General features: G+C 38.3%; 1 protein-coding gene across 3 annotated transcripts; it reads left to right on the top strand.

Annotated features, from left to right (window-relative positions):
* Nucleotides 1-71116: 71116 nt before the first annotated feature.
* PTPN4 (protein tyrosine phosphatase non-receptor type 4) lies at nt 71117-276631 on the top strand. 3 transcript variants are annotated; one of them, XM_026017724.2, is made up of 27 exons: nt 71117-71255; nt 117294-117448; nt 160100-160207; nt 175764-175806; nt 175904-175982; nt 180956-181000; nt 181307-181359; nt 181718-181838; nt 186201-186288; nt 200810-200898; nt 213419-213482; nt 216927-217099; nt 225664-225732; nt 230586-230711; nt 233621-233779; nt 243677-243836; nt 245052-245135; nt 245229-245285; nt 250451-250607; nt 253120-253286; nt 254311-254401; nt 254485-254546; nt 257135-257281; nt 259221-259349; nt 261679-261827; nt 263717-263852; nt 268831-276631. In XM_026017724.2, exons 2-27 carry the CDS (start codon nt 117311-117313, stop codon nt 268915-268917), a joined length of 2781 nt encoding a protein of 926 aa, XP_025873509.1. In that variant the 5' UTR covers nt 71117-71255; nt 117294-117310; the 3' UTR covers nt 268918-276631. The 3 variants fall into 3 exon arrangements, with proteins under 3 accessions (XP_025873509.1, XP_025873508.1, XP_072613654.1); XM_026017723.2 differs by having other exon boundaries at nt 175883-175982; XM_072757553.1 differs by lacking the exons at nt 71117-71255; nt 175764-175806; nt 175904-175982 and having other exon boundaries at nt 117310-117448.
* The last annotated feature ends 11727 nt before the right edge of the window (nt 276632-288358 follow it).

The raw sequence follows: 288358 nt of genomic DNA, 5'->3' as shown, positions 1-288358 counted from the left end.
ACGCACTCTTCACACTGGGCGTTGTGTCTGCTTCCTTGTCAGGCTCCCAACTGTGCTGTGAATGCCTGGCGGGCAGGGTGGTGCCTCCCTTCCTGCCTCCTGGCCACCTGGCTGAACACCTACCTCTAGGGGTTGGGGAGGGGAGGAGGGGGGAGCCCCCGGAGGGGAGACCCTGTGGCCCTGATAGCAACTCAATCCGAAAGCATCTACTGAGCGCCACTGTGTGTGCAGTCAGCCGGCAAGGCTTTGGGGGAAAAGTCAAGATTCCTAAGAAACATTAACCAGCTTACAAACTTTTTTTTTTTTTTAAAGATTCCATTTATTTATTCATGAGAGACACAGAGAGAGAGGCAGAGACACAGGCAGAGGGAGAAGCAGGCTCCCTGCAGGGAGCCCAACATGGGACTTGATCCTGGGTCTCCAGGATCACGCCCTGGGCTGAAGGAGGCTCTAAACCGCTGAGCCATCCAGGCTGCCCCATTTACAAACTTTCATATGCATTATTTTTTTAACTCCACAGCAAACTGATGAGGGAACTTGTACAGAAGTCATCCTGTCTTACTTTAGAAGGATGTGAGTTTGCAGAGTTTATAGGTGGTATTGAGTAAGGGGCAGGCAGGGCTAGGTAAGGAGAGATAGAAGGGGGCTATGGGATCAGGCTCACAGAAATTCCCCAAAGTGTGGAGATGAAAGGAAACCAGAGGTAAAGAAACAGACCAGACCATCCTGTCTCAGGTGCCAGAGGTGGAGTCTTGTTATAACGGCTACTTGTTTTATTTTGTTTTAAGATTTTTTTGATAAGATTTTTATTTAAAAATAAAAAGAGAGAGGCAGAGACAGAGGCAGAGGGAGAAGCAGGCTCCATGCAGGGAGCCCGATGCACGACTCAGCTGCAGATCACACCCTGAGCCCAAGGCAGATGCACCAACAGCTGAGCCACCCAGGCGTCCCATGTAACAGCTACTTGTGACCAACAAAGAATTACTGGACCCTAAAAAGGAAGTAAGCCATTGAAAGTGTTATCACTAGTCCCTACTCAATAGTGATATCAATAAATATGTTAAAAGATTTGGGTTCCCTGCTTGGCTTTCAATGAAACACCAATCCTACAAGCCCCCGGTGGCAACCTTGTCAGGACCCCTGTCACTCCTGAGAGCTTTCTCAGCATCTTCACTTAATAAAATTCTATGGCTTTCCTTCATCTGTGAGCTTCATTCTTCGACTCCATGAGACAAGAACCAAGCTCTCCCACTTCAGTATAGCAAAAAGGGGAGCCACCTTGGGCCATGCATTGTTGTTTTGAGTCTTGGCTTTGTCCCCAACCTGCATGCAACCTTGGGAAGCTTCAGCTTCCTCCTGGCCTAGGAAAGGAAAGGACTGGCTTTGCAGCCACAGCCCTCCTGCAGTGCCCTGGCTTGGCCTGAAACCTAGGACTGCACTGGAGGTGTGCAGGTGCCCCGAGGCTGGGGGCAGGCTCAGGCCTGGAGGTCGGTGGGATCAGGAAGAGAGGCTGCAGGCCTGCAGCACCTCCTTTCTGTGGCTGCGGAGCATCCTACAAGGCCCAGCTGAGGAAGCATGCGGTGAATAAATACATGAGTGAGGGCTGGGCAGCCTGGACAAGGGTGTTGTACAGAAATCCCAGCTGTTCAAGAGCATGTGGGCCCAGGAGAGTGCTCCTCTCTGTGTGGCTCCTGCAAGGTCCTACCACCCCAGGAAATCCAGCCTGATTCCTCACCCTGCCTCCTCTCCCTTGCCTGGGCACCTGCAGCCCCCCTATCCACGCCACCCCCCACAGTCCCGCTGCTTCAGTCATTTTGTTGGGTCATCTGTCGGGTGGTTTCCTAGCTCCTTGCTTTCTCCTCCCAACATGTCTACCCCAGTCCCCTGTTCAAGAGCATCTAGCATCACTGTCACCACATGAGAAGAGCTCAGGAAATTCTGCTTGAACAGCAAAGGGGAAATCAGACTTCAGCACGGAGAAGAGCCAGGGGTGGAAGTGAAACAGGAGATGGGACAGGAAGCCAGTGTACATTGTTGATGCAAAATGAACACACCTTTTAGAATCTCTAAAAGTAAGAAGGAGAGTTTTCTGGAAGCCCAACTTAGGACAGCTGCCCAGGGAAACAGGCTCTTCACCAGGGAAGAAAGTCTCTGGAGAATGAGCAGTTATGACAGGCTTTTATACTTTTTTAGATACTTCTATACTTTTTCCCTCTTGTGAAAACTCAGAAGATTACAGATTCACATGTAGGCAGGGATCTCGAGTTTGACCATAAAAGAATGCAGTTAGTGGGAGCATTGATGGCTATCTCAAGGACAAGATGCTTCTCCTTTAGGCTACTCATTCACAAAGCAGATGCAGGATGCTTGGGTGGTGGGTGGTAAATCAGGCTTTGGGTTTAAACAAAGTTTATACACAGTCACGTTAACTTAGAAAGAAAGCTAAAATGGCTTCCTTTGTATTTCAGGCCTTTAGAGAGTTTTTCTCTGATCATCATCCAGCCAGGAAGGAGGACAGGGAAAGAAGGAGCTGTACATGGTGGGAGTCTGCAGACTTCCAAGGGGAAGCAGAGAGTCCTCAGTTTACCTGTGTTGGGAGCCTGAGACTTCAGGCAGCACCATCCCTGCTTTTCCAGACATTTGAACTGATGTAGTCGGGCTGGGTCAGAGGCCCCACGGGAGGGTCCCCCAGGACCAGCCGAGAGACTCCTTGGCTTCACGCAGAATAGAGATCAAAACAGAAAGCAGACTTTATTGAATACTGTGACAGGTAGGGAAGAGCAGATGGAGTGTCTGGGAGACTCGGAAAGGAAAGGGGAAGGAGTCTTGTCACTGCTTGGGGCTAGAGATTTATATTAGAAAAGGTCTAGGGTACGCGTTCCTCCAGGAATCCAGGGTCGGTCCCATCAAAGGCGAGTGTCAGGTGAACAATAGGTGTTACTCCACATATCACCAAAAATCGGGGCCCCTGGGTGGCTCAGTCGGTCAAGCATCGGACTCTTGATTTCTGCTCAGGTCATGATCTCAGAGTTGTGAGATCAAGCCCTGCGTTGGCCTCTGCATTGGGCATGGAGCCTGCTTGAGACTCTCTCTTCCTCTGCCCCTGCCCCTCTCTATTTCCTTAAAAAAAAAAAAAAAAAGAAAGAAAAGAAAAGAAAATTCAGCATGAAATCCGGTTTCCTCTTGCTGTGGCGCTACCGATGCCAGCATCAGCTGAGATTTGTTTGGCACTAACATCCTGAACATGTTTGGGATCTGGGTGTTATCAGGTGTTTGGGGCCTGGGACAAAACTCAAAAAATGATTCACTTTCTTGCTTCCCCCTTGAAGCAGAAACATAGCTCTTCGGCTTATTCAGAGGGAAAATGTGGAACATGAGTCAATGAGGCCCAGTAGAAAAGCAGCAGAGATGGACCGTATCTAAAATGGAGTCACTTAACTTTGGCCTCCTTAAGATCCTTTTTTTTTTTTTAAGATTTTATTTATTCATTCATGAGACACACACACAAAGAGAGAGAGAGAGGCGCCAGAGGGAGAAGCAGGCTCCATGCAGGGAGCCCGATGTGGGACTCGATCCCGGGCCTCCAGGATCACACCCCAGGCCGAAGGCGGTGCTAAACCCCTGCGCCACCCGGGGCTCCCCGGCCTCCTAGAGATCCTCTATGAGGACAGCCATTGATGGAGGAGCTGCAGGCCAGGCTTGTGCTGGGAGATGCAGAGGTGGGACCCCCAAGGGTTCCTGGCCTCCTCTCCCTGAGAAGGCAGGCCCTGACTACTCCCACCCCCGGCCCTACCCTCCCCCTCTTGGGGGACAGGATGGGTGAGGGCAGGTGAGGCAAGATCAGGTGCCAGAAGGCGGGGTGGCAGGACATTTTTGGACCATTAGGTGATTTCTCTAACATTCGCCACCCCCTTTCCCCGCTTCCTTTCACCTCCCCCATTTAAACCAGCTCCCGCTGCAGCTCCTAGGCGCGGAGCAGAATGAAAGCAGTCACTTCCTGGCTTTTGTTTTCCACCGCCCTCCAGACCGTTAGGGCTGAGAGTCCCTAGGGCTTGGACAAAAGACCGGGGAGTAAACCACCCGGAATTAGAGCAAGGTTTCCTGCCCGCTACGATTCCCCGGCTGGGCCGCGGGGTCAAGGGGTCAAGGGGACGCGATGCAGGGGAGGAGGGATGAGGTAGGCGCGCTGGGCCCGGCTTCCTGAGCAGAGCCCCTGAGCCCCGGGGTGTGGCGGGACCAGGTGGAGGGACGGGATGGGGGGGGGGGGGTTGTTGCCCCGGGAGGCCCCAGGTGGGGGAGGGACCAACGGAAAGAGCTTAGCTTTTATCTCGCCCTCCGTGGTTCTTGCAGAAAAGCCAGTGCCCCTGCCAAGTGATGGGGGCACAGAAGGGATCCCAGGGGTCCAAAGCCAACCAGTGAAGGAGCCCGAAGTCAGGACCCTATGACCGCGGACAAGGAGCATCTCACCAGGGGCACCTGGGGGGCTCAGTGGTTCAGCATCTGCCTTTGGCTCCGGTTGTGATCCCGGGGTCCTGGGATCGAGTCCTGCATCGAGCTCCCCGCAGGGAGCCTGCTTCTCCGCCTGCCTATGACTCTGTCTCTCTCTGCGTGTCTCATAAATAAATAAATAAATAAACAAATAAATAAATAAATAAATAAAATCTTTAAAAAAGAAAATTAAAAACAAAGCTCCATCAAGTAAATTTGAAGTTCTAATTGGCTTTATTAAAACCAACAGGAATCATCCCATCTAGCTCGAAGAGGGGAGTTCCCAGAAGCTGTACAAAATGAGAGGTGTTATAGGAAGGAGGGTGGGGCAAGAAAGTTCTTAGCAAAAGAAAGGATCGTTTGAGGCAAGGTCATTTTCCCTTAGGAGGAAGGGCAGAGGGTCGTCTTTCGCAGATGAAAATTCCTGATTGAAAGGTTCAAACTTAGTCTGGGGGGAGGTTGAAACTGCAATCAGGTTAGGTATTAAGCCTGGTTTGCTGGCCCAAGTGACACAATTTTGGGCCTGTGGGTTTGTTTGTTTGTTTGTTTGTTTTCCAACACCTTGAAGTGATTGAAATCAAGTTACTGGGATCTCATGGAGGAACTGGACTTCAAAAGAGAAATGTACCTTTCTTGTTCACCTGAGGCAGAGGCAAACAAAAATGCTACAGGAAGAGGGGGCAAGGAGCATACCGATTACACTGGGAGACTGGTGGGTGTGGTCATGGAAGGCTTCCTGGTGGAGGTGAGGCTGAAGCAAAAAATTGAGGTTTCTCCATATGTGTGCTGGTTTAAATTTCCACCAGTGTCCAAGAGATCCTGTTGTAGCCAAAACAATTATCTGTTCCAGGAAGGTGAGTCCAAGGCATCCCTCAGGTGCTCGAAACCCTGTGGGAACTTTTCCAGGGGCTGGTCCCAGAGGCTGGGTGCAAACTGGGGACCGCGCAGCGTGGCCACGACTGCTCAGGACCTGCAAGAGCCTGGCCAGGCGCAGTTTCCTGTAGGTGCCCTGGGTGGCCAGCAGGGGGAGCAAGACTGCCACAGCCTGAGGACCAGGAGCCCTGGAGGAGGATGGGGGAAGCCCAAATGCTGAGTCTCCCCATATTTGTCTCCTAGGGAGTGGGCTCCTTTGTGAGCATCGGACCCACCCCTGGGCATCCATCCGCCCTCCCTCGACACTGCAGTTTCTCAGAACAGTCCTTTCAGGTGGCACCGGAGCTTTCTCCTGTGCATGCAAGTAGCCAAAGAAAGGTCAGATCTGCTGGCCCAGTGTGGCTTCTGGGGAGGGAGGCAGAGCTGGTGCTTCTCCCCTGGACTCTGCAAGCCTTCCAACTGTGGAGACACCTCCCTGAATTCTGTCACTTACAATGGCAGGTATGGAAACTTAAGTGATGAGCAAAGGCACCATGGCAGTAATTGGACAGAGACCAATCTTAGTACCCTCTGATTTACTGCTATTACCTCCACTACTAATTTTCTTTTTTTTAAGTAGGCTCTACGTCCAGTGTGGGGCTTGAACTCACGACCTGAGATAAAGAGTTGCATGCTCTACAGACAGAGCCAGCCAGGCACCCCTACTGCTACTAATATTGATACTTCTAATAATAAATTATAGACTCACTCCATGATGAAATATGTAGTCATTCAGGGGTGCTTGGGTGGCTCATCTGACTCTTGGTCTCAACTCAGGTCATGATCTCAGGGTCATGAGTTTGAGCCCCGTGTTGGGTTCCACACTGGGCCTGGAATCTACTTTAAAAGAAAAGAACCAAAAAAACCCCACACTGTCTTCAAAGGATATTCAATGCCATGGGATAGTGTTCATAATATAATATGCTAATTCTTCTCCACTTGTCCTTCCAGAATCATTTTCCGTACCCCACAACTGCCCAGTGCAATGCTTCGTCCCTGTCCCCTTGCCCTCTGACAGCAGGCTGGGTTCAGCCAAGGGGAGACACCAGCAGGAGATGGAAGGGCAGGAGGAGAGACAGGCCGGGATGTGTCTTCTCCTGTTTTCCTCACCTCTGCTCCTCTAGGACTCCCTGCTCAGCCTGCCACCCTCTCTGGGCTCTCTGCCCATCAATTTCTCCCCTGGCCCTTTTGGCTCTGATGGCAGGAAGAGCTTCCTGCTCTGGCCCGCTCCTGGGGGCCCAGCATCTCTTGCCAGTTCCCTTACACGGACCTGCATCTCTGTAAATCATCCCTCACTAAATGGCTCTTCATTTGAACCATCAGAGTGAATGCTGTTTCCTGCCAGGATCCTGACTAATACACACGTTAAGTGAAAAGAGAAGAACACAAAGCTTTGTATAGGAAGGAAAAAAAAAAAAAAAGGCCCCAGCGCTTTTATCCTCCTATTTCACAGCGCTCACAGCAATGGGGTAGAATGCAATGGAGAGATGGGTTGACACCGGATTCAAATTTAGAAAGCATTTGAAAGGGACATTCTAATAATGTCTTTATGGAAGGGGAAGAAGATGCTGACAAAGAAAAAGTGAAGAGGGCCCACCAGATATTTATTCCGTTCAAGCATTTCCAGAAGCTATTCCCAGATTGTAGTTTGTGAATGCAGGATACGGTAACTCTTGAGGGATATGCTTCTGAGAAGAAGAGCAGTGGAGGAGGAGGAGGAGGAGGAGGAGGCTGCTTGGTAAAGTAGGCCACAGGCGCTCAGATGACCTGATTTTTCCCTACGGCAAATTCCACCCCAACTTAGAATGGGAGGAGCCGGCTTCCCTTCCTAGGCTCCCAGCGCTGCACGGTGTGACCTCAGTTTTTTTAATCTGTAAAATGATTATATTAATGCCTGTCTTAAGAGCCGTTGTGGTGATCGATGATGAGTCAGTATATGTAAAGGATCTGGCCCCGGGCCCAGGTCGTCATGGGAACTGCACGCCTGTGAGTCCCCGTTTCATCCCTTCCACCGCGGCAGTGGGTAGCTCCTGCTAGGCCTGCACGGTACGAAATGGGACGTGAGACGCAACAGCTTCATACTGTTGCCTCGTGCCTGGCACATAGCAGTGGCCCTTAATAAGTGGTTGGCAAATCAGTGGATGAACAAATGAACATTCTGCCCAGATCGACCCTCCCCTAGCTGGGTCCGGGAAGACCCCTCACCAGCTCCCCTCTTTCACCGCAGTATCTTTATTCTCTATCCCAGCATATCGGTTATTGCTGTGTAAGAAATCCCTAAAAACCCAGTGGCCTGAAACCGTGCACATTTATCACCTCAGAGTTTCGGGGCACAGACCCACTGCATCTGCTGTCTGGGTACTCACAGATGATGCCCGAGGTGCTGGTGGGCCACCTTCTTCTCTGGAGGCTTCACTGGGGCTGGCCTCAGAGCCTGGGCACACACTGTTGACCATCCTGGAGATCTCACAGACTCATTCAGGTCGTGGGCAGGATCCGTCTCCTCGGATTAGACTTAGGTCCTTGTTTTCCGGCTGGCTGTCGGAAAGAGCCCCTCTCAGCTCTTGGAGGCCACCCACGGTTCCTTGCCAAGTGGCCCCCTTCCTCCTTCAAAGCCAGCATAAAAGAATCTCTCTCACTCCAGTCTGCTCAGAGCCGTGTGTGTGTGTGTGTGTGTGTGTGTGTGTGTGTGTGTGTGCGCACACGCGTGCTAATCTCTGCCTTGGTAACCAATTTACTCACTTTTGTTGAGTCAGAGCATATTTCTTGCTTTAGTCAAGGTATGTCTTCAACTGCAAGTCACACAAGATCCAGCAACCAGTGACTTGAACAGGTAAGTCATTTCTTCTAATCATCTAACAAGAAGCCTGGGGCTAGGCAGTCCATGGCTAGTACAGCTGTTCCTCCAGCATCTAACTTTAGTCCTGATGGTCACAAGACTGCTGCTATGTCACCAGCATTGCATCCGCATCCCACACAAGGAGAGGCAGGCAGAGCAAAGAGACTTGCATTTTTATTCTGGAAAGATGGCCTTCCCCAAGGATTTCCACCTATATCATATTGGGCAAAATGTAATCACACAGTTGGCAATAACTCCAAGAGAGCTAGAGAAATTCATTTGGGAGCACATTGTCAGGAGGAACAAAATCTAGGCACTGTTAGTAGAAAGATGGGAAATGTTGGGGCACCTGGGTGGCTTAGTCGGTTGAGTGTCTGACTCTTGTTTTTGGCTCAGCTCATGATCTCCAAGTAGTCATGGGATCAAGCCCCACATCGGCTCCATGCTCAGCCCAGAGTCTACTTCAGATTCTGTCTCCCTCTCCAGCCGCCTCTGCCCCTCCACCCACTCATACTCTCTCTCTAAAATAAATGAATAAATAAAATATTTAAAGAAAGGAAGATGCAAAATGTATTTGGAGTAGGTCACCAGCAGGGCTGCTGTGGGGTCTTAGGCCAAATCTTCATGGCTTCTCAAAGATGATGGTTTTGCAAATGACAACAGTTGATTCTTTCTGGATCTTTGTCAACAGGCTTGGTTTATTTGCCAGAAAGGCATTATCTGAGTAACCAGAAGCTGCCTTAAAATGGAACCAATGGGGACACTTGGGTGGCTCAGTGGTTGAGCATCTGCCTTTGAATCAGGTCATGATCCCAGGGTGGAGTCCTGTATCCAGCTCCCCGCAGGGAGCCTGCTTCTCCCTCTGCCTGTGTCTCTACATCTCTCTCTGTGTCACTCATGAATAAATTTAAAAATCTTTAAAAAAAAAATGGAACTAATGGCTTTCCTTCCCCAAAAGCCCTACTGTCCAGGGCTCTGGTAAGAGGATAGCAAGGGGTCTTCATGGCAAGCCTCAATGAGATATTGTGCAAATAATGTTTTAGGGTAGAGGTCTCTTATCCTTCTGTTCTTAAAAATGTGCACAGATGTAGAGGGAATAATGCACAGGCCTTGGACCTGTCTGCCCTCAGATGCATGCCACTTGTCCTCACCCTACTCCTCTCTGTGTTGCAGGGGGCTGACCCTCATCTTCATTTTGATCATACCGTGGGCTTGACTGAGAGGGAGCACCAATGGGAGGCTGGAGAGTGAGTTGAAGGGACAAGGAGGGTGTTTCTCTCCCTTTCTGCCTTGGAGAGTGTCCCCGCAGTAGGGGTAGCTCCCCCCATGCCTCTGGTGCCCTTTCCCCATGAAAGGGCTGCTGTAGTTTCTACTTGGCTAAGTGACCCCACTTTGCTAAGCAGCTCCAGAGGTAGCACCTTCTTGTGTTGTCCCTCCAACCCCGGGCTGGCTGGCGGTGGCTGACACTAATCTCTGGGTCCTCAGCTGGGCTCCCCAGTCTCCCATCTCCTTTGTAGCCAATAGTCTGCCTCAAGTCCCTGTGTTTTACATGATCAGGTGCTGTTTGCATCCTGCTTAGAGCCCGACTTAGAGAAGCCATACAGTAAACACCCAACAGCCATCACTTACATTTAACAGTAATTACCACTCTGCCATCCTTCCTTCATCTATTTTTATTTTTGTGGGGAAAAAAAAATCCCAGACATCTTGAGGTTGTTAAATGATTTCAGCATGTATCTCAAAACAATTAAGGACATAACAAGCATATTTAAATAGTTCCCACCTATGTTCACACATTAGCACACCTAACAAAATGAGCAAAAGTTCCTTATGGACATCTAACACCCAATTCACATTCAAATTCTCCCAATTGTTCCAAAGATGTCTATTTTAAAGTTGGTTTGTTCAAATTAGGATTTTCTTATTTTAAAGATTTAATTTAGGGATCCCTGGGTGGCGCAGCAGTTCAGCGCCTGCCTTTGGCCCAGGGCGCGATCCTGGAGACCCGGGATCGAATCCCACATCGGGCTCCCGGAGCATGGAGCCTGCTTCTCCCTCTGCCTATGTCTCTGCCTCTCTCTCTCTCTCTGTGTGACTATCATAAATAAATAATAATAATAATAATAATAAAAATAAAGATTTAATTTATTTATTCATGAAAGACACAGACAGAGGTAGGAGACACAGGCAGAGGGAGAAGCAAGCTCCCTGCGGGGAACCTAATGCGGGACTAGACCCAGGACCCTAGGATCATGACCTGACCCGAAGGCAGACGCTCAACCATGGAGCCACCCAGGCGCCCCTCAAATTAGGATTTAAATAAGGTCCACACATTGCATCTGGTAGATAGTTTCCTGTCTTTTTTTTTTTTTTCTGACTGTCTTTTAATCTTGAACAGTCCTCATACAGGGTGTCTTAGGTATGTGGTTGCATGAGTGCATGCACGTGCACAACACACACACAGACACATACATACTTGGGATTGCTAGCACAGCAGCACAGAGCCCCTGAGTCACCCTGCTTGTGCCCGCCTCTCACAGAGCCCCCTACACAAACTGCTTCTTCAGCTTGGTCCCCTTCTCTCCCAGGCACAGACTCTCTGGTCCCTTCTCTGGACCACCACAGAGTCGGAGTCACCATGACTCAGCTTGGTACTTGACTTTTTGTAATGGCCTCTACATTTGTTTGTTTTGTTTCCCTAATAGTGTTTAAAATCAGATGGAAGGATCCCTGGTGGCTCAGCAGTTGAGTGGCTGCCTTCAGCCCAGGGCTTGATCCTAGAGTTCCAGGATCAACTCCCACATCAGGCTCCCTGCAGGGAGCCTGCTTCTCCCTCTGCCCAGTGTCTTTGCCTCTTTCTTTCTGTGTCTCTCATGAATAAATAAATAAAATCTAAAAAAAAAACCAACCAAACAAACAAACAAACAAAAAAACAAAAAAAACAGATGGAAGCAAAACCTAAACCTCTTAATGGCTTCCAACCACACAGGGATCTTAAAGGTCATCTCATTCTAAGCCTTGGTGTTTATTCTGGGTAGCTTTACAACTTGAGTCAGTAGTATGTCACCACCCATTTCACAGATGAGAAAACTGAGACTCAGGGAAACTAAATAATTTATGTGAGGACATACAGCAAGCTGCCAACAGACAGGCACCCACTTGTGGTGGATTTTCTACGAGATCACACACCTCTGTCTTTCCATTCTCTGACAGCATCTAACACTGTAAAACACAGGAAATGCTCCCCAAAGTGGCTGTTGCCTCCTGGCTTGTTACAGCTATGAATCTGATTTTTAACTGCTTGAGGAGAGTGCGGTTGTGGCCATTGAGAGATGGTTGTTGAAAGCAAACAATTGGCTAAAAATCCCACCCCATACCACTATCCCTTTGAATTTTCAGGGAGTCTGATCCACTGGGTACCAGGAGCCATTTGGTGATGACTGCTGGAGTCAGCCTGCTAGTCTTAGGGAAAGCAGTCCCCAAAAGAAAATGTCAAAATACACTAGATCTGTAAACCCATAGGACAGAAGGCAGACTGGTGGTTGCCAGGGGCTGGGGGAGGGAGGGGGGAATGGGGAATAACCCGTTAGTGGTGTAGGGTTTTATTTTGGGGCGGTGTAAATGTTTGGAAACCAGACTGATATGGTGGTTGCACTACATTGTGAATGTACTAAATGCCGCTGAGCTGCTCCCCTGTGATGTTATGTGAATTTCACCGCAATAAAAATAAATACATGACACTTAATGGGCTAAATGTCACCACTCAGCCCTGAGGGTCCCAGCCACATCTAAGCCTTCCCACCACCTCAGACTGTGTAGGTGGAGCACAACTAGTGAGCTGCAGGAGGCTCTGTGCTGAGGAGTGTTTTGCTCTGCTCCTGCTCAGTTAAGGGAGGCCCTACAAGAGAATGGCCCTTTGAGATGCCGGGGGCCTGCAAGCAGCATGTTCCTGGGTTGGAGGGAGGCTTTGGGGCAAGACAGAGAGGTCACAGTGTAGTGGCTTGTGTGCCCAAGAGGGGCCCATGAGTTTCGTTGGGGGTTCCTTGGGCTGTCCTACCAGCACTTCCTCTGAGAAGAGGCAGAGGGAGGGGCCCACAGTTATTCCTGTTGAGAGATGGTTTTTGGACACCTGCCATCCTCAGAACAGCAATAGAGAAGCCACAAAACCCACAGAAGAAGAGGTTGCACTTGAGGCCCAGTGAGGCAAAAAAGACTCTTATCCTTGCCCCCACCCCTTCTTCAAGTCTCCGAGGTATGGGGAGCAGTGAGGAGAGGAGTGAAGAGCAATCGGCCACCCCCCACCCCTGCACTCCCAGGCTCCCAGCTACTGGCAGACTGGTGCTGCAAGAAGGGCAGGCAGGGAGCATGACACCAGAGTCACCATTTAAGATTTTAAGAAGGAAGAGCTAGGACTGGAGGATTATGTTTAATACCTGAAAGCAACCACAAAGCTAGGAGCATGGGATTAGCCTGATTTTACTAAAGATTATGAAAGGAGGGCAGCCCAGGTGGCTTAGCAGTTTAGCACCACCTTCAGCCTGGGGCGTGATCCTGGAGACCCGGGATCAAGTCCCACATCCGGTTCCCCACAGAGAGCCTGCTTCTCCTGCCTGTGTCTCTGCCTCTCTCTGTGTGTGTCTCATGAATAAATAAATAAAATCTTTAAAAAAAAAAAAGATTATGAAAGGAGATTTGATATACGTTTTTAAAAGATTTGAAGGGGGAAAAAAACCCATTTCATGTTTGTCCCCAACGGAGTTCCAAATGTGAAGTCGGTTGCTTCATCTAGTTTCCCGTTTTCTCATCTGTAAGATGAGGGTAATAATGCCTTCATGCTGGGTGGTTGCAAATGTTCAATGGAGTAATATTCCTAGAACACCTGGCACACAGGCAGTCCATAAAATGTGGAATGGAACAGCAGCTTTCAGAAAGCGAGCAGCTCTTCTGGGCAGAAACACGCATATCCTGGGGATGCTGATGCTCTTGAACAAGGCTCAGATTTTCTGGTCCCCTGGGATTTGAAATATGGATAGTCTTTTTTTTTTTTTCCTGAGGGCAGTCTCCTTCACTAATTGAAAAGCTGCACAGAGGGAAGACCATGTGAGGACATAGAAGGAGGCCATCTGCAAGCCCAGGAGAGGGGCCTCAGGAGAAACGAACCCTGCTGACACTTTGATCTTGGACTTCCAGCCTCTAGAACCATGGGGAAATACATTCTGTTGTTTAAGCCACCGATCTGTGGTATTTTGTTATGGCACCCCGGGCTGACTAACATAGTCTAGACTTGTTTGTCGCATGGAATGCAGATCACAGTGACAGAGTGACAGCCACCAACCAGCCAGGCCCTGGAAAGGCATCATGCATTTCTGCTCATGCTCTTGTGCTCCTGACATTCACCATGACAGGAAATGGCCCTGGATACCCACTGGCCCAGGAAGGAATGGAAAAATGTGGAGCATATATCAACCCAAGGGGCAGCGTCAGCCCTGAGTTCAGAGCCCAGAGTCCACGCCTGAGCCTGGCCTGGATCAGACACCTTATAGCTACTACAGGCCCATTCGAAAGAAGTGCACACTTGCTGTCCTATACCACTCAGGTCTAATGAAGAAGCTAACAAAGAAACACCCTCATGGATCTACTGTGAGAATAAAATAGGTAATAAATGAAAAGACTATACAAAGGTAAGACAATCGTATGATTTTTTTAGCAAAGAAATCAAGCCTTACACAGTCAAACTGGGGGGTACGGAGGTAACCAGTGGCATTCTTGGAGCAGTGGCTACAGAATATGGATTCACTGAGGATAACGATGGCAGTGAGGAATCTGGATTAGCAATGATTTTTAAAAGAAACAGTTGTCTTACTTTGGAGTTACATACATAAATATATGATGGGCTGACAGTCATGGAAGTTCAGTCACTATTTGCGCTCTAGGTGATTTCTAGGAAAATGTTTACACTTTGGTTATATATGTATGTGTATATATCTAAATAATATATAGTGCTGTTTTGTGTGCCTTCAGACTTTATATCAATGTTAAGTTACTGTACATATCCTTATGAGATTTACCCACCAATATTTTAGTCACCTTCCCAACAAGCTAACCCTTGCTTTCTTGTTGATTCAAGTTCATCACCATCTTAGCAAGACTCACGTCAACCCACGATGTACCAAGGAGGGGAGTGGTCGGAGTGGCCTCAGCTGCAGAGGACTATTGTATCACTGACATTCTTCAGAATTGCCCGTATATGCTGGTACTAAAAAGCTGACTTACTTTTACTGAAGTCTTCGTTCAACTCAGGCTGAAGCAACAAAATGCCATAGACCAGGTGGCTTAAGCAACAGATATTTATTTCTCACACAGCTAGAGGCTAGAAGTCCAAGCTCAAGGTGATGGTAGATTTGGTTCCTGGTGAGAGCCCTCTACCGTCTTGCAGATGGTGCCTTCTTGCCGTGTCCTCACATGGCTGAGAGAGAGGGAGAGAGAGAGGAGAGAGGACAGCTCTCTGACCCCATCCTGGGAGTCTCATCGAAACCTAATGACCTCTGGGGAGCCTGGATGGCTCAGTGGTTAAGCGTCTGGCTTCAGCTCAGGTCATCATCCCAGGGTCCTGGGATCGAACACCATGTTGGGCTCCCTGCTCAAAGGGGAGTCTGCTTCTCCCTCTGCTGCTGCTCCTTCATGCTCTCTCTCTCTCTCTCTCTCAAATAAAGAATTAGAATCTTTAAAATAAACAAACAAAAACACCTAACTGCCTCCCAAAGACTCCACCTCTAAATCTCTAATACCAGCCCACTGGGAATTAGCACTTCAACATATGAATCTGGGCAGGGGATACAATTCAGTGCATGGCAAATGGTTTTATTGTTGGTTTTATAATTTTCTATAGACAACACACCCCTTCTTGCCTACATCAGGGCAGATCATTGCCCCTACTCTCACCCCTTGGTATGCCACTGACACCAACACGTTCCCCTTTAAAAACCTTTGGAAAAGGGATCCCTGGGTGGCGCAGTGGTTTGGCGCCTGCCTTTGGCCCAGGGCGCGATCCTGGAGACCCGGGATCGAATCCCAAGTCGGGTTCCCGGTGCATGGAGCCTGCTTCTCCCTCTGCCTGTGTCTCTGCCTCTCTCTCTCTCTCTTTGTCTGTGTGACTATCATAAATAAATAAAAATTAAAAAAAAAATAAAACTTAAAAAGAAATAAAGAAGTATCTTAAAAAAAAAAAACCTGTAGAAAAGGGACATTTTCAAAGAATATCAGACACCAGATTTAAGATAGAAGTTTTCTCTGGTGGGGAAAGTTGGAAAGAAAAAAAGAGTTTACTAGACAATAAAGGTAGCATTTCATTACGTAAGCCAGGTGGTTCATTATATGATCCTTCATACAATTAGTAGGGTTTAAATATTTTATTAAAAAAGGCACATCAGTCTATCAAGAAGCCCACTGTCCTTCCCTGCTGGGGCAAGCCTGCCACCAGATTGTTTCTTTGTTCTGGGAACTGGCTTCTCTCCTCACCTGGGGGTGTGACTGAGCCTGACACTTCCCTGAAGAGCAGGGTAGCTCAGGATGTTTGAGCCCTGGGCATGGTAAGGGAAAGGCAAGAGATGTGGTCAAGCAGGTGAGCCTGGGCCAGATCATGGAGGATGCTGGGTGCCATACTGGAGAACTTGACCTTTGTTGTGGAGAGGGGAGTAATTGTGATGGATCAGGAGCTTAGCCACAGGGAGACAGGTGATGTTGGAAGCACAAAAGAGACAGCAGAGGGGGGTCTGCAGTATTGAAAGGGACATGGAAAGAAAACATTGGCAGGAGAAATGGGGGCAAATCCAGCCCCGTGGCTGGTCTGCTGCAGGATGGTAGCCAGTTCCAGCTGGAGGTGGAGTTTCCCTGGGTAAAAATGGAAGCAGCCAGCGATTGCTATTTATAAAAATAACTACAAAGGCTTGACAACCCAGAGAGAATGCTGAAAAAGTAAATTGAGGGCTGTTGGGAAAATGCTCAGTGCTTCTCATCTTCAAAGCATTTCTGAGACATGAGGTCATGAATCCTCCTTCCAGAGCCCTGAGAGAAATATAGGCAAGAAGAAAGGTGGGGACAAAGTGTGGCTGACTTCCCCAAAGTAGCAAAACCAGCAGCTGAGGATTTTTTTTATCATGGGATGCCACTTGACTGTTCACTTTTTTGAGCTGCTTCTCCCCCCTGTGCCTGAGACCCAGCCTGCTCAAGGACTCAGATGTGTGGCGGCAAGGTGGCAGGTTGGGGACAAGGGGGCACCCAGGGGCCAGGCAGAGCTGAACGAACCATGCCAGCAGCGGGGTGGGCCGCTGCAAGCGAAGCCCCAGGTCCAGGTGATGAAGGCAAGCTTAGGCTGCTGCTCATGGGCGGTGCTGGGCGAAGGTCTGGGTAGGGCCCTAGCTGAGGCCCCGGGGATTTGACCGTGAAGTTGGCAAAGGCAAGAGTCAAGGTGCAAGCTTGGGAGACAGGGAGAGGCTTAGAACCCAGACAAGGCAATAGGGAGAGAATGAGGGCAGAGAGACGATAGGAAGCGTGTGCCCCCCTACCCTTGAATGAGAGCTACCTGCCACTGACTGTCCGGAACGCGGCCCTTTGGCTCCCGGTTGTAATTCTGCAAGCTAAGGCGTGGAGACTATTATCGCCCTTCCCCTAGAGGAAGAAACCAAGAGTAAGTGTCTCCCACAGTGCTAGTGTTGGGATTGAGAACCCAGACCCCTTTACAGTAATCCCCTTGCTCCTGGGAGACTCCCACTCATTCTCCAAGTTTCTACCCAAGGGCCTCTCCTCTGGCAGCCTTCCTGGCCTGCCCCAGAGTGAAGACAAGTTTGCTCCTCTGTGTTTCCCAGCAGCCCCAATGACTCCTTGGAGAGCACCCTCGGAGCTGCGTTCTAAGAGGCTCATTGCTCCTTGTCTCTGCCTGGATGGCACATGCCCTTGAATCAAACTCTTGGCTTCCTCCTTGCTCTCTCCCAGCCCTGGCAGCACCGGCTTCCCCTGCTCCCCTGGGACTCAGGGTCACCCCAGGTCTCCTGCAGGGTGGCCTCTCACCAGCACAGCCTTTCCCTGTGTCTTAGGTCAGATTCCCAAGAGAAGGAGCCTACAGGTCAGAAGCCACTGCCCAGGGCAGTGGGTGGGGGCCAGGGTGACCCAACTGGACCAGCAGGCGCTATCCCTGTGGGCAGGACAGACTCGATAACAATGAGCCCGGACAAAGACAGGATGGACTGAGCATCGAGATCTCCGTGCTGGGGATTCATCCGTGCATGAAGCAGATCGTGGCGCGTACATGCCTATGGGGAGACAGACAACACACAACCGTGGTCTGCGCCCTGAGAGTAGTGGACGGGGACCGTGCGGGGCTGAGTGTGGGGCCTCCTTAGCCAGGGCGGCGGGGAAGGAGACGAGCACGTCCCAGGGGGGCTTCCACACTCAGAATTATGCTTCTAGGGGCCACTCCAGCCTGCTGAATATCCAAGTCCGACACTGGTCAGAGACGGTGGCAACAGTCTTTGCTCCATGAAAAACATGCCCAGACCCAAAGCCCTGCTTCAGTTTCATGGTTCAGCATATTTTCTCCAGCCTCCATGGTGAAAGATTATTTCATTGCCTTCAACAGAAGGCGTATTTGTATGTGTACATATGCTTGAGAGAAATTTACTGAAAAGATGTGGGTACGAGACCAGCTGGCAACATTTTCCAAGCCAGGATCCTCTTTCTGCAATCTGCCCAAGAGTTCTTGTTTGCAACGCTCAAAACCCAGCTGGGGGAAGATGCAGTATAAGGAATACACAGGGGCACATTCGCACTAATTCACAAATTACACCGGGGCCCCGGGACCCCTCAAAGGAAGAGAGATCCTGATCTTGAAAGGAGGGACTGAATAAAGACTTTTCCAGGGAACTTAATGGTCTTGGGTCATTCATCTGGTCCAGAGCATAGATTTCCCATCCAGGAGTGGAAGAGGGAAATGCAGTTAATAAGAATCTCTCTTATAGTTTCCTTCTCTCTCTTTTTTTTTAAGATTTTTAAAAACTTATTTATTCATGAGAGACACAGAGAGAGGCAAAGACACAGGCAGAGGGAGAAGCAGGCTCCCTGATGGGAGCCTGATGTGGGACTCGATCCAAGACCCCAAGATCGCGAACTGAGCCAAAGCAGAGGTTCAGCCACTGACCACCGTAGCTCCCTGGCTGGGTCAGTCAGTGAGGCACATGACTCTCCATCTCAGGATTGTGAGTTCAAGCCCCACGTTGGGTATGCAGTCTACTGAAAAAAAAGAAGAAGAAGAAATAAATGAAGGTACTGAAAAAATTGTAAAATGTAAAATCACAAGCAGAGAGGCTGCCAGAATGTTTACCTGTCCCTTCCCTTCCATGTGCCCTTTTTTCTCTCTCCTTTTTTTTTCCCCTCTCCTTCTTTATTTCATCTGTTTCTCTTTATGGCTAGCATGAGGGCGCTTTAAAAAAACAAAAAAAAAGCATCCTGGGCAAAAAGCACACCAAGGGACAAGATAAACTGGGACTCCAGGTTGGAGAAAAAAGGATGAAGATAGTGATGTGGGCAGAATAGTGACCAGATGTCCACATCCTAATACCCAGAACTGTGAGTGCATTAGGTTGCATGGCAAAGGGGAATTAAGATCACTAACCAGTTGACATAGGGGGATTATGCAGGAGAGCCCACTGGAGTGCCAAGGGTCTTTGAAAGTAGTAGAGGAGGGAGGCCAGCGTGTTCCAAAGAGGGAGGGACTCCACCCACTCTTGCTGGCGTTGAAGATGGAAGGAGGCTCTATCAACCAGAAAAAAAGGAGCCTCAAGAAGTTCGACAATGCAAGAAATGGATTCTCCTTTCATAATATCGAGAAGAGGGATCCCTGGGTGGCGCAGTGGTTTGGCGCCTGCCTTTGGCCCAGGGCGCGATCCTGGAGACCCGGGATCGAATCCCACATCGGGCTCCCGGTGCATGGAGCCTGCTTCTCCCTCTGCCTGTGTCTCTGTCTCTCTCTCTCTCTCACTGTGTGCCTATCATAAATAAATAAAAATTAAAAAAAAAAATATCGAGAAGACACCTGGATTTTAACCCAGTGAGACCCATATGGGACTTCTTTTTCTCTTTTTTTTAAAAAAGATTTTATTTATTTATTTATAAATAAATAATTTATTATTTATGGGGAGCCCAATGCAGGACTTAATCCCCGGACTCACTGGATTTTAACCCAGTGAGACCCATATGGGACTTCTTTTTCTCTTTTTTTTAAAAAAGATTTTATTTATTTATTTATAAATAAATAATTTATTATTTATGGGGAGCCCAATGCAGGACTTAATCCCCGGACTCCAAAGGCAGATGCTCAACCACTGAGCCACCCAGGTGCCCCCCCCATATGGGATTTCTAATCTGCAGAACTATAAGATAATAAATTTGTGTTGTTCAAGCTGCCAACCTTATAGTAATTTGTTACAGCAACAAGAAACAAATGCTGTAGGGATGTACAGCAGAAGATTGGAAACAAGACTCGGAGAAGGCATGAAGCAATCAGCTGGAGAACAAGAAGGCAGTTAGTTCTGGGGACAGGAAGACACAGGATAAGTTGAGTTGGGTTCTTCATGGGACACCATGGACCTCAGAGTGAGAGGATAAGACGGCTCCCTTTGCTGGCTATTCTCATATGGGATATTGGCTACACTGTGTGTAGCCCAGTGCAAAGTGAAAATATTGGGCCCTTTCTTCAAACTTAGGAAGAGTTTTGAGACACTGACAGGGCTCTTCTGAGCCTGGAGCCCTGTGTGACTACACAGGTCACATGCCCATGAAGATACTACGGCTTATGATTACCGGGGGTGTGGGGCAGGCTGTTGCCTCCCTGAAGGAGTCTTGAGTTACTCAGGAACCTTTACTTGGACCCTGACTGGTGATGCTCCTTTTTGTCTGGAACCTCTTTCACTGGCCACATTGTCCACCTTTACCCCTGACCTAAGACTTTATTTATTTTATTTTATTTTTTTTAAAGATTTTATTTATTTATTCATGAGACACACATAGAGAGAGAGAGGCAGAGACACAGGCAGAGGGAGAAGCAGGCTCCATGCAGGGAGCCCGATGTGGGACTCGATCTCTGGACTCCAGGATCACGCCCTGGGCCGAAGGCAGGCACCAAACCGCTGAGCCACCCAGGGATCCCCTGACCTAAGACTTTAAAAGGAGGATGTGCCTGATGCATATTACTGGAAGCCCCTTTCTGTGCTCCTGCCTGCCTGCTTGGCTAAATCTGAGTATTTCCTTCTGCTGTTGCTACAGACTCTTTAGCATCAACACGGCAGGTGAGGGGGGGAATGTCCTAAATGGGTCTGAGAGAGCTCAAACTGTAGGCAGGAGTCATAAGCAGAATTTTTATTTTAAAGCAGAGCAAAAGCAATAAACTGTACAGTTCCTATGATTCCCATGTTTCTGGAGTTTCTATTCCTAGTTTATGTTTCTTCTGGCAAAACATATATTTTTGCAGAACCAATATCCCTTACAAAGTAGCGTTTCTGGAATGTTAGGTGGATGTAGATGCTACCACCCACCCCCCATTCACGTGGGTGAAAGATTTAGCCATGTGTGGCACCATACACCCACCTCCAGAGACCTCCTCTCACCCCCCACACCTACCCCCATTGGCCCTGAGATGAGCAATTTAACCAGGGACCAGGGCTCTGGTTTCAATCTGACGGCTTTGCTGAGGTGGGCGAGTGCTTGGTTACTGTCAATAAGACGAGTTACTTGGGGCCTTTGCTTCCATGTTTCTCACTGAGGGAAAGATTTTCTTACCAGTTCCCCCAAAGTCTCTGGAGGATTCTTTACTATCATCAAAGGAATGAGGGTCACATGTCAAACGAATTGCCCTCTGACTACCTACTTCCTCACTGTCCTTGCCACAAGAACAGGTTAGCATCCACGATGTCTTGAGCCTGTGGTGGCTGTGTGAGCCCCTGAAAGGGTAGAGAAAAACTGATTGTGAGGGAAGAGGAAGGTGCTATAGACTCAATGTTTGTTTCCCCCTCCACCGGCCCCAAAATCCACACACTGAAACCTAATCCTAAGTATGATGGTATTAAGGGGGGCGGGGGGGTGGCAGTGATTAGGTCATGAGGATAGAGCCCTCATACACGAGATTAGTGCCCATGTAAAAAGGACCCCAGAGAGCTACCTTGCCCCTTCCACCATGGGAAGACACAGGGAGAGGACAGCCCTTTGTGATTCAGAGAGCAGGCTCTCCTTGGACACAGAGTCTACCAGCACCTTGATCTTGGACTTCCAGGTGAGGAATACATGTCGGCTATTTAAGTAATCTCATCTGAGGTCTATTTGTTAGAGCAGCCCGGATGGGCTAAGACAGAAGGGAAGTGAAGAAAAGGTAAAGATAGGGAGAGAAATAGTAGGGAAAATTGCCAGTGGATAGGGAATGGTAAGCACCTCTTGGTGAGCCCCATGGAGGGTCAAAAAGGAACTGGACACAGTTCATTGCTGTCAAGAGTGGATCACTTGGCCTGAGAGTCAGCACATGCATGTGTCAGACAGAAAGCCATTGCTGTTTGTTTTCTGCCCAAACCCATTCCCTCCCACCTTCTTCGCTGCTGGCAAAGCTCTGGTGTTTTCTGTAAAAGCAGGTTATGTGCGCGCACATGTGTGTGTGTGCGTGTGTGTGCGCATGTATGTGTGTGTGTTTAAGATTCATCTATTCACTGGGAAAGAGAGAGAATGGGGGGAGGGGTAGAGGGAGAGAATTTTCCACTAAGCGAGGAGTGTGACACGGGGCTCAGTCCCACAACTCATGAGATCATGACCTGAGCTGAAACCAAGAGTGAGACGCTCAACCAACTGAACCCTTCAGGTGTCCCTATAAAAGCAGTTTAAACACTGACATTAAAAAAAAAAAAACAAAAAAAACTGACATTTAACATCGTGTCTCCCAAACTGGAATACGTGTGTGCATCACCCAGCGATCTTATTAAAATGCGATTTCTGATTCAGTAGGTGGAACATGAGATTCTGTAGCTCTCACAAGCTCCCGGTGACATGGATGCTGCTTGGCTGGGGACCACACTTCAAGGAGCACGGCTATAATCTACATGCAGAAAAATGCGCAAACCATCACATTTGGCTTGATGGTGAGCATGTCCCTGTAGAGAAAACCCAGATTAAGAAATGGAGCATAACTTGGGCACACCTGGGTGCCTCAGTGGTTGAGTGTCTGCCTTTGGCTCAGGTTGTGATCCTGGGGTCCTGGGATCGAGTCACACATCGAGCTCCCCATAGGGAGCCTGCTTCTCCCTCTGCCTATGTCTCTGCCTCTCTCTGTGTGTCTCTCATGAATAAATAAATGAAATCTAAAAAAAAGAAAAGAAAAGAAATGGAACATAACTTGTATGCCAGAAGCTGCCTTGTGCTTCCTTCCAATCACTGCTTCCCTCTCCACCCCCATAATAACAAAGGTGACACCTCTCCCAACTTCTAACACCATCGGTTAGTGAGGCTTGTGTTTGAACTTTATATAGCATGTGTTATGGACAGAATGTGCCTCCCTCAAATGAGTATGTTGAAATGTTAATCCACAGTGCTGGCTGTATTTGGAGATGGACTCTCTAGGGAAGTAATTAAGGTTAAATGATGTCATATGGGTGGGCCCTGGGTCCCATAGGATTAGTGTCCTGGTAAGAAGAGACAAGTGGCAGGGAAAGATTTTCCTTCACCCTCCAGCAGCACACTTAGGAAAGACCATATGATGACATAGAGAAATGTGGCTGTCTAAAAGCAAGAAAGAGAGTCTGCCCCGAAACCAAATCAGTCAGAACTTTGCTACTGGACTTCCAGCTTCTGGGATTGGGGGAAAATTAACTTCTGTTGTTTAAGCCAGCCAGTCTGTGGTATTTTGTTATGGCAACCCAAGCTAACTAACTAACACATAGTGTGTTCTTTGAGGTCAAGCCCTGAGCTTGATTAGGCATCCAACACCACAAGGCCATGTGCTCAGGGATCATAATGCTCTCCCCAGGCCCAGACCCTAATTGCTCCAAGCCAAGCTCGGGCCTTCCACAGCTCTGTTGATGATAGGTATGGATGTGGGCATGTGGGTAACATTCTGGCCAATAAGGAAAGACTACTAGGGGCTTCTGGGAAAATCTTTCTTTTTTTCTGAAAAAGATGCACAGACAAAAACATTCCTTTGTTTCTGTTTGATGTTTTTGTTCTTGGAATTGGAGCAGTTGCTTTACAATAATGAAGGGAAATATCTGAGGTCTAAAACCACATTCTGAGGATGAAATAGTGAAAATGCGGCTGAGACAAGGGTAAGGTGAGGGAAGCGTTTATCTGAGGTGCAAAATTTAAGGGGATGTCAAAAATCTCAGTGATCAAGATAAACAGAGTTTAGTGCAATATTTTGAAAATGAAAGTTAATGCAAGAAATCCGCAATGAGGAATTGCAGAATGAGCCCCACCTGGGTGGTTCAGCGGTTCAGAGTGTCTGTCTTCAGCTCAGGGGCATGATCCTGGAGTGCCAGGATTGAGTCCCACATTGGGCTCCCTGCATGGACCCTGCTTCTCCCTGCCTATGTCTCTGCCTCTCTCTTTCTGTGTCTCTCATGAATAAATAAATAAAGTCTTTTTTAAAAATCCACAATGAGGGGGGTTGGGGTGGCTCAGTTGGTTAAGCGTCTGCCTTCTACTTAGGTCATGATTGGTAAGGTCCTGGGATCAAGCCCCACACTGGGCTTCACATTCAGCAGAGAGTCTGTTTCTTCCTCCACCTTTCCCTCTGGGGTCGTGTTCTCTTTCTCTTAAATAGATAAACAAAGTCTTTAAAAAAATCTACAATGAACAAAATACCAAAATATGAAATAGACAGGAAAGTAACAATACCATATGAAGCAATAGGAAATCCTGAGGCAAGAGGAAAAATCAGTAGTGCTGATTCTGCTATTATTTAAAACTTCATAGTTTTTCCATCATGAGTGTGTGTATTTTCATTTCTAAAAATATTGCATTAAATACTATTTATTTTTGTTACTGAATTTTTTACACCCCCTTAAACTTTATGCCAAGGCAGGTACCTCACTCATCTCACCTAGTACCAGCCTTAAAATGAAAACTCTAGGGGCACCTAGCTGGCTCAGCTGGAAGAGCATGTGACTTTTTTTTTTTTTTTAAGATTTTATTTATTTATGAGAGACAAAGGCAGAGACATAGGCAGAGGGAGAAGCAGGCTCCCTGCAGGGAGCCCGATGTGGGACTCAATCCTGGGTCTCCAGAAACACACCCTGAGCCAAAGGCAGATACTCAACCGCTGAGCCACTCAGGTGTTCCCGAGCATGTGACTTTTGATCTCAGGGTCATGGGTTTGAGCCCCACACTGAATGTAGAGATTACTTAAATAAATAAATAAACTTAAGAAAAAAAAAAAAAAACTCTAGGGGCACCTGGGTGGTTCAGTTGGTTAAACAGCTGTCTTCGGGTCAGGCCATGATCCCAGCAGCCTGGGATCCACTGCCACCTACGGCTCTCTGCTCAGTGGGGAGTCTGCTTCTCTCTCTGCCTCTCCCCTTGCTCATGCTCCCTCTCTCTCTCAAATAAAGAAATAAAATCTTAGAAAGAAAAACTCTAAATGTGTTTTACCTGCAGACTTTTTATTATGTGGAATCATAAAATGCTATTTTTAGATGGGTTGTCTGTTTACTGCAGCTCAAAGTGTAATAACAAATACAAGATCAATTAGCTGCAAATGAAAAAAACTGATACTGCCTAAAACAGTGAGAAAGGCACTGTCTCAAATTTCATAAAGTCCAAATTACAGTGGACTCCGGCTGCAGTTTAACCAGAGCTCCAGCTTTGTGTCTCTCCTGTTCTCCTATCAATGCTTTCTTCTAAGAGGTTTATATGCAGGTCAGTGTCATATAATAAAGAATATATCTGGTCTTTGTCCTAGGTTCCTGGCAAAGGCTTTCTAAAACTCGTGATTTCTTGGGTGATTGGATTGTCTTTGTCCTTCTTTTCTTTTTCTTTTCTTTTTTTTTTTTTTTTTAAGATTTTATTTATTTATTCATGAGAGACACACACAAAGAGAGAGGCAGAGACACAGGCAGAGGGAGAAGCAGGCTCCACACAGGGAACCCGATGTGGGACTTGATGCCAGGACCCTGGGATCACGCCTTGAGCCAAATGCTTAACCGCTGAGCCACCCAGGTGTCCCTGTCTTTGTCTTTCATAAGCCCCTTGGATCCCACCTGAGTTTAAGCTAACAAGGTGGCCCCAGACTGGGGCTGGTCACCAGAAAGACCACCCATGTGATAAGAGAGTTAGGGTTTTGAGCCAGTCCCACCTCCAAGAAGGGGAAGGGAGCTGAAGACTGAGCTTAACCATGTGGCCAACGTTTAATAAATCTTGCCTACAGAGAATGAAACACCAAGAGAAATCCAGAGATGCAGAAGTTCAAGTTCAGTGAAACTTCCTGGTTGGTGAACACACTGATTCACAAGGAGACTGAAGCACTCCGATTCAAACGGGGTGGGGATGGGGAGATGGGCAGGGAGGTTGAGGGAGACACGTCCTCCATGTTCGGGACCCTCCCAGACCTTACCCCATGTTCCTGATTTTTATCCTTTATATAAAACTATAACCATAAGGATAGTACTTTCCCAGCTTCCATTAGTCATTCTGGAAAGTTATTAAAACTGGGAATCCACAGATCTATAGCCAGTTGGTTAGAAACGTGAATGGCTGGGACCCCACTTGCAGCTGGCAATTGAAGTAGGGAAAGTCTTGCCGGGAACTGTGCTTTTTAACTTGTGAGGTCCATACTGACTCCAGGTGGGATTTGTATTTCTATCTGGAGGATTGTATTTTAGTACACCAGTTGATGTCAGAATAGTCAGTGTCAGGGTAGTCAGCCTCCCCCAGAGTCACAAAAAGGCTGCTGATAGCAATATACCTACTAGTTTATCTCTAGCAAGGAGGGAAAAATTTATTCCCCAAACATGGAATAGATCATCTTCCCATCAATTTTACTGTGCCCACTTACATCACACTAGACCTGAGAGAGTCACCAGGAGAATGTCACAGATTGATTGGTTAAAGCCCAGCTTCTTTCTTTTTTTTTTTTTCAGATTTTATTCATTTCTTTTGAGAGAAAAAGCAAGAATGGGGACAAAGGACAGAGGCAGAGGGAGAGAGAGAATCTCAAGCAGACCCCATGCTGAGAATGGAGCCCCAGGTGTGACTGGGTCACCCAGGTGCCTCGTCCCTAAGCCCAACTTCTTAAAGCAATCACTGGCAAGCATACGGGGTTGCTGTGATTGGTTTAGATTAATCAATCTTCCCTCCTGTGACCCAGAATTGAAAATGGGGTGGTACACCTGACTGGCTCAGTTGATGAAGCATGCGACTCTTGATCTCAGAATTGTAGGTTCAAGTCCCACGTTGGGTATAGAGATTACTTAAAAATAAAATCTTTAAGAAGAAAAAAAAAGAATAGAAATGGGGTCATCTGGGATCCCTGGGTGGTGCAGCGGTTTGGCGCCTGCCTTTGGCCTGGGGCGCGATCCTGGAGACCCGGGATCGAATCCCACGTCGGGCTGAGTCAATCCCGAATGAGTTGTTTGTAAATGGCATTGCATTAAACAAAAAATGCACAGCGTGTAACATATATTAGTGCATAATTATTTGCATGGTACCTGACATTTAGTACATACATAATTACATGCGCAGTATCTGATGTGTAGAAGGCCCAGAAATACCTTTCCTTCATCCAGCCTCCTTTAGCCACTGGGCTCCTGGGGGCTGAATGTAACCTTTTTTCTTTGATTACCTTGACGAGCTCCCAGGACCTGGTGGGCATTCAATAGATGTCAGCTAGATGAAAAGACAAAAAAGAACGTTCTACTGAGTAACTGGAACTTTTTTCTCTTCCCTAATACGAAGAATTATGCAACTAACCATGGAGCCCATTTTTGCTTTGACACTAAGAAATTTTAGCTGGCTAAATTTGAACTGAAGCTGTAATAACTAGTTGGCCTTTGGAGTCGACACCTCTGAGCTCTTCTTTGACTTGATCTTAATTTTCTATTTCTATTTTCCTTGGGCCTGAATGTTTGCCTCTGTTTTTGTTTCTTTTCCCAGAAGCATTTTGTTGTGTCTTTGCCCTAAGCCATTTTCGTTGAAAGAGATAGAGCAGAAACAAATAGACAAACCAAATCCTAGCTTTAAAAAAAAAGAGAAAAAAAAGCCCCTAAAGAAATGGGGAACTTTCTGCCATTATTAAGTGAATTCTTTCCTAGGCTGGTCTGAGTAGCACCCAGACTTTATATTAGGCTTTGTTCCAAGGGGGTGGGAGCGCCGAAAGGAATGCTGCGGCGCGAAAGACATCCAAGGAAAAAGGCTTCATTTAGAGGCGAGCCCACATTACACAGTTGGCAATGCTAAGCTGAACGTTCTCCCAGCTTCCAGGGAGAAATGAAAGGCATTCCCCCTATAGCTTCCCTTTCAAGCTCTCACAGCTGGAAGGGCAGGAGAGCCAAGTTCTGCCCTTTTCAATGCAGGTTGTCACTCGGATGCCAGGATCTTCTGATCTATTAGCCAAACACCCAACGTGAGAAAATGACCCATCATGCATCTTTTTGCTTATCCATCATTAAATGCCCCATTTAACACAAAAGAACCTGACTTCCCCTTTTTCTCTTCTGCGTAGCTTGAGGAGAACACCACCACGAAGGGATTAAAAAAAAAAAAAACTGCAAAGGGAAATAAAGAAACAAGATTGGGGAACAGACCCCTCATTTGTAATTCTGCACCTGAGGGGCTCTATTTCATGGAATCTGAGAACAGAAAGGGAATTTGGGAATACTCTAATGGAAACCCTCCTGTTTCACAGATTGAGAAGTAGTTGCCTGGAGAGGTAGAGGGACTCACCCAAGATCACGCAGCTAGTTAAGGGCGAGGGCAGGACCCGACACACATCTCCTGACTCCTAATTCAGTCTTTGCTCACTACACGATAGACTTTTTCATCAAACCATTTCTACAAATTCTTGTAAGAGATTTAATAATTCAGATAGATGATGCTCTTGCAGGGGAATAGCCCCAGTGCTTCTACGTTATTTTTATTTTTTTAAGATTTTATTGATTTATTTTGAGAGAGAGACAGGGAGAGAGAGAGCACAAGCAGGATGAAGGGCAAAGGGACAGGGAGAAGCAGACTCCCCACTGAGCAACGTGGGGCTTGATCCCAGGACCCTGAGATCATGACCTGAGCGGAAGGCAGATGCTTAACCAACTGAGACACTCAGGCGCCCCTCCTATGTTATTTTAAACCAACAACCCAGATAGTAAAATTCAAGAGCCCAGCTTATTTTTCTTGTCATACAGAATAAAATAGTTTACAGGCAGACATTCCCTAACTCACAAATAAGCTACGTTCGAACAGTGTGTTTGGAATTTGCTATTTAGAACGCAGGATGTGTGTTCTTCCCGGGAAATCACATGATCAAGTGTGGGTACAACCCCAAGCCAGGTCACAAAGGCCGACTTAACCAGTAAGTAACCACACTGAAGTCCAAGCAACTCTTCATCAAAGGATTTCCAAGCAAGAGCACTATCCGAGTTCCAGGAGGGAGTAGTGGAAACACAGCCAGTGCCCCACTGCCCCAGCAGGAAGGTATGCTTCCCAGTTGAGCTATAGGGGAGTCCCAACAGGGCCAGGAAGTGACCATGGGCTTTGCATGGAGATGGAATAGTTTTGAGTCACAGCCACTAGATGAGAGTTGGGCTAGTTCTTTAGCCTCTCTGAGCCTCTGAAAAGTCAGGATGATTATTGTACCTCACAGGTAAGTTATCAGGACAAAAGAAGACAATGCATTAAAAGGACCCATGAGAGTGTCCTGCATACATAACAAGCCACCACTTCTTACTCTAGCTGCTTGGGGGAGTGGAAGGATGGGCTCTGGCTGTTCAGAGAGCTGGGAACAGGAGGGCTGACTCTGGGGTGGAGGAAGGCTCCTGCCCCCGCCTCAGGGACAGGAGACAGGAGGGGACTCCGGTTCTCGGCCCCCACCCCTGCCCCTCAGGCAGTAGAAGTGGCAGCTGCTCAGTAGTTCCAGCCCCAGGGACAGGAGGGAGGCCCTAGGCGGGGCCCACAGCACTGCTCTGTGTAACCCTGTTATTGAAAGGCTAGATTCAGCAGCGTGCAATCATAAAGCAGACCGCCCTCTGCAATCATCTTTAGCCGTCCCTGGGGACCATCTCCCCAACCTCCCATCATGCTCCTGGGCCCTTTCAAGTCTCATTTCAGTGACTAAAATATCCAAGCCAGTGTAACAATCAAACTCTAAACTGTGTTAGATTTTAAGCTTCTGTTCCCTCCTCCCCCAGGCTGAGGCCTACTTTGGGCTTAGAAGTGACAGAGGGGAGGGCTGGGGGTCTATAGGATTGGCTTCTCTGGCAGCTCTGCCCCCAATCCCCTTGAGGTCAAACTCCCAGAGAGAGAGAGAGGATGAAGGAAAGCAGAGCCTCATGACCTGGTACTAGTCCTCTGGGTGTCTGATGCACGAGCACTACTTCTGTTCAGGCCTCTGGCTCCAGAGTGGATCTGTTCCAGTTTGCCCAGAACTGTGGGATTTTCCAGGACACAGGGCTTTCGATGCTAAAACTGGGGCAGCTCCAGGCAAACCATACCCAGGCACGTCATTCTACCTGGCTCCCTCCAAAGCAATAATATTTTGGAGACTCTTGGACCTGGAGCGACCAGTGGGGAGAACTGGTAGGCCAACTGGATGCTCTCGTAGTAGGTCCGGCTTAGAGGGTCCACTCGGCTCTAAGATGTCATAGATTTCTGGCATCTCCTAATGCCAGAAATCTCTTTGAGACCTCTGTCTAAGCTGAAATTCATCCTCAAATAGGAACTTGAGGAATTTCTAATGCCTTGGTGAACCCTGAACTCAGTGGTCCCCCTGAGTGTTAAAACATCTCAACAGGGACCCTCAAGAGAGAAACTGGGCAGCTTGGTGTAGGTCATGGCCTGGGATCAAATCTTAGCTCATCCTTTCATTACCTTGCGCTGTGTTACCTTGAGCAGGTTATTGAGCATCTATGTGCCTCAATTTCCTCACATGTGAAATAGGTTGATAATGGTACCTACTTCATAGAATTATCCAGAGGATTATAAAAGTTAACTCATGAAACAGTGCCTGGGACCTGGTAAGGGCACACTGAATGCTAGCTGCTATCAACATTAGTATAGCAAACTGGAATGGTGTAACAAAAACTTTAATGAAGTTTTAAATCTGTTGCAGGCATATTTTTTCAAGTTATTTTCTCAGTTTTAAAGCAAATTAATGAGTCAATGTTGCAAAGGCTCCAGGGAAAAGTCAGACACTCATACACTGCTGGTGGGAACATAAATTTATAGTCTCTCTGGAAGGTCATTTAGCAATAAGTTTCAAAAGCCCTCAAAATGCCTTTGACCCAGCAATTCCACTTCTAGGAATTTATCCTGAGGAAATAATTAGAGAACTGGCTAGAGAGTAATGTACAAGATTACTCATTGCAATAATAATAAAATTTTTCTGAGAACAGAAAAAGAGGAAAATCTAAAGATCTTAAAAGAGGAAATCAGTTAAATGTTTATTTCTATATACAATGGAATAGCATGCAACTAATTAAGAATGAAATCATAGGGGCACCTGGGTGGCTCAGTCTGTTAAGCATCTGCCTTTGGCTCAGGTCATGATCCCTGGGTCCTGGGATGGAGCCCTGCATGGGGCTCCCTGCTTTTCCCTCTCCTTCTTGCTATCTCTGTCTCTCCATCTCAAATAAATAAATAAAATCTTTCTAAAGAGAAAAGAATGAGGGGTGCCTGGGTGGCTCAATGGTTAAGTGTCTGTCTTCCTTCAGCTCACGGCCTGATCCAAGGGTCCTGGGATAGAGTCCCTTGTCGGGCTCCCCTCAGAGAGCCTGCTTCTCCCTCTGCCTATGTCTCTGCCTCTCTCTCTGTGTCTCTCATGAATAAATAAATAAATCATAATCTGCATTTTTTGACATGGAAGGTTGTTCATGTTATGAAAGATGTACATATTTAGAAAGTATACATTTTTCAAAGGATTTTATTTATTCATGAGAGACAGAGAGAGAGAGAGAGAGAGAGGCAGAGAGACACAGGCAGAGGGAGAAGCAGGCTCCATGCAGGGAGCCCAATGTGGGACTTGATCCCAGGACTCCAGGATCATGCCCTAGGACAGTAAACCTAAGGAAATGAATGATTGTTCTTAAGCATGTCTTATTTCTGATTAATTTTGTATATTTTATTTTATTTTATTTTTTTAATTTTATTTATTTATGATAGGCACACAGTGAGAGAGAGAGAGAGAGAGAGAGGCAGAGACACAGGCAGAGGGAGAAGCAGGCTCCATGCACCGGGAGCCCGATGTGGGATTCGATCCTGGGTCTCCAGGATCGCGCCCTGGGCCAAAGGCAGGCGCTAAACCACTGCGCCACCCAGGGATCCCAATTTTGTATATTTTATTTAGAATGACTGGTTACACAAAATTCAAATGTATTAAGAAAGAAGCATCTTAGTGGAAGCCTCAAACTAGTAGATGAAAGACGAGGAGAAGCTTCAAAATGTTAAACATTCTCTTGGTCTATCATAACAACAGTCTAAAAAGTCTGACAGACAAAAGCATGAAGTGAAGGAAAATAATCAATAAAACAGTCACTACTAAGAAAAAAATAATGAAAATGATGACAGAAGAAAGACGATAAGAAATAGAACATGCCACGGGCGCCTGAGTGGCTCTGTCTGTTAAGCTTCGGGCTCTTGGTTTTGGTTCAGGTCACAGTCTCAGGATTGTGAGATCAAGTCCCGTGTGGGCTCTCTGATCAGAAGAGAGTCTGCTAAAGATTCTTTCTCCTCTGTCTCCCTCCCCCTCTGCTCATCCCCTTCTTTCTTTTTCTTTCTTTTTTTTTTTTTCTCATTCTCTTCTTGCATGTGGGTGCTTTCTCTCTCTCTCTCTCTCTCTCTGAAATAAATAAAATAATTAAATCTTAAAAAAAAAAAAAGAATTAGAACATGCCAAAAGCAGTACTTCATTAAGTGTAGGAGATACACTTTAAGCATGAATTCTTTGAATTGCCCAATTTAATGAAGAAGAGTGAATCAGAGGAATATATTTTAAAAATTGGCATTCTCAGTGATTTGGCCACAAAATACTGACATCAACAAGGATAGCGTAGACTCATAATAGACAACTACTACTAAGATACTGATCAAAAAATGTAAAAAAAAAAAAAAAAAAAACAGCCAAAAAATGTAAAGAAATATCTTATAGTGATATGTCTAATAGTTAATTAACCACTACAAATATTTTGCTTTTTTCCCCCTGGATTTTGTAATGTTTGCGGTATTTGTCAGCTTCTTAAAATTTGTTGTGAAGTCCCCTAAATGAGTATTGACATTTATGCCTAATTTTATCTACAGAGTTTGATCTTTTTCTTAGAAAGGGTCCCAGGTCTCAGGTTCTTAAAAACCTAGATATGCAGCCCCCGTGGCGCAGTGGTTTAGCACCGCCTGCAGCCCAGGGTGTGATCCTGGGGACCCAGGATCAAGTCCCACTGTCGGGCTCCTTGCATGGAGCCTGCTTCTCCCTCTGCCTGTGTCTCAGCCTCTCTGTGTCTCTCATGAATAAATAATAAAAAAAAAAAAACCTAGATATGCCCCCTTCTGTGAATATAGTGCATACACATGTACTTAGAGAAGATTCCAAATCCAGTTTCAGTTATCTTTACCATCATACCTGGCATATTTTGTAACAAGAAAACCTACAACAACAACAACAACAACAAAGAAAACCTACAACAGCCAGTTCCTTCAGGAAGGACTGTAAGATGCCAGAAAAAAACCCTCCAGAGGTTCTATAGGTGAAAAAAAAAGGGTCAATTCACTCAGCTTTTGACATTCAACACTCAAACATTTACTGAGCATCTACCATATACACCAGGCAGTGTGGACAGAGATGAACACTAGGACTCCAGTGAAAGAGATGGATACGCAAACAAGAAGTCAGTTTGTGAACCAATGACATCAGCAGGGTGTGATCCTAAAGCAACTCTATTTCCACTATGTCTTTCAACCTGGCTCCAGGGTTTCCTCTTTCCCCACCCCAGGATGACATCTTAGACAGGCATCATGCATAGGTCCATTTAAGTCACAAGAACAATAGTTGTTCAGTACTCTGGCTCAGGTAATAATCAAAATGCTCAATTTCACCTAATGGTCAAGTGTCTCTCTCCTCCAGCTGGGGAGCCAGCAGTGATGGAAAGGTGTGGGTATGGCCACCTCCCCCAGGCACCTTCCCTTTTTTCATTTTCCACTCACTAGTCAGACTTATTGGTGAGGGTTGAGGGAGAGAAGGGGAAATGAACAAGGATAAAGGAGCAGAAAGGACCTTACTTGATTGCATCAGTAGTGACCTAACATATGGGATTTGATAACTAACATCTATTTAGGGCATTTCTGTGGATTTCTTGGAGAAGCCACAAGAACTTCTGCTGCAAAGCTTCCAACTTTGGGTTGCCAGATAAAATACAGAATGCCCAGCTAATTAGAAGCTCAGATAAACAACATGTAACTTTTTAGTATATTTCAAGTATTTCATGTGACATACTAAAAACTCATCCTTTGCTTATCTGAGATTTGAGTTTTTAAATTTTTTCTTAAAGATTTTATTGATTTATTCGTGAGAAAGAGAGGCACGAATAGAGAGAGGCACAGAGAGAGAGAGAGGCAGAGGCACAGGCTGAAGGAAAAAACAGGCTCCCAGCAGGTAGCCTGAGCCTGATGCAGCACTTGATCCCAGGACCCCAGGATCTCAACCTGAGCCAAAGGTGGATGCTCAACCACTGAGCCACCCAGGAATCCCATGAAATTTGAGTTTATTTTATTTTTTTAAAAATATTTTATTTGTTTATTCATAGAGACAGAGAGAGAGAGAGAGAGAGAGGCAGAGACACAGGCAGAGGGAGAAGCAGGCTCCATGCAGGGAGCCTGACATGGGACTCAATTCCGGGTCTCCAGGATCACGCCCTGGGCTGCAGGCTGCCGGAAATTTGAGTTTAAATGGCCATTTGGAGCGCCTGGTTGGCTGTCAGTTAAGTGTCTGCCTTTGGCTCAGGTCATGATCCCAGGGTCAATTCTTGTGTGCGTTGGGCTTCCTGCTCAGTGGGGAGTCTGTTTCTTCCTCTCTCTTTGCCCCTCCCCCTGCTCATGTTCTCTCTCTCTCACACATACACTCTCTCAAATAAATAAAATCTTAAAAGAAAAATAAAAAATAAATGGCCATCTTATATTTTCATTTGTTAAATCTGGCAACCCCATCCCAACTACAGTTTTCATTATGAGGTTGGGGTGTGTGTGTGTTGGGGACAGGGATTGCAGTAACCCTTCAGCCTCTGGTTTTCCATTGATCCCTCTCTCTGCTGGGTCCCTTTGTCCCCACTTCCACCCCAGGCAGCCCTCTTGGGTAAGATCCCTTTCTGCTTTATTTATTTTAAAAAGTATTTTTAAAGTGATCTCTACACCCAACGTGGGGCTCAAATTGACAACCCTGAGATTAAGAGTCACATGCTCTACTGACTGAGCCAGCCAAGCACCCTGGGTAAAGTTCCTTTCAGGAAGGTTCCAGGCACTCTTGCTGCATCTTGAGCCACATCCAGTCCACAGCAACCACGCACCTTTGCCTCATTGCCCTCCAGGCCAGGGCAACGCTGTCCAGTGCCATCCACCCCCCTGGGACCAGACCTCACCTTTCCCCAAACACTTAAAGGTATAAGGAAATCTCCCCCTGACACCCTCCTCACTTACGCTGTCTCCCCTGCCCCATGGAAGGGCACTGGGGGTGGTGGGAACATATAGTATATCCCACTCCCTACCCCCCAACCCCTACCCCCCCATCACCCTTCTCAATAGAAATCACCCTGCCTGTCATTCATAGGCGGGAAGTAGGGAAGGGTTAGTAAGGCCAACAGAGGAAGCTGCGCATTCTCTGAGCTTGTCCTACATGGGGTCTCAGCACTCTGTGTGGATGTAGAGTTTCTTGGCACCAACTATTTTGTTCTCTGCTTTGAGGTCTCTGAAATTTCTGGATGACAGAAAAGTCTCTTTTAACATCCAGTTATATTCCCTCCAAGTGGGGCACAATGTGAGCTGTGGGAGGAGCCTTTTTAGTTGGGTCTGGGGCAGGCAAGCAGGGCCTCCCAGAAGAGGAGCCACCTACCCTCACCCAGTGCTGCTCAAACTTTACAATGCCCATGATCCTCTGGGATTGAATTAAACAGCAGATTTGGCTTTAGCATGTCTGGGTGGGGCCTGATATTCTGCATTTCCCACGGCTCCCAGAGGATGTCCTCACATTCACTTTGAACCATGAGGGGCTAGAAAGATGCGTAGGAGGAGTTGCTAAGGCCCTTGGGGGAAGGGGGAGGCGGCTGTGTTGGGCATTACAAGCAAGAGAACTGTGATTGTGAATGCAGAGGAGTCCAGGTCATGTCAACACTGCATTTGTGGGTTCAGTCTGTAGGTCAGAGGCTAAAAGAGACCAAACCACACTGGTGGAAGGGGGATAAGGAGTTGGCAGTAGACCTTCCAGAAGGGGGGGCACCTGGGTGGCTCAGTGGTTGAGCATCTGCCTTTGGCTCAGGTCGTGATCCCAGGATCCTGGGATCCAGTCCCACATCGCTTCTCCCTCTGCTTCTGTCTCTGCCTCTCTGTGTCTCTCATGAATAAATAAATAAAATCTGAAAAAAAAAAAAAAAAAGAAGTTCCAGAAGGGTCCCGACTACGACTGCAAAGCTAGAACAGGAAAAGCAAGCTGAGTGGGCTTCATTTTGTCAAATCTTGTAGAAAAACAACAACAAAAAAAACACCACACACACAAAAAAGCACTTTATGAGCTAGTCTATATAATTGCATTTCACAAAGCCCTGTGAACGTTAATTACTGAGTGAATCTGACGGCTTGACCACAAACTGCCTGGGACAGATACATTCAAGTCTTACTTTGCACAATGCCCAGCTGGCACCATCTTGTTGTAGGTCACACAACTGTGTCTCTCAACATTCATAAAAGGTGTGAGTCACATGATAAAGGTCTGTTGCCCCAGTGTGACACCAAGCTGACGGTCCCACCAAGCAACTCAACCCACATAGCCTAACCTTGAATGTGGGAGGCAGAATAATGGTCCCCTAAAGATGTCAACGCCCTAATCCCCAGAATTTATGAATATTACCTCACCTGGCAAAAGGGATTTTGCAGGTGGGATTGAGTCAAGGATTTTGAGATGAGGAGATTATCCTGGGTTATCTGGGTAACCACATGAGTAAGAACCCACCATTCCCAACTGTGGTCCGATGGAGCGATATGACAGTGGAAGAAAAGTCAGAAGGGCTGTTGCTGGATCAGAGATGTGGGGGCCATGGCCACTGACCAGACAGAGTCTTCAGCAAGGAGGTGGAGACTTCAGTCCCAAACCACACGGAATGGGGTTCTGCCAACTGTGAACCAGCAAAAGTTTCCTCCCCTAGAGTCTCCAGAGAGGTACGTGACCTTGCAGCCATGTGGGGACCCGTGTGGGACTTTGTGACCGTGGAACCCTGTGATAATAAATTGCATTATTTCAAGCTGCTCTATCTGTAGTGATTTGTTACAGCAGCAACAAAAAACGAATACCCTGCCAAGAAGGACCTCCCCCTTCCTTGTCAGAGGAAGGGCTAGAGCCTGGTGCTAAAAACTAGCCTCCCTAGGTTGTCACACCCAAATGCTGGAAGCTCCCCAGAAACAGCTGCTGTTTTCTGAGAACAATGAGTTGCTTGTCAGCCAAAGAGAATAGGATGACAAATCTACTTTGCAAACAGCCCTGAGTCGGACAGGCATGCCCTCTGATGGCAAGTTGGTCCTTGAATACTTGCCTTCTTTCCCTCTATTTTCCAGGGCTCCCTGGCTGGCTCATTTGGTGTAACTTTATCCAGAAAGCCACCTCAACTCTTGTAGAGAAAAGCTGTATGGACATAGCATGGGGATTCACCACACACCTGCCCCACTGGTTTCTAAGAGGTTCTCTGCCCAGATATCTCAGTGGCTCCTTCTTGGCCCTGTGGGGTGGTTAGGGCAGGAAGGGATGTGGAGCCAGTCCAGTCCCACTGTGTCATTTTACGGAAGGAGGGAAAGAAGGAAATGAACTCCACTGCCAGAGAACCCATCTTCCAGGGGGTCTGGCCAAAAGGATTCCAAAGGATGGCATGACAGTGGAATTAAGGAGGCAGCAAGAGCTGAGAGCTAAAGGACACTGGGCCCAGTCTGCCAAGAGGGTGTCCCCAAGGGCCAATAAAGCCATCAGCACCCAGTATCCATCAGGGGCCTGAGCGCCAAGCAGCCAAGATGGGAGTGCTGGAGCTGGTACTGCAGTCGGCTTCTGTCACCCCCCTGCAAAGGGACCACATGACTAAGGTCACACATCAGATAAACAGAGCTGCCTGGACCTCAGACTGAGCACACGTCATTCTGCCAAAATAGCCATCAATTGCCATGATTGTAAACGTGTTCAGAGTTACTAAATGTACACACAGTTTCTACAGGTACGGATTGTTCTCTAAAGATCAACAACTGGACACATCAATTAAGGTCAACCTGCTAATTTCCTGAGTGATGGAGCGAATTCAACTTTCTTTCTCCTCTCTCCATTTGAAACGTGCTTTCCAGGCTGTTGAGTTAAAATTTCACAGCATTAGATCAAGGCCTACTTTCCCTTTTTGGCTGAGAAATGAAGGCTTGCTTGGGTCCCCTCCTCCACAAGGTTATACACTTCGTGGGAGGCCCGACTTCCCTAGGGCAGAGTGAAAACCAGTGGATGGGGAGGTCACTCCACACCGGGGTTTAAGGGCTACAAAGGGCCTCAGCCATGTAGACATTCCTGCCCACCCTGTCTCCTGCAGCCCTTTCAGGAACTGCCTTCACCCCAAAAGACTCTGTGGTTGCTGAACTCTTCAAGTAATTCCGTCAACGGTCATTGATCATCTACTGTCTCTAGACACAAGAGTCCTAGGAAAGAGGGGCTTTTCACTTGGATCTGCGTGCATCCTTATCGGCTCTCCACACCTTCTCTCTGTGCCCTAGTTCTTTTCTTATTTTATTTAAGATTTTATTTATCCATTCATGAGAGACACACAGAGAGGCAGAGACACAGGCAGAAGGAGAAGGAGGCTCCATGCAGGATCCTGATGCCGGACTCAATCCCAGGAACCCGGGATCACAACCTGAGCCAAAGGCAGACGCTCCACCACTGAGCCACCCAGGCGCCCCGTACCCCAATTCTACTATGAGCTTCTAGCCTGACACAAAAAGCGGCCTCTCTCAGCCTCTGACCTCTGCTTTCTTCCAGGGTCTATTTTTCATCCTCCTCCTTGGCCCAGTAAAATGCATGGAGAATTCCAGTCGGCCACTCCTCCGCCTCCACGCCCCCCACACCCCCAGCTGGCTGGCCTTGGCCTCAAGGCCAGGGCAGGATCTTGGCCTACTAATAAAGCTCTCAGAGCTGCAGTCTGGTTTCCACAGGGTACGGTCCAGAAGGCGCTCTCCCTGGGGGATCGAGTGCAAACGCCTGTTCTGGGGGGGGTGGGGGGGTGGGGGGGAGCAGAAGCCCTCCTCCCAGGCCCTGGAATGGCAGCCCGGGCTTTTCATCACTTGGGGTTCCCTGACAACAAGTGTGGGATGCCCATCTTTCCTGAAGTCCATTCCATCCCCCCCCCCCCCAGGAGCCAGTTTCCGCTGCTCCACGATGATTAATACGGTAGCTCTCTCTGAGCTCAGCAGAGCGCCTTTCCATGCAGTGAATTCACTGAAAAGCCTCTGCCATCTGCAAGGATCTGTGCGGAAATGTGGGGAAATGGCCATGCGTGTATTTATGTCATCCATTGTTAGCTAAGAATATCCAGGTGTTCTAATAATGGAGGTACCGACACAGGAAAAAGTTTCGAATGGTACAAAGGATGCTGAGCTCAGGATCAGGAAAACAAGCCCCCGTGGCCCGAGCAGAGGGGCCTCAACGAGTATCTTTTACTTTGTTAGCCTCAGATTCTTCCAGGGGGAAAAACTGAGCCTACTAGTATTTGCTCTGGGGACCTCAAAGGGTTGTAACGAGAATCCAGAGAGTGGGTGTTTGTGTAGCCTACTCTCCCTTAGGCCCCAGCAGCCAACTGGACAGATGAATCCACATTAACAGATGTCACAGCTCATGCCTCCCACTCGCTGACACAGAGCATCCAGCACTTCTCCATCTAAATTTCACCAGAGATATTTTCGGGAGCTCCTGGGGGTGTCCCAGAGGACCCCTACATATACTTTTCGAATGCCTAAGAGGCCCTCTGTACAACTACACATATCCCCAGGGGAGATAAATTTCAGGGCTCTCAAAACTGCAAAACCCAAGAAGTATTAAAATGATCTGTTCCCTCTTAGACATCTTGGACCCTCTTTGTGTCAGAGTGGTAGCCCGGAGTGTAGCTAACACTCCAGACGTGCCCCGGAATCCAGGAAGGCCCAAGCTTCAGGTTAGGCTCAGGAGAACCCTACACAGAGGGGCGGGGGAGCATCAGAGCCTGGGCTGAGGTCTCACACAAGTTCCCATCGAATCTACATGGCTACCCCAGAGGTGAACGTTGTCCCCTTCCTCATTTTACCAAGGTCACTCAGCTGGTAGTAGTAGGTGGTAGCGCCATAGGGTGAACGTTTGTCATTTTGGCTGCTTAGCATCCAAGTGTCTTTATTCTATGCATTCTTCTAGAAGTTTTGTGGTTTTAAAACTTATGTGGATGGGCCATCTCAATTTTTGTATATAATATCAGGTGAAAATCAAAGTTCTTTTCCTTTTTTTAAAAAAAAGATTTTATTTAATTATTTGAGAGATAGAGAAAGCGAGAGAGCATGAACTGAGGGGTGGGTGGGAAGGAGCAGAGGCAGAGGGAGAAGCAGATTCTCCATTGAGCAGGGAGCCCCATGTGGGGCTCAATCCCGGACCCCGGCAGCACAACCCGAGCCCAAGGCAGATGCCTAACCGATAGTCACTCAGGAGCAACCGCAAGGTTCTTTTCTTTTGCATCTGGGTGTCCAATTGAGGATATTTTTTTCTATTTGGGAAGAACAAGGTGAGTGGGAGGAGGGTTTTAGCAGCCACATGGAAACCAAGCTGAAGGGGAAGAAGACATTCCCTCTTTCCATTCTCTGGTTGCTCAAAACTTTGACTCTTGAGGCAGACAAGCCAAGGCACAGGTCAGTTAGGAATTATTTGAAGTGGCCCTGAAGTGCAGTGACAAGAGCTCCTCCCAGCTCATCCAGCTGGTGTCTCCCCAGGCAGCCTCTCAACTGTGCCTCACTTCCTTTGGGTCCTGCCCCAGCCAGGCTCTCCCACCACCCAGTAATTCTCTGAATTACCCGCTGCTCCGCATATAAATTTCTGTTCTGCTTAAGCAGAAACAGTTTCTATTTGCAAACCAATCCCTGGCTGCTAGAAGCGAAATTCAAACCCAGGTATCTCTTCCAGAAACACCCATGTGCTTTCTAACATACCCTTCACAGTGCACCGTTAAAGCTTATATGCGTATAAGACATGAATATTATTACAATGCAATAAATTGGACAATATCCTCATGAAGTAAGTGACAGGGAGGTGGCAATTCCAGAAGAAAGCAAGCTTGAGCCATCAAGGTCAAATGCTCTACATCTCCATACTTACAGAAAGATTTTGAGAGGAAAAGTGCAAGTCAGGAAAACAACAGTGTAAATAGGAAGCACCATCTGGGTAATGGGATCCCACCACCTGTTCTTCAAATAACTGAATTCAGCCGCAGTTTAAAAAAGAAACCCTATATGGTTTGTATATGGTCATAATTCTAAAATGCAGAATTTTAAAGCCAGAAAGGACCTTAAAATCATCTAATTTTTGGGACGCTTGGGCGGCTCAGTTGGTTAAGCTTCTGATTCTTGATCTCAGCTCAGGTCTTGATCTCAGGGTGGTGAGTTCAAGCACCACATTGGGCTCCATGCTGGGTGTGGAGCCTACTTAAAAAAAAAAAAATAGGTATGCCTGGCTGGCTCAGCGGTTGAGCGTCTGTCTTCAGATAAGGGCATGATCCTGGAGTCCTGGGTTCGAGTCCCACATAGGGCTCCTTCATGGGGCCTGCTTCTCCTCCCTCTACCTATGTCTCTGCCTCTTTCTCTGTGTCTCTCCTCAATAAATAAATAAAATCTTTAAAATAATAATGATAATAATAAAATAAATCATCTAACTTTCTCATCTTGTTTCATAGATCAGGAAACTGGTACCCAGTTAGGTTAAAAGACTTATTTAATATCACACACCAAAGTAGTGACAGAGTGAGAGCTAGAGGGACCTTTTCTCTCCCAAGGGAAAAGAGGAAAAAAAGAGTCCAAAAATCCACAGGGTAATCCTACTAACCCAAGGGGGAACCACATTATTAGTTTAATTATCTAAGAAATGAAATCACACACTTCCTCAAGTCTTCTTGTCTCTGTGAAGTCACCGGTTCATTCTCAAGACAGTCCCCCTTGAGATGCACTCACTCTTTCCTCTTCCTACTGAGGAACTGTCCAGGTAAACCTCACCTCCCACAGTCTGCTACCGTGTCCTGAGGACACGGGTAGATCATGAACAAGCCATGATCTTTCTGCTCTCACACTCTCTCAATAAATAGTAAATAAATAAGTAAATAAAGCCTTCATTAAAAAAAATGAAGTGGACCCACACAGTTCAAATCTATGTTGTCCAAGGGTCAACTGTATATATCTTCCTCCTTCCTCCAATTTAAAAAGGCTGTCTTCAATATGTTACCTGGGAGGAATGTTACACTCTGGTGTTATCTTGGTGCTATGGTGTTACCTTTTATTTTTATTATTTTTTAAAGATTTTGTTTATTTATTCATGAGAGACACACACACACACACAGAGGCAGAGGGAGAAGCAGGCTCCATGCAGGGAGCCCAACATGGGACTCAATCCCTGGTCTCCAGGATCACACCCTGGGCCAAAGGTGGCGCTAAACCGCTGAGCCACCCAGGTGTCCCCATTGCCCTATATTGGCCCTATGGTGTTACCTTTTAGATAATCATTTAGATTAGTTTCCAAGGAAGAAAGATACTCAAGAAATGCAGCAGAAAACTTAAGGCCTTGGGGTACTTGGTTGGCTCATTTGGTAGAGCATGTGACTCTTGATCTTGCAGTTGTGAATTTGAGTCCCACATTGAGTGTAGAGATTAATTTTTTTAAGAAAGAAAAGAAAACCTAAGGTCTCACACAAGCAGGCAGCCACTCACAGTATAATTTAAGGAAAAACTTCCCTTCCAAATGATACATTTCCTTAAGAGGATCTTGAAGTTAGAAGATGTCCCAGACAACATTGATCCAGTTCCCCCACTATCCACAGGCCCTCCTCAACCACCTGAGCTTTACCCTCCAGTGAGGTGTGAGGCCCGTCCACATGGTGCAATGTAGTGAAAATCTCGAGCACCTAGGTGGCTCAGTCAATTAAGCATCTGCCTTTGGATCAGGTCATGATCTCAGGGTCCTGAGATGGAGCCCCATGTCTGGCTCCCTGCTCAGTGGGGAGTCTGCTTCTTCCTCTCCCCCTCCACCCCTGCTCATGCTCACTCTCTCTCTCTTAAATAAATAAATAAAATCTTTTTTTAAAAAACATAGTGAAAATCTTAAGAAGAATGAGGTCACTTAGTTTGTAGCGATGTGAAAGTTCTCCAAGATCTATTGGAAATGAAATCAGCAAGTGCAACAATTTTATCACATTCTTGGGGAAAAAAAAGTAAAAATCTTGTAAAAAAATATTTTGTGAAAAATAAATGTGTGCAATTTAGCAAAACACACAGAGATAACTTCCAAAAGGAGACATGTAAAACAGTTAACAACATTTTCTCCCAAGGAGTGGGAGTGGGATGGCAAGGAGGGAAATTTTTCACTTTTTTCTTAAAACATATCTGTGATGTTGATAAAATTACAACAAAAATTATGAGCATGTGTTACCTTTATAACAAAAAATGAAGCTTTTTTTTTTTTTTTTAAAATACAGGTTCCAGGGCATTACCTGCAGATCCAGAGTGAGGAAGGCTTGCAAATATGTTTTAATAAGTTCTTCAGACAATTGCCACATGCAGCCAGACTTGGAACCACTGGATTGAGGCATTAACTGTCCCCAATAATGTATTACCTGGGAGAGGTGGTGATTTGGTTTTATCTAAGTGTGAATCACTCTCTCAGATCAGCTCCTAGGGACAAGGGATGCTGATGAAATTCAGCGAAAGACTGTGAGGTGTGTTTTGTGGGACACCATTAGGGCACACCAGGACAGCTGGAGGACTCTGATCTGTCTCTCAGTCAGCTCAGGCCACCATAACAAAATACCACAGATTGTGTGGCTTAAACCAACAAAACTTATTTTCTCACATTTCTGGAGGCTGGACGTCCCAGATCAAGGTCCAGCTGGGTTCCGTTTCTGAGAGAGCTTCCTTTCTGGCTTGCAGATGACCACTTTGTCCTCACATACCCTTTCCTCTAAGTGTGCATGGAGAGAGAGTGAGCTCTCTGATGTCTCTCCTTATAAGGACACTAATCCTATGGGATCAGGGCCCCATTCTTATGACCTAATTTTGCCTGTATTACCTCTTTAGAGGCTCTATATCCAAACATAGCCACATGGGAGATTGGGGCTTCAACAAGTGAAATGGAGGAGGGGCGCAAACATTAGTCCATGACAGAACCCAAAATGTGGAAAAGAGAGAAGGGGAAGACAGGGTAGCCTCAGAGGCCACACTCTGTCCTGCTGGCCTTTATGTTCTGTTCTCCTCACAACCAAGTGAGGGCTTTAACTCAAGAACCACAGGCAATTAGGATATTTGTTTTATTTGGAAGCCCCCAAATTATGTTTAAAAATAATGTTGGGTTTTTGTTTGTTTGTGGGTTTTTTTTTTTTTTTTTTTTTTTTTTACAAAAGGCAGGTTGGGGAAAAGCATCTGGAATGAAATAAGTCTGCAGACAATTTACAGAGACCAAAAGAGAAAGGGAAAAAACCCCATTCCTAATTATACTATTCTTAACCATGTCGGGAAGACATGAATGAGCAGGGAGGCAACAAACCCCTAAATGACTGTAGGAGAAGGTAGAGGAAACCAGAGCGTGGGTGGGTCTGTGTGCACTTTGCTCTCACATTATGGAAAGAAAGAAATTTCACTGAAGGAATTTTGAGTCTTTTTCAAGTAAATTTTATGTGTGGTTTAAATTATAGACTTGAGTCAACTCTGAAGAACTTCCCACAAGATTAATCTCTAAATTCCCTTCCTTTCCACAGACCTGGCTAAACAGTCTGTGTCCTGTCCCCACTAGTATGGGTTGTCTTCCAAGAGTAAGTGCGTTTCCGACCGACATCATTTTCTTTCTTTTTTTTTTTTTTTTTTTTAAGATTTTGTTTATTATTCATGAGAGACACAGAAAGAGAGGCAGAGACATAGACAGAGGTAGAAGCAGGCTCCCTGTGGGAAGCCCCAAGCAGCACTCGACCCCAGGACCCCAGGATCATGACCTGAGCCAAAGGCAGATGCTCAACCACTGAGCCTCCCAGGTGTCCCCAGACATCATTTTCAACAACAATGTTGCTGTGTGATGTGATATTATAAGGAATATATATTTGATCTTTGCCCCTGATTCCTATCACAAAGAGCTTCTAAAACCTTTGGAATACTGATATGATGACTTTTGGCTGAGGGGCTCCTCCATAGCTTGAACTGGAGGGCTGGGAACTTTTGGCACCACTCCTGGAGGTGAGCAGGGAGACAGCTGGAGATTAAGTTAATCATCCCTGACCCATGATTTAATCACTTGTTCCTACATAGTAAAACTTTCATAAAAAACTCCTAAGCCACAATGTTCAGAGAGCTTCTGGATCAGTGAACATACTGAGGTGTTGGGAGGGTGGTGTGCCCAAAGAGGGCATGGAAGGCCCAAGCCCCACTAATACCTTATCCAATGCATCTCTTCCATTTGGCAATTCCTCATTTGTAGCTTTATAATAAGTCATTAATAGTAAGTAAGCTGTTTTCCTGAGTTCTGTGAGCTATTACAGTATATTGTGAAACCCAAGAATGGAGTCATGGGAACTCCTAATTGTAGCCAGTCAGCCAGAACTGCAGGAGGCTGGTGACTTGCAATGGGCATCTGAAGCCACGGCAGTCTTGTGGGACTAAGCCTTTAACCTGTGGGATCTGATACTCACTCTAGGTAGTCAATGTCAGAATTGACTTAAACTGTGGGGTACCCAGTTGGTATCTGAAGAGGTGGATAATAGGGTGGTGCTGGGAGGGAAAATCCACACATCTGGTGTCAGAAATGTTAGAATGTAAAAACAGCCTATGTTTCTGCTTGTCCAACCTACTGAGTTAAAATGGGTTTACATCTGCAAGAACTCTCAAAAGAGCTCATGAAGCTCTTGCTGTTGAATATTGCCCATGAATATGACAATAGCAATACCTCATTGCAAATCAGTTATCTCTGGAAATAGCTGCCTTGGGGACAAATCTTTACTGAAAGCCCACTGTCCTAATGGTTTATGCTGATTCCTTTAGAAGAGAAGACAGTAGAAGGGAACTAGCATGGCTGGGCATTTATTAAGTGCCTTATGGAAGTTATGTCACTTTTTTAAATTTTTTTTTTTTTTTACTTTTTTAAAATTTTATTTTATTTTATTTTATTTTATTTTTTAATTCGTGAGAGACACAGAGAGAGAGGCAGAGATGTAGGCAGAGGGAGGAGCAGGCTCCATGTAGGGAGCCCAATGTGCGACTGGATCCTGGCACCGTGGAATCCCACCCTGAGCCAAAGGCAGATGTTCAATTGCTGAGCCACCCAGGCATCCCTATGTCACTTATTCTTGATCAGTTCTATGAGGTTGTTATTGTGCACATTTCACAGATAAGGGAGCTGAGTCCCAGAGAGTCTAGACTCCAAATAAAAAAGATCTAGCTCTTGACCCAATAGTTGCGACTTTTGGCAAGTTACTTACCTCTATATGTTCTGAGCTCTTCATCTGTAAAATGGGAAGAACAAGAAAATCCCCCTGAGAGGATGGAGAGAATATTTTGCAAAGTGTTTAGTATTAATAAATATTAAGTACGGTTATTTTTTTAAAAGATTTTATTTATCTATTCATGAGACACAGAGAGAAGCAGAAACATAGGCAGAGGGAGAAGCAAGCTCTTTGCAGGGAGTCTGTTGTGGGACTCGATTCCAGAACCCCAGGATCACACGCTGAGCCACACAGGCATCCCGTAAGTACTGTTATTATTGTTATAGTTAAATAAGTTAAGCAGCTTGCTCAAATTAAAATTGTTACTCAGGGCTAATGCTGGATTTTCATCACTTTCTTAGTCCAAAGTACATTCTCCTCATTACTCAGCACTCTTTCTAAGCTGAGGATGAAAGATAGAAAGACATCCTTTCTTCTTAGGGGGGATCAAAGTATCTAAGGGTATGGATTTGGTCAATGTTACCTTCTGACCAGAGGTTGATTGGTTGGTTGGTTGGTTGGTTGGTTGGTTGGTTGGTTGGTTGGTTGATTTTGTGTCTTACTGGTCAGAAGGTGGGGCTGGCTCTCTGGAACCTGCTGTAATGCTCAGAAAATTTGGCTGACTGGGTGCTGGGCAGGGTTGGAAGCTGGGAATAGGCTGGCAAGGGCTGGGGCAACTGAACTACCAAAGGCCTGGTGCAGGAGTGGGTAAAGGCCTAGGCAATATGTCTGTGGGCTCAATAGGCTGGCAGTCCAGGACAGTCTGGACGATGGGGTCAGGCAGACAGGCTGTAGGGGTTTGTGTGCGAGTCAGCATGCTATGGTTGAGCTGAAAGAAAATCAATGTAGCTGCCAACCAATGGAAGTCCTGAAGCCATACAGAGTGGGATCTGGGTCTCCTAGGGAATCCTGGGGAGGGGCTGACTCTCAGTAATTTACCCATGGCTCTGGTCATTCCTAGTCTCTCCTCCTGAGGGTGTAGAAGTGAGAGGTAAGGGCAGGTGTAAAGAACCTACATGAAAACAGGAGCTAGACACTATCACTTTTACCCTAGGCCCTTTACGCATGCTATCTTGGTTCTCACCCCATGCTAGTCCCACCTCCAGGACACCAGGGAGGAAATTGAGGCTCATACAAGTCAAATAATAATGCTGAAAGTCAGTGTTAGATTGTCAAATAAGCTAACTAAAAGTCTGCTTAAGATCTAAAGCACGAATATTTAAAACTCTTTTAAAAAATTGTCAATTTGGGGATCCCTGGGTGGCTCAACGATTTGGATCCTGCATTTGACCAAGGGTGTGATCCTGGAGTCCCAGGATCAAGTCCACATTGGGCTCCCTGCATGGAGCCTGCTTCTCCCTCTGCCTGTGTCTCTTCCTGTCTCTCTCTCTCTCTGTGTCTTTCATGAATGAATAAATAAAATCTTAATAAATAAATAAATAGTCAATTTGAATTTTCTAAGAATGCATAAAAGCAATCATTGTTGGAAAAATCAGAACTTTGTTGGACTTCCTTACAATTATTTTGATGTCTTAAATGGAATGAAAAGGGGAAGGGTAGAAAAATGACTTTCTTCCCATTTTCCTCTCCATTTTAGGGGGAGAGTGGAGAGAAGGAAACCTTTTCTACGAGCCCTCAGCAAATTTCCTCCAACATTCTTTTGACTGGGACAGGGTCACCATACACACCCCAGATTAGCTACTGGTAAAGGGAATCAGCATTGCATTAGCTATCTTAAAATAATCACAATTTATACTATGAGGCTTGGCAGATTGCCACACCATAAGATTGAGTTCTGTCAGCAAGAAGAAAGGGGCTCAACGGCTGTTGAGTATGTAATCAGTGGAGCTATCACAACACTTTAAGATGCTCCAGTATCACTGGGGAGCTAGTGAAGCATGGATCATTCATACACCAAATGGTTGCCTTGGATTAGAGTTTATCAACTATCATTTTTAAAAAGAGATCGTTGGGACGCCTGGGTGGCTCAGCGGTTGGGCATCTGCCTTCGGCTCAGGGTGTGATCCTGGAGTCCCGGGACTGAGTCCCGCATCAGGATCCCTGCATGGAGCCTGCTTCTCCTTCTGCCTGTGTCTCTGCTTCTCTCTGTGTGTCTCTCATGAATAAATAAATAAAATCTTAAAAAAAAAAAAGAGATCATTAATGGACTTTTATGGAGACTTGAATCCCATGACATAGTATAACTAGTACCGTGTTCTAACAAAAGCTTCCCCCCTACTACAGCCTCCATTTCTTTCATTTTCCTTAATCACCTAAACTCCTTGTGACCTATCTTCATTCTGTCTCTACTTCCCACTCCCTCTTTAATTCATTGTCATCTGCCTTCCACCCCCACCTCTTCCTTGAAACTGTCTGGCAAAGGTCATGAATGAATATTCAACTCCCAATCCCCAGCACACCTTTCCATCCACGGTTTACGCAGCTCTGTGGCACATGGCACAATTAACCCTTCCGACGGTCTTGACAAGTTCTCCTCCCTTGAGGCCTGTGACCCTATTCTGTCCTCACCCTGACAGGTCTACTAAGGGGACTATTCCTAAATGTTGGGGCTCACTCCCCAGGATTCTTTCCTGTCCTTCTCTTCTTTCTTCAGACAGTGTCCTTATGACATGCACTGCCACATCCAGAATCTAGCTCCAATGCAAACTGAAGACCTAAGCTCCAGACATGTAAGTTTAACTGACTTTTGGATGGTTCTACCTAGAATCTCATAAGTACCTTGAGGTCAATTTCTTTTAAATTGGGTTCATCATCATGTCTTTTAAACCTCCTCTGTTTTATATTGTGCTCCTGATCCTGGTGACTGGCACTACTATCCATCCAACCACTTGGCCAAGCCAGAAACCTGGATCCCACTTGAATCATATAATAAATGATCAAGTCATCTTGTTTCTATTTAGTTAATATCTCTGAGTATCTCTGTTCTCCTTTACATCCACAATTTCCATCCTGGTTGAACAATTATCATAATCTGCTGGGTTATTATGAGGATCTGAAGCTGATTTCCCTAACTTTATGTTTACCCTACCCCCCAGGCTATGCTTCCATTATCTTCATAGCGGTCTTTATAAAATATGCAGATGATCATATCTCCTTCTGTGGCTCTTCACTGCTGCCAACACAAAATTTATGGCTTACAAATGCAAAGGTTGTTTACCTCTCCATCCTTATTCTTGTCCTTTTCTCTTCTTGGCTTATGCTCTCTGTGCTGGCTGCTGACATCACACTGTTATACCTTTAGTGACTTGAGCTGCTTGCATTTATGTATAGCGCTTTTTGGATTTTACAGCTTCTTTGTGGGAAGTCAATATTAAATATGATTAGGCTTCCTGAAACCTCCACATTAGTTTCCTTACCTGCAAAATGGGGACACTAATACTTGCTCAGAGAAGAGCTGGAGGTATAAATTCAGCAGTGTGTACAGTAGGCATGGCACATAGTAAGTGTCCAATTAGTGATAACAGCTACTACTCATGGAGCAGTTCTACTCTGTATCAGGACAGTTCTGGGTGCTTTATTTGTGTTGGTTCTCTTGATCTTCATAATGGTCCTTTGAGGTTAGTAGCATTATTCTCATTTTATGGATGGAGAAACAAGTACAGAGAATTTGAGTAGTGAATTCCTTTGCTAGGGCTGTCAGAACAAAGTATCACAGAACAGGGGTTTAAACAACAGAAATGTATTTCCTCACAGTTCCAGAGGCTGGAAATCCATCAAGGTGTGGCAGTTTGTTTTCTCCTGAGGTCTCTCTCCTTGGCTTACAGACGGCTACCTTCTTGCTGTGTGTGTACATGGTCCTCTGTGTGTGTGTGTGTGTGTGTCTTAATTTTCTCCTCTTATTAGGACACCAATCATACTAGAGTAGGGCCCTAATGATCTCATTTGAACTTAATTACTTCTTTAAAGACTCAATGTCCAAATACACTCACAGTCTGAGATACTGTGGATTAGGACTTCAACATATGAATTGAGTGGGGAGGACCAAGTTCAACTCATTACAAGTAGCTTGCTCAATACCACACAATGGTGAATTTCAGAGATTGAATATGAATCCTGGCAGCACAGCACCAAGCACTGTGCACTTAAATACTATGCAACTCTACGTCATCATGACTGGAGACCACTTCAATTAATCCATTGGCTTTAGCTATTTGCGCTGGAGTTTCTTTTTTTGTTTTGTTTTGTTTTAAGATTTTATGTATTTATTTTTCATGAGACACACAGAGAAAGAGAGGTAGAGACATGGCCAGAGGGAGAAGCAGGCTCCCTGCAGGAAGCCTGATGTGAGATTCAATCCCAAGACCCCACGACCTGAGCCGAAGGCAGATGCTTAACTACTGAGCCACTCAGGTGTCCTGCACTGGAGTTCCTAATGAGTGTATTATAAATTATCTGAGGAAGAACACACATATCTAAGGACTAATTTCTGGAATGTTATTATAAAGCTAATCAGTTGTCCTCAGCCACAAAAAACCAACTTCTCAATAATTTGAAAAGCTCTTCTTGTCCACTGAATTGATCCAACAACTCATTAGTTTGATGTCATTGATACTAAAATAATTCAGACCAAAGTTAAATCTATTATCGTGTAAAGAAAGTCATTTGGAAATTGCTTCAAAGAGACTTTGACATATTAGCTCTTTTCCAAATTGCCATTTCATATTCTTCATTTTGCAGGAGCTCTAAAACAAGGGTACTTGTTCTTGCTCATTTGGGTTAACTTGACTATTAGCTAGAGCAAAGTGCTCCACAATATTTACCTAGCTTCTCTTGTGTTGGATTTTAGCCAAACTTTCAACAGCGGTGCTCCAGGATGACTTTAATGGTGTATTGCAGGAACTGGAGTATGTGCCTTACGTCAATACAAAGAGGTTCCCCAGTATTTGGCCTCAACTCCCTGAACACTGACAATTTCATCCCTTGTAAAGAAAAGGATAATACTGATTCAGGATTTTAGATCAACTCCTTCTCCACTGGTCTACAAAGTCCTTTGGGGACAGGTGCTGTGTTGTATTCATCCCTGCAAACCCAGATCCTAGCATGGTGCTGGGCACAGAGACAGCACTCCATCAAGCCAGATGCTCAATCCTGCTGCTGGGATTAGAGGTTTTAGTTTGCCTCCTGCTTCAACTGAGATTGGTTCAGAATATGGGTTGGGGTGGCAGAGCACTGACAAGGGACAGAGAGCATCCTCCCATACAGGAACCTGAGTGGTAGACGTGAAATTAAATGGGAGTGGACAGTATTTGAGTAAGAGTCAAGTTGTTGGGAAAACATTTAGCTTCCCGAAATGACTACATTGGAAGACTGGAAATTCAACATGTACAGGCTATTGATATGCTCAGTTAAAGAAAAAAGAAATGTTTTATAGTTATCACACATAAAATTTATAATAACACATGCTTCCTTTTCCCTGTAAATCAAAAGGACATACAATTCCAATTCTCTCCTCTTTCAGTTAATGTTTCTTCTACTCTTTTCCCATTAAGACTAGATCTGTGATTCTGTAAAACCTTCCTTACTACCTAAAGGTATCAAACATCCATATATGGAAAGATTCATATCTGTATGATCATTCCAAATGCCGCAAGTCCAAAACAGAAACAAGGCACAGCCTTGAAAAAACTCTCAATTTGCTGCCACAGTTAAATCAGGAATACCTTAAAGCAAATAAATAAATAAACAAGCAAATAAATAAGCAAGCAACCAAGCTTAAGGCAAAGACCCAAGTGTAGAAGCAAGTAAAACAGGCAGTTGAAGAGCCATCGCCTGGAGGGGTAGCTCCTCCCCACCCCAGTCACTTCGTCATTGTTGGGTTAAGCCTTGGACATACTCTCCATCAGGCAGGACTGAATTACTTCTCATCTATATAGGTAGTACTATCATTATTTTATAGCAGTGTGTGCCAGGCACTGGGCTAAGTGCTTTGTTCATAGTACCTCTTTTCATGTTCACAACTTTGGAGGTGTCCACAATCGTCCTAGAGGTTGAGACATTTGCCTAAGCATATACAACCAGTAGGTTTGCATACTCCAAAGCCCAGCTTCCTTCCACAGAACTGATATTTCCCAGACAGGAAAAGGGTTTGGCATTTTCAGGAAAGCTGTGCTTATTAGCTACAGAGTTGAGAAGAGCAAATGACTCAAGACGTCTGAAGCACAGAGGCCAGTGCTTGCAGTGTGTGGCAAACACTCAAGAACTTTTGCTGCTTTTTGCAGACACTCTTCTTATGGAAGAAGATAATTCAGTTTGTCCTGGAGTGGGTGCGGTGCTCAGAAAAGGAGGTTCAGAGCACAGGTTAATATGGGGCCATAGGGCATGTGCTGTCCTGACAGTTGTCTGCTCAAAGACCTGCTCCAGGAAGGAGAAGCAAAAACCAGAATAAAAACCTGTTCCAACCTGAGCAACTGGTCCAGGGATCCAAGCTGGTGGGGCCAGTGGAGACTGGTGGGCCCACGTGGGTATCCAACAAAGACCAGGAGGGTTGGGGGAGACAGTGAGGAGCAGGCATGGGGGAAAGGTCATCTGATGGTTTGGATAACTCTTTGAATGCCAGGCACATGGTGTAGAGCCTGTTTTATAGGAACTGCAGGCATCTTCCCAAGGCTAGCAGCAGCTCCTCAAGGTGTCCCTGATGGAAGGACACTTGGCAGAATGCATGTCAGTCTGATGACAGTAGTCAAGTCTTGAGAGCTGGGGAAGGCCAAAGCTGGGCCCGGCCATCAACAGAGATATATGCTCTATATGCACTACAATGTCTTTTTTAACAGGGAGCATTTATTTTTTTAATATGAGATAACCAGAATGCAATAGTTTAAAAATGGATCATGTGTGTAAAAGTTTTTTGTCAATTGTAACACACAATGTAAATATACTTGACAGAGAAGGAGAAGCACAGGAGAAAGTGGGACCCTGATGCTTGTGTTACAGGCAATCTGTCATTCTCCACAGTGGCAGATGCTGCTGCATATCTTCCAGGTCCCAGTCTCCCCTTCTTTTTTTTTTTTTAATTTTATTTATTTATTCATGAGAAACAGAGAGAGGTAGAGACATAGGCAGAGAGACATGCAGACTCCCTATGGGGAGCCCAATGCAGGACTCAATTCTGGGACCTCAGGATCACATCCTGAGCTAAAGGCAGATCCTCAACCACTGAGCCACCTAGGGATCCCTCAGGCTCTCCTTAACCCTCAGCATTAGCACAGAAGGCATACCATATTTGAGCTGGGAACATGGCAGCCGTGGAATAAAGACCCCATTTCCTCGGCTCCCTCACATCTAGGTGTGGCCACAAAACTAAGCACAAGGCAGTGACGTAGAGATGTGTGTCAGATTTGGGGAACCTTCCTCTAGTGGCAGGCAACTGGCTTTGCCCTGTTTTCTTTATCCCTTTATCCAATGGCTGTCTGAAATATGGATATGTTGGAGCTCTAGTCATTAACTACTGAGCCATCCAAGCGTCCCTCTAATCACCAATTTGGACCATAAAGATGAGAGCCATATCCTAGGGTTGGCTGACCAGGGAGCTGGGAAGAGCCTGAGTCCCTGAGGACTTAACAGAGCAGGGCTACCATGCCACCCCAAGACTGCCAGACTCTGTTCAGTCTTTCACAGGAGAGGGAAATGAACCCTTCCTCATAAAAGCCACTATATTTTGATTTTTCTGTCAAACATATCATCCCTTTTATTCTCCCTTTCTGTTCCAGGTTCCCCCTACTGAGGGCCTACTGTGTGCAGAGCATCCTACAAGGCACCCTCACCTGTCTGTGCCATTCAACCTTCTCGAACCCATCTCCCTCCTGTAGATTCTAGGCTGAGTTTAGAAGACACTTAAGCTGGGGATCCCTGCGTGGCTCAGCGGTTTAGCGTCTGCCTTCCGCCTAGGGCGTGATCCTGGAGACCTCGGATCGAGTCACATGTCGGGCTCCTTGCATGGAGCCTGCTTCTTCCTCTGCCTGTGTCTGTGCCTCTCTCTCTCTGTGTGTCTCTCATGAATGAATAAATAAATAAATAATTTTAAAAGATTTTATTTATTTATTCATGAGAGACACACAGAGAAAGAGAGGCAGAGACACAGGCAGAGGGAGAAGCAGACTCCTCACGGGGAGCCCTATGCGGGACTCGATCCCAGGTCTCCAGGGTCACACCCTGGGCTGAAGGCGTCGCTAAACCGCTGAGCCACCTGGGCTGCCCAATAAATAAAATCTTTAAAAAAAATATTGAAGACACCTAAGCCAACATCCACATCAGTGGTTTCAAATAGTTTTAAAGCAGCAATATACTCTTTCCTTCATCTCCTCAACCAAACAACAATCATACACGTTCTCCTCCTTGTCCCGCCCCCACCCCAACCCCTCCAAACAAAAACAAAAACAAAAACAAAAACAAAAAACCCACCAGCAGCCTGGGGGACACTTTCCCAGAACCTACAACTTTGTACTGAGTGTGCCCAGATGTCAACAGTGCACGAACTAGGGCACCTGGGTGGCTCAGTGATTGAGCATCTGCCTTCGGCTCAGGTCATGATCCTGGGGTCCTGGGATCGAGTCACACATCGGGCTCCCCATAGAGAGCCTGCTTCTCCAATTGCCTTATGTCTCTGCCTCTCTCTGTGTCTCTCATGAACAAATAAATTAAATCCTTTTTTTAAGGATAATAAATAAAATCTTAAAAAAAAAAAAAAGGAGCTTGGGGACATCTCAGAATGGGCAGACTTGGAGATGGAAGCTTTGGATGCTCTTGTGAAAGCTGAACTGGCCAGGTCCTCAGGTTCTGGTGTTGGGGACCCTAAAGGAGACTAGGGAGAAAGAGAGGAATATAGGGTCATAAGGGAGGACAAAGGTGATTCACTGGCATATAATAGGTATAAGTATCTCCTGAAGAAAGGAAGGGTGGAAGGAGACAGGACAGCAAGAAAGGAAAGAGAAAAAAAGGGAGTGGAAGGAAGGAAGGAGAGAAAGGAAGCCGGGGAGGAAGGAAGGTAAGGAGGAGGAGAGGGAAGGAAGAACAGGAGGGAGGTAAGGAGAGGAGGGGTTGGGGAGATAAGGAAGGAAAGAGGGAAGGAGAGAGGAAGGAAAGGAAAGGAAAGGAAAGGAAAGGAAAGGAAAGGAAAGGAAAGGAAAGGAAAGGAAAGGAAAGGAAGAGATTTCGAATTCCAAGTAATAGGCAGCCATAAAAGAGTCGAGAACCACAGGTTACTTCAATAAAATATGTGAGACAAGAATGTGCATGTGGAACAATGGGGTAATGCTTCAGCTGACAGAAAAATACTAAGTACAGACACGCATACATATACACACATACACATATACATATACGGGATGGCCAGCCTCCAAGATGGGCCCTAGTCCTATCCCCTTGGTGTTTACAACCATACGTCATTCTTCCTACACCAAACAGAGCGACCCATGCGGCCCATAGGATATGCAAAATGATGGTGAGTGACTTCTAAGACTGGGCTGTAAAAATCATGGAGGCTTCTGCATTGCTCTCTCTGAGATCACTCATTCTGGGGGAAGCCAGCTCTCAGGTCATAAATACACTCAAGCAGCACCATGGGGGAGTTTCACACTTAGTGAGGAACTGAGGCATCCTGTCAATAGTTCATGCCAGCCAGCCAGTCGTGCAAATGAGCCATCTTGGAATTAGATTTTCCAGCCCCACTCAAGTCTTCAGCTTCAGACAACAGCAGCCTACTTACTCTCAGATGCCTGACTTGTAGAAGCTGTGAGATAATAAATATTTGCTGTTGTTCTATGTCAAGCAACAGTAGTAACGAATACAAAATAAATACATATTTTCCATGGATAGATCTTTTTTTTTTTTTTTTAAGATTTCATTTATTTATTCATGAGAAACACAGAAAGGAGAGAGAGAAACAGAGACACAGGCAGAGGGAGGCTCCTTGCATGGAGCCTGACGTGGGACTCGATCCTGGGTCTCCAGGATCACACTCTGGGCTGAAGGTGGCGCTAAACTGCTGAGCCACCCAGACTGCCCTCCATGGATAGATCTTATACACAAAATATAAGATATTCCATAGCATCAAAATAATATGTATTTATTGGAAAAATGTTAGTGAATATAGATAGTAAATTAAGATCACCACAATTCCCCCCCCCCCCCTGCAGCGATGATAATGCTATGTTTGAAGCACGATATGTATATTCACTGATTTAATGCTCACAACAAATCTTATCAGGTCAGTGATCCTCTAATCTCCATTCTAATGGATGGGGAAACTGAAACAAAAAGAATTGAAGTAACTTGCCTAAGCAATAAGCAGGAGAGACAGAATTTGATTCCAGGCAATCTGAGTCTTACAACCTGAGTATTTATTTGATCATTGTCTTATGGGATTACACAGTCTGGCTGATATTTTATTTATTTATTTATTTTTTTATGATAGTCACACAGAGAGAGAGAGGGAGGCAGAGACACAGGCAGAGGGAGAAGCAGGCTCCATGCACCAGGAGCCTGACGTGGGATTCGATCCCAGGTCTCCAGGATCGCACCCTGGGCCAAAGGCAGGCGCTAAACGGCTGCGCCACCCAGGGATCCCCTGGTTGATATTTTATTGTATTTCCCTCCAGTCTTTTTTCTATGCATACATTTTTTTTTAAATTAACAGACTGTTTTCTAGATCAGTTTTAGGTTTACAGAAAAATATAATATATTCTATAAAAATATAGTATGTTCTATGGGTTTTGACAAATGTATACTGACATGTATCCACTATTACAATATCATACAGAATAGCTTCACTGGCCCTACAAAGCCCCCGTGCTCCATCTATTCACCCCTCCTGATGATTTTATTTATTTATTTGAGAGAGAGAGACAGAGAGACAGAGAGAGAGCGCTTCCCCACAAGCACGGGAAGGGCATGGGGTGAGGGAGAAGCAGACGTTCCACTGAGCAGAGACCCCAATGCAAGCTCCATCCCAGGACCTTGAAATCATGAACTGACCTGAAGGCAGCTGCTTAACCAACTGAGTGACCCAGGTAGCTCCTGATGCATGTCATTCTTAAGTGGAACTCATACTACATATATTAATTTTGCATCCTATTTTTCTTTAATTAATATTACACAATAAGCATTTTTCTATGTCAGTAAAATTTATTTATAAACACAATTTTTAAAATAAACACAGTTTTTAATGCTTGGATAATATTCCATGTGTGCATGGATGAACCATAACTAACCTATCCTCTGTCGTTGAGCATGAAGGTTGGTCTTTTTAAGTCCTGGGATGGGGCTGAGGGACTCTTGAAACTCAATCCAACATCCTTAACTTAAGGGTGCATTTATCCAAGGATGTGTGTCAGCTTCCACAAGTAGGTAAAATGGCTGTGATTTTTAACATTCTCTGTTAGATACTTGGAAACTCTTGTATCTGTAAGTTATTTCTAGCCTGTGAGTATACTTGTTCTACCCTCTTCCCCACCTGTGTTCCTCTCAACCTCAACTCCCAACTTGGCTTTTAGACTAAGTTTTCTTCTGTTCTCAAAAAATGAATCATTGCAGGGATCCCTGGGTGGCGCAGCGGTTTAGGGCCTGCCTTTGGCCCAGGGCGCGATCCTGGAGACCCGGGATCGAATCCCACATCGGGCTCCCGGTGCATGGAACCTGCTTCTCCCTCTGCCTGTGTCTCTGCCTCTCTCTCTCTCTCTCTGTGTGACTATCATAAATAAATAAAAATTAAAAAAAAATGAATCATTGCAAATAGGAAATGCCCACAAACTTCTTCACACCTTACTTCCCATGTCAGACACAGGCTGATACCACTGACGCCTTTCCAGAGGCCCACTCAAGGCAAATGATACCCTCTGAGACTGATTGGTCAAATATTCTGTATTTTTTTCGCCCTTTTCCATATTCCTTCATTTAATTTTAAATTTGATTTTTAAAAAAAATTTTAAAATTTTTATTTATTTATGAGAGGCACACACACACACACACACACACACACACAGAGGCAGAGACACAGGCAGAGGGAGAAGCAGGCTCCATGCAGGGAGCCCAACGTGGGACTCCATCCAGGGTCTCCAGGATCAGGCCGGGGCTGAAGGTGGCGCTAAACCTCTAGGCCACTGGGGCTGCCCTAAATTTGATTTTGACAAACTATAGATTCTTATTGGATTAATCATTATAGCTCATCAAAACTTTCAAATTTCTCTCTTTTTAAATAGTTTTTTAAAAATATTTTATTTTTTTGTTCATGAGAGACACAGAGGGAGAGGCAGAGACACAAGCAGAGGGAGATGTAGGCTCCGGGCAGGAAGCCTGATGTGGGACTTGATTCCTGGATCCCCTGGGATTATGCCCTGAGCTGAAGGCAAATGCTCAACCGATGAGCCACCCAGGCGACACTCAAATTCATCTCATTGCAAATTCTCTTTACATGTGATCTTCTTACTAGAGGGTCCTTTTTACATACCAGGGGACACCTCAGTCTGTATTTCAGGAAGATACACAGAACCACTTGGACTGGCACATTAGACAGATTGCCTTTAAAAGGAAGGAACAGGGATCCCTGGATGGCTCAGCGGTTTAGCACCTGACTTCGGCCCAGGGCTTGATCCTGGAGACCGGGGATCAAGTCCCGCATCGGGCTCCCTGCATGCAGCCTGCTTCTCCCTCTGCCTGTGTCTCTGCTTCTCTCTCCCTCTGTCTCTCATGAATAAATAAATAAAATCTTTAATAAAAATAAATAAAAAATAAAAGGAAGGAACAGGGATGCCTGGGTGGCTTAGCAGTATCTAAAGGGGCTCCTGGCTGGCTCAGTCAGTAGAGCCTGTGACTCTTAATCTCTGGGTTGTGAATTCAAGACCCACAGTAAGTGTAGAGACTACTTAAAAATGTAAAAAAAATATATTTTTTTAAAGAACTAGGACTGTCATACCTGGATTGGCAATTATAGGACTTTATACTTGATTGATTTTGGTCAAAGAAACATTCTTTGTCTCACTCATGGTAGGTAGTTGTTTTCATTTCTGAGTTCAGCCTAGAGAGCTGAAGACAACAAAGCATGACCTTAATTTTGGGTTTAATATATTACTAGATGTTGAGATTGAAGGGAAAAAAAAAGTATAACCTGCGGAATTCCTACCAGAGCAGTATAGACAGTTTTTCTAATGAAAATTACCAGACCATTAGTAACATACTGTGTTATTTATCAAACAATCCATCAAAGATCACTGTACGCAATAAATCCAATCCAGGGGTTCACTGCCCTTACTAGAAATTAATACAAACCTAGGTGACTAATAAGGAGCTTTAAGAAAACCATTTGCTGCCTTCCATTAGATGTTTTGCCTTGTCTCCATCAAAAGTTTAGATATAACATTGGAATCATCATTTGGGTTAAATATATACCAATCATACCTCAATTTCTAGTATTTCATATCTAGGCTATTACAACAGACTTTTGAATTTCCTTTCCTTGCATCTGAGGTATAGGATAGACTCCTCTCAATATCAAGGTTCCCCACAGCTGTGATTGTTGATCAGGGATAGGGCCTCGGGAGGGTGTGGGTGCCATATCAGAATTGGGTGGGGAGAAGGGAGGATGAGAGACAGACAGTACTGACACAGCAGCTCAGGTGATTCGGACATGCCCCTCATGGGGAAATATTGTTACTGTGTTCACTGGTCTTCTAGATTCAGTCTGCCCAAACCAAATCTCTCCTTCCTCAGTGCATAAAATTAATGTTTCCTAAATAGCTGATTACATCATCATACTCCTTAAACACTTTTTTTTTTTTTTAAAGATTTTACTTATTTATTCATGAGAGACACACAGAGAGAGGCACCCTTGGGGAGCCTGATGTGGGACTCAGTTCCAGGACCCCAGGATTACAACCCGTGCCAAAGGCAGACAATCAACCACTGAGCTACCCAGGCATCCCTCCTTAAACACTTTTATCATCTACCACTTAATGTTCATATTCTCCAGCTTGACTTTCAAGAAATAATTCCCCCACCTCCACCCCTACCACGAAGGCTTTATAAGATTAGAAGTTAATCATATATCCTATAGTCCCTTGCCATAACACCAGAGAATGGAACCAGAAACTCACTATATTTCACCAAATGTTTTTGGGGGGAGTCTTTACTGTGTATGGCTTTTGAGAATCCAAAAATAAATGAAAGCCAGGGTAGATGTTCTCCGAAGCTTAAAAGTCAACTGGGGAGAAGAGAGGAACTGACCTGTTGCAGCATCATGAACTATGTGCTTTCCTGGGGATGCAAAGAGTTGCACCCTGGGTGGGGGGAGGAAGATCAAGGAAGGCTTCTGAGAGGAGTCAACCTGAGAGCTGAAACCTTAAAGATGAGTAGGAGTTTGGCAAAGAAAGGAAAGGCAGGGCATTATAGGCAGAAGGGAAAGACTGCACATAATGAGAGGAGGAGGAGTAATTGCCTTATGATAAAAATGAGTCATCTATGGATGAAACATGTGCTGGGGATAGTTGATAAGTATAATGCCATTGAAAACCAGGGATTACTCAAGTCCAATCAAGGTGACTTGGAATATTCTCAGAAGTGATGTAAAAACAGAAAGTGGTAACTTAATCTGGTGTATTGAACCTGCTTGCTGCAGGCAGTGATGGACAGAGGACATCCTAGAAGTGTGAGAGGCTGTCAATGGCTGTCAGTATTAATTAAGCATTATTCAAGGGGGAGACAAATGCACAGAGTGGGCATGAGTGCTGCATCATTAGGGAGGAATGCTCTATTGTAGGGAGAGATCTTCATTCTCAGTTCCCTAAATAACTTTCTCATGCCTGCAGACCTTCATACTAGAAAGAGGGTATTTTTTTTTAAAGATTTTATTTATTCATTTATGAGAGACACACACACAGAGAGGAAGAGGAGCCTGCTTCTCCCTCTGCTTGTATCTCTGCTTCTTTCTCTCATGAATAAATAAAATCTTAAAAAAAAAATGACATTGGTTTATAATCAGTTCCTAAAAAATTTTGAGCAGTACTAGTACAGTACTAAGTGCCCCATCATGTGGGTGTTCTGGTAAGAGTAAAGTTTGACTCTACAAAGCTGAGGGTGGGGCCCTCAGACCTGGTGGCCCCACTGGGTTCTGATGCCTTGGGAGCTCTGAGGAGACAATGGGCCTCCTCTCCAAACAAAAACAACCTGTGTATCTGCTACTATTGTCTATTTTACATGTATGCTGTCTTCACCTTGCCCCCACCTCCATCCAGAATATAATCTAGAACGGTATGACTCAAAGTGCCTCCCTGCAGATGGCTTGTCACCAGTTCACAGTAAGATAAATCCAAAAATGCAGATCAAGATAAAACCTTTTTTTTTTTAAGATTTATTTATTTACTTACGATAGACAGAGAGAGAGAGAGAGAGAGAGAGAGAGAGAGGCAGAGACACAGGAGGAGGGAGAAGCAGGCTCCATGCCAGGAGCCCGATGTGGGACTCGATCCCTGGACTCCAGGATCACACCCTGGGCCAAAGGCAGGTGCTAAACCGCTGAGCCACCCAGGGATCCCAAGATAGAACCTTTTAGAGAAGTTTATTTATTTGTTTAAAAGATTTTATTTATTCATGAGTGACACAGAGAGAGGCAGAGACACAGGCAGAGTTAGAAGCAGGCTCTGAGGGAAGCCCGATGTGGGATTCAATTCCAGGACCCCAGGATTATACCCTGAGCCGAATGCTGACGCTCAACCACTGAGCCACCCAAGTGCCCTCCTTTTAGAGAAATTTAATAGAGAAATTGATTTCTATTGAATGTAATAAAAATTGACATTTGTATTCTATGTTTGTCTTCTCATTTACCTTTTAAGTAATTTATTTTTATTTATATTTTACAAAAATATTGGGCCACAACAGGTTGATCTTTCACTCCAGGCAGTTTGACAAGCACTGATTGAAACGGCAGAGATCCTCATTTTGCATGGATGCTGTATTATATTTGCTGCCTGGCCAAATGGGAGCTGTGGGTCTCAACCCTGTTGCTCAGTAGAATTACCTGGGGAACTGAAAAAATTCTTTATCTATATCCACACCTGTAAGAGAAGCCTGGGCTCCACTTAGGCCAATTGAGAATAGAGGTGGGATCAGAAAGGGGCAAAGTCTTCTGTACTTACTAAAAACTCTCTTGTTGTTTCTAATAGGTGACCAGGAATGAGAATATTAATGTGGACAGTAGCCGGTTGGTGACCACAGGGTGAATAATGAATAACCAAAACATGTTAGGCAGCTAGAAGCAGATGTTTCTTACTCACCTGAAGCATACCGAAAATTACCGTACCAGGTGCTGAGTAACATGCTACAAAGTCGTGAAGATTAATCAAGATTGTAAAAAGAATTTATTTATTTTAGAGAGAGAGGAAGAATGTGCATGTGTGTGGGGTGGAAGGGGTGCAGAGGGAAAGGGACAAAGAGTCTTAAGCAGAATCCAGGCTGAGTATGGAGCCTGACTCAGGGCTCAAAGTGGGGCGGGAGGTGGGGCTCCACATGGGGTTCCATGGGGGGCTCGTCACTTGATCTCACGACCCCGAGATCATGACTTGAGCCAAAACCAAGAGTTGGTTGCTTAACCGACTATGCTACCCAGGCGCCCCTAATCAGGATTTTCTAGTCTGATGTTAAAGCTCCTATAGACAAAGTCAACACATAAAGAAGAGTTGAGACCATTAAAACCATAGTATTCATCTATAGATAAAGGAATATTTATACACTCTGCAGGGATGGATGGAGCACATTTCTTTCTTTCTTTCTTTCTTTCTTTCTTTCTTTCTTTCTTTCTTTCTTTCTTTTTTTTTAAACAGACAGCACATCCAATAATATTCTACCTGATGGGAGATTCCTCACTAGTGCTTCCCATTTGGTCAAAAAAGCCACTAGATGTCACTCAAGGTCCCTCAGGCTTCCCTCTCAAGGCTCTGCCCTGCCATCAGTTCTCTATCAGATCATTTTTTCTTTCTTTCTTTTTCTTTTTCTTTTTTTTAAAGGATTTTATTTATTTATTCATGAGAGACACACAGAGAGAGGTAGAGACATAGGCAGAAGGAAAAGCAGGCTCCCTGTCAGTAGCCCGATGCAGGACTCGATTCCAGGACCCTGGGATCATGCCCTGAGCTGAAGGCAGATGCTCAACCATTGAGCCACCCAGGCACCCCTATAAGATAATTTTCATCTCCAAATCTTGTCCCTGCAATCCACACTCCCAATGGAAGCCACGCTAAATTGAACATACAACATGTGTTAGCTGTCTGGTCTCCTTCCACTGCTTTCCCTAGCATCCTAGGCCCCCTGTATTCCTTCATTTATTTGAGAATAATAATTGAGGGCTGATTATAAGACATTACGTTGGGCTGTAATGAAATAATGGAGAGCCGTAGGTCCTGCCTTCATGGAATTTAATATATGAAAGCACTTATACAAATGGGTATTGTTTATTTACTTACTAATTCTCCCTCAGACCAGAGGTTCTCAGACTTTCTGGTCACCACACGCAAGGAAGAAAGACATTTTACATCACTACCCACATACACACAAAACACACAAACATGCAACTAATATTAAAATTTCATAGTACCAGGTTTACCTTCACTTTGTGCGTGCTCTATTTTCCAGGCTAGTCTAATTCATTTCCTTTATTTTAAGAATCAAGTTACAGTCTACCACACTGATTTCTCCACACATTAATCAGTTACAAGAATGAAAAATAGTTGCCTTGAGGACAAAGGCCACCTCTTACCCATGTTCTAGATGCCCGGCAAATAGTGAGTGAGCAATACATATTTTTTTTAAATAAATGAATATTATGAGAACTAATTTGCATCAATATTAAATAAATTAAGACAATTTAGATACTGGTTAAGTGCCTGTAATAGGGATAATATGGGTAAGTCCTAAGAATGTACTCATTTACACGGATTCTGTTCATATATGTCTATGTATTTTTTCAGATAATATACAGATTATACACTAGGCATACCATATATACTGTCAATGTCATTTAATATTTTAATTCACAATCCAGGGATCCCTGGGTGGCGCAGCAGTTCGGCGCCTGTCTTTGGCCCAGGGCGCGATCCTGGAGACCCGGGATTGAATCCCACATCGGGCTCCCAGTGCATGGAGCCTGCTTCTCCCTCTGCCTGTGTCTCTGCCTCTCTCTCTCTCTCTCTCTCTCTGTGACTATCATAAATAAATAATAATAAAAAAATTTTTTAAGTCACAATCCAGGGCTCACACGTTTTAAATTCATCTTGTTAAAAACATATTCATCTTGGAAAAAGAAGTTATGAGGAGAAATTACCTTTTTTTTTTCAGATATTAAAACTGATTAGAAATCCTAATGGTTAAAAAGCTTGGCATCAGAGGCTGCAACATGATGTGATGTGTTTTGGGGTCCAGGAGGGAACAGTCAAGAAAGAATTGTCAGGATTTCTTCCTTGAAAAAAAAAAAAAAAGTAGTTTTATTAAAGCATAGCGATAGGACCCATGGACAAAAAGAACTACACTGGGGTTTTGAGGGGTGCCTGAGTATATACTTTTAAGTTGGGAGGAAGTTAGAGATAGAATATATCTCTAAGGGAATTTGGAAGCAAGGTTTTCAGGACCTTGAGGGGCTAGCTGCTGTTAAAGTCATTTACTACTGTCTGGGAAAACCTGAGTCATAAGGCCCTTCAGATGTATATCAGTGGGCCAAATGCTTGGAGGATGATTGCTAATATACATCTTGGGGGGAGGTAGAGATAAAGAAGGTTTCCAAAGGGATTTTTATATGTTAAAGAAGACTTATAGGATCCAGGAAGTAGGCTAACTTGAAACTAAAGTTGCCTTTTGCCTCTAGCAAAGTATTAACATTGAGGCAGCCTAGCTCCTGGAGGAAGGTCACTCTGTCTGTCTCAAGGACTTGTTAATGGGATGCAAGTTGTAAGGAAATTTGATTTTTTCTACATTTCTTTTGTCTGTGTTCTCCGTATCAAGGCACACAGAATAATGGCTTCCAAAGATGTTCACAGTCTGGCACAGAATGATAATGTGAATAGGGTAGCTTGCGTGGCAAAAGAGACTTTATGGATGTGATTAAAATAAGGATCTTGAAATGGGAAGATTATCCTGAACTGTCTGAATATATCAGACACTCAGTGGAATCACAAGAGTACTTATCTGAAGGGGGCAGGCGGGTCATGGAACATACAGAAGTGATGAGACAGAAATCTGAAGACACAGTCTCCTGGATTCGAAGATGGAGGAAGGGGCCACCAGCCAAGGAACATCATGGCCTCAAAGAGCTGGAAAAGACAAGAGATTCTCCTCCTGAAAGAATATAGTCTATCAATCCATTTTGGACTTCATATGTCTGGAAGCATAATACAGTAAGTGCATACTGTTGTAAGCCACTAAAGTTGTGGTAGTTTGTTAATGGATTTTTCAATAAGATTGATACTAGGACAAGTGAATATCTATTAAAAAGAATAAAGCTGATTCCTATTTCCTTTCACCAGAATTATTTCCAGATGGTCATAGATTTAAATATTAGAGAAAAGAAAAACAACTGAAAGTATTCAAAGAAAATATGTTTTTGTTTTTGATTGAGGAAAATACAAAACCCAGAAACAATAAGAGGTGGATAATAGTAGCTCACACAGAGTTGATGGGTGCAACTTGGCAGCATTTCTCAAAATTAAACATGCCCATACACTTCAACCCAGCAATTGTATTTCCAGGAATTCATCTTAAAGAAACACTTTGTTATGCGTACAAAGCTTATGGTGAAAATGTTCTTTACAGCATTGTATGTAATAGCAGAGAACTGGAATGGTCTAAGTGCCAATTTATTAGACAAGATTAAATATAGTATGGCACAGCCCTTAGGAAGAGTGACATATCTATCTGTTTTGTTAGGGATATTTGTAAGTGAAATATAGTATGTATAGTATAATCCTTTTTGTGTAAGGATCTACACATCTGTAAGCTACAATTGGCTTACAGATGTGGAGAAAATTCTAGAAGTATACACAAGAAGCTGTTAATAGTGCTTATCTTTAGAGTGGGATTGGAGGAAGTCTTTGATTTTTAAAGTTTTACATTTTTTCTATATAGTTCTTGATTCCAGGGATTACTAATTTGGGTAGAAATTACTAATTTAGAAGGGAAAGAAAGAAAGGAAAGATGGAAGTACTGCTGGCAAGTGAAGAGGAGAGGGCTTGTGTTGACAGAGTGACCAAATCTGGGCCAACTGTTTCAGAGATACATGCTATCTAATTTCAAAAAATAAGTAATTAACAAAAAACATATGTTTTAAAAGAGGGAGAAAGAGAAGCAGACTGCCCGTTTCTCAAGGAACCCGATACAGGACTGGATCCCAGGACCCTGAGATCATGACCTAAGCCAAAGGCAACTAACCCACCCAGGGGCCCCAAGTCATGTGTTTGTTTTTTTTTTTTTTTTTTAATGTTAAAATTCACAATACTCTGAGGTCTACTTTGCAAGCCGCATCCAGGTTTCCCTTGGAGTTCTCCTCCCTAGATAGCTCCATTGACATAAGGGTCACTCATATCTTCCAAAGAGATCTTCCCAAGTTGCTGATGGCTGGGTGACTGCTCTCAGCCAGCCACAGTGCCTGGTTAAACCTTACTCTCTGTTGCCTTGTGGCTGCCAGAGGTCATGGCCTAGGCCCAAGCAGCATGGCTTGGCTGCATAGGCTAGAACAAATGCCTGTTCCTTCTTGGCTGTGGCTACCCAGGATTAGAAATGCTAGTCCTCTCCTGCCAACACCCTCCAAGTGTGGACACAACCCTTGCTCTTACTCTCCCAAAGCACAGCCAAGGGCACGCTGTAGACAAAGGAAAAAAAAATTACAGTCAATAGCACTGTCTGCCAATATCTAGCAATGTTTGGAGCTATGTTTAAATTTTCATTTTAATTTTTTTGGGGGCCGCTTTTTTTTTTTTTTTTTTAAGATTTTATTTATTTATTCATGACAGACACACACACAGAGAGAGGCAGAGACATAGGCAGAGGGAGAAGCAGGCTCCATGCAGGGACCCGACGCGGAACTCGATCCCAGGCTCCAGGATCACACCCTGGGTCAAAGGCAGCACTAAACTGCTGAGCCACCTGGGCTGCCTAGTGGGCTGCTTTTAAATAGTCAAATGTAAAATTAAATTATTTAAATTCTGTTTCTTTATCACTTGTAAACATAAGATTAGGCATAAAATCCTTATTCTCACAGCTTTTCTACCCCTATAAACTAAAACAATTTTGCAAATTAACAAAATTAAAAATTCAATTAATATTATGTATGTAATGTAGTAGATGATGTTGTTTTGCTGAAATTAAAGTATCCCTTGTGATAAGAATGTGGAACTCACTTCTATGGTATAGTTCTTATTTTCTTAAGATTTTATTTATTTATTCATGAGAGACAGAGGCAGAGACACAGAGGGAGAAGCAGGCTCCCCACAAGGGGCACAACACTGGACTTGATCCCATGGCAGATATTCAACCACTGAGACAGTCCTTTTTTTTTTTTTTTTAATTTAAGATTTCATTGATTTATTCATAGAGAGAAAGAGAGAGAGGCAGAGACACAGGCAGAAGGAGAAGTAGGCTCCATGCAGAGACCCCGACGTGGGACTCGATCCAGGATCTCCAGGATCACGCCCTGGGCTGTAGGCGGCGCTAAACCGCTGCGCCACCGGGGCTGCCCTGGAATGGGTTTTAAAAGACGTACTTATAATCAACTTATCTTGACATTGTGTTTGAATTTCTGTGACACTTTGTATGGTGTGCCCTGAGGACTCTTAATCTTCACTTAGCCAGAATGCTGTCATTTCCACAAGAAGTCCATTTTTTTCTCATTCGCCCAAGAAAATTAAAGTTACAGTTCTTCGTGCCAAATACAAAGTCAAGGGGCAGTGTTTGGATATAAGGTGGTCATCAAAATGACCTAGAATAGGCATATATTAGTTCTGAAAGATCATAATTTAAAGAAGAGCAAAAATTTATATACTTTTTAAAAAAAGATTTTATTTATTTATTCATGAGAGACACAGAGAGAGAGAGAGGCAGAGACACAGGCAGAGGGAGAAGCAAGCTCCACACTGGGAGCCCGACATGGGACTCCATCCAGATCCCGGGTCTCCAGGATCATGCCCTGGGCCGAAGGCAGGTGCTAAACTGCTCAGCCACCCCGGCTGCCCAATTTACATACTTTTGTAGTGAATTTAAAATATGTATGATTCCATTTATATGAAATGTCCAGATTAGCATATCTATAAAGATAGAAAGTAGTGGTTATTGGGCTGGGGGAGGAAATAGTGGAGAGCAACTGCTAATGGCTAAGAGAGTTTTTTGGGGTGATGTTCTGGAAGTAGATAGTGGTGATGCTGCACAATTTTGTATATATACTGAAAAGCACTGAACTATATACTTCAAAAGGATGAATTTTATAGTAAGTGAATTATATATAAAAAACTTTTTTTTTTTTGATGGTGGGGAGTGTTTATTTCCTCTCCTAGGTAAATGATGGCTGTGAGATTTTTTTTTAATATCAATTTTTAAAAAGTGACTTCATAGTTTTCCTAAAGAACAGTAGATGGATATGAGGCTTACATTTGTTTATATAACGAGCTCATCCTGTGGAGTTTCCCAAAACAAAGGGTGTCCCCTCCAGCCTCTCCAATGTTGAAACTCCAGCTGTATTTATATTATAAGTCTGATACAAAGATGATTGCTCTCAATGGTTTACCAGGTAGTAGTGATGATAAGACCCATATAGGGATAAGCATTGTTTAAAAAAAAAGTGGGGTGGTGGTGGTATATAAGCCACGAACTACAAATGTCAAAGGAGGAAGGAATTCTTATTTCTGGTGGAAGTCCCACTTGATCTTCGGTTGGAGTATGAATGGATGTTGATAGGCAGAGACGAAGTGAAGAGCATTTTAGTAGGGTAACAGTCTGAACAGAGGTATGGAAGATGGAAAGCTAGCAACCGGAAAGCATTATTTAGGAAAGGATGATTGAGCACTTGGTGGAACGAAGTTCTGGGATGGAAAGTGAGTCTGAAGAGTTAAAGCAGGAAAAACATGGACTGACAGGTTGCCTTTTTAAAAAATGGAAAAACTGAGCGGGCGTGCAAAGGAGACGAGTCAGTGGAAATGACGGTCTTTCACAGATTTGTATAAATTTGCAGGATTTCATCTTGTAAAAATCAGCCCTGATTAATAAATAGGCATATTGTTGGCTTGGACAAAAAGCGATACTTGAAAGAACGCTTGTATGAATTCGGCCCTGGTGGGTACTGAAGCTAAGAGCGAGGAAGGGCAAAAAGGCACTAGGCTACAGGAGAGGGCACTTGGCAAAAATGATCACAAAAAGAGGTGTGCCGCTCCCCAAGTCCCTCCTGCCATCATTTCAGCTGAGGTCACCCAGCCCGGATGCATCTGTCTTATCACAAATGAGTTTGTGCCATCAGTAAAATATGAGTGCACCTGGCTAAAAACCCTCACGTGGTAACATTACATTTATACACGTTATTAGAATGAATTAATTCAATTTTTTGAAGACTTTATTTATTCATGAGAGAGAGAGAGAGAGAGGCAGAGATACAGGCAGAGGGAGACGCAGGCTCCCTGCGGGGAGCCCGATGCTGGACTCGATCCCAGGACCCCGAGATCATGACCTGAGCCAAAGGCTCAACCACTGAGCCATCCAGAGCCCCCGAGGTAATTCAACTTTTAAAAGGACACGGTTCCTGGCACAGGGAAGGCACCCGGGCGTTTGTCTTATAAAAGAACATGTTTGTTCTTTGTCTTAGCGTCTATATTTAGGAGAGGAAATGATTCAAAACTGCATCCTAAAACCCGTATCCTCTATTAGCATTGAAGCTGGGACGACTCGGCGGCCAAGAGGTCTGGTTTTCCCCTTTAAAACAGGTTTCGGCCCTTCCGTCGGGTCCCTAAGGTCAGTGGGTCCAGCAGGGGTCGCAGTTCAAACACCCAGTTGCCGCGGCGGGGCCGAGGGGCGGGGCCGAGGGCGGGGCCACGGCGCCCCGCCCCCCGCCCCCCGCCCTCCCCCACCTCCCCAGGTCCGGCCTCCAGCGCACCTGCGTGCCCCCCGCGCCCGCGCCCGCGCCGCTGCAACCTCTCCTGCCGGCGCGAGCTGGGAGCGCTTTGGCCTCGCCTCTCGCGAGATCGCCTCCAGCGGCGGCCGCCGCCGCTCGTGGCCGCTGAGTGGCGGCGTCTGCGCAGCCGCCATGTTCGGTTGCTATGCAGTGGCCCGGGAGACGGGGTGTGCTTGAGGGAGGAGGAGACGGAGGAGGAGGAAGAGGAGGAGGACAAGGAGCGGGTAGCGTGAGCTCCTCTTGCACGCTCACACACAGACGCGGCCCGGGATTACCCGCCCGCTCACGCCGCGCCGCGCGCCTCCTCTCCGCTCCTCGCGGCCCCCCCACATTGTTCTCTCCGGACTCCTGGGTCCCCCGGGGCTGAACCCGGGGCCTGAGGCGGGGACCGGGGAGGCCGGGCTTCGGCCGGCCCCGTCCTCCCCCGCTCCGGGCTCCCCTCCCCCGCGGCACTTCGGGGGTGTGTGGATTATCTCATCCCCGCAGGGAGGTGGGAGCGCGCCCCCCGCCCCCGCCCCCGCCCCCGCCCCCGGCGGCGCCGGCCCGCGGCCGTCCCGCAGTATGAGGTGGTGCTGGCGGCTCGGGGCCGTGGCGCGGCCGCTGCGGCGGCGGCTGCTGGGGGGGCGCTGACGGGGCCCCCGGGAGCTTCCCCGCGGCGCGCCCGGGCCTCCGGGCTCTCCTCCGGCCGAGAGGACGCGGCTGTGCTACGAAGGTAAGAGGCTCCGGGCTCCCGGCCGGCCTGTCGGCCCTGCGCGCGGCGCCGGGCTGGTACCTGGGCGTGCGGGGCGGGCGGGGGGCGCCAGCCGGAGGCACCAGCTTGGATTCCAGGGGCGACGAGTGATGCTTGGCCTCCCCCCGCCGCCCCCGCCTTCTTCCCGGGACCTCGGCTCCAGCAGCTCCTGGGGGTTCTGGGGGGAATTTGTTGTGGGTGAGCGAAAGGAGAGGGGGCGTTCCGCGGGACCTGAACTCTCGTACGGCTTGGAATCCGAGTTTTCCCATTGTTGGTAGGATTCCCCCCCCCCCCCCCCTTTTTTTTTAAATTGGCTCCTAGGAGCGCTTCTTGCATGTGCCGCCTGGGCAGCTTGTCTGTACCATTGGAGCGTTAAGCCTCTTGTGATTCTACCGGCTTCTCCTTGTATTTAGGAATCTGCAGTTGGGCCAAGAAAAAGTTGGGATGTAGCTTAAGTGGACGCACCGATGCATTTCTCCTTAAAATGGGACAGCCTGCAGTCGCACGGATCGGTGTACTGGTGTTTCCGCGAAAATTGGAGCGGGAGGCTCTCGTGTCTAGGTTTGCCGTATATCATGACACCACCGTGGGCAAGAATGATTTTGTAGGATTTTCAAGCGCTTGTTCCGGGGAAACCTGTGTATCTGCAATATACCAACTGCTTTTATTTTATTTTATTTTATTTTATTTTATTTTATTTTATTTTATTTTATTTATTTACTTATTTATTTACCGACTGCTTTTAAATCAGAGTGAGAGTAATATTTAGGTTTATGCGACCAGATCTTGGATCTAGTCGCAACAGTATAGCTTAGCACAAGTTTATGGAAGGGGGGGAAAAAAAAACCCAGGCCCCCAAAAGCCGACGTATCCGACTTGTAAAAGATGATTTGAGTAAAAAGACTATGGAACAGTAGAAGCCCGGACATTTTTTTATCCTGATTTTTGAACCTTAACATACCAGAGAGAACAATTATTTTTCGTTGTTTTTTTTAGGGATGAGGAACTGACCTTAAACTCAATGGTGGTTCAGAGTCCAAAGTGTGCTTAGTGGAATAGAGCTAGATATATCAGTCAGATCTTAAATTTGATGAAAATAAGAAATTAAACCTATAGATTTCTTTCAAAGATTTATCATAAGCAAAAGTTTGTATAGAACTTCTTTACTGACTCATATTAAATAAGACTGCAGTCTTTTGTTGACTTCACAATTTTTTGTCAGAATAAACTTATGCTCCAGTTACCACAAAAGCTATTTTTATGTCTCTGTTTTTGTTGTTGTTGTTGTTGTTTGTTTTGTTTTAATGACACAGGTATCTTTGTTACCATTTTTCACTGAAACATGTGCATGGGTGGTTTGGTTTATAAGAAAAACATGGTCTTTTAGTACATGGGATATTTATGATTTAGCTGATGTGTTCTAAACATCTGGCAAGAGATTAAAACACGCACACATACACACACACACGGAGCCATTACTATTCTGTAGTTTTTATTAGCAGTGAATAGGTTAAAGTTTATTAAGTTAGAAAATCTCAGGTTCCTCAAAAGTACTAATGGAGAGGATGTGACATTCTTACTGCCGGTTTCCTAACCTGCTTATAGCCTTACTGCTGTGGGTATCAAATTGTTTCAAACTTGTGGTTATTTTCTTGCCTTCTAACTAAATATCTTTTAAAATGTCTCTACTAACTTGGTTACTTTAAATTTGTGACACCCAATTTCTAATTTAGGCTAGGCATAAAACCAGCATTGATTGAACACACTTGCTAAAAATACTTTCTGGGTCAGATGTACTTAGAATGCAGCCTCAGGAAAATTCATTTGACCTGTTCTAATGTGACCAGTGTACACTTCATTATTATTGAAGGACTTTAAAAAATTATAGACTCTCATAAATTAGATTTCAGCAGTTCAGGCATAGAAGCCTAACATTTTTTAATGTATGAAGTACTTTACGTAGGATAGTAATGAAGACTTATTTTTTTAACTTTTTTCATTAAAAAAAAATTATGTGACCCCCCCCGAATATTGTTAATCTCTCATTTGTATATTCAAAATATTTTAGTTTTATCTAACACAATTAATTTTAGTTGTAAAGCAACAGTATAATGTGCAGTGCTATCTCTTTAGCATTTATTTGGCTTGTTCTGGACTCTTTAAGGGGGATCGTTGGTCATGTTTTTGAGTAAATTATCTTTAAGGACCAAGGTAAGAGAATGCCAGATAAATTTCAAGGAGACACTGAGAGGACCCTCTTCCCCCGCCCTTTGCGAGTTAATATGGTCAGTTTTAAGCAACAAGAAAGCTTTAAGAATTATGTAGAAGTCTCGCTTGGTGGAATGTCTAAACTTGAATGTTTAAATGTTCTTTATGTTAGTTTTTAGGAGTGTAAAAATGATGACCTTATGAGAAATGTTAAAGTCTTTTTAACTTAATGTAGCTGAGTATGAATTTTGTTGTTTTTCTGTGTAATTGCATGTGTGTTGTGAAGTTTTTTATGTGCTGTAGTCTAGATTTGTTAAATTTGTCAGTTTACTAGATTAAGTTGTGAAACTGAAGATTAGTTTAACATTCTGGAAATCCTTTTTTATAACTGTTTACCAGGAAAGTATTGTTAAGAGGAATGTGTTATTTCTTCATTTAATATTAATTAGTAGTACAAATGGTGAGAAGGAATGTAATGTAGAAGTACTGTAGTACTTTATTGCTGTGGAAGTGCAGTATCTAGGGACAGTGTAATTTATCTCTTTTCCTTTGCATGATTGGTCAGTAGAGTCATATTTAAAATAGGATGGGAAATAAGGGGGGAATTTATTACATTCTCTTCTAATTCATTAGTGGCATTTCCCCCTACCTTCATTCTTTATTTCGTTAATCTTAAGTAGCTACACTGGAAGAAAGGTGCAAGTATTTGAAAAAATTGGTAGGAACAGATTGAAAATTAGGTACCGTGGCTTATCTTGAAGGGAAGATATTAATTGGGGTGTTCTTGTGTTTGTATCTTTTTTTTTTTTTTTTAAGATTTTATTTATTTATTCATGAGAGACAGAGAGAAAGAGAGGCAGAGACTCAGGCAGAGGGAGAAACCGGCTCCATGCAGGGAGCCCAACGTGGGACTTGATCCCAGGTCTCCAGGATGAGGCCCTGGGCTGAGGGCGGCGCTAAACCGCTGAGCCACCCGGGCTGCCCATGTTTGTATCTTTTAATAAAGCTGTTATATAGAGGAGTAGAAAGAAAAAAGTATCCAAAAGGGAAGGATTTGCTGTTATGTGCCAGACAGTGTAAAGGGTCTCCTCATGTTATCTCACATAATCATCAAGTATACTTTGTGAGGTAGGCATTATTAATCCCCTGCTTCCCCCCTTCCCCCAAACTCGGTAAAAGAGAAATGAAATAACTAGTCTAGGATCACACTGCTAATAAGCAGAATTAAAACTAGGTCTGTCTGACTCTGAAGCTTACTCTGTAGATTATGCTGTCCAATTAAACTTTCTACAATGATAAAAATACTCTCTGCACTGTCAGGTATGGGTAGCCATTAATCGTGTGTGGTATGGATCACCGGAATGTGACTATCATGCCCAAGGAACTGAATTTAAGATTGTATTTAATTTTAACCATTTTAAATTTAAATAACTAGATATTCCTAGTAGCCATAATATTGGATAGCACAGCTTTAGATCTTGCTGCCTAGAAAATCTGAGTCTTAGTGTTGAATCTCTCACTAGTTTATATATGACATTTAGGCAAATTATTTAGTTCTTGAGCCTCAGTTTAATCCATTGTGAAAATGAAGAGGTTGTCACTAAAAGATTATCTCTAGCATCCCTTCCTACTCTAGAGTTCTGTGATTCTTATTAAAATGTACAGTGGTATTTAATATTTGAAAGCATATCTGAAAGGGCCCCTCTTTCCAGAATACTCACCCCTTATGTAAACATTTTTTAGTCAGTGTTTCTTTTTCAGAAGAGTTTATATAAAGCACACATAAAGAATGATGGATTATTCCCCCTAACCTGTTGTCCCGTCCCATGTCCCCCTCCCCCCCATTATTAAACATTTTTTTTTTAACCAAAGACAGTACTTTACCTTGGAACAAAGTTTGAATCTTTATTTTTTTTTAAGATTATTTATTTATTTACTCATGATAGACATAGAGAGGCAGAGACACAGGCAGAGGGAGAAGCAGGCTCCATACCGGGAGCCTGACGTGGGACTTGATCCCAGGCTCCAGGATCAGGCCCTGGGCTGAAGGCGGCGCTAAACCGCTGAGCCCCCCGGGCTGCCCTGCCTTCCCATTTAAGAATGTGTCTGTTACAGTTCCCTGTTACTTATCAAATTAATTTCAATCTTACCAGCTTGGCCTTGAAGACTTTCCACCAATTTCATCTCACTAACCTTGTTTCTCATTCTTGCTTAAAAATAAAATATTCTTGTTTTTACTCTGCCCTTGTTTTCTCAGTTTAAACATTCCTGTGTTTCCATAAGTCTTCCTCAAAATTCACCTTTTTTGCCCCCCTGGAAGAATGCTGCTTAATCCATTTTATAATCATCAGTTTTATTTTATTTTAATTAATTAATTTATTTATTTTTATAAATATTTTTTAAGATTTTATTTATTTATAGACACAGAGAGAGAGGCAGAGACACAGGCAGAGGGAGAAGCAGGCATCATACAGGGAGCCTGACGTGGGACTCGATCCAGGGTCTCCAAGATCATGCCTTGGGCTGCAGGCGGTGCTAAACCGCTGCACCACTGGGGCTGCCCTAATCATCAGTTTTAAATCCTGGTAATAAGCACCCTGGGGTTAATATATGATTGTTTAAATATAGTTAGCTGAGTACATCCTTCTTAAGTTTTTGCATGTTATCTATTCTGTGTCCTTAATAAAAATGTAAAAAAAAATTAAAATGGGAGTTCTTTTTTATTGCTGTAGTTTAGTTCATTGCTCAGCAATTCTGCATTAAAGAGTTACTAATTTAAAGAAATGCTGCCACAACATTCACCCTTAATCACCACTCTAATAGATATTTTTGTTTCTTTCCAGGCAGTTGTCCATATTTTTATAAATATAGTTGTATGGAAGAGATACAATTTTGAGTTTAATATATTGGAGACATCGTATAGTAGAAGCACTGTAATGCGGGAAAAAGATGATAGATTTTGGAGTCACATTGATGTAGGTTGGAATCTGGTTTCAAAAAAACTTCCAGACAAATTATATAACCTTCAAACCTACTTCCTTGTCTATGAAATTTGAATAATAATATTGAATTGTCATGAGGATTAGGATAATACATGTAAAGCATCTAGCACTCTTTAAGTAGAAGAGATAGTCAATAAATGGTAGCTGATAGAATTTTTTTCGTTTGCCCATTTTCATCATCATGAATATAATTTAAGCAATTGCTTAGCAATTTAAATGATTTATCAATCAGGTCGTTGGTTTACTAATTAAAGTAATTTACCTTTAAACATTGGTTGTTCCTAAAGTTTCCACCCTAATAATCTGCAGTGAATATTTCTGCATTTAGCCTGTTTGTTTCCTCAGTTTAAAATCCTAAGAGTAGGGCAGCCTGGGTGGCTCAGTGGTTTAGAGGCTTAGCAGCTTAGCGCTGCTTTCGGCCCGGGGCATGATCCTGGAGACCCGGGATCAAGTCCCACATCGGGCTCCCTGCATGGAGCCTCCTTCTCTCTCTGCCTGTGTCTCTGTCTCTCTCTCTGTCTCTCAGGAATAAATAAATAAAATCTTTAAAAAAATCCTAAGAGTAGGATAATGGTCCATTGGTATGAATATTTCTATGCCATGAATATTTCTATGCCAGATTTCTCTCTTAAAGAACAATGAACAGTGGTTAAACGTCTGCCTTCAGCTCAGATTGTGATCCCGGGGTCCGGGGATTGAGTCTCCCTCTGCCTATGTCTCTGCCCCCTCTCTGTCTCTCATGAATGAATAAATAAATAAATAATCTTTAAAAAGGAAAAAAAAAATAAAACAACGAACATTCTTGTTTTGGGGAAGAAAATGGTATTTGATTGTAAAGTTTTACCTCATGGTTTTAATTAATGTATTTGGAAAATTTGGTTTATTGGAAAATGATGTAGTGAATACTCATTTATAAATATGTGAATTAAGCAAATATTTGAATACCTATTAATAGGGATCAGTGGTATACAGGTAAATAAATGATTGTTGTCCTTGAGCTCTAATTCTAGGATGGTAACACATGTCAACAAACAATTACAATTCAGAGTGACAAGTGTAATAAGATCTGGGGGAAATGAGAAGTAGCATTTGAGCAGTGTCTTGGAGGATGGGTTGGAATTGATCTGGGTAGAGAGAACAGCATGTACAAAACATCAGAAGTATGAAAGGATGCATGGTGTGTTTGGAGAATGCAAGTTGCCTTGTATATGTCAGTCTCTGTGAGGTGGGTCTTATGTCTGTGTTCCCTTTGTGTATGTTGATTATGTGGGATTATTTTCAGGCTCCTCAGTAGGGAGCCTGATGTGGGACTCAACCATTTCTTATTTCCTGGTTGATAATGAAACCTTTTGAGGGTCCTTGTTTGGGCTATGAATGGAATTAAAGTAGGAACTTTAGAACTTCCCAACTGGTGTGCCACGAATGGCTTACCTGTGTGCCAGAGAGCAAGGTACCCATCAGCCTATTGGATCTGGGCATATTGGAACTCCCAGATGGTTTCTTTTGACCTCACATAGTCTTGGTTCATCCCAGTGCGCTAAAAAAATACTTCATTTGGTGCCAAGGTGGGAAAATGATTGGGATAAGGACTGTTTTGGAGTTTCTTAAGTATTGGAAAGTTTATGATACCCAGTCACCCTTGGCATTCCCACATGTGATAAAAAAAAATATAACCAATACCAAATCCTAAAATAAACACAAAGGTCAAATCAAAGTCCCCCTTTTAACCTACTTTTCTTCTCTCTCCCCTTCCCCCAGTAGTTAACTTTATTGCTTTGTGTGTATGTTTTTTGGTGCTCCTACATTGCTAGTGCCATAAACAAGTGTTTAGTCTGCCTCTTGGGAAATCAGAATTTACATTGGGGAGCAATTATGGGTATTTAAATAATGGAATAAGATTACATGTGAGTTCTGAAAGGTAACTCTTGACTTGTAGATAATGATTTCATTGCAGGGATGTGAGGGTGTGCAAAGATGAAGTTAGTAGAAATAGTGTAGAGAGACCAGTTAGGATGCTTTTGCAGTGGTCTAGGTGAGAATTTGTAGCTGGAAATGGGGAAATGAAAATAAGGATGTGGGACTTGAAATGAAAACGGATTAGGGGGATCCCTGGGTGGCGCAGCGGTTTGGCGCCTGCCTTTGGCCCAGGGCGCGATCCTGGAGACCCGGGATCGAATCCCACATCAGGCTCCCGGTGCATGGAGCCTGTTTCTTCCTCCGCCTGTGTCTCTGCCTCTCTCTCTCTCTCTCTGTGACTATCATAAATAAAAAAAAAAAAAAAAAAAAAGAAAACGGATTAGGTAGTTTCAATAGAACTGAGTCCATTTGGATATAAGGAAAAGAGGAAAAGAATTGATGATACTAAGATTTTTTTCTTTGGGCAGCTGGAAAGGGAGGGCCAAATAATTTTTAATGAGTAATACAATGAGCCAGGCATTTTGCTAGGTACCAAAGTTGTCATGCGTTCATACAGAATTTTAAAAAGTAAGCTATTTTGGAATAATTTTTATAAAATATTTATTTGTTTGTTTGTTTGTTTATTTATTTATTTATTTGGGGGAGAGAGAGTTCGAGAGAGTGCACAAGCAGGGAGAGAGCAAGTCCTGCCTGGGATCTTGACTTTTGCTCATATGCAGCAACTAAATGCATGTTGGCAGGAATATGTAGAAATGATATGCTGTTCTTAGTGTATCACTAGGACATGTACAGTGTTGTCTCACCACTGTGATGTTTACCCTAAACACATTGTTATGTTCATATCTAATAGGTTTTTTAAATGATTTTATTTATATATTCATGAGAGACAGGAGAGAGGCAGAGGGAGAAGCAGGCTCCCCATGGAGTAGGGAGTATCAACCAGTAAATAAGAAACCCCAGGATCCTAGGATTTTGACCTGAGCCAAAGGCAGATGCTTAGCTGCTTAGCCACCCAGGCGCCCCATATCTATATTAGGTTTTTATACTGTAAAGTCATCTTTTTTACTTTTGTAATTGATACTCTCGTGGGAATTGCTCCAAGGCTCCAAGTATTTTTTTCCTTGTCAGACCTCTATTCACCAGTCTTTGGGACCACTAATGACTTTTGCCTGAATCAGCCACTACTATGAAGGTTGCCATCTTATTTACTGGTTGATTGTCTACTGATTTTCTTCTTCCCCATGCATTTGTTTACTCATTCATTTATTTATATTACTATGTACTCATGGATTTTTATTCTTATTCAGTGGGTTTGTTATCTTTAATTATTTTTTTTAATGTTCAAATTGACCTAGATTTGGCTAGTGTGACCTCCCGCCCCCTTCAAGATGACTCCTGAGTCTTGCTGATATGTCCCCATCCTTTGAGTTATTCCTTACTTTCCGGTGCAAGATGTCCCAGACTCATTTTCTACTTTTTCAATTCTAGCTCTGGAATCATGCATTTTCCCAAGGAATTTGGATTTCTTTTAGTTGAGGTAGTATCTAGAAACCAAGACTTGGGGCAGTCCAGGTGGCTCAGTGGTTTAGCCCCGCCTTCAGTCCAGGGTGTGATCCTGGAGACCTGAGATCAAGCCTCACGTCGGGCTCCCTGCATGGAGCCTGCTTCTCCCTCTGTCTGTGTCTCTGCCTCTCTCTCCGTGTCTCTCATGAATAAATAAATAAAATCTTTTAGTAAAAACAAAACAAAACAAAAAAAAACTTAGACTCCTCAAGTATTTAAAAATTTGTTTAAATTTTATTTTTTAGTTGGTAATATAGCTATTTGGCTCAAATTTCAAGATAGATAAAAAGCTGTGTATTGAGTCTCAATACTGCTCTATCCTTGCCTTCTCTGCTTTCTGTAGTTAACCACTTTTATTTTTTTCTATTATTTTACCAGTATTTTTGCAAATAGAAACAAGATATAAATAAAAATTACTATTTCTTTTTTCTACATAGACGACAGCATATTGTATTAATATTTTATTTTATTTTTAAAAAGATTTTATTTATTTATTCATGAGAGACACAGAGAGAAAGAGAGAGAGAGAGAGGCAGAGACTGGCAGAGGGAGAAGCAGGCTCCATGCAAGGAGCCTGAGGTGGGACTCAATCCCGGGTCTCCAGGATCACACCCCAGGCCAAAGGCGTCGCTAAACCTCTGAGCCACTGGGGCTGCCCATATTAATATTTTATGTTACAACTTACTCATTTAAAATATATGTTGGCGAAAAAAAAAAAATATATGTTGGCGATCCTTTGACTTTAATATACAGGGAGCTCTCCCTTTTGTCTTTTTTTACATAGTGACATACATAGTCTCTTGTGTGGATATGCTATTAGGCTGATTCTAATTATTTAAACTTTTCCTACTTCAATTTTTTAGGCCCTTTTGTGCAGTTCATGAACTTTCACCTTTTCTGTATGAATTCGTGCTCCCATTAGCATTTTGCATCAGTGAGCTGTCTTTTTTTTTTTTTTTTTTAAGATTTTTATTTATTCATGAGACGCACACACACACACAGAGGCAGAAATACAGGCAGAGGGAGAAGCAGGCTCCATGCAAGGAGCCCGATGTGGGACTCGATCCCAGGACTCCAGGATCACACCCCGGGCCGAAGGCAGGCGCTAAACTGCTGAGCCACCCAGGGATCCCCCAGTGAGCTGTCTTACTCTCTGTACAAAAAGTCCTCTGATGGACAGTCGGAGAAGCCTTTCAGATTCTGTGGCCAAGCAAAAGACTTACTGTGGTAGTTTACATAACTAATGTAAGGAAAGGAGAAAGGGATGAAACTATTATTTATGGAACTCTACTGAGTGTTTTAAAATATAATATCTTAATTCCCTTAGCAACCCTATAGAATAGGTAGTGTTATTCCCTTTCTATAGATGAAGAAGTTGAGGCTCAAAAAGCTGAATTGTTTAGACTTTCACAGCTAGAACATGGCAGATTTAGGTTTTGAAAGTAGGTTAATTTGAGTCCAGAATCTGTATCTTTTCTCCTGCTGTCCTATTTTCTGTCTCCTATTTTTGAATTCCTGAATTCCAGTCTTATAGCTGGAGCTTTCTCCTATCTGCCATATGCCTTTCATCAAGAACCATGAAATTAGTCATGTTTCCCTATTATGTTTTTCCTGTTTGCTGGGGTAGCACCTGCTTATCTGACCTCTACCACGAAGGCCCTGCTTTCCTGGGTTGTTGCCTATTGCCTGCTACTATAGCTGTCGATACCATTTTTTTTTAACTGTTTAGATTGTCTCTCATTATTGCTGAGTTTCCCTTTCTCTGATTTTTCCTGCTGCATCCCTTTTACCACTTGAGCTTCAGTTTGGCAAATGAAGCTAGGGCAAAATTTCTGAAATTTTGGGGATTGATTTTTTTTAAAAGCTCATCACATTTTGTTTGGACTTTTAAAATAAGTCTTCTTAAAGTGCATTCTGCCATTGGTTTTGCCCTTTTTAATCCTCTTCTGCACTGTAGCCAGAGTGATCTGACATTCACATCCGATCACATTACACGCTGCTCAGAATTTTTTTTATTGCCTCTCCATCTGCCTGTAAGATAAAATCTAGACTCATGCCCCTGTCTGCCTCTCCAAGCGTCACTCCCATATTCCCCGGTATTCACAGTGCCTTGCATATAATATGTGCCAATTAATACAGACTACTTTTTGAGTAAGTAGAATGATGAGTTTTCCAAGGAGGTGGAAATTATTTAGGAAATATTTTTAAAGTAATGTTGATGTTCTTTTTCTTTTTTAGTTATTTCTTAGTGCATGGAAGTAAAATATTTTTACAAAATCCAAGGATTTCCAAATTGTTTTTATTTACATTGGAATTTTAAAAATCTCTATACTTGGTTTATTTACATGGCCTACTTACTGTTTCCAGTCTAATACATACTGTGATCAGTTCCTTTGCTTACTATAGAAACTACCAGGGAAATGGGGAATCTTCATTGGGAAGAGTTTTGTGATTTGGCAAAGTTCTTAGGTGATTGAGATATTGTGACCCACCTTGCATGTAAATTATTTAGGTCAACAGTTACTTAATATGCAATTCTGGGATCCTCAAGGCTCTAAAAAACAAAACCTTTTATAACAAATTTGACAGCCAAATATGACCGAAACTGATGTGAGGCTACTGAGACTTTATTCCACTTACATCAAATATTCCTAAGGTAGTCTAAGGAAAATTTAAATAGCCTTATGGTTAATACAGGGTATTATCCTAGATCCAACCATGAATCTTACTTAATAGAATGCATTTATACAGTATCACCTCTGTATAACCCAAATATTCTGAAATTCAGAGGTGTTTTCTTTTTTCTTTTTTAAAAATATTTTATTTATTCATGAGAGACAGAGAGGCAGAGAGAGAAGCAGGCTCCCCTCAAGAAGTCCAATGCGGACATTCTCTGGTTTCTGAGGCTTTTAATAATCTGTACTGTTTTTTTTTTTTTAATCTATACTGTTTTAATTCTGGTGTAACTAGAATATTTTGATAAAAGCATGATAAGTAGTTCCAAATTCTTTCTAAAGTCAGTTTTGAATATTTAAAGAGGTAGTACCCAGTGATGATGATGACAATGGCCAACATTTATTAGGTGTTTTTAAGTGTCAGGCACTGTGCTAAGGACTTCTTATGTATTACCTCATTTAATATTATTACCTCATTATCTACAAGTCGAGCAACTCATATGAAGAAGTTGAGGCACAGAGTGGTTTAGTAACCTTCCAGAGTCATAAAGGTGGTAAGGATTTGAACCTTAAAACAGTCTGATTACTGAGTCCATATTCTTAACTATTAAGAAATATTACTTTCTATGTATGCTAATAGTTTGTATTTTTATAGTTTTGGTCCCATTGCAGAACCTTCTCTTTTCTTTGAATCTGACAATAAAATTAGCATAAGACTGACAGTTATTTTCAACAGACGTATGGACTCATGAGAACGAATGAGAGGTCATAAGATGATATTACGAACAGATACAAAGCCATGGCTTTCCCACTATTTAGACTTTACTCCACATTACATCATTCTTTTAATAGCTCTGTTTTATTCTACAGTTGATCTTTGAACATGGGGATTAGGAAGTACTGACCCTGCACAGTCAAAAATCTATGTGTAGGGTGCCTAGATGCCTCAGTTAAGTGTCTGCCATCAGCTCAGGTAATGATCCCAGGGTCCTGAGATGGAGCCCTGTTTTGGCCTTCCTGCTCAGTAGGGAGCCTGCTTCTCCCTCTGCCCCTCCTCCCTGCTCATGCTCACATTCTCTCTCAAGTAAATAAATAAATAAAATCTTAAAAAGAACTAAAAGGGGCATCTGAGTGGCTCAGTGGTTGAGGATCTGCCTTCAGCTCAGGTTGTGATCCTAGATCTTGGGATCTAGTTCTGCATCAGGCTCACTACAGGGTGCTTGCTTCTCCATCTGCCTATGTCTCTGCCTCTCTCTCTGTGCCTCTCATGAATAAATCTTTAAAAAAAAAAAAAAAAAGCAAAAAAACTTAAAAAAAAATCCATGTACATGTAATCCATGTACTTTGACTCCCTAAGAACTTAACTGCTAATAGCCTACTGTTGACCAGAGCTCTTACCCATAGTTACTTAACACATATTTTGTATGTTCTGTCTTATATACTGTATTCCTACAATAAAGTAAGCTAGAGAAAAGATGTTATTAATAAAATCATAAGGAAGAGAAAATATATTTACAACACTGTACTGTATTTATTGAAAAAAATCTGCATGTGAGTGAACCCACACAGCCCAACCTGTGTTAAGAGTCAGCTGTATTCTCCTTTGTTGAGAAAAATACTGCTTTTGACTCTCTAAGTTGACTTCATAGCCCGTGAATCTCCACAAACAGTTTGAAACATTTCATTAAACGTTTAGGTGCTATAAGCTCTGTTGTTTGTATTCAGTTACAAATAAAACTCTGCTTATATGAAATAGTTGCTTTCTAAATGTAGAGTAAAAATTCTAGAGGCTAGCATTGTTTTTTTTTTTTTTTTCCCATCTAAAAAATGCTCTACACTAAACCTCTAACTAATAAAGTAATTTTTGTTGAAGGAAAAAGGAGCACCAAAACCTGAAAGATGATACTTTGTATGCTACATGACTGGCCCTTTTTGGACAAGAAAAAAAAATACTTTCACTATGAAAGATTAACTTTATTCTTGATGTGTCAAAGGTAGGGGACTAAAGAATAGATACTTAGAAAGTGGAGAGGGAGAGAGGGAAAGACTGATGGCTGCCCAAGTTGTTTCTAGTGCTTAGTTAGGTCATGAGCTATAGACAGGAGAGAGTAGTTTTTTGACTCACTAGAACTGTTTTTTTATTTTACTATATTATTTTCTGGATTGTTTAAAGTCTCTCTCCCCAACTAGACTGTTAGCTTACTGAGGGAGGAGGTGTAGGTAAATACATATTTATATCTCTAGCATCTAGTACTGTGTCTAGCAACTAGGAGCTGTTGACATATTTACATGAATAAACAGGTGTATTGAAGGCACAGGATTAGGGACCTCTTTGTGGGCCTAAGTGGGTCTAGGTTTCTCTCTCTCTCGCTCTCACACACACACACACACACACACACACATATGCACACGGAATCAAATCAAATGGAACTTTATTATTATTATTTTTTAAGATTTTATTTATTCATGGGGGGGGCATCTCATGTCTAGCAACTAGGAGCTGTTGACATATTTACGTGAATAAACAGGTGTATTGAAGGCACAGGATTAGGGACCTCTTTGTGGGCCTAAGTGGGTCTAGGTTTCTCTCTCTCTCTCTCTCTCTCACACACACACACACACGCACACGGAATCAAATCAAATGGAACTTTATTATTATTATTTTTTAAGATTTTATTTATTCATGAGGGAGGGGCAGAGACACAGGCAGAGGGAGAAAAGCAGGCTCCACGCAGGGAGCCCGACATGGGACTCCATCCCAGGTCTCCAGGATCAGGCCCCAGGCTGAAGGCAGCGCCAAACAGCTGAGCCACCAGAGCTGCCCTCAAATGGAACTTTAAATGCTGTGATATACAAATAGGAAATAATGAGATTGAAAGATTAAATAGCAAAAAAAAGGGAAGGCCTCATAAATTTGCTACAAGAAATGGTTCAAATTATTTTGTGTTGTTTATAGCTTAGAATAAATTTCAAAAAAAAATAAATTTCAAATTTCTTTGACACGGTAATTTAGCTTTTTTTTTTTTTTAATATTTTATTCATTCATTCATGAGAGACAGAGAGAGAGGCAGAGACACAGGCAGAGGGAGAAGCAGGCTCCATGCAGAGAGCCTGACGTGGGACTCCATCCATGGTCTCCAGGATCATGCCCTGGGCTGCAGGTGGCGCTAAGCCGCTGGGCCACCGGGGCTGCCCTAATTTAGCATTTTTAATGGGTCTGTAACAGTTGAATAGAGGACATTTGGAAAATGCTGCCTGTCCATTAGTAAATCAATGTGTAGGCCCAGTGCTATGCATTCATGTCTAAAGTGATTGATTTATATGTGATTATCTGGGATACGTTTTTGTTGTTGTATATACTATTTCTTAAATAAGAATCTTCTTGCATAAATTATTGTATAATTACTATATAAATATTGTTTGGTGTGTTAAATGTAAAGAGCTAAATGTAAAAGAGCAAAACTCTTGCTACATTTGATTTTTTTTTTCCTTCTGTGGGGTATCAGTTTTATAGTTCATGGTTTCATAGCTCTGTCGAAAGTGAATCTGGCCCATTCAGTTTTATATTGCCTAGTTCAGTTCAGAAGGGTTGAGGGAGTCTTTGAATGTAGTATTGTATCAGCAAGCCAAGTTACTCAGTCCAGTATCTTATACTATCATCATTGTAATTTACAGTTACATACAAAGTATTATATAACAATTTAAGATTGTAGCAAAGCAGATGGTTCATTTGAGGACATTCCATTTAAAATTATAACTGTAAGGGATTGTCACCTATCCAGAAAACTTCTTGTGAGTAGTTAATTGCTTGGTACTTTTGTATAACAGAGATTTTATTGTATATGCCTTTATTAAGTGTAAAACAGCATTTGAAAGGAATATTTTTCTTCTTTCTCAAGATTTTATTAAAAATTTTCAGACCCATGGAAAAGTAGCAAGAATGATATATTGAGGGACTCCTGGGTGGCTCAGTGGTTGGGTGTTTGCCTTCAGCTCAGGGCATGATCCAGGGTCCAGGGATTGAATCCCATGTTGGGCCTCTCTCTCTCTGTGTCTCTCATGAATTAAAAAAAAAAAAAAAAAAAAAAGGTATATTGAAACCTATATAGCCTTCACATAGATTCACATGTTGCTAACCTTTTGCTACTTTGCTTTCTCTGTGTATATACTTTTAATATCTGTAAACTATTTGAATATTGCAATCATCATGATCATACACTTTACCCTAAATGATTTAGCATGCAGACATGCATCTTATGGAAAAAACACCCCACATTCTCCTATATAATCACATGATCACACTCAGGAAATTTAGCTTTGACACAGTATGGTAATCTGAAATATAGTCTGTATTCAGATTTCTGCATTTATCCAGAGAAATGCTTTCTACTTTTTTTCCCTTCCTGATCCATGATTGGATTAAGGATGGCACATTCCATTTGGTTGTCCTGTCTCTTAATCTATAGTGCTTGCCCAGCCTTCCACATCTCCTTTCTTACTCTCCTCACATTTTTTGAAGAATCCGGGCTAGTTGTTTTGTAGAATGTCTCTCAGTTTGGCTTTGTCTGATTGTTTTAATATTTTTTCATAATTAGGTTGGGGTTAAACATTTTTGGCAGGAATATTATATAGCTGTTGTGTTTTCAGTGTATAATGTCATGGTGCTTATGACAGTTTTGGTGATATTAAATATGATCATTTGGTTAAGGTGGGGTTTGACGAATTTCTCCACTATAGAGATACTTTCCCCCTTTTGTAATTAATAAGCAATCTATGGGATGATACTTTGAAATTATGTGTATATATGTTCCCCAACAAACTCATTGATTACTCATTGATTTTAGAATTCATTGATGATTTTTGCCTGAATCAGTTATAATAGTTGTAAAATGGCACTTTTCTGTTTATCTTATTACATTTGTCATTTGATGTTATTCTACAAAGAAGTAATTTCTCTTCCTCACTTAAAAAATTAGTATTAGGTTAAACCTGTGGATTCTTGTTTTATTCTGAGCACTATCTAGTTATTATTTGTTTTGAAACTTAAATGGTCTCATTTGGCTGGTGGGAGTCCCTTTAAACTGGCGGTCATACCTTTTGACTTGTTCTCATCAGATTTTGAGGACTTTTTTTTTTTTTTAAGGTTTTATTTATTTATTTGAGAGCAGGAGCGAGCATGAGCAGGGGGGAGGGTAGAGAGAGAGGGAGAAGCAGACTTATCGCTGAGCAGAAAGCCTGATATGGAACTTCATTCATCCCAGGACCCTGGGATCATGACTTAAGCCAAAGGCAGACATTGCACCCTGAGTTTTTACTAACTCACACAGGATATTTAGTCTGACCTTGAATTTTTCTCGTCCCAGCTCTGGAGTCCAATATTTTTCCCAAGGAGTCTTGAAAATTTCCTTTTATTCAAAAAAAAAAAAAAAAAAAAAGAAAAAGAAAAAGAAAATTTCCTTTTAGTGTGAAAAGTATATAGGCGTGACATAGCTTCATTGTTACTGAAGTATTTTTGCTTCCAGGTTCTGATAGTGGACAGAGATAGCAAATATGTATATATTTAAAATGAAATCCTATTGATACCTCTAATTCTATTCTAATACTAGAATCTTCTCCCATACCATATCTGACATCCTGCCTCCTATAGTGGAACCCCTGGCTCCCAGTAACATTAATACATTTATTCATTTGTTCAGTAATATTATACATACCAAATAGTTTCAGAATGCTGCAACAAGATCACTTGTGGACAGCAAACTTACTAAGTAAAATTCAAGGTTATTTTTTACATTTCTTTTGATTTGTTCTCAGATTAAATGCTGTTGTAGGTATATCATCATGAGCAGGTGTTAGCAAATTGTAGTCTGCTGGTCAAATCTTTTTTTTTTTTTAATTTTTTTTGTTAACTTTTATTTATTTATGATAGTCACAGAGAGAGAGAGAGAGGCAGAGACATAGGCAGAGGGAGAAGCAGGCTCCATGCACTGGGAGCCCGACGTGGGATTCGATCCCGGGTCTCCAGGATCGCGCCCTGGGCCAAAGGCAGGCGCTAAACCGCTGCGCCACCCAGGGATCCCCCTGCTGGTCAAATCTAATCTGGCACCTGTTTTGTATAACCCGTGAACCAAGGCCATTTTTAAATAGTTGGGAAAAAATTAAAAGAATAACATTTTGGTAACATTATTAAGTTTTGAAAATTATATGAAATTTGAACTTCCAGTATCCATAGTTTTATTGGAACACAGCCTCACTTGTTTATTTTTATTTTTTAAAAATATTTTATTTATTTATTCATGAGAGGCATAGAGAGAGAGAGAGAGAGAGACAGAGAGGCAGAGGGAGAAGCAGGCTCCATGCAGGGAGCCCGATGTGGGACTCGATCCCAGGTCTCCAGGATCACGCCCTGGGCTGAAGGCGGCGCTAAACCGCTGAGCCACCCGGGCTGCCCTCACTTGTTTATGGCTGCTTTCATGCTACAAGATAAGAGTTGAATAATTGTGACTGAGATTGTATGGCCTGTTAGACCAAAAATGTTTTCTGTCTGGTTCTTTTTAGAAAAAATTTGTCAACGCTAGTCAAGAATATTGTGTTCAGTAGTTACTAGAATCTTTTTAACCCTCTGTGTGGTTGTGTTATCTACTTGATTTACAGTTCATTTGTTAATTCCATTTTAAGGTAAAAGGCAATTTTTAAAAATGATTGAATTTTAGAACTAGAAAGGAACTTAGAGATCATTTAGTTCTGCAACGCCCGATAGGTCAGCCTAGCTAAATATTACCATTTAAATTTAACTTCATTTAAAAAATTGTTAGTCATGTGAGCCACATTTCAAGTGCTCAGTTCTATGTAGTGTGGCTGTTATGTAGGACAGTGCAGATTGTAGATCACACAAGGTTTTTTTTTTTTTTATCATTTTACAGATGAAGAAATTGAAACTCAGAAGGATGTAGTGATTCTTCAAAGGTACATCAGAGCTAGAAAGTAACAGAATCAGAATGTTAAAGTTTACAGTGAAACAGTGGTTTATCAGGTTTACTAGTGTAACAGCAGTTGTTGATAGAAAAGAATGAGACCTTTGCCTTAGGCTGTGAAACCTTTTCTTGCTAAATTCCATATGAGTGCAGCATAGTAACAGAAATATTTGTTTTGAGAGCTTAATAATTGGCTGAATGAGTGTTTGATTTTTGCTGCTTTGCCCATTCATTTGCACTCATTTCCATTCATTTTTTGCAGTAAGATTTCATTTGAATATTGATTTATAAAATTTACTTGGGAAGCTGTTGGGAGAGGTTAGAAAGAATAGTCTATGCTAAACAAAATAAAACAATAAAATTCTGCTACTGATTTTCAGTCCACTTGTAATTCAAGATATAAAATCAACATGCAGGGCAGCCTGGGTGGCTCAGTGGTTGAGCGTCTGCCTTTGACCCAGGGCCTGATCCTGGAGTCCTGGGATCGAGTCCTGCATCGGGCTCCCTGCATGGAACCCACTTCTATCTCTGCCTCTCTCTCTGTGTCTCTCATGAATAAATAAAATCTTAAAAAAAAATAAAACTAACATGTAACAATTAGTTGCATTTCTTTACACCAACAATAAAATATTTGAAGAAGAAATATAGAAAACATTCCTATTTACAATAGCATCATAAACCTAGGAATAAATAAAATGTTTAGGAATAAGTTTAATCAAGGATGTGTAGGATCTGTCCCTTGAAAACTTGAAGGCATTGATGAAAGAAATGAAAAAGAACACAAATAAATGGAAAAATATTTTGTATTCATGAATCAGAAGAATTAATATTATTAAAATATACATACTGATAACACCATCTATAGATTTAGTACAATCACTATCAAAATTCCAATATCATTTTTCACAGAAATAGCAAAAAATAATCTTGAAACTTTTATGGAATCATAAAAGACCCTAAATAGCCAAAACAGTCTTGAGAAAAGAACAAGTTGGAGATGTTATATTCCTGATTTCAAACTATACTGCAAAGCTATAGTGATCAAGACAGTATAGTACTGGCATATAAACAAATACATAGGCCAGTAGAATAGAATCGAGAGTCCAGAAATGAACCCCTGCATATACAGTCAACTAATATTTGACAGGCGAGTCAAGAATACCCAGTGGAGGAAGGATAGTTTTTTTCAATAAATGGTGTTGGAAACCTGGATATTCACATGCAAAAGAATGAACTTGAACCCTGTTTTATACCACCCACAAAAATGAACTTTAAATGGAGTAAAGACTTTCTTTTTTTTTTTTTTTTTCTTTAAGATTTTATTTATTCATGAGAGACACACAGAGAGAGAGAGAGAGAGAGAGAGAGAGAGGCAGAGACACAGGTAGAGGTAGAAGCAAGCTCCATGCACGGAGCCCGATGTGGGACTCGATCCTGCCCTGGGCTGAGGACGGTGCTAAATTGCTGAGCCACCCAGGCTGTCCAAATGGAGTAAAGACTTAATTGTAAGCACTGAAGCCATAACTTCTAAAAGAAAACATAGGGAAAAGCCTTTGATGTTTGTCTTGGCAAAAACTTTTGACACCAAAAGTTCAAGCAGTGAAAGCAAAAATAAACAAGAGGGACTACATCAGATTAAAAAGCTTCTACCCCACAAAAGAAACAACAGAATGAAGAGTTAATCTACAGCATGGGAAGAAATATTTACAAACGATCAGATAAAGGGTTAATATTCAAAATATATATATATAAAAAAACTCAGTAGCAAAAAACTTTACTAAATGGAGAGAGGATCCGGATAGACATTTTTCCCAAGAAGACACACAAATGAGGAACAGGTATATAGAAAGATGCTCAACATCACCAGTCATCAGGGAAATAAAAATCAAAGCCACAATGAGGTATACCTCACGTGTTAGAATAGTTGTTTCCAAAAAGAGAAGAGATTAAGTATTGACAGGAATGTGGAGAAATGGGAACCCTAGTGCACTGTTGGTGGGAATGTACATTGATAGAACCATTATGGAAAGTAGAATAGAGGTTTTGAAAAACCTCTATTCTACACACACACACACACACACACACACACACACACACACAGAAATATTATTCAACTATCAGAAGAAAGTAATCTGCTCTTTGTGATAACATGTATGGACCTTGGGGCACCTGGGTGGCTCATTGGTTAAGTGTCTGCCTTTGGCTCATGTAATGATCCCAGAATCCTGGGATCAAGCCCCGAGTTTTGGGGGGGGGGTGTCCCTGTTCACTGGGGAGTCTCATTCTCCCTCTTCTGCCCCTTCTCCTGCTTTTGCTCTCTCTTGCAAATAAAATAAATGTTATATGTGTGTGTATATATATATAAAAAAGAATGGATGGACCTGAGGGCATTATATGTTAAGGGAAATAAATGAGACAAGAAAAACATGTAACTTTATGATTCTATATATGTGCAGAATCTTTAAAAAGCCAGTGTCATAGAAACAAAGTAGGGGGATCCCTGGGTGGCTCAGTGGTTTGGCGCCTGCCTTTGGCCCAGGGTGCGATCCTGGAGTCCCGGGATCAAGTCCCGTATTGGGCTCCCAGCATGGAGCCTGCTTCTCCCTCTGCCTCTGTCTCTGCCTCTCTCTCTCTCTCTCTCTCTCTCTATCATAAATAAATAAATAAATAAATAAATCTTAAAAAAAGGAAAACAAAGTAGAGTTGTGGTTGCTAGGATCTGGGGTGGGTGGGGGAAATGGGGAGAGGTCGGTCAAAGAGTATAAACTTATAAAAAGTTATAGAATGAATAAATTTGGGTGTGATGATTCACATCGGTGTGATGATTTATAGTTAATAGTACTGTATTATATACTGAAAGTTGCTAAGAGAGTAGATCTTAAATGTTCATACCACACACAAAAAATTATAATTATGTGAAGTGATGCATGTATTAACTAACTTTATCATGGTAATCATTTTAAAATATTCAAGATTTTTTATTACCAATAGTAATACTACTAGAAGTAGTATCATGTGACATTTATGTAGCAATTTAAAAATCATAAATTATTTTTCAAGTAATTTCTACTGTCTTAGCTAATATTTAAGCTCTAATCCTCAGTTCTTAGCATAGTACCTGGAACATAGTGGATGCTTAGTACATATTTGATTGAACGAATGGATCTTGGAGGTAGAATAGAATGATTGTAGTTTCTTGCATCTGGCACAGTGGGTCTTATACTTTCCAGTGTAGCATTGAGGTTGTATAATTTCGATAAGCCTGTTTCTTCATCTGTAGAAATAAAGTTATTATCTCTTTTTTTAAAGGTTTTTATTTATTTGAGAGAGAATGTGATCAGGAGCGGGGGTGGGGGTGGGGGTGGGGGGTTGGGGAGCAGAGGGGAGAAGCAGACTCCTGGTTGAGCAGGGACCCTGGGATCATGACCTGAGAAGAAGGCAGAGACACTCACCCGACTGAGCCACGCAGGCACTCAGTATTTCTTTATGTACCATATAAAAATAGGTTGAGAGCATTGGGTATGAGCTCCTATAATGGGGTATGTTTTCTGCACGTCTAGTTATAAAGCCCTTGTACATGATGTTAAATAGGGAAAATTACTGGTGTTGAAAATGAATATTAGAAATTTTAGATACTAAAGTTTTTAAAAATAGCATATTGCTAGGGGCAGTACAATATTAGATTAACTGTTGAATTTTTAAAATATTTTATGCAACATAAATTTATATTTGGAATGAATCTGATATATTATTATTTTTTAAAAAAAGATTTGATTTATTTATTCATGAGAGACAGAGAGAGAGAGAGGCAGAGACAGAGAAGCAGGCTCCATGTAGGGAGCCTGATGCGGGGCTTGATCCTGGGACTCGATCCCTGGACTCCAGGATCATGCCCTGGGTGGAAGGCAGGCGTAGACCGCTGAGCCACCCGGGTGTCCCGAATCTGATATATTAAATACAATATAGGTTTAGTTTGGCTTGTTTTAATTTTCACCCTTTTGCTATTGTACTGCTTTTATTTATATGAACTCATAAGAAAACTTAGGATCTCCTTTTTTCCTCTCAAATCAACTTGCTGGGACTTGTTTTACTCTTCACTTTCCTTTTCAAAGTTTGCCAGGGCTCTTAAAAGTAAATACATATTCTTTTTTTTTTTTTAATGTGGAGTAAAAATGCCAATTGAATGTATTTACTTAGAGTAAGAAAAGAGATCACAGATGGTGAAAAGCTGACATAACACAAATTTCACAAAATTCAAGAATTCACTAATCAGTGGCCTGTCACAACTCTAAAGTAACATTTGTTGACTACAGAAACTTAAGTTTGTAAAACATTATTTTTAATTGTGTAAAATATGCATCACAATATATACCATCTTAACTGGTATATACCATCTTAACTATATGATATTGTTGTGGAACCATCACTCTCATCCATCCCCAGAATGCTTTTTATCTTTCAGAACTGAAATGCTGTACACATTAAACAACTCCTCATTCCCTCCTACTGTCCCTTGGCAACTACCTTTCTACTTTCTGTCTATGAATTTGACTATTATAGGTATCTTATTAAGTGGAATCAACCAGTATTTGCTATTTTGTGACTGGCTTATTTCACTTAGCATGAATTCTTGAAGGTGCATCCACAGAGTAGCATGTGTCAGAATTTCCTTCCTTTTTAAGGCTAAATAATATTCCATTGTATAGCTATATCATGTTTGTTTACTCATTCATCCACTCATGGACACTAGGCTTGCTTCCTTCTACCTTTTGACTGCAAATAAAGCTGCTATGAATTTGGGGCATAAATATTTCTTCAGGACCTCACTTTCAGTTCTTTTGGTTATATAACCAGAAGTGGAATCATCAGATCATGTGATAATTCTATTTTTAATGTTTGGAGGAACCAAGTACTGTTTTCCATAGCAGCACACCATTTTACTCTTCACCAATCCTACATTGTTTTGATAACTCCTTTGTAGTAAGTTTTGAATTGAGGAAATGTGACACCTCCAAGTTTGTTTGTGTCAAGGCTTTTATTTTTTTATTTTTTTATTTTTTTAATAATTTTTATTTATTTATGATAGGCACACAGTGAGAGAGAGAGAGGCAGAGACAGAGGCAGAGGGAGAAGCAGGCTCCATGCACCGGGAGCCCGACGTGGGATTCGATCCCGGGTCTCCAGGATCGCGCCCTGGGCCAAAGGCAGGCGCTAAACCACTGCGCCACCCAGGGATCCCTGTCAAGGCTTTTAGAATCTCCCCATCCTTGTTATTTTCTGGGTTTTTAAATTTGTTTTTGACAGAAGCATCCTAATGGATGTGATATGGTATCTCATTATAAATTTAATATGCAGTTCCCTAATCAGTGATATTGAGCAACTTTTCACATGTTGATTGGCCCAGTTTCTTATCTTTGCATATGGATATCTATTTTTCCCATTACCATTTATTGGAAAGACTGTCCTTTCCACATTGAATGTGTTGGCACCCTTATAGAATATCATTTGAACATGTATGCAAGTGTTTATTTTGGGGCTCTCCATTCTATTCTGTTGTCCTTTATGCCTACTACATTGTTTGGTTACTGTAGCTTTGTATTAAGTTTTGAATTGAGGAAATGTGACAGCTCCAGTTTTGTTCTTCTTTCCAAGTTTTGTTTTGGCTATTCAGAACCCTTTGAGATTCCATATGGATTTTAGGATGAGTTTTTCTATTTCTGTAAAAACTGCCAATGGGATTTTAATAATTTTATGTTAAATCTGTAGCTTGCTTTGGGTAGTTTCAACATTTTAGTGATATTGTTTGCAGTCCACAAATAGAAGATTTCCATCTGTATCTTTAGTTTTTTTGCCTCAGTATTTTGTCATCTTCAGTATACAAGTCTTTTGCCTCCTTAGTCTTAATTTATTTCTAAGCATTTTATTAATTTTGATGTTATTATATGAAGATTTGTTTTCTTCATTTCCTTTTTTGGATCATTCATTGTTAAGGAAGAGAAACTCAACTGATTTTTGCAGGGTTAGTTTGTATCCTGCAACTTTGCTAAATTTGTGTATTAGTTTCAACCAGTCTTGTATTACTATAGTTACACAAGTTCTGTTGTGTTTACTGTTTTTCTGATATATCTTTTTTTACATAGTTACATGTTTTTTACATCTTTTTTTTTTTTTTTAAGATTTTATTTATTTATTCATGAGAGACAGAGAGAGAGGCAGAGAGACAGGCAGAGGGAGAAGCAGGCTCCATACAGGGAGCCCAAAGTGGGGACTCAGTCCCGGGTCACCAGGATCACACCCTGGGCCGAAGGCAGGCGCTAAACCGCTGAGCCACCCAGGGATCCCTATTTTTTACATCTTTGAATCTGAACTGTGTCTTTTGTAGAGAGCATATAATTGGAGCAGGGCTTAACAAAAGATCTATTGTATGAATCTTTGCCTTTTGATTTGAATGTTTATTTCATTTATATTTAATGTTATTGATAAGGTAGTGCTATTTTACTAGTTTTTAAAAATCTTTTGTCTCTTTCACCCTTTATTTCTTATTAATGCCTTCTTTTAAGTAGATATTTTCTAACCCATCATTTTAATTTTGTTGTATATTTTACTGATTATTTGGGGATTTACTTATAACTGTTGGGGATAATAGCAGCTTAATTTCAATAGTATATAGGAGTTTTGCTTGTATATAGCTCACCTTCCCTTCCTTTTTTATAGTATTGTCATACAGATTATCTTTATAAAGTATAATTCCATTAACACACTTAAAGTATTGCTTTATGCAATTGTCTTTTAAATCCAGAGGAAAAAAGTTATAAATACAAAATACACTTATAATGTTTATGTTTATTTTATTTATTTTTTTTAAAGATTTTATTTATTTATTCACGAGAGAAACACACACACACACAGAGGCAGAGACACAGGCAGAAGGAGAAGCAGGCTCCACGCAGGGAGCGTGATGTGGGACCTGGTCTCCAGTATCATGCCCCGGGCTGAAAGCAGCACTAAAGCCCTGAGCCACCCAGGCTGCCCATAATGTTTATGTTTAGCCACGTAGTTACCCTTACTGATGGCTTTAATTTCTTACTGTGGATTTCAGTTACTCTCCAAGTGTTTTTTTTTTTTTAAGATTTTATTAATTTATTTATGAGAGACACAGAGAGAAGGCAGAAACATAGGCAGAGGGAGAAGCAGGCTTCTCACAGGGAGCCTGATGTGGGACTCAATTCCAGAACTCCAGGATCACGCCCTGAGCTGAAGGCAGACGCTCAACTGCTGAGCCACCCAGGCGTCCCTCTAAATGTTCTTTCATTTCATCTTTTAGTGTTTTTGTCTAGGGCAGATGTGCAAGTAACAAATTATTTTAGTTTCTATTTCTTTGGAAGTATCTTAAAATCTTAATTTTTGAGGTCTTGTTTTGCTGGATATTGAATTCTTGTTGATAGTCTTTTTCTATTAGTACTTTGAATGTGTCATTTACTGCCCTCTGACCTACATGTTTCCTGATTAGATATTGTCTGTTAATGTGATCACTTATAGTTGATAAGTCACTTTTCCTTTGCTACTTTCACGATTTTCTTTTTCTTTGTGCTTTAATAGTTTGAGTTGATGGGTCTAGGATCTAGGTTGAGTTTATCTTTTTTGTTTTGGAATTCATTTAGTTTTTTGGTGTGTACTTTAATTTTTAAACAGATTTAGGAATTTATCTGCCATTATTTCTTCAAATATTTCTGCCTCTTTTTAGGTCGACTGTTTCTGAGACTTCCATTATGAATATGTTGGTATACTTGGTGATGTCTCTCTTGGGTCTCAGACTTCATTTTTCTTAATTCTTTATTCCTTCTGGTCCTCAAACTGGATATTCTCAACTGACTTATTTTCAAGTTCGCTAATTCTTTTTTGTATTAGTTCAGGTCTTCAGTTGTGGTATTTTTATTGAATTTTTTGTTCCAATTATTTTTCAACTACAGAATTTTTTTTTAAAGATTTATTTATTTATTTGAGAGAGAGATAATAGAGGAGGGACAGCAGAGAAAGAGTATCAAGCAGACTCTGTGCTGAGCCAGGAGCCTGATGTGGAGCTCGATCTCATGACCTGAGCTGAAACCAAGAGTTGGACTAGTAACCAGCTATGCCAACCAGTTTTCCCTAACTACAGAATTCTGAATTGTTGTTTAAGAAGTAATTTCTGGGGGCGCCTGGGTGGCTCAGCAGTTTAGCACCTGCCTTCAGCCCAGGGCGTGATCCTGGAGTCCCGGAATCGAGTCCCACGTCGGGCTCCCTGCATGGAGCCTACTTCTCCCTCTGCCTGTGTCTCTGCCTCTCTCTGTCTCTCATGAATAAATAAATAAAATTTTTTTAAAAAAGTAATTTCTGTCTCTTTATTTCTTTTTTTTTTTTTTAAAGATTTTATTTTATTTTTTTTTATTTATGCAGGGAGCCTGATGTGGGACTCGATCCCAGGTCTCCAGGATCACACCCCGGGCTGTAGACGGCGCTAACCGCTACGCCCCCGGGGCTGCCCTGTCTCTTTATTTCTATTCTCTATTTGGTATGATAGTCTTATGCTTTCTTGTAGTTTTGTTTTCATGGTTCATTTATTGAACATTTAATATTTCATCTTGTTGAGTATATTCAATGCTTGGCCAAGGACATTGGACTCTGGGATAGTTTCTCTTGAGTGCCCTCCCTCTTCTCTTTTTTCCTTCTCTTCTGTGTGTGGGTCATATCATCCTGCTTTTTAATTTTTTTAGTTGTGGTTTTGCCATTTTGAATTTTCACATGATTTTTATACTTTTAAAATAATATGTTTTATCACATCAAACCTAGCAATTGGATTCCTTCCCCCCTTGGTCTTTTTTTGTTGCTCTTGTTTTTTTATTTTTCTTTAAGATTTTATTTATATATTCATGAGAGACATACAGGAGAGAGGCAGACACGTAGGCAGAGGGAGAAGCCGTACGCAGAGGGAGAAGCCGGCTCCATGCAGCAAGCCTGATGTGGGACTTGATTCCAGCACTCTGGGATCACGCCTAAATCAAAGGCAGATGCTCAACCACTGAACCACCCAGGTGTCCCAACTCTTGTTGTTTAGTGGCTTTCCTAAGCTAATTTTATAAAGTCTGTAATGTTTGCCATTATGCTGCCCCATATGTTTGCTCAGTTAACTTAGTGGTCAGCTAATGATTGGACAGAGATTTCCTTAAATATTTTGAACCAGTCAATTTTCCAGCCTTTGCCAAGCAGGCTTTCACTGCTCTAATATTTTACAGCTCTGCTTTATACTTTATTTTCTGGTTTTGCAGAGCCTCAAGATAGCAAGAAATGAGAGATTAGGGTTTTCTCAGCTCTTTCCTGGGCATGTGCATAGTTCTCACATGTCAGTAGAAGAAGTCCTTTATGAAAATTGCCTTAAATTTTCTTGTTTTTGTTTTTGGTCGTCCTTTTTTTCATTCCAGCCTTATTGCTACTTTCAACAGCTGAAGTATTAAGCAGTTGCCCCTGATGTTCAGTAAGCATCTGGAATAAAAGGCTGTTCTCAGTAAGTGAGTTTAGAGTCAAGTAAATTAAATGTGTGCTTTGTAAGTAGGGGTTTCAATAATCAAATTATGACCGTTCTTTGGAAATGGGGCTTTTGGGGTACCTCCAAAATTGTTCTGCTTCACCCAGGGGCTGCTGAACTGTCTGCTTTTATATATAGCTGCCATGACTGTTAGGTTGTTGATTTTCAGAGCTACTGCATTTCTGGGGAGAATGGGATGGGAATAGGTCAAGTTTAAAGTTACAGAGCTCACTACTCTTCTCAAGATTCGGCTGTTTATTTCTTCTTTTGTTTTTTTTTTTTTTTTTTTTAAAGACTTATTTATTTACTTATTGTGTGGGACACAGAGCACACAGTGGCGAGGGTCAGAAGGGGAGAGACAGAGTCCTGAGCAGACTCCATGCACAACGTGGAGCCTGACACTGGGCTTGATCCCACAACCCTGAGATCATGACGTCAGCCAAAACCAAGAGTCAGACACTTAATCAATTGTGCCATCCAGGCACCCCTTCAGCTGTTTATTTTGAATTAAAGTTCTTTGTAATATTGTGATCCCTTTTTAAATTTCCAGAGTTTTGAAAACTGTCAAAAGTTTGTTTTGACAGATTGCCATTGTTCTTTCTGGTTTTATGAAGGAGTGGCTTTTCAGAGATCTTTACTCAGCCATTCTGGATGTGCTCCCTCCATCTTTCTTTTTTTTTTTTAATTGGCATGAATCAAACTAAAAAGTCGTTTATAAGATAGTTAACTACATTTTTCCTTTTGAAAACATCAGATGGGTGGAAATACAGAAATTTGAATCCAACAAAAGGTAGTTATATTTAATTACTTTCAATTAATGGATACCCATGATTTTATCATGCTCTGGTTTATTATGCTTAATGTGAATCTGAAACCAGTTCACTTTCTTAATTGGATGAACATTTCATGTCGACTAATTAGCAATTGATATAACCAGGGCTGATATAAGTAAAATTTTAGAAATATTAACATGAAACTGATACTTTTCTAGAAACTGATACTTTAAGAATGATGGGGATAGTTTCTAGGTTAATTTTTCTTCCCTGTTTCCTTTTGTTGCTTTGATCATATAAATATATTTTATTGGGATCCTGGGTGGCACAGTGGTTTGGCGCCTGCCTTTGGCCCAGGGCGTGATCCTGGAGACCCGGGATCGAATCCCACGTCGGGCTCCCGGTGCATGGAGCCTGCTTCTCCCTCTGCCTGTGTCTCTGCCTCTCTCTCTCTCTCTCTCTCTCTCTTTCTCTGTGTGACTATCATAAATAAATAAAAAAATTTAAAAAAAATGTATCTTATTTTCAGTGACATTTTGTTCCTGCAAGTATGAATTATGATATTATTTTTTTAAAGATTTTATTTTTTAAATTTTTATTTATTTATGATAGTCACACAGAGAAAGAGAGAGAGAGAGAGAGAGAGAGAGGCAGAGACACAGGCAGAGGGAGAAGCAGGCTCCATGCACCGGGAGCCCGACGTGGGATTCGATCCCGGGTCTCCAGGATCACGCCCTGGGCCAAAGGCAGGCGCCAAACCGCTGTGCCACCCAGGGATCCCAATTATGATGATATTAATAGAAGATTTGATTTATGATTATGAGAATTATGATCTAGTTTTAAACTGTGCCCTTTTATTTCACAAAATTTCTAAATTGAGAACAAAAAGTTGTTTCCTTTATATTTGGGCTATCCTGTGTAGAAGCATTTAATGTAATTATATAAATTATTCTTTGGAAGTAAATTAACCACTTTGAGATTAGTTAGGTTGTGTTATTTCATTGTCCCTAAAATAACCCTTCAAGGTGAGAACTATTACTTTGACCATTTTGTAGATGAAACAAATGAGGCAGAAATAGGTTAAAGAGAATAAGTATACATTTGGTGATCATCTTTTTAATTTTTTTATTAAAAATGTTATTTATTTATTTGAGAGAGAGAACATAAGCAGGGGGAGCAGCAGAGGGAGAGGGAGAAGCCGACTCCTCACTGAGCAGGGACCCTGCTGTAGGGCTCCATCCCAGGACCGTAGGATCATGACTCAAGCCAAAGGCAGACACTTAACCAACCTGGCCATCCAGGTGCTCCATCATCTTTATTTTATTAGTAACATATCTTACTGTTATAGTATATGGAACAACCTCTGAATTCTTGTGACATCTAAGGTTCAAACTGAATATTAAAAATTTTAATTCCCATTATCAGCATTTGGCACTATTAGAAGAAATTAGCCATATTAAACATGAAGAAAACTGGCCAAAATATGCATTATGTTAAATTAAATTAAATTTTGTTATATAACCAGATTATGAATCAATTCTCTACATATTTTGCCTCTTAAGTGTTTTGACTATTTTTTCAACAGTTTTATTGAACTAAAATATTGTATTGTAAACTATATATATATTTAAACTATAGTACTTGATCAGTTTTGACATACTTATATATCTATAAAACCGTCACCACAGTCAATATAATGAATATACTCATTACTCCCAAAAGTTTCTTTGTGCCCCAGTATAATCCCTTCTACCATACTGATGCCCATAGGCAAATGCTGCATACTGTCACTAAAGATTACTTTTGTGTTTTTTAGAATTTCATATAAATGGAATCATATAGTATGTACTTATTTTTGGGTTTTTTTTGTACTTATTTTTGATCTAGCTTCTTTGAGCATAATTATTTTGAGACTTGTCCATATTGTGTATATCAGTAGTTGTACTTTATTATGTAATTGTATTCCACTTTTTAAATATACCACAGATGAATAAACAGGTACCACATGTGAATAAATCCATTTACCTATATAGACATTTATTTTGTTTCTAGTGGTTAGCTATAACAAATATGTCTTTTTTTTTTTTCAAAGATTTTATTTATTCATGAGAGACAGAGAGAGAGGCAGAAGCAAGCCCCATGCAGAAAACCCGATGTGGGATTGGATCCCAGATCCCAGGATCATGCCTTCCGCCAAAAGCAGATGCTCAACCACTGAGCTACCCAGGCGTCCCCAAATATAAGTCTTTATATGGAAATTTGCATTTGTTACCTGGATAGCTCATAGCGTTGGAGTAAGTTCAGATTTGTAAGAAAGCGCCAAACTGTTTTCCAGTGTTACTGTAACACTTCATATTCCCACCAGGAGTGAACGAGAGACCCATTTTCCCTTGTTTTTCGCAGCATTTGGTGTCATTTTATTGTTTTTATCTGTCCTGATGAGTATGTAGTGACATTTTGTTATGGTTTTATTTTTTAAAGATTCTTATTTATTTATTCATGAGAGACACACACAGAGAGAGGGGTGGAGACACAGGCCCAGGGAGAAGCAGGCTCCCCTGCTAGGAGCCCTGAATCCTGGGATTATGCCCTGGGCCAAAGGTAGAGACGCTCAACTGTTGAGCCACCCAGGTGTCCTGAGTTACGGTTTTAATTTGCACATGCCTAGTGATGTTGAACATCTTTGGTTATTTGCAATCTGCATATCCTTTTGATGAAATATCTCTTTAAATCATTTGTTTGTTTTTAAAATAGATAGTTTTGTTTTCTTAATACTGAGTTCTAAGAGTTCTTTATAAAATCTGGATACAGCTCCTTTATCTGATGTATGCTCCCACTCTCTGACCAGTCTTTTCATTCTCTTACCAGTGTATTTTGAAAAGCAGATGTTGTCAATTTTTATGAATTATAAAATATTAAGTCATGCTTAGGGTGTTTTTTTAAAGAAATATTTGCCCAATCTAAGGTCACAAAGGATTTCTCCTATGTTTTCTTTAAGAAATTCAATTGTGTTAGGTTATACTGAGATCTTTGATTCATTTTGAGTTAATTTTTGCATACAGTACAAGGTATGGATTGAAGTGCATTTTTTTTGCATGTTTTCACCCTTTTTTGAAATGACTAACCTTTCTCTACTGAAGTTTTACAAGCATACCTCAGAGATATTGTGGGTTCCATTCGAGACCACCACAATAAAGCAAATATTGCCATAAAGCAAATCAAATGAACTTTCTGGTTTTCCAGTGCATATAAAAGTTATGTTTAGGGATCCCTGGGTGGCGCAGCGGATTAGCGCCTGCCTTTGGCCCAGGGCGCGATCCTGGAGACCCGGGATCGGATCCCACATCAGGCTCCTGGTGCATGGAGCCTGCTTCTCCCTCTGCCTATGTCTCTGCCTCTCTCTCTCTCTCTCTCTCTCTCTCTGACTATCATAAAAAAATAAAAGTTATGTTTACACTATGCTGTAGTCTGTTAAGTGTGGAGTAGCATTATTTCTAAAATCAGTACATATCTTGGGGCGCCTGAGTAGCTCAGTTGGTTAAGTGTCTCTCTCTGGCTAAGGTCATGATCCCAGGGTCCTGGGATTGAGCCCTGTGTCAGGCTTCCTGCTTAGTGGGGAGTCTGCTTCTCCCTCTGATACTTCTCTGCTTGTGGTTACACTCGCTCTCGTATTTAAATAAAATCTTTTAAAAAGTCTTAATTAAAAAGCATTTCATTGCTAAAATATGCTGTGAGCTATAATTACTGAGTTTTCAATTAGTTATAAATTACTGATCACAGATCATTATAACAAATATAGTAATAATGAAAACTGTGAAATATTGAGAGAATTAACCAAAATGTGACAGAGACATGAAGTGAACAAATGCTGTTGGAAGAGTGGTACCATAAACTTGCTGGATGCAGGATTGCTACAAACCTTCAATTTGTAAAAACAGTATCTACCAAGCACAATTAAAATGAGGTGTGCCTGTATATCTTTGTCAAAATTTAGTTATCCTGGGATGCCTGGGTGGCTCAGCGTTTGAGCACCTGCCTTTAGCTCAGGGCGTGATCCCAGTCTGGGGATTGAGTCCTGCATCAGGCTCCCTGTGAGGAGCCTCCTTCTCCCTCTGCCTATGTCTCTGCCTCTCTCACTGTGTCTCTCATGAATAAATAAAATCTTAAAACAAAATTTAGTTGTCCATATTATATGTGTGCATCTTATTCTGAACTCTTTGTTTCATTCCTCTGTTTATCTTGATGCTAGTACAATAGTACAATAGTGTCTTGGTTTCTGTAGTTTATAATGAGCTTTCAAATCAATAGATCTGGTCTTCCATATTATGTTTTCTTTATCCGTTGTTTTCAATTGTTTCTTTCTTTATAAGATTTATTTATTTTAGTGAATGTATACATTAGAGCAGGGTGAGGGGCAGTAGGAGAAGGAGAGAGAGAATCTTCCCCATTGAGTGTGGAGCCTGATTCAGGGCTCAGTCTCATGACTGTGAGCTCACCACTTGAGCCAAAACTAAGAGTTGGACATTTAACCAACTGAGCCACCCAGGTGTTCTTCAACTTTTTTTTTTTTTAATACTTTATTCATTTATTCATGAGAGACATACAGAGAGAGGCAGAAACACAGGCAGGGGGAGAAGCAGGCTCCCCGCTGAGCAGGGAGCCCCATGCGGGACTCGATCCCAGGACCCCTGGATCATACCCTGAGTCAAAGGCAGACACTCAACTGCTGAGCCACCCAGGCGTCCCTCCTCAATTGTTTTCAATTCAAATATTTTCATTTTCTACTTGTCTCATTTTCATATGAATTTTAGAATTGGTTTGTCAATCTCTATAAGTAGGCCTGTTAGGATTTTAATTGAGATTGCCTGGAATCTCCAGATCATTTAACCTGTGAACACGGTGTATCTCTTCACATATTTTCTTTCTTCTTTAATTTCTCTCAGCAGTGTTTTGAAGCTTTTAGTTTCAATGCTATTGTAAATTATATTGTTTTTAAATTATAATTTTTGGTTGCTAATTTGTAGAAATAAAATTAATTTTTACATATTGGTGTTACATTTTGCTTTGCTAAAGTCACTTATTCTAGTAGCTTTTTTTGTAGATTTCTTCAGATTCTCTAGATGGTTATGTTACCTGCAGATATTGATAGTTGTACTCTTCTAATTTCAATGACTTATATTTCTTTTTCTTTGAATTGCTCTGGCTCACACCTCTAGTACAATTCTGAATAGCAGTGATGAGAGCTGATGGATATTCTTGTTTGTTTGTTTTTTAATTTTTAAAAATATTTGAGAGGGTGCGTGTGTGCACAAGTTGGGGAGGTGGCAAAGAGAGAGAGAGAAGCAGACTGCCCGCTGAGCAGGTAATCCAGTGCTGGCCTCGATCCCAGAACCCCAGAGATCATGACCTGAGCTGAAGGCAGCCGCTTAACTGACTGTGCCACTCAGGAACCCCGGTGTCCTTGTTTTGTTCCTGATTTTAGCCAGAACCCATTCGGTGTTAAGTATCATGTTAACTGTGTTTTCCACAGATGTTTTTTATCAGGTCAAGGAAGATTTGTTTGTCCCCTGCTTTCATTCTCTACCACCCACTTCATCTTTCTTGTACTGTTGTTGCTGAACCATGTCATTTGTCTCTTTCTGTGACAGCCTGAACCCCTTTAATCTATGAAAAATAAACTGTTAGCTATTTTGTCCTTTAAAGTTAAAAGAAAGTAAAAAAGAATGTGCTTTTACTGAACAGAAAACATTGTTTTTTTTACATTAATAGAGTTCTAAGTATAAGACCATTTTGGGATCCCTGGGTGGCGCAGTGGTTTGGCGCCTGCCTTTGGCCCAGGGCGCGATCCTGGAGACCCGGGATCGAATCCCACGTCGGGCTTCCGGTGCATGGAGCCTGCTTCTCCCTCTGCCTGTGTCTCTGCCTGTCTCTCTCTCTGTGTGACTATCATAAAAAAAAAGACCATTTTATTCCACAATTTGAATTCACCACTGTGTATATATGCCTGAGTGCCTTTTCTGTCTCTTATTATATGTGTCCCTAATTTTTATAATTTGAATATCACTATGTATGTTCAGCTGTTTTGGCTTAATATGTACAAATTTTTAATATGTGTAAACATAAAATGATTATCATAATTTCAGGTCTCAGAATGTTTTAATTTTTATTAGTATGTTAGGTATAAAGGACTGAATCATTTTATAGATCACAATTCATATTTTTTTGGAAAAAGATGGGCTCATTTCTGCTGAAAGCAGTTACGTATACACATATATCAATTTTGCTGAGACACTTTTCAGATGAAAAAAGAAAGATGTAATGGAGGGTTTTATTTGAACTTCTTTTTCTAATGCATCATAGAAGGTTTAGCATATTTTTTTCCAGAAATTTTGAATTTTCAAGTAATAGAATTCTCCAGAAATCACATAATTATTGCTGTATGAAATGAAAGCAAATGTGACAAGAAGAGTGAATATATTTAGTATATTGATAACTAAAATCTTGGTAAATGAAGATACCATTTTATGGAGAAGTCTCAAGGGCTGATTAGACGGTTCATTTATGTTTTATTTTATTTTCATTTTTTTCATTTATGCTTTCATCTGAAGTCTGTAAGTATAAGTTTCCTGAGAAAGTAACTCAATACTAAAGAAACTGAGTAGTGGGAACAGTGCTAAAATTCTAAGCATTTTCGACCTAAGATTCTAAGGTGTACAAGATCAGAATTGCCCAGAATATATACTTAAAGGAATACTTGTTTAGTGCCTGCATCATATAGGGTCTCGGGTTGAAAGTTATAGAGGGAAATATAATATTAATTATGTTAGAACCATTCTCTGCCTACTTGGCATTTATGGCTTTTTATGATGGATACTTGCAGGAGACCTATAAGAAAGTAAAATATGGTAGAGTGTAAGTTCCATAAGAATAGGGATTTGTGATTTTTTTCCCCACCATTGATGTATGTATGCCAAGGGCCTAGATCAGTGCCTAATACAGTTTAACAAATATTTGCTGAATGATTAAATGAACATATGAATGAATCTCCTGGTAATTTCTAGGGCACCTGGGTTTGCATGGAGTTGGTAGAGCATGTAAGTTCATTTGGGGTTGTGAGTTTGAGACCCATGTTGGGCGGAGAGATTACTTTAAAAAAATAAAATACTGTTTATTAAAAGAAAATATTCCTGGGGCATCTGGGTAGCTCAGTCGGTTAAGCATCTACTCTTGGTTTCAGCTCAGGTCATGATCTCACAGTTGTTGGATTGAGCCCACTGTCAGGCTCTGTCCTCAGCATGGAGTTTGCTTCTGATTCTCTCTGTCTCCCTCATACTCTCTCTCAAATAAATAAATAAAATCTTAAAAAAATGTTTTCCTGATATCTTTTTGAAATGGAAAGGATATTTTTCATGTACATGAATATAAAACTCAAATCTATTTTTTTCCATCAAGACATTTTTTTATTAGGTTTTAATTTTAATTCCAGTTAACAATGTATATTAGTTTCAGTTGTACAATATAGAGATTTAACAATTACATACATCAAATGTGTTTTGTGTTTGATTCTCCTTTAGTCCTTGTTCCTGATCCTCATCTTTCTTGATTGACATCTTTGCCTTCCCCTGTCCCCTTCTTTCCTCCGATCCCTTAGTTCTCCTCCTACCTGAGGGGGCAGGGGAGTGTGGAAGAGAAGCCCCAGGCCTAAGATTCCATCCACTCACCTTCCTGGATCCCAGAGCGGGACAGGAGAAGAGGGTGGCATCTCCAGCATTGAGGAAGAACAGGGCTCACAGGGCCTGAGCTCTGATCCCCACCTACCACCTCTCTTTCTTCCCTGCCCCCAGGACTGGGCCACTTCTGGGTAGGGCAGTGGGTTCCAGCTTGGCTCACTGAGAATGTAAGAACTACAAACAAAATTTCTATTACATTAAGTTTTGTGTCTTAAAAAAAAAAACAATTCTATTATAACAAGTGCACTCCTTAAGCCCCATCACTTACTTATCCCATCCTCACCTACTTCCCCTCTGGTAATCATCAGTTTGTTCTCTATACTTAAAAGTCTGTTTCTTGGGGCGTCTGGGTGGCTCAGTGGTTGAGCATCTCCCTTTGGCTCAGATCATGATCCTGGGATCCTGGGATTGAGTTCTGCATCAGGCTCCCCACAGGGAGCTGGCTTCTTCCTCTCTGTCTGCCTCTCTGTGTATTTCATGAATAAATAAATAAAACCTTTTTTTTTTATTTAAAAGAGTCTGCTTCTTGGTTTATCTTTCTCTTTTTTTTCCTTTGCTTGTTTGATTCTTAAGTTCCACATATGAGTGAAATCATACAGAATATTTCCTTTTCTTGACTGACTTATTTTGCTTAGTATTCTCTAGTTCCATCCATGTTGTTGCAAATGGCAAGATTTCTTTTTTTTTTTTTTTTTAAGATTTATTTATTTATTCACCTAAGACAGAGAAAGAGGGGCAGAGACACAGAGGGAGAAGCAAGCTCCATGCGGGGAGCCTGATGTGGGACTTGATCCCAGGATGCCAGGATCACGCCCTGGGCCAAAGGCAGGCACTAAACCGCTGAGCCACCCAGGGATCCACAATTTCATTCTTTTTTTATGGCTGAATAATATTGCAGTGTGTGCTGTGTTTGTGTGTGTGTGTGTGTGTTTGTATAAACTCTTCCTTATCCATTTGTCAATCTCTGGACACTTGAGCTACTTCGATAATTTGACAGTTGTAAGTAATGCTGCTATAAACATAGGAGTGCATGTATCCCTTTGAATTGGTGTTTTTATGTTTTTTTGGTAAATACTCAGTAGTGTGATTCCTGGTTGTAGGCCAGATCTATTTTTAACTTTTCATGGAACCTCCATACTCTTTTCCACAGTGGCTCCACCAGTTTGGATTCCCACCAAGAGTGTATGGGTATCCCTTTTTCTTCACCTTCTTGCCAGTACCTGTTTTTTCTTATGTTGATTTTAGCCACTCTGACAGATGTGTGGTGAAATCTCATTGTAGTTTTGATTTGCATTTCCTTATGATAAATGATGATGACTATGTTTTCATGTGTCTGTTGGCCATCTGTATGTCTTCTTTGGAGAAATGTTTTCTTTAAGAAATATTTTTTAAAATTGAGAGATTACTGTTAATGAATTTTTTCCTCAAAGGTTAGGGTTTAACATCAAATAATCAAAATTACTTAAAGCTCTCAATTAGCGGGGTATAAACTAGTATTATTTTATTTTAAATTATGGGAGGCCAACATCTTCTGATAATCCATGTTTAAGAGTATTGAATATTTAGAATAGTTAGTGCATTTCTGTAGTTGATCTTAGCAATGCAAATTTATTCTTTTAAAGTTAGTTAACATTATTTTAAGTGCTTTCTGCCCATTATTATTAGTGACTTGAAGAGAACATTTTAGTAATAACAGCTCCTTGAGATTGTATGTAAATATTGTGTAATTTTAAAAATATGTAATTAAAAAATATGTAAGTCTGGGGGTGCCTGGGTGATTCAGTTAAGCATCCAACTCTTAATTTCCACTCAGATCATGTTCTCAGGGTTGTGAGATTGAGCCACAGTTGGGCTCTGTGCTCTGTGGGGAGTCTGCTTGAAGTACTCTCCCTCTCCTTCCTGTCCTTCTCCCCATTTGTGTCCTCACTCACACTCTCTAAAATAAATAAAAAATAAATCTTAAAAAAAGGAACATATAAATGTGAAAAATATTTTTATTCATGGGCATAAATATAAGGAATATGAAATTTTGAGGATAGAGAGGTACATTTTGCTCTATTATAAGAATGTTTACATGTTAAATATAATTTCCTACTGTCTTATTATGAGTGCTTTTTTTTGAATATTTCCTACTTTGGATAGCCAAGTTTAGGTTTCTGTGGTCTATGAAGAACAGTGGCTTTTAACCTTACTTATAATCTACTAAACCTGTTTTAACATGGAACAAAAAGATTGGTTACTTTCAGGATACATTTATCTAAGTGTGTTGTCCAAGAGTAGATTTGGGTAGTCTCTAAAAACATGTGACTCGGGCAGCCCCGGTGGTGCAGCGGTTTGGCGCTGCCTGCAGTCTGGGGTGTGATCCTGGAGACCTGGGATCGAGTCCTGCGTCGGGCTCTCGGCGTGGAGCCTGCTTCTCCCTGTCCCTCTGCCTGTGTCTCTGCCTCTCTGTCTATGAATAAATAAATAAAATCTTAAAAAAAAAAAAAAACATGTGACTCAGTTTTCTTCAGATAACTAAATATCTGTGGAAAGGATACTGAGTGTTCTGTTTGTTTTTGCCAAAAATGGAAGTAATACCATACTAGTAATACTAGTAATGGAAGTAATACAATTATTAATGTTAATAATTGGTTTTCAAAATAATCTGCTGTTGGCACTTCATTTGTAAGTAATATTCATAATAAAATTATAGTGTAAAATGTGAAGGGCACCTGGCTGGCTATTGGAAGAGTGTGTGACTCTTGATCTTGGAATTGTGAGTTTGAGTCCCATGTTGGCTGTAAAGATTTACTTTACATACATAAATAAACTTAAAAAGAGATAAAGGATAATATTAGCATTCACTAGACAGCAATTAGAGAGTTGTGTGAAATAATATAAACTAGACTATGGTGAGGGGCACCTGGGTGGCTCAGTGGTTGAAAGTCTGCCTTTGGGTTATGTTCTGATCCCAGGGTAGGATTGAGTCCTGCATCAGGCTCCCTGCAGGGAGCTTGCTTCTCCCTCTGCCTATGTTTCTGTTTCTCTCTTGATGCATGGATGAATATAATCTTAAAACAAACAAACAAACAAACAAACAAACAAACAAAAAACTAGTAGACTGGTGAGTAATCATCAAGGAGAAAAGTAATTAGATTTCTTAAAATGGATAGTCTTTTTTTGTTCATATAGTCTCCTTCAGTGACTTTTTGGAAGTTTATATGTAGCGTGGAGGATGATCGGAAGAGCCCCTTAGAAACATTTGATATTTTGCTCAACTGGGACTTTAATCAATTATGTTCTCTTAACATCTCTAAAAGAACATCTTGTTCTCATAAGTGAATAGAAAAATTTTGAGGTGCCCTAGGAAAAGGTGTCTCTTCTGAGAAAAGCAGACACTTATCTGCCAGCCAGATGTCATATATTAAGATGCTCATAACCTTTTGGGAGTGTGTTTTTAAGATGTAATGGAAATTCTGACTAGACTTATTTGGCTTGTTATTTCTTATCACTTATGGGCAGTTAGATTGTAACTGGCATAATTGTGCCAATTGTCAAGTGGTATGTATCTTAAAGGCGCCAAAATCAATGAGATCCGTCAGATGTCTGGGGCGCAGATCAAAATTGCGAACCCAGTGGAAGGATCTACTGATAAGCAGGTTACCATCACTGGATCTGTTGCCAGCATTAGCCTGGCTCAATATCTAATCAATGTCAGGCTTTCCTCGGAGACGGGTGGCATGGGGAGCAGCTAGGACAATGCAGATTCATCCATAATCCCTTTCTGCTGTTCACCACTACCCATGATCCATCTGTGTAGTTTCTGAACAGTCAGCGATTCCAGGTTTTAAATGGTTTGTAAATTTTCAGTTTCTACACACTCGTGATTTTTTAATTAAAGCGTTTTAATTCCTTAAAAAAATAAATAAATAAAAATAAAAATAAAAATATAAAAGGTCTATCTATCTTAAAGGTAGATACTTTTCAAGACTATGGAAGAATCACATATGAAAACATCTGGATGAGTTACATAGAAATTTCGTTGGAACCATTCATCTAGGCTCAAGTGCAAATGTCAGGAGTAAATGGGGAAGACTGGTTTCGGCAGAATACATTGATATCTTTTGATCTTGTCACTCCTGTACCATTCTTTTTTATTTAAGATTTTATTTATTCATGAGAGAGAGAGGCAGAGACACAGGCAGAGGGAGAAGCAGGCTCCCCGCTGAGCAGGGAGCCCGATGTGGGACTCAATCCGCGGACCCCAGGATCATTGACCTGATCCAAAGGCAGATGCTTAATCACTGAGCCACCCAGGTATCCCACTCCTGTACCATTTTTTTGACATTGGGATACTTTGTAACATCAACCAGTGTTCTTTTTCTGGTAGTCCCTCTACTGTTAAAACTAATTTGCTATTCTGTTGTTACTTATGAGTTGCATAGGTCTTTGCCCACTTTCGTTGGCTGGACCACTCACCCCAGGTGAAGGGAAGGCAGAGTTGGGGAGAAGGGAAATATATAGCCATTACAGGCAAGAATGGAACATGAGCAAAGAGATGATTATGTATGTTGCTTTGTATTTTCTTTTTTCTTTTAAGCTTTATAATAAGTCTTTGTATTAGAGAAGGTCCTTCCATATTTTAATGCTTTTAATCTTTAAGTTTATAGTCTTTGTAGTTCTATTTGAAGGTTTTTTTGTTTTTTAAATTAGCTCCACACCCAGTGTGGAGCCCAATGTGGGGCTTGAATTCACGACCCCGAGATCAAGACACCTCACGACCCTGAGATCAAGACTTGAGCTGAAATCAAGTCAGATACTCATTGCTTCATTTTTCTATCTCTAGTGAATATTTGTTGGTTGAGTAGTACCACTGTGAAACATATTAGTTTTATATTGATGTGTAATGAATTACCTTCAGTTTAGCAGTTTAAAACAACACGTATTTCTCCATTTCTTTCGATCAAGAGGATGGGCATAGTTTGGTTGGATCTCACATAATTGAATCTAGATGTTGACTGAACTTTGGGAGCCTAGGTTCTTTTCCAGGCCCATGTGATTGTTAACGAATACAATCAGATGTAAGGCTCCGGTCTTTAGTTTCTGGCTTGCTGTCACCTCCTGGAGGCCTCTTTCACAGGTTGTCTTAAAATACAGAAGACCACATCTTTAAAGCCAGCATTAGAATTTGTATTACTTCAAGAAGTTCCCAATATTTTAAGGGCTTCCCCAAAGTCAGGCCCACCAAGGGTACTCTGTCTTTTTATTTACTCAGGTGACTTGGGACTTCAGTCACATCTGCAAAATCCTTCTCACCCTTCACCTAATTGTGGAAGGAAAATCTCATCAATTTAAGTCCTTGCCACACTCATTAGAAGGTATTGTACTCTTATCTGATTAATTAAGAATAAGAAAAATAAAAATTTAAAATTTGCATTTGTTCCTTCTTTGATACTTTTCTCTGTGTAGATCTGAGTTTTTACCTGTATTAGTTTACTTCCCTCTAAAGAACTTCTTTTAAATATCTTGCACTGGATTTGTTACCCCTTCCCCCCTTTTTTTGTCTGAGAAAGTGTTTATTTCTCTTTCTCTTTTGAAAGATAATTTTGCAGGATATAGAATTCTAGGTTGGTGGAGTTTTTTCCTCTGAACATTTAAAATATTTCACTCTACTTCTTGTTTGCATGCTTAAGTAGTCAGATGTGTTCTTATAGTTGCTTCTTAATATGTAAACTGATTTTTTTCCTTTTTCAGGGGTTTTTACTCTTTGATTTATAGTTTTAAAATGATATGCTTAGGTATAGGTTGGTTTTTTGACATTTTTCCTTCTTGGTAGAACTTTTTGGATCTGTGGTTTGATGTCTGATATTAATTGGGGAGACTCAGTCATTATTGTTTCAAATAGGTTTTCTTTTTTACCCCCTCTCCTTTTAATATTCTTGCTATATCTATGTTATACCTTTTGTTTTGTTTTGTTTTGTTTTGTTTTGTTCCACAGTGTTTAGGTGTTCTGGGTTTTTTTTCTTCTTCAGTCTTTGGTGTGTGTGTGTGTGTGTTTGCGTGTTTGCTTGCTTTTCAATTTTTGAGGATTTTTAAAAAATTTTTATTTTATTTTACTTATTCATGAGAGACACACAGAGAGAGGCAGAGACATTGGCAGAGGGAGAAGCAGGCTCCATGCAGGGAGCTCCATGTGGGACTCGATCCCCGGGCTCCAGGATCATGCCCTTGGCAGGAGCTAAACCACAGTCACCCAGAGATCCCCTTGAATTCTATTGATATCTCCTCTAGTTGAGATTCTTTCTTATGTTGTGCCAGATATATGTCTGTCAAAGGCATTTTGTGTTCAAAAGGCACAAGTGTTACTGTGTTCTTTACCTGTAACATTTTTGGTTCTTTCTTAAGATTTCCATTTCTGTGCTCACATTGCCCATCTGTTCCTACATGCTGTCTACAATATCCATTAGAACCTTTAGCATATTAATCCTACTTGTTTTATTTTTTTTTAAAGATTTTATTTATTCATGAGAGAGAGAGAGAGAGAGAGAGAGAGAGAGGCAGAGACACAGGCAGAGGGAGAAGCAGGCTCCATGCGGGGAGCCTGACGCGGGATTCGATCCCGGGTCTCCAGGGTCGCGCCCTGGGCCAAAGGCAGGCGCTAAACCGCTGCGCCACCCAGGGATCCCAATCCTACTTGTTTTAAATCCTCTATTTGTTAATTCCAACATCCCTTTCATGTTTGGTTCTGATGCTTTGTCCTTTCAATTTTTTTTTTTTTTTTTTTTTTGCCTTTTAGTATGCCTTCTGAAGTTTCCTTTTGGGCAGCCCTGGTGGCTCAGTGGTTAGGGCCACCTTCCCCCCAGAGTGTGATCCTGGAGCCCCAGGATGGAGTCTCACATCGGGCTCCCTGCATGGAGCCTGCTTCTCCCTCTGCCTGTGTCTCTGCCGCTCTCTCTCTCTATGTGTGTCTTTCATAAATAAATAAATAAAATCTTAAAAAAAAAATAGTTTCTTTTATTATTATTTTTTTTAAGATTTTAAGTAATCCCTACACCCAGTGTGGGGCTTAAACTTATTTAAGAATAGTGAGATCAGGGATCCCTGGGTGGCGCAGTGGTTTGGTGCCTGCCTTTGGCCCAGGGCGCGATCCTGGAGACCCGGGATCGAATCCCACGTCAGGCTCCCGGTGCATGGAGCCTGCTTCTCCCTCTGCCTGTGTCTCTGCCTGTGTCTCTGCCTCTCTCTCTTTCTCTCTGTGTGTGTGACTATCATAAATAAAAAAAAATTAAAAAAAAAAAAAGAATAGTGAGATCAAGAGTCACGTACTCAACTGAAAGCCAGCCAGAAACGCCTGTAAATTTTTCTTGATAGATAGGCATGATGTCATGGTAAGAGGAATGGCTATAAATAGGCTTTTAGTAGTGTAGGGAGAAAAAGAAGCATTCTGTAATCTTCTGGTTAAGTCTCAATATTTTAGTGAGCCTATGCCTCTGGACTATGAATGTCACAGGGTTTCTTAAGTTTTTTCCTCTTTTAGATGGAATAGGATGCCTATAGTGGGTGGGAGTTGGATATTTCCCTTCTCTCACTGGAAGGCTAGAGTCAGCTAGAGTTGAGTATTTCCTTTGCCCCAGGTCACTTTAGGTTCTGGTTAACTAGTTTCTCCTAAGGGCAGGTGTTTTGATTTATTTAATAATAGTTTTGGTGGGTGTGTATGTGTGTGTATGTTCATCCCTGGCAGAAAGCTTAAGACTACTTTTCTCGGTACTTACTGTGGGAATCTAGTTGGATTCCTCCAAGTGAATCTCACAATATTGTGGGAGTCCTCTTATGATTGAACCCCCTGGAATTTTTAACTCTCAGAATTGTCCACATTGAACATCTTGCAGTTCGCCAATTACAGTTCAGACTTTTCCTACCTGTGTACTGGCTTGCCTTGTGTTTTTTGCTTGAGAGTCTCTACTTTAGACCCACTGTATTTTCCTGTCCTCTTAAGTCTTGGAGGCAGAGTTTGCCTTGTGTCTTCTCTCTTCAAACAGCATTGTGATTTTCCAGTCCGTTCTACTTTTTACTTGTTAGAGTTTGAGTGGGGACTTGAAAAGCTCTTAACATGTGGAATTAGAAACCACGAATCCCTGTCTTTTAATTGGTGAATCTTACTGGGTTAGCCCTTCTTTTTTAACTGCTAAAGCTTTTTCTTTATACAATTCTCATACTTGTGTAACACTGACTTTTACTTTTAGCTTTAATCATTTTGACATGAACAGTCTGTAATGTCATCTGCAGTTACTAAATACTACTGATTTGAACTGTTCTTTTTTTCTTTAAGATTTTATTTATTTATTCATGAGAGAAATGGGAGAGAAAGGCAGACACAGGCAGAGGGAGAACCAGGTTCTCTGTGGAGAGCCCGATGTGGGACTCAATCCCAGTTCCAGGCCTTCCGGATTATGCCCTGAGCCAAAGGCAGACACTCAACCACTGAGCCATCCAGGCATCCTGGTGTTTCTTTTTTAAATTATTTTTTCCTTGCTCATTATTCAAATTTCTTATTACTTATTGCTTACCCATATTTTAGAATTGTATATACTTGTGTTTCTAATATATTTTATTTCCTTTCTCTAATTGTCTTTAAGAGGGAAGTTTTATGAATTTTAAAATTAGGATTCTTGAACGTTTGAAAATGTCCTTAGCTTTATTCTCCCACATGAATTCTAATTTTTTTGGTATGTAATTCTGTGTTTCATATAATTTTCAGAACTTCGAAGCTGCATCTTCATTGCCTTTTAACATCAAGTATTGCCAGTATCAGTATCTGTTCTTTTATAAGCAATATTAATTTTTACCCTCTTAACGTTAAAAATTGGGAAGCAGAGATCTGTAGCCTTCTGTTTTCTGTTTTGTTTTCTTGAGAATTATAAGAATAATCCTATTAGAATTCATTTAAATTTGGGGATAGTTAAAAAAGCATTATTGTATTTTAAAAAATGGAACAAACTTTCATGTTTCCTCCAAATCTTAAATTTAATAAAGGTAAGGGTCCTTTAAGGATAAATAATCTTTCATCCTGCTGCTATTCTACAGTGTTTTTAAATATTTGCATCAGTGAGTAATGTCCAACTTCCTAAGATGGCATGTTCTTTTACACCTATTTTGGGCTATTCCCAAATATATATATTTTGAATTGGACTGTGGCTTCCTGAACGTTTTGTGTATTGTCTTCTCAATGGAACAGTTCAAAATAAAGCTCTTCTTCCAGGCACTTTGAATTTTATTTTATTTTTATTTTTTTAAAGATTTATTTATTTATTCATGAGAGACCAGAATGAGAGAGAGAGAGGCAGAGACACAGGCAGAGGGAGAAGCAGGCTCCATGCAGGGAGCCCGATGTGGGACTCGATCCCGGGACTCCAGGGTCACGCCCTGGGCTGAAGGCAGGCGCTAAACCGCTGAGCCACCCAGGGATCCCCAGTATCTTTTTTTTATACCTACAATTTTTATCCAGGTGTTCAAAAGTTATAACTGCTTTTTTTCCCTAAGTTTTAATTGGAAAACATAAAATAACCTTGGTGTTTTTAAACTACTTTGTATCTTCACCTGTTCTTTTATTTAGTGATTTTTTTTTTTCCCAACTTAGACCGAGTGTGGACAGTAATGACCTCACGTTTCCGATTGCCTGCTGGCAGAACCTACAATGTACGAGCATCAGAGTTGGCCCGAGACAGACAGCATACAGAGGTGGTTTGCAACATCCTTCTCCTGGATAACACTGTACAAGCTTTCAAAGTTAATGTAAGTATTTTATGTCTTTTTTCTTTTAATAATCTCTGGTTATAAATATGAGAAGATTATATTTTAAAACTAAAACTGTTTAATTGTAGTACAAAGCCTTATTCAATGAAGAAAGTCTTTTTAGCATGGGTTTGTAAGTTTCTAGTGTAAGTTCTGATTTAAACTGGGTCTTTCAAGAAGTTGACAAACCAGCAGTGCATTATGATTAGTGGAGCAGGTCAGTAGTATGTGGGTGATTTTTATAAATGTGTGTGAGGTGCTTGAAAGCAATTTGTTCTCTTAAATAATTTAGACATTTGTTTGTAATCTTTCTTGTATTGCCTGTGAATAATAATTGCTGAACAAAGATAGAAGACTGTCCTGATTTAATCTGAGAGTTGTCTGAAATATTTATTCAACAAATATTTATTCACCTGATTTGTATCTGTTTTTATTTGCTTAATGTTATTGTGAGTTTCACCTGTGTGGTATGCTATTGGTTCATTTTTATTGCTGTATAGTGCTCTAATGTATGAGTTTGGTACAATTTACTTATTTATTTCTCACCATTTACCTGTCCAGTATACTGTTGCTGTATATTTGGATTTTTTCCACTTTGGGCTCTTGTCAGTAACATTCCTGTGAACATTGTTGTGTCTGTCTTGACATACATAAGGATGTGTTCTGTTTTATAACTTAAAAAATTTCAAATCTGCAGAAGAGATGGAAGAATAGTATAATGAATATCCACAGGGACACCTGGGTGGCTCATACATCTGCCTTCTTAGATTATGATCCCAGGGTCCTGGGCTTGAGCCCCACATCAGCCTTTCCCACTCAGCAGAGGAGTCTGCTTCTCCCTCTCCCTCTGTTGCTCCCCTGTCTTGTGCTCTTTCTCTCTCAAATAAGCAAATAGAATCTTTTTAAAAAAATGAATATCTACATACCTTTTAGCTAGACTCATCTGTTGTTAACATTTTGCATATTTGCTTTATCTTTTTCTTTGTTTTTTCCTGAACCTTCTGAAAGTTAATGATACAGTTCACTGCTAAATACTTCAGCAGCCTAGGAATCTCATAAATTACCACAGAACCATTATCACCCGCAAAAATCAAACATGAAAATAATAGTAGCTAGTATATAGTCCGTGTTCAAACTGGATTCCTCATTCCTCATTTCTATATTCCATCTGTTTCCTGCTGTGTTACCTGGGTATTTCTATTAGAATATCATTACGGTATGTAAAATACTAATCTGCTGAAATTCTGCCATTTATGCCAGCCTGGATGGATATGAGCATTATGCTCCGTGAAATGATTTAGATAGAAAAATAAATGCTGTAGTATTTTACTCATGTATGGAGCTGAGAAAGCTGACCAGGGATTGGAATGTGTGGGGGAAATGGAAATGTTGGTCAAACGGTACAAATTTCCAGTTACGAATAAGTTCTGGGGATCTAATATATAGTAGGAAGATTGTAGTCAACTGTATTGTACTATATATTTAAGAGTTGCTGAGAGAATAAATCTTGAATATTTCACCACGCACAGAGAAAGGTAATGTGGGAGGTGATGAATGTACTAATAACTTTATCATGGTAATTATTTCACAGTGTGTATGTGTATCAAATCATCTTGTCACATATCTTAAACTTACACATGTCATATGTCAATTATATGTCAACAAAGTAGAGGAAAATAAAATATTGATCTTCCTTCTTTCCCAGTTTCTTAAGCTTAAAATTTTCTATGTTATCATGTAACACGATTACTAATTTATCTTTCTTTTTACCCAAACTCGAGGCCGTTTCACATTGGAAAAGGGATTACAGAATAGTACCTTCAGGTGTATTATCTAACATACCCAACTAATGTGCTTTTCCAAAATGTCAAGCTTTAACTTTTTTGTATTCTGTCATCTGTTTAATAGGTAGATAGTATAGGTTGCCAGCAAGGGATAATATTGAATAAAGGGAATTCTTCATAAAAATTTTTAGCTAATGGAAACTCATATTAGGAATTGATACAAGAAAATAAGCCCTTTTCCAGTTATTGACTTAATAAAATTCTTTTATTGGGGGGCTAGATAATAAATCTTAATTTAATATTAATATTTAATATTTACTTTTCATTTAATCTTATAGTTTTGCATTTATTTCAAAATATTGCAGAAGGATTTGCTGTGTTTCCCATCTAGCAAAATATTTTCTTTTGGGCACTTTAGTTAGTAATGGAATGTTGTATTTTTCAATATAGTAATCAGTGTACTAATTGCTCTTTTAGAGAGACATATTTAATATATTTATATGTTTTTATTATGTATTATATATATTTAAATATCAATTTGAGTACAATTGAGGGCATTAATACTAGAATGATAAATATTAAAATACTAGAAACTTTATCATTACTTCACTTCATCAATAAACTTAAGAGGAACTATATCAGAGATTGACTATTGGATATGTAGTATATTTATTCCTCTGGGTGTTTGGACCCAAGTCATTCAGAGTGTCCAAGTTTCTTTGTACTTTTGTGTAGATACTGCATATTTTAATCTGTATGAATGGCTCTCTAATTATGCCCTTTACAATCTGTACAGCATTATGTAATCTTGCCTGCAAGTTAAGAGGGGAGTTTGACCCTCTGATATTTGTTCTTTGTGTCCACTAAGTACCAGTAAGTCTCAGAAATACCCACTGTGGGCAGCTGCTAGTCACCAGGATCTCTCTATTCACTGAAAAGGACAACTACTCAGTTTCCCTGGATATTACCAAGCAATGGTTTCTAATATCTTACCGGAATCACTTCCTTCCCTAAAAGATTTCTGTACCAAAGATGAAATATTCATTGTTGCCAAAATCTGCTTTTTTTCCATCTGGTTTTTATTTCATCAGAAAATGATATAATGAAGGAGTTGATATAACCTCATTAGTTCCTTTTTTTAATTTCTCTATTGTAGACATAGGATTGAGATAAGCCTATTAACATTGCTTCAGTTTGAAGTTCCATTTTCACTGTGGTTTTGGCACAACCATTTATTTTACTGTAGTCAGCCTATGGAGTGTGTTTAGTCTCTCACGTCGTTAAATTCAATGTCAATCACTAAAAACACATTTCCATTAAATACTTTAAAATATGTAGTATCCAGGGATCCCTGGGTGGCGCAGCGGTTTGGCGCCTGCCTTTGGCCTAGGGCGTGATCCTGGAGACCCAGGATCGAATCCCACGTCGGGCTCCTGGTGCATGGAGCCTGCTTCTCCCTCTGCCTGTGTCTCTGCCTCTCTCTCTCTCTCTCTCTCTCTGTGACTATCATAAATAAATACAAATTAAAAAAAAAAAAAGAAATAGTTTCCTTTAAAAAAAAAATAAAATAAAATATGTAGTATCCATACTACATGGACTGATTTCACCTACCTTTGAGGATTTTTTCCTAATTTTTGGATTTTTCCTAATTTTATCTTAGTATGGCTATTTCGCAGTAGCCTCTGTGACAAGGAAGTTTTGGTGAGAACCATCCTATTCCAGTTTTCTATCAGTCATCAGCATCATATATCTTTAATAAATTATTCCAATATCCTATATCTATGTAAGTCATGGATTCACCTAGGTATGGCTTATATCTTTTCCATGTATGAGATCTCAGTTAGAAGACTCAAAGTCTGGAGGCTAGAATCATTTGAAGGTTTATTCACTCATATGACTATTACCTGAGACCTTAGCTGAGGCTTAAAACACCTATATTTGAACTATCTGTGTGCCCTGGGCTTTTTTATAGCACAGTGGCTGTATTACCAAGGTGAGCATCCATAGAGAGAGTGGGAGCCAGGTTGTAGCCATATTGCCTTTGTGATCCAGCTTTGGAAGTCACATAATGTCACTATCACCATATTCTGTTTGTCAGTGCTGTTATAAAGTCACACTCAGGATCAGTGGAAGGGGAATTTATTCATACATTATGCATTCAGGGAGTTCCTTTATTTCATTAATTTATTTGGCTTTTATTTTTGTCCACATTAATTTTCCTTCCGTTTACTTTTTTTAAAAATTTTTTTCAAAAATTTATTTATTTATGATAGTCACAGGGAGAGAGAGAGAGAGAGAGGCAGAGACACAGGCAGAGGGAGAGGGAGGCTCCATGCACCGAGAGCCCGATGTGGGATTCGATCCTGGGTCTCCAGGATCACGCCCTGGGCCAAAGGAAGGCGCCAAACCGCTGCACCACCCAGGGATCCCCATTTACTTTTTTATTTCTAAAAAATTTTTATGTTAAATAGGTTCCATGCCCAATGTGGGGCTTGAACTCATGACCCTGAGATCAAGAGTCATAAAGTTTACCAACTGAGCTAGCCAGATGCTCCTCCCTCAGTTCACTTTTTGGAAATGAAATTATCTTTTTTTTTTCTTTTTAAAGATTTATTCATTTATTCATGAGAGACAGAGGCAGAGACATAGGCAAAGGGAGAAGCAGGCTTCTCTCAGGGAACCTGATGGTGGGACTTGATCCTGGATCCTGAGATCATGCCCTGAGCCGAAGGCAGACGCTCAACCGGTGAGCCACCCAGGCATCCTGGAAATAAAATTATCTTAAACGTGCTAAAGTTCTTCTCTAGAGTGCGTTTCTTTGTTATATATCTTTTTGTACTTAAAAATAACTGATAATTTTTTGGTGATACCAGTACCTCAGTTGTTAACAAAAGATGCTATAAATCATCTACTTTTCTTCTCTTGAAATAAAGTGAAATTTAAAATACATATTTTAGTTATGTGATAATTTGGGCTGGTGAATATTTAGTTCACTAAACTAAACTTATGCTTTTTTTTGTCTGTTAAATAATATGTTTACCAAATCGGTGGTATAAACCAAATTACGAAGGTGAGGTTAGCAGGTGGATATGGATTGAGATGGGAAACTAAAGGCGTATAAGGATGGGGGATTTAGCAAAATGAAACATACTTGTTTTTGTATTTGTTTTGTTTTGTTTTGATCTGGAGAGCACAAGTGAGGGGTTGGGGGGCAGAGGAAGATGGAGAGAGAATCCCAAGCAGGCTCCATGGTCAGGGTGGAGCCCAACACGGGCCTGATCTTAAAACCCCAAGATCAGGACCTGAGTTCAAACCAGGAGTCTGATGCTCAACTGACTGAGCCCACCCAGGCTCCCTGAGAGAGAATCTTAAGCCAGCTCCATGCCCAGCACTGGGTCTCATGACCCTGAGATCATGACCTGAGGTGAAATCAAGAGTCAGACACCCAACAGACTGAGCCACCCAGGGACTCTGAAACTTACTTCATGTATACAACTTAAGAGTTTTAAAAAGCTTTAATTTTTTATTTTAGAGAGAATCAGAGCACTCGCTGGAGGGACAGAGTGAGAGGGAGAGAGAATCCCAAGCAGACTCCATGTTGAGCCTGACTCATGGTTTGATCTCATGACCCTGAGATCATGACCCTAACCGATACCAAGAGTTGGGGGCTTAACCCACTGTACCGCCCAGTTATCTCAAGATTTTTAAAAGATTTATTTATTTTAGAGGGAGGAAGAGTGGGGGGAGGGACGAGGAAGAGAATCTTTCAGGCTGACGTTGTGCTGAGCACAGAGCCCAGCGTGGGGCTCCATCCATAACCCATGAAATCATGTCCTCAGCTGAAACCGCGAGTCTGGCATTCAACCAGTTGAGCCCCTCATGTATGCAATTTAAAAAACCAAATAGTTTAAAAATGTTATAACAAAAACTAGCAAGTTTCTGTCTTAGAAAAAAAATATTCAACACATTCAGTTTATCTCTCATATTTATTACTGTGGTTCTAAGAAACATGCTTATATTATTTCCTGTTTTGTCTGCCTCTTTTTGCTTTTCATATTTTGTATTGGGCTTGAAGGATGACTTTAGATCTCTTATACTTTCTCCCCCCCCCCCCCCCCCCATACAGAGATACCCTGTTATCTTTTCAATAAACAAAAGAGTTATGTAATAATACTTGATTACAGTTCAGCATTTCCTTTCCCTGGAGAGAAATCCTCTTGTCATCTACCTGAAGTTTGTATAGCCTTGCTGGGTCTTCTTAGAACTGACTGAGAGAAAAGGACTAGAGAGCTCTCAACTCTTCAATAGGTAGACTTGCACTTATGTAGATTTCCCTGCTTTCAGCTCAGTAAAGATGAATCAGCAACTGTCCCGGAGTCCAGAATCTTACTGGGTCATCTTTAAATTTTTGGTTCTTACAGTGATTTGTACTGGAAGGAGGGGTCATGGAAGAGACTGTTACTTGTATAGACTCAATTTCATTACTACCATCACTGTTACTTTATTTATTTTTTTCACTGTTACTTTAGAGTGTCTTAAGCAAACATTTGTTTCCAGTCTGCCTCATTTAACCTTGACATGTCTCAGATTGATTTTCAACAGTGTTTATCCTGAAGGAGAATTTGCTATTTACCAAGATTTTTCAAGTAAAATCACATGTTAAAATGCTGCTGGTCATCTTTAGTGCAAAAAGATGTGATAATTTGCCAATTACCATAGTGTTTGAAAATTCAGACATTGAAGTATGTCATAGATCTTTGAAACTTAAAATGTTTTTTTCCCTAAACTATATTATATTAAGCACTGGAAAACTCTTTATCAGTCAGATTTCTAGTTATGTACAGTTAAGGTTATCTTATTGCTTGTGCTTTTTCTTTCATTCTGTTATATTTTGTGATGTATATATAGTACTATGTCATGTATAAGTTTATTACTGATAATGACATTTACTTCTATTGAGAGATTTCCCGAATAGTTATTTGTAAGTCTTTAGTTTGAAGATTTACTAGCTTTGTGATTATACACAAGTTTCTCTACCTTTTTGTGTTTTAGACTCTTCATTTAAGACAGAATAACATTTGCCTTGTATAGGATACTCAGAATAAAATGAGAATATTTTTGAAATGCTTCTTTGTCTGACTCACATTATACATTCAAAAAGGTTGAATCTTCTTTTATTGCTTGTGATTTAATAGATTTAACCTATTCTGTAGTTTCAGATATTTTCTTAGAAAAATATTATTATTCCATAAAATAGCAATATGCTAATTGTTTTATGTATTATATTTTTGTTCTGTGTACTGTTTCCAAAACCTGTGTTTCCTGGCAAAATAGATTAAAGATACATGTACACAGAAATTGTAAAAATGCCAGTTTATTCTTAAAAAGTAAAAAGGAAACAATTGTTAAGTTTACATTTTTGAGAATTAGGTATTTATTATCTTGGCAGTGTATAGTAAATAAAATTGTGAGTTTCATCATGCCCATTTAATGACTGAATTAGTGAGAATCCAGTATATATTATGAGAAAAAATAATTGTGAAAAAATAATGGCTATAAGCCATTAAGTTTTTGGGGAGATATGTTGGATTCTGTTTAGAAAGGTACTGCAGAGGATCCCTGGGTGGCTCGTGGTTTAGCGCCTGCCTTTGGTCCAGGGTGCAATCCTGGAGTCCCAGGATCGAGTCCCGAGTCAGGCTCCCATGGAGCCTGCTTCTCCCTCCTCCTGTGTTTCTGCTTCTCTCTTTATGTCTATCATGAATGAATGAATGAATGAATGAATAAATCTTAAGAAAAAAAAAGAAAGGTACTGTAGCTCAGTTTTTCTACACCCTGGAAATTACATATAGATTTTTTTTGGTTTATTATAATATGTATGATATATCCTGTACAATGCATAAATCTTCGGTATAAAACTCAGTGATTGTATATGTATACATCTATGGAACCACCAAAAGATTATGTCATTGAATATTTCCCTCACCAAAAAAAAAAAAAAAAAAGATTCTCTTGTGCCCCTTTAAATATTTCTAACTCTACTGTATTTCCTCTATGAGCTTTTCTGGGTAAATCTTTTAATATCAGACATTTAGTGATGACCTTAGAAATTACAAAATGTGTCTTTACTTTTAAAGTCTACCTTTAATACTTTCAGCATGTTCCCTCCCAAATATAAAAACCTTAAAACAATTCAAATCCATTTAGTTGCCTCTTACTTTTTTGTTATTATTACATATTGTAACATCCCCCTCATATGTTATAAACCTTTTAAGATGTTGTTATTGCTTTAAACAATCAGTAGTGTGTTATATTTACCTTTATATCTGTTCTCTCTGCAGCTATTCATTTCCTACATATCCATGCCTCTATTTAGAATCCTCTCCTTTCATCCTAAAGAACCTCTTTTATTATTTTTTAAATAAGGTCCTGTTTATGACAGATTCTTTCAACTTTTTGTCGTTTGTTATACCTCGTTATGTGGGGTATTTTTGCAGAGTATAGAATTCTGTATTGATAGGTTTTTCCTTCAGTAGTTTAAAGATGCCACTTCATTAGCTTTCATAGTTTCTTTACTTTTTTTTTTTTTTTAAAGATTTTATTTATTCACGAGAGACACAGGCAGAGGGAGAAGCAGGCTCCATGCAGGAAGCCCAATGTGGGATTTGATCCCTGAACTGGAATCACTTCTGAGTCAAAGGCAGACACTCAACTGCTGAACCACCCAGGGGCCCCAGCTTTCATAGTTTCTCTTAAGAAGTCATCTTTCACTCTTTGCTTTCCTGAAGGACACAAGAGAGGTCCTTTCCTCTCTTGTTTTTAAGATTTCTCTCTGATTTTTAGTCACCTGTTTATAAGTATATATCGTTTTGTATGTGTGTGTTTATCCTGCTTGGTATTCACTGACCTCTTTGAATCTGTCGGTTAATCTCTTAAAACATTTGAAAAGTTCTCATCCTTTAAGATTCAAATATTGCTTCTGACCCATTTTCTTTTCTCTCCTTCTGTATTCTAGTTACATATATATTAGATTGTTTGACTACATCCTACATCTAACATATGTTCTGTTTTGCTTAGAATTTTTTCCTGTACTTTGAATAGCTCTTAATCTGTCTTTGCATGTACTAATTCTGTTTTTTTCCCCCTGTGCTTATTCTGCTATTAAACCTATTTAAGGAGTTCCTCTATTTCACATATTTTGCAGTTAATAGAATATCTGTGTGATGGTTTTCATAGATTCTAATTCCTTGTTGAAATAGATCATTCTAATTTATTTTCTGTATTCTGACTCTGTTGTCTTAATATGTTGTCATAGTTATTTTGAAGCTCTTACATAAGACCAATATGTAGATCACTCCTAGGTCTGTTTTTGTTGACTGCTTTGTTTCTTGATTATCAAACACTTTTCCTGCCTCACATATGTACTAATTTTGCATTGTATGATGGATATTGTGAGTGTAATGTGGAGTAGTGGACAGCAGACTGGCCTATGGGTCAGATACAGCCTGGTGGCTGTTGTTTGGCCCTTGAGCTAAGAATGATTTTTTACTTTATAAAAGATTTTTGTTGTTTTAAGAGAATATGCACTGGAGATATCACTTTCAAAACCTAAAATTACCTTCTGGCTCTTTTCAGGAAAGGTTTACTGACCCATGTTGTAGAAGCTCTGGATTGTTATCTTCCTCTAAATAAAATTTCATTTTATTCTGGCAGGTGGTTGAATTGCCATTGGGTCACTTTGATCCTGTGAGGCTTAGTTTTAGGCTTTCTTAAGTAAGGTACGTCTATTTCAACGTTGTTTTTACTCCTAGGGCTTGGATTATCTAGGGTCTCACTTAAATGCCTGTGGTATTCATTAAGATCTCTTTCCTCTGGTTAGTTTGTGTTTCATTTATTCAAAATTGTGCAAGGTCTGAAATATTTGTTTAGTTAACAGCCCCCCAATAGCTAATCTCTCCTAGGCTCCTAGGAGTCTAACCTTTGTATGTGCAGCCTAGCAGGCAAATGAGAACCAGAGGGGATTTTTTTTTTTTTAAAGATTTATTTATAAGAGAGAGAGAGATAGAGAGAGAGAGAAACTCTAAGCAAACTCCATGCTCAACACAGATTCCAACACAGGGTTCCATCTCACAACTTTGAGATTACGACCTGAACTGAAACCAAGAGTCTGATGCTTAACTGACTGTGTCTCCCAGGTTTCCCCCAGCAGAGAATTTTTATATCAATTTTTGTAACTTTTTCTGTCTCTTTCCTCTCTAATAATCTGCCCCCTAAATCCAGCTACCTTAGCAGTCCCAAACATTAATAGTAGTTTTCTCTTCCAGCAAGACTGCCACACTGCTTAGAGAAAGCCACTGTGAAAATGGGATTTGATTTATCTGATTCTCTTCTATCAGGGATCATTAGTACTGTGTTTGTTATTGTCTAAGGCCTGCAAATAGGCCTTTTTGGGTTTTTTTTTGTATATTTGGTCCAGCTTTTGTAGAGGTTTATTATAGCAGGAGACTATTGCAACCTTAGCTACTTCATTATGACAAGAACTGAAAATTCTGATGATTTTAAAATGAGAAAATATAACTCATTATATAATAGTGGATTTTGATTTGAAATATTTAGTATATTGCTGGCTGGGTTCTTTGTTCAATATTCATTTGAACTAAAAAAAAAAAAAATTCATTTGAACCAAATAGAAGAACTCAGATCTCAGTTAATAATGGTAAATGATAATGGTGAATGTATGCACCCTATAAAATCTAGTTAGTCTGAGATATATTGATTTGATGAAGGGGATAAAATGGTGCTTGTTTTCCAAAGATGAATTCCTAGGCATGTGGGCCATCAGGTTTGTTATATTAGAAGATTTCAACTCAGAAGTCATCTGCTACATTTGAAATGCATCTTAACCCTATTTGGTGTGGGCTCACTTACTATTAGAGAAACTTTGGCTAATCAGTTCTTTTTTTAAAAAAAAAAGATTTTATTTATTTATTCATGAGAGATAGAGAGACTGGGGGGGGGAGAGAGAGAGAGAGAGAGAGAGAGGCGGGCAGAGACACAGGCAGAGGGAGAAGCAGGCTCTCCATGCAGGGAGCCTGATGTGGGACTTGATCCCAGGTCTCCAGGATCACACCCTGGGCTGAAGGCGGCGCTAAACTGCTGAGCCACCCGGGCTACCCTAGGACCTTATTTCATATTGTTTGAGGGAATAATCAGTTAAATGTTTTTACCATCTTACTGGTTTTTTGTATTGTACTGAATTGTATGGGCTGTCTGTCAAGGCCACAGTCTAAGACCATAATTAATTTGATGAAACTAAGTGGTTAGCTTGGGGTCGTCTTTCTCCATTTTGCTCTGTATCTTTCCTGAAATTGAATAGCATGCCATTTTCAGCTACTTGTGTCCTGTTCGTTGAGAAAAGATATGTCATAGTTCTGTTTCTGTGCTAAAACTTGCAAACATGCTTTTAATATTCATTAGAATGGTGTTGATGACCATAGAAATTAGTTGTTACTATATAGGTATGTCACATGACTTCTCTGATGCACCATTGCCTATCCCTATCTTCCTTTTGGATAATTCTTTGTTCTGAGTCCCCTTTGGGACCAAGAGTCCCCTGGGGAGCACCGGGGTGGCTTAGTCAGTTAAGTGTCCAACTCTTGGTTTTGGTTCAGGTTGTGATTTCAAGGTCATAAAATTGAGCCCTGCATCAGGCTCTGCACTCAGCATGGAGTCTCCTTGAGACTCTGTCTCACTTTTTTTCCTTCTTTGTGTCTGCTTCTCCCTCTGCTCTTGCTTGGTCTCTCTCTCAAATAAATAAATAAAATCTTTTTAAAAAGGAAAAGAGTAACCTGAATGGAACTCTGTTAGTTCTACAAAGAATTACATAGATCTGGTCCTGGCTTTTAGCTATTAGACTACCCCACACAGATTACATAAGCATATAGTGATGTCAAAATTAAGACTAAACACCATGAATAATTGATGAAGTATTGTGATGTAGAGATGTAGCATCGTATAATGAGAAGTGCGTGAGCCTTGGAATTCAAAAGGCTAGATTTGTATCCTGGACCTATTAAATACTTGCTCTGAGACATTGTCCCACTTACTTGACCTTTATATATATAATTTCCTTATATATAAGGTGGAAATAATATCATCTATTAAGTTTATCAGGATGGAATCAACGTGTATAATACAGCCAATAAGGATTCTATTAAGGGGCTTTAGAAATGTAACATTTGTTCTTGCCCTTTATCTTCTTTTCTGTCCTTTTTCTTTAGTTACCCAGAATCAGCCAATGTGCAGAGTTTAGGGGCACACTGTCCACTCAACTGCTCTTACATCTGACATCAGTTGCAGGTTTGGAAGATTTCTAAAACCAGGGTAGCCCCAGTGGTGCAGCGGTTTAGCGCCGCCTGCAGCCCGGGGTGTGATCTGGAGACCTGGGATCGAGTCCCACATCGGGCTCCCTGCATGGAGCCCGCTTCTCCCTCTGCCTGTGTCTCTGCCTCTCTCTCTTCGTGTGCCTCTATGAGTAAATAAATAAAATCTTAAAAAAAAAAAAAAAAGATTTCTAAAACCACCCAGAGTTTCAGTAATTTGTTAGAAGGATTCACAGAACTTATTGAGAGCTGTTATAATCATGGTTATAGCTTATTACAGATGAAGGATACAAATTAAGATCAACCAAGGGAAGAAATGCATTGGGGAGAGTTTAGGCAGTCAAAACCAAGAACTTCAAGTCCTCTTCTGCCATGTAGTCATAGATGACATCACCTTCTCCTAACCGCCATATGTGACAATACACAAAGTCTGTTCCCAACCAGGGAGTCTTCCCCCAAGCCTTTTTTCATTTTTACTGGGCTTGATCATAAACTCCCTGCCTAACTGACCTAATGTCTAACCTGTCCCAGAGGTCAGCCTAAAACCTAAAACCCTTAATCTCTAGTTCCTTTGGAGATTGGAACTGAGGTGATACAGCCCAAAGCCCCATCATAAATCATATTGTTAGACTGTCAGGTGACCAAGGTCCCAGGCAAATAAAGATACTCCTGTCAAGCAGAACATTCCAGGGCTCTGGAGATCACCTCCCATTAGTGAAGGGCAAAGGCCAGTCTTCTGTTTGGAAAAGATCATTTCTTCATGTTAGTGATACATTTTTGTAATAGCTGATTAAATTATTTAGTAGTTAACATTTCAGTTATTCATTTTTATCTAAGTAGTAACGTACAATTTTACATAGTTTTTCAAAGCCAAACAAAACAAAGCATATAATGAAGGCTTAATGAAATGCTCCTTCTTATTTATCTATATTTATCTATTTATCTATCTATCCAGTTTCCAAAGGCTTTATTGGTAAGTATATTTTAGTTATTTTTAATTTTTATTTTCATGTTAGACTAAATTAGTTTGATATTAGTGAAATCACCTTGTGCCTTACAAATGCAAAATAAATTTTGTAGACCTCTGTAGAGAACATCATCAGCTTACCATCTATACTCTGAAACTCAGCACAATTAAGGAAAAAACAAAACAGACTTCAAATAAGAATTGGCTGAAACCCATTTCCTGTGGAAAGCAGTACTGATTGTTCTTGTGTTCTCTTGATCTTCACGCTCCTTTTATTTTTATTTATTTAGTTTTTAAAATATCTTATTGATTTGAGAGAGAATGAGAGCCAGAGAGATCACAGAGGAAGAGGGAGAATCAGGCTCCCCACTGAGCAGGGGCCTGAGTGGGGCTCGTTTCCAGGACTCTGGGATCATGACCCGAGCCGAAGGCAGCCACTTAACCAACTGAGCCACCCAGGCGCCCCTTCAAATTCTTTTAAAACTCAGTGCATTTCTAAGATAACTCTGAAAATGAATCTTTAAGTAGAACACATCTTTTGAAAAATGTGTAGAGTAAATACTAGTCAAATCCTATCATACAAAGCACATTAGGTGGTGCTATCTCATAGGACAGTGTAAGACTTACTTTTTCACCAGCAATTCAGGAAGTTCCCTTAACTCCTAAGTTGGCCTTTGGATATTAGAATTCAACACAGTAAACAAATACTTGTCAAACATTTATTTATTTGTTTATTTACTTATTTATTATTTTATTTATTCATGAAAGACACAGAGAGAGGCAGAGACATGGACAGAGAAACAGGCTCCCCACTGAGTAGGGAGCCCAGTGTGGGACTCAGTCTCCGGACTGGGACCATGCCTTGAGCTGAAGGCAGATGCTCAGCCACTGAGCCACCCAGACGTCCTTAACATCTAATTAAGAACAAAGCTATACAACATAGCAAAACCCCATCTATGACATTTTTATCTCCTGCAAACTTAAAAAAATTTCAAGGCCCCAATGAAGACCACGAACCTACTATCAATTTAAAAAATTTTCCTTCTTCCTAAAAGAAGTGTGGTGTTTTGGGCCTTTACATCAAATCTGTTGCCATGGAACACAAATTCTGACCTGGTAACATAAAATCATTCTGGTAACCTGACATATGGTCAATATTCTAAGATTATAAAGTAAAAACATTCTTTTGGATTCTGTTTTCAAAGGAAACTATTTTCAAAGAAAAAACATGAAAAGACTTCTAGCTAAGTAGAGACCTTGATCAAAGCATGGTAAAAGTGGGCAGGTTTGCAGATCTTGGATAATGTACAGCAAATTTAGCAGGCCAAAGAAATGAGTTTTCATGATGGGGCTCTCACCACTCACTGGTTTTTGGGCCAGTTTTCTATAGCCTCCTCTCCCAGGGTCATAGTCCAGCCAGTATTTACCTCATACCTTGTTTTAGAAAAGAAAGATCGTTTCTATTACTTTCAAGTCTTTGGACTGATAGCTGTGTCCAGGTACACATCACCTGATGCCAAAGGGGAGTGACACTTTGTTCATCTTTTATTCATAGATACAGTCAACAGCACAAGACTTGTAATCAACTAGTTCTTTAGGTTTAACCATAGCATAGGCTGATTTCTTTCTGTGTACTTTTTACTGAATTGCTCCCGTGAATGTTGTTCCTACCAACTTGAATGCAGAAATCCTCATGATTGCTGTCTGGCTTAGAATCTGCTGAGTTAGTCTCCCCAAGACTCGCCCTGTCTTCACCACATTCAGTCCCTCCCAGACCATGGCCACAACCACCCTGGAACTTCACCTGCCCTGGGAAGAATGAGTGGTTCTTCAGGTCAGTGTAGTACTGCTTTAGTAGGAGTTCCTCAGAGGCCTGTAGAAGCTTCATGGCCACAAGTTGGAACTCCTGCTTGAAGCTTTTGATGATCTAATCCATTAGGGTGCACCACGCTCCATTCAGCTTGATGGCAGTAACTGTGTGCTTCTGATTAGCTATGGCTGGGATGCTGGCTGTGTAGTGTTGCTTGGTGCAGCTGGAATCCACTCCCGCTTTTTTTTTTTTTTTAAAGATTTTATTTATTCATGAGAGGAGATGCACAGAAAGAGGCAGAGGAAGAAGCAGGCTCCCCATAGGGAGCCTGATGTGGAACTTGATCCCAGGATTCCCGCGTCCTGACCTGAGCTGAAAACAGATACTCAACCACTGAGTGACCCAGGTGCCCCTCCATCCTATTTTTAGTACTAGTTTACAAATACCTTTGGTGATATAGTTTAGACATTTATTCCCATTTTTCTGCCTTGGTTTATATTTTTTATTTTGAACATAATTATTTTTTTAAAAAGATTTTATTTATTTATTCATGAGAGACAGAGGTTGAGAGAGAGAGAGAGAGAGAGAGAGGCAGAAAGAGAGGCAGACACACAGGCAGAGGGAGAAGCAGGCTCTATGCAGGGAGCCCAACGCAGGACTTGATCCCAGGTCTCCAGGATCACACCCTGGGCTGAAGGTGGTGCTAAACTGCTGAGCTACCTGGGCTGCCCCATAATTATCGTTTTTTACCACTCTTTCCTCAGTCTATTTTGGACATCATTTATATTGACTTCTGATTATACAAGATGAGGATTTAATATTTAGTCCATTTTACATTTTAACACACCCCACCCTAAATTCTTATGTCATAATTTTTAGTTACTGTGGATCTATCTATCCCTCTACTATTTATCTTTTTGTCTTCTGTTTATCAGAATTACAGATCTAATAAAAGAAACTGGAAATAACAGTAACTTAAATCAGCTAAAAGTTCATTTTTCTTTCATATAAAGGAATTCTAGAGATTTATGGTCTGGGAATGGATAGCAGCTTCACAGTTATCAAGGAGTCAGGTTCCCTGTTTGTCCTTTGCTTCCCTGAGAGCATGGCTATATATGTAAGATCCCTTCATGATCCAAGAAAGCTTTTTGAGCTCTAACACACTTGTCAGCTTTTAGGTAGGTGGCAGTGTTACCCAAAACTGTGTTCACCTTTTGGTGGTTATTGAGCCAAAAGATACAGCTAAGCCAAAGAGTAGGATAAGAAAGGGTTTTCAACACTTGTTATCTTTCCCAAAGTAGTGTCTCCTGAACAGCAAAATGGAAGTTTTAAACTAAGGGTGTGCACATATTCATGAAGGATCTTGCACAATGGGGACTACAGCATGGAATGGGAGCAGAAGTCTTCTGAGGGTGACTGAGTCCAGGTCAAAGTAATGGGGGCTGGCAAGCATCAGTTCACTAGTCCGGTTGATCTGTGTCAACGCTCAGAGAGATTTAGGTCCTGCAGAGATAATGATGTCTATCAGATAATTCTTACCTTTTGAGTTGGCACTGGGAGTTTTATCACTGATTGATTGTTCCTGATATGATTAGGTTATATCCTGGCCTAATAGGGACTGTTTGCTCTTGTATCCTTTCACAAGATGGCTAGGGACCTAAAATGTTCGTATGTCGAGAAAACTCTGTCTCTATTTTTCCAAGAACCTCTAACTCTTTATGCTTACTGTAGGGGAAAATGAAGAAGTAGAAAGGGCACATGCCAGTGTTCTTCCCCATCTTAAGGAACATTGTTTATGAATTCTACTCTGTAGTTTCTAGTTACATGTTATTGGCCAAAATTTAGTCATATCCCCTCATTGGTGCAGAAGAGACTGGGTTTATTGATTGATTAATTGTAGGCTCCACGCCAATGTGGGGCTTGAACTCATGACCCCAAGATCATGAGTCACGTGCTCTACAGACTGAGCCAGCCAGACACCCCAGTGCTGGGTATTTTAGATAATTGTTGCTACCCCAAACAGTATTGGAGTTTTGTTATTTATTTATTTATTTAAAAGATTTTATTTATTTATTCCTGAGAGAAACAGAGAGAGAGAGAGATGCAGAGACACAGGCAGAGGGAGAAGCAGGCTCCATTCAGTGAGCCTGATGTGGGACTTGATCCTGGGTCTCCAGGATCACGCCCCTGTCTTGGCTGAAGATGGTCTTGGCTGAAGACGGCACTAAGCCCCTGAGCCATCCAGGCTCCCCATGGAGTTTTGTTTTAAAGAAATGTGAGAAAATGGGAATGATATGCACAGTTGGCAGTTCCTGCCTTAAAGTCATTGTTTACTTTTTTATGATTATGCAAGTTAATTTACTGGAAGGCCAAACAGTATATTTTGAATATATTTTGTTCTTCCTAGAATTATTCATTGCCTCCTTTAAAAAAATTTTCTTAGTTTTCTTATAGCTTTTAGCTTCAAGTTTTCAAATAATGGGTATACCTCATTTTATTGAACTTTGATTTATTGCACTTTGCTGATACTGTTTTTTTTTTTTTTTTTTTTTTTAACAAACTGAAGGTTTGTTGCAACTCTGTGTTGAGCAAGTCTTTTGGCCCCATTTTTTCAACAGCATTTGCTTACATTGTGTCTTTGTGTCACATTTTGGTGACCTTTGCAATATTTCAAACCTTTTCATTACTATTATATTTGTTATCGTGATATTTTTTTAACTGAAAATTTGTAAGAACAGAAGGAATGCAACAAGGATTAGAAGTTTTTTTTTTTTTTTGGATTAGAAGTTTATAATACACATTAAATATTTCTGTCAAAGGTATTTCAGTTTTCAAAAGATGTTTCCCTGATTTCCCTTTTCTATTTTCCTCAGAGCAATAAGCAGTAATTACTACTCTCCTAAGTAGGCTGCCCTGTTGTATTGGACAGAAGTTCTATCTTTATGTTTCAAGTCCTCTTCATCTCCGAAAACCCCCCTTCCTTTCACCATAGTCTCACCACACTTTTTCACAGTAACATTGTACTCTGATAGAATTCCGTTACAGTGATCTTTGATGTTACCATTGTAATTCTTTTGGGGTACCACAAACTACACCTGTATAAGGTGTGAACTTAATTGATAAATGTGTGTATTCTAATTGCTCCACTGACCAGCTGTTACTCTGTTTTCTTCCTCTCTCTGCTTTGGCCTCACTATTCCTGAAATATAAGAATATTGAAATTAGTTACCCTATAGTGGCCTCTATATGTTCAAGTGAAAAGAACCTGTTTCTCATGTTATTCATTTAGTTTTTAGAGAGCACAAGTGTGGAGTGGGGGGAAGGGCAAAGGGACGGAGAATCTTAATCAGGCTCCACATCCAATGCAGAGCCCAGTGTGGGGCTCAGTCTCAAAGATCATGAGATCATGATCTGAGTCGAAATCAAGATTTGGACACTTAAATGCCCTGAGCCCTGATCCACCCAGGTGCCTCCATGTTTCTCAGTTTATTATTAAGATTTTATTATTCATGAAAGACACACACACAGAGAGAGAGAGAGAGAGAGAGAGGCAGAAAGGCACAGGCAGAGGGAGAAACAGGCTCCATGCAGGGAGCCCGACAAGGGCCGAATGCGGTGCTAAACTGCCGAGCCACCTGGGGCTGCCCTGTTTCTCACTTTAAATAAAAAGTTGGAACTGATTAATAAGCTTAGTGAGGAAAGCGTGTCCAAAGCTGAGATAGGCTGAAAGCTGGGTCTTCTGCAGCAGTTAGCCAGAGGAAAGGAAAATTCTTTAAGGAAATTTAAATTGCTCCTGTAGAGAACACACAAATGGTAAGAAAGTGAAGTAATCCTTACTCCTGATAGGGAAAATATTTGAGTGGTATGGATAGAAGATCAGACTTGACACCACGTTCCCTTTAAACCAAAACCTAATCCAGAGCAAAAGCCTAACTCTTTCTAATTCTATGAAGGCTGAGAAAGGTGAGGAAGCTGTAGAAGAGTTTGAAGCTAGCAGAGGTAGTTTCATTAGGTTTAAGGAAAGAAGCTGTTTCTGTAACGTAAAGGTACAAGGTGAAACAGCCCGTGCTGATGTAGAAGCTGTAACCAGTTATTCCAGAAGATCTAGCTAATCATTGAAGGTAGCTACACTAAACAACAGATTGTCAATGTAGACAAAGCAGCCTTCTCTTGGAAGAAGATGCCATCTAGAAATTTATTTATTTTTTATTTTTTTAAAAGGTTTTATTTATTTATTCATGGCACACAAAGAGAGAGAGAGAGAGATGTCGAGACACAGGCAGAGGGAGAAGCAGGCTCCATGCAGGGAGCCTGACATGGGACTTGATCCTGGGATCCCAGGATCAGGCCCTGGGCTGAAGGCAGTGCTAAACTGCTGAGCCACCTGGGCTGCCCCCATCTAGAACTTTAATAGAAGTCCATGCCTGGCTTCAAAGCTTCAGTGGATAGGCTGTCTCTCTTATTAGGCGCTAGTGTAGCTTATGACTTTAAGTTGAAGCCACTGCTCATTGGTCATTAAAAAAATCCTAGGGCCCTTAAGAATCATGCTAATTATACTCTGCCTGTGATCCATAAATGGAAAAACAGAGCCTGGATTATAGCACATTTGTTTAAACAAGACTTAGTGAATATTTAAAACCCATTATTGAGACCCGCTGCTCAGAGAAAAAGATGCCTTCCAAAATATTACTGTTCAGCGGCAATGTGCCTAGTCACCCAAGAGCTCTGATGGAGACATAATGCTTCTTAAGTTTACCTCCCCTTCCCATTTCTATTTTGTGTGCTTTTTTTGGTAGACTATAAATGCAATCTCACAATGTCTTTTAATTTAAAAATTTTTAACAAATATTTTATTTATTTATAAGAGACACACAGAGAGAGGCAGAGACATAGGCAGAGGGAGAAGCAGGCTTCCCTGCTGGAAGCCCAATGTGGGACTCATTCCTGGACCCCAGGATCACAAAGGACCTGAGCCAAAGGCAGAGAGATACTCAAGCACTAAGCCACTCAGGCACCCTCTTTTAATTTAAATTTAATGAAATTATTGAATTCATTGAATTTAGTCCTTCCATTTTTAAGTTCTTTTGTTTGTCCCTTCTGTTTTTTGTTTCTTCTTCCTTTTTTGCCTTCTTTGGATTATTTGAATATTTTTAGTATTCAATTTTGTTGTATCTTCTTTCTTTGTTTTTTTTTTTCGAGTTGCTGTATGGATTATATATACCTACGTTTTACAATGTACTTAGATTTCATGTTTTACCACTTCAAGTAAAACTGTACGCTTCCATTCATACAGTTCCCTATTCCCTCTACCTTTTTTGGTTATGGTTGTCATATGTATTAATTTTCATAGAATGAAATCTCCCCAAACATGCTATAAGTTTTACTTTCAGTAGTAATGCATATTTTATACAATTTAGTAGGAGAAAGTAGTCTTTTATATTTACCCAGGTATTTACCATTCTTTTGCTTGATGTTTCAGATTTCCCTGTGGTTTAATTTCATTGAGGTGAAGAACTCTTAAGTATTTTTTTTTAGGATTTTATTTATTTATTCATGACAGAGAGAGAGAGAGGAAGAGACATAGGCAGAGGGAGAAGCAGGCTCCATGCAGGGAGCCTGATGTGGGACTCGATCCCAGGTCCCCAGGATCACACCCCGGGCTGAAGGCAGCACTAAACCGCTGGGCCACCGGAGCTGCCCACTCTTAAGTATTTTTGTAGATCAAGTCTTCTGGCAATTAATTCTCTTAATTTTCCTGTTTCATAATGTTTTGAGTTGCCTTAAAGGATACTTTCAATGGATTATTGACTTCTGGGTTGATAGCTGTTTTTTTTTTTTTTTTCTTTTTTTCCCAGTACTTTAAATATGTAGTTTAACTGTTTTGTGACTTCCATAGTTTTTGATCCAAGCTCTGCGGTCATTCCACTTATTGTTTTCCTATATGAAATTTATGTTTTTAAAAAATACACCCTCCTTTAAAATTTTAAGAAATTTGAGTCTAGCTTTCAGTGATTTGATTCTGATGGATCTGACCTTGGTTTTATTTAACTGAGATTTTCTAATCTTTAAATCCATTTCTTTGAACAAATTAGGATACTTTCCAGTTGTTACTTTTTCAAATATTTTTTTTGTCATCAGGAACTCTAATTATGTGAATTTTAAATTTTGTCTAGAGGTCCCTGTGTCTCTGTTGATTGTTTCTTTTTAAAGATTTATTTATTATTTAAGAGAGAGTGTGTGTGCAAGTTGGAAGGTGGGGTATAGGGAAAGAGAGAGCGAATCCTCAAGCAGACTCCCCACTGAGTGTGGAATTCCATATGTGGCGCTTGAGCCCACCATGAGATCATGACCTGAGCTGAAGTCAAGTCAGCCACTTAAAACAGCTGAGCCACCCAAGTGCCTCTCTTTTCATTTTTTATAAACTTTTTTCTTTATTTCAGATTAGGTATGTTACTCATCACCTTCAAATGGACTTTTCAGCTGTATATATGCATGTATGTATGTATATATATTTTTCTTGAATTTCTATATATTCTTTCATTTTAAGAGTATTCACCTTATATACTTATGGAGAATAGTTGTACTATGCTAAAGTCTTTGCCTGGTAACTCCAACATTGAATCATCTCAAAGTATTCATCAATTGACTATCTTTTATCTTGGAAATTGTTCAGATTTTTTCTGGTTCTTAGTGTATCAGGTAATTTTTTATTGTATTCTGGAGATTTTGGAATCTTATGAGACTTGTGTCCTGTTAAAATCCATTATATAATAATTTTGTTGTTATTTTAGTAGGAAATTAACCCAGTACTCAAATTCTTTTCGTTTTTTTTTTTTTTTTTTTGGCAGTGGTTCCTACATAAATTCAGTTTCAAAGCCTTTTCTATATAGGCTTTGGGTGTGACTTTGCATGCAGAATTGGTGGGCTAGTTTGAGGCTGATGCTGTGGCTCAATTCTCTCAGTCACTGCTGTGGTTCTTTGTACATATTCTGCACATGCACAGGTTTGGCACAAGGCCAGGACTTAACGCTGATTTATGTTCTCCACGTTTTCTGGCTTCTTCTGGTGGCCACTTTTCATACTCGGGGCAGAAGGATGAAGTTCTTTGTTCTTTTGTGGGTAGTGCAGTCTTTCTGTGTTGGGCAGTCCTATAGGATTGTCTTAGAGTTAGCACTGAGAGAAAAGTGAAAAATTAAAAGCAAACTACTCTTCAAAAAACCCCTTTTTTCTGGTTCTTCTATGCAGAGATGGGTGTTCTCTCTCCTAATTATTAGGAGTTTTAGTTCCTACAGTATCATCACCATGGCCATGCCATTACATGATTGGTGCTGTCCCTGGGGCAAAGCTGGTAGAGAGGAAAAATGTGTCCATCCCCACTCCCCCCCCCCCCCACACACACTCTTCAGTTCACAGGGCTCCTTCTCTGATCATCTTACCAGAAAATTGGGCTTCCCTTGTCCCTTTTGATGCACATCCCTCCTGTGCAGTTCTCTAATTCAACCCATCTTTGAGTCACAGGTGTAAGTAATTAAAATTGAAGGGGGGTAAAAAGAAAACCTGTAAGGTTCACCATACCTCAGATTGTGATTTTGCCTTTCCCCTCTGCCTGCTGTAATTTGCTTTTTGGATTACTCATGTAATTGCTTTATATATTTTTATCTCAAGTCTTGTAATCAGTGAGAAAAGTAGCTTCTAAGCTTCTAGTGTGCTTATTTTATTGGTGTGCACCAAAAATTGAATATGAATCTTTTCTTAGCTACATTATGCTACATCAAGTTTTTCTTTGGTAGTTGTATAGGGTCTTATCTACTTACTTGTTTCTTTGTTTCTTTTTTTTAAAAAAGGTTTAATTTATTCATGAGAGACACACAGAGAGAGGCAGAGACATAGGCAGAGAGAGAAGCAGGCTTCTTGAGGGGAGCCCAGTGTGGCACTCAGTCCTGTGACTCTGGGACCACGCCCTGAGCCCAAGAAAGACGCTTAACCACTGAGCCACCAGGTGTCGCCATACTTGTTTCTATAAAATGACACTTGGCTAACTCTCAGTTTCTCATCTGTAGAAATTTTCCTGCTTTTCAGTATGTTCTCTTGTTTAACCTAGTTACCCATAAATATGCTTTTATTTTTTATTGTTTGAATAATATTTAGGATATGTTTCTTTAGAAACAGATTTCTTTCATATATTCAAATTAATATTTTATTGGACAATTTTATAGCAACATGATTCTTAGTTGTAGCTTTGTATTAATTATCTGCCAGAAAATAGTAATCTTTCAAAATCGTGCTGTATTATTTCCTTAGAACTTTTGGGTCTGTTTTTTGTTTTTTGTCTATAACAATGTGGTAGGACAATTAATCTCTTTTTCATAGAGAATTCAAACCCAGGGAGTTTGTACCTTGCTCATAGTGGTAGACTGCGACCAAAATCCTGGCTCTCTGACTCTTCAAACTGATGATTTTATCTTCCACACCATCTGCTATCAGTTGAGGTTTGTTCCTTTTCTGTATCTTCTGATCAGTGACACAGATTAAAAATACATTAAAAGTTGTGGTCACAAAAGATTGGAGATAAGTAGTCCACCCTGCTGTTTTTCTTATTATTTTTGTATGCATAGGAATTTAATGGTGGGCACCTAGGGAAGGCTTATTAGAAGTTCAGATGCCTATCTGTACACCTCAATTTCATAGGTCTGTTTTGGGGGTCAGAAATCTATATTTTAAAAGATATACAAGATGATTTGGATGCATGTAGTCTCTCTGTCCTTATAGAAAAATGTAGTTGGGAGGGATGGAAGGCTGCCTTGGCCTCATTAACATTCTATAATTAGCCATTATTTGTAGAACACATTTTTCTCTTTGTTCATTGCATATGGTAAATGGAACATAATCAAAATCCATGTTAAATCCCATCTGTATTATACTTAGAGTAGGTTTTCTTTTTTTTTTTTTTTTTAAAGATTTTATTTATTTATTCATGAGAGACACACAGAGAGGCAGAGACATAGGCAGAGGGAGGAGAAGCAGGCTCCATGCAAGAGCCCGATGTAGGACTTGATCCCAGAACTCTGGGATCACATCCTGAGCCAAAGGCAGTTGCTCAACCATTGAGCCACCCAGGCATCCCTAGAGTAGGTTTTCTGTTTAGTATTTTTCTAAAGATGAATGAGAAAGTATAGTTTTACAAGGGTTGTCTTTAGCAAGAGGTTTTGAGCCTATGCATATCTAGTAGTAATTCTCAAATGGGCTGATTTTGTACCTGCTCCCCTTTCCCCAAGGGACTTTGGCAATGTCCAAGCATTCTGGTTGTCACAGTTGGGTAGGAGCTACTGGCATCTAGTGGGTAAACCAGGGATGCAGCTAAACCTTCTGTAATATGCAGGACAGCCCCCCCCCCCCCCCCCCACACACACACCCTGAGAATGATCTGATATAAAATGTCATCTGTTGGCAGCCCAGATGGCTCAGCGGTTTAGCGCCACCTTCAGCCCAGGGTGTGATCCTGGAGATCTGGGATTGAGTCCCACACCGGGCTCCCTGCATGGAGCCTGCTTCTCCCTCTGCCTGTGTCTCTGCCTCTCTCTCTCTCTCTCTCTCTTTCTTTCTCTTTCTCTCTCTCTCGTCTCTGTGTATTCTCATGAATTAATAAGTAAAATCTTTTTTTTATTTTATTTTTTTAAATTAATTTTTATTGGTGTTCAATTTACCAACATACAGAAAAACACCCAGTGCTCATCCCGTCAAGTGTCCGCCTCAGTGCCCGTCACCCATTCCCCTCCAACACCCGCCCTCCTCCCCTTCCACCACCCCTAGTTCGTTTCCCAGAGGTAGGAGTCTTTATGTTCTGTCTCCCTTCCTGATATTTCCCAACATTTCTTTTCCCTTCCTTTATATTCCCTTTCACTATTATTTATATTCCCCAAATGAATGAGAACATACACTGTTTGTCCTTCTCCGATTGACTTATTTCACTCAGCATAATACCCTCCAGTTCCATCCACGTTGAAGCAAATGGTGGGTATTTGTCGTTTCTAATTGCTGAGTAATATTCCATTGTATACATAAACCACATCTTCTTTATCCATTCATCTTTCAATGGACACCGAGGCTCCTTCCACAGTTTGGCTATTATGGCCAATAAGTAAAATCTTTAAAATAAATAAATAATAAATAAAATGTCATCTGTGCCAAAGTTGGTTGGTTGTGAAACTGTGCTCTAAATTAGTGTTACATGAAAAATTTTTGACTAATACATTTATGTTTTTAAAGAATCTTCTTTTTAGTTGCAGTTTTCTACCATTTGGGTGTTTTTACTTTTGAATTTTAAGAGTTAGGAGATTTTGTTTTGTCCCATAGCACACTCCCATACACAAACATTTCTTCTTAAGTTGATAGTTTTTATTGTGCATTTGCATAACAACATTGGATACATGAGAATGACTAAATTAAATCCGACCTGTGTGTAGATGTCTAATCTCCCTGTGAAAAAAATCTATTTTAGTTCACCTTTTAAAGGAAGGCAAAGAAGGAAGGTAGAATGTTTGGGGGATTAATTTTTAAGTAGGGGGGGTTCTACTGTGCAAAGAGTAAAATTTGCAAGTTTTGTGTGCATCAACAAAAAAATACATTGGAGTTCCCACTAGGCCATTTACTTGCTAATTTTCCTTGGTAAAACAAAATTTTCCCAATCTGAATGAATATGAACTGGTGTTTCATTGAGAGTTTTGATAGTCATGTGGAGTAGAAGTAACTTTATTTGAAATACAACATACATAAAATAAAACTCAAATCTTAGGGGAATCTGCTTGGTTTAGTCAGTAAAGCATGTGACTCTTGATCTTGAGATTGTGAGTTTGAGCCCCACATTCGTGAAGCATACAAAAAAAAAGTCTTAAATGTAAGATTGATAAAAATGACAAAGTGAAATCTTCTGTGAAACCACCATTGGATCAAGATATAGAATATTACCAATATGTTAAAAACATTCCTTGTACTTCCTTCTTGTTTTTTACTCCTTGCCCAAGGCGGTTGGTTACCAGACTGACATCTATCACCATAGATTAGTTTTGTTTGTTTTTTAATGTTATTAGAATAAAACATACAATTACTGTTGTTGTAAGTCACAGTATCAGCAGTTTCATATATGGTTCAGCCTAAATATTCCACCCCTTCTGTATGTATAATATTCCATTTCTGGTAGCTGGTCTCCCAAAATAGCCCTGCAGTGAACTTTACAGATAAACTCACAGCATTGCAGAATTCCTCACCCCTGAATTTTGCCTAGCCTTTGCGATTCATTTTTTATCCAAGGCAATAAAGAGACTCTTTGTGATTACCAGTATCATGAAGCCTTCTACCTTCTACCTTCTAGTTGGGTCTCTTAGAACTCACAGTCTTGGAACAGTCTCAGAATCCAGCTGTCATGCTGTGAGAAGTCTATATCATATGGAGAGGCCATTATTTGGAGGCTCTCTCATTATCAGTCCCAGCTGATATTCTGGCCAGCAGTCAGCACCAGTTCCAACAATGTGAGTGAGCCATCTTGTACATCCCGCTACTGTCAAACTTCAGACGAATTTAATAGCTGCCATCTAACTGCAGCCATGAGTAAGAACTACAAGCTGGGCCCATCATCCTACCGGAGCATGAAAGATATTAATACTTCTTAAAAAACATTGTGGTGTGTTTACCATAAAGCAATAGATAGTGAGATATCATTGCATAAGTATTCCAAAATTTATCCATCGCATTGTTTGTGGACTCATGGTTTGTTTACACTGTGGGGCTACTTTGAATACTGCAGCTCTAAACAATTCTTATACATACACACATAAATATATATACTTCTATTGGGCAAATATCTAAAAGTCAAAAGACTGGGTCAGAGTGGTTATGTTTGCATGTACACTTCATCAGCAGTTTATGATCCTCACTAACTCTTGGTATTTTTAAATTTCAACCATTTTGATGCTTGTGTTATAGTACTGTGGTTTTACCTTCTAATGAATTTTTTCAGCACTTAACACAATAACACTAATCCTACTCTTCCAGTGAATAAAAAGGGAAGTAACAGTTCACAACTCATTTTGCAGAATGAGCACAACCTTCATATTAACAGCTAGTCAGATCATTATATAGTAAAGGAGTATAATAGACCAATATAAACAAAACTTATAAAATTTCCACACAAATTATTAGCAAATTAAAAACTATATATGCATATACACAAAATACTCATAAATTTGTTTATACCAAGTTAGGTTAATTTCAGCAATGTAAAATATAATGGAGAAAATCCAAGTGATCAATTCCCCAGTGTATTAAAAAACAAACAAAAATTTAGTAGATTAGAAATAGAATTTACATAAACTGCTAAAAGATATTTACAAATACCTAAGGCATACATCATACCTAGAAATGAAATATTGAAAGTTTTGCCCTAACAGTGGAAACAAGACAAGAATGTTTACAACCTAGGACTTCATTGTGCTTTTGTTGTTGCTGTTTCCTATATACTTATTGATCATGTATGTTTCCAGTTTTTACTCGCACTCTTTTTGTGGTTTGCCAATAATTTTGTTAACTTTTGCTAAAATCTTCATGGGAAAAAGATTTCTCAATTCTTCTTGGTAGGACTTGTCAACTTTTACTGTGTATGGTTTGACAGCTTTATTGAGATGTACTTCACATTTAAACTGTATATAGTTCCTTTTTAATTGTATAATTCAGTGGTTTTTCATTATCGTAATATTTTGAGAATTGTAATATATATAACAAAATTTGCCACTTTAAAGATTTTTGAGTGTACAATTCATTTGCCTTGATTACAGTCGCACTGTTTTGCAGCCATTTGCTACTGTCTGTTTCTTTCTTTAAGATTTTAAAAATTTATTTCTGATATTTCTCAGAGAGAATGGCAGAGACATAGGCAGAAGGAGAATCAGGTTCCATGTGGGGAGCTTGATGCAGGACTCAATCCCAGGATTCTGGGATCATGACTTGAGCTGAAGTCAGACACTCACTCACTGAGGCATCCAGGCATCCTACTAGTCTGTTTATAAAATTTTTTCAGTCACTCCAAACAGAAACTCTGTAATCATTAAGCAGTAGCTTCACATTTCTCCCTAACCCCAAAATTTATGGGTTTGCCTATTATAGATACATAAGAGGAATCTTAGAATATTTTTTTTTATGTATGGTTTGTTTCGTTTAGTTTAAGGTTTCAAGATTCCATGTAGCATGTATCAAAACTTTGTTCCTTTTTTATCTCTGAAAAATACTCAATTGTATAGATTTACCACATTCTGTATATCCGTTCAGCTGTTGATAGAGACTTTGGGTTGTTTACACCTTCTATCTCTTGTGAATAATGCTGCAATGAACATTAGTATACAAGTATCTATTCATGTCCCTGTTTTCAGTTCTGTAAGGTATATACCCAGAAATGTAATTGCTGGATCATGTGAAAATTTTGTTTAGCTTTTGAAGAACTGCAAAATTGTTTTCTAAAATGACTGCACCATTTCATTCTGACCAGCAATGTGCAAGAGTTCCAGTTTCTCCATTTATTTGACAACACTTGTTATTTTCCACTTTAAAAAAATTGTAGCCATCTTAGTAGATGTAAAGTGGTATTTTTTTATTGAGTTTTATCCTGTATTTTTGGAACTACTCTATTTGGTACATAGAAGTTAAGAATTTGTATATTGTTTTGGCAAATTCTACCTTTTATCATTATCTAATATAATGATTTTCTTGATACTTAGTGGTGTTTTCTTAGAATCTATTTTATTTGATATAAGAATTTCTACCAGGTTTCTTTGATTGGTATTTGCCTTTTACTGTCCTTTAACTTTTAATCTTTTCATGAGCTTACTGGGCTTTTGTATATCTTCTTTGTAGAAATGTCTGTGTGAATTCTTTGCTCATTTTATAATTATTTGCCTTTCTATCTCTGAGTTGTAAAAATTCTTTATATGTTTTGGTTTCATGTATCTCATCAGATATAGGTTTTACAAATATTTTCTCTCATGCCATGAGTTGTCTTTTCATTTTGTTAATGATATCACTTTTTGAAATATAAAAGTTTTTGTCTTTAAAATTAAAATTAATTTCATTTTTTTCTTTTGTCACATATGCATTTGATAGGCTATCTAAAATACCATTTTCTTGGCTGTGGTCACAAAGATTTACTTTCTGTGTTTTTTTATAAGCCTTTTTTAGTTGTAAGTATTAATTTTATGCCTATAGTCCATTTGGAGTTCACTTTTTATGGTGAGAGGGAGGAGTCCAATTTCATTCTTTTTCATGTAGGTACCTAGTTTTCCAGACATGATTTTTTAAGTTAAGTTTTAAATTTTAATTCCAGTCTAGTTAACATACATTAGTTTCAGGCATACAGCATAGTGATTCAACAATTCTGTACATTCCCCAGTGCTCATCACACTAAGTATACCTTTTAATTCCCATCACCTGTTTCATCCCCACCCCTACCTCCTTTCTCGTAACTATCAGTTTGTTCTATAAACTTAAGAGTCTGTTTCTTGATTTATGTATCTGTTTCTTTTTTCTCTTTGCTCATTTGTTTCTTAAATTCTATATATGAGTGAAATCATACAGTGTTTGTCTTATTAAAAAAACAATAAGACTGACTTATTTCAGTCAGTCTGACTGACTGCTATCACTTAATATTATATGCTCTAACTCCATGCATGTTGTTGCATATGGCAAGATTTTGTTCCTTTTTCTGGCTAAATAATATTCCATTGTGTATTCCATTTTATATATGTCACCTGTTCTTTATCCACTCATCTATCAGTGGAACTTGGGCTGCTTCCATAATTTGGCCATATAAATAATGCTGCAATAAATACAGGGTTGTGGGCAGCCTCGGTGGCTCAGTGGTTAGGCGCTGCCTTCAGCCCAGGGTGTGATCCTGGAGACCCAGGATCGAGTCCCACATCAGGCTCCCAGCATGGAGCCTGCTTCTCATTCTGCCTGCGTCTCTGCCTCTCTGTCTCTGGTGTCTCATGAATAAATAAATAAAATCTTTAAAAAAAAAATATAGGGTTGTTCATGTATTCTTTTCTGTTTTGAGAGAGAGCAAGAGACTGTTTTTAATTTTAGCCATTCTGTCACCTGTTTTAAATTTAGCCATTCTAATACCTGAGGTGGTATTTCATAGTTTTGATATGCATTCCCCTGATGAGTGATGTTGAGATGTCTTTTGGCCATTGTCTTCTTTTAAGAAATGCCTATTCATGTCTTTTGCCTGTATTTTAATTTGATTATTTGTTTTTTGGCTGTTAAGTTGTATCAGATTTTTATATATTTTGGATACTAATCCTTTATTGGATATGTCATTTGCAAATATGGTCTCCCATTCAGTAGTTTGCCTTTTAATTTTGTTGATTGTCTCTTTTGCTCTACAGAAGCTTTTTATTTGGTTGTAGTCCCAGCAGTTTATTTTTGCTTGTATTTCCCTTGCCTTAGGAGATATATCTAGAAAAATGTTGCTGTGTCTGCTGTCAGAGAAATTGCTATTGTCCTCTCTTTTATGATTTTAGGTCTCACATTTAGGTCTTAATCCATTTTAAGTTTATTTTTTGTGTATGGTGGAAGAACCATGTTCTTCCAATGTTCCAATGTTCATTTTTGAAAGGACAATTCATTCTCATTTGAGTTGTCTTGACCCCCTTGTAACAAACCAGCCCATAGTAAATGTAAGAGTTTATTTTTGGATTCTCAATTTTATATTCTGTTCCAAAGCCTTGCCTTATATGAAAACAACATCACCTTGATTCCATAGTTTCATAATAAGCTTTGAAATTGAGAAATGTGAGTATTTCAACATTTGTTTTTCTTTTTTAAGATTTCTTTTTTAATAAAGATTTTATTTATTTATTCATGAGAGACACACAGAGAGAGGCAGAGACCCAGGCAGAGGGAGAAGCAGGCTCCATGCAGGGAGCCCGATGTGGGACTCGATCCCAGGTCTCCAGGATCCCGCCCTGGGTTGAAGGCAGCACTAAACCACTGAGCCATTGCCCTTAAGATCGTTTTAGTTGCAAATATATTTAGGACTTCTGGGTCCTGGTGGTGGATTGACTCTTTTGTCATTCTATAATGTCAACTTTGTGGTGAATATTTTTTCTCCTAAGTCTGTTATATCTGACACTAATATGGGCATTCCTCCTTTCTTTTGAGTAATGTTTGCATGGTATATCTTTTCCATCATTTACCTTCAACCTATCAGATCTTTATATTTGGCATTTCTTGGATACAGCATATAGTTAGGTCATGTATTTTTTTATCTTCTCTGCCTGCCAGCCTCTCTTTGAGTCCTGGTTGAAAATTGCTTTTTTTAAGAGAAGGGTTTTATGTACTTTTCCAGTAACTTGAGGGCACCATCATGCCAAGATCTCTTGTATTTTTTCACTTGGGGTTCTCTAACCACATTGTAGCATGAATTGTGACCAGACAGGCAAGTTGTACTTTTACTTTTTAATGTTAGTCATGAGTTTCTCATACGTAGCCTTTATTATGTTGAGTCATTTTTTTTCTGTAGCCACTTACCGTTGAGACTTTTTATCATAAGTGAATGTTGAATTTTGTCCAGTGCTTTTTCTGCATCTACTGAGATGTCCATATGATTTTCATCCTTTGTTGGTATATCACTTCAATTGATTTACAGATGTTGTACTATTCTTGCAACCCTGTAATAAATTCCTCTTGGTCCTGGTTATGATCCTTTTAATATATTGTTGAATTCAGGTTGCTGTTATCTTCTGTTGAGGATTTTTGCATCTGTATTCATCACGGGTATCGGCATGTTTGTTTTGTTTGTTTTGGTGGTGTCTTTGTCTGGTTTTGATATTGGGAAATGCTGGCCCCATAAAATGATTTTGGAAGCATTGCTTCCTCATCAGTTTTGTTGAATAATTTGAGAGGGCTAGGTACTGACTCTTTAAAGTCACTAATGAGGCCATCTAGTCCTGGGTGTTAATAAGGTTTTACGAATTTTTTAAGTTACAGATTTAATTTCAACACTTGTAATTAATCTATTCAGATTTTTAATTTCTTTGTGATTTAGTCTTTATAAGTCATGTATTTCTAGGAATTGTATATTTCTTCTAGGTTTTACAATTTATTGGTATATACCTGTTTGTAGTAGTCTGTTATCATCCTTTGTATTTCTGTAGGGTCAATTGTTACTTCATCATTCCTGATTTAATTTATTTGGGCCCTCTCACTCTCTTTTTCTTAAAGGATATTGTTAGAGATTTATTATCTTTTCAAAGAAACTACTGTTAGTTTTGTTGATCTTTTATTTTGTCTTTTGAAGTCTCTGTTTCTGCTCTGATCTTTACTCTTTCTTTCCTTCTGCTAATTTTGAGCTTTGTTCTTTTTCTGGTTGATTTAGCTGTAAGATTAAATTGTATATCTGGGATTTTTCTTGTTTCTTTAGGTAGGCCTGTATCACCCTGAACTTGCCTCTTAGAACAGTTTTTGCTGCATCCCATAGATTTTCCAAAGTTGTTTTTCCATTTTCATTTGTCTCAAGGTATTTTTTTAATTTCCTTTTTGATTGCTTTGTTGACCCATTGCTAGTTTAGTAGCATGTTGTTTATATACATGTTTGTGTTTTTTTCTGTTTTCTTCTTGTAATTGATTTCTAGTTTTATACTGTTGTGGCTAAAAAAGATCCTTGATAAGATTTTAGTCTTTTTAAATTTATTGAGACTTTTTTGTGGGCCAGCATATGATTTATCCTAGAGAATCTTCCATGTGCACTTGAATGTGTGTTCTGCAACTTTTGGATGAAGTGTTCTGTTTGGATGAAGTGTAACTGTATATTTACTGAGTTAATCTGGTCTAATGTGTTTAAGGCCACTTTTAATGGTTTTGTTTTTGGTTGATCAGTCTTTCCATGTAAGTGGGATATTAAAGTTCCCTGCTATTATTGTGTTAGCGTCAATTCCTCCCTTTTTTGTCAATATTTGCTTTTATACATATAGGTGTTCTTATGTTAGTTGAGTAAATATTTATGAATGTTATATTTTCTTTTTGAATTGGCCCCCTTTATAATTATCTAATGCCTTTCTTTGTGTTTTGTTACAGCAAAATTTATGAGGTTTCGTTTTATTTTTTCCACTTTGAATAAGGTATTTCGTATGCTTTTTCTCCTTTATTCTGTTAATGTTAAATTATTAGTTATATGTGTAGCTTTTGTGATATTAAATACTCTACAAAATCTTTGGATCTTTTTTTGTCATCATGCCAAATTCAGTTCGCTAGTATTTGAGATTTTTGCGTCTCTGTTCATTAATGTGATTTGCCTTTATATGTTCTTTGGCTGTTATTTTTCCCTCTTGAATTAGAATCATAAGAGTAATTGAGCAACATTCCCTGCTTTTCTGTTCTTTGGAATAGTTTTGGTAAATGGAGATTATGTATTCTTTAAAGGTTAGAACTCACAGATTTTGTAATGCTATGTATGCTTTTTAGGTGTGAGATTTTAAACAGTGTACTGATTTTCTTTCATTGTTTTAGGTCCATATGCTCTCTGTGATTCTGTTTTGCATCTTTGTTCTTGTTAATTTTTTTTATATCTGTTACTCCTTGTTAGAGGCTTGCATGTTGTTAATTTTTTCAGACCATATATTAGTAATTTAGGGGTATGGTGAAGTATTGATTTGGGTTAAATTTTTTCTTTTCATATGGATATCCGCTCAGCTCCCTGGCATCTTATTGAAAAGAATTTCCTTTCCCCAATGCCCTTTAGTACTTGGAAATAAAGTTTGTATGGGTCTGTTTTCTGGCCTTTTCCTCCTGTTTCTAATGGTCTCTCGATCTATCTTTCCCAGTCCATATTGTCTCTCCATTTTTTAGGTTTTTTGTATAGAGAAAATCCTTTCATATTTTAAATTCTTTTAATCATTACGTTTATAGTCTTTATAGTTCTGTTATTTGAAGGGTTTTAAAAAAGATTTTATTTACTTGATAGCACAAACGGGGAGTGGAAGGCAGAGGGAGAGGGAAAAGCAGTTTCCCCACTCAGCAGGGAGCCTGCTGTGTGACTCAATCTCAGGACCCTGGGATCCTGACCTGAGCTGAAGGCAGATGCTTAACTGACCGAGCTACCCAGGGGTCCCTTATTTGAAGTTTTATAAGGAATGTAATTCGGCTTTCCTGACTTTTGCTCTGATTCCACTGGTGTTCTTTATAATTTGGAATTGTGACCTTTGTCTTCAGGTAAGCATTATCTCTGATATCCTGTGTATTCAGGGTTAAGGATGTGTTCCTTGAGGGATGTTTTGTTATTACCCAGGACTGATATTAGATCACAATGATTCACCTTTGTGAATTTATAAGCAATAGATAGTATAAACTCAAATTTTGACCCATATGAGGGCAGCCTTGTGGTTGTAAATTTTCAGGGGAGACTTCTCTTCATCAGGATCCCAGGTAGAGGGAGCAAAGCTTCTTTTTTATCCTGGGCTAGTGGGAGGATTTTTTCCCCCCTTAGTCTGTCTTTAATTAATAATGTCACCATTCAGGTTTGAAGTTTCATTGGGATAGTTTTAGTCCTGTATCTCACCTTATTTGAGCCCATGTGCTACTCCCCATGTCTTACTTGTGTGTGATAAACTTAGACTGCTTATTCTATGTATATATTTATATATTTATTTATTTTAGAGTTAGAGCATGTATGAACCTCTGAACTTGGGAAGGAGCAGAGAGAGAGACAGAGTGAATCTCAAGCCAACTCCCTGCTAAATGTGGAGCCTGACCTGGGGTTCAATCCCATGACCCCAAGACCCCGACCCAAGTTGAAATGAGGAGTTGGGCGCTCAACCAACTGAGCCTTCCAGGTGTCATGACTGCTTATTCTTTAACATGCACGCTTTCTGTGGCAGTCCTAACACAGCTTTTAAGTTTTCTATTTCCTCTTTTTTCCGTGCTGTAGGCTTCTTTTCAGCCCAGCTATACAGTTAAAAGAATGTTTATTACATTTTTTTCCAGCATCTCCAGTGATTTTGTAGCAGAGTTCTTAGATTATCTACTCTGCCATATTGCTGGAAAGGAAAGTTGATATTTTTAAATGGGTTTTACAAAGTAATTGTGTGTTTTCAGCTTTAAAAAATGTCCTTTTAGATGAGAAGACAAAATATAAATAGTCTTCCATTGTTGATAACAACAAAATAATTATATCAAACAAAGTATTTTTATGGTGATTGTAAGCATAGACTCTTAGACCAGATAATCTGGGGTAGAATGAAAGTTCTGCTACTACCTGTTTGATCTTTAGAAATCTGTGCTCATTTTCTGTGTCTCAGTTTCTTAATCTTAAAGAGTCTTAATTGGACCTACCTCATAGAGTTGTTTTGATAATTAATTGAATAAATACATGTTCACTTACAACAGTGTCTGATATACCAAGTATTCATTAAGTGTTTGCTATTTTTGTTGTTAATTATTACTAACTTTGCTAGTCAAAGATTCTTTCTCTTTATGTAAAACCTTTTCTCTGACTTCTATATAGAAAAAAGAAGGCAGTTTTTTTTTTTTTAAACTGTAGAAGGCGGGCAGCCCCAGTGGCGCAGCGGTTTAGTGCCACCTGCAGCCCAGGGCGTGATCTGGAGACCCTGGATCAAGTCCCACGTCAGGCTCTCTGCATGGAGCCTGCTTCTCCCTCTGCCTGTGTCTCTGCCTCTCTCTCTCTCTGCATCTCTCTCTCTCTCTGCATCTCTATGAATAAATAAATAAAATCTTTAAAAAAAAAATAAAAATAAACTGTAGAAGGCATAGTTTATATTGAGAGTACCATAATATTTGTTTCTCTTCCTTCTGTTTTATAAATTCTTTTTTCGGCAGAAAATAGAAGTTACTGCTACTCGGTTAAGCCCCTACTAAAATGTACATTGTCCATCAGTAAGTTATCTCCTTTTGTTTTCAAAATTATTGTGTTTATGTTATCTCTTAAACTTTGTTGTTGATCTCTCTTCACTTTTTTTTTTCACTTTTTATTTTTTTTTTAAAGATTTCATTTATTTATTCGTGAGAAAGAGAGAGGGGGGCAGAGGCGGAGACACAGGCAGAGGGAAGAGGAAGCAGGCTCCATGTAGGGAACCCGATGTGGGACTCGATCCCGGAACTCTGGGATCATGTCCTGAGCCAAAGGCAGACGGTCAACCACTGAGCCACCCAGGCGTCCCAATCTCTCTTCACTTTAGACTCCTAATGAAATCCTTTCCCACTGTATAGGCTTCATTCAGGGGTATAATCAAAGTCTGTACTTTTAAGAGGGATCTAAAGGGTTTCAGTCACTGTTAAAGAGTCATTTATAGGCCTTTGACTTAAACATTATGAAAATAATTATTTCCTACAGCCTTTCAACGTTTCTTACCTGCCTTACCTGTTACATAATTGTCTTTTTTCTTATGTGAAGATACTCCTCTTTTCCATCTGCAGGAGAGCATCTTTAGAAACAAGGAACCTCAGAGATCATCTAATTTTAATTTAGTCTTTTTCAGACATTTTGAAGTCTCTGCTGTGAAGATGCACATACACACGTATACGTGTGGGTAGGTGAGTGGGTGTAGTGGATCAGTTTCACTTACCGTGATTGAAGCAGGAGGCCTAAATTTGACCTTTCCTTCCTCAGTACATGAACTATAGGCTATCCTCGTAGGTTAGAGTTGATGACACTGGCCTAGGTAGAAACAAAATTCACTCAAGGCTACCTAGTATAATTGGCCAAGTAAGAACTTGGCCTATTTATTATTTCCATTTTACTGTACTATCCTGCAAAATATTTTTCTGTGCTGTAGGTTTTGTCACGCTGCTGCTTGGTGTTTCTTATATAATTGTCTAACACATCTGTCCTTGTGCTTGGCCTGCTAACAGGAATCTCGGTTTTTCCTGGCAGTTGTTATTGACTTAAAGTTCTGGTGATAAACCTAGATAAGTTCTATTAGGAACAATTTCTTCATTTTTAAAGGAACTGTTTCCAATAAGTTAGTTTCTGTGCAGGTGCACTATGCTTTAGAGATTTTTCTCAAATGCTTTGTTGTTTATTGGTCCTCTTATGAGGTCAGAAAAACGGGAAAACCAGGAATACTTGCAAAGGGATTTACAAGCCATATAAACTTAGATTTTTTTCTGTAGGCCCTTTTATCATTCATTTATTCAATTAACCAAATATTTTTTTTAAGATTTTATTTTTATTTATTCACGAGAAACACAGAGATAGGCAGAGGGAGAAGCAGGCTCCCTGCAGGGAGCCCTATATATGGGACTCAATCCCAGGACCCTGGGGATCATGACCTGTGCCAAAGGCAGATGCTCAACCATTGAGCCATCCAGGCACCCCTTACCAAATATTTTTTTTTTATTGCCTTTGGCAGTCAGTGTTCTACTTAATGGGGATTTTGGTACGCGTCAAGATTCTCCATCAGGTGTTTCCTTACTCCTTCTTCTCATATATTTTGCTCCTTTCCTTCTGTTTATTTTGCTCTTTTTCTAGTTTTCTTTAGGAGGGAGTTCAAGCTAATATCAAGTTCTCTATCAGCTGTTTACTTATTCTTTCTTCTGACCCTGGGCATCTCATCTGCTATGGCTTCAATATTTTTTACTTTCTGTGATTGAGTCTAATACTCCCAGCTAGTACATTTCCTTTTTTTCTAATTAAAAATTTAGGTCATAAATTCCATTTTCAGCACTGCTTTAGCTATATTCCACGGTCAGATTTTGATAACATTTTCTTTTTTCCAGTTTATTGTACTTTTTTTATTACCCTGAGTCCTCTTTATCCTGTGGAATATTTAAAAATGTGTTCTTTAATTTCCAAGTGTTTCGTTTCTATTTTTTTCTTCACTTTCTGTTACTGTTTTCTACTCTGATTTCATTATGATTATTAGAGCACTGATTTTAATTTTCAATTTGGTAAGGTTTATTTAATGACCCAGGATATGGCCTGTCTTAAAATGTTTCACAGACAGTTGAGAAGAGTGAGTATTCCGATGCTGAGTCAGGGAATCCTTTGCGTGTCAATGGGTCTGTTAGTTGATGTATTGTTGAGTTCTTCTACATTCTTGCTAATTTTCTATGTAAGAATTCTAGCATTGCTAAATATTTGACATTGCCAGTTATATTTGTGCTTTTTCTATTTTCTAATTTTCTTTCTATTTTTATTTCATTTGTTTTCCAGCTATGTTCTTTTATGCATAAATATTTTGTAATGCCCCTTTTTTTGTACTAGTAAAATTATTTGCTCTCAGATGTACTTTTTAAAATTAATGTTTAGATGGTATATTTTTTCTATCCCCTTGCTTTCAATTTATATGTATCATTATATTTGAAGTTTTAAGTTTTATTTTATTTTATTTTTTTTAAGATTTTATTTATTCATAGAGACAGAGAGAGAGAGAGAGAGAGAAAGAGGCAGAGACACAGGCAGAGGGAGAAGCAGGCTCCATGCAGAGAGCCTGACGTGGGACTCGATCCAGGGTCTCCAGGATCACGCCCTGGGCTGCAGGCGGCGCTAAACTGCTGCGCCACTGGGGCTGCCCAGTTTGTTTTAAATAGTAGGTAGTTAGATCATGGTTTTTTCCTACTGTGTCAACCTCTGCCTTCATTCATCTGTTTAGACTATGTACTTTTATGTAATTATTCAAATGTTAAAACTTAGGTTTGTTCTTTATTACTTGTTTCTTTAATATTTCTAATTTTTTTGCTTCCCTTTCTAATAGATTATGTGAAAATTTTTTAGAATTTCATTTTTATTTAGTGTTTTTGAGAGTATCTTTTGCATAGCTTATTTTGATGGTTGCTCTTATGTTTTATATATACAAATTACAGTAGTATAGTTGATGTTTGGACAAAATGGGTTTAATGGCATGGGTCAATTTATATGCATTTTAAAAATAAATACAGTATAGTATCATAAATGCATTTTCTTTATGGTTGTCTTAATATTTTCTATTCTTTGGTTTATATTATTGTAAGAATATTGTATGTAATACGCAACATACAAAACGTGTTAATTGATGGTTTTGTTATCAGTAAGGCTTCTAGTCATCAGGAGGATATTAGTAGTTAAGATTTTGGAGAGTCAAGAGTTAGTGCAGATTTTCAACTATGGGGCAGAGGGTGGAAGTTGGCAGCCCTAACCCCTGTGTTGTTCAAGAGTCAACTGTATATTGATAACATTTTACTGCTTTGAAGTATGGAAACCTTAACTGCCTTTAGGGCCCTTTACCCCCCACCCCCTTTATACTTGTCTTAATTTCTTTCTCTACATACATTGGGCAGCATGCCAGATAGACTTAAAATGTTTGCTTTTAACCGTCAAATATAATTTAATCCTACAAAGAAGCTTAGGCCTTTATATTTTTTTCCAGTTTTTCCCACTGGGTTGATCTTTTGTTTTTCTAAATTTCTTCATGTTATTGTTTCCTTTCTGGCTGGAGAACTTCTTTTAGGTATTCCTATAGTGATGATCTATTGGTTATAAATTCTCTTAAATTATCCTTTTTCTGAGAAAGTTATTATTTACCCGTCACTCCTATATATATATTCTCTTATATTGAGAGGAACAGTGTGGATAGTTCTTTTCTAGTAGCACCTGGAAAATATTGTGTACAGTTTCCTTATATCTATTCTAATTTGAATTGTCATACCCTATAGGCAAATGTCAAATTCTTTTTCTAGTTGCTTTTAAGATTTTTCCCTTTATTTATTTAAGATTATTTATTTGAGAGAGTGAGTGTGCAAGTGCAGGGAGTAACAGTGTAAAGGACAAGTAGACTCTGCACTGAGTGCAGAGCCCCAGGTTGGGCTTGGTTACATGACCTGAGGTAACAACTAGAGCCAAAACCCAAGTGTCAGATGCCCAACCAGCTGAGCTACCCAGGCATCCCTCTTTTTTTTCTTTTGTTTTTCAAGACTTTGATTATGACATGTCCTGGGGTGTATTTGTTTAGATTCACTTGGATTCTTGAATTTATGTTTTTACTTCTTGCCAAATTGGTGACAGTTTTAGCTACATAAATACTTTGTTATCCTGAAACTCTTTCTCTTCTCTTTTAGGGCCTCTAGGGACAAGACTATTGTATCTTTTTTCATTGCTTCACATGTCTCTGAAGGTCTGGTTATTTTCTTCTTTTCAGTCTACTTTTTTTGGTTAGGTAATTTCTATTCATCTGTCTTGAAATTCATGGTTTCTTTTCTTTCTCATCTTCATTTTTCCACTGAGTATATAAGTCAGTTTTTATTTCTATACTATATTTTTCAGTAATATAATTTTCTTTTGGTTCTTTTGTGTCTCATATTTCTTTGTAAAAATATTATTTTTTTTTGTTTTTTTTAGAATTTTCAATTCTTTTTTTTTTTTTTAATTTTATTTATTCATGAGAGAGACACAGAGAGAGGCAGACACCTGTAAGCGCAGAGAGAGAAGCAGGCTCCATGTAGGAAGCCCAATGTGGGACTTGATCCTGGGACTCAAGGATCACGCCCTGAGCTGAAGGCAGGCGCTCAACTGCTGAGCCACCCAGGTGTCCGTGCAGAAATATTCTAATTAACAATTTTTCTTCTTTAAAAAAAAACTGCATTCATTAATGGCTCATTGAAATGTTCTTATGATGGCTGCTTCAAAATCCTCATCAGAGAATTCCAACATCTGAGTCATGTCCATGTTGGCATCTGTTGAAATGCTTTTTGTCATTGTAGTTGAAATTATATTGGTTCTTTGTATGACAAGTGATTTTAGGTGGTATTTTTGATATTTTGGGCAGTATTTTGTGAGACTCTGGATCATACTCAATCTTCTTTATTTCAGGGAGTCACCTTGGTAGCATATAGGTCCTGACCTGCTTTTCTGGGTTGTAGTTCTAATTTGGTTTCCAGAACCTTTGTATTATTATTTTGTGTATATGTTATCCAGAGACCTATCTGAAAGCTATGCATGTATTCTACTCTGTAGTTGAGTTTTAAAACCTTTTGCTCTGTTAATTTTGGTCACTTTTACATGCAATTCATCATGGGTATCTTTTATTTCAAAATTTAACTGCTCCCTTTTCCTAGTTAACTTCTCTCTAAATTTTCCTTTTCCTTTCTGTTAGAGAGACATCACCTGCTATAGTGAGATGGTGATTATTGAAAGTCTAGGCTTCCTTCTCACCTTCTGCTGTCACTGCTCTAGTAAGGGAAGCCAAACACTGCCTGTTGCCCATTCAGCGAAGTGGAAGTTCAACAGTATACTCCACTTCTGCTGATAGCACCACTAAGGAGTAACTATGTCTTCCAACTTGCTTTTGGTTGTCTTTATAGTCTTTCCACTGGCTCCCAGCTAGTACCAGGAGGCTCGTGGAACTCTAGGCTCCCTACTTTATTTCCATGGCACTACTGGAGATGGGCTCAGTTTTTTTCCATTTGGTTTAGCAGTAGTAGAGTCAGTGCCTGGGTGGCTTAGTTGGTTAAGCACCTGACTTTTGAACACCTGGCTCTGTTCATGGTCTTAGGGTCGTGAGATTGAGCCCTGTGTTGCAGAGTCTGCTTGAGATTAAACCCCTCTCTCTCTGCCCTTCCCCCCATGTGCATGCATACTCTTTTTCCTCTCTCTCACTAATAAATTAATGAAATCTTTAAAAAAATATTTATTTTCTGGTCATTTGGATAGAGAAAGAAGGCTTTTTTGTTTTGGTTTTTTTTTTTTTAATTCTTTAAATTAAAAAAATTTTTTTGGTAGGCTCCATGCCCAGCATGGAGCCCAGCTCAGAGCCCAACATGGGGCTTGAAGTCACAACCCTGAGTCCTGAGATCAAAAGTCAAGATGCTTAACTGATTGAGCCACCCAGGCAGCCTTGAAAGCAGGCTTTTTTTTGGCCTGTTGTCATCAGCACCTCTTAGCATTTCTGCGTTGTAGTATTCCCTAGAACCAAATCTATGATCAAATGGGAGACGGAAACAAAACTGATTACTTAGAGTAGAAAATAACCCATTCATTTGGAGACAAATCCATATATCTGTGGTCAACAGGCATTTGACAAAGTTACCAAGATATATTCAGTGTGGAGAGAATAGTTTCTTCCACAAATGATGCTTGGACAACTTGATACCCACATGCAAAACAATGATGTTGCACCCCTATCTAGGTATATATCTACTGTGTGTAAAAATAAGCTCCAAACAGCTGAAAGAACTACATGTTAAGAGCTAAAACTGTAAAACTTCTAGAAGAAAATACATAGGTAATTCTACATGACCTTGGATTTGGCAAGTAATTTGTAGATATGACACCAAAAGAAATAAAGGAATAAATTTGGCTTCACAAAAAACTAAAACTTTTGTGTATCCAAGTTATATGATCAAGACACCAACAAATGGGAGAAAATATTTGCATTCAGAATGTAAAAAGAACTTAGAGAACTCAACAGCCAAATATCATCAACCCAGTTTTAAAAATGGGCAGAGAGGCTTAGACTTACGACCCAGAGATCAAGAGTTGCATACTCTACTGACTGAGTTAGTCAGGCCCTCCCAAGTCAGACTATTTCTTAAGTGCTGTGTAACCTGTGAAGTCTTATTCCCAATCAAGTCATTGGTATGAAAATAGTTGGCAATTTAATAGAAGGGGACACAAGTTCAGGAGCTTAAAAATCTGAGAATGTATTGCCTGTCAGTGTTGATTTCCTTTTATTTTTCTTCTAGAAACATGATCAGGGGCAAGTTCTGTTGGATATAGTCTTCAAGCATCTTGATTTGACAGAGCGTGACTATTTTGGTTTACAGTTGGCTGATGATTCTACAGACAACCCAGTAAGTTTAAGCTGTTGTCTTTTGTTTCATTTCAGTGTTTCTCTGTTCATAATATAAAGTGCTTTCTAATTCAGAATGTTTACTAATCTGATTAGTGAGATTTTCAAAAAGATTTTAATTAGAATTATTAGAGTTAATTCTTTTGCCTTTGATCCTAATTTTCTTAATGTTTTAATTTGTAAAGATTTTTCCTTAAGGTTTTCATAATTGTAAGTCAGTCTATAAATCTAGTGCTAGTTTCTTTATTTATGTGTCTCAGAAAACTTAGATGTAAATCTAACTCCTGATACTTGACTGAAAGAGAAAATTGGGCATAAAGTTTAAAATATTAATGCAGTATTAAAATATTGAAGGTAAAATATTTTTAAATGTTAATATATCTTAGCCTTACATAAATTAACCTCCATTAAAATGATATGAGTTTTTTGTCATTCATGGCAATCTGTCTCTAACTAAAATTCTTCTTCTTTTTTTTTTTTAAGATTTATTTATTTATGAGAGAGAGAGAGAGAGAGAGAGAGAGAGAGAGAGGCAGAGACACAGGAGGAGGGAGAAGCAGGCCCATGCCGGGAGCTTGATGTGGGACTTGATCCCGGGACTCCAGGATTGCGCCCTGGGCCAAAGGCAGATGTTAAACTGCTGAGCCACCCAGGGATCCCCTCTAACTAAAATTCTTAATTTGTTAAATGTAAATTTTCCATTAGAAAGATTCAAAGGAGACCATCCCAAATGAGATAGAGAGTAAATTTCAGAGCTCTACAGTTCTTAGGCATTAAGTTACTTGTATTGTTACTAATTGTTTAATAGTTGCAGTTCTGATTCTTTTTGTTGGAAAAATAACATAATAGAAAATAGAAGATACCATGTGATGAATAACAGAAATGTTGAATTCTTTGAAAATTTATATGCTTTAAAAGATAGGGTCTTTTACAAAAGAACATGATATTCTTTTGATTAGTACCGGAGAGTGACTGTTTTGAAGGAAACTTTCTGTATATATAGTTTATGAAGTTGGGAGGCTGAACAAATGGTTCTGGATTAGTGCTTTAGAAATTGTTTGTAAGGGCATATTAATAGAATGGCTATAGAAAATACTTTGTGAAAGGTAGTGTTTCTATCTCTTGTCTTATTCTATCACTTTCATAGAATCCTAGGTTTCTGATGAATGGTTAATAGGAAGTAAATAGGAAGTGTTAAATATTACTTTTTTCTTGGTATCATTTACTGGTTTTGTATGAAAAACTATTAGAATAATGTGGATAAAAGAAAGCAAGAGGCAGCTAGTCTCAATGGAAAGAAGTCATTTTGTACTGAACTGAAATAAAAACAAGCTTTCCCTATAAGTTGATGCTTCACCAGAGACTGGAGCTTCTTCTACACAGGCCTAAAGGAGGAGTATTACTTCTTGATAAATAAACAAATGTGAGAAAATGGAAGTGAGTAGAAATGTCAGTAATGTGACCTTTCCCAGAAAGATAAATTGTGAGCCAGGCAAATTCCCCAGAGGTGTCTGCTATACCTCACTGTGTGCAATGTTGAGCTTTTAAAACAACAAAAAAACACACAATTCTTAGATTATCTTGCTGACAGTTCTAGGTCCAACCTTCTAGCTGGAAGTGTGTCTGTAAATTGATCAGAGAAGTGATAAGACAACAAAGGAGAAAGAGCAGCTACTCATTACCGTTGTCTCTGCCACGAGTGTGAAAAACCATCACTTGTGACACAGTATTCTAGAAGGGCTAATATTGAGAACACATATATTATAGGAGATAATAATTCTGTTACATAAGCTTGTATACAGGAAGACATTTTTATTCTAAGGCAGTTACAACAGGATGAATATGGGGAACCAGAGGTATTTTTAGCTGAGTTAATCTTTTTGCAGTCCGCTGCTTTTTCTTATTTTGTCTTACTTTTCTCTAGTGAGCTTTCCTTCCCAAAGATATATTTCTACATCCAAGGGTCCAATTGCTAAGGATCTAAAATAATTCTTCACCAAAATTTAGAATTAAAATTTCAAAGACCCAGAAGAAGCCTTAGAGATTATCTTGTCTGGCATCCTATTTTTCATGAGAAATTATCCAAGTCCAATGAAATAAAACCCAAGCTTCTTGCTGGCATTAATGAAACTAGTCTTGGGTCTCACAACTCCCCCTGCAGGTCGTTTTCACATTACTACAATTTCAGTATTTAAATATTCAGAAGAATCTATGAAATGCCAAAAGGAAGGATGTACAGAGCACAGATGTTTTTAGTAATGCCCTGTTTCTGATTGTTAATATGAAAAAACATCGAGACTTTGGGGATAATTAGTGGATTGACAGAGGGATGCCATTCTGAAAAAGAGAAAGAAGTAAGGGGGTAGCATTTATAAAACATCTATTTTGGACTTGTTTGTAAACCAAATTCTCATAAATAGATGCACAGAACTTATAAAAAATGAACGTGTTGAGGAGAGGAGATATCCATGCAATAAAATTTCCAGCGGCAATCAAAAGGAATTTGATTATGTTCTAGAAGAATTAATTCTTGTCAGTTCTTAGTTCAGAGTTTTTTTCATTTCACAGTTTAGTTAAGATATATTTCTGTGTGTATGTCTATGTATATATGTATACATGTATGGTATATGTTAGGTATATATGTATGTGTCGTGTGTGTGTGTTTATAATAGTTTTAGAGGATCAGGGCTAATATTCTCTTAGGCACATAAACATTGAAATTAATTGGACTTAAAATTGATAAACAAAAAAAAACCTTATGTTTTATTGTGATCTTATGCATAACAAATATGGACTCCTAGTAGGATATCCTTTTCTTCAGAATCTTTCTGGGTGTTGAATTCCAGTACAACAAACAAAATCAATTAAAAACTTTGACTTTTCAAAATTTCTTCTGTTTTTATTAATACCTATGTATCACAGCTTTAGCTCATAGCATATAACGTATGGTTTTATAGTAGTATTCAGTGAATGTTTATTGAGGGAGCAAAATAATAATGTGGTTACAATTCATTATGCATAATTTCTCTCTTTTTAAAAAAGATTTTATTTATTTACTTGAGAGCAAGGTAGAGCATTAGAGAACATGAGCTGGGCTGGGGAAGAGGCAGATGGAGAGGGAAAGGCAGAGTATCTGCTCAGCAGGGAACCTGACCATGGGCTCAATCCCAGGACCCTAAAGATTATGACCTGAGCTGAAGACAGATGCTAAACCTACTGAGCCACCCAGGCCCTCTCATAATTTCTTAATAAACACCTACAGATGGCTCTTCCTTATTGGCTATTATCATTGCAATAATCATTGGAACCCTCTAATTATATTATTCATGTGCGTTTACTTTTTTATTTTTTTGGTTTTTGTCCCTAAAGTGAAGTAGTGTCATTCAGTGTGGGACAGAGCTTAGATTATCAACTACTGTTGACTTGTTCTTTCTTTTTAAAAAATATATATTTTATTTATTTACTCTTGGGAGACACAGAGAAATAGAGGCAAAGACATAGGCAGAGGGAGAAGCAGGCTCCCTCTGGGGAGACTGGTGCAGGACTTGATTCCAGGACCCCAGGATCACGACCTGAGCCAAAGGCAGATGTCTACCACTAAGCCCACCCAGGTGCCCCATTGACTTGTTCTTTCTGCCTCAGAAGGATGACTTCTGATACTTTGTGTTGTGGTTATGATCTTTTACTGTTTCCTGCTGTTTCCATATTCCCTAATCTTGTGGCTTTCAAACCTAACTTACATCAGAATCACCTGGATACTTCTTAAAATACAGATTTCTGGGCTCTAAGAGTTTCTGATTCAGAAAGTCTGGTGTGAAGCTCAATAACTTGCAGTGCAGACAAGTTCCCTTTATGATAATGCTGCTAGTCCAGGGAACCATGTCTTGAAAATTACTGCTCTAACCCAATAGGCTAAGATTAATGAAATAAGAAATAATTACGTTTCAACATTATTAGATGCAACAAATAATAATATAAGTACAGAATATTTTATTATTTTTTAAAGATTTTATTTATTCGCGAGAGACCCAGAGAGAGAGAGAGAGAAGCAGAGACAAAGGCAGAAGGAGAAGCAGGCCCCTCAAAGGGAGCCCAATACGGGACTCCATCCTGGGATTGCAGGATCATGCTCTGAGCTGAAGGCAGACGCCCAACCAGTGAGCCATCCAGGCGCCCCAGCACATTTTAGGCGCCTCAGAATGTTTTAATAATAACACAGCAGGTTTTATCAGGCAATTGTGTAACTTCCTTTTTTTTTTAAATACTACATTTTATAAGGTAAAAATTAACTTGCATATATGAGACATTTTGAAGATTTAATAATAGACTCTACAAAGTGAAAAAAATGAACAGTTAATTTTGAGAAGATACAAACAGAGCTCCAGGCCTAAATTGAAACTCCTTCAGTATTTGATAGAATTGATGATGAAATACTCATCCCTAATAGCTATCTCTTATTTTTTTTATTGAGATATGATTGACATGTAACATAATATTAGTTTCAGTGGTGTAGAACATAATGACTTTATATTTGTGTATATTATGAAATTATTACCGCAGTTAAGTATGGTTAACATCTATCACCATACTATTACAAATTTTATACTTGTGATGAACTTTTAAAATCTATTCTCTTAGCAACTTTCAAATATACAGTATATTAACTGTCATTAATATAAAACGGTAACTATAGTCAGTATGCCATACATTACATTCTCTAGGACTTCCAGTTATAAAATAACTGGAAATACGTACGGTTTGACTCCCTTTACCATTTCATCCATGCACTACGTGCCACCCATGGCAGCCACCTATCTGTTCAAGAATTCAGCATTTTGGTTGGGTTTGTGTTTGTGTTTTGTGTTTTTAGGTTCCCAGAAGTGAAATCATAATGGTATTTGTTTTCTCTGTCTGGTTCATTTTCTTTAGCATAATATCCTCAGAAGTCCATACAAGTGGTCACAAATGGCAAGATACTCTTCTTTATTATGGTTTGGTAATATTCCTCTGTGTGTGTGTGTGTGTGTGTGTGTGTGTGTGTGTGCATGTGCATATACACATCCTATCTTTTTGTCCATTCATCCAGCAGTGGACACTTAGGTTACTTCCGTATCTTGGCTGTTGTAAAATAATGCTTCAGTGAATACTAGGATGCAGATATCTTTTCAAGTTAGTGTTTAGGGGGCACCTGGGTGGCTCAGTGTTTGAGCATCTGTCTCTGGCTCAAGTCAGAATTGTGGATCGTGGAATTGTGGCCTGCATCAGGCTTCCTGCATAGAACCTGCTTCTCCCTCTGCCTAAGTCTGTGCCTCTGTCTCTCATGAATAAATAATTAAAATCTTAAAAAAAAAAAACAGTTAGTGTTTGGTTTCCTTTGGATAAGTATCAGAGTGGAATTGCTTGATCATATAGAAATTCTATTTTTAATTTTTTTCAGGCATCTCCATACTGTTTTACATAATGGCTGCAGCAGTTAACATTCCCACTAACAGTGCACAAGTGTTATCCTTTATCTCCACATCCTCACCAACACTTGGTATTTCTTGTTTAAGCCAATGTTTTCTTATTAAGTTTCTGTCTACATGATCTGCTTACTTGATAATATAGTTGGATATTGAAGTCCCCTAATATCATTGTATTGTCTATTTCTTCCTTTAAGTCTGTTAATGCTTGCTTTATATGTTTATGTGCTTTGTGTTAGGTGCATAAATATTTACAAATTTTATACCCTGTTAGATTGACCCCTTATTCATTATATAATAACTATGTCTCTTATGGAAATCTTTGTCTTAAAGTATTTTGTCTTATATAAGTATAGCTACCCAGGTTTCTTTCGGTTTCCATTTTGCATGTGTTGTGGTTTGAAGGTGGGGTTCAGAACTTATGGTCAAGAAAGAATTCTTAGACATCTTTGGTGCAAGGTGGTTTTTATCGAAGCCCAGGGACAGGACCAGTGTGCAGAAATAGCTGTTGCCCTATTTCTGCCCTGAGATATTGAGGAGCAACTTAATATATTTTTAAATTGGGGGAAGTAAAGATTAAGGGAAGTTTCCAAAAGGACTTTCATATGCTAACGAAGACTCACAGGATGCTGGAGGCCTAGGTTTTGTCAAGCTTAGGTTGTTTTTCCCTCTAGCAAAGCGTTAAGCATTAAGACAGTTGCAAATTTCCTGGTCATACTATGTGGTCCTCAAGTATTTGTCAATGGGCTGCAGGGTATAAGAAAATTTAATTTTATATGCATTTCCTTCTGCTTTTGTTCCCAACATCAATGGAATATTTTTTTCCATGCCTTCATCTTTAGTCTATGTATCCTTCCCTATGAAGCAAGTCTCTTGTAGGTAGCATATAGATGGGTCTTATTTTCTTTCTTTGCAATTTGATGATTTTTGTAGTGGTATGGTTAGATTCCTTTCTCTTTATTTTTATATATCGACTATAGGTTTTGCTATGTAGTTATCATGAAGCTTACATAAAGCAACTTATCCTTATAAGTGTTTTAAGTTGATAACAGTTTACATGTTTTTAACTTGTGTATCCAGTAACAAATTACTGATTATAGTTATTTTTATTAGTTCTATCTTTTAACCTTTATACTAGCTTAATATGTAATTAATCACCACCTTTACAACGTTAGATTATTCTGAATTTTACTGCATATTTACTTTTACCAGTGAGATTTATACTTTCCTATTTTCTTGTTGCTAATTAGTACCCTTTCATTTCAGTTTAAAGAAGTACCTTTAACATTTATCTTAAGGCTAGTCCAGTGGTGATGAACTAAAGTAGCTTTTGCTTGTCTGGATAACGCTTGATCACTCTTTCAATTCTGAAGGCAGTTCTGCATTCAGAGTATTTTTGGTTGTCAGTTTCATTCAGCAGTTTGACTATGCCCTCGTCTTCTGGCCTGCAAAGTTTCTGCTAAAAAATCTGACAATTTTACTAGATTTCCTTTGTATGTAACAAGTTGTTTTTTTCTTGCTGCTTTTAAGATTCTCTCCTTGAAAAAAAAAAATGTGGCCTGCAGTGGGTCTCTTTAGGTTCCTCTTATTTGGAACTCTGATTTTTTTGGATCTGGCTGTCTATTTCCTTCCCTGGGTTAGGATAGCTTTCAGTCATTATTTCTTCAAATAAGTTTTCTTCTCCTTTCTGTCTCTTTTCTACTGTGGGAGCCCTATGGAATGAATACTGAACGGCTAGAGGTTGTCCCATAAGTCCTTTAAGCTATCTTTCTTCTGTTTCATCTAAATCTGATGTTGATATTGTATTAGGCCAAAAAAAAAAATCTGCTCTCGAACCATTCTAATGTATGTTTCAGTTCAGCTATTGTGTTCTTCAGTTCTGTGATTTCCTTTTGGTAATTTATTATAAATTCTGTGTCTGTTGAAATTCTCACTGTGTTCGTTAGTTTTTCTAACCTAGGTGAGTAACTATGAGTATTACTTTTACTCTTTATGAGGTAAATCACTTATCTTCATTTCATGAAGTTCTTTTTCTGAAGCTTTCTCTTGTTCTTTTGTTTAGAAGTATTCCTCTGCTTTTTCATCTTGCTTAACTTTCTATGTTGTTTTTTTTTTTTTAAAGTACAAAAATTTCTTTTAAAGATTTTATTTCAGAGAGAGAAAAAAGCAAGTGTAAGCATGAGCAGGGGGAGGGACAGAGGGGAAAAGCAGACTTCCAGGCAGCCCAGGTGGCTCAGGGGTTTTGTGCCGCCTTCAGCCCAGGGTGTGATCCTGGAGTCCCAGGATGGAGTCCCACATTGGGCTCCCTGCAGGGAGCCTGCTTTTCCCTCTGCCTGTGTCTCTGCTTTTCTCTCTCTCTCTCTCTCTGTTGCATGAATAAATAAATAAAATCTTTAGAAGAGCAGACTTCCTGCTGAGCAGGGAGCACAACACAGGGTTCCAACCCAGGACTCTGGGATCATGACCTGAGCCAAAGGCAGATACTTAACCAAGTGAGCCACCCAGGCACCCCTCTGTGTTGCTTTCTGTGCATTATGTAAAACAGCCACCTCTCCCAGTCTCGAAGAAATGGCCTTGTGTTGAACCTTATCATTTACCTCTACCCTAGCTTATGATTTTCCAAGCAGCCTATTTTGTTTTTAGTATCTCCCAGTAGTTAAAGGTGTGCCCAAGATCTTTCAGTGTCTCAGTCAGCACCTAGATTTGAGCTGAGTGGAAGCTAGACCCTCCGAAGCAGCTTTTAAAATATGCAACTGTACCTCTTTTAGGGAATTACTGGGACATGGGCTTTGTTCACTTCCTCAGTGCTGAGCTCTGGGGTGAGCCCTCACTTAAGAACTATTTTTTTTGTTTGCTGCTGTCCTCCTTGAATCTATGAACACAAGCTCTGCGGGCCATCAGAGCCAAGCCATAAAAGGGTGTGTCCTCTGGGTAGCTGAAACAAAAACAAGGCACCAGACACAAGTTCCTTTCTTAGCAACACCAACAACCTGAGTGGGGCAAGAGAGTATAAAGAAGGCACCATCTTGGGGATCCCTGGGTGGCTCAGCTGTTTAACGCCTACCTTTGGCCCAGGGTGTGATCCTGGAGACCCGGGATCGAGTCCCACATCGGGCTCCCTGCATGGAGCCTGCGTCTCCCTCTGCCTGTGTCTCTCTCTCTCTCTCTCTGTATCTCTCATGAATAAACAAAATCTTAAAAAAAAAAAAAAGAAGAAGAAGGCACCATCTTCCTTCCCTAGAGAGTGCCTAAGTAAATTCTTGTATGTGTGCCAAACTGGAAGCCTACCCCTCAGGCTAAATCTTCAACACAAGCAAATAGGCCTCTTTCACGTAAAGACTAGGGGTGTGTTTCATTCTCCCATCTCTGCATTCTACTGTGGGGTGGTAGCCAGCCTAGAACTGTTTCTCCATTTGTCATTAGTCCCACTGGACCCATGAACAGAAGCTGTGGTGGGCTCTAGAGCCAGATAATCAAGGAGTATTCCCTGGGCAGCAGTCATAAAACCTAGGGCACCAGATATACATAAAAGCTGTCTTCTGGAAGACACTGGTTGTCTGGAGCATGGCAGAGGGAGCACTTAAAGATATTACCTGCCCTCTGAGGTCTCTTGAGAGGATTACAGTCAGCTCTTAGGTATGTGTTTAGGTATTTATTTTTAAAGATTTTATTATATATATAGAGAAAGTATAAGTGGGGGAAACTTTTTGGGGGGGGAGGGAATTGAGGTAGAATCTGCTGAGCACGAGCCCAAGGTGGGGCTTGATCCCACAGCTAAGATTGTGTCCTGAGCTGAAACCAGGAGACGGACACTCAAGTGCCTGAGCCACTAAGACACCCCTAGACGTGATTGAAAGCCTGTTACTCTGACTACAGCTATAAGAAAAGCTAATAGGGGGACGCCTGGGTGACTCAGTGGTTGAACGTCTGCCTTTGGCTCAGGGTGTGATCCCGGAGTCCCAGGATTGAGTCCCACATCGGATCTCCTGCAGGGAACCTGCTTCTCCCTCTGTCTGTGTCTCTGCCTTTCTGTCTCTCATGAATAAATAAATAAAATCTTAAAAAAAAAGAAAAGAAAAGAAACCTCCTTCACAGAAGAACTGGGTACCTCAACCTCTTGTTTCTCTCCCACCCTGTGGTTGGTAGGTGGTTAAAAACTCTCTTCACTTGGTAGAGTCCTGTGGTGGGACCTAGTGCCAGTGGTCACCAGAGCCAAGCAATCTTTTAGGTGTCTCCTGGGCAGCAGTTGAAAAAATCAGGGTGCCAGACAAGGAATATGTAAGTTCCTTTCCAAAAGATACCAGTGATGTGGAGTGAGGCAGAGGGAAAGTGCAAAGATGGCACCTGCTGGTCTCCATCTTCGGAGAGTGTTTCATTAGGTGCCCCAGATGTATATTAAATTAGATTTCTTCCCTTTAGGCCCATCCTTTAAGATAAGCAATTAAGTCTCTCTTGCAGAAAGTCTGGGCACTTTTAAGTTGGCTGCCTCTACTCTCCCCTGGGGTCGGTGAGTTTGCATTAAGCCTTTAAGAACTGTTTCTCAGTTTACTCCAGTCTTGGGAGTCTTGTGGTCACAGGCTCTACTTGATTTTCAAAGCTGGAGGTTTTGGGCAGTCATCTGTCAGGTGCAGGTGTTAAAAGTTGGAGCGTCAGATGTGTGGTTCAAACCCTTTGCTCTTCAGGGAGAAGCTTGGGATTGTGAGTTCCCTCCTCATTATGGGTTACCATGATGGGGGTAAGGTTTATGGTGAGATTGTGTCTTGGCCTGTCCTTCCGACTTGGACGTGAGTTTTTTCTCTTTCACCCAATGGGAGGAAGTCACTCATCTAGTTTGGGGGTTCCATATGTAGTTTTTAGATTCAGTGTGTCCATGGGATGAGGTGATTTTAGGGTTCTCCTATATTGCTATCTTGAACCAAAACCTCCCTATTAGCTATTAATACTTGATAGGTATTAATCACTTTTAATAAGGTACTACATTTTAAATTCATATATATTTCATTAGAAACAATGAAAACTCTTATCTCTGATACAGCATATTCAATCAGTAGAGCAATTTTAGGCATAGCAGATTATGGTGTCTTACTATAGATAATGACATAATTTTAGTGCTCATTTATATAGGAACAAAATTAGAGGGATTACAATACTTGTTTCTAAGATGTAGTAAAAAAGGAAAAAAAATGTGCTGTGAGCAGTTCCACTCCCAATATGTACCCAGACATGAAAACATGTCCACACACAAAAGTTAGTACTTAGATGTTCTTAGCAGCATTATTCATGATAGCTGAAAAGTGGAAACACTTGTGTCTACCATCTGATGAGTGCATAAACCAAGTTGTATATTTGTACAATAGAATATAATTTATCATTTACAGTAGAATATAATTTATCAATTAAAAGGAATTACATATCTCTTTATACCTAATAGGATGGGTGTACTTAAAAAGACAACAGCAAGTATTGATGAGGATACAAAGAAATTGGAACCCTTTGACATAGATCATGGAAATGTGATATATTGCAGGCCACTATGGATATAAATTGGGCAGTTCCTTAAAAGGTTAAATATAGAATTAAATATAGAATTATCAGGGGGATCCCTGGGTGGCGCAGCGGTTTAGCACCTGCCTGCGGCCCAGGGCGTGATCTTGGAGACCCGGGATCGAGTCCCACGTCGGGCTCCCGGTGCATGGAGCCTGCTTCTCCCTCTGCCTGTGTCTCTGCCCCTCTCTCTCTCTCTCTCTGTGTGTGACTATCATAAATAAATTTAAAAAAAATAAAAAATAAATAAAAATAAATATAGAATTATCATAATACCAATCCTAGACATACACTGGAGAGAATTGATTGTCACATGTTCACACAAAATTGTTCATAGCAGTGTAATTCACGAGAGCATAAAGGTAGAAAAGGCCTAAATGTCAGCTATAAAATGGAATGAGGTACTGTTAAATGCCACAACATGGATAAACCTTGAAAACATTATACTAAAGGAAAGAAGCTAGACACACAAGACCACGTGTTGTATGATTACATTCATATGAAATGTCCAAAATAATAAAATCCATAGAGACAGTTAAGTACTTGCTAGGGGCTGTGGGTAGGAGGTCATTGAGACCGACTGCTAATAGGTATGGAATTTCTTTGGGGTGATGCAAGTATTATTTAGTATTGGTGGTTATACAACATAGTGAATACCCTCAAGTACACTGAAGTATACATTTTTTAAATGGTGAATTTTATATTGTGTGAAATATATCTCAGTAAGTAATTCTGCATAAAATAATGCTAGGTATCTGGTCAATTACATTTTATATTTGATAAATATTGCCAAGTTGTCCTACATTGAGATGGTATAATTTTTATTCTCATCAGCTATGTACATGTGCCTGTTTCCACATTCTGGGAGCCATTGTGGTATGGCATTAAATTTTTAATCTTTGCCAGTGTGTTAATGCTGAAAAATGAAAATCTAATGTGGGTTACTTCTATATTTCTCTAATTATGATCAAGAGAGAATATTTTATCTTAAATATTATGTATATTTCCTGTGAATTTTCTGTTCTTACTCATTATCCATATTTCTATTAGTGTTGGTTTTTTTCTTATTTGTAGAATTTATTTTTTTTAAAGATTGTGTTTATTTGAGAGAAACAAAGAAAGCATGAGCAGGGGTAGGGGCAGAAGGAGCTGATCAGGGAGTCTGATAGAGAACTGGATCTTAGGACGCTGGGATCAAAGGTAGATAGATGCTTAACTGAGACACCCGGGCACCCCTATAGGACTTCTCTATATGTTCTCTGTTTTCCCACTTTTTCTTTTGACTTGATGATGTGTTTTTACTAGGAACAGTATCTTTAGTGTCCAGTAGTACTGATTGTAACATTGTTTCATCTTCATGGTCTAAGCCAAGCTAAATCCTATCTCATTGACGTTATTGATGAGTTGATTAAATTTCCCAGGACTTGTTATTGTACTCCTTCTAAGCTTTGTCAGCTTAATACATCTACATCTTAATACATCTAGTACATCTTAATACATCTTAATTTAATACATCTATATGTATGTAAATGTGTTTATATTTCTGATACTGTTTTAGAATATTTTAAGGGAGAACTGAATGTGGAAGACAGGCTTTAAATAGATTACCCAAGCCCAAATTTTGAGTATAGACAAACATTAAGATGAAGGTAATTTATGACTTTGTCTAGAAAACATGAAGAATGAAATCACCTTAATATATAGATGGTTTGGAAGGTGGATAAATGGGTGGATATACAGGCGAAACAAATTTGCGAAGTAAGGGTGAAAACTGATTATTGATGCAGAAACTGATTCCCCTCGCCCATGCCAGCTGTTGAGCCATTTAGCAGGTTTAGTCAGTCCTTCACCAAATTTTTTTTTTAAGGTTTTATTTATTTATTTGACAGAGCACAAGCTGGGGCGAGTGGCAGATGGAGAGAGTGGGAGAAACAGGCTCCTCACTGTGCGGGGAGCCCAACATGGGGCTCAATCCCAGGACCCTGATATCATGACCTGAGCTGAAGCACTTAACTGACAGCCACTCAGGCACACCACCAAATTTTTTAGTACAAATTATATGCCATGCCCTATGCATAGGTGCTTACTCTCTGCTTTGAACGAATCAGATTTTATCCTTTAACCTCATGGAATTCATCATCTAATGAAAGAGATGGCAATAAAAAGGGCAAATAAACATTATGATTAAGAAAATGTTATGAGGGACACCTGAGTGGCTCAGTGGTTGAGCACCTGCCTTTGCATCAGGTTGTGATTCTGTGATCCTGCATTGGAGTCCCACATCAGGCTCCCCACAGGGAACTTGATTCTCCCATTTTCTTTATGTCTGCCTCTCTTTCTGTGTCTCTCACGAATAAATAAATAAATAAAATCTTAAAAAAAAAGAAAGAAAATGTTACATAAGAAATTAATATTCCTTACCCACTCATAGAAAATAACCAAGGAAATAGGAGGTTTGTGACATACTTTTGGTAATCAGTGAAGTCCTTTCCAAGGAGGTAGCATTTAAGCTGAGACTTAGAAGTTAATAAGAATCAGCCATGGGAAATTAGGAGAAGGACATCCTATGCATGAGGAATCTTCTAATTGAAGACCCTAACTTGGCATCTATGAGAAACAGACAAGAGGCAGTTGTGGCTGGTGTTTAGTAATTTGAGGTAAGAAGTGATTATGCAAGCCCTAGTAGGGGCTTTGGACCTTGTGTTGAGAAAGAGCTTTAAGCAAAGGAGTAATGTGTTCTGAAAGAGGAATCTAGCTTTGGAATGGAAAATAAAGAAGAACGAGGTAAGAAAAGAAGCAAGGACAACAATTAAGAGGCAATAGCTAGGGGCTCCTGGGTGGTGCTGTAGTTTATGCGCCTAACTCTTGGTTTCAGCTCTGGTTGTGATCATGGGTCATGGGATTGAACCCATGGGAACCCATGGGAATCTCTCTCCCAGCCTTCCTTTCCTTCTCCCTGCTGCGTGCACATGTGCACTGTTTTCTCTGTGTCTAAAGTAAATCATCTTTTTTTGTTATTTTTAAATAAGCTATGGCCAGAGCTATCTCAGACATAAAGATGATGGCAGAATGGATAGAGAAGATCTGTTAAATTCAAAGTATATTTGAAAGGTAAGGGGATCCCTGGGTGGCGCAGCGGTTTGGTGCCTGCCTTTGGCCCAGGGCGCGATCCTGCAGACTCGGGATCGAATCCCACGTCGGGCTCCCGGTGCATGGAGCCTGCTTCTCCCTCTGCCTGTGTCTCTGCCTCTCTCTCTCTCTCTCTCTCTCTCTCTCTCTCTCTCTCTCTCACTGTGTGCCTATCATAAATAAATTAAAAAAAAATTTGGAAAGGTAGAATTAGCTGGATTTGATGTGTTGGATGTTGTGGATAATGAAAAGGAAAGACTTATGAATTACTCTTAGCCATTTGTTATTAAAATCTATGTGCTCTGCTTGGAATCAAGTATGGGTAGTAGAGTATGGTTATACATAATGATAGATAAGTTGATATTTATGTAGTGCTTTCAAACTACTGCCACATCTAATACACATTTTGGGTTCTTTAATTTTTTTAACTGAAACATGTTGGCAGTCTGAATTTAGCTATAGTTTTCCTTAAGTAGAGCTTAATTGGCATTCAGAAGTATTGAGACTACTTAAAATTCTCACACCTTTTAGTACTTCCCCAAACTAAACATTATCTCTTACAAAATCAGAGTGGAGATTTTTTGGGGGGAAGGGGAGATATTTTTATTTTTTAAGGAATAGGGTAGAAGTTAGAAAATTTTTCTTAAGATTTGGGATGATTAGGTGGCATAGTTGGTTGAACATCTGACTCTTGATCTCAGCTCAGGTCTTAATCTCAGGGTTGTGAGTTCAAGCCGTGCATTGGGCTCCATTTTGGTTGTGGAGCCTACTTTTTAAAAAGTGAAAAAAAATTTTTTTTCTTAGGAGTGTATTTTCTTTTTTTTTTTTTTTTAATTTTTATTTATTTATGATAGTCACAGAGAGAGAGATAGGCAGAGACACAGGCAGAGGGAGAAGCAGGTTCCATGCACCGGGAGCCCGACGTGGGATTCCATCCCGGGTCTCCAGGATCGCGCCCTGGGCCAAAGGCAGGCGCTAAACCGCTGCGCCACCCAGGGATCCCAGGAGTGTATTTTCTTGATGTGTAGTTAGATTTTGTCTGAATGAAAATATAAGGTCAACTATATTTTTATGAAAGATGTCAAGAATTTTAAAAACTTGCCACACTGTTATATAATATATTAACAGAAATCACTTTAGATTGCTATTTAGGATTTTTCCTTCTGGAATAGAGTTTATTGCATACTATAGAATTTCATGGGAAATTTAAATAAAAAATTTAGAGTTCCCACAAATACATTCAATACTTTCTAGTAGAATTTTATTAACTTAATATGAATATCTGTAAATTGATTATTTTTTCCTAGACTGTTTTCAAACTGCAGTTTTTAGTATTGATCTTAAAATGTTATAGATTTATAAGCATTGATGTATTAGTTCATCAAGGAAAAAAGAAATCAGTCTTATTTATTTATTTTTCAGAGGTGGCTGGATCCAAACAAACCAATAAGGAAGCAGCTAAAGAGTGAGCATATACACTTACTTGACATTTTGCAACTATACTTTATAAGATAAAGGATTAATATAATCTGATTAATTAGAACTGCTCTTATTAATTCTAGGAGGATCTCCTTACAGTTTGAACTTTAGAGTCAAATTTTTTGTAAGTGACCCCAACAAGTTACAAGAAGAATACACAAGGTGGGTTTATGGAGCATATTCCTGAAAATATTGTCAAAACTATGAAATTTTGAAAAATTTTTTTGAAATTTTGAAATTATTTAGGCAGAAAAAAATTATCATGGTGTAATTCTGAGATTCCCAGCCATCACATGGAATGGGTTATAGATCTTTTATGTTTCCTTCCCTCTTGGATGGCTGGGAGGGCTTTCGGAGATTGGAGGTCCAGGGCCACCCCATGTATCCACAAGCAGCCTTTTGAACCGTATCAAATCAGAATTTTCTACTTGTAAAAAAAAAATGGTTAAGAATCACTGGTATAACTAGTTGAGGCAATCAGATGATATTGTAATTGTATCCAAGTGATGCTGCATAGTGAGAATTGTGTCTGCTGGTTTTTTGTTCATGTAAAAGCATATTTATATATATTTTTTATTTCCATTGAGGAGAACATAGAATTTGGAAAATATATAACCATTATGTGAGGAGTAATGGTCAACAGGTACTTTTTTTTCCCTATGAAAATGCAATCTGTAGTTCCCTTTTGCTAAGATTCAAATTCTTTTTTTTCTTTTTCTCCTCCACTCTCACCGTTTTCCTTAAGAGTATAATTAACATATAGTGTTGTGAGTTTCAGGTAAGCAGGTGCCTTTTTATAAAAAATTGTTGGCAGGGAGTACACTAGCACATTCAGTTCTTTAAGTGCTAACTTTATTGGCAATTTTAAATCTGATCTTAAGACAGAATCGAATTTTGTTGTCACTTCTTGACAAAGTATACACAAGAATGACCCAGATGAGCATTTTGAAAGTATATGAATGTTAGGTTTGCTATTTAAGGTAGAAATAGTGGGGAATAATCACATTGTGGTATCTGTACCTAAATAATAATCTTGTTTATTTGAAAGACAGCATTTGGAGTTAGGCTTTTTAAAAAAAAAAAAAAAAGACTAAATAAAAAATTAGCATAGAGTACCTCCATAAAAGTCTCAGATACAAGAATATAGGTCAGTGATTTTATTCAGAATTACTCTGAAAGGTAGGTGCTAAGTTAACAATCTGTTCCTAAAGTTACCTGTAAATAGTCTGTGAAATGTTACCATGTTGGTCATTGTTTAGCATACTGTGGTGATGTGGAGTAACAAAAGAAAAAATTAAAAATATTTAGGCTGTATTTACCAATCATCGGGTGTTTATAAAATTAGGGTTTTCAGTAGACCAGTTAAGAAAAGTTAAATTGACATTCTTAAGGGTCCTTTTCTGTGTGTTTGTTGAGTGCAAGGTGTTACCTTTTTTATAACAGAATTTAGGAATGTAGGTCCTGGATTAGGCAGTCCTAACAGTTGAAACTAATATTATTTCCAAGCTAATTTGTCTTGGAAAGCAAAGTTGTGTCATATGAATAACCTTCAGTTTAATATTGTAGCTCCCAATCATTCAAGTTGTTGTTGTTAAATAATTAAAATAACAAAATCTTTTATCTTAATAAATCTTAGTATTGTAGAACTTCCTGTGATTTTGTCTTAACTTCAAGGAAATTACTCTGAATTAATAAAAATTATGATTTATGAAACTTTTTTTTTTAAGATTTTATTTATTGATTCATGAGAGAGCCAGAGACATAGATAGGCACCAGGAGAAGCAGACTCCCTGCAGTGAGCCTGATGCGGGACTGAAATCTAGGACCCCAGGATCATGACCCTGAGCCAAAGGCAGACGCTCAACCATTGAGCCACCCAAACACCCCTTAAGAAACATGTTTAAGTGCATTTTACAATTTCCTGAAATCAAGTAGCAAAGTATTCCATAATACATATTTCATGTAATCAGTTTTAAATGTATAAGAAATATTTTAATTAAAAGATGAATAATTTAAAATTGGATTTCTAATGTGTTTAATATATATGAAAAGTTTGTTAGAGCGGTTAAAATATGGCCAGTTGCAGCCGTATTCATAATTTACTTCACTCAAAATAATGTCTTTGAATTTCTTAATGGAGCTTGAATGTGTTGATTTTTTTTTATAGCCTGTGTTGAAAACATAATAAAAAAATAAATGTATCTCAATGATAATTAAGTCATAATATCTTCCTGAAGTAGAAGAAAGTAAAGCCAAGTTTGGTAGTAACCAAGCAGTTGCTTTGTGTTCAGCCTGTTGTCTAGATTATCTTTGTTTTCACTAAAAATAATGTATTGTTTGAAAAATCCTTTATTATAGGATGTCCTAGAATCTTTTAACTGGTGGTATTGGGTAAAATGAATTAAGTAGCTAGTTTTTATTATATTATCGTAGAATACCTTATTGAATCTCTACCTTCCTACAACTTAGAATCACTTAGGGGAGCTTTAAAACATGCTGATGCCTTGGTCATACCCCTGAGATCTTTTGATTTAATTAGGTCTCAGATGGGAGTATTACAAGCTTCCCAGGTGATTCTAATAGACAGCCAGCGTTAAGAATACTCCTTTAAAACTTTATTGCTTGGGTAGGCTTAATGCAGTGGTCATGACTAGTAATATGACACCTTCAGCCACAGCTGATAAATTTTAAGGACTAGTTTAAACCCACAGAACAGGAAATCTGTGACAACACCTCTTTACCTTCAGATTCCATTTTAGATAAGTTGTAGGAAAGAGTGGACCTATAGAACTTACATCAGACTACAGGTCATTTGGTATTAGCAGGTGCTGGCATCCTTAGAATTGGAGTTTTCTCATGAGTCATGACAGTACAAATGACATTTCTTTGGTCCCTTCTTAGTGCTTAGGTGTACTCAATACATAATAAGTGCTCATGGTATTGGTTACTGTCTAGATTAGAAAAGTTGTATTATTTTTACAGATTAAGTGTGTCATTTCTGTATTTACCTCAAGCATTATTAATCTATCTTAAAAGTCTTAATTTAAAAATTAGGTTTTTAATCACCTTACTTAGGGCCCATAGGATACATATACTAGACAAGTGATATTACTTCCTTTTTTACAAATCTAGAAACTGAGGCTCAGCCAAACTTTAAGTACTTTGCTAAGGAGCACTGACTGGTTTAGTGTATTAGGACTTGAATTCTAGTTTCTACTCTGTCAATCCTTACTGGTTATTTTATTTTTTTTTCTTACTGGTTATTTAAATAAAATTCATCACATAATGTGAGCACTGGATGTTATATGCAGCTGATAAATCATTGAACACTATACCTGAAAATAAGTATGTAGTATATGTTGGCTAATTGAATTTAATTTAAAAAATAAAAATTCATCAGGCATAGGTATTATTTGTGTAAGACTTAAAATATTATGTCAAAAATACACATGCCTTTTCATTCTTAACTATGAGATTAGTTCCTACCATGAACCTTTACTTTTAATTATGAAACCAAGTTAGCTAGGTAAAGATTTATTGTCTTATGTTGAATAAGTAGGTAATATTCACAGTATTACATATTAATTCTCACAGGAAGTTTGTATACTTAATATGTGAAGCCAAGATATTTCTTTTTTTTAATAAATTTATCTTTTATTGGTGTTCAATTTGCCAACATGTAGAATAACACCCAGTGCTCATCCCATCAAGTGCCCCCCCACAGTGCCCATCACCCAGTCACTCCCACCCTCTGCCCACCTCCCCTTCCACCACCCCTAGTTCGTTTCTCAGAGTTAGGAGTCTCTCATGTTCTGTCTCCCTTTCTGATATTTCCCACTCATTTTTTTCTCCTTTCCCCTTTATTCCCTTTCACTATTTTTTATATTCCCTAAATGAATGAGACCATATAATGTTTGTCCTTCTCCGATTGACTTATTTCACTCAGCATAATACCCTCCAATTCCAACCACGTCGAAGCAAATGGTGGGTATTTGTCGTTTCTAATGGCTGAGGAATATTCCATTGTATACATAAACCACATCATCTTTATCCATTCATCTTTTGATGGACACCAAGGCTCCTTCCACAGTTGAAGCCAAGATATTTCTATCAACTTAAAAAAAATTGTTTTAGTGAATATCTGATTCTCTGAAATACTTAATTACATTTTTTGATAACTTGAATATTGTCATGGAGGTCTTTAATAATTTTAATCAGCCAGACAACTAAAATTCTTAAACATGATTTTTGATTCTTGGAGTATGTGTACTTTTTTCAGTGGGGTGGAATAAAGTCTTAAAATTCACTGTTAAAACATTTAAAGCTACAAAATTTGGTCTTCTGCCAGCATTAAAAAGTACAGGTGACTTGTTGCAAGCATCGACACATCATTGAGGGAATGACTTACCCTATTAGTGGGGACTAGGTGCCATCTCATAAGCAACCTCCGCATTCTTTTTGATAGAAATCTTAATGTGTTGTTGGTTTTGAAGGAAGTTGGGTACTTGGCAATTCTAATAGTAGGGAAGGGAGCTTAAGGGTTTTTTTTTGTTTTGTTTTGTTTTTTGTTTTTTGTTGTTATTTGTTTTTTGTTTTCTGATCAAGGAGAGCTTTCTTAACTCAAATGAAAATGGAAAAGTGCTTTTCTACACTTAAGCTTCTGGCAGCTAAATGAGTCAACCATAGGCCTGTCTTTGCAGCTTGCTTTCTGTCTCAGTAGAAAGGATGACTTTCTCCACGTGATCTTTACTGCATTGCTGTCAGCTCTTCTATGTCTCTAACTCAGGTTTTCTGTGTTTCCCAGTTATAATTTCTACAAACAACAATCTTCAGAGGATATTCCCTAATCTCCCTCGGTCATGTAGTTCTTAGAGATCTTGAGTTTTATAATACAAGCTAGTGGAAACATATTTGAAGTACTGAATTGCGTTTATCTAAGATTTTTAAAGATTGGGATTCATGAATTTATGAAAGCTTATTTTAAAGATATCTTTACGTGTGCTAATATATAGATTATAAAAGGAAATACTTAAATTCAACTTTACTAGTTAATATAAGTATACCATTTTTAAACTCTAAATGTTGTAATTCCAGTAAATCTAAATGTTGTCTCTTGGTCTCTCTCTTTTTTTAAGGTACCAGTATTTTTTGCAAATTAAACAAGACATTCTTACTGGACGGTGAGCTATTTAAAATTTTTAATAATGGACTTTAAAAGTACTTTTACTTAAAAAAAAAGTACTTTTAGTTCTATATTAAGTAACTCATGATCTTTTTTTTTTATAACTCATGATCATTTCAAATAAATTATCTGTTGAAAAATGGTTATTACAGCATGAATTTTTTTCATCAGATAAGTTTGTTACTTAATTGATAAAGTATAAGTGATGGAGACTTCATAGGTGAACAGTATTATATGAATTACAGTGCTTTTGAAATTATTGTGTTTAACCTTAGCTTATGTATTTTCTGTTTTGTTTTATTAGATTGCCCTGTCCTTATAATACTGCTGCCCTTTTGGCTTCATTTGCTGTTCAGTGTAAGTATGAACTCACTCTTAGGTCACATAGCATGTGATTATATGGTCTGTGTTGATAGTACATTGCCTTTAATGCCGGAGTTCATTAGACATATGTTACTATACAGAAAAAAGTGATTGCAAAGGAAATGTAATGAAACATTCAATTAGTTTAATTCCTGAAAAAGTTTTTCTGAAGTTGTTTGAGACCTAGAAGAATGCTAAGTGTGTTGTTATAACTTGCTTACATGGTAGCTAGCAGTAAAAACAAGTATTTAACTTCCAAGAAATATAATGGAATTCGTGACATTGCTGTTTGGGCTATCAGAATTACTAAATTTGTTTATTAAATTTTGACTATTTTTCTTCTATGTAATAGCTGAACTTGGAGACTACAATCAGTCAGATAACTTGTCAGGCTACCTCTCAGATTATTCTTTCATTCCTAATCAACCTCAAGATTTTGAAAAAGAAATTGCAAAATTACATCAGCAACATACGTAAGGATTTATTTACTTTTCTGCTTATTTCATAAACTTCTTAATGGCATCTTTTCTAGAGAAATGTTTTAAATTATTTCTAATGTGATTGTTATATTTACTTAATACACAACAGTTATTGTTATATAAAATAGTGTTATTGGTGTAAGGAAATGTGGGTTGTCTATTCTAAAAAAAAATCATTGCTAACTTCATAGAATATATGAATCTTTGTTTCATTTCTAGTAAGAACCATAAAACTATATGTAAACAGAAATTTGCTATTGGGGTGCCTGGGTGACTCAGTTGATTGAGCCTCTGACTTCATCTCAGCCCAGGTCTTGATTTCAGGGCTGTGTATTGGGCTCCATGCTCTTAAAAAAAAAAAGAAAGAAAGAAATTTGCTATTATGTAAAGCTGACAGTTCTTTAGGATAAATTTTATTTTATTTTTATTTTAAGATTTATTTATTTATTCATGAGAGACAGAGAGAGAGGGAGAGACAGAGACAATAGGAAGAGGGAGAAGCTCCCTGTGGGGAGCCTGATGTCGGACTCAGTCCTTGGACTCTGGGATCACGACCTGGGCCAAAGGCAGATGCTCAACCACTGAGCCACCCTGGTGCCCCAAGAGTAATTTTAGAATATTAATAGTATGCTCATAGATCAGTTGTTACATATCAATCTACTGAGCAATTCTTTCTTAGTTTTTAGCTATCTGAAAGGAAACATTTGTTTGGTAATTTGTCAAGAGGAGAAAGGGAACATTCTGTAATATTAAATTAATTAAAAAAAATCCTTTTAAGGGATGCCTGGATGGCTTGTGATTGAGCATCTGCCTTCATTCAGCTCAGGCCGTGATCCCAGGGTCCTGGGATCAAGTTCCACATTAGGCTCCCCATAGGGAACCTGCTTCTCACTCTGCCTACCTATGTCTTTGCCTTTCTGTGTTTCTCATGAATTCATAAACAAAATCTTAAAAAAATAATTTTAAAAATCTAGCATTTTTTTCATTCATAAGAATATTCAACTTTGTTATTTTGTGAGTCTTCATTTTCTGTGACATAATTTGTTTTAAGATGAGATTTATTGCTGTGAATAGAAAATAATACCATTTATTTGTTAAAAGTTTACTTTTGCTTTAACATGCAATTCAGAATTACTCATGGAGGAACTAAGATGGTATTGCAGATTGGCTAAGAAAATATTTGAACTAGAGATCCAGACTGCCTGGTCTGAAATTCTGGCTAAGACAACTGTTTTATAATCTTGGTCAGATTGCTACTTCTGCTTCTCTGTTTCATTATATATAAATTGTGGGTAATAAAAGTATCTACCTCTGGAGTTAATGTAAAGATTAAGTGAGTTTATATATACAAAGTACTTAAAACAATGCCCAACAGATGGTAAGAAGAAATATTAACTCTTAATATTAAGAAAACTTAACTTTCATTTGGTAATGGCCCATGTATCTAAAACAGGTTGGCGTGCTGGCTCACTGCCAATTTTTGTACTGGCCCATGAACTGAGAATGATCTGTACATTTAAAATATTTGACAAAAATACGAAAAGAAGAATAACATTTTGTGGCAGGTGAAATCTTGAGAAATTCCAATTTGATGTTCATAAATGAACACTTACTGGAGCATAGATTCCCTTATTTGTCTTCATGTTTGTGACTGCTTTCATGTAACAGCAGAGCTGAGTAGTTGTAGCAGAGACTCTGTGACCTAAAGTATTTATTATTGCCTTGCTCTTTATAAAAGCTTGCTGACCTCTGATCTAAAATAAGACTAATAAAATCACAATTTCAATAGACTGGCCCAATGCCAGTGAGGGGGCTGATTCAGTCTCACAATAAATGGCAATTTTTTTTTGAAGATTTTATTTGTTTATCCATGAAAGAGAATGGCAGAGATATAGCCAGAGGGAGAAGCAGGCTCCTTGAGGGGAGCCAGATGTGGGACTTGATCCGAGGACCCAGGATCATGATTTGAGCCAAATGCATATGCTCAGCCACAGAGCCACCCAGGTCCCCCAATAAATGCCATTTACACATAGCATATCCGAATCAAGGGTTTCAAGATAAATCAGATTTTTTTTGATAAATCAGATTTTTAAAAAATTTGCCAGTAATGGAAACTCTCTTCTGTGAGGAAAAAGTTTAATAAGGTACTGATTATGTATTTGTATTTGGTTTATTTTTATTTTTTTAAAGATTTTATTTATTAATAAGAGACACAGAGGGAGAAAGAGGGCTGGGCAGAGACACAGGTAGAGGGAGAAGCAGGGTCCATGCAGGGAGCCCGACATGGGACTCAATCCCGAGTCTCCAGGATCAGGCCCTGGGCTGAATGTGGTGCTAAATCGCTGAGCCACCCGGGCTGCCCCTGTATTTGGTTTAAAGAAATGATTCCTCAGATTTTTTTTTTTTTAAAGATTTTATTTATTTATTCATGAGCAACACAGAGAAAGAGAGAGGCAGAGACACAGGCAGAGGGAGAAGCAGATTCTTCAGATCTTTAAACAAAGAAAAAATAGAATCATCCAGTTTAACTGAGGAATAGGGGATGGGTAGGGAGGTAGAGATTTATTTAACTTAATTGAATTTTATAGAAAATTGAGGTATATGTGGTTTTTCTAGGAATTCCATTTTTATGAGCTTCATTGACAGGCTGTTGGCTTCCTTTTCTGTTACCATTAGTGAGTGAAAGTTGCTATCTTTTCTAATTTGCTGATTTTGCTCTGGTATAGTCAGATAATATCAGATATCAGATAGTTTTAGAACTAATCTAGGAGTAGATTTGTTTTTAAAGGCTTTGCTAGAGTAGTAGTCCTCAAACTTGTGTTCATAAGAATAACCAGGACGTTCTTAAATATAACAATTTGGTTCTTATTCCTTCCACATCAGATTGTATATAGTAATACTTCTGCAACTATCTGTGATAAAAGACCACAATTTCCCCCCATTCTGTCATGGAATGAAACTTCTGAAAGATATAGTAAAATTGAGTTACTAGGAGAGTAGAATGGAGAAGTAGAGACATAAAAAATAACAAGTCCTTGTTTCTCCTTATTAGTTTCAACAGACATGAAATTATTCTGCCAATAATTGTGCTATGAAATATAAAAGACTGACTCTCAGTTTCTGTACTTGGTATGAATCAACACCTGTATGTATACCATATTCTGAGAGGCATTGCTTTGGAGATTGTCTCAGAATTTGTGTGTTTCAGAAGCACCTGTGTGATTTAAATGCAGATACCATATCTGGACCAGCTTCTGAAAAACATTTTGAAATTAAGTCAGAGGGTAAAATGACTTTGTTAGCTGTAAGAACAAGTAGGGAATTTTAAAACTTGGTCCTTTTTTTTTTAATATAGTTGCTACACAGTTATATTAGTTTCAGGTGTATAACACAGTAATTTGACAAGTCTATTCCTTATGGTACACTCACAAATGTAGCTATTATGTTACCATACAATGCTATTACAATACCATTGACTATATTTCCGTATGCTGTACCTTATGATTCCGTGTGCTTAAACTCATTCTGTAACTGGAAGCCTGTATCTCCCACTCCCTTTCACCCATTTTGCCCATCCTCCCAAAGCTCTCCCCTCTGACTACCATCAGTTTGTTCTCTGTTTTTGTGGGTCTGTTTCTTTATTTATACAGTTTTTTGGATTCTGCATATAAGTGAAATCATATGGTGTTTGTCTTCTTAGTCAAACTTACTTCACTTCATAGAATACCTTCAGGGTCCATCCATTTTGTCACAGACGGCAAGATCTCATTCTTTATAGCTGAGTAATACTCGATTGTATATAAATAAACCACGTCTTACCAAATTACCTGTCAAAGGACACTGGTTTGTTTCCATATCTTGGCTATTATTAATAAGGCTGTAATAAACATAGGGGTCCGTATATTTTTTTGAGTTCGTGATTTCGTTTTCTTCGGGTGAATACCCAGTAGTGGAATTACTAGATGATATGGCATTTTTAATTTTTTGAGGAACCTCCATACTGTTTTCCATAGCGGCTGCACCAGTTTGCATTCCTACCAACAGTGCAGAAGGGTTCCTTTTTCTCTTTTTTTTTTTTTTTTTTTTTTTTTTGGGTTCCTTTTTCTCTACATCCCCTGGTGCATTCTTATATTTCTGGAAAATAAAATATTCTACAAAGTAATGATTTTTGTTCCTGAAAATGTACCCTACAGGTAAGTTAGATATTACTGTATGGAACTAAGAGGAGTAGTCATGCATAGTATATTAGAAAAGATTCAATTAGGATGCTCAATTTTCCAGATAAATCAGGTTTTTTTTCTTTCTAATTTGGCCATATTTGTAATTGGTATAATGTATAACATAATGTCTTTACAGAGGTTTATCTCCCGCAGAAGCAGAATTTAATTACCTGAACACGGCACGTACCTTAGAACTCTATGGAGTTGAATTCCACTATGCAAGGGTAAGTGCATAGAACTAATTTAATATTGTTGAGTTAGACTCCATATACTCAGTATCACAGTTTTATTTAATGCCTGTTAAGAGTAAGCAGCAACTGGAATAACCAGGGAGCGCTGCCAACATAGTTGCACTGAAAATTTACTCTGAATATAAATATTTTCACAGGGCAGCACGGGTGGCTCAGCGGTGTAGTGCCACTTTCAGCCCAGGGTGTGATCCTAGAGACACAGTATCGAGTCCCACGTCGGGCTTCCTGCATGGAGCATGCTTTTCCCTCTGCCTGTGTCTCTGTCTCTCTGTCTCTCAAGAATAAATGAAATCTTAAAAAAAAAAAAAACTTTTATTTAAAAAAAAAATTAAAACATTTTCACAATCACTTAAGATTTATTACCTGAGGAGAAGATTGAAGTGAAATTTTTTTGGTTATTTTTCTTCAAGCTAGTGTTCTATGTTAATGATAATTTTTTTCTAGATCATAAGAGAGAATCAAAACTATACAGGAAAAGTAGGGTTTTTTGCATTCATCATTATTATAAAAGATGTTTTCACTTCAGTGAGGTTTGTGTTACTTGTTTTTATCGTTTAGTGACATCATTATAAATTTTTAAGGCACAGAATGAAGAATATTAACATATTTTGGTTGTGTTTCTCCCCTGCCACAAATTCCTTTATTAAGATGGAATTTACAGTCATTGGCTTCTTCTGTACAGTGCTCTGTAACAACTTTTTCGTTGTGTCAAACTTTGGTGCTTCCAGAAGACCGTTATTCCCGTGCTGTAGGCATATTTGTAAGTGCTATCCTTCATTTGTGTGACTCTACCTAGATTCTTTCTCATGGTTTCTTTATCAAGAGGTTTTAGTCCTTCATAAGTACCCGGAATACAGCTTTTCTTCATAACTGGTGAAAAATAGAATATAGGTAATCACTGGTTGAGTTAGTGATAGGTTTTATATTCTCTTGGGACAAACTGCCAAATCTCATAAGGATAGCATTCTGAAAGGGAGTTAAGTTTTCCCTAGATAGATATTTTGATTTTATTTTAATATATACACTCAAAAAAGCTCTATTCCACATTGTGTTTTTATTGTTGAGGGTCTCACCTGGCCATGTTTTTCTAGGAGAGTAGTGTTAGTTCTTATATTTCACAAAGCTTATGTCAGTTTTGTCCTTTCCAAAATGTCTCATAAATGGAATCCTACATTATGTAATCTTCTGAGACTGACTTTTTACAATAATACATTTCACATTTATCCGATTTACTGTCTGTTTCAGTAGTTCATTCCTTTTTTTTTTGTTTATCCATTCACCCATTGGAGAACATCTAGGTTGTTTCTGATAGTTGTGTTTTGATTTTGTTTTTTCTTAATAGACTACTGCAAAAAATTCATTTACAGGTTTTTGAGTAGTTTTAAGTTCTCATTTTGTAATGTAGAAACCCCAGAGTGGGATTGGTTGGTCATATGGTATGTGTATATTTAGCTGTATGTGGAACTCCCACATTATTTTCCATAGTGACTGAACCACTTTGTTTCCCTACTAGCAATATTTGCAAGTTCCAGTCATTCACATCCTTTTTGGCATGTGATGCTGTCCGTTTTGTTTTGTTTCTTTTTACGCTTTTCTAATAGGTCATGTTTTACCTCATCACAGGTTTACTTTACCTTTCTCTGATGACTAATGATGTGTTGAGCATCATATCTTCTTTGATGAATCTCTGTTTGTCAAATGTTTTGCCCATTATTTAATTTCATTTATTTTCTTGCTCTTGTTTTTCTTTTTAAGAACTCTTTATATATTATTGATAGATAATAGATATGTGATTTGCAAATATTTTTTCCCAGTCTTTGGCTTGCCCTTTTATTCTCTTTAACAGTGTCTTCCACAGAGCAAAAGAAAGTGATAGATTCTAACATTCCTATCAATCACTGATTGATAGTCTACCTCAGTTTAAGGCTTCATTGTGAATGTCTCATTTCCATAGTTATTTATAATGATGAAGGTAATTCTACTGAAAAATAAATTTTGCCTCTCACAGTTTTAAGAAATGGAAAGCTTAATGATGATATTTTGATTATTCTTTAATTCATTGAATATTTATTGAGCACCTTCTATGCTGCCAGTCCCATTAACAGACACCAGGGATACAGCAGTGAGACAGATGAAAAAACCAAGTCGTCATGAAGCTTGCATTCTTGTAGGCAGGACAGATTATAAACAAATAATTTAGTCATCAGAATACATGGGGGTGTTCCATGGAAGTAAAATTCAGTAACAGGAAAAATAATAGTCTATACTGATAGAAGTCAGAATAGTAGTAATCCATGGAAAGATTTTATTAACTGAGAGACTCATGAGGGAGCTTTCCTGGATTTTGAAAATACATATATTGATTTGTGGTAGTTTTGAAGATGTGTATATGTAAAATTTAGGGTTATACACTTAAGATTTGTATATTTTAATATACATACAATATACTCAATTTTCTTTAGTTAACTAAACGAGTAATATATCAAGTAGTAATAGGTTCTATGGAGAAAAATTATCTGAGAAAGGGGATTGAGACAACCAGAAGTAGAGCATCAGGGAAGGCCTCACTGAGAAGATAAAACAGAAGATAATATGTAGATACCCAGGGGAAAGGAAACATCAATGAAAGGCTATGAAATAGGTTGCTTAGCAGTTCAAAGAACAGTAGAGAGACCAGTATGGCTGGTACAGTGTAAGCCAGAAGAGGAGAGTATTCATGAGGTTAAGGTAGACTAGGGTTTTATAAGACCTTTGGTTTTTTTTTTTTTTTTTTAAAGCAATTCTTCTTCTTTTTTTTTTTTTTAATTTTTATTTATTTATGATAGTCACAGAGAGAGAGAGAGAGAGAGGCAGAGACATAGGCAGAGGGAAAAGCAGGCTCCATGCATCGGGAGCCTGATGTGGGATTCGATCCCGGGTCTCCAGGATCGCGCCCTGGGCCAAAGGCAAGCGCCAAACCACTGCGCCACCCAGGGATCCCCAAGACCTTTGGTTTTTAATTCTAAGCCAGGTCATTAGTTTGAAGAAGTAATAGACACAGTGTGATTTACATTTTGAAAAGATCACAGTAGCTGCCATTTCAAGTGAAGAGCCCAGCTAACAGACTGTTACCATGATCAAGATGAGAAAGAATGGTGGCTGTAGCTAGCCGTTGGGTGGTAAGAAGTAATCAGATTTTGTATATATTTTGAATTTGGAAATGACAGCATTTATTGATGTATTGGCTGTAGGATGTGAAAGAAAAAGGATTCAGGAATGATTCCAAAGTTTTTGGACTGAGCAACTAGAAAGCTGGAGTAATACTCAAGATGTTGGGAAAGACCATAGAGAAGTGGGTGTGGGAAGATAGGTCAGAAATTTTAGTCTTAGGGCAAGTTAAAAAAATTTTTTTTTTTAAGATTTAATTTATTTATTCGTGAGAGACACACACAGAGAGAGGCAGAGACACAGGAAGAGGGAGAAGCGGGCTCCATGCAGGGAGCCTGACATGGGACCCAATCCCGGGCTGCCCAGGGCAAGTTAAACTTTAGGAGACTTTTACAGATCCACAAAAGGAGAGTGGGGAGTTCAGTGTACAATATTGGAATTCTGAAGGGAGGTATGAACTGAAGATAGGCGTCTGGGAATTGTCTGCTCACAGCTAATATTTAAAGCCATAAAATGAGAGCACTGAGGGGAAATTTAGTGAATACTGAAGAGAAAGTTCCACAGAGCTGGAACACTTTGGAGATGAGGGGTTAGAGAGATGAGGAAGAACCAGGAGAGGAGACCAGAAGAAGCAGCCCTTTAGACAGAAAGAAAACCTTTCTTTCTTTCAGATACATTTGTGTCTTTGAAGCCAAGTGAGTCAGGAGTGATCAGCTGTGTCAGATGAGAACTAGATTAGAAATGTGTAAGTCATCAATTACCTTGTAAGAACAGCTTTGGGATATTATGATAGCCAAAGGCTTATTACAGAGTATTTAAGAAAGACTGTGAGGATAGTAATTTTGAGAGATTTTGCTGTATCGGACACAGGTAATAATAATAGAACCTAAATAGCATTTACTAAAGGCCCAACACCTTCTTAGGGCTTTATGTCTATTAATTTCATTTAATCCTTATAACATCCCAGTGAGGTAAGAGTATTATTATCTCCACTTTACAGATGAGGAAAGTGAGACAAACAGATGTTAAGTAATTTGGCTATATAATAGCTATTTCCGTATTGAAGAACCAGTTTATAGCTACTTCTAAAACCTTGTTTTTAATTGGCATGTATTTGAAAACTTTTTGACAGATTGGTTAGAATAATCAAATAATTTAAAAATATAATTCCTTGAGGGGTACCTGGATGGCTCAGTCAGTTGAGCATCCAACTCTTGATTGCAGCTCAGGTCATGATCTCAGGATCCTGGGGTCAAGCCCCCTTGGGCTCTGTGCTTAGTGGGGAGTTGGATTGGGATTCTCTCTCCATCTCACTCTGCCCTTCATGCATGCACTCTCTCTCTCTTAAATAAAATTTTAAAATAATAAAATTATATGTATATTTATTATAAATATATAAATATATATAGGTATATATATTTATTTATTTATAACTATATTTATTTATATATATATATAAAATCCCTTGAAATGGAGAAAAGAATCTCTCCTATCCAAGTGGAGCTATATATATGTGACTTCCTGTGTCACTTTTACAGTATTCATATCACCCAATGACTTTTCATAATTCTGCTATGTGTTTTCACGCATCCCAGCATGTCTAGACATAGCTTGTGTGTGTGCGTGTGTGTTTTCTATTAGGTGTCTTTATGAAACCATCAGTAGATAACTACTTGTGTTCATTTTCACTGAGTAATTTGAATTTACATACACTGTTAAGCCTATGTATGGCACATAGAAACATTTTTTTGAATTAATGAATGTATATTATGCCTAACCACAATGAAAATATACAAACATAAACATTTTAAATCAATTTTATATGGGGGAAAACATAAAACTAAAATGTTAATAGAAAATAATTTCAACCTATATTACAGAAAAATTTAATATTATTTTGTTTTATTCATAATATTTTATATTCATATTTCATATTTATTCCAAGGATTCTTTTAGACCTGTAATTAAAATATAACCATGAAACTAACACTGAGAAACCAATTTCATTAGATTTGCAAAAATTCAAAGAATTAAAAATATCCATTATTGATCAGAGATGGAAAGTGGACATTCTGAATTGAAGTAGAACTTTATCTTACCCTTTCGGAATGCAAATATTAATGTGAATATAATCTTTGATCACTTTCATTTCTCAGATTCCATCCTTTAGAATATTTATTTAGGTGTTTAAAATAATATAGTCAAGGATTTTTATTACAGTATTGTTTGTAATATTAAAAAATTAGAAACACTCAGGGCGCCTACGTGGCTCAGTCAATTAAGTGTCTGCCTTTGGCTCAGGTCAGCCTGATCCCGGGGTCCTGGGCTCAAGCCCCGTGTTTACTTGTCCCTCTCCCTCTGCACCTCCTCCCACTCATGTGCACGTTCTCTCTCTCTCTCTCAAAGAAATAAAATCTTTAAAAAATATATAAAATCACTCTAAATGAACAGAAATCATTAAGAAATTATGACAAATCCATATTTTGGAATAATATGCAACAATTAAAATTGATGTTAGAGGTATGCGTATATTGATATGAAAAGATATCTGCAAAACGCTAAGTACAGGGACGCCTGGGTGGCTCAGCGATTGAGTTCCTGCCTTCAGCCCAGGGCATGACCCTGGAGTTCCGGGATCAAATCCCCATCAGACTCCCTGCATGGAGCCTGCTTCTCCCTCTGCCTGTGTCTCTGCCCCCGCCCCCCCCCCCCCCCCCCCCCGTGCATGTCTCTCATGAATAAATAAAATCTTTAAAAAAAAATGCTAAGTACAAAAGAAAAATTACAGAATAATGTTTCCTAGTTTTTGTTGATTAAAAAATTGTATAGTTATGTATAATATTTATATATTTTTATGAATACAAAGATACAGAAGATTATACATCTCAAAGTATTAATAGTGGCTACCTCTGAGGAATGAGGCAGAGAAGGTGAGGGATGGTTATTGACTTCTTATTATTTCAATGTTGTTTTGAGTTAATTTATTATAAATAAGGGAATTATTTCACACCACTTAAAATTAATGTTGGGAATTCCCATCCACAAAACCATAAAATTTTAGTGGGACTGAGTTAGTTTATTCTTAGACAATAGACAGGATAGAATATTAAGTAGTCCTAGCTATTTAGTTTAGAAGAGACTACTTTTGGAGACTACCCTCCAAAAGAAAGGAGGGAAGGCCACTACAGGGGAACATGAAATGAACAGTTCAAGTTTGAGGTATGTGTGGAAAATAGTAGAACATCTATTCATATTCATCCTAAATCTCATCCTTTTACATTGCTATTTTGTAACTTATTTTAAAATCAAGCAGAGATACAAGTATGTACTGTATTTTAGTGAACATCTGCATCTACTGCCAGGTCAAGCAAGTCATTCCAGTAACATTCTTTGTGCTCTGTCTCAATAACAGCCCCTTCCTACACTGTATTATTTTGATGGTCTTATCACCCAACTGTGCCTTCCTAGATACTACAACTTGGTCTTGCTTTTTGTTTGTTTTAACTAGATAGCTTTAAATCTGTTAATCCTTCTTTTCTTAAAAATTTTAAAGAACTTGACCGGGATCCCTGGGTGGCGCAGCGGTTTGGCGCCTGCCTTTGGCCCAGGGCGCGATCCTGGAGACCCGGGATCGAATCCCACGTCGGGCTCCCAGTGCATGGGGCCTGCTTCTCCCTCTGCCTGTGTCTCTGCCTCTATCTCTCTGTGACTATCATAAATAAATAAAAATTAAAAAAAAAATAAAGAACTTGACCTTTTCATTTTTAATTTCTCATGGTTTGGACTTTACTTATCACATGCTCATGATGTAATTCAGTATGTTGTGCTGCGTTTTATATTTCTTATAGACTGGCAACGTGATCAGGAGGCATATTCAGAGTCAGGATTTATCCTTTTTTGTTTTATTTTATCAGGAAGCACATAATGTCCGGTTTTCACTTCTTTTTTTTTTTTTTTTTTTTTTTTTTAGTAGCTTTTGATCCATTAATTCACTGGAGGTTGCAAAATGGAATTTTTTTTTTTCAAAATGGAAATATCTTAATTCTGTTTTTGTTTTTATTTATTCACTGGGATAACCTTAAAGGGAGTCCCTTCCCTTCTTTTACTTTTTAATTACCCAGTAGCATAGCTCATATACAAAAAGCCCAAGGAAAGTGTTGTTTGATTCCAAGGTGCATGGGTGGCTCAGTAGATTAAGAGTCTGCTGCCTTTGGCTCAGGTCATGATCCAAGGGTCCTGGGATCGAACCCCATGTTGGACTCCTGGCTCATTCTGCCTGTCTGTCTCTCAAATAAATAAATAAAATTTTTTAAAAAAGGAAAAGTGTTGTTTGATCCTTTCCTTTTTTATTTACCCAATTTTCAGGGTAATGAATTGGTTCCCTGCCATCCTAAGAAGGTATACAAATACCATTTTTAAACAATGTCATTATTAATTCATGGATTAAACATTTTTGACAGATTTCAGTATATTACCCCCCCCCCCCCTTGAAGCTCAGATCATCCATTTTGGCCACTTAGTCTCTTGTTTTTATCCTTTCATCCTTTTGACATGACCTTTGTAGTCAGCATCTATGCTGTCTAGTATTTTAAGATGTTTCAGGCTCATCTTGTCTTTTTACTCCCATAGACCAGGAATTAGCTATTTCTTTAAGAAGCCCTTGTTTCTTTTAATGCAAAATGATATTTCAAAATCTCAGAGTGTTAAGATTGCTCATTCCTACTGGTTTGTTATTATTTCTGTGTTTTTTAAATGTACAGAGTTAGAATCTTTGTTTCTACATATCTGCATTGAGATATACAGAATTTTTTTTTAATTTTTATTTATTTATTATAGTCACACAGAGAGAGAGAGAGAGAGAGGCAGAGACATAGGCAGAGGGAGAAGCAGGCTCCATGCACCGGGAGCCCGACGTGGGATTTGATCCCAGGTCTCCAGGATCGCGCCCTGGGCCAAAGGCAGGCGCTAAACCACCGCGCCACCCAAGGATCCCGAATATTTTAATTCTTAGAAGACTCAAGGGATTCCAGAAATTAGACTAGTCTATTATTAATTATGTTTTTATCACACATTACACTTTAAACTATAATTGTAGTGTCACCATATCAATTATTACTGAAACAGTTAAAATTTTTCCTCCTGACTTTAGTAGGTGTTGTAAATTTACACTGTCAAATCATATAGCACTGCATATTATAAACTCTTCCTTTTAATCATTTTTTGACCTAGATTTCATAGGTAACTATATATTTAAAACTCATTACAGGTATTTATAATCAGGGATTATATGAAACATATTCTCTAGTATTGTAACTAAGTAAATATAAGGATATTACCATTTAATCAATTGAGAACCACTTATTTGAGAACCAGGCTCTGTGAAATGGTATGGTTCATTGATGCTCAAAGTATGACCACAAACTGAGAATGATCCACGAATTATTTATTACTGGTCTAAGTACACAATTGAGAGTTAGCATTGAGAAACCTTTATAGCATTCTGACACCAACCATGTGATCACTATAGTCTGCAGAAGTATTATACCTGACACATTAGAAATTTAAACAAATTTGACTAGTACTTTGCCACAGGTAGTTTACCATAGGCAGTCACTATGTATACATGATTCTAGCTGTTGTCACATAGCTGACAGTAATTAAGCATTTCAGATGAGTGGTTTAAGAGACCAATAAATAGGGATCCCTGGGTGGCGCAGCAGTTTAGCCCCTGCCTTTGGCCCAGGGCACGATCCTGGAGACCCGGGATCAAGTCCCACGTCGGGCTCCTGGTGCATGGAGCCTGCTTCTCCCTCTGCCTATGTCTCTGCCTCTCTCTCTCTCTCTCTCTCTGTCTCTGTGTGTGACTATCATAAATAAATAAAAAAATTTAAAAAAAAGAGAGACCAATAAATATCCAGGTAAGAAACTTGTAGATGTGAGCAAATGAAATTTTCACAGATAAGTTGCACTCCATCTAGACTTTGGTTTGATTCATCAGACACCAAGAAGTCATGATAACTGCATTAACGAAACATGTAATTATGGGTACACAAAACATCATGGAACTGGTCTGATGGGAAAATTTTTAGTTAGACGGGGGAGATAAAATCGGATGAAATACTATATAAAGGCCTTCAGTGCCAAGCTAATCGGCTAAGACATCTTCCTACAGATGATAGAGATCCATTCATTTAACATATGAATATAGTTGACTTGGACAACGCAGAGTGTAGGGTCGCCAACCCCTTAATCCCCCTCAGTGTAGTCAGAAATCTTCATATAATGTCTGATTCCCCAAAAACTTAATTGCTAATAGCCAACTGCTGACCCAAAGCTTTACTGATAATATTGTTGATTAACACATATTTTGTATGTATCTTTATTTAAATACTTTAAAATATGTAACATATTTTATATGTATTATATACTGTATTATAATAAAGTAAACAATATAGTATACTAAAAGATACAGTATACTGTATTCTTATAGTAAACAAAAAATGTTACTAAAAGCCATCCAGAAAAAATACAGTACTGTATTGATAAGTGTATACCATCTGTTTATAAGATGAATGTTGTGTCTATACCTACATCAGTATTGTTTTATATGATATGAAACACTGTAGACATTAATTGAAAAGTTAGTGTGAAAAATAAATTCTTATTTATAGATTTAATGATTCATACATGGATAATTAAGTAGCAATATGAATGCTTTATGGTAGCGTAGCCTGTGTACTAATGAATGAATCATTATAAAATCTTTATGGCATACAGTTGCAGTTGTCCTAATGCAATATTGCAAATTGTTAACTAAAAAAAAAAAACCTCCTTACCTGTGATGACAGGTTGATGTGCCTGCAGTCTCTCCAATTATGAGAGAACGAGGCATACTGTATGATAATGTAATTCTTAGAAAGCAAAGTTATAAAACATTAGGAAAACTGGGACACCTCGTTGGCTCAATTGATTAAGCAGTCAACTCTTGATTTTTTGTCTCAGGTCATGATCCCAGGGTTGTGGGATCGAGCCCCACGTTGGCTTGTGTGTTCAGTGGGAAGTCAGTTTGAGATTCTCTCCATTTCCTCCCCCTTCCCTGTGTGTGCTCACTCTAATTTTAAAATAGATATATCTTTAAAAAAATCTAAAGAAAACTAACACATTATTAACTTTATATTAAATACTACTGACTTCATTCCTATATAAGGATAGCTTGGCTATTCACTTCCATACAAGTCTTGCACACGCAAATACTTTGACATTGCTGCTGATGATGAGAAAGAAATGTCTCATTGAGCTCTTGCCATACAGTTAGTTTTCTGTACAAAGATACTCATGCACAGGTACAACATATACGTTTATTAACTGAATGGCATGATGATTTTTTTTTTGGCATGATGATTATTATTCATTAAGTGGACGTGGATTGTCATAAGGTCTTCATCCTTGTCATCTTCACAATGAGTAGGCTGAGGAGGAAGAGAAGGGGTTCTTATTGTCTCAGAAATAGTAAAAGTGTAAGAAGTAGAGGAAATGGAAGGAGAAGCAGGAGAGGCGGGGACACTTGCTATAACTTTATGGAAATGTATTGTTATATCTAACTGACTCTTCTGCTTTTTTCATTTTGCTAAACAGGTTTCTATATCATACCAATTGTTCTTCCACTGTCTGCTTTAGTTTTAGTGCTCATATCATAGAAGGGTCTATGTTGTGAAAGAAGTCAAAAGCAGTCTTAAATAATCAGAACTCTTCTGCCAGACTGTCAAATGTCAGTTCATTTGCTGCACCTTTTCTTCTTCTACTTCCTCATCGTCTGGCACTGGTTTGGAAGCATTCACCTCTATCAGGTCATCCTCTGTTAATCTTTTGGTGTGGTGTCTGTTAGCTCTTGAATTTCTTGATAGGTCCATATCATGAATCCTTTCTCTCCATCTTTTTACCATATCTATAATCTCTTTCATTATTTTCTTGACTGGCTTTGTTTTAAATTCTGTAAAGTCACACACATCTGGATATGGTTTTCTCCAGCAGGAATATATTGTTTCAGGAAAGCTTGATGGCTTTCACAGCCTTTTTTAAAATAACAGTGGCAAAAAATAAGTAAATAAACAAACAAATAAATAACAGTGGCATCCTCAATAGTGTGAGCCTTCCACATTTGTATGATGTTCTATCAGGGTTCTTTCCCATAGCATAGACAGTCCTTTACGTAGAGACCATGTGTAATGAGCTTACAAGTTCTAGCGGCTGAAATAGAGATGTTTTTGAGGGCAAGTAGAATACTTTGACATCTTTTGCTGTTGAACTTATGGGGTTCGGAATGGCCAGGGACATTGTTCAATATCAAAAGAACTTCAGAAGGCAGTCCCTTACAGGCAAATTACTTTCCGACCTCAGGGACAAAGCATTGATAGAACCAGTCCAGAAAAAGGGTTCTTGTTGTACAGGCCTTCTTGTTGTATAACCAGAAGACTGGCAGATGGTATTCATCTTTTCCCTTCAAAGGTGGCAAGTTAGCAGCTTTATAGATATGGTCAGTCCTGATCATGAACTCAACTGCATTTGCACGAAACAGTGTTAGCCTGTCTTTTCCTGCTTTAAATCCACAGCCGTGCTTCTTTGCCTTACTAATAAATGTCCTTTCTAGCATTTTTTCTTCCTGAATACACCACTTTAATCTACATTCAAAACTTGTTCAGATAGATAACCTTTTTTCTCAGTGACTTTCTCAATGGCATCTGGGAACATGGTTCCAGCTTCTTGTTCGGCAGAAGCTGCTTTTCCTGTTATCTTGTCATTTTTTTATGCCAAACTTTTTAATAAAATTATCAAACCATCCTTTGCTAGCATTAAATTCATCAGCTTTAGAGCCTACACCTTCCTTTTGTTTTAAGTTGTCGTATAATGACTACATATTCTCAATCATACCAGAATCTGTAGGTATAGGTATACCTTTCCTATAGCAATCTAGTACCCACATAAAAGCTGCATTTTCAATATGAGATGAAAAGGTATAGTATTTCACACAAAGTACCAGGGTTTTTTGTGCATGCTGGTGTAATTGCAGCAATAGCGTCACAAATTTCCTGTTCATTTTTCACAATGGTCCTCTTGCTGGATACATTTCTCTTGAAACAGCAGGCAATCACAGCTGCAGACCTCACTCTATGATATATATCAAGCAGTTCAGCTTATTCTTGTAATGTCATGATTTTCTTTCCTTCTTGGGAACACTTCCAGCATCACTAAAAAGCACTTTGTTTGAGTCCAGTGATATTATTGGAGGTTTACAGTATTACACTAAACACGTTGAAAAATAAGCAACTGTGAGAGATCACTGTTATTACTATATGTAATTTATTGGAGAAACCAAATTGCTCATGAACCGGTAAGTGTCACACTGTTTTAAGCAGATACTTGGAACACTCCTGCTCACCACAAGAGCAACAGGAGGTAACTATGAAATTATTACAGTAATACAGTATGTACTACGGTAAATGTTATGCAGTTACGATTTCATGTTGTATCTTTACATTTTTTTTACATTTCTCTCAGCCATAATGGTGCCATGTGTAGTATGTAAGCTTGCAGAAGTTTAGAAGTTTAGTATATCTTAACTTTTTATAGTTGATTTGTATGTATTTTATGGTAACAAATGATAAAATAGACTAGTATCTACATATATTTTATACAGTCATGACATACCTAACTTAATTTTTTTTATATTTCTTGGCTATGTGATTTGTCTGCAAGTTTTTTAAATTTGCTGCAAATCTCCAAAAATTTTTCAAGTATATTTATTGAAAAAAGTGTGCATATAAGTGGATCCACACAGTTCAAACCTGATAGTTCTTCACATGTTAACTATACAGGGCACTTTTCTATACCTGAGAGTCCAACAGTGGAAAAAACAAAGGCCGTATACCTTGCCACTTATGTTCTAACACTTCTGTGTCTAGTTTACGCTGTGGTCTTCTATAATTTTTTTCTTAAATATGAGTGTAAAAAAAAATCTGATTGTAGCCTCTTTATGTTTGTTTTTACAAATTCTTTAAAATATCTAGTCCATTGATTATATACCTCTAATGTTATGGATTATTTTCATGTATCTTCTCCAGTGTTTTATGAGATTGGGAGCAGAATGAGCAATAGGTGGGGATTCCCGGGTGGCTCAGCGGTTTAGCGGCTGCCTTCAGCCCAAGATGTGATCCTGGAGTCCCAGGATCGAGTCCCACATCGGGCTCCCTGCATGGAGCCTGCTTCTCCCTCTACCTGTGTCTCTGCCTCTCTCTGTGTGTGTCTCTCATGAATGAATAAAATCTTAAAAAAAAAAAAAAAAGCCATAGGAACATATGCTAAGTAAACCATTTTGGTCAAACTTTAAGACTCATAATAGTGTACAATAATGGTGGATATTGTGTTACCTTGGCCGTTTGTTATGTATTATCCTATGGAACAAGTTAATTTAGTAAGATTTTATTTTATTAGAAATTACTGAAGCTGTATTTTAAAGAGGTCTTTTTTTTAGGGACACAGTTACAAAATCCTAATTATAATTTCATCAATTAGTTCTGTCTTCTGAGCATATGGATATAGGGAGTAAAAGCATTATTGCTCTATTAGCTTGCCTGTACAGTGTTTCAAGTCAAGTAGCAAAACTATTTCAAGGTTGATTAGCATATGAGAAAAGAATTTAATTCTACTCATTTTGTCAGTAGTGCCAGTTGGCTATTCAAAGTGGATCAGTTAGCATGAAAACTCTCAGTTTCCTCAAAGCATAATTCAAATTTTCTTCTCTAGAATCTTTCAAACTTTTCAACACTTGTTAGCCACCTTGTACTACCATGATATTTTTGTTGTATTATATTAGTTATATGACTTATTATTATATTGGAAATCTTGTTTTATTATAGGTTACACTTTACCAAACTCTGAACTCCTCCATGTTTTATCCACTTTTGTAATTCTGACACTATACTTACACAGTGGTTGAGTCAGAATAGTTTTAGAAATAGAAGAAGGGATACTAACTCATCATTCTACAAAATGAGAAGACTTTTGATTCCTTGTCTCAAATTCTTAGTTCCAGTTATGAACTGTGGAGAATCCTGAGATAATTTTTACTTTGGATTAATGAATTTTAATAATGCCACGTTGAAGTTTGTTGTGAAGTATGTTCTTTATTTTTATGAGGTGACAATAACCACATGGGTTTGTAAATATTGTGCAATTATATTCTGCCTTTGAAAATTTTACATTGTATTTTTAAAACCTTATCCTATTTTTAAAGAATATATTTAACAAGAAAAGCCCAGTATTTTAGACTTGTCATTTTCTTTTTTTGAAGGATCAAAGTAACAATGAAATTATGATTGGAGTGATGTCAGGAGGAATTCTGATTTATAAGAACAGGGTACGAATGAATACCTTTCCATGGTAAGAACTTCCATCAATACTTTTGCTTTTACCATTATATTACCATGTATAATGATTCATACTAAAGAAAGTGATTGTTGACCAAGTACGTGCTTGCCCAATCAGAGGAGTGTGGTGCTCTTGATCTCAGTTGGGGTCGTGAGTTCATGCTCCACATGGGGTATAGAGATTACTTAAATAAATAAAAAAGTTTTAAAAAGTGGTTGTAAAACTATATTAATGTTGTCATACAACTAAACCCACTTGAAATCAACTAGAGAATACCAAAATAATTTAATTATTTTACTTTAAAATGTGCTTTAATCAATCAGAACAGTATTCATAGACAATACTACTTAATGAATGTTTCTCTTTCAGAATCTCTGAATTTATACTATAGAATTGTATCTAATACTAACATGTTTATTGTGTCTTGCACCCTGTTGATTGCTTTAAATCAGTATTTTATCTAAGTGCGTTCGGTGGGGTGTTAGTTTATTAGTTAGAACATAGGCATGGTTGCTGCATCTAGGATCCACTATTACAGTGGTTTCAATTGGTTCTAGGAAAATTATGGTGGCTCCAGGTGTTTAAAACTCATCTTTCTTTAGTTTTGCTGTTCTACTTTCCTTAGTGTGTTGTCCTTGTCCAGAATGACTCATCTGCCATTACTTCTGTATCCCAGAATGAGGAAGAAGGAAAAGTAGCATCTGCCACTTTCCTTTAGGGGATAAATTGAAAATCCTAAAACTCAACTTAGTAATATGTGTTACATATTATATGAGTAGCTCTGGATTTTTAAAGTAAATGGACTGGTTTTCTTTAGCAAAAGAAACAAATACAAAAGAAATACATTGTAGTAATCTGTTCTTCTGTGTATCTCCGTTTAAAACTTTTGGTCCTGGTTTTTCACTATCTGATTTTTTTTTAATAGAGTTTTGTAATTAGTCATTTTAGTAACAGTTTAGTAGAAATCGGATAAGTGACAGAAGAAGCAACTATTTTAGAAAATTGCCACAACTTTGTTTAAAAAATAAAGATAAATTTCTAGGTAGGTCACAAAACCACATGAATTAGAAAATTCAAAAACTGAAATGACCGTCATGAAAATTAAATACTTTTGCCCTTCAAAAGACACTCTAAAGATGAAAAAACAAGATACAGTCTTTTGTAAAATATATATTTGAAAAAAGACCTATCAAGAATATAAGAACTTTCATAGCTCAGTAATAAGAAGACAATCTGATTAAAAAGAATAGGCAAAATATTTGAATACACATTTCCACCAAAGGACATAATCCAGATGGCAAATGAGCACATGAAAAGATGTTCAGTCATCAGTGAAACGCAAGCTAAACCACAATGAAGTACTACTCACCCACACACTAGCTCCAATTAAAAAAGAAATGACAGGGACACCTGGGTGGCTCAGTGGTTTGGTGCCTGCCTTCAGCCCGGAGCATGATCCTGATTGGGATCATGGGAGCCTGCCAGGATTGGGATCATGGTGCCGGGATTGGGATCGAGGAAGCCTGCTTCTCCCTCTGCCTATGTCTCTGCCTCTCTCTCTCTGTCTCCCCCATGAATAAATAAAGTCTTTTAAAAAAATAAAATAAATTTTAAAAATTAAAAAAAATTTAAAAAATAAGACCACACCAAATGATGACAAGAAGCAGAGCACCTGAAATCTCACACATTCCTGGTAGGAGTGCAAACTAGTATACCAACTTTGGAAAACAGTTTGACAGTTTCTTTAAAGTTAAACCTTGATGTAATCCAGCATTTCTGTTCCTGAATATTTACGCAAGCAAAATGAAAACCTAAGTTCGTATAAGGATTTTTACAGTGACATTCATAGCTACATTATTTATAGCAGCTCAAAACAGACCTACAAATATCAGTTGGTGAAAGGATAAGCAAATTATGGTATATCTCCTTAGTGGAATACTCTTCAGCACAAAAAGAAATGAACTATTAATACACTAAACCATTTGGATGACCTTGCCCTCAAAACTTTATGCTAGGTATAAGAAGCCGGACACAAAGACCACATACTCTTTGTTTCTGTTGGTATGAAATTCTAGAAAACTCAAATTACAGAGATAGTAGACCAGTGGTTGCCAGGAGCTGAAAATGGGAGGAGGCAATTGATTGCAGAGGGACACCAAGGGAACATTTTGAGGTGATCAAATGTTCTATGTTCATTTTGTTGGCAGCTAGTTACATAACAACACATTTGTCAAAATGCTTTGAAGTATTCATTAAAGCTGGTATATTTCATTGTGTATGGTAACACCTCTGTAAGCTCATAAAAGAAAACTAAGTATCATTTAGTGTTTCATCTCATATCTTTTTAAATACTTGCCATGTAATTCAAACCTGGTATGTTTGGAGGAGGATATAACAGTTTAAGACACAGCCCCTGCCTATTAACGAACGCACAAATAAAATTAATAACAAATATGTGATTAAAATCTTCATGGAAGATAATTATCACTCATTTTTATAACAGTGAAATGGTAAATGCACATCTTTGAAATTAATACATTTCTGATTTTTACTAAAGACAATTTTAAAAAAATATTTTACTTTGTATTTCATATTTTCTATAAATGTCAAAATCTGAAAAATTCTTTTCTGATGATGTGGATTAAAATAAGTGATAATCTAAATTTTTCTGTATTTTCAAAACCCTATATTGTATACATACTCCCTTTTTATTATTATAAGGATTCTAGAAGAATTTTTGAGAAATTGTTTTGGAAACACAAAGGATACACTCTCTCTAGGGAAAATTTGAATGCCTCCATGATATTTGAGATAGTTTTTTAAGGATGAAGGGAAATTTTGTCAGTGAAAAGGAAGTATGGAAGAGGTATGTGTGGATTTAGGGAATTCAAGTAGAGATAGCAAGCATTTGCAGAGACCTAATAGTAAGAAAGGATATGGCAAGTTGAAGAAATGATGAGCTGTTTGTTTTGGTTTCTCCTTCGTTGTCTTTACTGAAGATAGAAGCAAGGGCACAAGAATTTTGGAATATTTTGCATAGAAGAGAAATTAGATTCAGATTGTGACAGATCCAACATACTCTGTATGCTAAGTAAGGAGTTGGCATATTAGTTTACTGGTAAATATGCTTAGAACTAGTTTATTGTTGAGAAATAAAACTCACACTTCCAAGTCTTTGTCATAGAAGTTAGGTTCAAAAAAAAGAAAAAGGATGTGAACGTTTATGATGTTGATTGGAAAGTATATAGTGTTTATTTTAAATTTTGTCTTCAAGAATTAAACTGGGATTTAAAATTGGTAGAGCTACTGTATCTACATCATCATGGAACCTAAGAGTTTCTTCTGATCTTAACTACTCATGGCAGTACATACTAACAAACTGGCAGGAATACTTAAAGGTAATTGACTAATTGCTAGAGACTGAGCAAAGACTGGCTTGGGAGATGAAAACTTCTGAAGGCCCAGCCTTACAAAAGTCCCCACACTTTCATTAGTTTTACTACCACCAGGCATCCCACCAGGTTACCAGGTGGAAGATTGGAGAAAAATCTACTCATCCTCTGGTGAGCAGGGTAGGGTAAGCAGAGAAGTAACCATTTTGAGATATGCTCAGAGCTTTCTCTTCTCCTTAACAAAGATCTGCCCTCAAGAAAATCTGATTTACATGTACTTAACCAATATGGATTTTACCAGAGCATAACCAAAGTGGGAGAAGAAATTACCATTTCCAGGCTACTCTGTACCCTTTGTGAGAGAGTGAGCTGAAAAGCACTGCAGATCATAGCCAAGTAGAGACAACTAACCACTGAATCCTGACTATAGGTTAAAGAACAATTCCTTCCCAACCCCTCACCCTACTGCCACATCAACAGGGCTCCTGTATAACAACAGGAAATTACAACTTCAATAACTGCAAGGCTCAGACTATTTTTAAGAAGGAGTCTTTCAGGAAACCTAAAGACTACTAGAGGAAATAGTACCCTCAAACACTTCTCTCACATCTTCCTTTGAAGAAAGCATAATTTGATTGGTTTGGTTTTTAAAGGATTCATGCCCCCAGAGCATAATTGAAAACAATAGAGCAATGTGTTGTTAGTTAGGGGTGTTTTATGCTGGGTATCCTTTTTGAAGGAATGGGATGATTGGTACCAGGATTACTCAGGATTACTGTGGATATACCTCAAGGTGTGCCTTCTTGAAGAGCAACAGCATAAGTTTAACACTGCAAGTTGGCAGACTAGGGCAGGGGGATGGAGTGGGAGAGGGTAGTGGTTGATGAATTTCATGAAAAAAAAAATGCAGCAAATAACAATGACAAGCTGTGGCCAGGGTTACACGTATCTTTTTGAATTGGTGTTTCTGTTTTCTTTGAATAAATCCCCACTAGAGGAATTATTGGATCATATGATGTTTCTGTTTCTAATTTTTTGAGGAACCTCCATACTGTTTTCCACAGTGGCAGCACCAGTTTACATTACCACCAACAGTGCACAAGGGTTCCCTTTTCTCCACATTCTCAACAGCATTTATTTCTTGTCTTTGGATTTTAGCCATTCTGACTGGTATAAAGGGATATTGTGGTTTTGATTTGCATCTCATTGAGGATTAGTGATGTTGAGCATCTTTTTGTGTATCTGTTGGCCCTTTGTATGTCTTCTTTGTAAAAAAAATGTCTATTCAAGTCCTCTGTCCATTTTTTAATAGGTTTGTTTCTTTGTTATTGAGTTGTATGAGTTCTTTATAATCTGGATATTAACCCAGTATGTAGTACATGGTTTGCAGGTATCTTCTCCGATTCTGTAAGTTGCCTTTTCGTTTTGTTAATTTTGTTTGCAATGCACAAGGTTTTGTGTTTTTTCTTTTGTTTTTGTGCTTTTGGTGTCATATCCTAAAAAATCATTGCCTAGACCAATATTAAACTTCTCTATGTTTTTTTTTCTGGAGTTTTATGGAATCAGGCCTTATGTGTAAGCCTATGATCTATTTTAAGTTAATTTTTGTGAATAGTGTATGATAGAGGTCCTATTTTATTTTTCTGCATGTGGCTATCTAGTTTTTCCCAACACCATTTATTAAAGAGACCATCCTTTCTTCATCAAGTGTCCTTGGTTCCCTTATAAATATTAGTTTTGACTATGTATGTGGAATTTAATTCTAGGTTTGCTCTTTCCATTGGTCTGTTTGTTTATTTTTATGGTATCTCCATACTCCATAGCATTTTCATTACTGTAGCATTATAGTATAATTTAAAATTAGTACAAATTTTAGGATTGATTTTTTTTTCCTATTTCTGTAGAAAATGCCATTTGAATTTTGGTAGAATATGCCTTGAATCCATAGATGACTTTGGATAGCATGGACGTTTTAACAATATTAACTTTCCCAGTCTATTAACGTGGAATGAAGTGTCTTTCCATTTGTTTCTTTCTTCTTTGATTTCTTTCAACAAAGTCTTGTGGTTTTCATAAGGTTGATAATTCCCTTCATTAAATTTATTACAGGTATTTCTTTGTTTTGTTGCTATTATGAATAGGATAGTTTTCTTTCTTTTTACAGATGTTTCATTGATAGTGTATAGAAATGCAAATGATTCTTATGCTTTGATTTTATATCCTACAACTTTACCGAATTCATTGCTTAGATTCAACTGTTATTAGTTGAATCTTTGTCATTTTTAATATCTATATCATCATATTCAGAAATAACAATTTTACTTCTTCCTTTTCTATTTAGATGCCTTTTATTTCTTTGTATTGACTAATTAGTGTAGCCAGGACTTCCAGTGCTATGTTAAATAGGAGTGGTGAGAGTTGTTTTTTTCTTAATTTTAGGGGAAAAACTTCAGGTTTTGTTTATCAAAGTATAACAAAGTAAATGTTAACTGTGGTTTTCTTGTATATGCCCTTTAGGATGTTGAGGTATATTCCCTTCGTATACAATCTGTTGAGGGGGTTTTGTTTGTGTTTTGATCATAAAAGATATATTTTGTCAATTATTTTTTCTACATCTATTGAGAAGATCATATGAAATTTATCTTTCTTTTGTTCTTGTGGCATTTCACATTTATTGATTTGCATATATTGAACTATCCTTGCATCCCAGGGACAAATTGTATTTGGTCATGGTGAATTATGGTGTATAACCTTTTTAATGAGTTCTTGAATTTGATTTGGTAGAATTTTGTTGAGAATTTTTGCAACAGTCTTCAACAGGGATATTGGTCTATAGTTTTCTTGTAGTGTCCTTACCTGGCTTAGGTATCAGGGTGTTGCTCATCTCCTAGAATGAGTTTGAGAGTCTTTCTTCTTATTTTTTTTGGAAGAATTTGAGAAGGCTTGCATTAATTCTTTTTCAAATATTTGGCAGAATTTTGTAACGAAGAAATCTGGTCCTGGGATTTTCCGTGTTGGGAGGTGTTTGATTACTGATTCAGTCTCCTTACTTAACATTTGTCTATTCAGACTTGACTTCTTCCTGACTCCGTCTTGGTAGGTTGTATGATTCTAGGAAATTACCCATTTCTTCTAGGTTAGCTGATTTGTTCATAGTAGTCTCATGATCCTATGTATTTCTATAGTATCAGTTGTAATTCTTCCTCTTTCATTTCTGATTTGAGCCTTTTTTTTTTTTTTCTCAATCTTGCTAATCCATCTTTTCGTGGCTTTGATACAACATTTTTTGTAGAGCTGGATAATTTTCCATTATCTGTATGTACCACAGTTCATATATCCGCTACTGAAGGACATCTTGATAGCTTTCACGTTTTGGAAGTTATTAATAAAACTGTTATTCATACTTATGTGCAGGTTTTTGTGTATATGTATATATTCCTGTTTCCTTTGAGTAAATACCAAGGAGTGCAATTGCTGGATGTATGGTACAAGTATGTTTAGCTTTATAAGAAACTGACAAACTATCCACCAAAACAACTATACCATTTTTCATTCCCATCAAAATGAATGAGAACTCCTGTTGATCCACATCCTCACCAGCATTTAATATTATTAGTATTCTGGGTTTTGGCCATTTTATAGGTATGTCGTGGTGTATCATTGCTTTAATTTGTATGTTGGCATGATGTGAAGTGTCTTTTCCTATGCTTATCTGCTCTCTGTATATCTTTTGTAGTGAGGTGTCTGTTACGGTCTTTGGTTAATTTTTTATTGGGTTTTATTATTACTGAGTTTTAAGAGTTCTTTGAATATTTTGGATAATAACCCTTTCTCAGATGTGTCTTTTACAGATATTTTCTTCTTTGTTTTGTCTTACTTTACTTTATATTGTCTTTCACAGAACAAAAGCTTTTAATTTTAATGAAATCTAGCTTATTATTTCTTTTTTTGGAACATATTTTTGGTGTTCTAGCTAAAAAAGCATCATCACATCTAAGGTCATCTAAGTTTTCTCCTGTGTTATCTTTTAGTAGTTTTATGCCTTTAATTTTACATTTAGGTCTCTGATCCATTTTGAGTTATTTTTTGTGAAGCATATACTGTCTTTGTCTAGATTCATATTTGTGTTCTTGAATGTTGACTTGTTCCAGCACCATTTGTTGGAGAAACTGTCTTTGCTCCATTGTATTGCTTTTGCACCTTTTTCAGAAATCATTTGAATGTATTTATGGGGGCTTATTCCTGGGTTCTTCGTTCTGTTTCATTGATCTATTTTGTCTATTCTTGTACCAGTACCATACTATCTTCATTACTGTATCTTTAAAGTATAGATTGGGTGATCTCAGTCTTCCAACTCTCGTATTCTCTTTCAATACTACAATACCAATTGTGGGGTTTTTTTCCTCTCCATATAAACTTTAAGATCAATTTGTCAATATCCACAAAATAACGGTGGGATTTTGACTGAGATTTCAGACATTCTGAAAGTGGGAATTGACATCTTCATAGTGCTGATTATTCCTATCCAGAAATATGGAGTGTCTTTATATTTATTTAGTTCTTTGATTTCATTCATTAGAGTTTTGTGGTTTTCCTCCTATAATTCTAATACATATTTTTTAGATTTATGTATAAGTATTTCATTTTTGAGGGTTCTAATGTAAATCTTGTTTATGGTGTTTTCAAATTCTACTGTTCATTATTGACATACAGGAAAGAAATAGACTTTTTGTATTAATCTTATGTCCTGCACCTTGCTATAATTGCTTATTAGTTCCAGGAATTTGTCAATTCTCTTGGATCTTCCACATAAGTGATCATGTCATCTGTGAGTTAAGGTTTATGTCTTCCTTCCAAATCTGTATCTTTCATTCCCTTTTTGTGCCTTAATTGTATTAGCATGGAATTCTCATATGGTATGGAAAAGGAGTGGTGAACTGAAACATCTTTTCTTTACTTCGTAGTAAAATTTCTAGTTTTTCACCATTAAGTATAATGTTAGCTGTAGGGTTTTTTTAGAAAGTCTTTTATCAAGTGGAGAAAGTTTCACTGTCTTCCTACTATAGTGAGAGTTTTCATCATGAATGGTTGTTGGATTTTGTCAAATGCTTATTTGGCATATATAAGTGATTTTTTTTTAATCTTTCAATGTGTCTGTTTTTATTAATTGATATTTGCTTTAAAGTCTGTTCTTTTTGAAATTATTAGAGCCCTTTTTTTCTTTCTTTTTTGAGGTATAATTGACATATAACATTATGTTATTTTCAAGTGTACAATAATGATTCAATATTTGTATATATTGCACAATGGTTATTACTGTAAATCTGAACAGTATTCATCACTACGCATAGTTAAAATTCTTTTTCCTCATGATGAGAACTTTTAAGATCTTTTAAGAACATTCAAATGTACAATACAGTATTATTAACTATATTCACCATGATGTACATTAGATGCCTAGTACTCCTGCTTTTTTTTTTTAAATTAGTCTTAACAGGTATTTTTTTGTACATCTGTTTACATTTAACCTATATATGTCTTCATATTTAAATAAAATATTGTTTCTTGTTTTTTTGATCCACTCTGATGTCTTTTAATTGTTACATTTAGCCCATTGATATTTTATTATTAATTTTTAAAATTTAATGTACATTCAATTAAAATATAGTGTATTTAATATTAATTTCAGAGATAGAGTTCAGTGACTCATCAGTTGTATATAACACCCTATGCTCATTACATCATGTGCCCTCCATAATGCCTATCACCCAGTTACCCTATCCCCCTACCCCACTTCCCTCTAGCAACCCTTAGTTTGCTTCCTGTGGTTAAGAGTCTCTTACGGTTTGTCTCCCTCTCTGATTTCATCTTGTTTTATTTTTCCCTCCCTTCCTCTTTCCTCCTATAACTTGTTTCTTAAATTCTTCATATGAGTGAGGTCATATGATAATTGTCTTTCTCTAATTGACTTAATTCACTTAGCATAATACCCTCTAGTTCCATCAACATCATTGCAAATATCAAGATTTCATTTTGTTGATGGCTGAGTAATATTCCATTGTATAGATACACCACATTTTTATCTGTTCATCTGTTGATGGACATCTGTAGCCCATTAACATTCTTTTTAAGATTTTATTTATTTATTTGAGAGAGAGGGAAAGCTAGGGAGAGCACAAGTGGGGGGCAAAGAGATGGAGAAGCTGACTCCCCACTGAGCAAGGAGCCCAACATGGGGCTTGATCCCAGGACCCCCCAGAATCATGACCTCAGCCAAAGACAGATGTTTAACTGACTGAACCGCCCAGGAGCCTGTCCAATGGCATTTTAAATCATTTTTTATATGTTTGTATTAATATCTACTATATTCATTACTATGTTATCTTTGTTGCTCTTGTTTCCATTTTTGTATTTCATTCTTTTTCTGCCATATGTTTTTTAATTGAGCATTTTATTGTGGTTTTCTTTTCTCTCCTTTGCTTATCATTTTTACTTATTTTGCCTTTTTTTTTTTTTTTTTTTTTTTTAGTGGTTACTCTAGTGTTTGCAATTATATTTATATTAATCCAAGTCTCCTTTCAAATAATAGTATATCATGTCACGGGTAGTGTGAGTGTCCTATAACAATTAGAAAATAATACTAATTTCCTGTCCCTTGTATCATTGCTGTCAATCATTTCACTAACATATAAGCATGTAACATATATAATTCTATGGATAGGATAAGTACATAAACATAAATAATTGTATACATTGTTACTTTTATTATTTTGAACAAACTGTTATATGTTAGATCAGTTAAGAATAAGAATAACCAAAAAAAAAAAAAGAATAAGAATAACCAAGTTTTTATTTTACCATTTATCATCACTTAGTCCTTTTTTCAGTGTTTTTCCTCTTCATATTGATCTAAGTTTCTGGCCTTTATTATTTGTTTTTCTTTTTACATTTCTTGCAAGGTTGGTCTCATGGCAACAAATTCCCCCCAATTTTTATTTGAGAAAGTCTTTATTTCTCATTCATTTTCGAAGGATAATTTCACAGAATATGAAATTTTGGGTTGATGCATTTTTTTCTCTCAACACTTTAAATACTTGACTCTGCTGTCTTCTTGTGTCATGATTTCAGAGAAATTGGATATACCTTTTCTTACCTTTGTTCCTCTGTAGGTGAGATGTTTTTTCTTCTGGCTTCTTTTAAGATCTTTTTCTTTGTCTTTGATTTGTTATAGTTTAAAAGTGATAGACCTAGGTGTGGTTTTTTAAGGCATCTATCCTGCTTGTGTTCTCTGAACTTCCTTGATCTGTGGTTTGCCGCTTGATGTTAGTTTGCAGAAGTTCCTTAGTCATTTTTGTGTCAAACATTTCTTCTGTTGCATTTCTCTTCTCTTGTTACTTCCATTATCATATGTTACTGTATGTCACATCTTTTGTAGTTGTCTCATTCTTCTTGGATAGTGTATTTGTCCTTTAGACTTTACTTTTGGGGTTTTGAGGATTTTATTGATACATCATCTACCTTTGAAATGATTTCCTTAGCTGTGTCCAGTGTACTAATAATCAGGAAAAGTATTTTCTGTGATAGTGTTTTTTACCCATAGATTTGGAGGGGTGTCTTTCTAATGATTTCCATCTCTGTGCTTAGATTTACATTGCCCATCTGTTCTTACATGCTTTTTGCTTTATCCATTAGTGCCCTTAGCATATTAATCATAATTGTTTTAAATTCCCAGTCTCATAATTCCAGCATCCCTTCCATGTCTGGTTCTGTTCTGTCTCTTCACATCATGTTTTTGCTTTTCGGTTTGCCTTGTAATTTTTTGATAGCCAGACATGATATTCCAGTAAAAGGAAGTGCTATAAATAGGCCCTTAGTAATGTTGTTGTGAGGTGTAGGGGGATTGGCAAGTGTTCTGTGTCCTGTGACTAGCTCTCAGTGTATTAGTGAGCCTTTTCCTCTAGACTGAGTTTCACAAGTGTTTCTTTGGGGTTTTTTCCTCCCTGCTAGGCGGGATAGGATGGCTAGAGTGAGTGGGAGTTGAGTAGGCTTCCCCAGGTTGGTTAAGCTCTAGTAATACCCCAGTGGATGAAGATTTGGTTAACTAGTTTCCACTAAAGGCTGACCTTCTTAAGAACAGACTGCTCCAGTATATTTCAAGATGGTTTCTTTTCTCCTTCCCTAGCTGGAAACCCAAGGGTATTTTTCTCTGATATTTACCAAGGGAGTCTGATTGGGCTCCTAGAGATAAACAGCATTGCAGGAGGTCCTCCCCTTCCCGCAACAGTGTCCCTCTGGAGCTTTTATCAGTGTTGAATATGTCCACACATAGCCTCCAACAGTTCTTAAATTACAGTTCAGGTTTTCCTACCCTGGCACTAGTTCCTCCAGTAGTTTCTGCTTGTGAGTCTCTGCTCTGATAAGCTGCAATTCTCTGTTACTCACCCATTGGTCTCTCAAATCTTCGGTGTAGCATTTTACCCTGTGCCCTCCCCTCTCTTGTGAATCCAAGAAGAATATGTTGAGCTTTTTTTTACTTATTACAGTGGAGTGGTGATTTCTAAGCTCCTTACAGAACCAGAAAACAACTTGTAGTTTTTGGTATATCTTGAAATTTTTTTTTATATATCTTGAAATTTTAATTTGTGGTATGTGTTTTTATGTATTTCTCTAGATATAAAATTGGAAAAGATATAATAGCTCACAGCAAATATACTGATAAAACTTTGTTCAGTTGATAGATTCTAGTTTTTTCATGAAGCACCAAAATCTTTAGATTTCTTATGTAATGGGTATATATATGATTGAATGTTTAGGTATTATTGAATATAGAGCTAAAAGATTTTTATATTGGGATCCCTGGGTGGCGTAGTGGTTTGGCGCCTGCCTTTGGCCCAGGGCGTGAGCGATCCTGGAGACCCGGGATCGAATCCCCCGTCGGGCTCCCGGTGCATGGAGCCTGCTTCTCCCTCTGCCTGTGTCTCTGTCCCTCTCTCCCTCTCTCTGTGTGTGACTATCATAAATAAATAAATAATTAATTTAAAAAAAAAAACCTTAAAAAAAAGATTTTTGTATTATTTTAAGTTAATGTTTTTGTATTTATTCAGTATTTTAAATAGTCCCAATTCATTCTCTTAATCCAGGTTGAAGATTGTAAAAATTTCTTTTAAGTGCAAACAGTTTTTTATTCAACTTAGAAAAGAAGTGGTGAGTATTGATCTAATAATTATTAATATAAGTGAATATATTTATAAATGTAGTATTCGTAAAAATAACATTTATGTGAACTTAATATTTATGTAAATGAAGTCTTAAGAAATGAAGTTATTCATGGCCACACTTTTAGTATGAGTGAAATTACTACTAATGTTGATAACTGACTACTGAGTTAATTCACATTTTAGAACATTGTTAATTTCCATGTGATTCTGATTTAAAGTTCTTCTACTCTCTTTTGAGCTTTGAAACTAATCTGAATCATGATGTTCATTGTCAGTTGTCAAGGTCTATTCATGAAGGTAATAACTAAGCATTTTTTCATATATATTTCCCCCCCTACTAATCAACAGCACTTCTTTTCATATATAAGCTCATTTTCTTTTAGGGAAACTAAGTGTTTAGTTTTGTTTCTAGGTCATGAATGTATATTATATTTCCTCCCTTTGTGGGAATGCTGATGTCCTTTTTACATATTGAATACAGTACATTAAGTTATCATGGAAAGTACAGCGTTGGAAAGAGTTTCACCTTGTAAATGATTTTATCTATTTAATTGACTTAAACTCATTTTTATCTTTTGCTTTAAATGATTTCTTATAAATCTTAACAAATTAATGCAGATTTCAAGATGGTTGTGTGTGTGCATGTGTATAAAATGTATTTGAAATCTTTAAAATACTTGAATCAGCTGTGTTTTATCAGGGTAATAATCTGACTATGGTTTATCATTTATAATCACAAAATATGAACATTTTTTCTATTATTTTACTGAATTCCACAGGAAAGTATACAAATATTAAGGATAGTATTTGATAGATGTATAATATATATGTAATATTAATATATAGAACATTACTACTGCCTTGGTATTATTGCTATTGGAACTGATGCCCATTTGTTATTATTAACCTTCCCAAAAGATAAATACTATTCTCATTTGCTTCACTGTGGATTAGTTTGCTTATTTTTGAACTTTAAAGAATGCAGTCATACATAATGTTCTCTTTTTGTCTACATTGTAACCTTAATGTGAGGTTCATTCATATTGTACATAGCAATAGTTCTATTGCTGTATGGTATTATATCGAGTGAATATACCATAAATTATTCATTTTTATGTTAGTGGGCAATTTTGGCATTACCAGGTTGTAGCTATTATGACTAATACTGCTAATGAAAATTTTTCTACATGTTTCAAAACACCTGGAAACTAGAGAACAAATATTTTACTTTAAATTATTATATTGTTAGAAGACAATGTAGAAGTCAGTTCTAGATTTTCCCCATTAATGATACTATCATTATTGGCAATAATAATTATGGTATTAACATTGATTGAAGTCATAGTATGTATCTGATAATTATACAGCTATTTTCATGTCATTTAATCCTCACAACTATTCTCCAAGGTAATATATCATTAGGAACGTGTTTAGCCACAGTAGTTAGATCAACAAAAGTCATCTAACTACTGATTAAAGACTGTAAATAGTCATAGTCTGCAGTGTTGCCTTGTTAATGTTTTTCTCTGAAACATGTCTTATACTTTAAATACCCAAACATTATAGAAACTACTTTTCTTTCAATATAACATTTTTATCTATTGTTTATAAAACGTGGAAAGTGGATTTTGTTGCAAATTTGTTACAAGTTGCCCAAATACAATTAGTAGAAAGTCCAAATCACACCTAAATTTTTGAAGTATGCAAAAATGTCAGAAAAATGTTTGATTCTTAGATGTTGCTTTTCCTGAGAGGCATTTCTTCATGCTCCTCTGTGTAAGACCTTCTCTGTCATTTTGCATTATCTATGGCATGTGGTACAATATGTAAACTATTGGGGCCTACTATTAAACACAATTCCACTGTTAAGCACAATTAACTCTTTGGTGATGAAAAAATAGTATTTTAAGCATATTATCTTCTAACATAGTAGTGTAATATTTATACATGGGCATCTTACTGTAGTTTCATTATGGAAATATATCTTTTGATAGTCAAACATTTCTATCAAAGGAATAGAAAACTAACCTTTAAAGAAAAGATCATTCACTTAGACTGTGTTAAAATTAAAAACTGTATCCATCAAAAGATATCATTAAGGGAGGGAAGTGGCACAGAGTATGTATATAATACACATGGGTGCACACACAGGGACCACATCCTTGGTTATATGTCGAACTCAATCCAAAAATACGCTGCTGATTTAAACAGATACTTCAGAAATGAGAACAGCCACATGACTAGTAACATAGGAAGGTGTTGAACCTCACTAATCATCAGGGAAATATAAATTATAACCAAAATGTGATCCACCAGAATTGTGATAATAGTGTAATGAAAAGATTGATAAGCCAGTGGTTGGTAAGTATGTGGAGGATATACTGCTGTTGGAGGGGAGTGCATATTGATCTAACCATTTTGGAAAACTGTTGGGCATTATCTACTGAAGATGAGCACATAATCTTATGATCCAGTAACAGAAATGCACACAAATATCCTCAAACTGGAAACATCAGATGTCTTTCAATGCCAAATGGATAAATAAACTGGTATATTCATATGACAGAATGAATATGATAGAATGAAAATTATTTTCACAACCATATGGATGAATATAAAAACATAATACTCAACAGAACAAGCCAGACATAAAGACATATATATGATTCTATATATATAAAGTTCAAAAACAGTTATAACCAATCAATGGTGATAAAAGTCAGAAGAGGGATTACCTTTGCAAAGATAATCTGGTAGAAAGGGGACATAAAGAATACTTCAGAGTTGCTAGTAATAATCCATTTCTTGCTCTGGTTGGATGTTAAATGGTCATATCATTATATGAAAACCAGAGCTGTACACTTAAAACATGCATGCCTTTATATGGTTGACTTCAGTAAAACCATATAAATAGTAATTTGTACCAGTCTTTTAGAGAAAAACTAAAGAAATATCTGTATTATGCTGCTGCTTATTTTAAAATTTGAGTTGCATAATAGTGTTCAGAAGTGATGAGTGAATATACCTATGTCCTGACAATCTAGACAGATTTACAAATTTCGAGATATTTTTAAAAGATGTGATGATATATCTTAAAGTTTAATTCATGGGCCAGGATTACATTTTGATATAGAATTATAGCTAGTAAGTTTTGAAAATAGATATGTATCAATTCTTAAACTTAATTCTAACTATATTCTAAAATTAAAGTCCTAAAAGTCATTAATATTACTGAATGAGGTGAGATTCACATTTTGCAAACCTTTCCATTTATGTTACTGCTTTTTTATTGGGTAAGCAAAAGAAGGTACTGTTCTTTAAGGATTAGTTATTTGTAAGGGTAGATTATTTATCTGTAGAAAGTAAACTAAATGGAGCATTAGATTCTGATATTTTACTGGTATTCTCTGCATTTTGTCATTTATTACAGCATGAATCTAGAGAAACATTATTGGGATTTAATATGGTGAATTACAGAGCATGCAAAAATTTGTGGAAAGCATGTGTAGAACATCACACATTCTTCCGTTTGGACAGACCACTTCCACCTCAAAAGAATTTTTTTGCACATTATTTTACATTAGGTTCAAAATTTCGGTACTGGTGAGTATTGCTTATGCATTAATGCTTTATTATTGGATTTTTCCTCACTTTAAGATAAAGATCTAATGAATCATAGAATGCTTATAATTCATATGTACCTACTGAGTCATAATCTTTGAACTGTGGCCCCCTATAGATTAGCAAAAAGTTTTAAAGGGTCTTGTGATCCAACAAGATGGAGAAATCTCTTCCACTGACTATATTTTAGATCATTATTTTTTAAAGTAAATCAGTCACACTTATTTACATTCTAGACATGTTATGAATTCCAGTGTATCTTTGTTAAACATTTATAAGAAAACTTTTCTTTGTTCTAAGACATCTTTATTTGTAAAAATGAAAGTATCTTCTGCATGAGCATATAATTGCCAGTTCCCCTCACTATCCAAAAGTAGACTGTTCCTGTGAAACCTTTTGTAAGCCAGATAGCATAAAGTGAAGAAGCCATTACCATTCATTTATATGGAAAAAATTATTTAGCATTCCCAGACTCCAAGAATCACCTCTCATAGGCTTTTTTCAGATACCTTAGGACACATCTTGCTAATGAATGGACAAAATAAATTGAGATAAAGCACAGATGCTCACAGACATAGTTCAAAACTCTGATGGCTTGATGCTGAGTGTACTTCCTTGGAAGGAGGTTGGTGGGGCACTCTCGCTGCTTGCGGTGTGCACAGTCTCTATAGTGCTTGCTGCAAAACAAACACTGAATGCTATTTTCTCTGTTTTTTTTTGTAAAAGCAAAACATCTTTTATGCATTGAAAACAAGTACTGTCTAATGTAGACATTTTATAAAAGCAAAGTGGCATAACACAAACTTTGAAAAAGCGAGGGATACTTGTAGTTTGCTTTTTTATGTATAAGTTCGTTAAACCCTTTATTATAAAAGTTCAAACAGCTATTATACAGAAATCACATTTAGTGAATGAACAACAACCCTAGATTCCTTTTCCTAAAACTGTCTTATTTATTCTTGATAGCTTTTATTTTTTTCCTATAGGAAACAATCTTTGAGGAATAATTCTATATTTGGAGAAGTTCTGATTAATTTTGCCTTAAAAGAATTCTTAAAAGACCCTTGAAAGCTAGTTTTTTAAGTGCAATATGATAAGAATCACATAGCAAAGTCATTCATAATCTACTAAAACAAATGTTACCCGTTTCTGTTCCACAAAAGATATGCCATCTTCAGTAAATAAAACCTTTTATCATTATGTGTTAGATTAATTCATGTTGTATATTCATGTGGAAAATATTTGTACATGCCTCAGAAAAGGCATATATTACAAATCTCAAACATTTTTATATTCCTAATTTGCAATTTCATTAAAAATTACAGTATAAATTTAGTACAGGATGATATACTATTAAAAATATATGTCCCTCCTCTCCAAAAAAGCAGCTCCCAAATTCATTGGCAGCACTGAAGCAGAATTAGGAAACTTTTAACAGCAAAAATGCCACAGCAGATTCTTAAGTGATGTCATGTTTAATTCTTCTGTAGCCTTCCTAAAAACAATTTTGAGGAAAGTAAGGTGATGGTAATCACAAATTTAAAAATAAATAGACTGATGGGACACCTAGGTGGTTCAGTCTGTTAAGCATCTGACTCTTGATCCCAGCTCAGGTCTTAATCTTAGAATTGTGAGTTCAAGGCCTGCTTTGGGCTCCATGCCAGGTGTGAAGCATATACTTCGATGGATGGACTGATGGATGGACAGACTGACTGAGAGTACAAGAATTAGATCATTGGTGAAAGTCAAGAAAAAAAATTTAAAAGTCTCATCTCAATCTCAGTAGGGATAGAAGAAATTTCCATTGAGAAAATAACGTAGACCATAATAGCAGTCTGTTAGTGAACTTAATTACTAATTAAGTGACCCTCAGGGTTATTATCCAAGGAGTACACTATCTTTAGCATAATTCTTCCTTTCCTCTGTCCTTGAAAATATGACTTACACATAAATGTACACATACCATGTCTCTTAGACAACAAAGAAATGCATAGAATGTAATAACCTGCTTTCAGCTATAATTCAGACGGATGTCAGACACGATGAGAAAAGTATCAAGGAGTTTACCCAAAGTGTACCACAGCAAACAAAATCTAGTCATGACAGTAAGTACAAAAAACTGTTAAAGAAACCAATCTGAGGAAAAAAATCACCGAAACAATGAAATTTCAACCACAGATGTTAATAAAAACAAGCTAAAGAACAATCTAAGAAAAAAATATTGGTAAAGTGAGGAGCAGTAACCTACCATTCAAGCTATTACTGCCCTTGTGGGAATATGGGCCCAGTACTGGCACATTTTATACTTTTTAACAGCTTTATTAAAGTATAATTTGTGTATAATAAGCTACCATATTTAGCATCTAAAATTTGATGTTTGGAGGTGTATTTGCATCCCCAAATCCATCCCTGTATCAAGATAGCAAGCATATCCTCCCCTGTTTTTGCCTTTTTTTTTTTTTTTAAGATTTTATTTATTCATGAGACAGAGAGAGAGAGAGAGAGAGGCAGAGAGGCAGAGACACAGGGACACAGGCAAAGGGAGAAGCAGGCTCCATGCAGGGAACCTGACATAGGACTCGATCCTGGGTCTCCACGATCACATCCCGGACTAAAGGCGGCACTAAACTGCCGAGCCACCCGGGCTGCCCCTGTTTTCTCCTTATACTCTCCTCTGTAACCTCTTTTCTTCCACCCTTCTTTGTCTCTGTGCCACCACTGATCTGCTTTCTGTCCCTACAAATTGGTTTGCATTTTATAGGATTTTATGTAAATTGAAGCATATATGTTACATACTCTTTAATACAGCCTCTTTTCACTTAGCATAATCGTTCTGAAATTCATCCATGTTGTTGCCTTTCAGTGGTTCATTTCTCTTCTGTGGAGTATTATTCCACTGTATAGATGTGTCACAATTTGTTATATGTTCACTTGCTTATGAATATTAAGTGTTAATTGTTTCCCCACTTGGGTTGTTTCCAGGTTTTGGCTGTTTCAAATAAAGCTGCTGTGAGCATTCATAGTATTTATATGGTTTAACTTCCCTTGTTAAATACCTGTGAGTGGAATGGCCAGATCACATGGTAGATGTATGTTTAACTTTGCAAGCAAGAAACTGCCAATCATTTTTTCAGAGCAGTTTTTACAATTCTGTGTACTCACCAGCCGTGAGAGTTCCAGTTCCATTGCATTTTCATCCAAACCTCTTCTGAAGAGTACACAATTTTGATGAAATTTAATTTACTATTGTATTCTTTCATGGATCTTTCTTTTGGTGTCAAATCTAAAATCTTTGCCTATCCCAAAGCTGAAAAGATTTATTCCTCTGTTTTCTTTTAAGAGTTTTATAGTTTTACTTCTTACACTTAGATATGTGATCCACGTGGAAATAATTTTTGCATATGATATGAAGTACATTCAAAAAGTATATAAAGTTCATTTTTTTGCATATGGGTAGCCAGTTGTTTGAGCATTAATTTTTGCAAAGATTACCCTTTCTTTCTCCACTGAATTGCCTTTGCCCCTTTCTTGAAAATAAGTTATCAGCATTTGTGTGGACTTGTTTTTGGATTTATTTATAGTAAGTCTTAGAGTGTAATAGTCCTCCAACTTTGTTCTTTTTTAAAGTTGTTTTCAAATGTTTTAGATTCTTCGCATTTTCATCTGAACTTTAGAACTAGCTGACTTATTTCTACAGAAAAAGACTTCTTAAGGGGGAGCACCTGGTGACTCTTGATCTCAACTCAGGTCATGATATCTGGGTTGTGGGATGGAGCCCCACTTGGGGCTCTGTGCTGGGCATGGAGCACGCTTGAGATTCTCTTTGTCCCCCTCCCTCTGCCCACTCCCTCCACCTTGCCACTTGTGTGTACCCTCTCTTTCTCTCAAGAAAAAAAGCCAAAACAAAAACCACTTCTTGGATTTTAATTGGGATTGTGCTGAAACTATAGATCAATTTCAGGAGCATTGACATCTTAAAAACACTGAGTTTTCAAACTCATGAAGCAGTACATCTTTTATCTATTTGTCTTTTCTTTCTTTGTTGTTTGTAGTTTTTTAGCATATAGATCTTTCACAAATTTCACAGGTCTTTGCTAAATTTATCCTTAATTTTTTGAGGTCTTTTAAAATTTCAATTCGAGATTGTTTACTATGAAACAAATACAAGTGGGTTTTTTTTATGTTGATCTTATTTCAATAGTGACACCTTGCTTGCCTCACTTATTCTAGGATCTTTTTTGTAGCTTCCAACAGATTTTCTACCTAGACGATAAAGACAGTTTTAATTCTTCCTTTCCATTCTGATACTTTTTATTTCTTTTTCTTTCCTTATTCCCCCAGCTAGAACCTCCTGTACAGTGCTGAATAGAAGTGGTGAGAATAAATATCCTTGTCTTTTCTTTATCTTGGGGTGGGGGGAAGATATTAATCTTTTACTATTGAGTATTGTATTAGTTGTAGGCTCTTAATAGATGCTATATATAATGCATGTTGAGGAAATTCCTTCTACATCTCCCTGAAGCTTTTGTTAGGATTGGATATTGGTTTTTGTCAAATGCTTTTTCTGCAGGTGTTACAAAAATTATGTGGTTTTCTTTTCATTTGTTTGCATGTTGAATTACATTGAGTTTTAAGTACTAATCACCACCCCAATATTCCTAGGATAAATCCCATTTGATCATGACCTATTATCCCTTTTCTGTTTTTTTAATTCAGTTTACCAAATTTTTGTTTAGGATTTTTGCATTTTTGTTCACGAAGGATATTGCTCTACAGTTTTATTTTCTTGTAATATCATTGCCAGGTTTTAGTGTCAGGGTAATTTTGGCTTCACTGGATGAATAGAGAAGTATTCACTCATTTTCATTTTTCTAGAAAAGTTTCTGTAGTAATGCTGTCATTTCTTTTTAAAATGTTTGGCAGAACCTACCAACTAATCCATCCAGGGCAGAAGTTTTGTTTATAGGAAGTTTTAGAACAACACATTCAAATTCTTTAATATAAATAAAGCAGTTCAGGTTTTTTTTCTTTTCTTAGTGAGCTTTGGTAGTTCATGTTTTTCAAACAATTTATCTCCTTTAAGTACTGAGGAAGTTTTTTGGCGTAAAGTTTATGATATTCTTTGTAATAATAATGTGAGCCACCAAGTCCTAACGAAAAAAAGTGAAAAATATTAAACTTGCCCAGTATGCCATTCAAGTCTAAAGCCTCTAGATATTATCAAAGCAACATCTCTGAGCCCATCTAGGAAAAAAAATTCTTTTTTAAGATTTCGTGTTTAGGTGACCTCTTGTACCCAGTGTGGGGCTCTAACTCACAACTCTGAGATCAAAAGTCACATTCTTACTGACCAAGCCAGCCAGGCACCCAGAAAAAAAGTTGTTTTAAGAAAATTAAGCCATCTGAGAGAGAAGTCAACGTGACTCAAGAAGAATCTTGGTAAAAGAACTAAGAATAAAAAAAAGAAAAAACTAAGAATAAGGTTAAGTCCTTTAAATATAGATAATTGATCCTTGACAACTGTCAGAATTAATTTTAGAATAGAATTAAAATGCTATAAACTTTGATAAAGTAAAAATAGCTATATAACTAAGAAAACGAAGCAAGGGACTAGTGGAAGTATGAGAATCCATATTAACAAAAATTAAATATTAATAACACCAACTCCTTGAAGTTTTTCTAATCTTTTTTTCATCCTTTATATATGAATGGCAGTCGTTTCTTTCTTTTAGTTCAAGGGAAATGAGTTTAATAATGTTTTCACTTAAAGTGGGATATATAGCATAATCATTCTGTTAATAGAATTATGTTTCTTATTTGTAGCATTTTCTATATATATAGAGAGAGTTTTAGAATGATTTTTACTTGCTCATAATAGAGATTCTTTCTTAAGACTGGCTAAATTTGGGGTTTTCATTGTTTTTTAATTTAATTTTTTTTAATTTGGGATTTTAAAGATATCTTTTTGTTATGCTTTTCTGTATTGCTGAAATTAGTTATAATTAGCATGTATTCTTTTACCAATTGTCTTTTTCTTATTGTTCTAAAAATAAGTATCTTACTGTCAGATTTTGGCATTCTTAGATTATGGTACAGTTTTGCATTTTGTTCTAATAATAATATTGAAGTCCTAAAGAACAATATTATGGATAATATGAAACATAAACCTTTGGGGCACCTGCGTGGCTCAGTCGGTTAAGCATCTGCCTTTGTCTCAGACCTTGATCCCAAGACACTAGAATGGAGCCCCACATCGCATCAGACTCTCTGCTCAGTGTGGAACCTGCTTCTCCCTCTCCCTCTGCTACTCTCCCTGCTTGTGCTCTCTCTCTCCCTGTCAAATAAATAAATAAAATATTAAAAAAAAAATAATTGGTAGCCTTAGAGCTACCGACCCAGTTGGTTGGATCTGCCCGAGAGGTGCTACTTTGATCAGGGATGTTACATACCATCCACAAGGTGCTGTTTCTCCCAACGTTCTCTTCCTACTATTGTTACAGCAGCCACCTGCATCTGACAATCTCCTTCTTTTGTCTTGCTCTACTTTCTGATCTCCCACCAGAAAAAAGTAGAACCTAACAGCCAACTCACAAAGGAACCTAAAAAATAGAGTTTATTGACTAGCAAGCCTCCTACAAAACTTAGCAGAGCACAGGAAGAGGATTCAGGCCTGTGACAGCTTAGTTAATGGTAATTAGTTTATATAAGTAAACCATATATGTTTATAGCTTTTATAACTCTAAAAATGAAGTTTTATGTTTGTAGTCCTTAAGTACTTTTAAAATATATTCAAAGCACTTTTTTAATCAAAATGATTAATACTCTTGTAATTGAGATAGGAGTGGCAGCATGACAAATGTTTCTCTGGATATGGTCCTTGATCCCTATTGGGTACACATGAAATAAATATTTTTTTGCTCATAATCAATCTTTGGAAATACTAGAACTTTTGTAAGACTTCAAAATTTTGGTATATTATTTAGACTGAGAGATGAAATTCAGAATATCAGAAGATTTATTACTTCTTCCACCAACTTACTCACATACCTTTATTCTCTCTCTTCCATAATATTGAAGGGATTAAAATCATTGTTTTAGGGCAGCCTGGGTGGCTCAGTGGTTTAGCACCACCTTCAGCCCAGGGCATGATCCTGGAGTCCTGGGATCAAGTCCCAGGTCAGGTTCCCTACATGGAGCCTGCTTCTTCCTCTGCCTATGTCTCTACCTCTCTTTTTCTCTCTCTCTCTCTCTCTCTCTCTCTCTCTCTCTCTGTCTGTCTCTCTCTGTCTCTTATGAATAAATAAATCTTTAAAAAAATAAAAATCACTGTTCTAATATGGAAATACAAAACAATAGTGAACCTCAGTTTGTTACCTTGTTGACAATTGCAAATATAGTTTATCTTTAGAGGAAATATGTTTTCTTAAAAAACTTCAACATACGTAGGTTTAAAAATCATGGTTTCTGACTTTTTCATTAAGACTTCAACAGACCATTTCTGTTCACATTTATCTATACATATCCATGGAAGATGATCTTAAAATTGTTGGCTTTGCTTTGGAAACCTGTATTTGGCTACTTTTACATGAATCAGATATCTATCTACAAATATAAATATAAAAATACATATTTGATATACTAGACATTTATGTCTGTTCACACTTAAATAATGTGATATGTTAAGTAGCAAATTCTCTGAGAACCAAGTTTTTAGTAACAGATTTGGTCCGAATATACTGGTCTACCACAGAGGAGGCTCAGTTTTCATGCATAAACTATGCGCTTGCGGGATCCCTGGGTGGCGCAGCGGTTTGGCACCTGCCTTTGGCCCAGGGCGCGATCCTGGAGACCCGGGATCGAATCCCACGTCAGGCTCCCGGTGCATGGAGCCTGCTTCTCCCTCTGCCTGTGTCTCTGCCTCTCTCTCTCTCTCTCTCTCTCTCTCTGTGACTATCATAAATAAATAAAAATTAAAAAAAAAAAAAAAACTATGCGCTTGCTAGACAGATTGGCTTCAAGACAAATCACCGATGGTGTCCAACTCACAACCATATTTCTGTCCTTTGTTCCTTTCTGTATACAAAAGTCTGGAGTTGCCTGTGTCTGGACAAGGAAGGATTTGAGGCTATAACCAGTCTTCATATCTATGATGATTACCATTAGACAAGGAAGTAAAGCCCAAGGAAAGAGCAGTTCTTTAAGATTCCTTATGTTTCAGGCCTTTCATCAAGGGGATACTAGAGACAATAGCTAAACCACAGGCCCAACCTATGGGATGAGGGTGGTAGTCATTCTCCAGTAAAGAAGTAGCTAAAAAAATGAAGTGTCTATGAACATATCTTTATTCATTAAAGGAAGAGCCATAGATAAGCTTCATCCATGAAGGTAGAACTGGAGTTGAGTACAATCTTTCCTTCTTATCCTCTGCCCCCTTTTCTCTGCTAGAAATTTGTCTCTTATAGAGTTATAGTACAATAATCTTGCATGCTGTTATTTTTATCTTAGAGTTCTAAGTTTTTATTATTGTGCATGTTTATGTATTTCAGTGGAAGAACTGAAGTCCAGTCAGTTCAGTATGGCAAAGAAAAAGCAAATAAAGACAGGGTATTTGCAAGGTAAGCTGCCTCTATGTCAGTGTCTGAGTTGTTCTTAAAAGATTAAAATTACTATTAAAAATGGTGAGGACTGGGCAGCCCCGGTGGCACAGCGGTTTAGCGCCGCCTGCAGCCCGGGGTGTGATCCTGGGGACCCGGGATCGAGTCCCACGTCAGGCGTCCTGCACGGAGCCTGCTTCTCCCTCTGCATGGAGCCTGCTTCTCCCTCTGCCTGTGTCTCTGCCTCTCTCTCGTTCTCTCTAAATAAATTAATTAATTAAAAAAAAGAAAAGGTTTAAAAAAAATGGTGAGGACTTTGGATTACATTTTTACAAATGTGATTATAGGATTATCACTTGATCCTTTATTTAATTAAACAGTAAATTATGTTGAGGGAGTAATGAAATAATCTGTTTAGTTTTATTCATTCCTGGGTTTTTTTGTTGTTTTTTGTTTTTGTTGTTGTTGTTGTTTTGGGTTTTTTTTTTTGCTGTTGATGTGAGTGAAATTAATTAACCCTGTGCCAAGCATTATAGTTCTGACCAGGCTAAATGATTATAATGTAACATTTTGTGACATTTTTATCTCCTTCATTTTTTAGACATCTTTGAAAAACATAATGATTAATTTCATACATTATTCATTCCACTTCCTTATTTTTTTAAATTACATTGTTAAGAAATAAGGTTTTGGGGGTACCATTTAGTTATCTTCATATTTTTAGGAGCTGTTTATAGCCAGTTTGCTTTTTGACAAGTGAAATGATATGATCAGATTTGTTTTAGAAAATAGGTTTAAAAAAAAAGAAAATAGGTTTATGAGCAGTTAATGGAGAATGGGTTAGAAGTAAGGACTCGGTACTGAGCAACCAATTAGAAGGTTATTGCAGTAATCCAAGTGAAAATAATGAAGGCCTGAATTAAAACATTGATGACTGAATGGAGTTTAGGGAACAAATTTGGGCAACATTTTGTAGGTGGAACTAACAGAAGTTATTAATCAATTAGATGAATGTGTGTTAGAGATAGAAATATCTGGAAAGACCATTAGATTTGAGTGACATAAAATGGACAAGGGGATACACGAAAGAGAACAAGTTGTAATGGAAAAAAAGAGTTAAACTGGCACAGGTCTAGTTTGAGATGCCTAAGCAACAATCAAACAGGATTATCCAATAAATGAAAGGAGAAAGAGTGACCAATTTGGTGGCAGCAAATATCTATCGAAGACCTACTCTACTGTGTCAGGCCTTGGAAATACAGAGAAGAACAAAATACACATCTTAGTCCCATGGAGTTTAAATTGTGATTGGTGCAACAGGTAAAAGTAAAGGATTGATTGAGCCAGTGTAAGACCTTAGAGCTGGAGTCTGCTTTTCATGTTTGAGGACAAGTAGGCAGGCCAGTAATGGACCAGAGAGAGAGAGCAAGACCATGGTAGAGAAAGTAGAGAGGAAGATAGGTAGCAACCAGAACTTGTATGACCTCATATTAGAAACGGTGAGGACTTTGGATTTAAGGGCTGAGAGCCCCCACTGGAAGGGATATAAACTGACTTGAATTTTTAACAGCCTGGCAGAGTTATCATGTTTTACAGTGGTGAACTGAAATATTTACAAATACCATGATTTGTTTCAGAATAATTGGGGTGAGAGTGTTCAAGTAAGTGGTAGGGAGGAAGCAAGATTGACCATGATGATGATCACTGAACCTGGATCCTGAGTGTAGTGTTTATTAAAGTGTTCTCTACTTTTGTTTATGTTTGAAATGTTCCATAATAAAAAATATGAGAATAAGGGACTGCTCTGGCTGCTGTGATGGAATCACCTGTACAGGGATATGAATGGATGTAAGGTAGCCAGTTAATCTAATAGTGGCTAAAGTTTATTTTGTATTTATCTATGCCAGGCAATTTTTGTGGATGATCTCACAATCCCCATAATTCAGTGAGGTAAATTCCATAATAGATTAGAAAACTGAGAACAGCATGTTTGAATAATTTAACTGAGAAGGGTTCTAGCAGGATTCTCACGCAGGCCTCCTAGTTCTTACCCACACTTTTAATCTCTACAGAATAGATCTGGTCAGGCCTAGATAGCATTTTGCTGTGATAAATTTACTTGAATTTAAATGATGTAATTCTTCTCAACATTTGTTCAAAGTTTTGAGTTTGATTTATTATGTCTTACTTTTAGATTTATGAGGGAAATATTGTCATTTCTTTATTAAATATAAATCTTAGCATCATAGTTTTGGTTATTTGGGAAAGGAGGAAAGAAGAAAATAAGAACCGAGATGCCTACTCTAATAGACATGGCTACGGAAATTATTCAGACCCTTCCTCTTATAGTATTAGGTACCCTTGTTTCCAGTTAGAAAGTACTAAGCACCTGTAGGAAGGTAAGATGTACAGAAAATGTCTTTAAAATTATTTTCCTTAAAATTCCTTAAGAATGAAATAATTACTTCCTCTTAACTTTGTTTTAATTTAAAAGTATTCTAGTTCTTAGTACTATACCTTATTTGAACCATTTTTTTCAGACTTGTTAAAATCAAAATACTTTTCTGATTCTTTTCTTTTAAAAATACACCTAACAAAATTCTTCTCTTTTTCCTTCTTTACCTAACAAAAAGGTTAAATTTTTTCTTGCTTGATTTTTATAAAAATGGTGAACATGATTTAATAAGTTCCACTGTACTATATCCTAATATGAATACCACCTTATAGATGTATTTATGTATTAATGCTAATATCACATGCAAATGACATTTTTTTAAGATTTTATTTATTTATTCATGAGAGACACACAGAGAGAGAGGCAGAGACATAGCCAGAGAGGGAAGCAGGCTCCATGCAGGGAGCCCGATGTGGGACTCAATCCTGGGACTCCAGGATCATGCCCTGAGCCAAAGGCAGACACTCAACCTCTGAGCCACCTAGGCGTCCTGCAAATGATTTTTCAAATAAGTATTAATGTTTTAATATTTTGATCATATGTGACCTCGAGAAATATGCAGTTATACCTGCATCTTAGTTCTTCATTTTGTATGTGCATTATTAAAGTGAGAAATAAAAAAAAAACAAAAAATAAAATAAAGTGAGAAATCATTTAAAAGATTATTTTATAAAACAAATACGCATTATTTAGTAAGGCTTAAGTTCCAATATGAGACGCCCCAAGTAACTGCCCCATTTCTTTTGTTATGCAGAATTCTATGAATCCTTTGTAAAAGAGGTCATCACAGGGACAAAGTTTTATTTAATGGTACTGTTTTAATGATTCTGCCCCCTCCAAAAGACTGAAGCTTCTCTGAGGTGGTTTTTATAATATATGACAATCTTATTGTGGTGGTTTGATGCGTATCTACCAAAATACTCTAATAGTTTTAGCAATTGTTAAATTATTCTGTTAAATTATTAGAGAATTCTAGAAGTTTTGTCCACTTCTTAGAATTTTAGTTGGAGAAAAGATTTCTCCTTAGAGTTTCCATGTAAGGTCATTTTTTCAACAATAATAAATTAGTTATTTTTCTTTGAATTGCTTTCATACTTTTTTCAATTGTCATATGAAATCTAAGAAGAAAGCAAAAGAATCTTCATATGCAACAGAAAAATAAAGTACCATGGTCAGAAGCTACATTTACCACATTGCAAACACACTGATGAAGTGTGGTATTTTTTTCTCTGAAATTTCCACATTCAACAGGAAACATAGACAGCAAGCTTGAGTGGGTGGGTCTCTGAGGTTAAAGCTGTTAATAAAAACTTGAAATTTAGTTTTAAATACAAAGCATCTCCAACCATGTTTAATTTATTAACAACAGTAAAGTATTCTGCGTCTCTATACTGGGTGAGTATAACTGGATTTTTTCCTCCTTCAAATGATTTTCTCCCTCTTTGAAAATGAAAGTAGTTGATCTTCTAACTATGGTTATGAACTCCTATAATTTACATTTCATAGTCTAATATATGAAAATGAATAGCTTATTAACTTTGAAAATTAGCATTAATAGAAGAGCAATAAATATTATGGTTTCTTTTAATAATCTCCATTTTAAAAATCAAATACGTGATATAATATACTTTTTTTCCATCTTATTGTGACTAATAGGAATATTAGTTTGCACAGCAATTTTGGGAGGTTGGGCTAAATTGTGTCCTGATTGTCTTCAAGTAGGAAAACCTTATAATTTAAACTTATGGTAATGGGAAATAGGAAAATGTTCATGCTTATGTTGCTTTGAATTCATTTATGAAAAATGAAATCCGAGTCAGTGCCTTTCTTTAATCAATAGCATTACATCTCTTTTAGGAAATGTTAGATGTTCTTAAATTAAGGAGATGTCAAAAAAAAAAAAAAATTAAGGAGATGTCATTAAGCCAAACTAAAAAAGGTTTTGGCTGTGAATACCTGAAATGATGGGTTCCTTGTGTGGTTTCAATTCATAAGTAATTTAACTTACTTATGGCTTAATGAAATCAATAAACTAAAAATTGCACTGAAAATTTAGATACTCATAAATCATAAAACTCAGGAAGGGAAGAACCTAGGGTCATACATTGTGTTGGTAAATTATGATACTAAACATAGAGGGGCACCTGGGCAGCTCAGTGGTTGAGCGTCTGCCTTTGTCTCAGGTTGTGATCCCAGAGTCCCACATCAGGCTCCTTGCATGGAGCCTGCTTCTCCTCCCTCTTTCTATGTGTCTACCTATCTCTGTATGTCTCTCATGAATGAATGAATGAATGAATGAATGAATGAATAAATAAATCTAAAAAAAATAGAATATGATCTATTAAGACAAATTCTGAGATTTGGTTTATAGTTGGAGGTATAAAAATAAAAATGTTTACTTACCAAATTATTTCTGCAGATCCCCAAGTAAGCCGTTGGCACGGAAATTAATGGATTGGGAAGTAGTAAGCAGAAATTCATTATCTGATGACAGGTTAGAAACACAAAGCCTTCCATCACGGTCTCCACCTGGAACTCCTAATCAGTAAGTACAAATTTACCTTAGATTTGCCTGAAGAATGAAATAGGTAAATCTTTACATTTAAATATTTTAGTCAAGTGTGACTTTTTTTGCTCCAGAGCATTATTTCCTCAGAGCCTGCAGCTTACTGCATTAGTGGCATGGAAAAGTCTTAGTGAATGAGAGAGCAGAACATTGAACATGGAAGCACACTTTCCTGTACAGTATGGGTCTCTCACCATTAAATCAAGATCAGTTAGTAGACTTAAAATCTGGAAATGAGGTCATTATTCACATAATCCTTTTTCATGAGCTCTCCAACAGAATTTCTAGGGAAGCATATATTGTTTGAAAATGCTCAATGATTGTGATTCTTGCCTAAGCTGTTCCACCACTTTCTGTGGTCTGGAAAAAGGGATTTCCAATGTAAATTCCCACAAGCTGAGCCATATTTTCACTAAGAAGCCTATGTTACCACCATTTACTGTTTATATACTTTATCCTAGTATTTCTCACAAAAACTGTATGCTTTGGTATAAATAAAAATATTATAATCAACTTGTATTGGCTGAAGATTTTAAATAATGTGCTAACAAATGTGTGTAATATATGTGCATACCTAGGTAATGATAAACAGATATCAGTGTGTTCATAGATTTTGTTTAACCAAAAGGTTGAATACAAAATATTTGAATTTTGGTGTGGAATGTAATATTTAAAGAAGTCTAACTTTAGAAATGTATTAAACACAATAATATCCACTACGTGTATACTAAATTCTGCTTTGTAATAAAGATGTTACTTATTTATTTTAGAGAGCACAGTGTGGGGAGGAACAGAGGGAAAGGGACAAGCAGACTCAGCACTGAGTGCAAAGCCTGACACGAGACTTGATCCCACAACCCCAAGATCACAACCTGAGCTGAAATCGAGTCACATGCCTAACGAACTGAGCCACCCAAGCACCCCTGTACTAAATTCTAAAAATTTTGTCACCCGTGGGTGTTTGTCAGCCCAAGAATAAACATCTACCATATTAAAAGTAAAGTTTCGTCCAGAGAACATTAGCTCCTTACCTGCATGTCTTCCTAGCTGCTAAAAATAAGATAAGACTCAAAAGTTTTTCTCTTACTAATTGCAGATTGCTAAATCATCTTTTTAAATAAAATACTACCATATATTCAGAAGCTAATCAACAATTTGAAGAAAATCCATAACCATCTTTTTGGTTCATTTTCCAGCCAGCCATGTCTCCATTTGTTACTAGTACCACTAAACAATTATAGCAAATTATAGAAGACACAGGAAAGATGATTGAGTTAATTAGTTAGCAGTAGCTTTGATTAAGCTTCCTAGATAATGAAACAATTTTAGATAGGATCTAAAAAAGTTGGTTTTTTCCTCAGTTCTACTGAGACAGTACAGTATGATGGTTAAGAGCATGGGCCCTGGAGTCACTGTAACTTTGAACTTTGTTTTTGTTTTTGTTTTAATGATTTTATATATTTATTCATGAGAGACACTGAGAGAAAGAGAGGCAGAGGGAGAAACAGGCTCCATGCAGGGAGCCCGATGTGGGACCTGATCCCAGGAACGCGGGATCATGCCCTGAGCCAAAGGCAGACACTCAACTGCTGAGTCACCAGGCGTCCCTAAGTTTGAACAAGTTAATTAATCTCTTTGTTCCATTTTCCTCATCTACAAAATTACAATAACAGTGTCTTTCTTGTAGTATTGTTATAAAGGTTAAATGAAGCAATATATAAAATGCTTAGAACAATGCCTCACACATAAGTGTTCAAATGTTAGCTGTCATAATTAATAATAGTAATGATAAATAGTTCATGTGACTGTCGCTTATAAAGATGGAAATGTGTTATTCATTATTTTTAAGAATTTTAAAAACTGTAAATAAAAACTTTTGTAAGGACTAAAAAAGAACACAGACCAGAGATATTTCTGAATTATTTATTCATACATTCGTTATTTTATATAGGCATACCTTGGAAGTATTGCAGATTTGGTTCAACCACTGCAGTGAAGCAAATCAGTGAATATTTTTGTTTTTTAGTTACATATAGAAGTTATATTTATACCCTACAATATCCCATTAAATGTGCAATATGTGCAAAAAACCAGTGTGCATATTTTAAAAAATGCTAACCATCATCTAAGCTTTCAGCAAGTCATAATCACTAATCACAGATTACTGTAACAAAAATAATAATTATAAAGTTTGAAATAATGCAAGAATTACCCAAATGTAACAGAGACATGAAGTGAGCAAATGCTGTTAGAGAAATGGCATCAATAGACTTGCTCCTCCCCACAGTTACTGGGACCCTTTAATACTTTTTTTTTTTTTTTTTTTTTTTTAAAGAGGGGCTCCTGGGTGGCTCAGTCAGTTGAGTGTCTGACTCTTGATTTCAGCTCAGGTCATGATCTTGGCATTGTTGGATCAAGGCCTGCATCAGGCTGTGCACTCAGAGAGGAGTCTGCTTGAGATTCTTTCCCTCTGCCCTTCTCCCTGCTCGTGTTCTCTCTCTCTCTTTCTCTCTCTCTAAAAAAAAATCTTAAAAAAAAAAAAGCAATAAAGCAAAATGCAATAAAATGAAGTATAAATGCTGTAATCCTGTAAATGCCGATTAAGACAAAAAGTTGTAGTGACTAAAACCTTCAGACATTAAGGTTGGTAGAGATAATAGATTAAAGAGGTAAAACCCTGTGGCAGATCACTGTCTGTAGTTCGGATCTTGGACTTCCCATTAGGTATTCTTTCTATTTGCATCATACTATTTTTGTCAGATTTTGCTTAGTCAATGTTGTTTAGTCTTAAAACACATACCCACTTTCTAATGTAATCATATAAGTAAGAAACCAGAAAAAACTATTTAAAGCCCATTTTCACTCAATTTTTCTTCCTCTTCATGTAGTCGAAATTCTGCATTCACACAAGAGGGAACCCGGTTACGTCCGTCTTCAGTTGGTCATTTGGTAGACCATGTTGTTCATACTTCCCCAAGCGAAGTATTTGTAAATCACAGATCTCCATCTTCAACACAAGCTAATAGCATCGTTCTGGAGTCATCACCGTAAGACCTTTTACATTTAACTTCCTTCTTATAAATAATAATTCCCTAGATCGTTTCATTTGAAATAGTCTCAGAAATTAGGGTAATTGATACAAGCATTTATTCAATATTTTAAAATTTTTATGTATTCATAAATGTGCTTATTTGTTGCTGAGAATTCTTTGTATTGCGCCACCACCACCACCAAAAAAACAAAACCCTCTTATTATTTTGTTGACTTAGTATGTTCTTAAATCTTTAGTTTCTGCAGATAACATAGCACTGTGTTCAAGCAGTAATATACTAAAAGAGTTTTCTTAATATTTTTTAGGAAGGGAACCATAAGAATGAATAGACAATGGGAGAAGTTTAGTAGCAAAGAAGAAGTAAGATGATCATCATACTGAAAATAAGTTGTAGAAAGTATACACAAAATTCACTGTTTATACCTCATCACCTTAATGTGTAACATGCTTACCCTCACATAAACATGCAATATCTTGATGGTATTGGTTTACACACTGCAGTTAGTCCATATGCAAGTAAAAACAGTGTGAGAATTAGGGGAAAAAGTAAAATTCTTTATAAATGCATAGATAAGTAAAAAGAGTAATTGTTGAGAAGAAGGAAGGGGTGTAGGATGTAGTGACTCTCATCAGGGCTGAAGAAAGAGAAGTCTGAGAGTGACGGGTGGAAGAGTAGACAGATTGGTTAGCAAAGCAGGTTAGGTATAGGAGCTCCAGAAACATGACAAGATATACTGGAGGCCCTATAGTTGTCTCACTATAGGGCCAGCCAAGGAAGAGTGGCTAAGCTCTTAAAACAAGTGGGGGCAGCCCGGGTGGCTCAGCGGTTGAGCCCCTGCATGGAGCCTGCTTCTCCCTCTGCCTGTGTCTCTGCCTTTCTCTCTCTCTCTATCTCTATGAATAAACAAATAAAATCTTAAAGAAAAAAAAAGTGGAATTTTAGTCTCAGTAACATATCTTGGTAAAACGTTTTGTTCTTTGTGTACAGTAAAAAGGATAGAAGAGGAAAGATAAACACTGCACAGCGACACACCTGGAGAATAAGTTGACAGGAGACAAGGTTGATGGAAATGTAATTTTTCATTACTTTAAAAATTATAATTGTAAACTTTGATTTTTAATAATTATATATTTTCTAATTCTGAAACTTTAAAAAGTACAGTAATGAAGCACATGATCAAAATGTTAATTTGATTTGATTTGATTAAATTTAGAATGATATACTCTCAGCACTAGAAATAAACCATATAGAGGAATCTCATAGCTGTCATACTGCAGAACAAAACAATTAATTCTCCAGACCTAACCAAATGACCTCAATCCATTTTTTGAATAGCCCTTTTCTCACACACACAAACACACACGAATACATACACATACAATTGAGTATTTCCATATGTAAATTTTATAGGTTCCTCAAGCCAAAAAAAAAAAAAAAAAAACCTTTGTTCTGGTTTCCTGACCTTTAATGGAGATGCAAGTTCAGGGTGGATTGGAATTGAATGGTTTCTGCTTCCCCATTTGTGCCACAAGAATTTCAAATGCTTGGGCCTTTCTCTTCAGACACGTATTTTATGAGGTTTATGTGTTTGTATTCAGTTTTAAATCTCTTAACATTGCATTTAAAGTTTATCCAGTTTTAATTTTAAGAATAATGAGAGAATTCTGAAAAGATAAGCTTAATCATAAACATATAACTTATATTAATTGCTTACAATCAGCTTCAGAAATGATCTCACTGTTCAAGACACTCAGTGACAGCAAAGACCTGTAAATCCCTATTTTGTAGATGAGAAAGCCACACTTAACAGAACCTGTCCTAGTTTATAGAACTAAAATTCAGGCCTTCCCTACCTAAGCCAACCAACAGAACATTGTGTCCTAGACAAGACTTTGTTGATTGATTGACCAATTGGTTGGTTGACTGATATTTGTAATCAGAGAAAATACTTTACAACTTAGAATCCATAGGTTTTAGTTTTGGCCAAATGTGGAAAGAATTTGGACAAGGTTTTGGATGAAGCACAGAGCATTTCAACATGTATTGGAATAACTCTTCAGATCACCTCACCAGTTTCCTGATTTTTTTAGTGAGAACACCGCTTTTCAAGTGAAACATGGGTCCAAATTTCAGTCCCTGGGTATGGTCACCTGCGTCACAAGGAGAAACCACTATTAACTCATAGGTGTATTTATTATGGAAACAAATAGGAGGTTGTTTGTACTGCTTAGAATAAAGTTATCATTTCTAGGGAGGGTTTATTGAAACTACAGTCTACCATTTCCTTCCTTTCTTTAAATGTTTCACAGAAAATTAGACTGTTTTAGTTTGTGATTTTCTGAGAAAAACAATAACCCTCAATTAATTTGAAAACACTAACAGGTGTTTATTTTAGTAAATTCACACCACAAATGTTAATATACTCCCATTAATAATGTAACAAGGAAACTCGGACATTTCTACAAAATCATAAAACATGAGTTGGGTGGTTAAGATTTTATTTTTTATTTTTATTCAAATTGCTAAAGACAGCAACAGAGAGCTGCTGTGACTGCAGAATAAGCAGTTTTCACTGCTGCTGTTGAAGCATTCATGAGGAAATTTAAAGCTGACTGGATTCAAGTAAACTAGCAAAGTTTTTGCCTACCTGGCTTCACTGACAGGTTTAACGTCAGTCAAACCTTTTGCTGCTGTGTTACAGTACACATTACATGTAAGATTGTTGCTTTTTAAAATATATTTTTTTGCTGCTGTGTTAAAATATATTGCTCTGTTGACAGCAAAGTGCACTGAAAAGTAACATTTTCATTATTTGCTCTTAACATTTCTTAAAATATCAAAGTTGAAGATAAGCAAGTTATTTATACTGAAAAATCCCAATATGAGAGTTGTGCATTAGAACACTTTTAGAATTATATTCCCATCTCCTCTTCTCCTTTCTATATGTCCAAAAGTTAATACAGGTAGTAGTTTCTCCACAAAATTTTTTGTGTGGATAGATTTGAACACAGTGTTTCAAACTCTGCTCCCATTCACCCCACCACCACCACCACCACAATTTTAGGCAAGTTACTGGTTTTAAATATATTAAAATCATTGAGTTAGAAATACGTAACTGATTAAAGTGCATGTTATTGGAGCACAGATCTCTACTGATCTAGTATTCTCCCCATTTAAATAATACAGCGCTATTACTACTTATATAACCAAATGGCTTGATAGAAAATAGTCATGTTTGAGATATGCTCTGATAAGTTCTGTTGAGGGCTCAGATACTGTAAGAGCTTGCTTAGCCCTTATCTATTTTATAAATTGGCTTCTGAGAAGCATTGTATTTGGAGAAGAGTCTACTGTTACATAAAGTTTGAAAACCTCTTTTTAAAATAACTTTGCTCCTGCTTTTTTGCAGTTATTTTGTTTAAAGTGCAACTATAGCATAATGTTCAGAGCACAAGCTCTGGATTCAGACTGGGTTTAAAACTTGGTCCCACCACTTCTAATTATGTGACCTTGGGTGAGTCATTTTATCTCTAAGCCTTAATTTCCTCGCCTGTTAAAAAAAAAAAAAGAATGATAATATCTACCTCAGACGGCTGCTGTGAACAGTAAATAAGATGAATGGTTAAGCAGAGAAAAAGTACTTAGTAGATGTTAACTACAATAATTGTATAATTTTAGTTAATTGGAGGGATATACTGGCAGCCTTTAAGTATATTTATCAGCCATTTATCTGTCTACATATTTGACATATGGATGTCTGGTTGAATACAGTGAGGAATTCTCCAAATTCATTCATAGCTTTATCCTTAGGCCCTAATCACAAGAGACTCTTTACAGATTTTATAATCCTGAAATATCAAATCCATTTCCTTGAGCTATTTTTGCCTGGACTGTCCCATTCTAGTCTTTTCTAATGAGTCCCCACAGCTTTGCCTGCACTTCATCACTTCCTTTCGCTTTGTTCTTAAAGATTTGCCTTCACTTTGCTCCTCTGAGCTAAGCCACTGAAAATTTTATGTCCATGCTCAGCTTAACCTAATTCCCATGACAATCTTGATCAACTCTAGCAACATACAGTTGACCCTTGAACACCATAAAGGTTAGGGGTGCCAACACCTACATAGTTGGAAATTCACATATAACTTTTGACTCTCCAAAAACTTAACTGCAAATAACCTGTTTGACTAGAAGCTTTAATGAGAATATACACAACTGATTGTCACATATTTTGTGTCTTACATGTAATGTGTACTGTATTTTTACAATAAAGTAAGCTAGAGAAGATGTTAATAAAAAAATCATGAGAAAATACATTTATAGTATCATACAGTAAAAAATCTACATGTATGTAGATTGGCGCTGATCAAACTATGTTGATCTGTTTAACTGTTCAAGGGTCATCTGTATTTTGGATCCTGCAGATACCAGACCACTTTAGGATAAGGAAATAAAAACCAAAGGAGATGTGATGGGAGGAAATGATCAAGCCGTGGGGACTCAGAGGGTGCATTGTATTTGAGGCTGTACTTGGTGGCAGCTAGACTAACGTCACCAGGCTACTGCAACTGCAGTATTCCTAACCTGCCATCCCCCTCTGCCAAATGTCTCCAGTACTCTCTTTTTGGAAACTGAGGTCTGGGACTTGGAGTTTGGTTAAAACCAGGCATCTCAGGTCTGGGAACTTGATTCTGAAATAGATTCTTCCTGATACAGTAACATGACATTTTCAGTTCTATTCTCAATATTTGTCATATCCCTGAGAGTTTTATATGCATATTTAAATTGCTTGAACATTAATTAGTAATCAACTTGGAATGGTGTTTACTTTGAAATATTGTAAATGTATTAGCCAACATGTCAGGAAGCCTGAGTTTTGAATCAGAATTTTATATGCATCTTACATAGTGTAAGTATAGTAGGGTTACTGCCCCATGAAAACTTGGATAGCACTAGTGATTACAGTGAGACATGGGCTCCTGGTAGTATCTTAGAGCATTAGAAGAAGACATCAGTCCTGGCAAGTTTGTATTTGCTATGTACCAAGGATATGAATTTTGTTTTCTGATCTTAAATTAGAATAAACTTTATGCTTCTATGAAGGATATGTATATACAGTTGAACCTTTAGCATTGTTTTTTTAAACACAATTTTCAGGGTTTATCTTGCCTGGTTTTCTTTTATATAAGTAACAAAATAATCCCTTTAGGATTATACTTCTTTCTATACGCTCCTTGTAACAACAGATCTTTTCTACCTCCCATCTTTAAATCCAAAGCATTATCTCTACTTGTAAAACTCCAACCTTAGCTCTGATGTCTACTTTTTTCTTTGATTCCTATTTCCCTTGTCTTATCCGAACTTTTTGATAGTAGATGGTAGCTTTCTCTTTAAGTCATAGGTCCCTTCTCTCAGGAGAATTATTTCTAATGGGGCTGTCTTCCACTTCGCTGTCTGGTTGTTCTTCCAAAGTATATGATCTCTCTTTATCCAGTTATAATTAGCAATTGTGGGGATTCTTTTATTTTTGCCTAGAAATGATATCTTTTTTAAGAACTGATCTATTTAATGACATTGTTTAAAATATATTGTAATTTCTAATTATAATGCGTGGTTTATGAAAGTCATCTTCCTAGATAATTGAGTAAGTAATAAATTAACTGTACTCATGATCTCTACATTAGATACAAAGTAGGAAGTTATTTGTTATAATAAATTTGGTTAATACATTTGGAATATGTCTTAAAATGTATTTGATAGCCTTTGTCCAAAATAAGAATGTCAGGAGTCTATTCACATCTTTGATTACTTTGATAGACTGTGTTAGACAGAGATACAAGTTGATGTATAAATAAAGATGGAGTTTGGTTCTTGAACATGGAGACATAGAATGGACAGTTATCCAGATTACTGTAAAAGCTCCCAGACTACCTTGCCCTCTGCAACAATCCAGCATCTGGAAAGCCTTACCATCATTCTCTGAGAAGTTACTCTAACAAGAAAGTTACATAAAACAATGAGAGAAGGCAGATAGCCCTTTTCCAGAAATCCGAAATTACAGTGTTCTTTCCTGTGTTCTGTCTTGACTAATCCTTTCAGCATGTGCTGTTTTCTCCTTATCTTTTCTCTGGAACTTGGTTTAAATTTCAACCCAAGCCTGTGTGCTTTCACCCTTTTCTTTTCTGTGTCTTCTTGCAGACTTAGTAACCCTGGGTGGGATTTATGTGGGCTGGGGTGTCTGTGGCCTATCTAAAGGCAGCAGCTGATTCTTGGCTTTGACCAGTAGTAATGCAGATCCATTCTTTCCAGAGCTTCCAGATGTTCCATTCTGGAAATCCAGATATATATGTAAGTTTTAAAATGTAGTCAGTTAACTCACATTTATTAAGAATAAATAATGGGCCAAATGTATTTTGGCCAAAATTGCCCCACAAGCCATGATTTCGCAACCACTCTTTTAGAACAATGATTTCTAATTAGAAAAAATAACTTCTGGAGCTTTTTTGACTATATAATGCCTAATCTTTAATGCCAGTAAGATAAATCGACAATTTTAGCAGAGTGTCTCATAATGTCAGTACTGTCCCTCTTATAACTGAGCATTGCCACTGTTAGACCCATACCCACCAAATTTAGTTCAATTAGATGTTGCTTTACAGATCAGGCTTGAGTTTGTTCCTCTTGTGTATTTTAGAACTGTTGTATATTAGGCTGTTGACTGGACCAAGAATAAAGTAAGTTACTCTAACTATTCTGTTCTGATCTCAACCTTATACTATGCCTTTGGATCTTTAGTTTTGAGGCCGTTTCCTGGGTGTGACAAATATATGAAAAACTAGAAAAAAATCTTTGGATAGATGTGGAGTTCAGTGACTTCTGGATTTTGTAAATTCTTGGAGGCTTTGTATCAACTGCTTTTTAGAAATGTCACATACATGAGGCTGTGCCAGGGGATGTCTGTCTTTGTGTCCTAATCCCTTCTGGCAGGCCATGGTTGAGATCCATGTCTCTGTTTTCATCTGTAGGAGCATTTTCCCATACTGGCAATATTTCAATACATTGGATCTGAAAGCCTTGAGTTCTTGGAGTGGAAATGAGTAGAATAAAAACTAGTATGTTTGGTACCTCTAATCCCTGAACATCAAGGTAGACCTCAAAGAAGGCTTTGCTGAAAAGAGAGATACGTTCTTTTTTGCAGTCCTTACAGACTTCTCAGAATTTTGACCATTTTATTCCCTAAAGACTTCTGTGTGGAAAGTTAGGCTGAGTGGGCATTATGACTTACCAACTTACTTAGTGATTAAGTTTTATATTACATTATGAAAATTTAGCACTATATTCTCTCTTAAGAGAAACTTCTCTGGAGGACCATACAGTTATACCATTTATTTTTAATCCTGGCTGATTTCCTTGGCTAATCAAATTTTTAGCTTCATTATGTATATCCTGCGGGTATTCAGCAGTGAGCCTCTAAGTAAGCTTCACACCTTCTCTACCTAGGGAGAACATAGATATCAAAGAGCTACTCTGACACTACTTTCTGTATCCACTATCTTGGGATAAATTATGCTGTGGTAACAAATTACTCCACCTTATAGTGACTTACAACAACAAAGCTTATTTCTTTCTTGAATTAATTTGCTCATGGATCATCTGTGGCTCTACTCCATGTCAGGTCTGTTCCAGGACCCAAACTCTTATTTGGAGCATGGCAAGTCTCATGACCAAGGAGAAAGAGAAGCATAATAAATTGTGAATTTTTTGTTTCTTAAAGTGACCACTTCTGGGGCACCTGACTGGCTCAGTGATTGAGCATCTGCCTTTGGCTCAAGTTGTGATCCCGGATCCCTGGGATCAGGTCCCACAATGGGCTCCTCACAGGGAGCCCGCTTCTTCCTCTGCCTAGATCTCTGCCTTTCTCTTTCTCTTTCATGAATAAATAAATAAAATCTCTTTTAAAAAGCTAAAACAGGGGATCCCTGGGTGGCTCAGCGGTTTGGTGCCTGCCTTTGACCCAGGGCGCGATCCTGGAGTCCCGGGATCGACTCCCACTTCGGGCTCCCTGCATGGAGCCTGCTTCTCCCTCTGCCTATGTCTCTGCCTCTCTCTCTGTCTTTCATCAATAAATAAATAAATAAATCTTTTTAAAAAATGCAATTAAAAAAAAGAAGCTAAAACAAAGTGACTACTTCTCACATGTCATTGGCCAGAACAAGTCATATGGCCAAGCCTAATGTTAACCAGAGCATATACAATTTTTGAGCAATGATGCCATCTAATGTAGTTCCACTTCCTCAAGACCTTACAGCTTATATCTTAGGCATCTGTTGTTACTTAACAAAAAAGCAAAACTGGATAAAATCTGTGCCTGAATAGTACAGTAGCAGCCATGTAACTTGACATAGCAGTTTTATCAATTCTCTTACGGGACCTTAGGCAATGGATAGTAATTCTTTTATTTTCCCAAAGGCCTCCTGGCATCCCAGAGATAAATAACAACCTCAGTAATAGTCACTGCTCTTACCATGTGAACCATTTCCTCTTACTTTACTTAATCTCCTTGCTTCCACAATCTCCTTGGATACATGTTTCCTAGTAAATTGAACTACTGGTTCCCCCTTCTGGCCTTTGTGAAAAACTCACAAGTAATGTTATTACATATACTATTCTGATCCTTAAAAAAACTACCGTTTTTACTTTGAAGCTCCTCCTGCCTAGCTCTTTTTATCAATCCTTGGCTGTCAGAAATTGAGTCTTATGCTCTCTAATGTTAACTGGATTTTGTTTCTTTAAATTATGTACACCAACAGTGTTGTGTCCAGTTTTGTCTCCTTAGTGAGCTCAGCACTCTTACTCAGATTCTAATCTTTGTTGCAGTACTGAGTTCATTATTTTCATGAATTATGTTTTATTTCTGAGTAAATTGTGCCAATCACAAGTTCTCTAGATGTACCAGATGTGTGGAATGGCTCAGACTCTTAATTCTGATTTCTCTTTGGTTGCCTTTTTTCCTGGCTATCTTTGTGACTCCATTGAAAACCTTATTTTAAAAAAGTGATTTGGAAAGGAATGTATACTATTATAGTAGATTAATAAATATCATAAATATCTTCATAGTGGAACCCTTAAAGTATATTTGATTATTATATAGAATTGTTTACAGATTTGGTAAAGTAGGAAATTTGATATATTACTTAAAAAGTTAAGAAATATTTCATTAAACAGTAACACTTGCAAATAAATATGGTATTTATTTATTTTGAGATTTTATTTATTCATGAGAGACACACACAGAGAGAGAGAGAGAGAGAGAGAGGCAGAGACATAGGCAGAGAGAGAAGCAGGCTCCCCTCAAGGAGCCTGATGTGGGACTCGATCCCAGGACCCCAGGATCACGATCTGAGCCAAAGGCAGATGCTCAACCACTGAGCCACCCAGGCATCCCTAAATAATGGTATTTAAAGCTTGTCTCTAAATAAACAAATAAATAGATAGATAGACAGACAGATAAATAAATAAAGCAAGCAAGCAAACAAGCTTGTCTCCTGGGGCAGCCTGGGTGGCTTAGCGGTTTAGTGCTGCCTTTAACCCAGGGCATGATCATGGAGTCCTGGGATCGAGTCCCACGTCAGGCTCCCTGCATAGAGCCTGCTTCTCCCTCTGCCTGTGTCTCTGCCTCTCTCTCTCTGTGTGTCTTTCATGAATAAATAAATAAAATCTTTTTAAAAAAAAAATAAAGCTTGTCTCCTACTAGACATTGTAAATTTCTAATTTGCTTGGCCCTAGGTTTTATGTTATTTTGTTTTGTTTTGGTTTTGACCATAGCTTTTAAAATAACAGTTCTAGAAGACAGTTTCCAAAATACAAATTTTTTTTTTCCTTTCTCCTATCCAGATCACAAGAGACTCCTGGAGATGGGCAGCCTCCAGCTTTACCACCCAAACAATCAAAGAAAAACAGTTGGAACCAAATTCATTATTCATATTCTCAACAAGATCTGGAAAACCATATTAATGAAACATTTGATGTTCCATCTTCTCCTGAAAAATCTACTGTGAGTAGCTTTCAGATATTCTCATGTCACTTTGAAATTTTTAAATTGGAAATAAAATTTTTTATACTGTGGTGTGTTTTGTCTGTAAATTTTATTCTTATACTTTCTCTTTTTCATCATAATGTTGCTAATGAATTTTGCCATGATATAACCCAATTGTGGAATTTCCTTATATCATTACTCTAAAAGTCCATTCTTGACAAATTTATGTTGAATTTAGTTTTGCAAAACACACATTTTCAGAACAAATGCTAATGAATAATCCATTAAATACCATTAACTGTATTATATAATTCAGTGAATACAGAGACTATCATTTCATCAACCTTTTGAAATTGAGTACAGGTCCCTGGAATATATAACCACCCTCTGTTCTCTAAAATATATTTATGAATTGTGTTGGTACTTTTCCCTTAGAGAACATGCTTTTACCACAATAAAAATGGTAAATTTTTAGAATCATCTGATTTATGAATTTTCATTGCTTTCTCAAGTAGATACAAATAAACCGAAAGTAAGATTGTCAGTAAATTTTAGGGATACACTGTATTCATGAAGATGTGTTAAGACAGAGAAATATGGGTCTATTTTAGGAAACTTAAAGGGACATGAGGGAATGAAATAAGGTGCAGGGAGAAACCATATATGTGAGATGGTTCAAATGTATAGAGACAGAAAATAGGTTAATGATTGCAGAGTAATAAGGAATGGGGATGATGGGATGGGAAATGACTGGTACAGGGTCTCTTTGGGACATGATGACAATTTTTTAAATTAAATGGTAGTGGTATTTCTATAACTGTGACTATAATAAAAATTATTATATACTTTGAAATGTATAGCATTTGAATTATATTCCAATAAATCAGTTTTTAAAAGCAGAGGGAGGAATGTGAATTCATGCAACACTTATGAACACTTACTGTGTGCAGGACTTTGAGCTGGTTTCCAAGGATGTTGCAATTAATAACTGCATTCGTAATACCTATTCCTTCTTGCACTCAGTCTAGCGTGCTAGGGCAAGGAGCCTGTATCTAATTGGTGTAACTGCAAGTTATTAGTCAAAATTTACATTCCTGAATTAGCATTTGAATTTAAATTATGCTTTTTTATATGCTATAGATAATATCAACATACAAAAAGCATGCATCATATGTATCTTTGAAGAAGAGATTATAAATGAGGAAAATTGTTATTTATTTTTGTCTTTTTAAGCCTAATGGTGGTATTCCGCAAGATAATCTTGTTCTAATCAGAATGAAACCTGATGAAAATGGAAGGTTTGGATTCAATGTAAAGGTAATTTAGAATTTACATTGTATTCAGTTTTTACATTAAGATATGTATATTTTGGTAATATTTGACTAAAATCTGACTTGCTCTGTTGTTCAGGGAGGATATGATCAGAAGATGCCTGTGATTGTGTCTCGAGTAGCACCAGGAACACCTGTGAGTTATCTGAATGTGGCTTCGCATAAATAAAATATCACATACATAATCATATAGTTATAGAGATTTCTCACAAAACCTAGGGATAGGAATGCAATTAGACCTCTAGAAAAAAAAACTTAAAATGAACATCAGAACTCCCTGTTTTTCATCTCTATTTCTTTTTATGTTCCGTTCTTTCTCATTGCAAACCAGTTAGTTCAAGGGATCACCTCATCTCTCTAGCTCCTCTAAGTAAGATACAGTCTAAATAAAAAGAGTGTACTTAGTACCAGTTTCCAGTTAGTCCTATAGCATCACCACCACACACTGTCTACTTTCACAATATGATTGTGACCCCTGCATCTCTACTAAAGAGAAATTGTATAGGTACCACTATTTTCCTCAGTTGATATAATGGGCTACTGGTAACTTCCAGATTCATATATTATCAGCTCAGCCAACCAGAGGGATTAAACTTCAATCCAGTTTATAGACTCCAGGGAAGTGAACTCTTCATAGATCCAACTTGTATCAGATGTCTACTTTACTTTTCTTTTTTTTTTTTAAAGACTTTATTTATTCATGAGAGACAGAGAGAGAGAGAGGCAGAGACACAGGCAGAGGGAGAAGCACGCCCCGTGCAGGGAGTCTGATGTGGGACTCGATCCTGGGTCTCCAGGATCAGGCCCTGGGCTAAAGGCAGCACTGAACCACTGAGCCACCCGGGCTGCCCCAGATGTCCACTTTTCAACAAAAGCACTTGTGAGCAGAGGGTACAGGACAGGAATATGATGTATGAAATGCCTCCTGAACCTAGTATGCATATGAAGGATAGGGACAGAGATCAGGGAAGTCTTCAAATTATTTATTAGTACATAAATGGTGGAAAATATATGTGTGGGACAGACTGCAAAGGAGAAGAAGAAAGATTCATAAATTCTCCCCTGTAGATAATATCTAAAATAGAAAACCAAAGGAAAACAAAATGTGAGGGTGTTGTTTAGAAATACTGAAGTAGGCACAAAAGATGTAGCTAAAATGTTGAAAGAAGTTGCCTGGGGTAGAGGGATGGTAGAGAAAAACACAAGAAATGGCTTCTTGTCTTAGTAATTTTATGACCTAGTCAGTTCTTTGAGATGTTTAATATATAACTTTACTAAAAATAGAAATTAAGCTATAATTTTTTTTCATCAGATACATATATCTTTTGACCTATTGATTCCACTTTTAGCAATTTCCTCTAATAAAGCAGTTGGACTAGGGAACAAAGGATACACAAGGATGTTCGTTGTAATACTGTTTATAATAAAAATGGGGTGACAAAAATGTACATCGTTAGGGTTGGTGAAATAAATGTGCTGTTTTGCAGCTGTTGAAATGATGGATGATGGAGCTCCATATACATAATGGAAATATGTTCATAAAATGGTGTTATAGAAAATGCAGCAAGACAAAATCAGAGAGAGAGACAAACCAAAAGAGACTCTTAATCATAGGAAACAAACTGAGCCTTGATGGAGAAAGGGAGTTGGGAGATGGAGTAACTGGGTGATGGGCATTAAGGAGGGCCTGTGATGGAATGGGCACTCAGTGTTTTATGCAACTGAGGAATCACTGACCTCTACCTCTGAAGCTAATAATACATTATATGTTAATTGTATTTAAATTCAAAAATTAGCTTGAAAATGCTTATTATTGATCTACATGTATGTTTGATACAACTTATAAATTTTTACATTTATTTATTTTATTCGTTTTGGAGGGAGGACGGGAGGGGCAGAAAAAAGAATCTTAAGCAGGCTCTGTACCCAGCACAGAGCCAAACTCGGCGCTCAATCTCACAACCTTGAGATCTGAGATCATGACCTAATTTGAAATCAAGAGTCAGTCATTTGATTGACTGAGCTACCCAGGCACCCTTAATCCAGTTTTTTAAAATGTGAGTTAGCACATTAAAAAGTCTGGAAACAAACAAAAGTCTGGAAATATGCTCAAACTGTTAATAGCATTTCATCTGGGTAATAGAATTATTGGGGTTTATCTCTTCTGTATTCTTCTTTTTAATTGTCTGAATCATGACAATGAGAGTGTATTGTTCTTGTAATTAGAAAAAATAATGAAAGGATCCCTGGGTGGCTCAGTGGTTTGGCTCCTGCCTTCAGCCCTGAGCGTGATCCTGGAGTCCCGGGATCTAGTCCCACATCGGGCTCCCTGCATGGAGCCTGCTTCTTCCTCTACCTGTGTCTCTGCCTCTCTGTGTCTCATGAATAAATAAATAAAATCTTTTAAAAAAATAATCTTTATTTATATACCACTTGTAATAGTGAATGACACAAAAGAAATAGTAATTTTCCTAAAAAAAAAAAAAAAAAGAAATAGTAATTTTCCTGAGCAGTGAATGTGTATCATTTTCAATTAAGTCAGATATTCAGGGAACTTTATATAGACAGGTTTATTTCCAAATAGAATCCTTTGACTCTAAATTTTCTTTTTAGGTTGTACAGATTATTGGTAATTTTTTCTTTCTGTCTTGTTGAACTATGCCCCATATATTGGCTAAGGGGTGCCTGGCTGGTTCAGTTGGTAGAGCATGCTACTCTTGATCTCTGGGTCATGAGTTCAAGCGCCACATTGGATGGAGCGCCACATTGGATTGGAAAGGCTAGAAAACAGACTCATATTTTAAATATAAGAGAAAACACAAAAGTTCCCAAAAGGCAGAGAATGAAAGACAAGAAAGGGATAGAAATTAAACAGTGAAGCATAATAATGGTTAAGGAAGGAAGAATGAGGCTTCCAGAAGGAGAAAATAAAAATTATTTTAAAAATAAAGTATATTGGCTGTGGGCTCCTGGGAAGCTTAGTTGGTTAAGCATCCAGTGCTTGGTTTCATCTCAGGTCATGATCTCATGATGGTCATACAATGGAGCCGTGTATTGGGCTCCATGATTAGTAGGGAGTCTGCTTGAGATTCCCTCTGCCCCTCTCCCCACTCTTGCTCTCTTGCTCTCTCTCTAAAATAAAGCTTTTTTAAAAATATTGACTGCATTTATAAGAATAATAGAAATTCTCTTTACATTATGTTATTAATTTAGAGATCATCACAGGTTTCCAGTTGTAAACCTCATTTTAGGTGATTGGGGGAGAAGAACAGGATTTCAAATATTTTAATGTTATTTTTTATATTGGACATCTTCTGAAATGGATAAAATAATGCCCAATTCTTAATTCCCAATTGAAGTCATGTTTTTCTTTCTAACTGCTAACTGTACTATTCACAAAGTAAGGTGAGAGGGTAACTATTTGCACTAGCCCATTACATATCTCCCAGTTCACTACTGTTTGGGTACTGCAAAGGCAATTACAAAAACTTGGTACTAAATTGGTACACAAAAGTATCACCCTGCTAGTGCACAGAGAGAGTATGTGAATGTCATCTGCTCCACCACAAGAAGTAGAGAAAGAAAAGAAGCAACTAGAGAGAACGGTCATAACCTCTAAACTTGAATTTTCTGTATTTTAATGCTTTGCATTGAATTATCTCATTTTTGTCTTTGCAACTCTATGAAATAATTAGTGGAGATACCTGCTTCATTTTCAGAGTCTCATGTGTCTAAAATCACACACTTCATAAGCAGCCAAGGAAGAACTTGGCTCTTAGACCAGTGCTCTTTCCGCTAGTGACAGTACTTGTATTTGTTGACTTTCTATTATGAAAGAATATATGAATTTGAGTGGTTGTGCTTTCATTTCTTTAAGCTCCCTTTGTTGTAAGGTCCAACCCAGTCATTTCCTTCTCTATTCAACCTATCATCCTTCCTGACTTGACTTCCATATGTTCTCATTGCTATGTTCTTGGAGCATGCTGTCTATATTTCTGCTTACTTCTTTTAGCTTAATTATGCCTTTGTTTTCTCAATAAAATGGCAGTCCTCAGTAACACAGTAGTGCAGGACAGGAAAGACAACTGTGCAAGGAGATCTTGGTAGTCAATGGGAAAAGTTATGCTTTCTATGACCTTTAAATTTTTTATCAAGTAATTTAAATCTCTTTTAGTTCCCATTAAAAATGTATAGAGAGGTGAAAAAATAGTAAAACTAATACTGGCTTAGTATCCTGTAATCCAAATCACTAGAAACACTGAGAAATAAAGTATTCTGTTACCTTGAGGAAGTACATTAAGCAGTGGCTTGTTGTTGCCCTTATTGTCATATAACTTAAAATACAGGGGGAGCATTTTTCTCTCCTTGGCAAATTGTCCTACTCATTTCTAAATTTGAATTCACTTCCAACATTTTATCTTGTGTATTTTCAATGTTGTGAAATGTGACCTTCAGTGAGAACTTTTTTGCAAGCACCACTTCCTTGAGGACATCGTCATCCTTCTCATCAGTGCCATTTTCATCATTTATGTTAATAAGCGTGCCTTCACTGAATTCCCTTCACTGCATGTATGGAGACTATCTAACAGTAGTAGTGTCAGTATTTCCACTATCAGTGGTTCACTTTCGATTTGAATGTTCTTCTATCACTATCACTCTTTTGTTTCTTTGCTGTGTTTTTAGCTTTTCTGGTTGGTTGTCTGTTTAGATTTACATGGGTTTATCAGTGGGAGACAAGCTGGGGACATAAGTGCCTGCTTTGCTATCTCTGCATGAACTGATGAACAGATGCACAACAGATCACCAGCCGACTTTGAAAGAAATAATGTGATTGGTCACTGATCATGATGTGTGTCTGTTATTTATGAAGTGATTTGTAGACTCATGTGCTAGTAGCAAAGCTCATCCTTTATGCAGTTATTCACAATTTATTGTGGTAAATAGACTTTGAATGTTGTTAGGGGATTAGTGTTATTTAACTAAACTGTGGTAACTGAGATTTGTACATACCTGGACAGTGCAGAGTAAGGGCTGTCATTATCTACACACCTTGAGGTTATTAATCTTATCTGTATATCTAGACATTAAAATAGGGCATCAAGGAAAAAAGTTGTTGAAAGAAAAGGGAAAAAAGCAGCTTCATTCATAGATTTCTGCTTTTTGCAAATAGAAAAATAAATGGGCAGATGCTCTTCTCTATGTACTTTTCATTCTGCTGTAGAGTCTATAAAAACATATTCCTGTGCTTTACTTTCAGAAAGCCATATGCACATCTAAAACCTTATTTATGTTACATTACAGGCTGACCTCTGTGTCCCTCGATTGAATGAAGGGGACCAAGTTGTACTGATCAATGGTCGGGACATTGCTGAACATACCCATGATCAAGTTGTCCTGTTCATTAAAGCTAGCTGTGAGAGACATTCTGGGGAACTCGTGCTCCTGGTTCGACCTAATGGTAAGTACTCTATGTAGCACTGGATATTTTTGTAATTTGTTAGTATTTGTTACTGGACACAGCAACCAGAGTGGGCTTTTTAAAACGTAAATTATGTCATGTGGTTTCTTGCTGAAAGCACAGTGGCTTCCATTCACACTTGGATTAAAATTCAGTTCTTGGCTCCTTGCCTGTCACACAGCCTTGCTCACTCTGTCCTGTGCTGGCTTTTTTTGTTGTTGTTCCTTCTGCCTAAATCACTCTCCTTGATTTTGATAGGACTTACACTCTCACTTCATTCAGGTCTCTGCTCAGCTCTCATCCCCAGAAAGTCCTTTTCTTCTGACCACTGTTGCTGAAATATCTTCCCACTTCGCTCAGTTACTCTAGTAGTGGTAGGTATGCAATAAGTAAATGAGTACATTTTGAACCACTTTTAGAAAACTCTAGCAAGCTATAGTTAAAATCCTGTCTTTGTTGGCAGTAAACAATGCCAGTAACCTAATCATTTCATTCCTTATCTGGACAGCTGACTTGTTAATTCATAGCCAAAGTTCCAGGTTTGGAGGAACCTTAATGCCATACACTCTCGCTCCTTTGCTCATTGCTTGAGTTTCCCCAACAACAGCCTCAAGATCACCCTGGCAATGTGTAGCACTCAGCACTCTGAAGCACTTCAACTTCCTTTTGGGTAGCTTGAACTATTAATTGAATGAAAATTCATCTTCTTTCAGTCTCTTTGTTCCCAATTCTGTCCCTTTATGCTATGCAAAAAAAGTTAAATCCCCCTTCAGTTTTTGACAGTAGCTAATTTTACCAGAAACCTTCCCTCTTTCTCCAGTATAACAATCCCAGATCCTTCTGTGTTCATATGCCATTGTTTCAGATTTCCATAACGCTCCATCAGGCTCCTCAGAGAAAGGTTCTTATATGTCTTCAGCGTGCCATTAGACACATTCTTCTAGTTTTATTCCCAACAGTTTGCAATCATAGTTTTAGCCACAAGGGCAATTATTGATTAATGCCTCGCTACTGGTTGTTATATACCATGGAGAACTAAAATGTAGTCAGAACTTGAGCCATTCCCTACCCCACCACACCCAACCCTGCAAAGTTTTCCAAGAGAGTTCCTTTAAAAAAATAAAAATAAAAAATTGTCATTTTGTCTCTTGGGTACAAACAGGCATTTTCATTTTATCTTCTCTACTTTGTGTTTTTCTGCATTCGTGGTCTAGAATTGGTTTTCTAAGAAAAATCTAAAGACTTCAACAGAACATTCTATTTTGACTTTTCAAGGAACTCCTTCATTTAGACTTGATATGTAGGTGATTCATTATTAGGCATTTTCTGTCACATAAAGCAACTGAAGTTTTTTACTAAGACCTAGTACTCTATTTTGTTTCTTCCATTTTCTCTTGATAACACATCCTAAAGAACCTAATAGTAAGTTCTACACATAGGCTATTTTGCATATTCTTACTTAATCTTTACAGCCGTCCAATGAAAGATGAATTATGCCCATTTTACAGTTGAAGGCAGTTTAGCACCAAGACACTCAGTTACCTGCTCATAAATTCATGAACCAGATTATGAACAAAGTTCCATATAATGGAAAAGGCATGGCATTTTGCAATTCCAAATCACTTTGCTTATATTTTAAATTAGGAGAGGAAATCACCTAGGGTTTACTTCTTTGCAAAAGATCTTTCTGTTGTTTTCATCATCAGAATCTGGACTGAAGGTAGGGCACACCTGGGTAGCTCAGTCAGTTAAGCGCCTGACTCTTGATTTCAACTCAGGTCGTGATCACAAGGTTGTGAGATTGAGCCCTGTATGGGATTCCTTGCTGGTAGTGGAGCCTGCTTATGATATTCTCTCTCATTCTCTTTCTCTCTTTCTCTCTCTCTCTTTCTCTCTCTCCCTCTCTCTCCCCACCCTCCCATCCCCACCCCCACATGCATGGACACCACTCTCTATCTTTCAAAAAAAAAAAAAATCTGGACTGGGACCTGTATTTATTTTTAGTATGTCCCCCCTTTTTTTTTTTTTAATTTATCATTTCCATTTTTACTTAAAACAACATATAATCAAACTTTATGTTTACAAAAAGTATCAGAAACAGGCAGCCCCAGTGGCCTGGTGGTTTAGCACTGCCTACAGCCCAGAGTATGATCCTAGAGACCCAGGATTGAGTCCCACGTCGGCCTTCCTGCATACACACACACACACACACACACACACACACACACACGTCTCTGTTTCTATTTTTGTTCTAGGTTCCACAATTTAAGGGCAGGTCTGTTTTTAGCTGATTCTTGACAGTTCTTTTTCTAATTGTCTCTTCAGGTTATAGACATTTTTAGCAATATGGCCAAGAATGTTTCTTTTTCCTAAAGGTACAGCAAAGTTCAGCTTCACAGCTACTCGGTCCCTTACACAGTGACACTAGATTCAAATCTGATTAATTCATCTGGTAAATTCTTTGCTGGTTCATTAAGATTTCCATGTGGCTTTTTTGTTTTTGTTTTTTTAGCTGTATATGATGTAGTGGAAGAAAAGCTAGAAAATGAGCCAGACTTCCAGTACATTCCTGAGAAAGCCCCACTTGATAGCGTCCATCAGGATGACCATTCCCTGCGGGAGTCAATGATTCAGCTAGCTGAGGGGCTTGTCACTGGAACAGTACTTACACAATTTGATGTAAGTAATATTGTAGGGAAAGGATGTTGGGCCATATGTTTAAATTAATTTCATGGTTTCTTAACTGTCTAATCTATCATTTATATTTTATAAACTAAAATGGTATTCTGTGAAATATTTGGCATAATAAATATTCTAAAATACATAGTTTTAAATATTGCTTCCAAAATGCTAGCTATGGGGCAGCCCGGTGGCTCAGCGGTTTAGCGTCACCTTCTGCCTGGGGCCTGATCCTGGAGACCCAGGATCGAGTCCTTTGTCAGGCTCCCTGCATGGAGCCTGCTTCTCCCTCTGCCTGTGTCTCTGCCTCTCTCTCTGTGTGTGTTTCTCATGAATAAATAAATAAAATCTTTAAAAAAAAAAGCTAGCTGTAGTTACATAAATAGATATCTTTTTAAAAGAGAGAAATAAGGAGATTTTATGCGTAATGTCATCAAACTAAATTTTTTACTGTAATTAAACAGCTATTTTTATGAAAGGTAGCAGAGGAAGATAGGCTATGTATGGTACAGCTAAAATCCTAGGTTAAAGGAAAATGACTTTTGTACCTCATCATATTTAATCTTTTATCTATCTAGTTGGTCACATGTTTGTTGCTCTAAAGTATGTGCTATTCATAAGTGACTATAAAACATTTGTGACTATAAATTATTTAGGGCGTGTCAGTTTTTCTTTTAAGAAGTCCTTGGTTCATATACTGTGTACACCTTACCAAATTAAATGAAAACTAAATGTTTTCTGCAGATTTGCTCTTTAATACTTTAAATATTCTTCTGTAAGCAAAATTATTTTCACTTGCTTTTATCATTAAAAAAACTACAATATATAATTCATGTCAAAAATTATGCAGAATCAGCCTCTTGAATTTGGTTCAATACCCTACTAGCCTCAGGTATGTCATTGCATGGATGAGGTATCCTAAGGAAAAACATGTTTGTTGTGGCATAGAAATAAGTCTGAAAAACAAAATAATCTCTTAATGTCTTTTTTGACTCATCTTATACCCTCCCCCCCTTTTTTTTAGCAACTGTATCGGAAAAAACCTGGAATGACAATGTCTTGTGCCAAATTACCTCAGAATATTTCCAAAAATAGATACAGAGATATTTCGCCTTGTAAGTATCTACATCTCTATTTGTTAAGTTTAATCTTTTTAGAATTACTTTATTAAAATATTCTTCTCTTAAATTATTTTCAGATGATGCTACACGGGTCATTTTAAAGGGTAATGAAGACTATATCAATGCAAATTATATAAATGTAAGTTTATTTTTATTAAGCTTTTGTCATTCAGAATAAGAAGGACCACTGTAAACTTTGAGGTTCCTTTTAACCTTGAGAGAATGTTAACACTGTCAGATATTGAAAAATATTATAAATTTAATGTTAAAAAATAATTCGGGGTGTGCCTGGATGGCTCAATGGTTGAGAGTCTGCCTTTGGCTCAGGTCGTAATCCTGGGGTCCTGGGATCAAGTCCCATGTTGGGTTCCACACAGGGAGCCCACTTCTCCCTCTGCCTATATCTCTGCTTCTCTATCTCTCATGAATGAATAAATAAAATCTTTGAAAATAAATAGTTTGATCCTGGCATATTAGCATATTCATAGAGTAGTGGAGTAGAATAGTCTAGAAATAGATTGAAATAATTACTAGACTGCTATTTATGGTAGAGATGGACTTTTAAATCATTGAAGATAAAAATAGATTAGTAAATGGGTTGTGTAATATACCTAGATATAATCTAGAATATATCATTGTAAGAGGTTTTCCTTCCCTTGTAGGGAGATAAAAGGATTACCAACTTCTTTTCTTACTTTGTAATGTAAAAAATGTCAAATATATAAAAGTGGAAGTAAAATGAACCTTCACATACACCTCATTCAGTTCAGCAGTTGTCAACTACTCATGCCCCCACACATCCAGATTGTTTTAAAACAGATCCAGGTTTCATGTCATTTATGTATAGAGACTTCACCTACTCTTGATGTAACGTATTTTAGATATGTCAAAATATAAATGTTAAAAAATGGAATCCTGAATGTACTTGGAGGATATCTATGAAATTGTTTAAAATCTCAGAAAGGGAAAGACTTTTCTACATTTAGACTCTTGTCGAAACTCACAAAAAGTACAAATCAAAACTGGAAGGAATTACTATTTTTCACCTATTAGACTTCAAATATCAAAGAGTGTGGTAATGCCATTTACAAGTCTTTGTCCTTTTTCTGAAATCTTGGGGTCAAATATATTTTAGGATTCAGAATTTTTTGGATTTTTTAAAGCTTACTCGGTGCTTGTACCATAGACTGTAATAAGTAACATCCCTAGCAGACTTATAAGACAAGACATTACCCTGTAATCAGTGTATTGATACTCAGTAGCAAACCATAGATAGTACCAGAAAATGGGACTTGTAAAGACTTGAAGTAGTCTTAGATTATTAGTTCAGGTCAGATATTGTAGTCAGATGAGTCCAGATTAGGTCAAATGTACCAAAAAAGGACAGACTTACACTTCAGAGCACTGAGAGTTTCAGAATTGTGAATATGGGATTATCAGTATATTACAGAGACTATCGGAGAATAAGCATTTTTGTACATTTTTGGTGGAAGTATTAATGGGTACAACCTCTTTAGAGAGGTAACTAATAAAATGTTAGGTCTGCAAAACTATTCAGTGCAACTTTGTTTATCATAGCAAATAGATTACCAGCAAGTTAAATGTTCATTAAATAAATTATAGTATATTTACGTAGTAGAGCCATTAAAAAGAATAAAATTTTGTGTACTAATCTGACATCTCAAATAAAAGCAGAAAAAGAGAACAGGTGCAGAACAACATTATAAGCTACCTTTTATATTTTACAGAAAACTGAGTTTGCATCTACATTTGTGTGTTATATGTAGAGTATCTCCAAAAGGGTATATTAGAAATCAGAAAAAAAAGATTGCCTTCCTGGGTGTGAACCAGAGGCTGGGGTGGGAGGGAGACCTCTTTCTTTATTTACCCTTTGGTATTCTTCGGTGCCACATGTATGTGTCACCTTTTCTTCTTAAGCCTCAAAAAGTAGTAAAATGATGACTCATCTTCCCCAAATACTCAGGATCTTACATCTTCCTGAAAATAATAATTAAACTTTTTTACTATCTTTTTATATGTGTGTATGTATTATATATACACATACATATGTATATATAATTTGTAAAGTCTGAACTAAAACAAATGGCAGAATTCTTGCTCATTGCAAATTTTACCAATAAGCTGTTTAGAAACAAGTATTCTTTCTGTATCAACTCTCTGCCTCTAAAGCAGGATTTTCTGTAAAGCTGCTCTTAAACCCCTAAGAGTGCTTTGGAAAATATTTGAATTTCTGTTTTCAATAATTAAAAGATAAATATGTGTAACTACTGAGAAATTTCTTATACTGGTAAAGAAATTATTAATAAATATATTGGGTTTTTATTCTTTTTCAAATTTATATTTAAATTCTAGTTAAGTAACACATACTATAACACTGGTTGCAGGAGTAGAATTTAGTGATTCATCACTTACATATAAAACTCAGTGCTCATTGTAAAACAAGTGCCCTCCTTAATAGCAGTCACCCATTTAGCCCATCCCCCTTCTTCCATCTACCCTCAATTTGTTCTTGGTTAAGAGTCTTATGTTTTATCTCCCTCTCTCTTCGCCTTTTAAAGATATTATTGATAAATGTTTATTTTACTGAGTTTGCAGTTTATTGAGATTAGTTGTATTTAGTTATTATTTAGTGGATGATTTTCATATACTTGATCTTAGCAAAATAATAATGTAAAAGACTTCAGTTTTGTGTCCTTTGCTTTTTAGATGGAAATCCCTTCTTCTAGCATTATAAATCAGTATATTGCTTGTCAAGGGCCATTACCACACACTTGTACAGATTTTTGGCAGATGACTTGGGAACAAGGCTCCTCAATGGTTGTAATGTTGACCACACAAGTTGAACGTGGCAGAGTAAGTCATACTTGAATCTTACACATTGCTTGGGCTTTTTTTTCAACATATATTTGCATATATGATCAAAATATTTGCATTGATTTAGTCTTTTTTTTTTTTTTTAGCCTGTAAGCTTTCTTTCTTGTAATGTGATTAATATCATAGAGACTAACACATAATAAATATGATATATAAGTGTTAGCCATTATTATTACCAGCTATTATCTACATGAATTAATATGGAGGTGCCTCGGTGTCTCAGTTTGTTGAGTGTCTGCCTTTGGCTCTGGTCATGATCTCAGGATCCTGGGATCAAGCCCCACGTCCAGCTCCCTGCTCCGCGGGGAGCCTGTTTCTCCCTCTCCCATTCCCCATGTTTGTGCTCTCTTGCTCTGTCAAATAAAATCATTTTTAAAAATGTAAATAAATTAATGTGTATTTGATAAGGGATTTGTATGTAGAATATATAAAGAACTACAACTCAACAATTAAATGATAAATACTTAATTTAAAAGTGGCTGAACATTCTGAGTAGGTGTTTCTCAAAAGAAGATATTTAAATGGCCAATAATGTCATGGAAAGATGCTCAGCATCATTAGTTACCAGGGAAGTGCAAAATCAAACCCACAAAGAGGTAGCACTTCATATAGGATGGCTAAAATAAAAATGACAGCTAATACTAAGTGTTGACAAAAAAAAAAAATACTAACTGTTGACAATGATGTGGAGAAAATGGAACCTTCCTGTATTGCTGGTAGATTCATAAAAAGATGTAGCCACTTTGGAAAACAATGTCAGTTCCTCAAAAGGCTAAACAGAGTTATTATAACTCTGTAGTTTCACACCGAGGAGCAATGAAAACACGTTTACATAAAAATACACAGATGTTCGTAGGAGCATTATTCATGATTGCCAAAAGGTTGAAACCAATCCAAATATAACAGATAAAATGTGGTGTAATCATATAGTTGTATATTATTTGGCAGTTAAAACAAATGAAAAAATGGTCTATGCTAAAACATGGATAAACCCAGAAAACATTTTGCTAAGTGGACAAAGGCAGTCATCAAAGCCCACACACAATGTGATTGCATTATATGAAGTGTCCAGAGTAGGCAAATTCATAGAGGACAGGAAGTGGATTAATGGTTGCCTAGGCCCAGAGTGAGAGAGCGGTTTGGGATAGAGGAACACACAGTGATTATTAATGGATATGGGGTTTCTTTGGGGAGTGAAAAAATGCTCTGAAAGTGATTGTGCTGATGATTGCCCAGTTCTGAAAACAATTGAATTGTGTACTTTAAGTGGGTAAATTTTATGGTACATGAATTATGTGACAGTAAAACTTTTTTTTTTTTTAATCTTCATTATGAAAATTAATGGATTGGCATTTTAGTTAGAGATTGATTTCATTACCTCAAATCTAAAAATACCAGGACACCTGGATGGCTTAGTGATTGAGTGTCTGCCTTCAGTTCAAGGCATGATCCCAGGTCTGGGGATCAAGTCCAGTATCGGGTTCCCTGCGAGGAGCCTGCTTCTCCCTTTTTCTTTGGAGTCTTTGCCTCTCTCTGTGTCTGTCATGAATAAATAAATAAAATCTTTAAAAATAAATAAATCTGAAAATACCATATTTAGTGTACCATTTGCTAATTTCTTTGTAGTAAATGATTCAAGCAAGAAATAAACATTGGATGAAAACTTGTAATAAACAGGATATTTAAAAAAAAAAAAACAGGATATTTGCAGTCTCAAAATATATCCAAACATTATTATTACAAAGAAAAAAATGATGAAGAAATTTTAGGAGTTGGCAGATCTAGGTTAAAGGATCAATGAGGGTTCATCAAAATATTCTTGTAACTTTTCTGTAAGCTTGGAAGTTTTTAAAAATTAAAACATTTTCAAAATTGGAGAGCCTAAATTACATATTTTTCTTAAATCTATTGATGTCAGGTTAAGTGTCACCAATATTGGCCAGAACCCACAGGAAGTTCATCCTATGGATGTTATCAAGTCACCTGCCACTCAGAAGAAGGAAACACAGCCTATATCTTCAGGAAGATGACACTGTTTAACCAAGAGGTAGGAAGGCAGGGTAACCACTCAGTAGAACGGTTGTATTCAAGGTAAAAACTTTGAAAGCTGAAGATGTTTTGAGTCCTGATTACTAGGAAATACTATTTAAAAACTACTGAATTTGCTTCATTGGAATGCTTTGGGATCTTATGACATATATTCTCCTATGTAAAATGTATTTTCAGTTTCTCTATGTAATACGAATACTCAGTAAAAAAAGATTCTAGCAAATTATACTTATCACTCTTAATATTTTGCCTCTTTATAAAAATTATACCATGGTTGTGTTTGATTTCTTCCTGCCAGTAATAGCAGTAAAGTATTTGAGTACATCTGTGGAAATACAAAGAATAATTGAGAGCTGTCAAATTATTGTCCTTTTTTGTAAAAGGGTAAAGGAGAACAATTTCACAGTCTCCACAGTATTAAGAAGGAAAAGATTGTAGGCAGGATACTATGACAGCAGACAGATTATAGCTTTGTAATTACTAGTTCTTGCTGCCACCTGGGTCACTCCTTTTGACTTCTAAATCCAGAGCCAGAAATGGATTAGTAATGCAGCTACTTTTACTGATTAGTAAATGATGGCTCAGTAACTCAATTGGAAAATGTGTGTAGAGCGTGGCATGTTGCCAGTCTTGTCAGGCTGTTAAACATATACTACACCCAGTTTCATTGCTTGCAACTAGTTATTCCCCTGTACCCACCCTTTGGTTTTGAAGGGGGCTAGAAGAAGAAAAAAATAATTGCTAGAGAAGAGCAAATAGCACATGCTTTGAATACTTAATGCCTGTCTCATCATTGGTTAAACCTTTGGAAATGAGAGCTTCATCTCCCCCTCCCCATCCCACTCCACTTCCCTGAATATGAATAAAGATGCCTAGCAAAACAGCTTTACTGACCCAAAGGGAAGGAGCTAGAAGTTGTGGTGATTGATGATAAAAGAATCTGGCATTGAATATAGCTAAGTTACAAGAAATAAAAAGTTAAAATTTCCAAATCTTATATGGACTAGAGAGTACATTAGAATGAATTTAGGGCTTGTGTAGCTCATGGTCCAATATAACCAGGTAAGTCAATAAGATATTTCTTCATTTTCCCAAATGGGTAAGAAAGCTACATATTGGCTATATAAAGTAATATTTTTGTCCTCAGCATAGTCTCTTTATGCTCCATATATAGGTTACCTATGGGAGTTAATAAACTTACTGTGGCTTTTCTTTACAAACCCTGAGTACCTCAGAACTATGCCAAGACACAAATTAATTTTTAAAGTTTGAGACAAATATACTTGGGAAAATACAATTGCTTACATACCAAATACATATGTGCATGAGTGGACAGACAGACAGATAGACCTCAAAACATAATAAATATCCATTTAACATTACCCATTCTTGTAATTATTGGTACCAGTAAATATTTTTTTAACAATAATAATCAAAAGTAGCCTATATTAGATACCTTAAATTCTTTTCATAGGTTTCTGAAAATGTAGTTATCAGGTTAATACTGACTGAGGTCTCTTTGGGAATTCTTTCATTAGTCCTTTTCTTGATTACCTTGCACTTTAATGGTCTTTTCTGGAAGCCCCCTTTAATATAAATGACAATAACCAGATTTCATAGTATTGAATGACCATAGATACCAATTTTTGAAAATATGATTCCAAATAATTGTTTGGATGATTTATAGGTTCTCTCATAGAATCCTTTCAGCATAAGACTATCCCTATGAGGTGTAGATTTTATTTATTTTATTTTTCAGTTGAAGAAAGTAAGGCTCTGAAATACTAAGTGCCTTGACCGGCTAAATCCAATAATACCTTTCTCCATTTTACTGACTCTTGGCTCCCAAAAAGAAATTAAACCCTGATTTGACTTTATGATCTCCAGTTTTTAATCTACACTTATTTTGAGATTTTATTTTCCTAATTTCCATTATTTCACTTGTGTTTTTCAGAGTTAGCCCAACCTTTCTTATTAAAAATTTTTTCCCTACTATTTTTGTTCACCTCACACTCTTTCAGTTTTCTTTAAACATTTCTCTGTATCTTACTCTATTTTTGCCTGCTTATCATCTGAAAAATACTTTACAAATACAGAAATTGAGTTACAAGGAGAGTAGTGATCCAAGTAGCCAGTACTTAATGGATTCAACTGATTCTGTAAAATGATTTCTTTCTTTCACATGGAAATTTTGGGTTTTACTGAATTTGTACATTACTAGTGGAAATAGTTTGTTTTATTTTTCTTCCAAAATTAAAATGACACAAATATTTATATTTTAAACATAATTCCTAAGTTAAGGTGCATAATTTCTCATTTATACTTAGAAAAATGAGAGTCGTCAACTCACTCAGATCCAGTACATAGCCTGGCCTGATCATGGAGTTCCTGATGATTCAAGTGACTTTCTGGATTTTGTTTGTCATGTACGAAATAAGAGGGCTGGCAAGGAAGAACCAATTGTTGTTCATTGCAGGTATTCTATTTTCTGGCTTTTTTGATTGAATAGCTGACCTGAAATGTCATTTTTAAAAGGGAGTGTGGGGCAGCCCAGGTGGCTCAGCGGTTTAGCACTGCCTTCAGCCCAGGGCCTGATCCTGGAGACCAGGGATCAAGCCCCATGTCAGACTCCCTGCATGGAGCCTGCTTCTCCCTCTGCCTGTGTCTCTGCCTTTCTTTCTGTGTCTCTCATGAATAAATACAATCTTAAAAAATTAATAAATAAAAGGAAGTGTGTATTTTATTTTGACCTTAAGTTGTGATCATCACTATGGTAATTAGATCCTAAAACATTATCTGAAGCTGGAAGGCAGAGGGTATGTTCTGACACGTGATTGTCAGAATCTTTATCATAAGAAGTAAAAATAATACTTTACTGACTGATTCCTAGAAGCTTCTCTTTTTCATAGTTTAACATCTCAAACATTGGGTGTCTTACAATCAATGGTGTCTTAGATTTGATAAAATCTAATATTCTAAGCATTCAGTTGCAGCCTAAAGTTTAGATTTTTTTCTCCTAGCAATGTGCTCCTTCCTGCCCTGTGTCCCCTCCTAGGACTTTTTTTTTTTTTTTTTTTTTTTAAGTATTCTCCCTCTCTAGGAGTGGCCCTATCACTTCCAGGAGCTCCAGGTAAACAGCAAGAGGCTACCCTTTCTTCGTTTCATACTCAGGCCCCGTTCTGCCTTCCAAAGGGCTAAATACAAGGACTCCAGCTTTCACTACCATTGACCCCAGATTAGGAAACTGAAATTATCTTCTCCTTATCTTAGCCACTTCTGTTATTGAATGATTTATTCAGAAGCTGTGTTGAATTCTCTGAATAAATAAATAAAGGTATCTCTTCCTCCTCAAACTTTCCAGCACTTTTTAAAGAGCTGACTGAAATCATCAAAACAGATTGTAGACCAAATGTCTGAGACACAACATGGCAGGATTGATGAACACATTTGGCCATTTCATATCCTAAGTCTGCAACAGCTGCTATAGCTTTTATGTTCACAGAGAATACTTCAAAAAGTTGTTCTTGACTATCACAATTCTAAAATGTAATCAAAATTAAATTTGGTTTTAAAAACTGATTTGAGTGTGGAAAATATTATCTTTTATCCATTTGTTAATGATTTATTATTGTAATTTTGATACTTTGCATTTAATTTTTTTTTTTAGATTTTATTTATTTATTTATTTGAGAGAGCATACAAGTGGAGGGAGGGGCAGAGGGGCAAGCAAACCCCCCACTGAGTGGGGAGCCAAACATAGGGCTCAATCCCAGGACCCGGTGGTCATGACCTGAGCCGAAGTCAGATGTAAACCAACTGACTGAGCCACCTAGGTTCTCTGTTATTTTGCCTTTTATTTATTTATTTATTTATTTATTTATTTATTTATTTATTTATTATAGTCACAGAGAGAGAGAGAGGCAGAGACATAGGCAGAGGGAGAAGCAGGCTCCATGCATCAGGAGCCTGATGTGGGATTCGATCCTGGGTCTCCAGGATCGCGCCCTGGGCCAAAGGCAGGCGCCAAACCGCTGCGCCACCCAGGGATCCCCCTATTTTGCCTTTTAAAGGAGGTTGCTCCAGTAAGCTTGTGTACCTTGTTCAGATTTTAAAAACTGAAATGTAACCCTTTTAAAGCAGCAGTTTTACAACTAACAGTGGGGAAGAGTGGATGCAAACCATTTATTCTGTATTAAGTGTGAAATGTTTTTCAATTTTCAAAATATTTTTTAGTTGACTTTTGTATATAAAACTTCTAAATGAAATCAAATTGTTCTTCTAATGTATTATGTTTCAGTACTTTACTGCACAAATAACAGTTTAACAGAATAGTATCAATGAGACTTTGCTCTTTGTCTTTTTCAGTGCTGGAATTGGAAGAACTGGGGTTCTTATTACTATGGAAACAGCCATGTGTCTCATTGAATGCAATCAACCAGTTTATCCACTAGACATTGTAAGAACAATGAGAGATCAACGAGCCATGATGATCCAAACACCTGTAAGTACTGTACTTCAAGTATATATGTATATTCTCAACATGATGATTTTAGTTATGCCAAACCATATTTTTATCTTCTTAATTGCCTGACAGGAGCCAATAACCCCTAGCACAAAGGTTCACGAATATTGCCTCTAAGCCAAATCTGTCCTGCCAGTTGTTTTTGTAAAGAAAGTTTTATTAGAATACAGCCATGTCCATTTGTTTATATATTGTCTGTGACTGCTCTCACACTAAAATACCAAAGTTGAGAAGTTGTAACAGGTACCAAATGATTTGCAAAACCTAAAATATTCACTACCCGGTTTTTACAGAAAATGTTTATTAGTACCACCTATCATGTTAATTCTTGAGTGCTTAACAGATACAGAGGAACTTTCCCTCTATTAGTTAGTTGGGGGATGCCAAGAACAATAGCATCCCTGACTGGAGAATCTTGGCAGACCTGTTATTGATGAAACAGCTGTGAACTTGAATTGCAACAACAAACATAATAGAAATTAAGCTACTACCTTACTGTATTCTACACAGACTCTGAATTATATTCCAAGAATCAAAAGAGGAATCAAGGTATTTTAGAGTTAAGATTATTTTTCATATTAAGCTATGGTGAAATGTTAGCATTGTTGGTGGCACTAAAGTTCCTGAAGGGAATTAACCTATATGATCTAATAAATGCTTGTCACTTTTTTAGCTTTTAATTATAGAAAATTTCAAACATGTACAAGAATAAACCATACAATAAAACGAACACTATGTTGAGTACTGAGACTCAACAACATGTGCCATATTGTTTCCTCTATATCACTTACTTACCAGTATTTGAAGTAAATCCTAAACATCAGACCATCTTATTTACAAATATTCTATAAATAGGGCAGCCCGGGTTGCTCAGCGGTTTAGCATCGCCTTCAGCCCAGGGTCTGATCCTGCAGACCCAGGATCAAGTCCTGCGTCAGGCTTCCTGCATGGAGCCTGCTTCTCCCTCTGCCTGTGTCTCTGCTTCTCTCTCTCTCTCTTTCTCTCTCTCTCTCTGTTTCTCATGAATAAATAAATAAAACATTTTTTTAAAAAATTTTGAAAACCAAATATTCTATAAATATAAAACACTGAAACATTTTTAGACAAAATAAGGAGTAGCTTTTCTTCTAAAGAAAATCATAATACCATTATCACATGTAAGTATAATTAATAATAATATCTTCGTGTTACCAAATAACCTATGTTCAAATTTCCATTTGTCTCATATAAATTATGTCTTTTTCTATTTTAGAACAGCTTTAATGAAATATAATTCACATACCATGAAATTAACTCTTTTAAAAAGCGTACAGTTCAGTGATTTTTAGTAAATCACAGAGTTTTGCAGCCATCACTACTATCAAATTTTAGAACATTTCATCACCCCAAAAAGAAACCTCATACTTATTTTCCCTCATACAGTCTCCAACCTCCTCTCCACCCAGCCCTAGGCAACCGCTAATCTACTTTCTGTATCTATAGGTTTGCCTGTTCTGTACCTTTCATGTGTATGAAATCCTAACTTTGTCTTTTGTGTAATTGGAAGATGTACCCATTCTGTAGCATATATAAGTACTTCATTGCTCGCTCGCTCTCCGCCCCCCCCATGGGGGGCTGAATAATACTCCATTGTATGGAGATACCATATTTTATTTATGTATCCACTGTTCATTGGCATTTAGATGATTTCAACTTCTTTGTTATTATGAATAATGGTGCCACAAACATTTGTGTATATGTTTTTGTGTGAATATGTTTTCATTTTTCTTGGGTATATACCCAGAAAATGAATTCCTGTCATATGGTAACTGTTAATCCTTTTGAGGAACTGCCAGACTATTTCCAAAGTGGCTACACCATTTTGCAATTCCACTGATAGTGTATGAGGGTTCCATTTTCTCCACGTTATTGTCAACTCTATTACTATCTTTTTTTTTTTTTTTTTTTTTTTAATTTTAAGTAATCTCTACACCAGCATGGGGCTTGAACTCACAACCCAGAGATCAAGGGTCACATGTTCCACTGACTGAGCCAGCCAGGCACCTTTGTCTTTTTTCTAATTTAGCCATCCTGCTGAACATAAAGTGGCATCTTGTAGTTTTGATTTGCATTTCTCTAATAACTAATGATATCAAGCATTTTTTCATGTGTTTATTGGTCATTTATTTGTATATCTTTTGAGAACGATCTGTTCAAATCTTTTGCTCGTTAAGATTTTATTATTTTAGGGATCCCTGGGTGGCTCAGCAATTTAGCACCTGTCTTTGGCACAGGGCATGATCCTGGAGTCCCCGGATCTAGTCCCACATCAGGCTCCCTCCGTGGAGCCTGCTTCTCCCTCTGCCTGTCTCTGTGCCTCTTTCTTTCTCTCTGTGTCTCTCATGAATAAATAAATAAAATCTTAAAAAAAAAAAAAAAAGATTTTATTTTTAAGTAATCTCTCTACCCAACATGGGACTCAAACTTACAACCCTGAGATCAAGAGTTGCTCACTCTACTACCAACTGAGCCAGCCAGGTTGCCCCTTGCCCTTTTTCCAGTTTGTTTTTGTTTTTGTTTTGTCATTTTATTGTTGAATTGTCAGAGTTCTCTATATTTTCTGAATACAAGTATCTTGTGGATCTCTTTTGCAATTCTGTTCTTCCACACTATTCTTTCACTTCTTTGGTTCAGTAATTTGTAGCACAGAAGTTTTTAATTTTGATGAAGTCCAGTTTATATTTTTAAATCATATATGCTTTTGGTGTCATATCTAAGAAATCATTGCCTAAACTCAAGGTCGCAAAAGTTTATTCCTGTTTTCTTCCAAAAGTTTTATAGTCTATCCCATATATGTGCCTGATTTCTTTTGAGTTAATTTTTACATATGGTTTGAGGTAGAGTTCCAGTTTCATTCTCCTCCATGTGAATGTCCAGTTATCTCAGCTTCATTTGTTGAAAAGACCACTCTTTCTTGTCTCTGTGCCCTTCATCAAAAATCAGTTGACCACAAATATGAGGGTGTATTTCTGGATTTTCAGTTCTATTCCATTGATTTGTATGCCTTTTGTTATACTAATACCATACTGTCTTAATTACCGCAGTTTTATAATAAAATTTGAAGTCAGGAAATGTAACTCTCCCAACCCTGTTCCTCTTTTTCAAGACTGTTTTGACTATTTGGAGTCCTTGCATTTCCGTATGAATTTTAGAATTCATTTGTTCTCTCCATAAAAAAAGTAAGACATGGATTGCATTAAATCTATCTATCTTTTTGGAGAGTGTTGCCATCTTAATGCTATTCCATCTTCCAAACCAAGAACACAAAATGTCTTTTCATTTATTTATGTCTTCTTTGATCTTTTTGAGTGATGTGTTACAGCTTTCAGTGTGCAAGTCTTTCACTTCTTTTGTCAAATTTACTCTTAATTTTTTAAAGTCTGTTTGGTGTTATTTTAAGGGAAAATGTTTTCTTCATTTCATTTTTGGAGTATACATTGCTTGGGTATCGAAATAAAATTTTGTTCGTCGATTATGTATCCTGCAACCTTGTTGAAATCATTTAATAATTCTAATAGTATTTTATGTGTGAAAGTGGATTCTGTAGTATTTTCTATATACAAGATGTTATCTGCAAATAAAGATAGTTTACTCCTTCCTTACTAGGTTAGATGCCTTTTGTTTCTTTTCCTTTTCTTATTTTGCTCAGGTGCCTGGCTAAAAGCTTCCATACAATGTTAAATAAAGTGGTAAAACCAGTCTGGATTCAGATAGAGTTCACAAATTTTGATTGGTTTATGTACTAAATCTCTTTTAATCTGTCACTTCTTCCTATGTCTCTTTTCTTTTTTCTTGCAATTTATTTGATGAGCAAACTGAGTATTCTCTATATTTCCTAAAAGTGGTGAATGGATCTATAGACTTGAACAAATTAGGTGGTATTCTATTCTTTCAAGAGGCACTTAATGTCTGATTGTCTTTCTTTTTTAGGTTGATAGTAGCTTTGGGTGGTCAGTGCCTGCATCATTAACTTACAGGGCTTGAAGAATCATGATAGTGTGTTATTCCTTCTATACTTATTAACTGGAATACTTCTTTAAAGAGAAACTTCTCATCAGCTGTTGGTTAAACAGTTGCATACAGGCAGTATGAGAAAAGCAAGATAAACACTTCCAATATAATGAATTCACTTGCCTCTTTCAGTGGTGACCTCATACTCTTGTTTGTTTTGTTTTATTTTAAAGATTTGTTTAAAATCTTTGTTTTAAAGATTTTATTTATTTATTCATGAGAGACACAGAGATAGAGGCAGAGACATAGACAGAGGGAGACTCCTTGTAGGCAGCCTGATGCGGAACTCAATCCCAGGACTCCAGGATCACGCCCTGAGCCAAAGGCAGATGCTCAACCACTGAGCCACGCAGGCATCCCGTGCCCCTTTTCTTTTATAAAAAGAATATATTGTGTGCACTTTTCTTTGCCTTGCTATTTTGACTTAACAAGGTATTCTGAAATTACTTTATAGCAATCTGTAGACTTTCATTCCTTACCCTCCCAACCCTCCACCACATCATATTCTCCTGTAAAAACATGCCATTCATTTAGTCACCTAGGCCCTTCCTGATAGCCATTTAAATTGTCCCTACCCTTCATTATTATAAATAATCTAGCAGCAAATAGCCTTATTTATGAATGTATATTTTCAATTTCTTTTTCTAGTTTATCTTTGGATAGATTCCCAGAAGTGGGATTGCTGGGTGAAAGGTAAATTAATGTGATTTTATTAGATGCTGCCAAATGTAGTATTTAACATCCCTATTAGCAATGTATGAGTGTTGCCAACAAAATATGTTGTCAGATTTTTTTATTTTTTGCCATTCTGTTGGTGAAAAATGGTATCTCTGTGCAGTTTTACTTTGCCTTTCTTTTATAAGCAAGCCAAGTTTTTCTGATCAATTCTATTATTTCTATTTTTCAGAGTCAATACAGATTTGTTTGTGAAGCTATTTTGAAAGTTTATGAAGAAGGATTTGTTAAACCCTTAACGACATCATCAAATAAATAAGAAAGCAAAAGTCTGGGACATGTGTCAGAAGATTGCTTTCTGTTATATTCACTGTGCCATAATTCTGCTTGCAGGAAATGGCATTTAGACAAAACAAATGAAGAACTAACAAAAACTGAAAACTTCAGCACTGTTGCACTTTATGTTTAAGAAAATGTTACTCTCTCAAAATCTGTAATTCACGTGTTTGAAGACTATTTCATGCTTTGCTCCGAACAAATAGTGAATAACTGAGTATGTTCAGGGTAATTTATGAAATTTGTGGTGGTGCCATGCAGTCCCCTTCTGGTAGAATTGCCACAAACAAGGCTCAGAATTCTCATCATCTCTGTTATACATCTGTATCTTGAAAGCAAAAAGAAGTAAACATCAGGAGTCAGCTCTGGTGTTTCCCAGTGATTCATGTACTTATTACTATACTGGTTACCAGATTTTTATTTTTTAAATTTTAGCAATATCATTCTCAATATTAGCCAATACACTGCCTATGGATGCAGCACATCTTTCCCTGTACTCCCCCTGTAGAGACCTGCTGTTCATGAGAAGAAAGATGGAATTTGCTTTTCCCAGGAAATGCTGCACATTGTCCATTTACCAGCATCTTATAGAAAGTATAAATATGAATCTACAGATTTTCTTGAATTTAATAATGTAACTTATATTTATCATAAGGTTGGCTTATTCCAAATCATGTGATTTCACATTCTTGATGTAAAGGAATGCATGCATTGTGTCTTAACCCCTTAAGTGCCTTGAGACATCTTTGTATGTCTAATGAAAAGGCACTCATTTGACCCCACTAGGAGGTATATATATGTATATTGTACATTTACATTTGTATGCATTTTGAATCGGTTCACATTTTAAAACATAGCTTCTGTATGAAGAGTTACGCATTCAAAAAAGGGTATGGAAATTATTTCTTACTCAATTCCTGTATTTTGCCACAAGAAAAAAAAGATGATTTGCGTCCTACTGAGTGAGTGCACTGCTGCTACGGAATTATTGAAAATCTGCACATTCCTTTCCCGGGGGACAAGGGTTACAGTTTAGCAGCTCGAGTCAAAAGATGCTTTATTAATCAAATTTTCTATTTATTTTATCCCTAACTTTAGGAATGGCACCTAATATGCCATATGTCTCTAATATGCATATTAAAGTTAAACATATTAATATTTTCAGCTAAAGTTAGAACAGTTCATTGTGATTTATTTCTATCAGTGTTTAAATTATTACTCTAAAGCATTCATTTCAGTTCACTTCAAGTTTTGTTCACTCTGGTCTGTTGGTTGGGATACTTCAAACAAGGAATAAAATGTTACTTATTTTTAAATCTAATCCCTCAATAACTGAAATGAGGGTTTTGTTGTAATTTTCACATATAATTAAATTACTCCAGTTCATATATACTTATTAAGTTATAAGCATGTTAATATGGAGAGTTTTGATTGTCCATCCTGATAGAAGATCTGATTCCCTTTAAGGATGTGTATATTTTCCTTGTCAGGATTTTTTTTAAGTCTATGGAGAGAGAGAATGTTAAAATTGCCCAGTTTTATTATAAGTGGAAATTTACTCACTTATTGAAATGTTAAAGTACACATTTTATATGAATTTTGGTTAAAAAAGATTCATTTCCTAGTGATTTCTGAATACTTCTGTGTAGTCTTGATAAAACTTAGAATTGAATAGTAGATATTTTGGAATGCCATTTAGTATGAGAGGGGAGAAAAAAATCTTCAATGTAATTGAAATGATGTTATTTCAAATATTCAGAATCCATAATAATAAATTTTAGGAAGTTAAGTCCTAAACATTAATAGCCAAGATACCAAATAAATTATTATATTTAAATATATTAATCTTTGAAGAGAAAAGTAACAAACATTATGTCAGAAATTCTATTATCCCTGTATTTCCCAGCCAAGACAGTATAAATTAGTAAATAACTATAGTCTTAATTGAACATTCCATTCTCTACCAACAGATAAATATAATTTAGGCTGCTATATGATATCATGGTAAGTTGAAAAGTGAACAAGTAAAATCATGTTGGGAGTCTACGTAATTAATAACTGTTTGACAGTTTTTACCTGAATTAAAAAGAAAATCTGTTCTAACTGTATGGACAGAATATGACAACCATAGATTAAAAAGATACAGTTGTATAGATATAAATAAATATCATGGGTGGTATATTCTTTAACGTACAGCTTTGTTTACACTTCTGAGATAAGCTCTAATAATTTGTTGGCAATGAACATTGCTGCCTTTTTTAATCATTATTCCAGTCTTTAAATGATAAATATAAGAAGTTCAGAATCACACTTAAATTTCTCACATATGGATTTTTCCTCTGGGAGCTACTCTCTGTCGGTATTTTTATGTATAGATCCTTTTTTAAAGACATTTTTATTAGGGTCTTAAATTTAAAATAAATTATCCTTCACAGCTTCTTCAAATGGATATGCTAATTATACTTTTCTGTTTACCAAACAGATAAGACTTTATCCATTATACCTAAGAATTTTCTAACCTGTTTATCAATTTACATAAGGTTCTAGGAATAATCCTAGCTTTAATATGCCAAGTAGTTCTAGATTCCATTTATATTGGTATAATATTGTATAATAAAATGTCAAATTTCTTGTATCTGAACTACTCTTGCCCTCCTTCCCTAACTCCCCTATTCTCTCATCTCCCCCTCCAACACACTCTAGAAATCAATGCAGACTGTTATTCTCACAAGTGGAAATAGGAATTGGTGAATCAAGGGGCTTTGTAAATGCTAACAAATGTTTGTGAAAACCTTTCCTCTCTGATTTAAGATGGTTTTACCATGTTCATTTCAAATGTTTTATTGAGCATCAGATTTGTGTTCGCACTATGTACATAGCATGAGGAATATTTTGGAATAGACTTTACATTCACAAGAAGAATTGGTAGTATTTGTTAAACAACCGCATCCATTCAAAATAGAGGCCAACTAAATGGTGTAAGAAATAACTTCCTTTGTGTGGCCTGCTAGCACAAGTATGAAGGGGGTAAGGGGCTAATCGTTTTGATTAAGAGTAAAGAGAAAATTTATATATAAAAACTGACTTCAAACATAGAGGTATGGTAAGCCATTAAGACAGTTGATTGAAGGTTTCAGGTACTAATATATACACTTTAGTGTGTTTATATATTTGTGTGTTTTATAAAGGCTGATACTAACGAGGGGTGAAGAATTATTTTAACTATAGAGTTGTTTAAAATCTGTTGGCAGGTCTGATCAGATCTAATCAGGTATTTGAGCAAAAGTCTCCTGTCTCCATTAGAAATACGCTAACTTGAGAGCTGAAAGGAATTTGAATGATTTTATCTAAACTCACGTCCTCCTATTATTTTAGGAAACATATATGAGTATCATAAATTCTTGTGAATTTTAGTCTGTTTCACCTCAAGAATTATACTCAGGCAGTGTTTTCACTTAATAACTATGATGACCTTAGAGGATGTTGCTTAATTTAGAAAATAAATAGGCTTTAAAAGGTGTTCCTAATTAGGACCCTGACTCAGTTTGCTAGTCATGCTTCCCTGATAGAGCATAAACTTTTGTAAAGTATTTAGGCTGATACACATGCAGTATGAAAACATTCTGAAAAGTCAATTAGAAGACTAATTTTTAAAGCACTTAAAACATAGAACTAGGATTTAGAATATATGTCCACTTATAATCAAATAATTTATGTTCATAATGTGGTAGAATTAAAGCATTACTTATTTTATAATCTTATCAGGAAGAGAGAAAGAAACGATTTTTAACAATGTTCTATTTAATACCTGTGTTTTGAATATTTAAGATATTCTGATAGTAAGGTTGCCAAAGTAGTTTTGAATTCATAAAAATTATTTATACCACAATAAGGTGGGATATGTTTACATCTCTTTTATTTTGTAGTTTAGGTGAATTTACATTTAAGTCTCTTAGAGTAAATACATTATGGTAAATATTTGTTGAAGTAAACATCTCAATAATATGACATGAAAAAGATGGATTATGTCACAGCTGGCTTTTATGCCATATCAACAAAGTAGCTACATTATTATTGCTTACTTCCCACATTTGCTTTAGCTGTCCAACCACAATTTCTGCGGTCATTTTTGTGTGTGTATCATTTCCTCCAAGTAAAACAGTTATGTTATTAAACCTCACTGCATTTTCTCAAATATCAGAATTGATGATCTAATGGCAAAGATTTATTGGTGTCTTAGTGTGATCACAACATAAGTTATAGAAATTGTTTATAAATTTCTTAGTGAATTGTATAGCTACAAAGGAATTTACATAATAATAAAACATTTTTGCAAGCTAACTGCTAATAGATAAGTTCAGCCATTTTATACAGAGCCCATGAAATTAACTCCTAAAATGTATTTTTGAGGTTCAGCTTACTTTACAATGTCTACAACTATTATCAACATAATTTTTTATTACCGACTTAATTTATTCCTTTTTTCCAACTTCATTTTTTTTTTTTCATTTATTCTTAGTAGCAATTAGTACAGCAAGCCTTTTTCGGTGTCCAAAAGAAGTCCTCTATCAGTCAGAAATTAGACTTAACTTCATAAGGTTGGTGAAATTGTCCTGGGTAGACACCAAATAGTTTTTTCTGTTTCCATTTCTAAATTTGCTGCTATTTGTATGTTTTTCTACTGCAGTTATTTTTTTCTACTGCAATTTACTGCTGACTTCTAAACTTTTATAGTCAATTGTTATTTTTACTTTAGCAATCCAAGCTAAATGGGCAGCCAGAAGAGGTATCTACTGGGGTGCAATCCATCAACATTGAGTAGAAGTGGTTCCATGCATAAAGGAGAAAACCGTATATTATTTTTTAATTTTCAAAGTGAGAGGTATTAGCAATATTGCAAGTTAAAGACTACAATTTTAGTTGGAAGTCCTAATGTTTAACTTCCTAAAACCTTTTAAATTTCCAATAAAAGAATGAAAATGTTGAAAAGCCTTGTGCTCATAAAAGTTTCAGTTAAGCACTGTAGAATTTTCCTACTTACTGTTGTGTAAATGATACAGAAAATATTTTTCTATGGACAAGAGATTGAAACTGGTAACTTCTTTTACTTCATTGTGTAAAAAGAATGATATTTGTATGTCTTTCATGCTGTAAAAGAATGAATGTATCTTTGAAATGTTACTAGAATTATGACTTGATTCTAAGGATACTCTGTCAAAAAAATCGGCAAGGGAGTGGAAGAAAGGAAAGGAAGTGTATTCTATTTCATTATATAAAATGCAACTTTAGAAGAAAAATGTAATTTTCATTATAAATGAGCAGTCGTTACTGAAGCATATTTCAAATATAATGTACATTCTTTTTCACTTTGTTTTATTTTAGCTCTAGAACAGAAAATTTCAAGAAAATTTGTGCTATTTTTAAGTGTAAAATACTTGTAGACTTCTGGAGTGTGGAAGGGTGTTTTTGTGTGAGGGTAAACATTCTGCTGCATGTGTTTACCATGAAGGAAAGTTCTCAGGCATTGTCACTGTGGCAGCCACAAATGAGGACATCGTTGTGAGTGTGACTTTAGTGAAGCCAGAAATCTGTGCCTCTGATTTACTACAGTAAATATATGCAGAGGCCCCTGACAAGTAATTTTGCCTTTTTATTATCCGTATCTTGGACAGATGAGACCACTCGGTCCAGTTCTGACTTGTAACAGTGGTGTCTTAGATGCTTAAGAGTTCATTGATTCCGATGAATGACAACAAAACCCTACATTTTTAGTCCTCTTTTAGGCATATTTAATTTGTTCAACAGTCTCTTTAAAGGGTAGTATTTATTATTTACCACTCCTTAAACTCGACGTAATGGGGCCTTCATTATTTTGAGTTCTCCCATTCCTCCAACTTTTATAAATCATTGATTTCATTTCATAGTAGTCTTTGTGAAGTAAATACCCTGAACAACTGTTTAACTATAGTTGAGATTAATATCGGGCTCCATCAACCCTTAGAATTTCCTAAATTTAGCAAATATTATGATAACTGAAATGCCACCTTGCTAAATGAAATAGTCACCATAAAGTCCAGGAGGATCAGCCCAGTTTACAATCTTAGACACAAATAGGTGCTGACCTCTGATTTCCCCAAATCCATTTGTCACAATTGAGCCCATTTTACCTTTTATTTAAAACCTTTTTGATTTTTACTCCTGAGTTATGTTAACAGTCTTTTTTACCTTTCCTGGCAAGAAAATAATCAGTCCAGTTCTGGGATTATCTGGCACCCATCTTTTCCAATCCTTTGGTGAACTCACAAGATTATCCAGTCTTGTATCCTGTAGAGTAGGTCAAATTTCAATGCTGAAACGGATTTCTTGAATTTTAAATAGTAGCACTTTATTTCATGCTTACTACTGACTTAATTTATACATTTAAAAATAAAATCTAGGAGTTTTGTAAATATGGAAAAACTAATGAATTAGTATGTAGAGCTCATTGGATTGGACCCAAGTAAAATGCTTTACAATGATCTCTTGATCTTTTGATATTTAAAAGGCAACTTGTATGATTTTAGCTTTGCCACTTTTCTGTAATTTATTTAGTAAAGACTACCCAGTTGACTGTTTTGTAATCTGAGTTCGCTCAGCTAGCTTCAACCAGGTTTGGTTTACAGTAATCATTTCTGCTTTGCATTTTTTTGTACATTACATGAATATTTGGAAACCCATTTATGTGATTTTAAGTCATAGGTAGGGGTTAAGTTAATACTGCACCACAAGTAAGTTGAAGAGGGCAAAGTCCTGACACACTGTACTTGTCAAGGGTCAGGATTTAAGACACTAAAAACAGTTTACATTAAGCTGTTTTTGTTTTCTATCATTAGAATATATGTGCTTAAAAAAATAAAAACTGTCCAACCCAGTGTTCTTAGAGCATCAGGACATTGCAATTACAATCCATATTGTAATCTTTTCAAATGAGAAAAGCTAGTCTTTATTTTCTACAGTGTAGGCTTAATTTTAGGACAGATAATTTGCTATATACTCATTAGTGGTATTTTTAAGTAGTAGTTTTACAAATATTTCTATGTAGAGGGTGTATCTGGGATTTTTTTTTTCTTGTAACAGGTGCTATATGTAAATATGAAGGGCGAAAGTCACTTAGTTAAAAGTCTAGTTTATTTCGTAATTAAAATATAGTTTTGCATTTCTGCTGTCATTTCACGTTTGATAATACTGAACTAGTAGCTCTTCCCCCCATTTCTCAAAAATAGCTCTTTCCATATCCTTTGTTTCCATAAATAAGAGGTAAAAAAAACTTAGGGTTTATTTAAAATGTGTAAGCTTGAATTTGGTCAATACTGGATAATTTGAAATCATACTCTGCATCTGTCAATGCAGCTTACTGTATGCTTGAAAGGCCTTGTGTATTTGTCTTAATTTCAGTGAAAAATTAGAATTCCTGCAGTTCATTCATGTAAAAAAAAAAATCTATGAATACTAACAGAGAGGATAAAAATGCCGATTTGCATTAAAACTGTTTAGTCCTAAGAGCGATTTATGTGATGTGAAATACTATTACACATATTTGTTGACCATATTTCATTTTTTTGATTGAGAAATAGTTGTTCAGGTACAAACGTGAAAAAACTCTAGCTGTGACTTTAATTGTTCAATTGCAAAATAAAGATGTGCTTTAGTAATTTAAAGTGTAGGAGTTTTGAAGATTATTTTTTATTGTTGAGCTTTTCTAACAATGATTACATTCATTAATGGGTGATGAGAAGGGCCTGGGAGAAAGCTAAGAGCAATGTTTTTCTAGAATTCCTGATTCACTGGTGGCTGTTTCTGGGGAGGGGTGGGAGAATTATTAAATAAGGAACTTAAAGAGATTTAGAGGATTAAAGAATGAGGAAGTACTCCTTCACTAGGACCACTGCTTGACTCCTCTCTTCTCCCAGCACTGCCCCTCTTCTGGTGTTCCTAACAGAAGATCTTGTCAGGCAAAGTATGTGCTTATTTTTATATCAGATAATTTAATGTTTTACTCATATGAGATGTTGGAAATTAAAGAAATTAGTCACCTGACAGTCATATTTATATGTTGCAAACCCTTTTTCTTACAGTGTTGTCTTTGACTATTCTTTTGGAGGAATGGTGGTGACTGAAAGCTCTCTTAACCACTGTCCAAGTAACCCCCTCAGACTGGCACTCTGCTTACCAGTCTTGTTCTCTCCTTGTCTCCATTTGCTGCTCTCCTCATGCTAAAGCTCTTTTGGTTCCAATTAAGCTGTAAGCTCACTAAAATCAGTTGTGTTTATTTGCTAACCTATACGTGCAAATTTATTATATCTTTGAAATATGTGTGTGAAAAGCAAGAAGGTTGGGTTTTTGCAAAAGCCTTATGAAGGGGTCATTAAAACTTTATTTTATTCTTTAAAATTTTATTAAAAATAGGTATGAGGAAGACAACAATGAAAGACTAACAAAAAATGATATATTTGAAAAGCAAAAAAAAAAATGTACTTGGGGTCTGTTTTTTTTTTTTTTTTCAAGAGAGACTAAGGAACTATAATTGGGCTCAAACTCAAAGTGAAAGATCTTAGCTCTATGTAAAAAGAATCACAAATGGGGATCCCTGGGTGGCGCAGCGGTTTGGCGCCTGCCTTTGGCCCAGGGCGCGATCCTGGAGACTCGGGATCGAATCCCACATCAGGCTCCCGGTGCATGGAGCCTGCTTCTCCCTCCGCCTGTGTCTCTGCCTCTCTCTCTCTCTCTGTGACTATCATAAATAAATAAAAAATTAAAAAAAAAAAGATACAGTGAGGATCCCTGGGTGGCTCAGCAGTTTGGCACCTGCCTTTGGCCCAGGGCGCGATCCTGGAGACTCGGGATCGAATCCCACATCAGGCTCCCGGTGCATGGAGCCTGCTTCTCCCTCCGCCTGTGTCTCTGCCTCTCTCTCTCTCTCTGTGACTATCATAAATAAATAAAAAATTAAAAAAAAAAAGATACAGTGAGGATCCCTGGGTGGCTCAGCAGTTTGGCACCTGCCTTCAGCCCGGAGTGTGATCCTGGAGTCCTGGGATAGAGTCCCACATCAGGTTCCCTGCGTGGAGCCTGTTTCCCTCCGCCTGTGTCTCTGCCTCTCTCTGCATCTCTCATGAATGAATAAATAAAATCTTTTTTAAAAATTAAGAAAAATAAAAATGATACAGCGAACCTTTTATATATTCCGTCTTAAATTATGTTTGTATATATGGGTCAACTATCCATAATTTTCCCCCAACATTGTGTTATAAAAATGTTCAAACAGGGACGCCTGAGTGGCTCAGTGGTTGAGTGCCTTTCACTCCGGGCGTGGTCCTGTGGTCCCAGTCCCACATCAGACTCCTGCAGGGAGCCTGCTTCTCCCCACTGCTTATGTCTCTGCCTCTCCCTCTGTGTGTGTCTCACAAATAAATATATTTTTTTAAAGTTCAAACAAATAGTTGAAAGAATTGAACAGTTAACATCTATATATTCATCCTCCCAGGTTCTGTAATTACCATCCTGCTATATTTGCTTTATCACTTGTCCATCCATCTACCTAAGCTTCTCTCCATCCATCAATACATCTTTTATGCAGTTCATAAGATGATGTTGCCCACATCTGTATACTTCACCCCCGGGCATTTCAGCTTGCATATCACTAATAGTTAATAATTATCTCTTTTTGACATAACATTTGTATCAGTAAGACAAATATTAAATCTACCATTCAATAAGTTATAACAAATGCCTATATCTGTAACTCAAACCCCTACGGGGATCAGCAAGTACAAATTCCAGTTATAAAATGAATAAGTCAAGGGGATGGGATGTACAGCATGGTGACTATAGTCAATTATATGGTACTGCAAATTTGAAAGTTGGTGAGAAAGTAAATCTTAAAAGTTCTTATCACTGTGTGGTCTTTTTTTTTTTTTTTTTTTAAGATTTTATTTATTCAGAGAGACACGGGGAGTGGGGGGGGGGGGGGCAGAGACAGAGGCAGAGGGAGAAGCAGGCCCCATGCAGGAAGCCCGACGTGGAACTCGATCCAGGGTCTCCAGGATCACACCCCAGGCTGCAGGCAGCACTAAACCGCTGCACCACCAGGGCTGCCCCAATGTATGGTTTTAAAGTTCTTAACTCTGTATGGTCTTAGATGGTAACTAGACTTAACTGAGGTGATGATTTCATAATGTATACAAATGTCAAATCATAATTTCGTATACCTGAAACTAGTATGTTGTATGTCAACTATACTTCAACTAAAAAAAGAAGAGAGTGGTGCCTGGCTGGCTCTTTCAGTAGAGAATGAGGCTCATGATCTCTGGGTTGTAGGTTCAAGCACTACATTAGGTACAGAGATTACTTAAAATCTTAGAGAGAGAGAGAGTCAGAGACACAGGCAGAAGCAGAAGCAGGCTCCATGCAGGGAGCCAGACTTGGGACTCCATCCTGGGTCTCCAGGATCAGGCCCTGGGCTGAAGGCAGCGCTAAATCATTGAGCCACCAGGGCTGCCCTGGTTTTCTTTTTCAATATTCCCTTGGCTATTCGGGGTCTTTTCTGATTCCACACAAATCTTAAGGTTATTTGTTCCAACTCTCTGAGGAAAGTCCACGGTATTTTGATAAGGATTGCTTTGAATGTGTAAATTGCCCTGGGTAGCATTGACATTTTCACAATATTAATTCTCCCAATCCATGAGCATGGAATATTTTTCCATCTCTTTGTGTTTTCCTCAATTTCTTTCAGAAGAGTTCTATAGTTTTAGGCATAGATCCTTTACCTCTTCGGTTAGGTTTATTCCTAGATATCGTATGCTTTTGCGTGCAGTTGTAAATGGGATTGACTCCTTAATTTCTCTTTCTTCCATTTCATTGTTAGTGTATAGAAATGCCATTGATTTCTGGGCATTGATTTTGTATCCTGCCACACTGCCGAATTGCTGTATGAGTTCTAGCAATCTTGGGGTGGAGTCCTTTGGGTTTTCTATATACAGTATCATGTCATCTGCAAAGAGGGAGAGTTTGACTTCTTTGCCAGTTTTTTTTTAATTTTATTTTTTATTTATGATAGTCACACACACACAGAGAGAGAGAGAGGCAGAGACACAGGCAGAGGGAGAAGCAGGCTCCATGCACCGGGAGCCCGATGTGGGATTCAATCCCGGGTCTCCAGGATCGCGCCCCCGGCCAAAGGCAGGCGCCAAACCGCTGTGCCACCCAGGGATCCCTTCTTTGCCAGTTTGAATGCCTTTTTAGGACTTCTAGTACTATGCTGAATAGCAGTGGTGAGAGTGGACATCCCTGTCGTGTTCCTGATCTTAGGGGAAAGGCTCCCAGTGCTTCCCCATTGAGAATGATATTTGCTGTAGGCTTTTTGTAGATGGCTTTTAAGATGCTGAAGAATGTTCCCTCTATCCCTACACTCTGAAGAGTTTTGATCAGGAATGGATGCTGTATTTTGTCAAATGCTTTCTCTGCATCTATTGAGAGGATCATATCTTTCTTGTTTTTTCTCTTGTTGATATGATCTATCACATTGATTGCTTTCGAGTGTTGAACCAGCCTTGCATCCTGGGGATAAATCCCACTTGGTCATGGTGAATAATCTTCTTAATGTACTGTTGGATCCTATTGGCTAGTATCTTGTTGAGAATTTTTGCATCTGTGTTCATCAGGGATATTGGTCTATAATTCTTGTGGAGGCAATTTATAATTTGATGCAGGAATATAGAACCCAAACAAGACTGGTAATCTTGCTGCCTGGGAGGCAGATGTCAGAGTTTTGGGGAGCTGGGGCTGTTATAAGGCATGGAGCAAAGTTCCTGAGAGAAAAACCACATAAAGATTCCTACAAATTTACATAAGAGTCACTTTAAATCCTAGACTAAATAATAAATCTTTGCATATGGTGAAACCCCATGCACCCAGATAAACTTCTGAGGGAAGACAATTACCAAGTTGTAGGATGAATATTTCCAGGGCTGATCATAAGGATGAGAATAATTCAAGTTTCTTTCAGGCAGAGTGGAGAAAAGCCTCTTTGACAATACAAGTAAAAACCCAAGCAAGGCCAAACTTTAGAAGTGACTGAGTCTAACCAAGCTGTAGGGTAAAAACTACTCTAGGCTCATTTTAAAAACTGTAAAACAAGCTTCAAAATGATCAGACTCATTCACAAGTTACTTAACTGCCCAACAGATAAAGCCCATTTATTTTTTAGTATTTATTTATTTTTAGATTCTATTTAATTATTTATTTCAGAGAGAGAGAGAGAGCCTGCAAGTGGGGGGAGAAGCAGAGGTGGAGGAAAAAGGGGGAAAGAATCTCAAGCAGACTTCTCCATACTGAGCATGGAGGCCCTCCTAGGTTTGACCTCACAACTAGATCTCAACCCCAGCCAAAACCCAAGAATTGGAAGCCTAATGGACTGAGCCACTCAGGCACCCTAGAGAAAAAAATCAATTTAAAAAATAGCATTCAATGGGTGACTGGGTGGCTCAGTAAGTTCAGTGCCTGTCTCTACTCTTGATTTTGGTTCAGGTCATGATCTCAGGGATCATGAGATGGAGCCCTGTATCCGGCCTCATGTTGGATGTGGAGCCTGCTTGAGATTGTCTCCCTCTCCCTCTGCTCCTACACCCAATTCCCTTTCTAAAAAATAAATACCAGGGCAGCCCCCATGGCACAGCGGTTTAGCGCCGCCTTCAGCCTGGGGCATGATCCTGGAGACCCGGGATTGAGTCCCACGTCAGGCTCCCTGCATGGAACCTGCTTCTCCCTCTGCCTGTGTCTCTGCCTCTCTCTCTCTCTGTGACTATCATAAATATAAATAAATAAATAAATAAATAAATAAATAAATAAATACCGTTCAAGAAAGTAAAACTTATCATGTCTAGCAAAGAAAAATTGCTATAGATAGGAAGAAGCAAGGAAACATGACCCAGTGGAGAAAAATCATTTGAGAGAAACAGAAATGGCAAAGATGGTGAGATGAGAAGAAAAAGATGATGAAACAATAACTAGGATTAATATGCCACAGATGTAGAGGACGACACAGAGATAAGGAAAATATTTTTTAAAGAACCGATTGGGAGGGGGTCCCTGGGTGGCTCAGCAGGTAAGTGCCTGCCTTCGGCCCAGGGAGTGATTCTGGATTGCTGGGATCGAATCCCACGTCAGGATCCCTACGTGGAGACTGCTTCTCCCTCTGCCTGTGTCTCTGCCTCTCTCTCTCTCTCTCTTTCTCTCTCTCTCTCTGTGTGTGTCTCTCATGAATAAATAAATAAAATCTTAAAAAAAAAAAAAAACGAATGGGAGTGATGTCTTAGAAACGAATGGGAGTGGTGGAGTAGGAAGTTCCAAGAATCTGTCCTTCCACTTAAACAACTAATTAGCTTGAAGAGACTCTCTGGAGTAGCTATTTTGGAATTCTGGCTCTAGATGGAATATTTGCAGCAGCCACGAGATTGCCATTGACAAGACTGGTAAGTTTTGGTGAGTTTCAGCCTTTCACATGGTAGCAACGACCATCCACCGTCCCTGCAGCAGGCAGCAGTAGGGATGGCTACCTGTGGTTCTGGTTAGGTTTGCTGGAGCCAGAGTGGGCAATAAAGACCTTGTCTTCTGAATATCGAGATTATGGGTTTGATTGAGAATTGCTGCTTTTGATCAGTAAGGAGCCAGGATAGAGGCTGGTATCTATTGTTTCAACCCCAATGGGCTAATGTTGTTTCCAAGGAATTAAAAAACAGTACTTGGTTCCCCCTCCCTTTCTTGAAAGCCAGACACTTATGGCAATATTTGTCAGTCACTGGCTGAATACTGTCAGAATAACAGAATAGAAATGTAAGTGACCATATACAAAAAGAAATACACACTTCACAAAAATGTTTTGGAAAAGTAACAAATGAACAGCTCTCCATCTCAATAAGCAAGGCTCAGTAATTCCTGAGGAGTGGGGAAATTAGGTTTTCAGAATTCTCACAACGTAATACTCAAAATGTCCACTTCTCAATAAAAATTAAATTACAAAGAAATAGGAAAGCATGGCCCATTTACAGGGGAAAAATAATAAGAATCTGACAAAAATCATCTTCAAGGAAGCCCACACAGTAGAATTATTAGTCAAAGATGTGAAATCAACTGTCTTAGATATGTTCAATGAGCTAAAGGAAACCATGGACAAGAACGGAAGGAAACTAGGAAAACAATGTTTGAACAAAATGAGAATTGAAAGGAACCAAACAGGAGCACCTGGCTTGTTTAGTCTGTAGAGCACATGATTCGATCTTGGGGGTCCCGAATTTGAGCCCCTCATTGGGTGTAGAGATTACTTAAATAAATAAATACTAAAAACAGAAACAAATCCTGGAATTACAAAGTAAAATAATTGAAATGAAGGCCCACTAGAGGGGTTCTATAGCAGGTGTGGGTAGCCTAAAGAATGGATCAGTGAGTTGAAGTTAAGATGACTGAAATTTTTTAGTGTCAGGAAGAAAAAGAAAAAAAAATGAGGGGGAAAGATCTGAGGCACCTGTGGAATACCATAAAACATACCAATATAAACATTAAAGGGATTCAGATGGAGAAGAGAGGAAATTGGCAGAGAATATATTTAAAATATAGTAGAACTCCCTTATCCATGGTTTCACTTTCCATAGTTTTAGTTACCTGTGGTCAAGTGTGGTCTAGAAGCATTACCATATGATCCAGCAATTCTATTTCTGGGTATGTAACCAAAAGCAGTGAAAACTGGGTCACAAAGAGATATATACACTTATGCTCATAGAAGCATTATTCATAATTGCCAAAAGATAGAAGCAGCCCAAAATCCATCAATGGGTTAATGGCTAAGTAAGTGGGATCACACAGTATTGGTCTTTCTCTGTCTGACTTATTTCACGTAGCATAATGCCCTCAAGCTCCATCCATGTTGTTGCAAATAGTAGAATTTCCTTGTGTTTTTATGGCTGCATAATATTGCACTGTATATATACCACACCTTTTCTTTTTAAGATTTATTTGAGAAGAGGGAGAGAGTTTATGCACACTCACAGAAGTTGAGGGAGGGGCAAAGGGAAACAATCTTCAAGCAGACTCCCTGCTAAGCGCAGAACCTGACACAGAGCTCCATCCTACAACTCATGACATCATGACCTGAGCCCAGGCGCCCCTATACTACACCTTCTTTATCCATTCATCCGCTGATGGATGCTTAGATTTTTTCATGTCTTGGCTATTGTAAATAATGCTGCTATAAACATGAGGGGCAAATTTCTCTTATAAGAACACCAGTCATATTGGTTTATGGTCTGCTCAAGGGACTTCACCTTAACTTGATATCATATGCAAAGGCCAAATAAGGTCACATTCATAGATATTGGGGATTGGAACTACATCTTTTGTAGGACATAATCCAACCCATCACCTGCTCTAATGACCTCATTTGATAGATGAGAAAACTGATGCCAGAAAGATGAATTTTTGTTCAAGTGAGTTATTGGCAGGGTGGTCACCACTGATATTTCTATCATATATCTTCTAATGCCTTCACAGGCCCTGGTGTCATGGGGTCAGTAGTTACAGGCATGGGGCAGTGAAAGATCACCTTACTCAGAGCGTACTCACTAATGAGCAGTATCAACAAACTGCAAGCTTGTGGGTAATGCAGACTCTAGGGCTCCACCCTAAACTTAAATCTTTTAATAAGATCTTCTGGTGACATATGCACATTAACTTCTAGAAATACTGAGCCTTGGCTCCTCCCTTTTTCTTCCCTGGACTCTCTCAGTTTCATCATAATTTCACCATTAGGCAAATCTGGCGGCAAAATGTTTTTATTTCCACCTCTCTGTTACCCAATATTATGAACTTGCCTGGAGCCATCCAAGACTTTCTCCCGTTTTCTCCCTATCAGTATAAAGAAGGAGCACAGGCCACCAGATCAGTAGACTCTGTTCCAGATAATGCTGAACAAAGCGATGCCTGAAATATGAATTCATGGAACATGAATACTTAGGTGTTTTGTCCTGAGTCTCTACATGTAGGGAAAAGCCCAAAAACTCTGGAGAAGTGACTTGTCCTCAATTCACTCTTCTGTGTCCCTTCTCTGCCATCCCCCAGTCTTTGAAGGTGTCCTTCAATTAGCCTGCATGGCTAATACTCTAGTATGACTTTAAGATCTTACTACCTCACCCCCCACCCCCCCAGGGATACTTGCAGAGAGAGAAAAAGTGGACTTTCCAACAGGAGATTGTGGCTCAGGAAGGATTTAGCTGGGTAAAGGAACTACCAAATCACATGAAATTAGGCACACGTGATGACTCCGTTTCACAGACCCTCATCTATCTGGATCCCCAGCCTGCGGTATTTATACCCTCTTATATGTCGTGTTGTACACTTTTGAAAACAGTTTCAGATAACTTGTTTTCTGGAGCGCTCCTAACTCTCCTGTGAGGAAAGTAGTATCATCTATCCTATCAGACTTGAAAGTGGTTTTTGATGTCTTAGTTTCTGAAATTTAGGCTCTTTGCAGTCTGCATATAGCATTCTCTCTCTTAGTGTGTTTCTTCATGACTGGGTTTGTTTCTTGATTTATTTTATTTGTGTACATTTTTTGAATAGGTAATGCTCTCCAAGTGTCTGACATATGAATTCTTCATGATACCCACTCTCCTGAGAGCATTGTCTTCTCAATGGAGACTTTCTGGAATGCCAAGATCCTTCAGTCTCTGGGAAGATTTAGTCTTACATTGGACTTCCCTCTGCTCCACTCTGCTCAGAATACTTTGACATGAGCAACTCCACCAGTGTGGACCAATTAAAAAAAATTTTTTTTTTAGAGAGTGCTTTACTTTCTTGGAAATCAGCACAAGAGAAGATTTTGCCGGCATGGGACAAATGTCCTTGATTATTTAAAGGGTTCTGATGTGAAAGAGGAATTATGTTTCTTTTTGTGGGCAGAAGCGGATTTACCATGAAGATAATTAGGTTGAAGCTTGATGTCTCCTGACTTGTATGGCCCCCTTCCAAGACCCTGTACTTAATATTAAATCCTTACATTTCGGATGCCTGTGTGGCTCAGCGGTTGAGCTTCTGCCTTTGGCTCAGATCATGATCCCAGAGTTTCAGGATAGAGTCTCACATCAGGGTCCCTGCAGGGGAGCCTGCTTCTCCCTCTGCCTATGTCTCCACCTCTCTCTGTGTCCCTCATGAATAAATTAATAAAGTCTTTAAAAAAAATCTTTACATTTGTGTTATTTCACTTAAACATCCCTCTCTCAGTTGTATGATATTCAGAACACAGAAAATTGGATCTACCTCTTTTTGTGTGACTCCAGAGAGCAAACCAGGGCCTAAGATAGAAATGGAAATTAGAGTGAAGATGTTCTGTTAAAACTGCCAGTTATTTCACTGGCAAACATTTGGGAAAACAAGCAATTATGGCAAAACCATAGGCAAGTTCAGAAAACAAAGGAGAGGATGGCTCTTTTATAGAGTGGGAAGTTGAGACAGCTGCTGTAGACCAAAGGTCCTTTGACATAAACTGGGTGTTCCAAGTGTAGGGGCTTTTCACTGATTGCGTTGTGACGGCCTCTTATTGGCTGGGGAGGAGAAAAACCATTCTACTTCCTACTGGGATAATAATGTAGTAGCTAAACCAGTATCCACTTGCAAGGTGCATCTTCTCCTGTTGGGTCAGTGGAGCAGTGTGAGAGCTCCCCCTGCCGGCCTCTCCCCTCCATTCTAAACAGTTTCCTCTTGTAAAACCTCTCAGCTCAATAATGGAAAATCTTTCCATGGGCTAGGACTCTTCCACCGAAAAGTGGGTTATTAAAAAAAAAAAAGTGGGTTTTTGTGGTAGGCACCCTCTGCAGTCTACCCATAGCCACTCTTCCTTGCAACACTCCCCTTTTCCTGCTAATAAAACTTGGATTTGTTCAAGAAGTTAATGGAGGGCCCACATTGGAGAGCAGGCTTTTCCCCAAACCGGAAGAGTGGATTAGGATTGGTGTAAAGAAGTCATGGTGTTCTCTTACCCTATGGTCGCTAAGTGGTCTAAATCTGGGCAGGTAATCTAGTTTTGACTAATGACACAGGGGATGGTGGGGCTTTATTCCCTGAATGAAAAGACAAGGCTTCAGGAAGGCCTTTCCCCCCTTTCCCTTTCATTCAGAAAACTCAGAATTGTTGAAGGGACTGCAGCCCTTCTGTGGCCAGTAGGCTAGAAGCATAAAAACCAGACTCAACATGCTAAGGATGGCAGAACAGGAAGAGTAAATGTGTTTAGGGTCCTTAGAGCATTGTTGAACCAACACTAGGCAGTTACTTACCTCTAGATTACTTGTGTGAAAAACATTAAACTCCTTATTTAAGTACAGTTAACTGTATTGTCTATCACTGACAACCAAATGCATTTTTACTTAATTTGGTTGTGTTCAAGGAGAGAGACTTCTCTGTCTTTGGTGGGAGCTAGGGGACCAATTTGCCACAAAATAAGGATGTTGAAGAGAACATTTTTGTCTTGGGGACAAATTTGGGAAGGGGACAAATTGTTATTAGGAACAATCTTACATAGGGGCGCCCGGGTGGCTCAGTGGTTGAACATTGATCCTGGGCTTCTGGGACCGAGTCCTGAGTCAGGCTCCCTGTTCAGTGGGGAGCCTACTTCTCCCTCTCCCTCTGCCTCTGCCCGGCTTGTGTGCTCTCTCATTCCCTCTCTCTCTCTCTCAACTAAATAAATAAGATCTCAAAAAAAAAAAAAAAAAAAAAAGACTAGTTTTCAAACCGGGGTAATCAGCCCCCTGTGGGAACACATGAAGGTTTTCCAAAAAGTACATAGTCCAGACAGCATTTTTTAAAAAAATTTTTATTCAAAAATTTTAAACCTGTACATAAAATAGTTCAATGTACCTATGTACTCAGCTTCAAACTGGCCCTTTTTTTGTTTCATCTTTATATCCACGGCTTCCCACCCTCCTATATCAACATTGCTTTTTTATTGAGATAAGGATACAGAGATGACTCTCAACAACTCCTCCCATCCCTGTACTCCTTCTCCCATGAGGCGAAATAAAATGTCCTACAATTAGATTGTAATGATGCTTGCGCAGCTTTGTGAATATACTAAATGCCACCGAAGTGCGCACTTTAAATGGGTCACTTGTATTATATGTGACATACATATCTCAATGAAGTTTTTTTTTAAAAAGTAGAGAAAGAAAATTTATCTAAAAGAAAAAAAAAAAAAGTGGGATCTTATTCCCAACCCAGTTAAAACTGGCCTGGCCTTGTGACTTGCTTTGACCATAATGGGCAACAGAAGTGACACTATGTGACTTCTGGGCATTTCCCTTAATAGGCTTCAGGGCCTGAGCCACCCCAACTACCCTGCTGGAGAA

This window comes from Vulpes vulpes, chromosome 5 (assembly GCF_048418805.1).
Source record: "Vulpes vulpes isolate BD-2025 chromosome 5, VulVul3, whole genome shotgun sequence".
Taxonomy (NCBI): domain Eukaryota; kingdom Metazoa; phylum Chordata; class Mammalia; order Carnivora; family Canidae; genus Vulpes; species Vulpes vulpes.
This window is presented reverse-complemented; position numbering and strand designations above follow the sequence as displayed.

Bases quoted from the DNA above. Each gene is read 5' to 3' on its own strand.
- PTPN4 (XM_026017723.2), top strand. From the start codon at position 117,311: ATGACCTCACGTTTCCGATTGCCTGCTGGCAGAACCTACAATGTACGA. The intron at 117,449-160,099 runs GTAAGTATTTTA...TTTTTCTTCTAG, and splicing joins TACAAGCTTTCAAAGTTAAT to AAACATGATCAGGGGCAAGT. The intron at 254,402-254,484 runs GTAAGTATCTAC...AATTATTTTCAG, and splicing joins ATACAGAGATATTTCGCCTT to ATGATGCTACACGGGTCATT.